The sequence below is a fragment of the Dendrobates tinctorius genome, unplaced genomic scaffold (assembly GCF_039654945.1).
Source record: "Dendrobates tinctorius isolate UK_male_01 unplaced genomic scaffold, ASM3965494v1 ptg000120l, whole genome shotgun sequence".
Taxonomy (NCBI): Eukaryota; Metazoa; Chordata; class Amphibia; order Anura; family Dendrobatidae; genus Dendrobates; species Dendrobates tinctorius.
In genome coordinates this window covers 18,657,424-18,945,781 of record NW_027361788.1, presented here as the reverse complement: position 1 = coordinate 18,945,781, position 288,358 = coordinate 18,657,424, and the positions used below count along the sequence as shown (strand labels likewise).

At 45.5% G+C, this 288,358-nt stretch overlaps 2 protein-coding genes and 1 long non-coding RNA gene across 11 annotated transcripts in view; 2 read left to right on the top strand and 1 right to left on the bottom strand.

Moving 5' to 3' along the window:
• The window catches only part of TMEM268 (transmembrane protein 268), a 94,164-nt gene extending 25,592 nt beyond the window's left edge, over positions 1 to 68,572 (top strand). For 2 of the 4 annotated variants that reach the window (XM_073590830.1, XM_073590829.1), the window contains exons 7-9: positions 17,882 to 17,953; positions 47,898 to 48,083; positions 67,906 to 68,572. In XM_073590830.1, coding sequence (XP_073446931.1) covers positions 17,882 to 17,953; positions 47,898 to 48,083; positions 67,906 to 68,073 — 426 coding nt within the window. In that variant the 3' untranslated portion in view covers positions 68,074 to 68,572. Of the gene's footprint in view, positions 1 to 17,881; positions 17,954 to 42,536; positions 44,751 to 47,897; positions 48,084 to 59,679; positions 59,872 to 67,905 lie in introns of those variants that run through there. The other 2 variants (XM_073590831.1, XM_073590832.1) reach the window with 2 other exon arrangements.
• A 23,017-nt stretch (positions 68,573 to 91,589) lies between these two features.
• On the top strand, positions 91,590 to 92,277 carry LOC141046761 (uncharacterized). Its single transcript, XR_012219644.1, has 3 exons — positions 91,590 to 91,717; positions 91,794 to 91,896; positions 91,987 to 92,277. It is a non-coding gene; the product is annotated as an uncharacterized lncRNA (long non-coding RNA).
• Positions 92,278 to 103,702: 11,425 nt separating this feature from the next.
• FLNA (filamin A) lies at positions 103,703 to 247,649 on the bottom strand. 6 transcript variants are annotated; one of them, XM_073590824.1, is made up of 48 exons: positions 247,501 to 247,649; positions 182,712 to 183,143; positions 147,436 to 147,684; positions 146,568 to 146,665; positions 144,802 to 144,949; positions 144,605 to 144,723; positions 143,620 to 143,697; positions 143,369 to 143,531; positions 143,087 to 143,287; positions 139,425 to 139,562; positions 138,089 to 138,215; positions 137,866 to 138,002; positions 137,253 to 137,446; positions 137,024 to 137,137; positions 135,928 to 136,071; positions 135,718 to 135,841; positions 135,200 to 135,360; positions 128,232 to 128,322; positions 127,981 to 128,150; positions 127,771 to 127,888; positions 127,246 to 127,508; positions 126,422 to 127,019; positions 126,171 to 126,344; positions 125,926 to 126,088; positions 125,678 to 125,838; positions 124,219 to 124,389; positions 123,999 to 124,122; positions 123,746 to 123,902; positions 123,015 to 123,204; positions 122,591 to 122,614; positions 120,104 to 120,351; positions 119,279 to 119,368; positions 118,027 to 118,129; positions 117,758 to 117,898; positions 116,910 to 117,038; positions 116,645 to 116,818; positions 116,351 to 116,512; positions 116,060 to 116,263; positions 111,168 to 111,320; positions 110,814 to 110,936; positions 108,950 to 109,216; positions 108,638 to 108,775; positions 107,894 to 108,009; positions 106,581 to 106,713; positions 106,169 to 106,345; positions 105,831 to 106,049; positions 105,463 to 105,666; positions 103,703 to 104,869 (listed from the first exon to the last, which is right to left on the bottom strand). In XM_073590824.1, exons 2-48 carry the CDS (start codon positions 183,088 to 183,090, stop codon positions 104,682 to 104,684), a joined length of 7,947 nt encoding a protein of 2,648 aa, XP_073446925.1. In that variant the 5' UTR covers positions 183,091 to 183,143; positions 247,501 to 247,649; the 3' UTR covers positions 103,703 to 104,681. The 6 variants fall into 6 exon arrangements, with proteins under 6 accessions (XP_073446925.1, XP_073446928.1, XP_073446927.1 ...); XM_073590827.1 differs by lacking the exon at positions 119,279 to 119,368; XM_073590826.1 differs by lacking the exon at positions 122,591 to 122,614.
• Positions 247,650 to 288,358: the final 40,709 nt, after the last annotated feature.

The window sequence follows — 288,358 nt, the reverse complement described above, 5'->3', positions numbered from 1 at the left end:
CCGATTGCCATACAATTCCCTCTATGCACAGCACACTCCAGAACAGAAGCCCTCCCCGGCTCACGTGACCAGTCACATGACTGTGACCTTATCCTATGTAACACCAGAGATAGCAGTAATAACTCTCGGAGAACAGATAATGTAGTAGATGTCACCTGCAGTCCTATGTAACACCACAGATAGCCATAACGTTTCAGAGTAAGACTATGTTCACATGCATTTTTTTCAGTAGCCAAAACCTGTTCTATTGGCAGTAAAAATGTTGCGTTCAAAACACCTGTTTTTCAGCTTGTTTTCTGGTGTTCTTTACACTTTTTTCAGCTGTTTTTAAAAGTGAGGATGTTTGCTTTGTCTACAGTAGGTTTAAGGCCACGTTCACACGTTGAGTATTCGGTCAGTATTTCACATCAGTATGTGCAAGTCAAAACCAGGAGGGTGAGAAAACCAGAAGTGGTGACGTGTTTCTACTATACTTTTCCTCTGATTGTTCCACTGCTGTTTCTGCATTATAAATACTGGTATTTGAAATCCTGACCAAATACTAAACATGTAAACGACACTTAATAGTTTAATTCACCAAAACCACTTAAAAAATTGCAGCGAAAAATGCCGTTGCAAAATCTGCAGCTTTTTTTTTATTCTTTCATTGCTTTCTACGGATGAAAACACACTGAAAGAAGTGACACGCTGCAGATTTAAAAAAACGATACAGTTCTGAAATTCACTAACAACTGGTGTTTTCCCCTCAAGCTTTAAACATGCCTCCATCACACCTATCCTCAAAAAGCCCTCTCTTGACCCATCCTCTGTATCTAGCTATCGCCCTATATCACTTCTCCCATACGCCTCCAAGCTACTGGAACAACACGTCTACCTTGAACTGTCCTCCCATCTCTCTTCTTGCTCCCTCTTCGACCGCTTACAATCTGGCTTCCGGTCACACCACTCCACTGAAACTGCCCTTACTAAGGTCACCAATGACCTCTTAACTGCCAAGAGCAAGCGACACTACTCTGTCCTCCTCCTCCTGGACCTGTCGGCTGCCTTTGACACAGTGGACCATTCCCTATTATTACAGACCCTCTCATCCCTCGGCATCACAGACTTGGCCCTCTCCTGGATCTCATCATACCTAACAGACCGGACATTCAGCGTCTCCCACTCACACACCACCTCCTCACCTCGCTGTCATGTCGGACGCTGTTCACACCACAGCATCCGGCAGGCAGAGGTAGTTCCACCTCCAGCCACTATAGCCTCAGTGGCGCCGGCCTGATCTTCAGGCTCTCGGGGGTTAATCCTGCTGGAGACCAGGTTGGATGGTTAGTCACGCCCACGGTCTTTAAATAGTCATGCTGGCCTATGGGCGTCGCCGATTATAGCTTGTGTTTCATACCAAGTGGTTCCGGTCTGGAGTGGAGGTGTTCAAGAGAGAGAGATTCATATCTGGTGTCGTATGATCCGTCGTTATCCTTTCTCCTTCTCATATTTGTGTTTAGTTGTGCCCTGTTCACATTACTGTTTATTCCTGTGTGTGTGCGGCGCAGTGCAGTTTAAGTTCTCCCTGTCTGTCATTATTTGTGTGGGAGCTTTGGTGGTGGTGACTTCTCACTGGGTGGAGGGTGGAGGGTTAAGTGCAGGGCTGAGCAGGAGATAAGGAAAGGTCGGAGGCTCAGGCATTTGCACCTTCAGCAAAAACCCTGGGTTGAGGGTCAGACAGGGTTTCCCCTAGTAAAGGGACACCACAGGGGCCCCGGGTATTTCAGCCTTAGTTGAACTAAGCTCCCGTGACATTATAATCGGCCCACATTTTTTCAGGAGTCCATGGATCCATTAGATTCCATAACCCGCCAGTTGGCGGCGCTGTCCATACAGGTCTCCGAGTTGAATGGGGCAGTTCAGCAGCAGGGCCTGGTAGTAGCAAAGGTGCAAACGGCATCTGCAGGTATCGGTGCAGAGCCGAAGTTTCCGCTGCCAGAACGATTTTCAGGCGATCGCAGCAAATTTGTCGTATTTCGGGAGGCCTGCAAATTATACTTCCGCATGCGGCCAATATCCTCAGGTAATGAGGCCCAGCGAGTAGGGCTGGTGTTGTCATTACTGAGTGGTGACCCCCAAGCATGGGCATTTTCCTTACCACCTGACTCTGCTACATTTCATTCGGTCGATAATGTTTTTTCTGCCCTCGGGCTCATTTACGATGACCCTGACCGACTGGCTCTAGCGGAATCTAAAATCCGCGCCCTCCGCCAGGGGGAGCGCTTGGCAGAAGACTATTGTTCGGAATTTCGCCGCTGGGCTGTAGACACACAGTGGAATGACCCAGCACTGCGGAGCCAGTTTATTCATGGGGTATCAGGGAGGGTGAAACAAGCCCTCCTGATGTATGAGACTCCGGCATCATTGGAGTCTGCCATGAGTTTGGTGATACGTATTGATCGCCGTTTTCGTCAGGGGGCACAGGAGACGCTACCTCTGGGGGAAAACAGAGGTGCAGGTGTGGTTGGAGTAGATGAGTCCCCTGAACCTATGCAGATTGCTGGCGTGGCACAGGTTCAGCCTCGCGCTCCGGGAGTCCGGAAGTCCGGAGCATGTTTCTACTGTGGTAAAGGTGGTCATTATGTTAACGTTTGCCCGGTACTACCTAAGAGGGTCACACCGGCGGAAAACTGTTAAGCTCAGAGGGTATGGAGGAGACCCAACTGAGCGTATGCATATCCTCCATGATGGTATCTCAATGTATGCTCCCTGCCAAGGTTATTGTCGCCGGCAGAGAGCTACCTATATCAGTGTTTGTGGATAGCGGTTCCGCCACCAATCTCATAGATGAGGAGTTTGCACACACCGCCGGGTTTAAGATTGAAAAACTTCCTCACCCCATACAGGTGGTGACCATTAATGCTGTTCCCCTCCCTCAAGGGGAGATTACTGAGTTTGTGGCAGAGGTGAAACTCCACATTGGGGTCCTACATTCTGAGTCGGTTACATGTAGGGTCCTCCGTAATCTCCCAGCTCAAATGGTCCTGGGTTTTCCATGGCTGTCCAGGCACAACCCGGTAATTGATTGGAAAACTCAGGACATAGTACAATGGAGTGGTTTCTGCCAAGACAATTGCTTGGCCACATGTGTGTCCGCCGTGACGCCCAGCCTGCCGGAGGCTTTGCAGGATTTCGCGGATGTTTTCTCTGAGAAGGGTTGCTCAGAACTGCCTCCACATAGAGCCTATGACTGTGCTATTAGGTTAAAACCCGGGGCCAAATTACCTAAGGCCAGGATGTTTAATATTTCTGGTCCTGAGAGACAAGCTCTGAAAGACTACATCGCGGAGAGTCTGAGCAAAGGTCACATCCGGCCTTCGTCCTCGCCTGTAGCCGCGGGGTTTTTCTTCATTAAGAAGAAAGATGGGGGGTTACGCCCGTGTCTGGATTTCCGAGAGTTAAACCAGATTACTATCCGTGATCCCTACCTAATGCCGTTGATCCCGGATTTGTTCAACCAGGTAGCGGGGGCAAAATGGTTTTCCAAGCTGGACCTCAGGGGGGCGTATAACCTCATAAGGGTCCGTCAGGGGGATGAGTGGAAGACGGCGTTTAACACTCCTGAGGGTCATTTTGAGAGTCTGGTTATGCCGTTTGGGTTGACCACCGCGCCTGCCGTTTTCCAACATTTTATTAATGATGTCTTTGCTCATGTCCTGGGGAGATTTGTGATTGTATACCTGGATGATATCCTCATTTATTCTAGCGATCGGGACACTCATTTGCAGCATGTTAGGCAGGTGTTACAGTTGCTCCGGGAGAACCAGCTCTATGCTAAGCTGGAAAAATGTTTATTTTTTGTCCAGGAGTTGCCCTTTTTGGGATATATTGTGTCCGCAGCTGGTTTTAAAATGGACACCGCTAAGGTGCAAGCGGTGTTGCAATGGGAGAGGCCGGAGAGTCTGAAAGCACTCCAGCGGTTCCTTGGGTTTGCGAATTATTATAGGAAATTTATAAAACACTTTTCGACTGTCGCCAAACCGCTCACGGACATGACAAAAAAGGGTGCCGATCTGGCGAACTGGCCTGAGGTGGCTATACGTGCATTTGAGCGTCTGAAGAATAGTTTTGCTTCAGCCCCCATTCTGGTGCAACCAGACGTGTCTAAACCTTTTGTGGTAGAGGTTGATGCGTCGGAGGTGGGAGTGGGGGCAGTACTGTCTCAAGGCTCGTCCTTGAGCGAGATGCATCCATGCGCCTACTTCTCCAAGAAGTTGTCGCCGGCCGAACGGAATTATGATATCGGCAACAGGGAGTTGTTGGCCATCAAACTGGCTTTTGAGGAATGGCGACACTTCTTGGAGGGGGCGGCTCACCAGGTCACAGTTATCACCGACCATAAGAATCTGCTCTACCTGGAGTCGGCCAAGCGTCTGTCTCCTAGGCAGGCTCGCTGGGCATTGTTTTTTACTCGTTTCAATTTTCTTGTGACGTACCGTCCCGGGGCTAAAAACACCAAGGCGGATGCTTTGTCTAGGTGTTTTCCGGGGGGAGAACCTCGGGAAGAGCCGGTACCCATCCTCCAGAAAGGGGTAGTGGTCTCGGCTCTCACGACTGAGGTAGAGGCGGAGATTGCCGAGGCCCAAGAGGAGGTACCACCAGGACTTCCCGCCAACAAATCATTTGTACCCCTGCATCTTCGGCCTAAGGTGTTGAAGGAACACCACGATTCGGTACTGGCTGGTCACCCAGGGGTGAAGGGCACCTTAGAGCTGGTATCGCGTCGTTTCTGGTGGCCCAAAATCCGGCAGGACGTGGTCTCGTACGTGGCAGCTTGCATCACGTGCGCTAGGGCTAAGTCACCCCGAACCCGTCCTGCTGGCACGCTACAGCCTCTGGGGGTACCCAATAGGCCATGGACAGAAATCTCCATGGATTTTATCACTGACTTGCCAGCCTCGGCAGGGAACACGGTCATCCTGGTGGTGGTTGACCGTTTTTCAAAGATGGCGCATTTTGTGGCGTTGTCCTCTTTGCCCAATGCTAAGACGTTGGCTCAGGTATTTGTGAAGGAGGTGGTCAGACTCCACGGAGTACCGTCTGACATAGTATCTGATAGGGGTACGCAATTTGTGGCGAGGTTTTGGAAAGCTTTTTGCTCAAGGTTGGGGATCAAGTTGTCACATTCATCGGCGTTTCATCCACAGTCTAATGGACAAACTGAGCGCATGAACCAAAATCTAGAACAGTATTTACGATGCTTTGTGTCCGACAACCAGGAGGAGTGGTCTACTTTCCTTCCTCTGGCCGAATTCGCATTAAATAATCACCGCCAAGAGTCATCAGGAGAGTCTCCATTCTTTTGTGTGTACGGTCAACATCCTCAGTTTTGTACCTTACGTCAGGGTGACTCCGGGGGTGTCCCGGAGGAGGATCAGCTAGGAGCCCAATTGTCATCAGTCTGGAGGTGGGTGAAACAGCGTTTGTTGAGCATGAGTGCCAGGTACAAACGGGTGGCTGACAGTAGACGCGTGCCAGGTCCGGACCTGTGTGTGGGTGAATGGGTGTGGTTAGCTACGAAGAACATAAAACTCAAAATCCCTTCTTTAAAACTGGGTCCAAGGTTTATTGGGCCTTTTAGGATTTCTGCCATCATTAACCCAGTGGCTTATCGGTTGGAACTTCCCGCAGTGTACAAGATACACAACGTGTTTCACAGGGCTTTATTGAAAAAGGTGGTAGGCTCTGTGGACACAACGCCGATGCCACCTCCAGTCATGGTGGATGGCGAGTTAGAGTTCGAGGTCGCCAAGGTAGTGGACTCTCGAGTAGTACGCCGTACTCTTCAGTATTTGGTGCACTGGCGGGGGTATGGTCCAGAGGAGAGGTCTTGGGTTCCAGCCTCAGACATACATGCGGATCGGCTGGTCAGTTCTTTTCACCGTCGTCATCCGGACAAGCCGGGTCCTATGAGTCTTGAGGGCCCTGGGGTCCCTCGTAGAAGACGGGGTACTGTCATGTCGGACGCTGTTCACACCACAGCATCCGGCAGGCAGAGGTAGTTCCACCTCCAGCCACTATAGCCTCAGTGGCGCCGGCCTGATCTTCAGGCTCTCGGGGGTTAATCCTGCTGGAGACCAGGTTGGATGGTTAGTCACGCCCACGGTCTTTAAATAGTCATGCTGGCCTATGGGCGTCGCCGATTATAGCTTGTGTTTCATACCAAGTGGTTCCGGTCTGGAGTGGAGGTGTTCAAGAGAGAGAGATTCATATCTGGTGTCGTATGATCCGTCGTTATCCTTTCTCCTTCTCATATTTGTGTTTAGTTGTGCCCTGTTCACATTACTGTTTATTCCTGTGTGTGTGCGGCGCAGTGCAGTTTAAGTTCTCCCTGTCTGTCATTATTTGTGTGGGAGCTTTGGTGGTGGTGACTTCTCACTGGGTGGAGGGTGGAGGGTTAAGTGCAGGGCTGAGCAGGAGATAAGGAAAGGTCGGAGGCTCAGGCATTTGCACCTTCAGCAAAAACCCTGGGTTGAGGGTCAGACAGGGTTTCCCCTAGTAAAGGGACACCACAGGGGCCCCGGGTATTTCAGCCTTAGTTGAACTAAGCTCCCGTGACACTCGCCCCCTATCTGTCGGAGTCCCACAAGGTTCAGTCCTAGGGCCCCTGCTGTTCTCTATTTACACCTTTGGCCTGGGACAGCTCATAGAATCTCATGGCTTTCAGTATCATCTTTATGCTGATGACACACAGATCTACATCTCTGGACCAGATATCACCTCCCTACTAACCAGAATCCCTCAATGTCTGTCCACTATTTCATCCTTCTTCTCCACTAGATATCTGAAACTCAACATGGACAAAACAGAATTCATCATCTTTCCCCCATCTCACGTGACCCCCCCTACGAACCTATCAATTACAGTAAATGACTGCCCACTCTCCCCAGTCCCACAAGCTCGCTGCCTCGGAGTAATCCTTGATGCTGATCTCTCCTTCAAACCACATATCCAAACCCTTTCCACTTCCTGCCGACTTCAACTCAAAAATATTTCACGCATCCGTTCATTCCTCACCCAAGAATCTGCAAAAACCCTAGTCCATGCCCTCATCATCTCTCGCCTTGACTACTGCAACCTCATGCTCTGCGGCCTCCCCTCAAACACTCTCGCACCCCTCCAATCTATTCTAAACTCTGCTGCCCGACTAATCCACCTGTCCCCCCGCTATTCCCCAGCTTCTCCCCTCTGTCACTGGCTCCCAATTGCCCAGAGACTCCATTACAAAACCCTAACCATGACATACAAAGCCATCCACAACTTGTCTCCTCCATACATCTGTGACCTCGTCTCCCGGTACTTTCCTGCACGCAACCTCCGATCCTCACAAGATCTCCTTCTCTACTCCCCTCTTATCTCCTCTTCCCACAATCGCATACAAGATTTCTCTCGCGCATCACCCCTACTCTGGAACTCTCTACCACAACATATCAGACTCTCACCTACCATCGAAACCTTCAAAAAGAGCCTGAAGACCCACCTCTTCCGACAAGCCTATAACCTGCAGTAACCACCGATCGACCAAACCGCTGCACGACCAGCTCTACCCTCGCCTACTGTATTATCACCCATCCCTTGAAGATTGTGAGCCCTCGCGGGCAGGGTCCTCTCTCCTCCTGTACCAGTTATGACTTGTATTGTTTAAGATTATTGTACTTGTTTTTATGTATACCCCCCTCACATGTAAAGCGCCATGGAATAAATGGCGCTATAACAATAAATAATAATAATAATAATAATAATTCAGTCAGAAAAAAAACAAGCGCATGCAGGAGATTTTGGAAATCTCATAAGTTTTGCTGGCACTTTATAAAGCCGCTCTTGGCCACTTTCATATGCAGAATTTCTGCAGCTTTTTCTTCTGCAAATAAGAAGTTTACAGCATTTTACAGCACAAGCAAAGACTGAGCTTTTCCGAGATCTCCTCCACACCCTTTTTTCTCCTGACTGAAGTTCACAACTGCAGTGTTTTTTAAATCTGCATCGTGTCGCTTCTTTCAGCAATTTTTTTTCACCCGTAGAAAGCAATGAAAAAGTTTTAGAAAAGCTGCAGATGTCGCAATGCTGTTTTTCGCTGTGTTTTTGGTGAATAAAACAAACTTTATTAAACATGTACTGTAGACAAAATGAATACTATACAAAAAAACAGCAAAAACTTTAAGGGTCTGTGTCCATAATCAGTAAACTCTGGATGCGGCGTACATCCGCAGCGTCCAACCCGCAGCGGCCAGATGTTACAGCATAGTGGAGGGGATGAACACATGTGGAATCACCGGCGTAAGATGGCAGCACTTTAGACGGAGCACATGTCCGTTGCGTCCAAAGTGCTGCCATTTCCAGATCGTCTGCACATACCCTAAAAAAGGCAGTGTTTTTACTGCCAAGAGAGCCGGCTTTGGCTGCAAAAAAAAAATGCACCAAAAATGCTGACTCCTATGCACACCTGTACTGTATATGTTTATGGTTTACCCTTATTATTTCACATGGGAATTCATTTATTTCTATATCATAAATCCCCTGATTCAGCAGACAATATCCCCGCCTTGTGTCATCCAGACAGTAGTGACAGGAGGTCGCCCTGTCACATTACAAGCAGTGATTAGTGACTGTGGTCAGAGCTGATGCTGATCGCTGCTGTATGTGGCTGTGAAGCCTGAGCCTACAGCGATCAGCGCAGAGCTCGGGACCACAGTGAGGAAATCACTGCACTCTGACCTGTTATTGCTGCTCTTACCAGGTTCTGTGGCTTCACTTAGGCATATCCATTCTCAGGACAGTGCCAGGAGCAGCCATGATCAGGACTCAGGAGGAGACAGGGGTGCAGGCATAGCCCTGCACTGTCACTGTGCTGTAATTGGCACCTCCCCCTCACTCTCAACTTTTAGGCTAAGTGCAGACGTACTTTTTTTGCCCGCAGGTCATTTTTCCTGCGGATTTCTTCTTTTTTTCTTGCGGTTTTCCCCTGCGGATTTGGAGAATGGAGCGGGTGGAAAACCGCACAAAAGAAGTGACATGCTGCATATTTTGAACCACAAGAAAACCTCGCGGGAAAATCCGTAGCGTCTGCACAGCGTTTTTTTTTCTATTGATTAACATGCTACTGTACATCACAATGCGGATATGCAACGTTTCTGCAAGGTAAAATCCGCTGCGGATCCGCTGGAAATCTGCATCGTGTGCACACAGCCTTAACCTGACTGCAGGGAGAAACAGACAGGGGGGCTCAAGGGGCTACTTCAGAGCAATGGACAGCATTATTCACTGCTGTACACCCTCTGGGCACTTGATAAATGGGCTGCAGATGCAGGTGGCCCCCTTTGTAGGTGGGGGCCCCAGGCATCTGCCTGGTCCAAACACTGGCCCTGATGGCCTGTATGCATACTCATCATGCAAGACTCCATTGCTGAACAAAAATCATGTTCAAGCACATTTACAGTTTGCGCAACAACATTTTGACAAGCCTGAGAAATACTTTAGAATATAGTCTGGTCTGATGAGACCAAAATTTAACTCTTTGATCCATAATACACACCATGTTTGGAGGCCAAAAAGCACTGTATATCACCTGAAAAGACCATACCAAGAGTGGAATTTGGAGATGGAAACATCATGGTGTGGGGCTGTTTTTCAGCATATGGCACTTGCAAACTTCACATAATTGAAGGAAGAATGGATAAATGTACTGAGACATTCTTGATAAATATCTGCTGCCATCAACAGGATGATGAAGATGAAACGAGGGTGGATATTTCAGCAAGGCAGTGGTCTTAAACACACAGACAAGGAAACTCTCAATTGATTTCAGAGAAAAAAAATAAAAGTGCTTGAATGGCCTAGCCGATTACCGAACTTGAATCCAATAGAAAATGTATGGAAGGAACTAAAGCTCAGAGTCAGTAGAATGAGCCCACAAGACCTTCAGGATGTGAAGAGTGTTTGTGTCTAAGAAAGGGACAAAATCACACCTGAGCAATGTCTGCAACTGGTTTCTCCATACAGGAGGCGACTTGAAGCTTTATCACCAACAAAGGCTTTTGTATGAAGTATTAATTAAGTTTCAGTAAGTGTATTTAATACTTTTTCCCTCTGTTATTTCTATTTATTACACATAATTTTTGTCCAATTATGGTGTGATTTCTTTGCCTGTGTTGATTGGATGGGTTGTTACCAACACCTGGTGAGAATTTCATGTCAATAGCACCTTTAGAAATATAGTTACTTAGAAAATTGGTCACATGTTCAATACTTATTTCCCCCGCTGTATGCATGTATATATTACTTATATAACGCCATTAATTCCACAGTGCTTTACAGACATTATCAGCACTGTCCTCATTGGGGCTCACAATCTAGATTCCCTATTAGTATGTCTTTGGAGTGTGGCAGGTGGTTGGGAGATAAAAACTGAAGTAATGCTTTACTACATATAAAGGTACTGTCACACTTAGCGATGTACCAGCGATCCCGACCAGCGATATGACGCGGTCAGTATCGCTGGTACATCGCTAAGTGGTCGCTAGTGAGCTGCCACACAGGCAGATCTCACCAGCGACATCGCTGGGGACGGGGGTCGCTACTTACCTGTCACACTAGGCGATCCTGCGTCCTCCCGCCCGGCTCCACGCGTCGCTCGCCTTCACAGCAGGAAGCGCTGCAGGAAGCTGACGATGAGAAACAGTCCTGAATGTTCTCGCGCGATCAGCGATAACCAGCGGGGGAGCCGGTCGTAGGTAAGTATCAGACACAGCGATATCGCTAGCAATATCGCTATAACGTCACAAGTTATAGCGATATTGCTAGCGATATCTCTTAGTGTGACATGCCCTTTAGACTAAAAGGGATTAATCGGCCATGACAGATTAATTGTGAGCAGCTGATAAGTTGTGAGAGACTGCAGCTCACTATATGAACACCCTTGGGTGTGGTTCACTGTGTAAATTGAGACCTGTTTGTCTCACACATGCATGTGTGTATGGAGTTGTGTAGATCTCCTGGATTTAATACCCTTGCTAAAGGACTAGAAAGCTGGACTCTAAAAGGGGTTTTACACATAGCGATATCGCTAACAATATCGCTAAAGCATCACCGATTTGGTGACGCAGCAGCGATATCGCTATGTGTGATACTCACCTCCGACCGGCTCCCCCGCTGTCCATCGCTGATCGCGCAGCTCCATTTCTCGTCGGGCGCTTCCTGCTGGCGCCGACGAGCAACGCGTGGACGCGGATGGGAGGACGTCAGGATCGCCGCGTCTGAAAGGTAAGTAACGACCGCTAGATCGCTGCTGCATCGCTGTGAGATATGCCTGTGTGGCAGCTCACTGGCGACCACTAGCACCAGCGATCCTGACCGGGTCATATCGTGGTCGGGATCGCTGGTGCATCGCTAAATGTAAAGGGGCCTTAAGCTAGGTGGGCTAACCAGCACTATTGTATGGACTTTATGCTTTATGTTGTACGTTGACCCGGACAAGGGCAGTATTTGATTCCTGTGATGTGGTTTATTAGGATTGCAGTAAACCAGTTGGAATATATACTATACAGTATCTTTTGCTGGCCCCTCCTCCTCATCTTCCCCTTACTGTTGGGGTTCCTCAAGGATCAGTCCTAGGCCCCCTCCTCTTCTCTTTGTATACTGCCCCTATTGGTCAAACAATCAGTAGATTTGGTTTCCAGTACCATCTCTATGCTGATGACACCCAATTATACGCTTCTTCTCCTGACATCACGCCAGCCTTTCTAGAAAACACCGGCAATTGTCTATACGCTGTGTCTAACATCATGTCCTCACTATATCTGAAACTGAACCTGTCAAAGACTGAACTCCTTGTGTTTCCTCCCGCTACTAATGTACCTATACCCGACATTGCCATTTCCGTGTGTGGTTCCACTATTACTGCCCAGCAACATGCCCGCTGTCTTGGGGTCATACTTGACTCCGAGCTTTCCTTTGTCCCCCACATCCGATCACTGGCTCGCTCTTGTTATCTGCACCTCAAACACATTTCTAGAATTCGACCTTTTCTTACTTTTGACTCTCCCCCCTCCAATCTGTCTTGAATGCTGCTGCCAGGATCATATTCCTCACCAGTCGTTACACCGATGCCTCTATCTTGTGCCAGTCATTACACTGGCTACCCATCCACTCCAGAATTCAGTATAAACTTATTACCCTCACCCACAAAGCCCTCCATAGCTCAGCACCACCCTACATCTCCTCCCTTGTTACCACCCACCTTTCGGGTCTACCTCTTTCCTCATAGATTGTAAGCTTGCGAGCAGGGCCCTCATTCCTCTTGGTATCTGTTATGATCTATGTGATTATTGTTATGCTGTAATGTCTATCATCTGTACAAGTCCCCTCTGAAATGTAAAGTGCTGCGGAATAGGTCGGCGCTATAGAAATAAAATTTATTATTATATATATACACTCACTGGCCACTTTATTAGGTACACCTGTCCAACTGTGTGTTAAGACTTAATTTCTAATCAGCCAATCACATGGCGGCAACTCAGTGCATTTAGGCATGTAGACATGGTCAAGACAATCTCCTGCAGTTCAAACCGAGCATCAGTATGGGGAAGAAAGGTGATTTGAGTGCCTTTGAACGTGGCATGATTGTTGGTGCCAGAAGGGCTGGTCTGAGTATTTCAGAAACTGCTGATCTACTGGGATTTTCACGCACAACCATCTCTAGGGTTTACAGAGAATGGTCCGAAAAAGAAAAAAAATCCAGTGAGCGGCAGTTCTGTGGCCGGAAATGCCTTGTTGATGCCAGAGGTCAGAGGAGAATGGGCAGACTGGTTCGAGCTGATAGAAAGGCAACAGTGACTCAAATTGCCACCCGTTACAACCAAGGTAGGCAGAAGAGCATCTCTGAACGCACAGTGCGTCGAACTTTGAGGCAGATGGGCTACAGCAGCAGAAGACCACTCCGGGTACCACTCCTCTCAGCTAAGAACAGGAAACTGAGGCTACAATTTGCACAAGCTCATCGAAATTGGACAGTAGAAGATTGGAAAAACGTTGCCTGGTCTGATGAGTCTCGATTTCTGCTGCGACATTCGGATGGTAGGGTCAGAATTTGGCGTAAACAACATGAAAGCATGGATCCATCCTGCCTTGTATCAACGGTTCAGGCTGGTGGTGGTGGTGTCATGGTGTGGGGAATTTTTTCTTGGCACTCTTTGGGCCCCTTGGTACCAATTGAGCATCGTTGCAACGCCACAGCCTACCTGAGTATTGTTGCTGACCATGTCCATCCCTTTATGACCACAATGTACCCAACATCTGATGGCTACTTTCAGCAGGATAATGCGCCATGTCATAAAGCTCGAATCATCTCAGATTGGTTTCTTGAACATGACAATGAGTTCACTGTACTCAAATGGCCTCCTCAGTCACCAGATCTCAATCCAATAGAGCATCTTTGGGATGTGGTGGAACGGGAGATTCGCATCAGGGATGTGCAGCCGACAAATCTGCGCCAACTGTGTGATGCCATCATGTCAATATGGTCCAAAATCTCTGAGGAATGCTTCCAGCACCTTGTTGAATCTCTGCCACGAAGAATTGAGGCAGTTCTGAAGGCAAAAGGGGGTCCAACCCGTTACTAGCATGGTGTACCTAATAAAGTGGCCAGTGAGTGTATATATATACATATATATATATAAAAATATATATATATATATATTATACACACACAGTGGCATGTAAAAGTTCGGGCACCCCTAGTCATTTACTCTTATTGTGAACAGTTAAGTGTGTTGAATATGAAATGATCTCTAAAGGGCCTAAGGGTATGTGCATACGTATGCAGAAAATTCCTGACAGAAACCTGGACTCCTTCCAAGAAAACATGCGTTTTTTTCAGCGCGTTTTTGCGTGTTTTCCATGCGTTTTTTGCGCAAAAACACGCGTTTTTGATGCGTTTTTTTCCGTGTCTCATAGAAAATAGCTAGAAATGCGGATTTTTTAGCAAAATTAATGAGCATGCTGCGTTTTTTACTGCGATGCGTTTTTTTGCGGAAAAAAATGCAACAATATGCACAAAAAGTCCAGAATTCATTAAAATGATTGGGATGCTTCTTGTAAGCGTCTTTTAAGCGTTTTTGCCGGTAAAAACACTTAAAAACGTGAAAAAAACGCTTACGTGTGCACACAGCCTAAAGTTGAAGATGATACATTTCCTTTGTATTTTAGGCAAATATATTCTGTCATTTTTGACATTTTAAAAATTACAAAAATGAAAATGGTCCAACGCAAAAGTTTAGGCACCCTTAGAGATTTGCGTGCGCAGATAACTGTGACCAAGGTTTCAGACCTTAATTAGCCTGTTAGGGCTTCTTCACTTTAATCGTTAGAAAAGGCCAGGTGATGCAAATTTCCCAACTTTATAAAAACCCACCCTCCTCTAACCTTGTGCCAAAAAACAGCAGCCATGGGGACTTCTAAGCAGCTGCCTAGCATTTTGAAAATGAGAATGGTGGAGGCCCACAAAGCAGGAGAAGGCTATAAGAAGATAGCAAAGTGTTTTCAAGTTCCCCTTTCCTCAGTTTAAAATGTAATTAAGAAACAGTGAAGATCAAGATAAGTTCTGGAAGACCAAACAAAATTTCAGTGAGAGTTGTTGGTAGGATTGCTATAGAGGCAAATCAGAACCCCCCCTTGACTGCAAAAGACCTTCAGAAAGATTTAGCAGATTCTGGAGTTGTAGTACATTGTTCTACTGTTGAGAGACAACTGAACAAATATGGCCCTCATGCAAAAGGTAGATACTAGGTACTAACCATGCAAGGTGCCCAAACATTTGTATTGGCCCATTATCCTTTACGTAATTTTTAAAATGTAAAAAAATGACAATAAATTATTTTTTTTTTTACTAAAATACAAAGGAAATGTGTCATCTTTAGCCATTTTAGAGATAATTTAATCTTCAACTTTCTTAACTGTTCACTATAGCAGTCATTTTGACCAGTGGTGCCCAAACTATTACAAGCCACTATATATGCATTATATGGTGTTTTTTCATACTGATAACAAGTTCAAACAGGTGCCATTACTATAGGTAATGAGTGGAGGACAGAGGAGCCTCTTAAAGAGGAAGTTACAGGTCTGTGAGAGCCAGAAATCTTGCATGTTTTTAGGTGACCAAATACTTATTTTCCACCATAACTTTCAAAATAAATCTTGCCAAATCAGACAAGGTGATTTTCTGGATTTGTTTTCTCATTTTGACTCACATAGTTGTGGTCTACCCATGATGTCAATTACAGGCCTCTCTCATCTTTTTAAGTGGGAGAACTTGCACAATTGGTGGCTGACTAAATACATACATACCCACATACTAAAATTCACACATATGCTTATCTATCTATCTATCTATCTATCTATCTATCTATCTATCTATCTATCTATCTATCTATCTATATATATCACGCTCTCTCTCCCTCTCCCTATATGTAATATATATATATTATACAGTGTGTATATATGTGTATATATATATATATATATTATATATAAAGCTCAAGTGTATGTATATGTGTGTGTATGTCCGGGATTGGCATCCGCACCGTTGCAGCTACAGCCACAAAATTTGCCACAGTCACACGTCTGGACCCCGAGAGCGTCCTAGGCTATGTTGTGAGGCGAAATTTTAACCCCGCGCGTTCCAATTCACCAAACAATTTTGCCCATATCTACATAATGGGGAAAAAGTGTGTGTGTGTCAATCCCCGCCCCTCATTATGATGTCATAATGGTTGCCATGGCGACTCTGATGTCATCATAGGTTGCAAGCCCCGCCGCTCATTATGATGTCATAATGGTTGACTATGGGATGGAGGATGTGTGATTGGTATATGGGCACAGGACTATGGGATGGAGGATATGTATGACGGGTATATGGGCACAGGACTATGGGATGGAGGATATATATGACGGGTATATGGGCACAGGACTATGGGATGAAGGATATGTATGACGGGTATATGGGCACAGGACTATGGGATGGCGGATATGTATGACGGGTATATGGGCACGGGACTATGGGATGGAGGATATGTATGATGGGTATATGGGCATGGGACTATGAGATGAAGGATGTGTGATGGGTATATGGGCACTCGACTATGGGATGGCGAATATGTATGATGGGTATATGGGCATAGAACTATGGGATGTAGGATGTGTGATGGGTATTTGGGCATGGGACTATGGGATGGAGGTTGTGTGATGGGTATATGGGCACTCGACTATGGGATGGAGGATTTGTATGATGGGTATATGGGCACGGGCCTATGGGATCGTGGATATGTATGATGGGTATATGGGCACGGGACTATGGGATGGAGGATAATTATAATTTGCTATAACTAACCACAGTTAGTTACTATGCCCGGGCAGCGCCGGGCTCTTCAGCTAGTAATATATAAAGCTCAATGTGTGTATATGTGTGTGTGTATGTCCGGCATTGGCATCTGCACCGTCGCAGCTACAGCCACAAAATTTTGCACAGTCACACGTCTGGACCCCGAGAGCATCATAGGCTATGTTGTGATGCGAAATTTTAACCCCGCGCGTTCCAATTGACCAAACAATTTTGCCTATTATTCTTATCATTTCTATGGTGTTATCGTCCTTCTGTAAAGCTGGAAATAACACAATTTATTACCATGCCAACACAGACCACCCTCTGACACAGACTGCAGGGGGAGCCCAGTATCACACAGGATAGGATTAGATACACAGCTCAGCAGTCAGTATCACACAGGATAGGATTAGATACACAGCTAAGCATTCAGTATCACACAGGATAGGATTAGATACACAGCTCAGCACACAGTATCACACAGGATAGTATTAGATACACGGCTCAGCAGTCAGTATCACACAGGATAGGATTAGATACACGGCTCAGCACACAGTATCACACAGAATAGGATTAGATACACAGCTCAGCAGTCAGTATCACACAGGATAGGATTAGATACACGGCTGAGCAGTCAGTAACACACATGATAGGATTAGGTACACAGCTCAGCAGTCAGTATCACACAGGATAGGATTAGATACACAGCTCCGCACACAGTATCACACAGAATAGTATTAGATACATGGCTCTGCAGTCAGTATCACACAGGATAGGATTAGATACACGGCTGAGCAGACAGTATCACACAGGTTAGGATTAGATACACTGCTCAGCAGAAAGTATCACACAGGAGAGGATTAGGTACACAGCTCAGCAGACATTATCACACAGGATAGGGTTAGATACACAGATACACATGTTTATCAAAAGGCTCTTGAATGAGTTGAAAATAAAATACTATCAATACTTGGGTAATCGTTTAGTTAATTTGTGCTGCAAATCTGTAGTGTTGAATATATGATGTGAAATGTTTTTATGTGCAATATAATCATTATAATTTGTTATAACTAACCACAGTTGGTTACTATGCCCAGGCAACGCCGGGCTCTTCAGCTAGTGTATATGTGTATATATATATTTATAATATATATACACGCAATATGTACGGTATATAGAAAAAAATAATTTATACATGCAAATTATTTCAACTCGATTAGAATAAAGAGTGCAAGATGTGCAGTATATACATATTTATTAATGATAAGCCCCAGTCTGGAGGATATGTTTGCTTTTCACAATCGCTAAACAGCACTTGGCAAAATAAATTACTTTTGTAGGATTTGAAGCCTTGTATTCTAAAGTACATGGCATAAGCTGAGCGCCTGGTTTTCAATTCATGCATGAATTATTCTATTCCATTCATTTAACTGACATGAAATACAATATTTCCTTTACGTTGCTGCCCAGCTCTGCTTCATATACTTCCATCTGTGGGGCTGTCACCGGAAACTCTCCCAGCGCTTGGCCAACATGAGTGGGGTAAGAAGGAAGGATCAATTCAATGAATTAAAGGGAATGTATCATCCGAAAATGACCAATTATTTATTTATTTTTTGTGGTTTATGGTAAATTAAAGTTTTATTCAGTTTTTACAAAGTAAAATCAATCCAGCAACGTAATAATACTGAAATGCATTATACATGAAACAGTCATGCAGGTATTTGGCATCATAGTCGTATGCATTCAGTAGTGTGAAGTTGTTTTTGTGGTTTATTGTATTGTGTAAAATGTTATATATTTTATATCACAATCTGTATTTAAAAGATAAAATGTATGCATAGATAATATATATATATTTTTATTAATCTTGCTCTGTCCATTAAGGGATATTTTAGACTATTCATGTTCTTTACAGGCTAATTAGAAGTCTCCTTATCAGGGTTACAATGGCAGGTGACAATGTGACAGTTGACCTTGCTCCTCCTCTCTTTGCGATGGTCTTAAGCCCCTGGTCAGGATCGCTGGTGAGCTGTCAAACAGGCAGATCTCACCAGCGATCAGGACCAGCGACGACGCGGGTAACAAGCGTGCGCGTTGCTTAGTTACCCGCTGTGTATCTTGGATACCAGCGTGCTCGCGCTGGGAGCTGGTATCCAAGGTACTCAGCGGGTAACTAAGCAACGCGCACGCTTAGTTACCCGCAGTTTACCTTGGATACCAGCTCCCAGCGTCTGCTTACAGTGCTGGGAGCTCGCTGATCGATGGTCTCCCGCAGCGATGCGTGCTGGCCAGCGGGAGACCAATGATCAAAAAAATGTCCTGGACATTAGAGCACAATCAGCGATACCCGGCGGGGGGGGGGGCGGTCGCTGATACGTGTCATACGTGTCACACACAGCGAGATCGTTGGTGAGATTGCTGTTGCGTCACAAAACTTGTGACTCAGCAGCGATCTTGCTAGCGATCTCGCTGTGTGTGACGGGGGCTTTAGCTCACACATTAGATGTGTCAATACAAAAGATCTGACTGGTCTGTTGCTCCTAATGGTTTCTTGGATAACATAACAGTGACCAGTTTGAAAATTGCGAGATTACATTTTTTTTTAAATAAATATTGTGATATGACAAACATTTTTTAAACATAAAAAACAATTTCAATAATAAGTAATTTCTCTATTTCTCTATCTCTTCATTGGGGGACACAAGTAACCATGGGTATAGACTGCTGTCTCTAGGAGGCTGACACTAGGCAAAACAGTTAGTTCCTCAGCAGGATACACCCACCGACTGGCACAGAGCTAATCAGTTTTAGCTTAGTGTTATTAGGAGGCAGACAGAGGTCCTCTCCCAAACCAATTTCTACCTTAGGACGTCATTGTATTTTATTACTGTTTTTCCTTTATTTCGGGCTGAGCTTGTTACTACAGGCAGCAGAGTGTAACAGTTCACTCTGATTTCCCACCTAGAGACCGAGAGAACAGTGTTGTCTTATCCACATCGTACCCTCTTGTGTCTACATGGCAGGACCATACCCTCCAACACATCACGAGTGTCTTGGGACGGCCAGGAGGAGAAGGTCCTTGCCACCCAACCCCAGCCCAGTCATCCACCATAGCGATATGGTACCAGGGGGAAAACGGAACAATTCCAATGACCCTTCATACCAGGGTTCCTGAAGACCGTCTTCCACTCAGTGAAGAAGTTGGGACCACATCTGAACAGTTACCCTCTCTCTTTCCTCTTCCATGCCATTGCTGATATGGGGGGGCACCTATGTATAGGGTACAATTCTCTGCAGGCTCCCTATGGACTTTTCTCAAAGGATCCTCCCTCCTTCCTTATCTAACTGTGGTTTCTCTGCCTTTTATCCATTCAGACAGTTTTTAAGCTGAAGACACATGAGGACTCACCAGCCCGACCTCACAATCTCCCCTCCGGCTGGACACTCATATCTAGGCCCGAACTTTCCCCAGAGCTTGCTCCATATTTGCCATGCCCCCCGTCTTCCTTCTTGATCGCATGTGCTTCTCTGCGCTTTTTTTTCTGCAGCCCTGCCCTGCAGCCAATCCTCTTCTTCCACCTTGGATGGTCCCGTCCTTGGAGCGCAATCCCCGCCCATTTTTCCGGACACTGCCCCCTCTCCTATCACTCTGCTCCCTCTCTCATCACTCTGCTCCATTACGCCATTACTAAGCCATGAAGCCGAACACAACACACGTCCTCCCTTCCGGCACCTCCGGGATCCTTCTCTGGACCAGTCACTTCTCAAATGCTCTCTGGACCCGGTAGGTTCTGTCCTTTGGTGCATACAGGGTCAGTACTCCTAACCAGTTCTGCCCTGGTATACTGTGTCTGACCCTAGGTAGACTTGCTACCGGTCATCTCCCCTCCACTCTTATTTTTCACTTTGTGTGCTCCTCCTGCAAGAAAAAGTTGACCTCAGGTCAGCAATTGGCCTTCTGCCCCGACTGCAGCCTTCCTTATGATGCAGACTTCCCAGGAGGCCCCAACTGCCTGGGATGAGTGTGTACCCCCTCCCCCCAAGTGGACTGCCATGCTATCTTAATCCGTCGCCAACCTAACCAAGGTTTCCCTGACACCGGTCTTAGTTATTGAGCGTAATAAGCTGTGTTTTTTCTGTGGAGACGCCTCTCATACTATTTCTGTCTGCCCTAAACGAGAGAAACGTTTTGCACACACATTTGCTGTGGGCAGTGTACAACCTAAGTTCCTTTTGGCAATTACTCTGATCTGCTCCTTATCCACGTTTTCCACTAAGACTTTTGTGGATTCAGGAGCAGCTTTGAATCTGATGGATTTGGACTTGGCTAAACGTTGTGGTTTTTCCATGGCGCCTCTGTGGACGCCTATTCCTTTGAGGGGTATTGATGCTACTCCTTTGGCGGAGAATAAACCTCAGTTTTGGACCCAGGTGATAATGCGAGTTGCGACAGACCACCAAGAAAATTGTAAATTTTTGGTGCTGCATAATTTGCATGATACTATTGTTCTGGGTTTTCCCTGGTTGCAAACTCATAATCCAGTTTTGGATTGGAAATCTGGGTCTGTGGTGAGTTGGGGTTGTCAGTGTGTTCTTAGGGACGCTCCTGTTTTCTCCACTTCTCAGTCTCATGATATTCCTGATTATCTGGCCGATTTTTCTGATGTATTTAGTGAGAGTAAGTCTGCATCTTTGCCTCCTCATAGGAGTTATGACTGTGCAATTGAGTTGATGCCTGGGTGTAAATTTCCCAAGGGTCGGCTTTTCAACTTATCTGTACCCGAACATGATGCTATGCGATCCTATATTAAGGAGTCGTTGGAGAAGGGTCATATTAGACCATCCTCGTCCCCTTTAGGTGCTGTTTTTTTTTTTGTGGCCAAGAAAGATGGTTCATTAAGACCGTGTATTGATTATCGTTCCCTTAACAAGATGACGGTTAAATATCAGTACCCGTTACCTCTGATGTCTGATTTATTCTCCAGAGTTAAGAGTGCCTGCTGGTTTACTAAGCTTGATCTCAGGGGGGCGTATAATCTTATTCGCATCAAGCACGGGGATGAATAGAAGACGGCGTTTAGTACTCCGGAGGGACATTTTGAATACCTGGTGATGCCTTTTGGGCTCACTAATGCCCCTTCTGTCTTCCAGTCCTTTATGAGTGATATTTTCCGAGACTTTGTGGATAAGTTTTTGATCATCTATCTGGATGATATTTTGATCTTTTCTAGTGATTGGGATTCTCATGTGGAACATGTCCGGACTGTGTTCCGGATTTTGAGGGAGAATTCCTTGTTTGTTAAGGGATCTAAATGCCTCTTTAGTGTACAGAGGATTTCATTTTTGGGATTTATCTTGTCTCCGTCAACTATTGAAATGGACCCGGCCAAGGTACAGCCATTTATGATTGGGTTCAGCCTACTTCTTTGAAGGCTCTCCAGAAGTTTTTGGGTTTTGCTAATTTCTATCGTAAATTTATAGGTAATTTTTCTGGTATTGTCAAACCACTGACTGATCTGACCAAGAAGGGCGCTGATGTGCTGAATTGGTCTCCTGAGGCTGTCTCAGCATTTCAGGAGCTTAAGCGGAGATTTACTTCAGCTCCAGTTTTACGGCAACCTGATGTCTCACTTCCATTTCAGGTGGAGGTAGATACTTCTGAGATTGGTGCAGGAGCTGTTTTGTCCAAAAAAGACCCTGTGACTTCTAAGATGAATCCCTGTGCCTTCTTTTCTCGAATGTTCTCCCCATCTGAACGCAACTATGACGTGGGGAATCGGGAATTGTTGGCCATGAAATGGGCATTTGAGGAGTGGAGACATTGGTTGGAGGGAGCTAGACATCAAGTTGTGGTCCTCACCGATCACAAGAATTTGATTTATCTGGAGTCGGCCAAACGCTTGAATCCTAGACAGGCTAGATGGGCCTTGTTTTTCACGCGTTTTAATTTTGTGGTCTCTTTTCTTCTGGGCACTAAGAATGTTAAAGCAGATTCTCTTAATGTGACCGAGCCTACTACCATCCTAGGTGAGGGCGTAGTTCTTTCTGCCATTTCGTCCGATTTGAGACGCGCCCTGGAGGAATTTCAGGAGGATAAACCTGAGCGTTGCCCTATGGGAAAATTGTATGTTCCTGACCAGTGGAGAAAGAGAGTGATGTCTGAAGTTCATGCTCCTCATTGGCTGGTCATCCAGGTATTTTTGGTACCAGAGATTTGGTGAGTCGGCCTTTTTGGTGGCCTGCCTTATCTCGTGATGTCAGGAATTTTGTACAGTCCTGTGGGACTTGTTCTCGGTCTAAACCCTGTTCTCGTTCTAGTGGGTTGCTGATGCCCCTGCCGGTACCCAAGAGGCCATGGACCCATATCTCAATGGATTTTATTTCTGATCTTCCTGTCTCTCAGCGAATGACTGTTATCTGGGTGAATTGTGATAGATTTTCGAAAATGGTCCATCTTGTACCACTCCCAAAGTTGCCATCTTCCGCTGAGTTGGTGCCCTTGTTTTTACAACAGGTGGTTCGGTTACATGGGATTCCTGAGAACATTGTGTCGGACAGAGGAGTCCAGTTTGTTTCCAGATTCTGGAAAGCCTTTTGTTCCAATCCGGGAATTCAGTTATCCTTCTCCTCCGCGTTTCATCCCCAGACCAATGGGCAGACTGAGAGAATAAACCAGACCTAGGAGTCTTATTTAAGATGTTTTATATCTGCTGATCAGGATGATTGGGTCTCATTTTTGCCCTTGGCCGAATTTGCGCTGAACAATAGAACTAGTTCTGCCACTTTGATGTCACCCTTTTTCTGTAATTTTGGGTTTCATCCTCGATTCTCTTCAGGGCAAGTGGAATCTTCGTCCTGCCCAGGTGTGGACACTGTGGTTGATAGAATGCAGCAGATATGGGACCAAGTGGTGGATAAGTTGTCACTCTCTCAGGAAAAGGCCCAGCGATTTTCCAACCGGTATAGGACCATTGGTCCCCGGTTTAAAGTGGGTGATATGGTTTGATTGTTGTCTAAGAATATTCCTATGAAGGTTGCATCTCCAAAATTTAAGCCAAGATTTATTGGACCTTATAAGATTTTGGAGATTCTTAATCCTGTTTCTTTTCGATTGGCTCTTCCAGTTACATTCAAGATCCATAAAGTATTTCACAAATCACTGTTGAAGAGGTTTGTTGAGCCAGTAGTTCCTATGGCAGCACCTCCTGACCCTGTATTGGTTAAAGGCAATGTGGAATATGAGGTAGAGAAAATATTGGATTCTCGCTTGGTTAGACGGAGACTCCAGTATTTGGTCAAATGGAAGGGTTATGGCCAGGAGGATAATTCTTGGGTCTCTGCCTCTGATATTCATGCCAATAAACTGGTTCATGCTTTTCACCGGGCCCATCCTGATTGGCCTGGTGGCGTGGATGAGGGTTCGGTGACCCCTCCTCAAGGGAGGGTACTGTTGTGAACTCATTTTCTGGTCTACCAGTTGTGAGTTCTCCTTCGGGCTCCCTCTGGTGGTAACAGAAGGTAGTGAGGTTGAGTTAATTAGTAGAGATCTGCCACCTGATGATGATGAGGATAACGATTGGATCTCTGGAATCTCAGACTGGATTTAAGACAGCCGACGCCCTATTCTGGTGCTGGTGATTCCTTCTGGCTTTTCAGGTCTTGGTTTTCAGCTCTGTTCCAGTCATCCCAAGCTAAGTGTTTCTGCTAATGTTCACACTTGATTTTGTTGGTCTATTCAGTTTTTTGTGTGGTCAGCCAGTCCCGGCTGGGGCTGTGCTGAATTTCCACTCTTATTTATCTGTATTTGCCAATTTGCTTTTTGCCCCTTATTAGATTGGCCTCTTTTTTGCTCTGTCTCAGAATATTTCAGAGTGCTGATATAGTGGGAGAAGTCTAGTGACTTCAGGGTTAATTTTGTTATCAGAAGTGTTGGACATTATTTTTGTAGGGTTTTTTGGGCAGATTGCAGACAGTGTCTTTCCTTTCCTATCCTTTCTAGTTAGTTTGGGCCCCATCGTTTGCTCGGCCTATTTTCCTGCCTGTGTTTGTGTTTTCATCTTGTTTCACCGTCAATACATGTGTGGGGGCTGTCTATTCCTTTGGGGTCTGCTCTGGGGCAGTTAGTTTTCCCCTTTTCTTGCTTTAGGCTTATTTAGTCCTCGGGCTGTGATGAGGCATCTAGAATCATCGTAGGAACGCTCCACGGCTGCTGCTAGTTGTGTGGTTAGGATCAGGGGTCTGCAATCTGCATAGTTACCAACCTCTCTGGTTTACTGTGACTTAGCTTGTTTAGTGACCCATTCATAACATGGGGGTACATATGGGTGGTGCAGGCTTCAGGGTATGTAGAGAAATATGAGGGTGCAGGTTACATGTGGGGGTACCTATGCGGTTTCAGGCTACATGTGAGGGTACAGATGGATGCAGGCTGTGTGTGGGCACATATGGGGGTGCAGTGTATGTGTGGAGGTGGAGACTCCATGTAGGGGTACAGATGGGGGTGCAGGCAGTGTGTAGGGGTGCAGGCTACATGTGGGACTACATATGGTGGTGCAGACTACGTGTGGGGGTACATATGGGAGGTGCAAGCAACATATGGGGGTACATGTGGGGTGCAGGCTCTATGTAGGGGTACATATAAGGGTGCAGGCTATGTGCTGGGGTGCAGGATATGTGTGGGTGTACATATGGTGGTGCAGGCTACGTGTGGGTGTGCCGGCTACATGTTGGGGTACAGATGGAGGGTGCAGGTTGTGTGTAGGAGTGCAAGCTACGTGTGGGGGTATATATGTGGGTGCAGGCTACATGTGGGGGTACATATGGGGGTGCAGCTCCATGTGGGTGTGCATATGGGGGTGCAGACTACATATAGGGGTACATTTGGGGGGTGCAGACTCCGTGTGGGTGTACATATGGAGGTTCAGGCTATATGTTGGGATAAATATGGGGCTACATGTGGTGGTATATATGGGGGTGCAGGCTATGTGTTGGTGTACATATGGGGTGCAGGCTACTTGTGGGTTTGTTGACTATGTGTGGGGATACATATGGGAGTGCAGGCTACGTGTAGGGCTGCGGGTTCAGGCTGTGTGTGGTGTACATTCGGAGGATAAAAGAGAAAATTGGAGTCCGGCTCAACAGGACTGGATTTTCCTTTTCTTTTTCAAAATAAATTTTAGTGCATACAAAAGAAAAATGTACATGGTCGACGCATTTCGACTCCACTAAGCAGTCTTATGCAAGACTAATGGTCAAATAACATGCAGTCATTTATATATTCTTTTCCAATGTATAACACAGATGTTCTTAATTTACTTAACAATTAGGTGTTACATATAACAAGTAATGTAGCAAATACTAGAATGACATTACAAAACTGCAAATTATTAGTGTCCATGAATTTTTCCACAGTGCAAGTGAAAAAAATTTTTTTATATAAATAAAATCACACACCAAAATTATGGAAAACACATGCATTAGTGAAATGTAGAAATAAGAAAAACTGGGATTTTTGTGTACTCACCATAAAATCCCTTCCTCTGAACCACTCACCACTCATTGGGGGACACAGGACCATGGGTGTATGCTGCTGCCACTAGGAGGCTGACACTAAGTGAATACAAAAAGAAGTTAGCTCTTCCTCTGCATTATACACCTACCACTGGCTCCAGCCCGAACCAGTTCAGTAACAAAGCAGTAGGAGATCATAACCAAATACAGGTCAAACATGTCAAACCAAAGAACAAACATAGCCATCAGGCCAACAGTGTAAGTGCTGTGTCCCCCAATGAGTGGCTGAGAGAAAAAGATTTTATGGGGTGAGTACACAAAAATCCCTGTTTCTCCTTCGCATCATTGGGCGACACAGGACCATGGGACGTCCTAAAGCAGTCCCTGGGTGGGAGAACTGACACAACAGGTTAAACCCCACGTACCAACTGTCTAAAGATGCGATAGTGCTGCCTGCAGAATCTGTCTACCCAGGCCGGCATCTGCTGAGGTCTGAGTGTGGACATTGTAATGCTTCAAAAATGTGTGCAAGCTGGACCAGGTCGCAGCTTTGCAGACCTGTTCCGCCGACGCCTAGTGCCGAGTGGCCCAAGAAGCGCTCACCGATCGAGTGGAGTGTGCCTTGATCCCCGCTGGAATAGGCTTGCCTCTGACGCGGTAAGATTCCTGAATAGCCGAGCAAATCCACCTGGCTATTGTTGACTTTGAAGCAGCAAGTCACTTCCTGTCACCCTCTGGGAGCATGAACAAGCCGTCCGTTGACATACCTTCTGAGAGCTCTCACTAAATCCAAAGTGTGAAGAGCCTTCACACGATGTGCCAATGCCGGCCAAAATGAGGGTAGGACAATATCCTTGTTAAGTTGAAAGGAGGAAGCGACTTTTGGCAAGAAAGAATGGGACGGCCTGAGAACCACCGAAGGGAGACTCCTGTAGAACACCTAGGACCAGGTTAAGGTCCCACGCGTCCAAAGGTGCTTTATAGGGGGCTACCACGTGGGAGACCCCTGAATGAAAGTTCTCACCTGCGGCTTGGAAGTGATCCTGCACTGAAACAAGACTGACAACGCAGAGATCTGCCCTTTGAGGGCACTCAGTGCTGGACCCGAGTCCAGGCCGGTCTGAAGGAATTCCAAAATGGTGGGAATGGAAAAGACGAGAGGAGGACAACCGCGGTCTCTGCACCACGCCAAAAAAGACTTTCCAGGTGTGGTGATAGATGTGCACCGATAGAGGCTTCAAAGCGACAATCATTGTGGCAATCACCTCTTGGGAGAAACAAGCTTGGGTTAGGACCCAGGATTCAATGGCCAGGTCGTTAAACACAGGGCCCTTGCGTTCTGGTGGCAAATCGGACCCTGGGAGAGCAAGCCCGGTTGATATAGTAGTCGCCAGGGGATGTCAGCAGCGAGTTGCACTAACTCTGTGTACCACGCCCGGCATGGCCATTTCAGAGCGACCAGGATCACTGGAACCCCTTCCATTTTGATCTTCCTGATGAGCCTTGGAAGCAACGGCAACAGGGGAAACACATACAGAAGATGAAACTGGATCCACGGAGGAACCAGTGAGTCCACCCCGATGGCTTCTGGGTCCTGGGACCGAGCTACAAACTCGAGCACCTTGGTATTTAACCGTGAAGCCATCAGATCCACATCCTGAGTCCCCCAGCAATGACAGATCTGCTGGAAGACCTCCGGATGGAGAGACCTCTCTCCCGAGGCGATGCCTTGACGGCTGAGAAAGTCTGCAGCCCAGTTCTTCATGCCCGGGATGTGAACAGCCAAGATGACTGAGTGGTTCCTCTCGGCACAGCGGACAAAGTGTTCCACCTCGCGCATTGCCGCCCTGCTGTGGGTGCCCCCTGATGATTGATATAAGCCACGGCCATGGCATTGTCCAATTGAATTCGGATGGGGTGACCCGCCAGGAGATGATGGAACTGCCACAGAGACAACCAAATTGCCCAAATCTCCAGGAAATTGATCCGAAGGAGAGACTCCCGAGTCGACCAACACCCCTGAGCAGTGTGGCAACAGAAGACAGCTGCCCAGCCGAGAAGGCTGGTATCAGTAGTGACCACTAGCCAATGGACCGAGAGAATGGATTTCCCCTGAAGGAGGGAAGACCGTAACATCCACCACCTGAGCGCCTGTTTGACCCGTGGGGACAAATGGCACCATCGGTCGAGAGAGAACGGGCTCCTGTGCCAGGCTGCTAAAAGTGCATGCTGCAGAAGACGGAGGTGTAGCTGGGCGAAAGGAACAGCTTCCATCGCTGCCTCCATTTTTCCCAGGACTCCCATTCCGAATCGGATGGCATGAGGGAACGGGTGACAGAGTGCATGGACTCCCTGTTGGAGGGCTAAGATCTTGTCTTGAGGGAGAATCACCAACCCTCGGGAGGTGTCCAGGGTCATCCCCAAGAAGGAAATCTGCTGAGCTGGGATAGGGCGAAGACCTGCTCAAGTTTATAAGCCAGCCCAGGCAAGAAAGTGTATCCAACGTGATGCGGACGCACTCCGCGCAGGCCTGGAAGGACGGCCCCTTGATCAGGAGCTCGTCTAGGTATGACAAAACGACCATGCCCCGGGATTGCAGAATGGACAGGATGGCCGCCATGACCTTTGTGAACACACTGGGGCAAGGCCCGAAAGGCAAGGTTGTGAACTGGAAGTGTTCCTCACGGATGGCGAAGCGCAGGAGCCTCAGGTGAGGGGAAAAAAAAAAAATCGGGATATGAAGGTAAGCGTCCCGGTTGTCGATGGAAGCCAAGAACTCCCCCTTTTCCATCGAGGAGATGACAGAACGGAGGGTCTCCATCCTGAAGTGCCACACCTTGACAAATTTGTTTAGGAACTTTAGGTCCAGGATAGGCCTCACTGTTCCATCTTTCTTCAGAACCAAAAACAGGTTGGAGTAGAACCCCTGGAACCTCTCGTTTTCTGGAACCGAAGTAATAACCCCGTCTTGGCGGAGTGAGTATATGGCTTGGTAAAAGGACCGATCCCGCACCTCCGCTTTGGGGGGACGAGAGTGAAGAACCGTGTCAAGGGGCAAGAAGCAAATTCTATTTTGTATCCGAAGGACACCAGGTTCCTGACCCATTCGTCATGAACGACGGAGAGGCAGACCTGGCGAAACTGGAGTAGGCGACCCCCTACTCTGCTTGGTGTTGACCGTGCAATGCCGCCAGTCATTTGACCAAAAATCTCTGGAATCTAGATCCCTTAGATCTTGACTGCTTGGGACGGCTCTTTCACAACTGGTTGGTCTTGCACGAGACCTGAGGACCCCTGTCTCCCTGAGTGAAGTGTCCCGAACTGAACGAATTGGCCGTGGAGGACCAACTGGGATTGCTATGAAAGGACTGGAAACGTGTCTCCAGCGGGCGGCGAAAAAGTCGCCTAGCCTTTTGCTCGGGGAGGAACTTACTCTTCCCACCTGTGGCATCCGAGATAAGCTGATCCAGCTTCTCTCCAAACAAACAATCGCTCTGGTAAGGCAGAGAGGTTAGGGACTTCTTGGATGCAGAGTCCGCTCGCCACACCCTGAGCGTCTGTAGCGTCTGATAGCAACAGCATTTGATGCCGCAAGTGCAGCGCAGTTAGCCGTGTCCAGGGATGCGTTTACCAAATAGTCCTCGGCCAAAGATATCTGATTGGCTAGGTTCGCTGCCTCCGGGGGAAGATCACCACTCTGTTTGGTCCTCTTCAGAGAATCCACCCAGGATACAATGGCTTTAGCTACCCATGTCGCGGCGAAGGAGAGAGAGAGTGCCGAGCCCGAAGCTTCAAAGACCGAACGGGCAAGACTGTCTGTCGGTCTGTGGGATCTTTAATGGAGTATCCATTTGGCAAGGATAGGAGGGTTTTGGAGGCCAAGCGAGATACGGGTGGATCCACTGGAGGAGATTTTGCCTATTGTTTTTGGAGATCAGATGAGAAAGGGTATCTGCCTTCAAGATTTCTGACCTGTGAAGCGTTTGTCTGGGTGCTGTCTATGTAGCCGCACTATGTCCTGGAACTCGGGGTGATTGGCAAATACCCTATGAGGACATTTGGTCCTTTCGAAGGATACCGCATGATCCGGGGTAGCGGTAGATTCCTCATTAACCTTCAGTGTCTGGTAGATGACCTCGATGAGACTATCCACAGTCGCCTGATAACCCAGTGAATCCAGTTTGAGAGACCCATCAGACTTGTACTCAGAGTTCTGTTCGCTACCAACCCCTGGTGAGGGGGAGTGAGAGATGGAGCTCACAGATGCCGAAGCGCCAGAGCGCCCGGGAGACATGTTATGGGTCCGTTTTCTAGATGCCTGTGTCTGCTTCAACTGAGAACGACCCATGCAGGCCAATGGTTCCTATGATGTAGAGGAACCCTCAAAGACAGGCAGACTGTGAACGCAAGCATCTGTACATTCTATGCTGGCATTTTAACTCCCACTTTGTATCGTCTGATGTGAATAAAAGAAATCTGCTTTCACAATATCGTGGAGCTGGAGAACTTCTATATACAAATGTATACTGCAGGTAAGTGCTATGGTATATAGTAGCGCGGTTCTTAAGGCAGTGCAGCTCTGCAGAACAAGCAGACCAGAGGATATAGCAACATAGCTCTGTATAAAAAGGCCTGTGGGTATGTGGCAGTGCAGCTCTTAATCCAGGTCCTGTGGGAACCGCTTGGATGTCCGGATGCTATAATGGGGGCCTGGATGGCGTGCGATCCTGCTCCACTAAAGATGGCCACCGGGATCCGGGAAGGCGCTCTCGCACTGAGCGAGAAGCGCCAAGCAGGTGGCCAGGGCCGCTGGTGTGACGCTCGCTTATGGGCGGAGCTACCGACTTGCGGCCTAGAACAAGCTATAGCCGGGAAATAAATTTCCGCTGCTGGTCGGGGATGTACTAAGGAGCTGCGACGTGTGCTTCAGGAGCCCTCCCAGACCCTCATACAATCTATATATTCACCACCGGAGCAGAAGCGGAAGAGAAAAAAAATGCAGAGTTACCGCTCTGCCTGCAGGGCAGAAGCTGCAGAGTGTGTTCTGTCCCCACTTAATGGCGATTAAAGGTATGCAGACATGTAAGTGAGAGAAGTTCCTACCTTTGTGTATCCAATAAGCGAGGCAGACATGACCCTTAGCAGCTTCTCAGATAAGCATACACGCGTTGTGTAGAAGAACAATGTTGGTTTATTCCGTAGATAACGATTCAAACATTACATTGAGTCTTTTGCATGGAGCTTGTCTCTGGAGTCGCTACTTGCGGGTCAAAAGACTTTGCTTCCTCAGCTCATGAGGGAGAACAGTTCTCTCAGGTAAGATGTCTGCCGATGACTGAGCAAACAGGAAGAGAAGAGGCTGAAGAGAAGCCCCTCCCCATAGGCTGAACAAGGAAAGACCGAGGAACTAAATGGTCTGGCCAGTAGATGGCAGCAGAGACAAGCGAAAAAACATAAATACATTTCTTTAACTAGAAACATGCATGGAACAGCACACTCCCCGTCTGGAATTCACTATGGGGATTCCACTATTGTCCATAATAATAATAAACCTAAAAGAAAGGGCATGTTAAATGCAACAATTAAAGTTCAAAAAATCAGAAAAACGGCCAAACTTCGGGTGCAGAACGCTCATCCCGTAGTGGCGCTCTCGATAGGCAGTAAGAGGACGAGTTCATGGATTGGCCTCGCAAAGATCTTCGTCTCACCCTTCCTAAAGACCCTCAGCTCCACCTTCCGCACGTTGCCGTCCTGGCTAGGCAGTGTCCTGGTAACAAGTCCCAGAGGCCAGTCAGTCCTTTCAGTGGTCTGGTCTTTCATGAGGACCAGATCTCCTTCCTTGATATTCGGCTTGGGATGTCGCCACTTCCTTCTCCCTTGAAGAATGGTAAGGTATTCCTTCCTCCATCGGTTCCAGAAGTAGTCGGCCAAATATTGGACTCGTTTCCAGTGTCTTTGGTAGGTGTTGGCATGAGTGAAGTCTCCGCTGGGAATTACCACGTTGTCGATCTTCTGAGTAAGAAGGATGTTGGGAGTCAACATGGTTGGTACCTCTGGATCCATTGACACCGGCACAAGGGGTCTCGAGTTGATGATGGCTGAGACTTCGGCTAAAAGAGTCACTAGAGTCTCGTGCGTGAGTCTCGAGGAGTTGACGTCCTTTAGCATGGAGTTCAGGATGTTGCGTGAGATTCCGATCATCCTCTCCCAGGAGCCTCCCATGTGAGAACTGTGAGGAGAATTGAAGATCCAGGTGCAACCCTTGTCTGCCAGCTGGTCTTGGATTGGCTTGGTGTCGATGTTCAGCTCTCTACATGCACCGACGAAGTTGCTGCCGCGGTCGGACCTCAGCTGCTTTACTGGTCCTCTGATGGCGAGGAATCTTCTCAAGGCGTTAATCAGGCAGGAGGTATCCATGGACTCTAACACCTCGATGTGAACGGCTCGGATGCTCAAGCAGGTGAATAGCACAGCCCACCACTTACTGTCCGCACGGCTGCTACGAGTTCTGCGTGTGGATACCATCCATGGTCCGAAAACGTCTAGGCCCACATAGGTGAAAGGTGGTTCCATGGAAAGTCTATCTGTAGGTAGGTCGGCCATTTGTTGGCACAGTTGCTTTCCTCTCACTTTGCGACAGTGCACACAATCGTGAAGTATTTGTGCTACACGTCTCTTCATCCCGACAATCCAGAGGCCTGCAGACCGTAGAGTGCCCTCTGTAATTTGCCTGCCTTGGTGTTCAGCCCTTTCATGATGATGACGGATCAGTAAGACTGTAACGTGGTGTTTGTTGGGAATGATGAGAGGATTTTGCTCTGCGACACCGAAACGAGCCTGGCTTAAACGACCGCCAACCCTCAGTAAGCCGAAGCTGTCCATTACTGGGTTTAAATTGGCGAGGGGGCTTCTTAATGGAATCTGCTGTTTGTTATTTAAGCACTTCCATTCGGTGGCGAATTCGCTCTGTTGGAGGTGGCGTATAATGAGGGACTCACTACGGGAGATGTCCTCAGCAGAAAGAGGTCTGTGGCATACATGCCAGCGATGACAGTCCTTGTCTTTAAAGTCTGCACGATAACATCTGGCGATGTGCACTAACCTGGCAACAGTCCTGACGAGTCTTAACCAGCTGGAGAAACGTTCAAAACGTTGGCAGCCGAGGTTGGATGTTTTCTCAGCACTGGTGGTCAGGGTATGGACCTCAGTTCGGACATCTGGATCGTTGTCTGGATCTAGGATGCTGAAGTCTTCCTGGACACCTTCTTCTGACTGTCTCAGCAGGAACTCTGGACCTGTAAGCCAAGAAGAGTTAACGAAAGAAGATATAGACATGGGTCTGGTTGCAAGATCTGCTGGATTCAGCTCCGATGGTACGTAACGCCATTGTTCCGGTTTGGAGGATCTCCTGATCCTTTCGATGCGGTTACTGACATACACGTAGAATCGTCTCGATGTATTGTAGATGTAACCCAAAACGACCTTGCTGTCGGTGTAGAATTGGACCTCATCTATTTCGATACACAGTTCTTGTAGTATGAAGTCAGCAATTTCCACTGCCAAGACGGCTCCACAGAGTTCGAGTCTGGGGATGGTGTGGTCGGGCTTCGGGGCTAGCTTCGCCTTGCCGAACACCAATCCGACGTAGCTTTGCCCGCTGGCGTCCATCACCTTCAGGTATGCAACCGCCGCTATGGCTTCTGTGGAGGCGTCTGAAAAGACGTGGAGTTCTTTCCTTCCGCTAGAGGCAAGGGAGATTTTGGTGTAGCATCTCGGGATGTAAATATTGTTCAATCCGCACAACGACTGTTTCCAAGTTTCCCATTTTTTCTCTTTGTCGGAGGGGAGCGGGGTATCCCAATCCTTGACAGTTTCAGATAGTTGTCTCAACAAGGATTTGCCTTGTATGGTGATGGGCGCCACGAACCCCAGCGGGTCAAATAAGCTGTTCACTATGGAGAGGACACCACGTTTTGTGAACGGTTTGTCCGAGCAATTCACTTGAAACCCGAAGGAGTCGGCTGCGAGATCCCATCTGATGCCTAGGCTCCTCTGCACGGGTGGGCTGTCTAGCCCCAAGTCAATGTCCTTGAATCCAGGGGCGTGATCACCCGAATCAAAGGCTCTCATTACGGTCGGGCTGTTTGAAGCGATTTTATGAAGCCTGAGCCTTGCCTGGGCCAGCATACCTTGGGTCCTCTTGAGCAAATCAATGGCTGCTTCTTCAGTGGGCAGTGATTTGAGCCCGTCGTCTACATAGAAGTCTCTTTCAACGAAGTCTCTTGCGTCTGTGCCATACTCAGACTCTCCCTCTGATGCGGTCCTTCGAGGACCGTAGGTTGCTACTGCGGGTGAAGGGCTGTTCCCGAAGACATGGACTCTCATTCGGTATTCCACCATCTCTTTGTTGGTGTCGTTGTCCTTGAACCACAGGAATCTGAGGAAGTTCCGGTGGTCCTCCCTGACTAGGAAACAGTGGAACATCTGTTCGATATCGGCAGTGATGGCGACGAGTTCTTTCCTGAACCTCAGCAACACTCCTACTAAGTTGTTCGTCAGGTTGGGACCTGTGAGGAGGACATCGTTGAGTGATACGCCTCCATGTTTGGCGCTGGAGTCAAAGACAACCCTGATTTGGTTCGGTTTCCGTGGGTGGTAGACACCAAATGAAGGCAGATACCAGCACTCTTCGTTCTTCTTCACGGGAGGAGCGGGTTCCGCGTGGTTGTTGCGAAATATTCTGTCCATAAAGGCGACAATATGCTCCCTCATTTCAGGTTTGTGGTTCGTTGAACGTTGAAGAGAGTTGAATCTGTTCTGAGCTTGGTCTCGGTTGTTTGGCAGTCTTACCCTGGTGGATCGGAAGGGTAATGGAGAGACCCAGTGGTCGGTTTTGTCCTTAGAGAACTCACGGTCCATTATGTCGATGAATTCTCTGTCCTCCACTGACAAGGCTACTTTATCGTCGTCCTTGGTGATGTGAAAGACTGATCTTCCCAAGTTGTCGGTACGCAGAGAAGAAGCGATGTCAGGCAGCTGTATTGAGTCTGGGGGCTTCTCTTTCACTTCATAGTGATGAGGACATGGCCTTAGGCAGGTTGTGCGTCCGTCTCCATGGACGTAGGTCCTGAAGGAGTCGATTTCTGATCGATCAACGCACACGTTTCCTATGACTACCCATCCGAGGTCCAGTCTCTGGGCGTATGGTGCGTAGTCAGGTCCGTTGCACTGTTGTCGCACCTTGTGTACCCTCAGGTTGTCTCTGCCGAGCAGGAGTAGAATCTCCGCGTTGTTGTCCATAGGTGGGATGACGCTTGCGAGGTGCTTCAGGTGCGGCTGATGAAGTACAGCTTCTGGGGTAGGAATCTCACTCCTATGGCTGGGTATTTGGTCACATTCAGCTAGCGTTGGCAGAGGTATTTCAGTCTTCCCGTTGATAGGAGAAGCGATGAATCCCTGGGCTCTTCTGCCGCTAGTCTCTATGCGGCCTGAGCAGGTGTTCAAGGTGTAGGGCTCTGATGGTCCACTAATTCCGAAGGCTTCAAAGAATTTGGCTCCTGCCAGGGACCGGTTGCTTTGGTCGTCTATGATGGCATACACCTTCATTGCCTTTTCTGGATGTCCTTCGGGGTAAACCTTGATGAGGCATATTCGGGCGCAACATTTCTCCATGCGGCCCTCTCCACATACTTCTGAGCATGAGCAGGAGACAGTTGTGGCGGTGTCGGTCTGATTCTGTGGCTCCCCGCCATGACTTGGAGCGGGAGCAGTGGTGACTGCAGCCGGTGTGTCTCTAGCTATTCGGGTTGAGTGCATGGCTGAAACATGCTTTTCGCTGTGGCACTCCCCACACTTGACTGTGGATTTGCAGTCCTTGGCCATGTGCTCAAGTGATGCGCAGCATTTGAAGCAAACCCCGAGCTCTGTGAGGATCTCCTTGCGCTCCTGTAGGGTTTTGGATCTAAACCCTTTGCACTTGGTCAACGAGTGTGGCTTCTTGTGGATGGGACATTCACGATTAAAGGATTTATCTCGTGATGAGACGATGTTCTGTTCGTCTGTGGGCGTTGCAGGTGACGGTAGCTCGGTCTTCCTAACGCTCACAGCTCTCTTAGTGTCTCTGCGTTTGTATGTGGTGTTTTCATACCTTGGCGCAGGAGTTGGTGCGGCTGTCGAAGCGTTGGACTCTAGGAAGTCGAGGCTGGGGTCATTCCTCATCTGGGCCTGTTCATCGATGAACCTGCAGAAGTGGATGAATGGAGGGAAGGTAACGTCGTTCACTCTTTTGTATCTTGATACTGACATTGCCCACTTTTCCTGCAGGCTGTATGGCAGCTTCACCACGATCGGGTTTACTCCATGGGCTGAATCCAGATAGCACAGCCCAGACAGACGAGGGTCTCTTTTGGCGAGCTCCAGCTCCATTAGCAGGTCACTTAGGTCTTGCAGCTTGTGGACGTCTTTAAGGTTGATCTTTTGGAAATCCTGGAGTCTCTTGAATAAGGCTTTCTCTATTGCCTCTGCGCTGCCAAAGGTGCGTTCCAGCCTTTGCCATGCGGCAGCGAGACCTGCTTCTGCTTGTCCCACGTGGACCGCTCTGAGGCTCCTGATGCGGGTTGAAGAGCTTGGACCTAACCACTTTATCAGGAGGTCAAGTTCCTGTTCTTCAGTTAGGTTGAGATTGGCGATGGCTGCCTTAAAGGTTGCTTTCCAGGCCCTGTAGCTCTCTGCACGATCATCAAACTTCGTAAGACTGGTGTTGATTAGCTCTCTGCTCACCATGAACCTGGCGAACTCGGACATATCCAACTTCTCACCACTCGTTGCCACGACGACTCGTGATGCCCCTGGGGCGTATGGGCCGCCTGGTGTGAATGGATGAGCTGTTCCCGGATAGAATGATGTTGCTGCAGGGTTGAGCTGTGGTTTAGCCCTTGAAGAATCTGACGAATACCGCTTGAGCTGTAAAGGTGGGTCGGGAAACACTTGGTTGCCATCTTGTGGTGACTGTGTTTGAGAAGGTATCTCTGGGAGTACGTTGGAGGTTTTGGTGTCGTCGACTTGGACGGTACTGTAGACCGGGGTTGCTACAGGTAGCTGGTTTAGTACATAGTCTTTCGTGCGATTGACTGGATCGTCTGATTCCAGTGGTGGCAAGTTAGCTGCATCAGGACCTTGGATCAACGCCTGCTCAAGTAGTCTCACTTTAGCTAGTGCGACCTCCTCTTCCATCTATGACCGAAGAATCTTCAGCTGAGCCTCCGCTTCTGCTTCTGCTCTCTTGGCTTCCACTTCTGCCCTTTTTGCTTCCACTTCTGCCCTTTTTGCTTCCACTTCTGCCCTTTTTGCTTCCATGTCTGCTTCTGCCCTTTTTGCCTCTGCCTTAGCTTCTCTCTCAGTGAAAGAACGTCTCACTCTGGATTCCTCTGCCTTTATGCGGGCCTCTAGTATCCTGTCGCTCATGGTTGAACTTCTTGAGGACGATGCCCTGGATGACCGAGAGGAACGTTTAGATGAGGTCGATCGGTGTGACCTGGTTTCTTGCAGGTGAGAGATACGGTGTTCAGCCTTGTTTATGGCATGTTGGACCTTGGCGTCTCTCTCCTTGTCCGTCTCTAGCGCCTCACTGAGGTCTGGAAGAGCTTCATCAGAATTAAAATCTTTTAGAAGACCGATGTACTTTGCTGATAGTCTCTTGTACCTTTCACGGGCGGTGTTCAGCCGCTCCATGACGGATTGCAAGCTTGCGGCGTTGCCTGATGAGGATTCGAGTCTTGACATATAAGAGGTGACGCATTCCCACTGTTCTTCCAGGTGATCACATAGCTCATCTTTCATATTGTGATAGTTTTCAAGCACCTTTATAGTTGGTTTGGCAGAACGTTTTGGTCGGGTGACTTGGTCTGCTTGAGATGTAGGGTCTGCCTCCTGGGCTTCATCGTGGACGGTATCAGGTTGTATTTGCACTGTTTCAGCAGTAGGGACCTGTCCGAGGTCTTTTTCGGCCATTTTGAATAAAGGTGTACTGTCTCTTTAAAAAATTCAACTTTTGAATCGGGGTCCGAAAATCGCTGTGCGGCTCTGCGGGAGGTCCCGGATGAGATTCCCAGAGCGGATCGCTGATGCGCGGTAATGAGGTATGGAGTACTGCAGGCCTTTAGGAGCGATGTGGCCAGAAGGAAACAGCAGGTGCATAGACAGTCCTCATTAACAGTACGAGCAGAGTTATTGCAAGATGTGGCAGGTGGTGGAGCTACTTCTAGGCTTGTCCAGACGTGCACTGCTGCAGGCAGACTGGTGTGCGAGGCTTGTTGCTGGGCAGATTACACATAGGGAGACGGGGCAGATGGAGATCTGTAGCTGGGGTGCTGGGCTATAAAGGTTTTCTAGCTGCTTATGAGCTTTAAAAGTAGTCTTCTGACTTGTATGGGCCGGCAAGCTAGTCTTTTGACTGTTCTGTCCCCACTTAATGGCGATTAAAGGTATGCAGACATGTAAGTGAGAGAAGTTCCTACCTTTGTGTATCCAATAAGCGAGGCAGACATGACCCTTAGCAGCTTCTCAGATAAGCATACACGCGTTGTGTAGAAGAACAATGTTGGTTTATTCCGTAGATAACGATTCAAACATTACATTGAGTCTCTTGCATGGAGCTTGTCTCTGGAGTCGCTACTTGCGGGTCAAAAGACTTTGCTTCCTCAGCTCATGAGGGAGAACAGTTCTCTCAGGTAAGATGTCTGCCGATGACTGAGCAAACAGGAAGAGAAGAGGCTGAAGAGAAGCCCCTCCCCATAGGCTGAACAAGGAAAGACCGAGGAACTAAATGGTCTGGCCAGTAGATGGCAGCAGAGACAAGCGAAAAAACATAAATACATTTCTTTAACTAGAAACATGCATGGAACAGCACAGAGTGGACAGTGCAAGCACCCTCAATCCATCCTCCCTTTATCAGGGAGGTGAGGAGGGAACGTCCACCACCTTTCATCACCGCGGTTTTATCAGCGGTGATGCAGTGGGGGCCGCACGGACGCCAGCGGTGCCTCTGTACATCCAAGGGGTTCAGTCTCCTAGGATAGGACAGGGCTATTGTCCGGCTGTAGCCTGGCTTTAATAGGCGGTACATGGAGGCAACACTCCATGTTCCCGTCTGTTGCTGGTGCGGGGAGATCGGCGCCCTGAAGAGAACTGTCGCCACTAAAATAAAGCTCAGGCATGGCTATCAACGGTGCAGGAGGGGGCAAGTGGAGGCGACACTCCACGTTCCCGCCTGTTGTTGGTTTGGGGAGATCGGAACCTTGAATGGATCAGTCACCCCTGTAATCCTTGGAAAAAAATAGTAAAAAATAGAATAAAAAATAAAATAAAAAATTATGGTCTGAAGACCAGACCCATGTACCTCCTACGGACCCTAAGCATGAACTAGTTCGGGCTGAAGCCAGTAGTAGGTGCATTCTGCAGAGGACGAGCTAACTTTTTTGTATTCACTTAGTGTCAACCTCCTAGTGGCAGCAGCATACACCCATGGTCCGGTGTCCCCCAATGAGGCGAAGAAGAAATGAAATCATACACCATACACGATATGAATACAGTGGGGAAAAAAAGTATTTAGTCAGTCAGCAATAGTGCAAGTTCCACCACTTAAAAAGATGAGAGGCGTCTGTAATTTACATCATAGGTAGACCTCAACTATGGGAGACAAACTGAGGAAAAAAAATCCAGAAAATCACATTGTCTGTTTTTTTTTTTCATTTTATTTGCATATTATGGTGGAAAATAAGTATTTGGTCAGAAACAAAATTTCATCTCAATACTTTGTGATATATCCTTTGTTGGCAATGACAGAGGTCAAACGTTTTCTGTAAGTCTTCACAAGGTTGCCACACACTGTTGTTGGTATGTTGGCCCATTCCTCCATGCAGATCTCCTCTAGAGCAGTGATGTTTTTGGCTTTTCGCTTGGCAACACGGACTTTCAACTCCCTCCAAAGGTTTTCTATAGGCTAGGCCACTCCAGGACCTTGAAATGCTTCTTACGAAGCCACTCCTTCGTTGCCCTGGCGGTGTGCTTTGGATCATTGTCATGTTGAAAGACCAAGCCACGTTTCATCTTCAATGCCCTTGCTGATGGAAGGAGGTTTGCACTCAAAATCTCACGATACATGGCCCCATTCATTCTTTCATGTACCCGGATCAGTCGTCCTGGCCCCTTTGCAGAGAAACAGCCCTAAAGCATGATGTTTCCACCACCATGCTTTACAGTAGGTATGGTGTTTGATGGATGCAACTCAGTATTCTTTTTCCTCCAAACACGACAAGTTGTGTTTCTACCAAACAGTTCCAGTTTGGTTTCATGAGACCATAAGACATTCTCCCAAAACTCCTCTGGATCATCCAAATGCTCTCTAGCAAACTTCAGACGGGCCCGGACATGTACAGGCTTAAGCAGTGGGACACGTCTGGCACTGCAGGATCTGAGTCCATGGTGGCGTAGTGTGTTACTTATGGTAGGCCTTGTTACATTGGTCCCAGCTCTCTGCAGTTCATTCACTAGGTCCCCCCGTGTGGTTCTGGGATTTTTGCTCACCGTTCTTGTGATCATTCTGACCCCACGGGGTGGGATTTTGCGTGGAGCACCAGATCGAGGGAGATTATCAGTGGTCTTGTATGTCTTCCATTTTCTAATTATTGCTCCCACAGTTGATTTCTTCACTCCAAGCTGGTTGGCTATTGCAGATTCAGTCTTCCCAGCCTGGTGCAGGGCTACAATTTTGTTTCTCGTGTCCTTTGACAGCTCTTTGGTCTTCACCATAGTGGAGTTTGGAGTCAGACTGTTTGAGGGTGTGCACAGGTGTCTTTTTATACTGATAACAAGTTTAAACAGTTGCCATTACTACAGGTAATGAGTGGAGGAAAGAGGAGACTCTTAAAGAAGAAGTTACAGTTCTGTGAGAGCCAGAAATCTTGATTGCTTGTTTCTGACCAAATACTTATTTTCCACCATAATATGCAAATAAAATGAAAAAAAAACAGACAATGTGATTTTCTGGATTTTTTTTTTCTCAGTTTGTCTCCCATAGTTGAGGTCTACCTATGATGTAAATTACAGACGCCTCTCATCTTTTTAAGTGGTGGAACTTGCACTATTGCTGACTGACTAAATACTTTTTTTCCCCACTGTATATTCTTATTCCATGGTGCTTTAAATGTGATAATATGCTGAGAGGGACCACTAGCTGGAGAAACAAACACCTCATCGACTAGTCAAAGGGCTAATTAGCTTTCAAAAAGCAAAGTTTAAAGAGACTTTTTTCCCCATGGGTTTTATAGAATTTTTAATAATATAACAAATAATATTTAAAGGCAAAAAAGATACAGACAAAGGAAGGGTGGGAAATATGCAGCCTTTTTTTTTTAAACATGTACTTAGGTGTTAAACACTAGAGGGCTGGTTAGGCAGGGTATTTAGCAACAAATATACAAGTGCTGCACGGCTGGAGGGCGTGGGGAACCCTTTAATAGTTTTTGATAGGTCAAATGTGGTGACAAATTTCCTTTAAAAATTATTTCATCTGACAAACTACATTGTTCATTGGGTGACTGGCTGCATGTTTATCAAGGCATAATTGATTCCAATGTAACTGAACCTTAAGGAATAATCAAAATTTAGGATTTTTTTTTAATGTTTTAGGCACTTTAATTTTGAGCAGATCGTTAGAGATCCGGGCCGTGAGATTAAACAATTAAACAACAAATGCAACTTTTTTATTCTCAGCAGATTGGTGGGGTCCAGGTCATGAGACCCCCATCAATCGCTCAAAAGACGTCTTAAAAGTGCACAGCTCAGTCGACAGGAGCATACACAAAGTGGAGTATAGATGCAGTAGAAAGTCATAGCCTCCTGTGTCCTAAGCTTTACAATTCTAAAAGGTCTTTTGAGTGATTGTTGGGGGTCTCAGGACCCGGACCCCACCAATCCGCTCAGAATAAAAAGTTGCAGTTATACTTTAATTGTTTAATAGCACTAATGCCGATGTCTCATCAGTACTGTGGTTCCTGTATGGCCGCATTATGATGATGTCGGGTAGAAACAACTTCCAGCATCTCCTTACCATTTTTAGGGTCATACTGGGAGTTGCAGGTTCATATTCATGCAATAATATTGTATATGGCAAGGGTTGACCTGACATTGCAATTGATCGCTGTTTTAAGCGTGGTGATGTATTCATGTATTGATGGTTACTGGTTGATGTATTCATGTACTGATGGTGGGTATGATCCTTAATTTGTCAGACTTGACAATAGATTATTATAAGGTCAGTGCGCCGTCTGTTGTACAAGGACAAGACAGGGACTAAAAGTACAGCCAACTGAACAAGACCATATACAGTATGAGTACAAGTATTGGACTAAAACCCCAAACTGAAGTGTGGTAAGATTTTGAAGTCTGCAACATGTCAATGTCTCTTGCAGTAAATATCTATTTTATTTGTGGATTTTACCCATAGACCTGAATGTGATTAGGAAAATCCTCAGATAAAAAGTGTTTCACAGCAGAAACGCAATAAAACTTACAGCCAAAGCAAACGGACAATACTCTATACTCTTCCTTCTAGACCTGTCCTCTGCATTCGACCCAGTTGACCACTGCCTCCTACTGCAGATCCTCTCCTCCTTGGGCATCAAAGACCTCATCCTATCCTGGATCTCCTCATACCTTTCAAACCGCACATTCAGCGTCTCCCGCTCCCACACTACCTCCTCATCCCACCCTCTCTCTGTTGGAGTCCCCCAAGGCGCTGTTCTAGGACCCCTACTCTTCTCAATTTATACCCTTGGCCTGGGTCAACTCAAAGTCCCATGGATTCCAGTACCACCTTTATGCTGATGACACTCAGATCTACCTCTCTGGCCCAGACGTCACCTCTCTGCTGTCCAGAATCCCGAAGTGTCTATCAGCCATATCCTCCTTCTCCTCTCACTTCCTCAAGCTCAATGTGGACAAATCTGAACTCATCATCTTCCCTCCATCTCACAGATCTTCCTTACCTGACCTATCTATCACAATTAATGACATCACGTTTTCCCCAGTACCGGAAGTCTGCTGCCTCGGAGTAACCCTTGATTCTGCCCTGTCCTTCAAACCGCACATCCAAGCTCTTTCTACCTCCTGTCGCCTCCAGCTCAAAAATATTTCCAGAATCCGTCCTTTCCTCAACCCTCAATCTACTAAAATGCTTGTGCACGCCCTCATTATCTCCCACCTCGACTACTGCAACATCCTTTTCTGTGGTCTCCCTGCTAACACCCTCGCACCTCTCCAATCCATCCTTGACTCTGCAGCCCGCCTAATTCATCGCTCTCTTCGCTACTCCTCCGCTTCTCCCCTCTGCAAATCTCTTTACTGGCTTCCATTCCCTCAGCGTATCCTGTTCAAATTACTAATACTGACCTACAAGGCCATCTATAACCTGTCTCCTCCATATGTCTCTGAACTAATCTCCCGATACCTTCCCTCACGTAATCTACAGTCATTCCAAGATCTCCTTCTCTCCTCCACACTTATTCGCTCCTCACCCAACTGCCTCCAAGACTTCTCCTGAATAGCACCCATCCTCTGGAATTCTTTGCTCCAACATGTCCAACTATCAACCACATTCGGATCCTTCAGACGGAACCTGAAAACCCACCTCTTCAAGAAAGCCTACAGCCTGCAATGACTCCGCTACCTCCTTCTCTCTCACCACTACCGGAGACATCACCTCAACCAACACCAAAACTGCTGCAACCCACCAACCTACTGTCTCCTTCCCCACCATCCTGTAGCATGTAAGCCCGAAAGGACAGGGTCCTCTCCCCTCTGTATCAGTCTGTCATTGTAAGTTTGCTTACTGTAAGTGATATCTGTAATTTGTTTGTAACCCCTTCTCATGTACAGCACCATGGAATCAATGATGCTATATAAATAAATAAATAATAATAATAAAAGCGCATGTAACCCGCACATGACTTCATCATTGAAGTCTTAGCCAAGCTAAGTAACAGGAAGTTTCCAAAACAAAGTAGCTTTCTTTTTTCACATGACATATTAAAAAGATGCAAAAACCGCAGCTGAAAAAATGATGCTGTAGTGAGATTCGTGATATTTGCTTCCATTTTGCATTACAGACTTGTTGCTTAGTGATAATCTTGAGTAAAAATGTGTTTTGTTTTTTTTTATTGGCTTGGAAGCAAGTGCCTCTACACACACAAAAGCAAATTGGACACAACTAGGATGACATCTGCGGGGAAAAAAATGGTCTGTTTCTTGTTGATTTTAACACTCATGGATGTGTGAATGTAGCATTAACCTCTTACTTACTGCTGACGTAATACTATGTCAGCGGTAAGTATCCCCTGCTTTGAGGTGGGCTCCGGTGGTGAGCCCATTTCAAAGCCGCAACACGTCAGCTGTTATAAACAGCTGACATGTGCCACAATAGGCGTGAGCGGAATCGAGATCCGCCCGCGCCTATTAACTAGTTAAATCCCGCTGTCAAACACCGACAGCGGGCATTTAACTAATACTTCTGGTGCTCAACCGGAAATGAGCGCATCACCGACCCCCGACATGTGATTGGGGGTCAGCGACATGTTGCCTTGACAACCAGAGGTCTCATAGAGACCTCTATGGTTGTTGCCGGCAGATTGCTATGAGCACCACCTGATGGTCGGCGCTCATAGCAATGCAGTAAATCTGCTACATATAGGCGATCTGAGCATCGCCTATATATAGCAGAGCTGATCAAATATGGCATGCTTCAATCCTCCTATGGAGGCTATTGAATCAAGCCAAAAGTAAAAAAAAAAAAAAAAAAAAAGTGTTTAAAAATAAAAAAAAAATAAAAGTTTAAATCACCCCCCCTTCGCCCCATTCAAAATAAAAAACAATTAAAAAAAAAAAAATCAAACCAACACATATTTGGTATCGCCGAGTTCAGAATCACCCAATCTATCAATAAAAAAAAAGGATTAACCTGATTGCTAAACAGCATAGTGAGAAAAAAAACAAAACGCCAGAATTACGTTTTTTGGTCGCCGCAACATTGCTTTAAAATGCAATAACAGGCAATCAAAAGATCGCATCTGCCAAAGAGTGGTATCATTAAAAACGCCAGCTTGGTGCACAAAAAATAAGCCCCCACCCAACCCGAGATCACGAAAGATGGAGACGTTACGGGTCATGGAAAACTGCAATTTTTGTTTTTTTTGTTTTTTTAGCAAAATTTGGAATTTTTTTTCATGACATAGATAAAAGAGAACCTAGACATGTTTGGTGTCTGAACTCGTAATGACCTGGAGAATCATAATGGCAGGTCAGTTTTAGCATTTAGTGAACCTAGCAAAAAAGCCAAACGAAGAAAAAAGTATGGGATTGCACTTTTTTTTGCAATTTCACCGCACTTGGAATTATATTTTTTCCCATTTTTGAGTACACGACATGGTAAAACCAATGGTGTCGTTCAAAAGTACAACTATTCCTGCAAAAAATACGCCTGCACATGGCTATATTGATGAAAAAATAAAAAAGTTATGGCTCTGGAAAGAAGGGGCGCGAAAAACGAAAAATCGAAAAAAGCCTCGGGAGTTAAAGGGTTAAAGGGGGATGTCCCACAAATAGTAAATTTTAATTAATACACCTTGGAATAAAAGTAAGTTCACTATTGGATGTGTTAAGAAAAAATGTTCCTGTGCTGAGATAATCTTATAAATGTGCCCCTGCTGTGTACTGTGTAATGGCTGTGTCTGACCGTGCAGGAACATGGTCTGATCATACCACATCTCCTGGGCAGGGGGAGAAGCAAAAGAGGATACAGATAGGACAGCAGGGGATCGCAGCTGATGATGTTTTGCCTCACAAAAACAAACCTGCCTGTTTTTAAGCAATGTTTTACCTCAAAGAAAGAATCATTTCTGATCCTGTCCTATCTGTATGTATCCATCCTACGGATGTAAAAAATGGATATATGGATGAAAATCTTAGAAAAAAATTGTCCGAGTTTTCTGAATGTAAGGCTGGTTTCACATTAGCGCTTTTTAAGCGCACGCACGGCCGGGGGTAGCTCCGCCCCCGAGCCGGCTCTCTGCCCGGCGTGCCCGCCCCTTGCTTGTAGCGCCGCCTCCTAGCGCACAGCGGCGCCTGCGATCGGCGCACCCTATCTTTAGCATAGGGTGCGCAGATCGTGCGCAGGCCGTGCGCTAGTTGCGCTTTGACCTGCGCTGCGCACTTTTGACGGTGCGCCGTGCGCGCCAAAATCAAACTTTTCGGATTTTGGCGCGCACGGCGCACCGTCAAAAGTGCGCAGCGCAGGTCAAAGCGCAACTAGCGCACGGCCTGCGCACGATCTGCGCACCCTATGCTAAAGATAGGGTGCGCCGATCGCAGGCGCCGCTGTGCGCTAGGAGGCGGCGCTACAAGCAAGGGGCGGGCACGCCGGGCAGAGAGCCGGCTCGGGGGCGGAGCTACCCTCGGCCGTGCGTGCACTTAAAAAGCGCTAATGTGAAACCAGCCTTACAGACGATTTATCATACACTTGTATACAGGCGCCCTTAGACTGTCAGCTGAAACTGGTCATATCGGCGAGTTTGGCTGACATTGGTCTGGTGTGTATGGGGAACTTAACTACTATCTAAATGGTATCGGCACTTTCATGGGTCGCTCACACTGGCGAGTAACCAGCATATAACCTGAACGAGTGTTATCCGATGTTTCATGGGATAGCACTCACTCCAATGTTATACTATGGGACAGTGCCAACTGGTGTTTTTTTTATCATGCTGAGTTGGCATGAGAAAAAAAAAATTGCTGCATGATGCAATTGGCAGCGTATATCGAACGGCGCACACCCATACTAGCCTATGGGTGCATGCAAAACATCGGACTCTACTCAGATATCAGCGTGCAGTCCGATATACACCGACTCACACAACAGAAAAGATGGAGAAATTAATTTAATATAGCATCCGAGTCTCTTGTATGATAGAATCAGCGGATGCTATTGGCCGGTGTGAGCGGACCTTCAGGCTGACTTACCAGTAGGCAGTAGCAGGGCAGCATGAACACCAAATACGGCCCTGCTACTATTTGTCAATTGCTGGTCTGCATGCAGCCATTTTGATAGAATCACAGTTTTCTCTGCTGGAGATCTAGCAGAGCTCAGAATGCTGAGCCCTTTGTAACCCCGCCCACACCACTGATTGGCAGCTTTTTGTGTAGCAGTTTTTGTAACTATATAGTTAAAGTGTAATCAGTGGTGAGGACGGAGTTAGACCAGGAGGCACAAGACAACTAGATTCCTTTAGTAATAATCTCCTGCTAATAAAACATTGACTCTATTGAAACAACAAAACACTGTCTAGTAAGTGCCACACCGCTGAAATCAGATTCCCTGCACCCACATCATGCTGTTCTCAGCTTAGTGATAGATTCTCTTTAAAGGTGCTGCAGAGTACCAGAATCGGCACAGCTCCGAGCATTGTGCGCTGGACTTGAATGGGGCTGCAGCTTTCCCTTTTGGAAAGTAAATAGAGGAGGCGATCTGCAGCACCATTCAGGGCAACTGCACAATCTATAGAAAGTTATGTCAGTCCTGCCGCTTCAAGGCCCCTTTAATCAGCTAATAGGTGGCGAGTGTCAGTCCCTCACATGTCTGATATTGATGAAGTATCCACGGTATGAAGTCCATGAAAACCCCTTTAACCATAGGTGGTGATTAGAGTTGAGCGACTTTGGTCGGATCGGGTTTCATGAAACAAAATTTGTTTCAGATGAAACTGGTCCGACTAGGGCAAAAAAAAGTCGGAGTTTCGTTCGAAACTCGACCCCAATGCAAGTCAATGGGGAATAAAAGTCGGCATTGAGTGGTTGAATGTCTACATACTACTCACTATTGCAGTGGATGGTGAAAATTCATGTATTATGTCTTTGATATATGCAGGGTAACCTGAGAAAGCTCCTGGACCAGCTATTTATCTTCATAGAAACTCCTGCTGATCCTTCACTGGCAGAAACTAGTCCTAATGACAATACAACAGAAGAGAGCCCCCTGCTGGCCAGTGGTTCCAGGCACAAACCTGTTCTGTGTAACAAAAAGATTCCACTTATTCTACAGAGTCACCCAGAAGTAAGTAACATGCTAAACTAATCCAATGTTGCAGTTTTATGTTATTTTTTTTTAAAAGGTGTTCTCCACATAAAATATAAAAAAAGATAAACACAATAGGCTTAACTCCTGGACTGGCATCTCTACAATGAGTTGGTGACATGTCTCCCAGAAGTCAAGCATGACACAACAGTCAGTGGCTACAGCCTTCACTATTCTGTCAGAGCGGATTTATGCTTTGATGGAATACAGACAGGCTGCAGCAGGTTGTCTGCAGCTGTCACATGAAATAACATGGTCACATGATCACCTGGAGGGCAAGGTAAGCATATATTGTATTTTTTTTTTTTTCGTTATTTTTTTTGTTATTTTATGGGGGGACTTTAGCAGTTAAGGGTTTGTGTTGGACAACCCCTTCAAAGACTATGATTGATGTAAAGCTATTTAGGCAGATCTGTCACTGTACTATGCTGCCCAGTTTAGTTTTAGTCCATAGTGCCATAAAACTAACAACATAGTGAACTGGTGGTTAGGAGTCCTCAAAATTCATAATTGGGGCTAGTCCCTCATCCTGTGAGCAATGTGTATCTACATACAGTGGGGAAAAAAAGTATGTAGTCAGCCACCAATTGTGGAAATTCTCCCACTTAAAAACATGAGAGAGGCCTGTAATCGACATCATAGGTAGACCACAACTATGAGAGTCAAAATGAGAAAACAAATCCAGAAAATCACCTTGTCTGATTTGGAAACATTTATTTTGCAAATTATGGTGGAAAATAAATAAAACATGCAAGATTTCTGGCTCTCACAGACCTGTAACTTCTTCTTTAAGAGGCTCCTCTGTCCTCCACTCATTACCTGTAGTAATGGCACCTGTTTGAACTTGTTATCAGTATAAAAGACACCTGTCCACAACCTCAAACAGTCACACTCCAAACTCCACTATAGTGAAGACAGCTGTCGAAGGACACCAGAAACAAAATTGTAGCCCTGCACCAGGCTGGGAAGACTGAATCTGCGACAGGCAAGCAGCTTGAAGTGATGAAATCAACTGTGGGAGCAACAATAAGAAAATAGAAGACATACAAGACCACTGATAATCTCCCTCAATCTCACCAAGGTGGGGCGGAACCAGATACGCGCTGACCTGTAAGTCAACTCCCCTATGTATGGATGTATGACCGGCAGTGGATTAACATCTATCCTTTGACTGCAGCTCTTCACACAGGTCACAACATATGTTATCCTGAGAAAGGCTGTCTCCAGTCTCTCCAGGGGGCATCCTGAGAGCACACAGAAGTGGAAACATTTCACACCTTCTGACTCTTTTGAAGAGGCGCCAATTGCAGCATGACTCTATTTACTATAGGAAAGATCACACAAATACTATTCAGAGGAAAATAAATGTATTCATGGGTAAATAGCCATGATCTAGTCACAAACCAAGAATTAGAATATTAACATGAGAGGCTGGTCTAGAAATCTGATCTCCAGAGTAAATCTATAAAGTAGGTCTTTACACATAGAAACCTGTTCACAGTGAGGGGCAGCTAGGCTGACGCGATCCATTTAATATTTCTCCCTCCCTCAGGGACAGAATGCGAAAATGCAAAGTTCGATATTCCTGTAAGTTTTCTCCCTTTTATTTTACCACTGTTTTTGCATATTTGTATGTCACTTTTTATTTTCATTTTTATATTTTTTTTATTGTAAGCACTGTACCTTTTCTATTAAAGCTTAAAACTTTAATAAGTTTGAACCTTGTATGCTCTAAAGAATCCATAGCCTTAAAGTGTGATCCTGGTGACTGGCAGATAATAGTAGTAATATTTCTGGGACTCATGGCCTGCGTATTCGGTGAGTGGTGGCAGCATGTATGAAACGGGGTGTGCGGTTGTTTCGGGGTGTGATTTATGCTCCCATTGCAGCATAGGACAGAGGTTGAATGCTGGACTGAGTGAGAGGAGATAGATTAACCCTTGCAGGCGCAACCCCAAGTCACGTGCTAGAAGCGGGTACATGACAAATTGGTGGCAGCGGTGGGATAGAAATTACACACGTGGTCAAAAATGTTGGTACCCCTCGTTTAATGACAGAAAAACCCACAATGGTGACAGAAATAACTTGAATCTAACAAAAGTAATAGTAAATCAAAAATCTATGAAAATGAACAAATGATAGTCAGACATTTCTTTTCAACCATGCTTCCACAGAACTTTAAAAAAAAAAAATAAAACTCATGAGATAGGCCTGGACAGAAATGATGGCACCCCGAAAATAATGTGACAAAAGGGATGTTAAATGAAGGTATGTCCATTAATTAGCATCACATGTGTCTACAATCTTGGAATCAGTGAGTGGACCTATATAGAAGGCTACAGATACTCACTGTGCTGTTTGGGGACATGGTGTGTATCACACGCAACATGGACTAGAAGAAGCGAAGGAAAGAGTTGTCTTAGGAGATTACAAAGAAAATTATAGACAAACATGTTAAAGGTAAAAGTTAGAAGACCATCTCCAAGCAGCTTGATGTTCCTGTGACTACAGTTTCACATATTATTAAGAAATTTAAGCTCCATGGGACTGTAGCCAACCTCCCTGGACGTGGCCGCAGGAGGAAAATTGATGACAAATCAAAGAGACGGATAATACGAATGGTAACAAAAGAGCCCAGAAAAGTTTCTAAACAGATTAAAGGTGAACTTCAAGCTCAAGGAACATCAGTGTCAGATCACACCATCCGTCATTGTATGAGCCAAAGTGGACTTCATGGGAGACGACCAAGGAGGACACCTTTGTTGAAAAAAAAAAATCCTAAAAAAGCCATGCTGGAGTTTGCCAAACTACATTTTGACAAGCCACAAAGTTTCTGGGAGAATGTCCTATGGACAGATGAGACAAAAATGGAACATTTTGCCAAGGCACATTAGTTTTATGTTCACAAACGGAAAAATGAATTATATCAAGAAAAGAACACTGTCCCTACTGTGAAACATGGAGGAGGCTCTATTATGTTCTCGGGCTGCTTTGCTGCATCTGGCACAGGGTGTCTAGAATCTGTGCAGGGTACAATGAAATTTCAAGACTATCAAGGGATTCTAGAGAGAAATGTGCTGCCCAGTGTCAGAAAGCTTGGTCTCAGTTGCAAGTCATGGGTCTTGCAACAGGATAATGACCCAAAACACTCAGCTAAAAACTCCTAAGATGGCTAAGAGGAAAACATTGCACTATTCTGAAGTGGCCTTCTATGAGCCCTGACCTAAATCCTGTTGAGCATCTTTGGAAAGAGCTGAAACATGGCATAAGGAAAAGGCAACTTTGAAACATGAGACAACTGGTGCAGTTTACTCTTGAGGAGTGGGCCAAAATACCTGTCAAGAGGTGCAGAAGTCTCATTGACCGTTACAGGAATCGTTTGACTGCAGCGATTGCCTCAGAAGGTTGGGCAACAAAATATTAAGTTAAGGGTACCATCATTTCTGTCCAGGCCTATTTCATGAGTTTTATTTTTTTTAAAATTCTGTGGAAGCATGGTTAAAAAGCAATGTCTGTCTTTCATTTGTTAATTTAAATAGATTTTTGATTTATTACTACTTTTGTCAGATTCAAGTTATTTCTGTCACCATTGTGGGTTTTTCTGTCATTAAACGAGGGGTACCAACAATTTTGACCATGTGTGTATTTCTGTTAGAGCATTAGTGCATGGTGTAAGCCCTGTACTAAAGAATTGGTATCTTTGCGAGGAGTGCACCAGTTCTACAAGGTTCAACTCAGTGCTTATTTGGACATACTTGCAAACAATTTCCCTTCCCCGTTTTTCTTTTCTATCTTTTATTTGGTAAGGGCTGTTCGTCGATATGGCAGCTCAGTACAAGAAGCAGAGCAAAGAGGCTCTGACCGACCTCTGTGAGTAGAGAGGAACAGAGACAGATGACAAATCCAAGGAACTGCTGGTATGCACCTTGGTCGAGCAGGACATAGAGCAAAATACTGAAGCATCTGGGCAAAGAGAGAGTCTACCTCAGAGAGACCCAGCAATGCCAGCTCTTGCACCGGAGATACCTTCTGGAAGTGCCAGTAATGCCAGTGCTGAGGAGCCTATGGACTTTACAAATGAACTTACAACAGCTGGGAACAAGTGATCCCAATCTGCGCATGCAGCTTATTCTACAGTATGGACAGGCTACTGCTGCAGAACGCCAGCCTGAGAGAGTGGCTGCAGAACGCCAGGACCGGGCCGAGAGAGCTTTCAAGCTTCTGATGGCTCGAATAGAAAGGGGTAACTTCCTGCAGCTGACCCCCTTTCCAGGGCATAAATCCAAGGAAACCACATCTGGAAAACTTCCCTGTGATGAAGAAAGATACAGACTTAGATACTTTCCTTCGGGGGTTTGAAAAAACCTGCAGGCAATACCATTTACCCAGTGAGTGCAGTATCTAACCCCAGGGTTGAGAGGTAAAGCCCTGGAAGTTTATGCTGGCCTCCCACCAGAGCTAGATGGGAACTATGAGGCAATTAAAGAGGCCCTGATCAGGAAGTTCAACCTAACCCCAGAAGTGTATCGGAGAAAGTTCCGGAATCTACAAAGTGGATCAACTAACAGCTATGCAGATATCGTGAGCACCTTGAGGACCATGTTCCACGAATAGATCAGGGGACTTTCTGTTACAGTTTTGAGGACTTAACGGATCTTATGGTCAAGGATCAATTTCTTCATATGTGCCCCATGAATGTATGACAATTTGTGTGTGATCGGGAACCACAAACTGCGGATCAGGCTACAAAGATTGCTGACTGCTATGTGGCTAACAGGATGCCTGAGGTGCAAAAGCCATCAGGATTCAGCTGGATGGGAGCTAAGCCAAACGGGGACCCCTCTTCTTCTGCCGGCCGATCACCAGTGCTGTTCAAGCCCTCCTCCTATAGGGTCCCAGGGAATAGACATTCTCTAGGCAATACTTCTCCTGCAACAAATTGGAACATGTTAGCGCTGTCTGCCCTGATAGGGAGAAACGCCCAGCTACAACCTCAAAGCCGTCTTGGTCACCACCATCTGCACTCTTTGTGGCCAGCTCTGATGTAAGGACCAATGAAAACTGTCAATCTGTCACTGTTGGCAATAAAGTCATCATTGGTCTCCGAGACACTGGGGCAGGGGTGACTCTGGTGTGCTCAGCAATGGTAAACCCTGCAGATATGATACTAGGAAAGACTATGTCTATAACCGGGATTGGAGATGTCAGCCCTGCCGTGCCCATGGCCCGTGTGTACCTGGACTGGGGAGCAGGGAAAGGACTGAGAGAAGTGGGAGTATCAGAGGCTATTCCCACCAATGTGTTGCTAGGCACAGACTTGGGGAGGATGGTGTCCCACTATATCCCTCCCTTGCAAGTAAATGCTACAGAGAAGGTGGAAGCAAGTGACCCACCTGAGATCCCGTGCGAGGAGGGAAAAGGTACCATTGCACAGGAATGTATGTATGTGGCAGCTGTGACTCGGAGTCAGGCTGCGGCCCAGAAATGAAAGAATGAGGCTCAAATACAACGGCCAGAACAGGACCATACTGTGGCCCAGGAGCGTCCTCACATGGCAGACCCACCTAGGTCCCTGATAACCGACACTGAAGACTCAGCTTCAGACCAGAGACTGGCAGTCACACTAGGCCAGGGGCTGCAGACTGACAGAGCTTCCAGGAGGTCCTGCGGACAGATGTCAGTCTGGAGAAGCTCAGATGTCTTGCAGACCAACCCCCTACTGTTTCTGACAGAGAGAAGATACTGGGACCAGGGCAGACTGTATAAAGAGACTCTCCCCACGGATACTACAGAACCTTGGGACTGTGAAAAGTGGCTGGTCGTTCCTTATCCATTTAGGGAACAATTATTGAGAATTCCTCATGAAATTCCTCTGGCTGGACACCTTGGAATACAAAAGACTAAAGCTCGCCTGACACACAACTTTTATTGGCCCAAGATGGGGACAGATATAGCCAATTACTGTCGATCCTGTGTAGTTTGTCAGAGAGTTGGAAAGTTTGGGGATATACAGAAAGCCCCATTGATACCACTGCCAGTGATCAATGACCCTTTCCAGCGAGTGGCTGTGTATATCATAGGGATACTTGCAATACCTAACAGCTCTGGCAAAAAGTACATCCTCACAGTGGTGGAATATGCTACACGATATCCGGAAGCTGTGGCACTGTCCTCCATCCGAGCAGACAAAGTGGCGGATGCTTTACTGACTGTTTTCTCTCATAGGTTTCCCCAGGGAAATGCTAACCAATCAGGGAACCCAATTCGTGTCCAATCTGATGGAAAGCCTCTTCCCTGCAGCATTTTGTGGCCAGCGCCTATCATCCCCAAACCAACGGACTCTGCAAGCGTTTTAATGAGAAATTAAAACAAATGCTCAAAATGCTGGTGGAGACTGATGAGAGACTGGGAGCGGTACCTCCCCCATCTGTTGTTTGCGTACAGAGAGGTACCCCAGGCATCTACAGGATTTTCCTCCTTTGAACTGATTTATGGGAGGGTCAGGGGGCCACTTGATTTGATTAAGGACTATTGGAAAGGTGACCCCAAAACTACGGGCATCCCAGTGGTCGAGTATGTACTGCGGCTCAGAGAAAGAATGCAAAAACTGAGCAACCTAGCCCATGATAACGTGACCCAGGCCCAAATCAATCAGAAGGTCTGGTACAACCGTAATGCCAGACTGAGGGCCTATGAGGAGGGGAAGAAAGTTTGGGTGTTTGTCCCTGTGTTATAGAATAAACTACAGGCCGCATGGGAGGGACCATACACTGTACACAAGCGGCTAAATGATGTTAATTATGTGGTGACCCTAGATAAGCATGCAAAGCATCAGAAAGTATTCCATGTAAATATGTTGAAGGCTCATCATGACAGGGAGGCCTGTGTCTTAGGCTAATTTCACACTTCAGACTTTTTGAATCCAGCGCCCTGTGGCGAAAATTCTTAAAACCGGATCTGGCGATGTGTCTCGCCGGATCCGTTTTTTTCCCCATTGACTTACATTGGCGCCGCTTGGACACGTGGCGCGTCCGACTTTTGCCGGATCCGGCAAAAAGTTAAGGTGCAGCGTCTGGAAAAAAACATTATATGTAACGTTTTTTGTCTGCGGCTCAAAACCGGATGATGCCGGATCCAGCGTTATGCGGCTTTTTGTATAATGGAAGCCTATGGGCACCAGATCTGGTGCATGCGTTTTCCGCATTTTATGCTGGATCCAGCAATGCGGCGCCATAGGGCGCCGGATTAAAAAAACTGGTGTGAAAGATGCCTTACCTGTCTGTAGCCTGCCTGAAGAGAGGGAAGCTGATCTGTTACTAGATGTGGGGGCTGGGACCGAGTATATGGAGTCCCTTGAGTCAGCAGCATTTAACCCTGAACTATCCCACAGTCGGAGGTCTGAGCTGATGGGGGTGCTCAGCAAGTTCACAGAAGTTTTCACAGGGAAGCCTGGGAGGACTCACTTTGCAACTCACCACATGGACACTGGTACTAATCCCCTAGTAAGACAGTCTGCATACCGGTTGTCAGGAGAAGTGAAGGCACACATAAAGGAACAGGTAGAGGAGATGCTGAACCCGAAGGTAATACAAAAATCCCAGAGCGCCTGGGCCTCGCCTGTGGTTCTTGTCCTGAAAAGGGACCATACTACCCGGTTCTGTGTAGAATACAGGAAATTAAATCTTCTTACTACATGCGAGGTCTACCCCATGCCAAGGATAGAAGAACTGTTAGAGCAGCTAGCTAAAGCATCGTACCTCACTATCATGGACTTAAGTAGGGGATTTTGACAGATACCCCTGACCAAAGAAGCTCAGGAGAGGTTTGCTTTTATAGCGCCATTCGGGCTGTTTGAGTTTCTGGTGATGCCATTTGGTATGAAAAACGACCCTGTAATCACTTATTGGAAGGATTTGATGGTTTTACTGCTGCTTATCTCACCAAGGTGGGGCGGAACCAGATTCACGCTGACCTGTAAGTCAACCCCCATGCACATTCATGAGGAGGGAGATGTAGTGAAATATGTATATGTATGGAAGTATGACCGACAGTGGATTAACATCTATCCTTTGACTGCAGTTCTTCATACAGGTCACAACATATGTTATCATGAGAAAGGCAGTCTCCAGTCTCTCCAGGGGGCATCCTGAGAGCATACAGAAGTGGAAATATTTGAAGAGAGACACCAATTGCACCATGACACTTTTTACTATGAGAAAGATCACACAAATACTGTTCAGAAGAAAATAATGTATTTATGAGTAAACAGCTATGATTCAGTCACAAACCAAGAATTAGAATATTAACATGAGAGGCTGGTCTAGAAATCTGATCTCCAGCGTAAATCTATAAATTAGGCCTTTACACATAGAAACCTGTTCACAGTGAGGGGCAGCTAGGCTGATGTGATCCAGTTCATATTTCTCCCTCCCTCAGGGACAGAATACCAGAATGTAATGTTCGATATTCCTGTAAGTTTTCTCTCTTTTATTTTACCACTGTTTTTGCATATTTGTATGTCACTTTTTATTTCCATTTTTATATCCTTTTTATTGTAAGCACTGTACCTTTTCTATTAAAGCCTAAAACTTTAATAAGTTTGAACCTTGTATGCTCTAAAGAATCATAGCCTTAAAGTGTGATCCTGGTGATTTGCAGATAGTAGTAGTAATATTTCCGGGACTCATCGCCCTTGTTTTCGGTGAGTGGTGGCAGCATGTATGAAACGGTGTGTGGTCTGTGTCGGGGTGTGATTTATGCTCCCACTGCAGCAGAGGACAGAGGTTGAATGCTGACTGAGTGAGAGACAGATTAACCCTTGCAGGCGCAACCCCGAGTCATGTGCTAGAAGCAAGTACGTGACTGACCAAAAATTCCAGAACCACACGGGGGGACCTAGTGAATGACCTGCATTCAGCTGGGACCACTGTAACAAAGGCTACCATCAGTAACACACTACGCAGCCAGGGACTCAAATCCTGTAGTATCAGATGTGTCCCCTTGCTTAAGCCAGTACATAGCCAGGCCCGTCTGAAGTTTGCTAGAGAGCATTTGGATTATCCAGAAGAGTACTGAGAGAATGTAATTTGGTCTGATGAAACCAAAGTAGAAATGTTTGATAAGAAACAAATATCGTCGTGTTTGGAGGAGACGGATGTTAGGAGTCTGATTTCTTCCTTCCCTATGATGAAATCTAGACCCTTACATGCTGCAGTCTCCTGCGTTTCATCTGCGGTAGAGGAGATTGCAGAGGAGAGTGCCTTGTGGCAACTCTGTCCAGAGGCTAAGTCCTCTGTTCCCTCCACTGAGCACGCTCATGGGACGAGCTCCCATTGGAGTTCGGGAGTCACATGCTCAGGTCCTGTGTCTAATCCTATTGGCTCCTCCTGGAGCCTTGGAGACTTCCGGAAGGTCCCGTTTGGTATAAAAAGCGCGCATGGCTGTTCCGCCATGCGCTAGTATTTCATACTTGCTGCTGTATGTATGATGATGGAGGCTTGGACAGGTGACTGACTTATTAAGAAACCCCTTCCCTCTGATATTACGATTGTGAGTGTGTTTGGGATCAGCCAGTAGCAGCGCTAGCGCCAGCACGCATATGCTCTATCTTGCTGAGCAGCTTAGCGTCTGCATTGCGCCAGCGTTATTGCAGCGCCTTGCCAGCGGCTCAGCTTTCTCTGCGTCCGCGGTTCAAACGCTTGGCACCTTATTTGACGGTAGGTCTAGACGGAGTAGTCCTGCTGTTTAAGGCTACTCCTGTGACTGTGATTACCGTGATTGTATCGCTGTGTGTCTGTGACTCTGAACAGACTCAGCGTTTAATTTGAGCTTATTTGCCTGCAGCTCTGTGAGTATAACAGAGCTTGCTTTTGTGCACTGGGTGCCGTCTAACCCTTGTGCACATTACCGCCTTGTGCTCTGCCTCTCTAGCAGCGGTTTTTCCATCCGCCGCACTGTGGACCCCGGGTGGCGAAGGCACTTTATTTATTTTTTATTTAGTGTCTTCCGCCACTCCTAACAACGGAATGCTGAGTTGCATCCAAAGAACACCATACCTACTGTGAAGCATGGGGGTGGCAACATCATGCTTTGGTGCTGTTTCTCTGCAAAGTGACCACAACGACTGACCCGTGTACATGAAAGAATGAATGGTGCCATGTATTGTGAGATTTTGAGTGCAAACCTCCTTCCATCAGCAAGGGCATTGAAGATGAAACTTGGATGGGTCTTTCAGCATAATGATCCCAAGCACACCGCCAGGGCAACGAAGGAGTGGCTTTGTAAGAAGCATATGAAGGTCCTGGAGAGGCCTAGCCAGTCTCCAGATCTCAACCCCATAGAAAATCTTTGGAGGGATTTGAAAATCCGTGTTGCCCAGCGACAGGCCCAAAACATAAATGTTCTAGAGGAGATCTGCATGGATAAATGGGCCAACATACCACCACCAGTGTGTGCCAACCTTGTGAAGACTTACAGAAAACGTTTGACCTCTGTCATTGCCAACAAAGGATATATAAGAAAATATTGAGATGAACTTTTGCTAATGAACAAATGCTTATTTTCCACCATAATTTGCAAAACAAACCTTGCCAACACCAACAAGGTGATTTTCTGGATTTGTTTTCTCATTTTGACTCTCATAGTTGTGGTCTACCTATGATGTCAATTGCATGCCTCTCATCTTTTTAAGTGGGAAAACTTGCACAGTTGGTGGCTGACTGAATACTTGTTTCCCCCACTGTATATACACCTCTACAATTAGTCATTGTTTAGGCACGACTTAAATATGGCCAGCTGAGAACAACCTGCTCTTTTTGTGCCAGAATGCCAATTTCTGTAGTATATTGCACCAAATGGTGATATCTGCTATACCACTTCAGACAAAACCAATATATGCAGTGTTCTGGCATGTGTAAAGCCCACGGAGAGGAACATCATTTTGGTGCGCACTGAAATCATGGGTAGCTTCACACAGACTCACACCCTGCCTTTGGCAAGGCACAATGTATGATTTTTCTGCAGTGTTCCTTTTAATTAGGGATGTGTTACCTTTGCTAAAGACAGCATGGAAGCCAAGTCACTAACAATTTCCTTGCAGCTTCATGTTCCTGATGTCAAACCTGAGGTTTATTAACCCCTTCATGACCAAGCCTATTTTGACCTTAATGACCAGGCCATTTTTTGCAATTCTGACCAGTGTCCCTTTATGAGGTAATAACTCAGGAACGCTTCAACGGATCCTAGCGATTCTGAGAATGTTTTTTCGTGACATATTGGGGTTCATGTTAGTGGTAAATTTAGGGCGATAATTTTTGCGTTGATTTGTGAAAAAATCAGAAATTTGGAAAAAAATTAGAAAATTTTGCAATTTTCAAATTTTGAATTTTTATTCTGTTAAAGCAGAGAGGTATGTGACACAATATAGTTGCTAAATAACATTTCCCACATGTCTACTTTACATCAGCACAATTTTGGAAACAAAATATTCTTTTGTTAGGAAGTTATAAGGGTTAAAAGTTGACCAGCGATTTCTCATTTTTACAATAAAATTTACAAAACCATTTTTTTTTTTTAGGGACCACCTCACATTTGATGTCACTTTGAGGGGTCTATATGGCAGAAAATACCCAAAAGTGACACCATTCTAAAAACTGCACCCCTCAAGCTACATTCAAGAAGATTATTAACCCTTCAGGTGCTTCACAGGAACTAAAGCAACGTGGAAGGAAAAAATAGACATTTTAATTTTTCCAACAAAAATTTTCTTTTAGCATCAATTTTTTCATTTTCACATGGGCAACAGGATAAAATGGATCCTAAAATTTGTTGGGCAATTTCTCCTGAGTACACCGATACCTCATATGTGGTCATAAACCACTGTTTGGGCGCACGGCAGGGCTCAGAAGGGAAGGAGCACCATTTGACTTTTTGAATGGAAAATATGCTGGAATATTTAGCGGTTGCCATGTCACGTTTGGAGAGCCCCTGCGTGCATAAACATTGGAGCTCCTCCACAAGTGACCCCATTTTGGAAACTAGACCCCCCCAAGGAACTTATCTAGATGCATAGTGATCACTTTGAACCCCCAGGTACTTCACAAATTGATCTGTTAAAAACAAAAGTCCTTTTTTTCACAAAAATTTTCTTTCAGCCTCAATTTTTTCATTTTCACATGGGCAACAGGATAAAATGGATCCTAAAATTTGTTGAAAAATTTCTCCTGAGTACACCGATACCTCTTATGTGGTCATAAACCACTGAGCGCACGGCAGGGTCTGGAAGGGAAGGAGCACCATTTGACTTTTTGAATGGAAAATTAGCTCCAATCGTTATCGGACACCATGTCTCGTTTGGAGAGCCCCTGTGTACCTAAACATTGGAGGACCCCATTTTGGAAACTAGACCCCCTAAGGAACTTATCTAGATGTCTAGTGAGCACTTTGAACCCCCAAGTGCTTCACAAAAGTTTATAACACAGAGCAGTGAAAATAAAAAATATTTTTTTTTCCTCAAAAAATTATTTTTTAGTGCGCAATTTTTTATTTTCACAAGGGTACCAGGATAAATTAGACCCCAAAAGTTGTTGTCCAGTTTGTCCTGAGTACACTGGTACCCCATATGTGGGTGGGGACCACTGTTTGGGTACACGTCGGGGCTCGGAAGGGAAGTAGTGACATTATGAAATGCTAACTTTGATGGAATGGTCTGCGGGCATCATGTTACATTTGCAGAGCCCCTGATGTACCTAAACTGTGGAACCCCCCCACAAGTGACCCCATTTTGGAAACTAGACCCCCCAAGGAACTTATCTAGATGTGTGGTGAGCACCTTGAACCCCCAAGCGCTTCACAGAAGTTTATAACGCAGAGCCGTGAAAATAAAAAATATTTTTTTTTCCTCAAAAAAGTGATTTTCAGCCAGCAATTTTTTATATTCACAGGGGTAGCAGGATAAATTGGACCCCAAAAGTTGTTGTACAGTTTGTCCTGAGTACGCTGGTGCCCCATATATGGGGGGGGAACCACTGTTTGGGAACACGTGGAGGACCCCATTTTGGAAACTAGACCCCCTAAGGAACTTATCTAGATGTCTAGTGAGCACTTTGAACCCCCAAGTGCTTCACAAAAGTTTATAACACAGAGCAGCAATTTTTTATTTTCACAGGGGTAGCAGGATAAATTGGACCCCAAAAGTTGTTGTACAGTTTGTCCTGAGTACGCTGGTGCCCCATATATGTGGGGGGAACCACTGTTTGGGAACACGTAAGGGCTCGGAATGGAAGTAGTGACGTTTTGAAATGCAGACTTTGATGGAATGGTATGCGGTCGTCGTTACGTTTGCAGAGCCCCTGATGTGCCTAAACAATAGAAACCCCCCCACAAGTGACCCCATTTTGGAAACTAGACCTCCCAAGGAACTTATCTAGATGCCTGGTGAGCACTTTGAACCCCCAAGTGCTTCACAGACGTTTATAATGCAGAGACGTGAAAATAAAAAAATAAAAAATTTTCCACAAAAATATTTTTTTAGCCCCCAATTTTTTATTTTCCCAAGGGTACCAGGAGAAATTAGACCCCCAAAGTTGTTGTGCAATTTTTCCTGAGTACGCTGATACCCCATATGTTGGGGTAAACCACTGTTTGGGCACACGTCGGGGCTTGGAAGGGATGGAGCACCGTTTAACTTTTTGAACTCAAAATTGGCTGGAATCAATGGTTGCACCATGTTGCGTTTGGAGACCCCCTGCTGTGCCTAAACAGTGGAAACCCCACAATTCTAACCACAGCCCTAACCCCAACACATCCCTAACCCTAATCCCAACCCTAACCCTCTTTCCAACCCTAACCCTCTTTCCAACCCTAACCCTAATGGAAAAATAAAAATCATTTCTTTATTTTATTAGTTGATCCTACCTATGGGGGTGATAAACGGGGGGGGGGGTTATTTACTTTTCATTCTATTTTGATCACTGTGAGAGTTTATCACAGTGATCAAAATGAATGAATGGAAATTGCAGCCGGCGGGCGCACTGCGCATGCGCCCATTTTCCAATATGGCGGCGCCCATGGTCAGGGACCGGGGGACACCGGGAGCCATAACGGCACTCGGTGAGTACTGGGGGGTGGGAGGGAGGGTGATCGGAAGCCGGGGGGAGCGGCGGGAAGGCGGAGGGGGGGGAGATGATGACAGCGGCGGCAACCGCTGTCATTCAGTGGCGGGGGGCAGATCGCCCCCATTAACGGGTGGGGGGGTCGTATCACTGTCACCAGTCATGGCCGATGCTACAGCAGCGTCGGACATGGCTGGATTGTAATATTTCATCAATTTTCATTGATGAAATATTACTATCACTCTGATCGGCTGTTTCACTTTTAACAGCCAATCAGAGCGATCGCAGTCACGTGGGGGCGAAGCCACGCCCCCTATGGTGAAGAACAAAGCCCCCTGTATCTGCGGGTCGGGTGACCTTTCAGTGACCTAGGTGACCCGACCCGCAGGGGGGCTTTAAAGTCATGACGCCACATAGGCGTCACTGGTCAGATTTGCACCAGTTTTCATGACACCTATGTGGCGTCATTGGTCGTGAAGGGGTTAATGAATGTTGATTTCAGGGTGCTGTAGAATGTTGGCACTGTATGCATGCATTCATTCGTGCAGTAACGTGTGCAAACGTTTTAGACAGGTAGGTTATTCATAACATCTTGGAGAACTGACCCCTACTGTATTTCTTCTGTGAATGCCACTTGTGCAAATCCTTCTGTCTTGATGTGATCCCTGACAGACAGGACAATGTGAGATCAGGGCCCTGTGGGGGTCGGGTCATCACTTCCAGGATTCCGTGTTGTTCTTTACACTGAAGATAGTTCTTGGCTAGATGTTTGGGATCTTTGGCTCCAAATTTATCGTGCAGCCAGACAATCAGATGCCTCTCTGATGATATTGCATGCATTTCTGCCTGTATTCTCAGCATAGATACATATATGAATACACACTTGTGTAAATGTGAGTATACAGTCTGTAATTATACATACATGACCATTCATATATATATATAAATATATACAGTATAAAACAGGATTTTTTGTTGCTTCCTGTAAAATCTGTTTCTCGGAGCATTCATTGGGACATAGGAAACCATGGGTGTATGCTGCTGCCACTATGAGGCTGACACTATGCAGAAAAAAAGTTAGCTCCTCCGTAGTGTACACCCCACCGACTGGTACTAGGATAATCAGTTAGTGAGAAAGCAGTAGAGAAGCAACATGTAAAAGAGAAAGAAAACACAGAAAACTCAAACTGTAACTATATAAACAGAGCTGTTAAACTTGGAAGGGTGCCGTGTCCTCCAATGACGGCTCCGAGAAAGATCCTGTTTTCTCTATCGCTTCATTGAGGGACACAGGAAACCATGGGACGTCCCAAAGCAGTACCCAAGGGGAGGGAACAGCAGACAACTCCAATCAGGTCGGATAATTCATCCCCGCCCCCTGCAAGGTCTTTCTACCTATGTCGGCATCCACCGAAGCGTAGGCATGGACTCTGAAGAATTTTGCGAACATGTGGTGGACCGATTATCATCCTGCAGAGGAGTGCAGGGCAGAGGCCCTATGTGTACCGTCAGGAGGCGCCCACTCTCCGAGTAGAGTGTGCTCTGCTCTGACCCGGTAAACCTACAATTGCTGTCTGAATCCAGTGAGCATTTGCGGACCTGTAGGCCAGAAGGCCTCTATATGCATGAGCCTGTGTCCCGTAAAGGGGGGGTGGGGGGGTGGCATTAGCCGGATAGACGCACGTCGCCCTAACCAGGTAACCTCATGAGAACTCGCTACGGCAGATAAATTCAAGCCAGATGAAAGGAAGGGAATCAAGGATGACTGACAGAGCCATAATGAGAACTTAGGCGAGGTAAGGGAAGAGCACTGAACCTGTGTTCCACTGAATGTGCAAAACCGCTGCCACAGTCTCTGCGAGAATTTGGTAGTGGTCGAGAGCCCAAAAGGAAGGCGATAAAATGGATTCGGCCCCTCACAAAACGCAGGAATATCTGATGCCCTGAAGAAAAAAGGACATGAATAAAGGCTTCCCAGGAAGCAATTACTGAACGAAGAGACTCCATTCTGAAAAGACAAGACAAAGACAGACTCCTCTGTTCAGCAATCTTAGATCCTTGATGAGTCACGACGAGGAAAATCCACCAGGACTGTTCCTGTGGGAATCTACTCCTCGCATCACGGAAACACCCGGAGAGTTTAAAGGATACCTTTTTCCTAACCTGGCGAGCTTGTGACGTCTCTTGGTGGGAGAACTCCTTCGTCAAAGGGAAACTTTGCAAGTGCTGAAACTAACATGAGAAAGGAGAATGACGAGGTTTGGCCTCAGGAAGGAGAGAGCTCGTCCCTCCGGTGGCCTCCTTAATAATTTGGTCCAACTTGGAGCCAAACAGATGGGAAGTTGGTAAGGGACTTCTTTGAGGATAAGTCCACCTGCCATGACTTAAGCCAAATGGTCCTTCGGATGGCCACGATATTGCTGGACGCCCGAGCAGCACATGCAGCGACGTCCAGGGAGGAAGCTACCATGTACTTCACTGAAAGAGTAATTTGGTCTGCGAGGTCGGCCAATTCCTCTGGTCAGGCTCCAAAAAAAAGAATGCCCTGACAGAGCAGCTTAGCCCATGCGTCTTTAGACTTTGTCACCCAGATGGAGGCAAAGGCAGGGCACAATGTAGCGGCGACCGCTTCAAAATGCTGACCTTGCCAAGGACTCTACGAGGTATCCTTGAGGGATGCTGTATCTGGGAGAGGAAGGACCGTATTTGTGGAAAGTCTGGAAATCGAAGGGTCCACAGCCGGAGAAGTGGTCCAGTTCTCGGTGAGCTCAGGAGAGATGGGATAAGGATATAGGCTACCGAGGCGCTTCCCTCTTTGGAAGCAGCTGGTCAGATTGTCCCATTTCTTGGAAAGTAGCTCCTCAAATTCTGTATGAGTGGCAAAGACCTTAGGAGCTGATATCGACAGTCTAAACGAAACTGCATTATCTGCAGGACCCGTAGCTGTATCCTCAATGTTAAAAGGTCTGGTTGACTGCCACAGTGAGGCTCTGGACCATGTCTCTCCTATTAGAGGTGCGGTGAGAATCCAGGTCCGAGTAATCCTCAGACAGCACATCCGAAACCACCACAGCTGAGTCTGGGGAAGAGGACCGAGAAAAAAAAAAAAAAAGTCTGCTGGCGGAGGCCAGGGGGAGAAGTAGAACGATGCTCCTGTCTAGATCTATTACGGCCTCTGATGGTAGGCACAGCTGGAGCCTCCTGTGATCCGCTAGTAACGGCAGAGGTAGGAAGAGACAATCTGTCAAAAACGAACACCAGTGAGGTCCTGTGACAGACAGAGAGGTAGCCCACACTGGGATAGGGACACCACTCTCTTCGGGGGAAGTAGGGGACTTCTGGGTAGTAGGCACAGGGGGCTGCTGTAGTCCTAACAGAAGGGAGAGGACAGATCTGGAGTTTATATTTACATGAAGAGCACACCAAGTGCCTGTCAAGAGCAGAAGCAGGAGGGCGAGAGCGCTCTCCTTTAGGGATAGGCATGCTAGGAAGACCCACTAACTGATGGTGCCATAAGGTTAGGGGACAGAGCGCTGAGGAGTGTCTCAGTCTGCAGAGCAGAGGTACTCACAGGAAAAGGCAGGTGCTGAAGAACTGTTCCCAGGATTTAGTCCAGGAGAAAACAAGCAAGGCTGCAGGGCAATTGCAGGAGGAGTCCTACAGAGATGAGCCGCCTTCCGGGTTTCAGCTATTTGAAAAAAAAAACCTGACCTCAAGCTAAACCGTTATCCTAGTGCCGGTCGATGGGGTGTACCCTGCAGCGGAGGAGCTAACTATTTTCTGCACAATGTCAGCCTCCTAGTGGCAGTAGCATACACCCATGGTTTTCCCTGTCCCACAATGAAGCAATTGAGAAATACATATTTTAAACACATCTCAAAAAAAACAAAAACATAACATACATTAGATAAACTCTTACAGACAAGCAGATTGATTCACATATATTCAAACACATGCGCTCACAATATAATGTACTAACACAAACCCATATAGATGTGTATAAATTACATATTCACATATTACATATTCAACGCGTGTATGCGTTTATATATATGTTACCCTTTTTTCAAAATCTTTACTTCTTAAGGAAAACCACACAAACACAGGGAAAACATACCAACTCCTTGCAGATGTTGTTCTTGTTTGGATTTAAACCAAGCACTACAGCGCTGCAAAGCAACAATGCTAACCACTGAGCGACTATAATGCACACACACTTTTGTTCATTAATTTCTCTTTCTCTATATTTTTGGAAAGCACTGTGCACGGTGGAGGAACTAGGACTGCAATAACAACCAGACACAAGTGGCTCTTTCACCAGATTTCACAATACAAATTCCATAGATCTCAGGCCTGTTCAGACCAGTGTACTTTGAAAATATATTCAAGAATGGTTAGTCATATAACCTGCTTAGGCCTGTTTCACACTTCAGTTTTTCACAATCAGTGAAGATCCGCCGATTTGCCAAAAAAACGGATCCGCCATTTTTATTGGCGGATCCGTTTTTCCCCATTGACTTTCATTATCGGCGGATTTTGACTGATGATCGTCCATATTTGTGTGGATCCGCCAAAATTTTGGCGTCCACTGAGATCACCGAACGGACCATGCAACTTTTTTTGCTGTCCGGATCCGCTTTTTCCCCTTTTAACCCTGAATCAAGTCTCGCTGCTGGATGAAAATTCTCTCTCCTCCATTTCTCACCCGATCTCCAGCCCGATCTTCCACGTCTCTCATCGCGCGATCTTCCACATCTCACATCGCGCGATCTCCCACGTCTCACATCCCGTGAGATGATCGCTCACCGCAGATGCCCGCTCTCTTCCGGATACCACTACATCCGCCGGTATTAAATTTTTTTTTTTTTCTTTTTTCCCCAGGTGCGGTTCGTTTAAATTTTTACCATCGGCGGATCCGTACATCCGCCAATCCGCTGACCCCCGTTTCTGTCAAGTCCGCCTGCGGATCCGTTTTCCGCTACTTTGGCGGATATAGACTGACAGAGAAAACTGAAGTGTGAAACAGGCCTAAATGTTAAAAAAGTGCATTTTGAGTCCAACTATCCAGACTCAGGAAATACTTTAACATTTTCAGAATGAATAAATCCTTATGGAAAAATAAGTACATATTCAGCTTTAAGATCCATTTTACAATGTATGGCTATTGTGAAATATGGCAAGCAAGCCAAGAATAAAACTATAGCAAAGCATTGCAAAACTGGCGCAGAGCTGAAATTATTCTTTACAAGTTTGGGCTGTGCTTAATAGATGCCAGCAGCAGCCTCATGTAAAACCCAGACATGTCATTAATATTGTGCTTCCACATTATATACACAATCTTGGCTTTACCTGGCCCACGTTTGGCACTGCCCTGTAAATAACGACATGTGGTTATAAAGTTGAGGAACTGATGTTATTTTGCACGATCTCTACTGGTGCTTAACGGCAGCACTATAATTATTGTGCCCGGGAATGCGGATATATGGAGCGTAAAATTGAGCTCAGGGCCCAGTGACTATTACATAAACTTGCTATAGACAGATAAAATCATACTAGTTTGTTTCTCATTGTAACTGAAGTTAGAAAACAAACCCAGTTGGGGGCAGCACAGCTGGAGTTGCACCTTGTCGCTGCATTCATTTCCTTTTTACTTACAAAATTTCTAACAATGATTCTTCTTTGTCTCTCAGGTGATGGCTCGTCAGCTACTGATTATAACAAGCGCCTGCTATGTGCGTCTCCTCACCTCCGGACAGCTACCGAGGGCCCGTGCCGCAGGTCATACTGGTGTCCTGGATATACCCTGTCCTTGTCAGTTCATTGAGAGCAACATACTCACACCTGTCCATTGTATGTAAGAGGGAACCCTTCAAGTGTGATATTACGGGTGCAGTTAGGCATCTCCAGGGAGCACAGTACTGCAATTGTAGCGGTCATGTAAAAAGAAATATATCCATGGAGTTAAATGACAGCTTCTTCTACACCATGCTCCCTCCTAAATTTCCAAATGAGCAGCTAATGGATCAAAATCTGAACAGTCACGTTTGCTGGACAATTACTTTATCCTGTGGATGAGGAAAATATCAGGAGACGCGCCCCCCCCCTTTAGAAACCCTGCCTGATGTTGAGCTTACATGATTGCTGGATCGTACAAAAGCACAGCACCTTCCATCCACTGGAGGGTTGATACAAATATGGATGTTGTAACTAGTACCCATCCCCCTACCCAGGCAACTCCCAAGTCTGGGAATGCTTGATAGTTACTGTACTTAATCACTATGAGTACGGTCAGTGTAAGTAGATTTTTTACTGTATTACACTTCTACTGATTAATATAAAGTACCTCATTGTGCCACACAGTGATACAGTTTTGGGTAATGTTAGCTCAAACATAGAACAAAGAATAGGATGATCCACCAGTTTCATGATGTGACAAGCTTCCTTTAGGAACATATCTGCAGTTACATAGCTTACAGAAGTAGCAGATAAAGGGAGAAAAATGAACTTCTATCCTCCCTGCAGCTGCTCCAGTCATAGATGTGATGCAGGGAGCATGTAATCACTGCTCAATGTACTGAACATGACTGCAATCATGTCCATTGATTGACCGCCTGCTATGCAGCATGTGGGTGCAGAGCAGGCCGTCATAGTGCTGTGGGTGACGCTGCATGCGTCCCCTATCTTTAGCACTGGGGACGCAGGCCGTGCGCAGGTATGCATTTGGCGGCGCATGCGTCCTTTTGACGGTGCGACGACCAGCGCCAGATGCAACAAAAGGACGCATGCGCCGCCAAACGCATACCTGCGCATGGCCTGCGTCCCCAGTGCTAAAGATAGGGGACGCATGCAGCGTCATGCGCCTGTAGGCGGAGCTACCGGAGGAGGCATGGCAGGGGCGGGGCTTAGCCGCAGCCGTGCGCATGCCGACGCTGAGGCCTGAAACGCTATGTGAAACTACCCTAAGTGCACCACCCCTATGACTGGAAGCAAGTAACTACAGGGAAAAGTTAAGTTCAATTTCTCCCTATGGTACTCAGGAGTAGCAGTGGTGCTGTGACGGTCAAATTGAGAAGTTGTTAAATAGCACATGATTTACGTATAAGAATAGGCAGAAGGATAGAACCATTTATACACTGCTCAATAAAATAAAGGGAACACAAACAGAATATAACTCCAAGTAAATCAAATTTCTGTGAAATTAAACTGTCCACTTAGGAAGCAACACTGATTGACAATCAGTTTTACATGCTATTGTGCAAATGGAATAGACAACAGATGGAAATTATTGGCAATTATCAAGACACCCTCAAAGGAGTGGTTCTACAGGAGGGGACCACAGACCACATCTCAGTACCAATGCTTTCTGGCTGATGTCTTGGTCAATTTTGAATGTTGGCTGTGCTTTCACACTCGTGGTAGCATGAGATGGACTCTACAACCGACACAAGTGGCTCAGTTAGTGCAGCTCATCCAGGATGGCACATCAATGCGAGCTGTGGCAAGGTTTGCTGTCTCTGTCAGCATAGTGACCAGAGGCTGGAGGCGCTACCAGGAGACGTGGAGGGGGCCGTAGGAGGGCAACAACCCAGCAACAGGACCACTACCTCCACCTTTGTGCAAGGAGGAAGAGCATGAGCACTGCAAAATGACCTCCAGCAGGCCACAATTGTGCATGTGTCTGCATAAACGGTTAGAAACAGACTCCATGAGGATGGTCTGAGTGCCCAATGTCCACAGATGGGGAGTTGTGCTCACAGCCCAAGATCGTGCAGGATGCTTGGCATTTGCCACAGAACATCAGGATTGGCAAATTCGCCACTGGTGCCCTGTGCTCTTCACAGATGAAAGCAGGTTCACACTGAGCACATGACAGATGTGACAGAGTCTGGAGACGCCGTGGAGAGCAATCTGCTGCCTGCAACATCCTTCAGCATGACCAGGTTGGCAGTGGGTCAGTAATGGTGTGGGGTGGCATTTCTTTGGAGAGCAGCACAGCCCTCCATGTGCTCACCAGAGGTCGCCTGACTGCCATTAGGTACCGAGATGAGATCCTCAGACCACTTGTGAGACGATATACTGGTGCGGTTGGCCCTGGGTTCCTCCTCATGCAGGACCTTGCCAGGCCTCATGTGGCTGGAGTGTGTCAGCAGTTCCTGCAAGATGAAGGCATTGAAGCTATGCTCTGGCCCGACCGTTCCCCAGACCTGAATCCGATTGAGCACATCTGGGACATCATGTCTTGCTCCATCCAACAATGTCACGTTGCACCACAGACTGTCCAGGAGTTAGCAGATGTTTTAGTTCAGGTCTGGGAGGAGATCCCTCAGGAGACCATCTGCCGTCTTATCAGGAGCATGCCCAGGTGTCGTAGGGAGGTCATACAGGCACTTGGACGCCACACACTTCTGAGCGTCATTTTGACTTGTTTTAAAGGACATTGCATTCCACTTTGATTGTGTAAGACTTCAACTCCAGGCCTCCATTGGTTAATAAACTTGATTTTTGTGTGATTTTGTTGCCAGCACATTCAACTTTGTACAGAACAAAGTATTCAATGAGAATATTTCTTTCATTCAGATCTAGGATGTGTTATTTGAGTGTTCCCTTTATTTTTTTTTGAGCAGTGTAGCTTGACAAATAACTTTCTAGGCAGGAGATCTGTACTGCCTTAGTGGTGGCTGCAGATATTGTATTTCACAGTTAAAGTAGTCTGTCTGTAGGTTTTGCCATTTACTCAGAGAAGCATGATGTATGGGCAGAGACCCCAATGCCAGTGAGGTGTCTTCATGATCCTCGTTTCTCAGTGCTCCAGAGTTACTGTGAAAAGGTTGGATATCCAACATACACTTAAAAAAAGTTGTTAAAATCAGACCTGGATTGGACAGAGGGTCAATGTTCATAACACTACAAAGGGTATAAAATGGACTGTAATTGCAATAGTGGTGCCCTGTGTGTACATTTGTGATTCACTTTTATAACGCAACTAAAGAAAATTCAGCCACATGTTAATCAGATTTAGAATTGGATTGACCCACAACAGAATTTGATGGGGTGAGGGAAAAAAAGAAAAAAATGATTTTGCTTGATATTCTGATATTTGCTCTTTTAAGAGGCATTTCATTTTTTTTTTCTAAAACAATTTCAGGAATCTAAAAATTTGGGGTCCACCCAAATAAATGTCAGCTATGATAACTTGCTGTCCAAGGTCTCTGGAGCCTGTGCTCTTAAGGTACTGTCACACTTAGCGATGTACCAGCGATCCGACCAGCGATATGACGCTGTCAGGATCGCTGGCACATCGCTAAGTGGTCGCTAGTGAGCTGCCACACAGGCAGATCTCACCAGCGACATCACAGGGGTCGGGGGTCGTTACTTACCTGTCAGACGAGGCGATCCTGACGTCTTCCCGCCCGCGTCCACACATCGCTTGTCATCACAGCAGGAAGCTGACGACGAGAAACGGTCCTGGACGTTCTCACGTGATCAGCAATAACCAGCAGGGGAGCGGTCGGAGGTAAGTATCAGACATAGCAATATCGCTCTAACATCACAAAAACCAGTGACATTATAGCGATATTGCTAGCGATATCGCTTAGTGTGACAGGCCCTTAAACCCTGCAATACAGCTGTGACTGCACCATCATATATAGTAATACATTGCTTAAAAGTAAAGTTTTTCTTGTATTTTACACAAGACAATGAGGCTGGTGTACTTGCTTTGATAAGCCACAGCACTTTCAGTCCATCTATATCTGGATTCAAAGTTTTAAACCACCTAGAGGGTGAGGGCGACTCAAAATGGAGGAAAATCCCTTGTAGCAGACCTTAATGGTTATAAGGTTTATTGCTGAAATCTCAGCAACTGTCCCATTCCTCTGTAAGGGGTATTCAGAAATTCACACCCCACTGTGCAAACCCATCAAAACCAATGAACAGATTTTCAGAAACAAGTTTGCCACATCAGCCTTGTAGTCAAGTTTTTACCCACATTCATTTCTGTAACTAATGAGCATTTGTACAGTCAATTCTCAGTGCCAAATGTTGGGGGGACTTTCCAGTATTGTTAGGTTATAGGTCCTGTGTACAGTGAGTGCCACTTTCATTGGAGTCACAGTTGGCACTCTGCTCACTATATAGAGGGTTGTCAGCTCCTTATTATGCAAACCTGAACTTTCCCCAGGAGACAGACACAGCCAGGAACAGAGTCGTGATTGGCCACAGAACAGCAGAAATCCTCTGCATTTATTAATCATAAGGCAACACAGTGAGCTCATTAGTGATGAAAAATAGTACCAGTCATAAGGAGCTGTAGGATCAGCATTGCCTCGTGGAGAGAAGGAAAGTTTGGACAAATACCTTGCTTGCATGGAACGAGACTTGCATCTTTTTGGAATCAGTTTACTTTGAGACTGTATTACAGCTTAATATAGAGCAGTACAAGTGTAAAAAAGAATTTATAACCAGCCAATATAATAATAATAATCTTTATTTTTATATAGCGCTAACATTCCGCAGCGCTTTACAGTTTGCACACATTATCATCACTGTCCCCGATGGGGCTCACAATCTAAATTCCCTATTAGTATGTCTTTAGAATGTAGGAGGAAACCGGAGTACCCGGAGGAAACCCACACAAACACGGGGAGAACATACAAACTCCTTGCAGATGTTGTCTTTGGTGGGATTCGAACCCAGGACCCTAACCACTGAGCCACCATGCCGCCCAAATATGCCAAATAATTACATTTGCAGGGGTTTAAGAGATCTTGGTCAGCTTGGGATCAACTCCATACACGGAGCACCTCAGCCAACTCTGCCCACGCTGAAGTGCGGGTCATCAAGCAATGTGTGGGAAAGTAATGACAGATGCGCTCAGTTTAGTGAGCAGTGACTAATTGCTCCATGCAGGCCCAGTTAAAAATTTTCTCTGTAGCTGCTGTTCAAAGCAAGGTAACCCAGGCAATACTGAGCATCCATGGAAGAGTGCTACAGTATCTGGGGAAGGGGGTCATACAGTAACGTGCAAAATAGTCCAGTATGACTGACCAGATTAAATCACTATTAAGTCAACTAAAGATCCAAAAATAACGTGTTATTAAAAATTGTAAAATCTAATAACTGTCACTCAAAACTCTACAACAAGAGAAAGTAGACAAAAACAAGAACCAATAATCATAAATTGCAATTTTATTAAGAATATCAAATATTAATCATAAAAATTCTTTAAGCAATTGCCTACCAAAAATAAAAGGCTAGGACATCATTAAACACAGTACATCATGAGGAATTGTGCTGATTAACGAAAAACACCCCACCAATGTGAGATCAATAAAGAAAAAAACTCTATAATCTACTCGTGCATAATTATCTCTAAATATATCAAAAAAGCACTACATGAATTGTCTTAATACATGCAAAAATAGCATATAATCATGAAACCCCGACGCACGGCCCTGAGGAAGTTGCAGACGAAACGCACGTCAGGGTTTTGAGGGACACTGCTCGGACATCGCACATGTAAGTTTTTCATGGTTCTTCCCATTGCAGTTTTAACAGCGCTCTTTACAGTCATATGCACTTTTGCATGTATTTAAACGAATGATACAGCGCTGTCATGGTATGCCAAGTGGAATTCATGCATGAATAGGTGTTTTTGGAGTATAGCTATTTATTTTCACATGTGGGTATTTTTTTGATGAATTGTCTCATTGCGGTTTCCTTAGCATATAATCATGAAAGCGCTATTATATTTTTGCATGTATTAAGACAATTCATGCAGTGCTTTTTTGATATATTTAGAGATAGAGATAATTATGCATAAGTAGATTATAGATTGTTTCATCATTATTTCTCACATTGGTGGGGCGTTTTTCGCTTATCAGCATAATTAATTCCTCATGATGTACTGTGTTTAATGATGTCCCGTGTTTAATGATGTCCCAGCCTAATTGTTTCTTTTATTTTTGGTAGGCAATTGCTTAAAAAGAATTTTTAGATGATTAATATTTAATATTCTTAAAAAACTTGCAATTTATGATTATTGGTTCTTGTGTTTCTCCACCTTCTTTATCTCTTGTTGTAGAGTTTTAAGTGACAGTTATTGGATTTTACAGATTAATACCTGTTTGACATGTGGTAGTAATAATTTATACCAAACAATTTACTAGTTGGTGCAGTAGATTTTACAAAAACCAACACTCCACATTCATGGTCTGCCTGTTTTAGTATCTATTAGAATAATTGAAGGGGGGGGTATTCAAAATCGCAACTTGGTGTCCAATTAGTGTGGTCAGTCATTCTGTGAATAATCAGGTGGCCCTTATTTAAGGGTGAAGCCAGGACATGATGTACATGCATTTCTCCTTGAAAGCCTGAGAAATATTGGTTGTTTGAGACATTGTTCAGAAGAACAGACTACTTTAATTAAAAAAAATTGAAGGTACAACTTATAAAGGAGTGCAGACAATAATGGGTTGTTTAGCCAAGATTATCTAATGCTTTAAAATGGAAAGCTAAACCAGAGGGATGTTGAAGAAAACAGAAGACTACTATTCGAATGGATGGAAGAATGGCTAGAATGGCAAAGGCTCAGCCAATGATCAGCTCCAGGATGATCAAAGACAGTCTCAAGTTACCTGTGAGGACTGACAATTAGATGCCTATGTGAAGCTAATCTCTTAGCAAGTAGTCCCCGCAATGTCCCACTGTTATAAAAAAAAAAACCAAAAAAAAAAACCACACAACTAAAAATAGCATGACATGTATTGAAGCGGATACAATTTGCCAAAGAACATCAAATGGCCTAAAGAGAAATGGAGAAAGATTTTATGGCCCAATGACAGTAAAATTGCTCTTTTTGGGTCGAAGGGCCACAGACAGATGACCTCAAAACTCTACATTAAAGCCACAGTACACTCTGAGGACAGTGAAGCATCATGAAACGCGTATGTTTCTCCTACTATGGTAACCAGTTTGCATATATTAAAAAATATGAGGTCATGTTGCCCAATGCTGAAGATATGCCCTTGAAACCACCATGGTTACTTACCGGTAGCAGTTTTTTCCGGAACCCATGACAGCACACCTGAGAAGGGGATCCGCCCTGCCAGGACAGGACCCTACTGAGATATAAGGGGCGGCACCTCTCCCTCGCTTCAGTTGGTTACAGAGCATGAGAGGACTTCCCAGTTAGTTACATGTTAATCCAACACCACATCACACAAATGCACCCTACTAATTGTGCACACCCATACAGTGAAAAAGCAGGGGGGGGGGGGGGGGAATATACGGGTGCTGTCATGGGTTCCGGAAAAAACGGCTACCAGTAAGTAACCATGGTGGTTTTCCCTTCACCCATGATAGTACACCTGAGAGATTTTTGGAGACTTTGAAGCACCTTAGGGAGGGACCACCGCTCGTAGCACCCTTCTACCAAAGGTTAAGTCAGCAGAGGAGGATAGATTTAATCTACAGTGCTTAAAGAAGGTTGAAGGTGAGGCCCGGGTAGTGGACTTACAAGTTTGTTCAATCGATACCTCTGCTTTTTCAGCCCAGGAGGTCGCCACGGCTCTGGTGGAATGAGCCTTGATGCTGTCAGGAATCAGAACACCACTAGCTGAGTAGGCTACACTAATGGCCTCCCTAATCCATCTGGCAATAGTCCCTTTTGAAACCCCATAGCTTTTCCTAGCACCCTGAAAAGCTACGAAAAAGGACTGAGACCTCCTCCATTGGCTAGTGACAGATATATATTCTAACAGGGCTCTCTTAACATCCAAATTATGGAATCTTTCCTCACGAGTTCTTTGGATTTTCGCAAAAGGATGGAAGGATAATCTCTCCTGACCTCGATGGAAATCTGATACTACCTTACATAGATAAGCGGGGTCTGTTCTTAATATTACCCTGTCCTGAAAAATTTGTGTATAGGGTGGATTTACTGAGAGAGCCCGCAAGTCGCTTACTCTACGGGCCGATGGAAGGGCCACTAAAATGATCGTTTTTAGGGAAAGATTTTATGGGTAGTTGTTGTAAAGGCTCATATGGTTCTTTTGTAAGGGCCTCTAGTACCAGGTTTAAATCCCAAATGGCTATTCTAGGTATTGGGATAGGCCTAGACCTATGGCAGGATTTGATAAATCTGGCTACTCATTTCTTTGTTGCCAAGTTGCAGTTATAGAGCGCACCTAGTGCAGATACTTTAAGTGTGTTTACCGCTAACCCCAGCTGTAATCCTGATTGTAAAAACTCCAAGATGGCACTAACCGGGGGTTCTTGTTCTAACGGCTTACCTAGGAATTGCAGGAACTTATTCCATGTTCTGCCGTAGATATTAGTCGTCACCGGTTTCCTACTCTTTAGCAGTGTGGCCACCAACCCGGGAGAGAACCCTCTATCCATTAGAAGAGACCCTTCAAATTCTACGCCGTCAGATGGAATCCCTTGACCTGAGCGTGGAATATTGGACCTTGAGCTAGTAGGTCCGGGATTTCTGGCAGGACCCATGGATCGTAGAGGGACATCATTCGTAGCAGAGCAAACCAGGGCCTTTTTGGCTAAAATGGGGCTATTAGGATCACCCTGGCTTGATCGTTCCTGGTCTTCCTGACTACTGTTGGGATCAGGGCCACTGGGGGGGGTGTTAATGCATAGGCTAGCCTGAAGTCCCACGGGATTGGCAACGAGTACACTGCCCATGGTTTTTCCCTTGGGTTTAGTGAGCAAAACCTCCGTTTGTTTTTGTTGGCAAGGCGGTCTATCACTGGTTTCCCCCAATGCCGTGTTATCTTTTGAAAAACAGACCGATTTAGAGCCCATTCTCCTTGCCTCAGAGTACTGCGGCTCAGGAAGTCGGCTTCTATATTTTCTGCCCCCTTTACATGCAAGGCTGTTAGGGAGTGTAGGTGTTCCGCTCTGCAAAGAAATTGAGCCCACCTGACCGCTGGAATACAGGACGTCAGGGTACCTAGTAGAGACATCAATGTCATGTGAGGCTGGTCTCGGGCCGCCAAAGTCACCTTCTCTACCTTTTCTATTTTGGTATACGGTAGCAGACAAGCTTGCTGTTCTGAATCCAGGATAAACCCAAGGAAGGTCTGTTTTTTTAGGGGTTGTAGTTTCGATTTCTTGAAATTTATTATGTACCCTAATTCCTGTAAGGTGTCGGTCACCTGGCTCAACTGTGCCGTACAGTGGTCCTCTGAGCTGCCCACTATAAGGAAATCGTCCAAGTATGGTATTATGACTGAATCGCGAATTCGGAGGAAGGCTGTCACCTCCGCTATGACTTTGGTAAAAACCCTCGGGGCTATGGATATGCCAAATGGAAGAGCCCTGAATTGGAAATGCCTGAGCACACCCTGAATAGAGAGCCACTCAAGTATTTTTGGCAACCTCGATGGATAGGGATGTGATAATATGCATTCTTTAAATCGACTACGGCCATAAAAACAACCTTGATGTAGCAGTTTTATGGCTGTAGCCACCGACTCCATCTTGAAGGTTTGATTTTTTATCCACAGATTGAGGCCTCTGAGGTTTATGATTGTCCTGAACGATTGATCTGGGTTTTTTTTGTTTTTTTATCAGAAAAAGGGAGGGGGGGGGGAAATAGAATCCCCTTCCTTCCTGTATGTTTGGGACTTCGGAAAGGACCTGGCTTGTCTACTAGGCTCAGTATCTCTGATTCCAAGGCCAACTGTTCCTCGATCGCCTTCCTGATCGGGGTAATGACAAACTCGGCTTTTGGCTGCTGAGCAAAGGGGATTTTTAGGCCTTCTCTCAAGATGCCTAGGATCCAGGTATTGGAATAGATCTTTCCCCAGGCCTGAGAGAAAAAAAAAAAAAAAAGTGCCAATCTCCCCCTACCGGAATGCTGGCATCATTGTGGAGATTTTTATGAAGTGGAGGTGCCTCCACCAAACATAAATCCGGACTTTTTTTCTTTTATCTTCCCATCTGCTTCTATCGGCCAGAGGACGACCCCTATTGAATCTTCCTCTCCGAAATGGCTGCCTTCTCTGATCTGTCGGGAATCTGGGGGAAGCCTTTCTTCCTATCGCTTGCCTTCTCCAGGATATCATCTAAGTTTTTCCCGAATAAAAAAAAAACGACCATCACATGGGAGAGAGCACAGTTTAGCTTTAGACTGCAGGTCACCTGGACAGCCTTAAACCACAATGCGCGTCTGGCGGCATTTGCTAATCCTGCTGCCCTAGCTGTCAGCCTCATGGAGTCCGCCGAGGTGTCTGCCAAAAAAGCTGCTGCCCCATGCAGAAGATACATATCTGCCAATATCTTTTCTCTTGAGACCTTTGATACTAGTCTCTCTTCTAACTGTTGCAACCAAATCATTAGGGAACGTGCCGTGCAGGTGCCCGCTATTGCCGGCTTCAATCCTCCTGCTGTTGCTTCCCATGCATGCCTTAAATAGGAATCTGCTTTTTTGTCTAGTGGGTCCCTAAGAACCCCTGAGTCTTCCAAGGGCAGGGCCATTTTTGGAAGACCTGGACACCGCTGCGTCAATCTTTGGGACCTCGTCCCATATTTCTGCATGCTTGTGCTCAAAGGGGTATCGTCTCTTAGAGGCAGAGGGAAGAGCCCCTGATCCCTCGGGTTTCCTCCACTCTCTCTCAATGAGTGCTTGGACCTTTTCATTAACTGGAAAGGTCCGCTTTTTCCTCTTGTAGTCCCCCAAACATGACGTCCTCCAGGGATTTAGCCGCTTTCTCTTCCCGTAGGCCCATTGTTGCTCTAATGGCCTTCAGGAGAGCATCCGTGTCTTCTACCGGAAAAGTCTTATTTACTCACCGGTTAACGGTGTTTTTCGGAGTCCATGACAGCACCACCTGAGAGAGGGGATCCGCCCTTCAGGAACAGGAAACCTACAGATACAAAAGGGCGGCACCTCTCCCACGCATCAGTTGGATTACAGAGCACAAGAGGACCACAATGGTTAATGGCAAAATTTATATACAGTACTTTTACACAACTATTTCTTACCAGTGTACATACAAGAGGAAGAAGTGCACACCCAAATTTAAACTAAAAGGGAGGGAATATACGGGTGCTGTCATGGACTCCGCAAAACACCGTTAACCGGTGAGTAACTAAGACTTTATCGGTCGTCCATGACAGCACCACCTGAGAGAATTACAGAGTAAAACTATTTAGGGAGGGACTACAGCCTGCAGTACCCTTATACCAAAAGAGAGGTCTGTGGAAGCACCCAAGTCTAGCCTATAATGACTATAAAAGGTGCTCAGAGAGGACCAAGTAGCCGCCTTACATATCTGGTCAATGGACACTTCTGATCTTTCGGCCCACGAGGTCACCATGGCTCTGGTGGAATGCGCCCTCAGCTTCCGGGGTGGCGACCTGCCTTTTGAGGTGTATGCTATTGAGATCGCTTCTCTAACCCACCTGGCTAGTGTACTTTTTGACGCTCTACAACCTTTCCTAGGGCCTTGATGAGAGACAAACAGGGCATTATCTTTCTTCCAGGGATCTGTAACTGCCAGATATTCTATGAGGCATTTTCTAACATCCAAGGTGTGAAGTTTCTCTTCCTTCTCATTAGCTGGATTAGGGAGGAAAGATGGAAGGACTATCTCCTGTGTCCTATGAAAACTGGAAACTACCTTAGGTAAATACGCCGGATCGGGTCTGAGTATTACCCTATCGTCCTTGAACTGTATATAAGGAGGACGTCTAGATAATGCCTGGATGTCGATTACCCTACGAGCTGAGGTTAGAGCTACCAGGAAGGCTACTTTGAGGGACAGGTTCTTTATGGAAGCTGATGAGATAGGTTCGAATGGGGCTTCTGTCATAGCCGTGAGGACTAGGTTCAAGTCCCACGGCATGAATCTATCGCTATTGGCCTGGATCGACCTGCTGCCTTAATGAATCTACTGATCCAGTAATTACCTGCGATGTTGCAGCTAAAGAGGGCCCCCAAGGCTGATACTTGTACTTTAAGGGTACTAGTGGAGACCCCTATATCCAGACCTTTCTGAAGAAACTCTAAGATATGGTTTACAGGTGCTGAGGTGCCAGCGACCACTCCAGAGTTCTGCAGGAATTTTTTCCAAATTCTGACAGATTTTGGTGGTGATGACTTTTCTACTTTTAAGTAGGGTGTTAATCAGGCCTGGGGAGAAGCCTTTTTCTCTCAGCAGTGTCCGTTCAAACTCCACGCCGTCAGATGTAGGCCAGCCACCTGAGGATGGAACACTGGGCCCTGGGATAGGAGATCCGGGATGTCCGGAAGGACCCAAGGGTCGGACACCGACATGGTCCTGAGGCAAGAAAACCAAGCCCTCCTGGGCCAAAATGGAGCGATAACTATCACCCTTGCTCTGTCTCTCCTGATTTTCTTCATCACCAGGGGCAGTAGCGATAGGGGAGGGAAGGCGTAGGCTAGCCTGAAGTCCCACTTTACCAGAAAGGCATCTACCGCCAGGGGGTTCTCTCTGGGATTTAGGGAGCAAAATTGTTTTAATTTTCTGTTTTCCCTGGTAGCGAAGAGGTCTACCTCTGGTTGTCCCCATTTTTGTACAATTAGGTCGAAGATGGAGGTGTTTAGGGACCATTCTCCTTGTTTTAGTGGATTGCGGCTCAGGAAATCTGCTGTGATATTTTCCTTCCCTTTTATATGTAGAGCTGTTAAAGATTGAAAATGCTGCTCTGCTAGCTGGAATAGCCGCTCTGCCACATTCATCAGGGGTTTGGAACGAGTCCCGCCTTGGTGGTTGATATAAGCCACGGTGACCTGATTGTCGGAGAACACTCGCACATGATGGCCCTGTAGATACATAAGTAGCTCCTTAGCTGCCTGCTCTACCGCTGTCAACTCTTTCAGATTAGATGACATTTCTATCTGATGATGCTCCCATAGGCCCTGTACCAGAATCTCCCCCATATGAGCCCCCCAACCGGAAGGGCTAGCATCCGTGGTGATTATGCGGGATGTGTCATACTCCCAGGGGACCCCTTTGGATAAGTTATCCTTGACTAGCCACCACTCTAGGGACTCCCTTGTGTTTCGGGACAAGGTTAGCTGGCCCTCTAAGTAACCCTCAAGGATTCTCTGATGACTTAAGACCTCGCCCTGCAGTTTTCTTGTATGAAACTGTGCCCACTGGACTGCCGGGATACAGGACGAGAGGGAACCCAGAAGGGACATGGCTTTCCTGAGGGACATGGTAGGGTTATTGGAAGCGTTCAGGACCTGATAGTGTAGGCGAACAAGCTTCTCCGGGGGCAGACGGCATTCCTGTTTCTCAGAGTCTAGGATCAGGCCCAAGAATTGTTGGACTCTCACCGGCTGTAACCGAGACTTTTTAATGTTAAGCAGCCATCCTAACCCCTCAAGGGCAGACATTGCCCTTTGTAGTTGTTCCAGACAATGTTCTGCTGTTTTCCCTACGATCAGGAAGTCATCCAAGTAGGGGATCACCAGAATGTCCGATTCACGTAGATGGGCCATAACTTCCGCTACTACTTTGGTAAACACACGGGGAGCGACTGCCACCCCAAAGGGGAGGGCCGCATATTGGAAATATTGGACTGACCCATCCAGCTGAACCGCCACTCTGAGAAACCGCTGATGAGCTGCATGAATGGGAATATGGTAGTAAGCGTCTTTTAAATCTAACACCACCATAAAACAGTTTTGAAACAGTAATTTTATTGTTGATTTAATTGTCTCCATCTTAAACGGGCGTATGACCAGGAACTCATTGAGGGATTTAAGGTTTATTATAGTCCTGAAGGACCCGTCTGGTTTGCGGACCAGGAACTGGGGGGAGTAAAACCCTTTCCCCGTTTCTCCCTCTGGGACCACCGTTAGGACCCTCTTACGGCAGAGATCATGCACCTCGGCCTCCAGGGCAGCTTGTTCTGGTGTGGAAGACCTGAACGGGGTGACTTTAAATCGATCTTGGGGGACCCGGGCGAATTCTAGGCGTAGACCCGCAGCTATCACCCCCAGTATCCATTTACTATTGGAAATCAAGGACCAGGCTGGGTAGAAGGCAGCTAGTCTCCCCCCTACCGGGGCAACTAGTCATTGGGGCGGTTTTTTAGTGTCACGTGCTGGACCTTCTTGACGCCCCCCTCCTCCGAACATGAAACCTGTACCTCTCCTTCTTTTGTCCTCCCATCTGCCCTGATCTCTGGACGGCCTTCTACGGAAATAGCTTTTCCTGGTAAAGGGACGTCTGTAAGAAGGATTCGGTAGACTGGGGAACTTCTTTTTATCATCCCCGGCTTTCTCTAGGAGTTCATCCAAGACTGGCCCAAACAGATATTCACCCTCACATGGAATGGAGCAGAGTCGTGATCTGGCCTGGATATCTCCCGGCCAGCATTTTAACCAAAGGGCCCTTCGAGCTGCGTTAGATAAACTCGCAGTTCTGGCTGCCATCCTCGCAGAGTCCGCTGAAGCATCCGCCAAAAAAGCTGCAGCACTTTGGATGATTGGCAGCGTTTTTCGGATAGAAGCTCTTGAGACTCCGTCCTTTAGTTGGGAATCCAATTGGTCTAGCCAGACCATCATGGATCTGGCCGTACACGTGGCCGCTATCGCTGGTCTTAGAGCACCTGCTGACATCTCCCAAGTTCCTTTCAAAAAGGAGTCTGCTTTCTTATCTAGCGGGTCTTTTAAGGAGGCCATGTCGTCGAAGGGAATGGAGGATTTTTTGGAGGCTTTGGCTACTGCCGCATCCAGTTTAGGGGCTTTATCCCATCTGTCTACCACTGGGTCGTCAAACGGGTACCTCCGCTTGAAGGCCGGAGGTAAGGAGCCTCTTTTTTCAGGTCTCTTCCATTCCCTATCAATTAGGCTCTGGACCTTATCATTTAATGGAAAGGCCTTCCGCTTCCTGGGATCTAGACCCCCGAACATCACGTCCTGAGCTGAAAGTTCCGGTTTTGTGTCTGCTACCCCCATGGTGGACCTTATTCCTTTAGCTTATCCATCTGGTCTAAGGGGAAGCAGAATCGACTCGAGTCTATCGAAGAAGATGAAGTGGAGGCCGGGGAATCTGAAGAGTCATCGATCCTTAGGGCGGTCGAGGACTCTGAACCTGAGAAACTACATTCTCTTCCCCTAGAGGAGTCTTATTTAGATAGGGCCTTTATCTCTGTCCTGATTATGTCCCGCAGGCTTGTGGTGAAGTCCGGCGTTTCTTCCGCTACCTGTATGGACGGGGGAGAGTGTAAGGGCCTGTCAATCTACCCCAGGGCCAACGTCCCCTTCCACCCCTACCGTTAGTCTCACGCATGGCTGACAACTTTTTAGGGTGGCCGTCCGGCAAGGGGCAACTACAGAGGGCACATTCCCTGTGCTTCTGTTTTCCCGTAGCTTTCCTCCCCTGCGAAAAAAACATAAGGGAACACTGCATCAGGGTACATTCACGGAGATCTCTTACCCATGCAGATGAGGCAGGTACCGGATCACGGAGGGAGGCAGGAGGGTCCTTTATTCTGGAGGAACTTCTGTGGCTCTGTTCGTTTGGACGTTTGTTTCTTCTGCTGGCCACTCGCATGTGGTTTCACTGTGGCCTGTTTCTGTGGGTGCTCCTGCACCTCGTCTAGCTGCTTTATGGGGGCTTCTGTCGTATCCATCGCTGGCCTTCAGAAGCACCCCAGCAGCGTCACCTCCTGCCTTTTAAGGCCTCCTTGTCCGGATCAGCAGGGTTCTGGCGCGCACCTCCCACCCGGGACCCCCCCCCCCCCACAAGCTCTGGTCATCCTCCCCCCCGCCCAACGCGCGCCGCCCAGTATCGCCGTGCACACGCGGCGTGCGCCGGAAGCCGGCCGGCACCCGACTTCTGGTTTCGGCGTCCCTGGCCCCGCCCCCTCCGCCGCGTCACTTCCGCCGCCCGTCTGAGGCCTGCGGGGACGCGCAGAAGGAGCCGGCACGGCGCCCCCGGCTCAGGCCAGGCCACAGCCCACACGCGCGCCGACCTGCGCCTGCCGACCGGGCGCCACCGCCGGCCCGGCCGGAAGAGGGGAGAGCGGACCACGGGGAGAGCGCACCAGGAGGGGCCCGGGACATACATACCTCCTGGTGCGGCAACATGGAGGCGGCTGTCCACCGGACCCCTGGCTCCACCTGCTCTCACCACCATCGTGGTGACCTACCCGGCCCCACCGTGGCGCTTCCAGGGACCCGAGCTTGACCGAGGTAGGAGACCCCCTCGCTACCTGGGTGGGTCAGCCGGCCTGGGAATCCCTCGGCGACTCCATGATGGACGATCTGAAGGAAGTCCCGTCCTCTAGGAACAGGAAACCAACTGATGCGTGGGAGAGGTGCCGCCCTTTTGTATCTGTAGGTTTCCTGTTCCTGAAGGGCGGACCCCCTCTCTCAGGTTGTGCTGTCATGGACGACCGATAAACATGGCTTACCCCCCGTGTCACTGAGGAATCTGAGGAAGATGGCTGTTCAGTCTGAGACAAGGCCGAAGAGGAGTTTAACGGAGAACTAGAGAGATTTTCACCTTTTCTCCCTTTTTTCAACAAGGTTTTAATTGAACCTTACATTTCTGACCTAAGGGCCGATACAAGGTTAGCTGCGAAACTAGGCGTTTCCTCTGCCATGGTTTGCTGGATGCAACTGGAGCAGAGGTCTTTCTGCCAGTCTCTTGCTAAGGGGCTTTTACATATGGCACATTCCCTATTCTTCCCGCTTTCTTAGGCTTCTCCTACGGGGTTAAACATACAACAGGGAGCCCCTATTAACAGACTGCTAGCATTCACAAAGATCACTCACCACCTGTAATCAAGGGTACCAGACTCACTCAGAGGCTGCATTGGAGCACGTGATCTGTGCTCTCTGGATCTTGAGGAGTCCCCAGACCTGCAGCTGGGGCGACTACTGCTTGAACGGCTTCCATGTTTGTGGCCGGAGGGCTGTGAGGGAAGCAGAGACAGCGATCTCTCCTGTTCTGACTCCATGTCTGAAGCCCCCGCCATGCCGCTCTTTGTTTAAAAAAATCCACCCCCGTCCCGGTGGGTGTCTCCTCTACTCCCTTTCCCCCCTGCGACCGCTTCAGAAGATCGGCGTCACACCCGGCGCCATGACACTGTCGCCTAGCTGGCGTCAGTCGGCGCACCCATGATCCTCTGCGCCGCTGACGTCAGCGGCCGGAAGACGCCCGCGCTCTCCCCTGCTAGATGCCGTGGGGGGATAGAGACCGTGGGGAGAGGGCGGCGCAGTGGAGCCTCCAGGAGCCGCCACATGCACCCACACGAACCCGGAGCCCGAGGGGTCACCGGAGACTGTGCATCCAGGACCCGACGGCCGGTGCCACAGGTGAGACCCCTGTTCTTCCAGCGCCGGGACAGGCCTGGAACCTTTCTCCCATGATAGGCACCGCTGACAGTGGGATTCCCTTCCAGGACAGGAACCCAACTGAAGCGGGGGGAGGTGCCGCCCCTTATATCTCAGTAGGTTCCTGTCCTGGCAGGGCGGATCCCTCTCAGGTGTGCTGTCATGGGTGAAGGGAAAATGGGTGTTTCAACAGGACAATGACCCTAAACACACCAGTAAACGAGTAAAATCTTGGTTCCAGCCCAGCAAAATTGAGGTTATGGAGTGGCCTTAATCTGATAGAACACTTGTTGGGTGACACTGAAAGTGTCACGAGGCAATAGCCAACAAATGTCCAAAGCTTTTGGCACATAGTCAAGCATCCTGGGCTGGAATGACAGGTGCCAGAAGTTGGTTGGCTATGCAACATGGATGTGAAGTTCAAAAAAATAAAAACACACAAACCTGTAGGTAACCACTAGATATTCGGTGATTCACAGAAGTGCTAAATCCACAAAAAAGTACATTTTGCGAGTTTGTAGTGACAAAAGTATATTTGAAAGAGGGCGACAGAGCAAAATAGGGTCTTATCCCACAAACAAGAGCATCGAAGAAGGCTGCTCACTTGATACTGTTGAACAAAAGCATATATAGATGTAGGCTGCTGCAGATCCAGGAGTTGATCGACTGTATGAAATGATATACAGTGTAGGAAATGTGGAATAAATCCACGCTGCCTTAGCAATAAGATTCCAAAGGATGATTAAATGGTGGTTTATTCAACGCGTTTCAAGGTCATTCTGACCCCTTCAGGAAATACCATTTACGACAGAGAAACAGTGTACTTACATTGCTTAAAATATATACAGAGTCCACAAAACGGCGCCAAATAGTCAGATGACGCATGGTGTCAAGAGTTCATAGTTAACAGATTGTTAACAAATCTCTGAGCACAGAATTTATGTTATACTTTAAAAAATAACCTCTTAATATACCAATTTATATTTACAGGGTATCGAGCCAACAAGTAGTAAATCAACTGATAAAATGAATATACCATCAATCTTTATTGTTGGTGTGTCACGCTGCATTGTGGATTCTCTTCCCCTCTGCAGCTGCAAACAGAAACTGCCCTTGCCCAATGTTGACATCTAAAAATTGATTGCAAACAAAGAAATAAAGACAACTCATCTGGAAACTTTTATAATAAAATATCTTTTCAAATTAATATTTGTTTATAGGTGGAATTCAAATATAATAATTGTATGGGTTTTTTTTTTGGAGACTCACTGCATGGTCTAGTAGCTTTCCTCATCCTTTGGATTCTTATTGCTAAGGCAGCGCGGATTTAGTCCACACTTCCTACAAACTATATCATGACAAATGCAGACACATTTTGAACAGCCCAATGTTCATTTTGTCATTTTCTGTAAAGTAGTTCAAAACAAAGAAAGTCTTAGTTACTCCCCGGTTAACGGTACTTTTCGGAGTCCATAACAGCACCACCTGAGAGAGGGGATCCGCCCTTCAGGAACAGGAAACCTACAGATACAAAAAGGGCGGCACCTCTCCCACGCATTAGTTGGATTACAGAGCATAAGAGGACCTCCAAGGTTAATGGCATGATTTATGTACAATACTATCACTACTTAATTATTTGTCACCAGTGGGTATATACAAAAGGAAGACGTGCATACCCAAATTAAACTAAAGGGAGGGAATATACGGGTGCTGTCATGGACCGTTAACCGGTGAGTAACAGACTTTATTCGGCCGTCCATGACAGCACCACCTGAGAGCATTACAGAGAGTAATAACTACTTTAGGGAGGGACTACAGCCTGCAGCACCCTTATACCAAAAGAGAGGTCTGTGGAAGCACCCAAGTCTAGCCTATAATGACTATAAATGGTTTTCGGAGAGGACCAAGTAGCCGCCTTACATATCTGGTCAATGGAGACTTCTGATCTCTTGGCCCACAAGGTCGCCATGGCTCTGGTGGAATGCGCCCTCAGGTTCCCAGGTGCCGGTCTGCCTTTTGAGGTGTATGCTATTGAAATCGCTTCTCTAATCCACTTGGCTAGTGTATTTTTTGACACTCTAAGTCCTTTCCTAGGGCCTTGATGGGAGACAAACAGGGCATTATCTTTCTTCCAGGGATCGGTAACTGCAAGATATTCTATGAGACATCTCTTAACATCTAGGGTATGTAGTTTCTCCTCCTTCTCGTTAGTTGGATTAGGGAGGAAGGATGGAAGGACTATTTCCTGTGAAAGCTAGAAACTACCTTATGTAAGTACGCTGGATCAGGTCTGAGTATTACCCTATCGTCCTTGAACTGTATATAAGGAGGACGCCTAGATAATGCCTGGATGTCGCTTACTCTACGAGCTGAGGTTAGAGCTACCAGGAAGGCTATTTTGAGGGACAGGTTTTTTATGGAAGCTGATGAGATAGTCCTCACGGCTATGACAGAAGCTCCATTTGAACCTAGGTTCAAGTCCCACGGCATGAACCGATCCTTCACTATTGGCCTGGATCTACCTGCTGCCTTAATGAATCTACTGACCCAGCAATTACCTGCGATGTTGCAGCTAAAGAGGGCCCCCAAGGCTGATACTTGTACTTTAAGGGTACTAGTGGAACGCCCCATGTCCAGACCTTTCTGTAGAAACTCTAAGATTTGATTTATAGGCGCTGAACCCCCAGCGATTATCCCAGAGTTCTGAAGGAATTTCTTCCAAATTCTGAGAAATTTTGGTAGTAATGGTTTTCCTACTTTTAAGTAGGGTGCTAATCAGGTCTGGGGAGAAGCCTTTATCTTTTAGCAGTGTCCGTTCAAACTCCACACCGTCAGATGTAAGCCAGCCACCTGAGGATGGAAGACTGGGCCCTGGGATAGGAGATCCGGGATGTCCGGAAGAACCCAAGGATCGGACACAGACATGGTACTGAGGCATGAGAACCATGCCCTCCTGGGCCAAAATGGAGCGATAACTATAACCCTTGCTCTGTCTCTCTTGATTTTCCTCATCACCAGGGGTAGTAGCGATAGGGGAGGGAAGGCGTAGGCTAGCCTGAAGTCCCACTTTATCAGAAAGGCATCTACCGCCAGGGGGTTCTCTCTGGGATTTAGGGAGCAGAGTTGTCTTAATTTTCTGTTTTCCATGGTGGCGAAGAGATCTACCTCTGGTTGTCCCCACTTTTGTACAATCAGGTCGAAGATGGAGTTTTTTTAGGGACCATTCTCCTTGCTTTAGCAGATTGTGGCTTTAGGCCTGTTTCACACTTCCGTTTTTGTGTCCGCCAAACGGATCCGTTTCCGTTTTTTTGACGGAAACTGATGCAAACGGATCCGTTTTTAAAAAAACGGATCCGTTTTTTGACGGATCCGCGGTAACCACTAATGGAAGTCTATGGGACAAAAAAAACGGATCCTGCAAAAAAATGGCGGATCCGTTTTTTTACGGAAACCAACGGATTTTGACGGATTTGAAAAAACGGAAGTGTGAAACAGGCCTTAAGAAGTCTGCCGTGATGTTTACTTTCCCTTTTATATGTAGAGCTGTTAAAGATAGAAAATGTTGCTCTGCTAGCCGGAACAACCGTTCTGCCACATTTATCAGGGGATTGGAACGAGTCCCGCCTTGGTGGTTGATATAAGCCACGGTGACCTGATTGTCGGAGAACACTCGCACATGATGACCCTGTAGATACACAAGTATCTTCTTAGCTGCCTGCTCTACTGCTGTCAACTCTTTCAGGTTAGATGACATTTCTATCTGATGATGCTCCCATAGGCCCTGGACCAGGATCTCACCCATATGAGCCCCCCAACCGGAAGGGCTAGCATCCGTGGTGACTATGCGGGATATGTCATACTCCCAGGGAACCCCTCTGGATAAGTTATCCTTGTCTAGCCACCACTCTAGGGACACCTTGTGTTTCGCGACAAGGTTAGCTGGCCCTCTAAGTCAGGGGTCCCCAACCACTGGTCCGCGGCCCAGCACCGGGCCGTTGCAGTGCCCTTGCCGGTCCGCGGACAGAAGGGGAGCCGGCGGCGGTGCAGCAGTGCCTGATACTCACCCTGCATCCCGCGGCGGCTTCATCCAGCGCTGAGCGGTCACGTGTACCGCTCATTTAAGGTAATGAATATGGACGCCACTCATCTCCCATAGGCGTGGCGTCCATATTCATGGACCTTAATGAGCGGTAGCACGTGACCGCTCCGCACAGGAGCTGAAGAACCGCGAGATGCAGGGAGGGAAGTTCAGCGATGTGAGGGCAAGTATGATGGGGGAGCCGAGTGGAGCCATATATACAAGGGAGGGAGAGTGGGAGCGGAGCCATATATAAGGGAGGCCGGGAGAGTGGGAGCGGAGCCATATATACAAGGGAGGCCGGGAGAGTGGGAGCGGAGCCATACATACAAGGGAGGGAGAGTGGGAGCGGAGCCATAAATACAAGGGAGGGAGAGTGGGAGCGGAGCCATAAATACAAGGGAGGGAGAGTGGGAGCGGAGCCATATATACAGGGGAGGGAGAGTGGGAGCGGAGCCATATATACAAGGGAGGGAGAGTGGGAGCGGAGCCATATATACAAGGGAGGGAGAGTGGGAGCAGAGCCATATATACAAGGGAGGGAGAGTGGGAGCGGAGCCATATATACAAGGGAGGGAGAGTGGGAGCGGAGCCATATATACAAGGGAGGGAGAGTGGGAGCAGAGCCATATATACAAGGGAGGGAGAGTGGGAGCAGAGCCATATATACAAGGGAGGGAGAGTGAGAGCGGAGCCATGCATACAGGGGAGAAAGAGTGGGAGCGGAGCCATATATACAGGATGGGACAGGGGAGCCATGTATACAGGATGGAAGAGTGGGAGCAGAGGCTTGTATACAGGATGGGAGAGTGGGAGCGGAGCCATATATACAGGATGGGAGGGTGGGAGCAGAGCCATGTATACAAGGATGGGACAGGGGAGCCATGCATACAACAGGGGGAGCCACACAGAGCTGGACAGGACGGGGGGGAACCACACATACATTTTCTGATGATTAGAAAATAATCAGCATGTACAGAACTCCAGTACAATTTTTCTTAAGTGCTCAATGCTCCATTTCCTTGTAGGTTCCAATCATTAGCAGTGACGATCATCAGTAGAAGTAGCCCAGTGCTCCCACTGAAACAGAGAAGCAAGCCAGGTGCTCCAACTCATTCAAAACCTATGGTGAGTTGAGTCACATTAAAAATGTTATAATTAAATTATAAGTATGCACTGCTAAACTACAACCACGTTCATAGCCCCACCCCCTTACGACCAAAGCCCTGCCCCTGTCACACCTCCATCCCCACCCTGCCAGGCCATGGAAGAATGGTCTTGCTTCAAACCGGTCCCTGGTGCAAAAAAGGTTGGGGACCACTGCTCTAAGTAACCCCCAAGGATTCTTTGATGCACTAAAACCTCGCCCTGTAGTGTTCTTGCATGAAACTGGGCCCACTGGACCACCGGGATACAGGACGAAAGAGAACCCAGAAGGGACATGGTTATCCTGAGGGACATGGTAGGGTTATTGGAAGCGTTCAGAACCTGATAATGTAGGCGAACAAGCTTCTTCGGAGGCAGACGGCATTCTTGTTTCTCAGAATCCAGGATCCGGCCCAAGAATTGTTGGACTCTCATCAGCTGTAACCGAGATTTTTTGATGTTAAGCAGCCATCCTAACCGCTCTAGGGCAGACATTGCCCTTTGTAGCTGTTCCAAACAATGTTTCGCCGTTTTCCCTACAATCAGGAAGTCATCTAAGTAGGGGACTACTAGAATGTCTGATTCACGTAGATAGGCTATAACTTCCGCTACCACTTTAGTAGAAACAGAATTTTTTCACAGTTGGTTTTAACTAGAATAAGTTTACAAGAAGACAAGACTCCTTCCACAGAGGGATGACGTTTAGGGCATAAGCACCGCCCTCTACCAGCCCCGTTACATCATGGGCTCCCCCCTCCTTTCTCCTCTTACTTGGACATAGCTGTCTATCACAGGCGCCGCCCCATAATTAACATCCTGATCATGTGACCGCCCTCCTGGGACCATGATAGGCTATCATTCTCCACTTATACCCAGATATACTTCCCTGCAATACAGCGTCTCTCATACCAGCAGCACATGCGTCCAGCCACAGACTAAGGTAATATTTTTAAGAGATCCAGCTCATGTCTTGCTGGTTCTCTATCACATTGACAGCATTTGCTCATTTTTTGCAGCGCTATCCCTCTGCACCCTCAGTGCTTCTCCTGAACAGCGCGTTCACTCTCCCTGTGACACACTTGCCTCCCTGGGCAGGACAGACCATTTGGAAAATCACAGGTGACTCTAGCTCTCCCAGACAACATTAGGGCACCACTATTGTACCAACTATTGCCTTTTTGCTTATGCTTTCTTCTCTTTCAATTTTAGCACCCAGTTGTGGACATTCATGCCTGTCACAAACAATACAGGATAGTTTCCTGAATATATTACAGGTGATTTCACACTTCTTAATACAGTGTTCCTCACATTCTTTGTTCTCAGGGCTACTCATACCTTCTACATGTTTCAATTGCAGTACAAATTTCTGGACACCCACACCAATTATTGGATCTACCGGTCCCTGTATAACCCAAGGTGTCAAACCCGTGGGTCTCGTGATTTCCTACATGAATGGGTAATTCAGTTCACATTACGTGCATATCCTCAGCCTATCTCAGTACACACATTTATACTCTTTATCATCCTCAGTGTCCTTTCATTCTCAGTAGCTGCTGCTTCCCAGACATCTGTTTCTCTACATTACTAATGAATATACCCAGGTATTAAATGACTGTTTTGGATTTTTTTTCTCCCTCATTCACATAACATCGCCCAATATGTTTATGTTTATGTGCCATAGTCACTCACCGTCTTGTTCTTTCTCCCTTTTTTTTTTTCAGTACTGAATAGTGCCTACTTATGACAGCGGTTCTTTAATAATACATGGAATTTTCCATTACAGTTCCTCTCAGGTACCTGTCTTGGCACTCCTTCCAGTTGGCTATTACTTTTCATGTGGTATTGCACATCCAGTAGCACCAGCTGACCAGGAATCTCACTGTATCCTTTATTTACCAGTGTCACACTTGTTGTTTGTTTTCAACCTCCTAGGGCACGTCTTTTACATATGTCCCTTACATACCATCACAGCACGGACTCTCTATCACCGCCCATGGAACCTGTGGAGTTTCACTAAGCTCACTTGAACCTTGTCTCAGGATTCGCTATTTCAGTATTTATCTAGTCATCGACCTTTCGTCTAAACTTTACATGATGTTCATACGGTCATTATCAGCATCCTGTTGCTCAGATATTTGTTAGATACTTATTTGTTCACTAACCATACTGTCTTGTCTTCTTGTAAACTCATTCTAGTTAAAACAAATTGTGAAAAAAAATTCTGTTTCTGATGAAGGTCAATTGTATGACCGAAAACGTTTAAAGAAGTAAAAGATGGATTTTTGGTTCTTACCGTAAAATCTCTTTCTTGGAGCCTTCATTGGGGGACAAAGATTACCATGGGTGTATGCTGCTGCTAGGAGGCTGACACTATGCAAAACAAGAAAATTAGCTCCTCCCCGGCAGTATACACCCACCGACAGGCACCAAGCACCTCAGTTGGTGAAAAAGCAGTAGGGGAAGCAACGAGAAAACTCTAAACATATGTACCAAACAAACAAGGGACTCTAAGACCCAACACGGTACAACTTAAACAGGGAGGGTGCTGTGTCCCCCAACGAAGGCTCCAAGAAAGATTTTACGGTAAGAACCAAAAATCCATCTCTTTATCTCCTTATTGGGGGACACAGATTACCATGGGACGTTCCAAAGCAGTCCCAAGGGTGGGAACAGCAAAAAGGAACGAAAGAATCGGAAAAGGCTTAGGTCGGCCGGTGGGCCACCGCCGCCTGCAGGACCTTCCTACCAACAACTGCATCAGACGAGGCCTGGGTATGAACCCTGTAGAACCTCGCAAAGGTGTGGAAGGACGACCAGGTTGCAGCCTTGCAAATTTGCATGGCCGAAGCGGGTGACGAACAGCCCACGAACCCGCCACAGCCTGGGTGGAGTGAGCTCTTACACCCGGAGGGGGCCGTTTTTCCTGAAGACGGTACGCTTCCAGAATGGTAGAACGAATCCAACGAGCGATCGTGGATTTGGATGCCGAAAGTCCTTTCTGGCGACCTTCAGAGATGATCAGCAAGGAATCACTGACGAAAGGAAGAGGTCCTGGCGAGATAGACACGCAGGGCTCTAACTACGTCCAGTTTGTGGAGAGACCTCTCAAGCGGATGAGAGGGAGCTGGACAAAAAGATGGAAGAATGATATCCTCATTGATATGGAAAGAGGAAACCACCTTTGGAAGGAAAGAAGGAACGGGCCTGAGGACGACCTTATCCTGATGGAGAATCAGGTAAGGGGAACGGCAGGACAAGGCCGCCAATTCAGAAACTCTTCTGATGGATGTAATGGCAATCAAAAAGGTGACCTTCCATGAGAGAAGGGACAAAGGAATGTCCTGGATAGGCTCGAATGGCGCCTTCTGGAGAGCGCTAAGAACGAGATAGAGATCCCACGGTTCTATTGGCGAATGATGAGGAGCCACATGGGAGACCCCTTGGAGAAAGGTTTTGACCTGTGGCAAGGAAGCGAGCCCTCTTTGGAAGAGGACAGAAAGAGCGGAGACCTGGCCCTTGAGGGTACTGAGGGACAGACCCGCTTCCAAACTAGACTGGAGAAAACCCAAGAATAGATGGGATGTAAAAGGACATTGGGAAGACTTTTTTTATCATCGCACCAGCGGAAAAAAGCCTTCCAGTGCCTATGATAAATGCAGGAAGACGCTGGTTTTCTGGCTCTGATCATAGTTTGAATCACCTGACTGGACAGACCCGATTCCTTCAGGATTGCGGCCTCAACGGCCATGCCGTCAAACTCAGAGACTGAGAATTCTCGTAGTAAAGGGGGCCTTGCGAGAAGGTCTGGACGGTCTGGAAGCCTCCAGGGGACATCCGTGAGCATGTTCACCAGTTCCGCGTACCAAGGCCGTCTTGGCCAATCTGGAGCGACAAGAATCACTGGTACGCCTTCCGATTTTATCTTTTTGACCACTCGTGGGATCAAGGCCAGAGGCGGGAACAGATAAGGAAGTTGAAACTGGGACCACGGAATCACCAGAGCGTCGTACGCGATGGCTAGAGGGTCCCTGGACCTGGCTACGAACTGCGGCACTTTGTGGTTCATCCGAGATGCCATGAGATCGACATCCGGGGTGCCCCAACGGTGGCATATCTGATCGAAGACTGGGGTGCAGGGACCATTCGCCGGACGCTAGGCCGACGACTTCGAAAATCGGCTGCCCAATTTTCCACCCCTGGAATATGAACGGCGGAGATTGCCGGAACATAACGTTCTGCCCAGCGGAATATCTTGGCCACCTCCGACATTACCTGCTTGCTGCGCGTTCCCCCCTGATGGTTTATGCACGCCACGGCCGTGGCGTTGTCCGACTGAATACGGACCGGCTTGCCGGAGAGGAGAGGCTGCCAGTGAAGAAGGGCCAGGAAGATTGCTCTGATCTCCAGAAGATTGATTGAGAGGAGAGTCTCCTGTGGGTTCTAGCGTCCTTGGGCCGCTTTCTGCTGGAACATGGCTCCCCATCCCAGAAGACTGGCATCGGTGGTGATGACTTGCCACCGTGGCGGAAGGACCTCCCTTGGAGAACTGACGCTGGCAGTAACCACCAAGTGAGAGATTGCCTCACTCTTGAGAGGGAGCAGAATAGGACGGTCCAAGGACATCGTGGTCTTGTCCCAGGCTGAAAGCAGAGACAGCTGGAGGGGGTGAAGATGAAACTGCGCAAAGGGCACTGCTTCCATGGAAGCCACCATTTTGCCCAGAACCTTCATGCAGGACCGAATGGGAAGGGGAGTTGGCCTCTTGAGAATTCTGATGCCCTTGGAAAGAGCCGCAATCTTTTCCCTCGGAAGAAACACTCGGGCTAGATCCGTGTCGAATTCCATGCCCAGGAAGGTCAGACGCTGAGTGGGGATCAGAATGGACTTCTCCCTGTTGACTAGCCAACCGAGGCGGCAGAGAGTGTCCAGAGTGATCTGAAGACTCTGGAGGCAGTCCTGACGAGAAGAGCCCTTGATCAAAAGATCGTCTAGATAAGGGATGATGAGAATCCCTCTGGAGCGAAGGATGGCCATGACGAAGGGAGCCGTCTTTCTTCGGGACTACGAAGAGATTTGAGTAGAACCCGGAAAACCGTTCGTTTGAGGGAACGGGAACAATCACTCCGGCGGAAAGAAGGGAGGCAATGGCCTGGAGAAACCCCGGAGTCTGAGACCGCTGTCGCGGAGGCAGAGACCGGAAAAACCTTCTGTTCGGGGGGGGGGGAAGCAAATTCGATCTTGTAACCGGATGTGACGATTTCTCTGACCCAAGCGTTGTCGACAACAGACAGCCAAGCCTCCACGAAAAAGGAAAGTCTGCCTCCCACCCTGGAAGAAGTTCCAGGTGGGAGTGACCCGTCACTTGGAAGAAAACCTGCCGGAACTGGTGCCTGAAGCCCTGGAATATTGTCCTCTAGATCTCCAGCGGGGAGCTGGTTTGTAAGATGGCTTTTTCTGTTCTCACTCTCTAGTGGCAGATGAGCGATCCTGCTGGCCAGATCTGTCCATGGACGAGAAGGGACGAAAAGGCCTAAACCCCTTCTATTAAGGAAACGTCGTGGGCGAGACTGGGGAAGAGAGGTGCTTTTACCACAAGTGACATCGGAGATTAGCTGGTCCAGCTTGGCTCCAAAGAGCCTAGAACCGTGGAATGGCAGATTAGTAAGGGACTTTTTTGAAGTGGTATCCGCATTCCATGACTTTAGCCAAAGAACTCGGCGAATAGCTACTATGTTGCTATTTGCCCTGGCCATGCATCCGGCTGCATCCAAGGAGGCCGCCAAAAGGTATTTACCCGCATGGTTAAATCTGATCTGCGAGATCAGCCAACTTGTCCTGAGGAGCTGTTGCCAATATGCCCCTGCGAAGGATTTTTGCCCAAGCGGAAATGACTTTCGCTACCCAGGCTGATGCGAAAATAGGACAGAGGCGCCTGATGCCTCAAAAATAGACTTAGCCAGGGATTCGATCTGCCTGTCCGTAGGATCTTTGAGCGATGCCCCATCTGGTAGGGATAGCACCTTTTTGGAGGCTATCCGGGAAACCGGGGGATCCACCTCAGGAGCCTTGGCCTATTTTGTGAGCATGTCTGCCTCAAAGGGGTACAGCACGTCTAAGTACTTGCGGCCTGAGAAACGTTGCTCAAGGGCGCTCCCAGTGTTTGGCCAATGTAGTATCGAAATCTTTGTGATTGGGAAAGGTCCGAGACGGAGGTCTTGCTCGTTTAAGGCATACAGAGCATTCCTGAGTGGGAGCCTTGTCTTGCTTAATTTTAAGGGTTTGAAAAATAGCCGAAATGAGACTATCGACCATATCCCGCGTTTTAGAAGCATTGTCTGCTTCTGAACTCGATTCCGATTGAGAGTCATCGCCAGACCTGGAGACGCCGTCGGAGGAAGGAGAATGCAACCTGACAGGCTCAGAGGGACCCTGCGAGCCAGAGGACGAGGTAGACAGAGCCCGCTTCCTAGAGCTCCTGCTTTGTCTGTCTCTCGGAAGGTCACGGTCAGGAGCAGACGACTCACCCCGAGAGGCGGTCGGCACGCAGGTGGCAGTAGACAGCTGTGGAAGTCGTTCCAAGACCTGGATCAGCGACTGGGAAACCTTAGTCAAGTCGGAGACCGACAGACATTACAATGGCCCACTCCGGGGGAGGTTGAGCGTCCTCAGCCCGGGACTCTGCGCGCTCCTGGGATACAGACATAGCAGGACGGGCAGAAGGGGGACGGGCGACCCGAAGCCCACTTTTTTTTTTTACAGCGCGCACAGGCGTAATGAGTAACGGTGGGCCTGAAGCAGAGATCCCTTGAAGGATTGGGCATAAGTAAAAAAAGCGCTGAGAGACCGCAATAGGTAGGGAGAAAACTGCAGAGGGGAGCTATTTAGCGCCACAGAGTACAGCCTACCCAGATTCAGAAGAGCAGCCGAGTGCTGAAGTGTCCCCCAAACCGTGCAGGAAGTCAGGAGCGGACGACTCAGAGGAGCCAGGAAACACCCGACAAGGATGGATGGGCGGGCTTTGCAGCTGTGCCGCGATTGGGGAAAAGCAGAGGAGGCTGGAGTAACGAAGTGAAAGGAGCCCTGTGATGGGTTAGAAAAGGGCACGCAGGAAAGCGCGCTCAGAGCAGAGGAGCACGACCGAAAACGAAAGTGAAAGTAACATGGACTACGGACGCCGCAGCCCCGCAATGCCTAACCGATGAAAATACTCCGGAGGGGGCGGCGATATGAGCACCGGTGGTACTGAAGGGCGGACGACCCCCCCTATACTGACTGACCTGTCCCCTGGAAAGCACACTGGATGGCAGACACACGGCTGAGAGGTCAGCACGCGGCATGCAGAGGAGAAGGGGCGGGAAATTCGAATCTGGGGATCTAGTGCTGCAGAGGTACACTGGCTGGCCGGCAGGCTGGGAATGATGTGGGACCTGGAGGGATCGTACAGGCACTTACCTGACGTCCCTGAGGAGGCAGTCACAGGGGCCCAAGGTGAAAGCCACTGGAGAATATCCTCTATGCCCACATCTTGGAGAAGACGGCGCAGACCTCCTGCGACCGCCGTCTTCCTCTCAGAGAGAGGGGTGAGGAGGAGAATTGGCAAGGACCAGCCACCTGTCCACAGCCCCTAGCACCGGAAGGTGACAGGGCCAAAGTCCTGCCTGCAGAACTGAGAGGTGCGATGTGGATGACACCACACTGCTCGCTCAGCCGCATGATGTGGGAAATCAGGGTGATAGCTACACCCTTTTTCCCGACGGAGAACCTGAAAAGATAAAGTGAAAAGATTAAAGGGTTCGACTGGAAACCTAAAAGAAAAAAGGGGAAATTAATAAGAGCGGATCTGGGGAGATCCCGGTCCGCCTCCTACAGACACTAAGCACAAACTGAGGTGCTTGGTGCCTGTCGGTGGGTGTAAACTGCCAGGGAGGAGCTAATTTTCTTGTTTTGCATAGTGTCAGCCTCCTAGCAGCAGCAGCATACACCCATGGTAATCTGTGTCCCCCAATAAGGCGATAAAGAAAGTAGTATATTTAACTGGATGCCTTTTACAATAAAGGAACTGTCAAATCAATTTTTCTTTTGAGTGCCAAGTTTTTGTACTAAATTGTTAGTTGGCTGGATACCCGACTTGTGCACCTCTCTCCACACTGAGTGCCATGTTTTTTCTATTTTAACACTTTAGTAAACACACGGGGAGCGACTGCCACCCCAAAGGGGAGGGCCGCATATTGGAAATGTTGAACTGACTCATCTAACTGAACCGCCACTCTGAGGAAACGCTGATGAGCTGCATGAATGGGTATATGGTAGTAGGCATCTTTTAAATCTACCACCATAAAGCAATTTTGAAACAGCAATTTTATTGTTGAATTAATTGTCTCCATCTTAAACGCACATATGACCAGGAATTCGTTGAGGGACTTAGGATTTATTATAGTCCTAAAAGAGCTGTCTGGTTGGGGACCAGGAACAGAGGTGAGTAGAAACCTTTCCCCCTTTGGAACCATAGTTAGGACCTTCTTGCGGCAAAGATCATGCACTTCGGCCTCCAGGGCAGCTTGTTCTGATGTGGCAGACCTGAGTGGGGTGACCTTAAATCGATCTTGGGGAACCCAAGCGGAGTCCCACAAGGTTCAGTCCTAGGACCCCTGCTCTTCTCCATTTACACCTTTGGTCTGGGACAGCTCATAGAATCTCATGGATTTCAGTATCATCTCTATGCTGATTACACAAAGATCTACATCTCTGGACCAGATATCACCTCCCTACTAAACAGAATCCCGCAATGTCCGTCCACTATTTCATCCTTCTCCACTAGATTTCTGAAACTTAACATGGACAAAACAGAATTCATCATCTTTCCCCCCCCCCATCTCACGTGACCCCCCCAACAAACCTATCCATTACAGTAAATGGCTGCCCACTCTCCCCAGTCCCACAAGCTCGCTGCCTCGGGGTAATCCTTGACGCTGATCTCTCCTTCAAACCACATACCCAAGCCCTTTCCACTTCAACTCAAGAATATTTCACAAAACCGTTCATTCCGCAACCAAAAATCTGCAAAAACCCTAGTCCATGCCCTCATCTCTCGCCTTGACTACTGCAACCTCCTGCTCTGTGGCCTCCCCTCGAACACTCACACCCCTCCAATCTATTCTAAACTCTGCTGCCCAACTAATCCACTTGTCCCCCTGCTATTCCCCAGCTTCTCCCCTCTGTCAATCCCTTCACTGGCTCCCCATTACCCAGAGACTCCAGTACAAAACCCTAACCATGACATACAAAGCCATCCACAACCTGTCTCCTCCATACATCTGTGACCTCGTCTCCCGGTACTTTCCTGCACGCAACCTCCGATCCTCACAAGATCTCCTTCTCTACTCGCCTCTTCCCACAATCGCATACAAGATTTCTCACGCGCATCACCCCTACTCTGGAACTCTCTACCATAACAGACTCTCACCTGCCATCGAAACCTTCAAAAAGAGCCTGAAGACCCACCTCTTCCAACAAGCCTATAACCTGCAGTAACCACCGATCGACCAAACCGCTGCATGACCAGCTCTACCCTCGCCTACTGTATTCTCATCCATCCCTTGTAGATTGTGAGCCTTTGCGGGCAGGGTCCTCTCCTCCTGTACCAGTTATGACTTGTATTGTTTAACATCATTGTACTTGTTTTTATGTATACCCCTCCTTACAGGTAAAGCGTCATGGAATAAATGGCGCTATAATAAATAATTCTAGTCGTAGACCTGCAGCCATCACCCCCAGTATCCAGTTACTACTAGAAATCATGGACCAGGCTGGGTAGAAGGCAGCTAGTCTCCCCCCTACCGGAGCAACTAGTCATTGGGGCGGCTTTTTAGTGTCACGTGCTGGACCTTCCTGGCGCCCCCCTCCCCCGAACATGAATCCTGTACCTTTCCTTCTTTTGTCATCCCATTTGCCCTGATCCCTGGACGGCCTTCTACGGAAATATCCTTTCCTGGTAAAGGGACGTCTATAAGAAGGGTTCGGCAGACTGGGGAACTTCTTATCATCCCCGACTTTCTCTAAAAGTTCATCCAGGACGGGGCCAAACAGATATTCCCCCTCACACGGAATGGAGCAGAGCCGTGACCTGGCCTGGATATCTCCTGGCCAACATTTTAACCAGAGAGCCCTTCGAGCTGCGTTGGATAAACCCGCGGTCCTAGCCGCCATCCTCGCAGAGTCTGCCGAAGCATCAGCACTTTGGATGTTCGGTAGAGTTTTTCGAATGGATGCTCTTGAGGCTCCGTCCTTCAGCTGAGAATCCAGTAAATCCAGCCAGACCATCATGGATCTGGCAGCTATCACTGGTCTTAGAGCGCCTGCTGACATCTCCCATGTTCCCTTTAGAAAAGAATTCGCCTTTTTATCCAGCAGGTCTTTTAAAGGAGGCCATGTTGTCGAAAGGTATGGAGGATTTTTTGGAGGCTTTGGCTACTGCCGCGTCCAGCTTAGGGGCCTTATCCCATCTGCTTACCACTGGGTCATCAAAAGGGTACCTCCGCTTGAAGGCAGGTGGCAAGGAGCCCCTTTTTTCATGTCTTTTCCATTCCCTATCAGGCTCTGGACTTTGTCATTTAATGGAAAGGCCCTGCGCTTTCTGGGATCTAGACCCCGAACATCATGTCCTGTGCCGAAAGTTCTGGCTTTGCGTCTGCTACCCCCATGGTGGACCTTATAGCTTTAACTAGCCTATCCATTTGGTCTAAGGGGAAGCAGAATCGGCTAGAGTCTTCCTCCGAAGATGACGAAGTGGAGGCTGGGGAATCCGAGGAGTCCTCGTTCCTAGGGGCGGCCGAGGACTCCGAACCAGAGAAACTAATTTCTCTCCTCCTAGAAGAATCCCCTTTAGATAGGGCCTTCATCTCTGTCCTGATCATCTCCCTCAGGCTTGTGGTGAAGTCCGGTGTTTCTTCCGCTACCTGCATGGACGGGGGAGAGTGTAAGGGCCTGTCAATCTACCCCTGGGCCAACGTCCCCTTTCAACCCCTACCGTTTGTCACACGCATGGCTGACAACTTTTTAGGGTGGCCATCTGGTAAGGGGCAACTACAGAGGGCACATTCCCTGTGCTTGTTTGCCCGTAGCTTTCCTCCCCTGCGAAAAAACATAAGGGAACACTGCATCAGGGTACATTCACAGAGATCTCTTACCCTTGCAGATGAGGCAGGTACCGGATCACGGAGGGAGGCAGGAGGGTCCTTTAGTCTAGAGGAACTGCGGCTCTGTCCGCTCGTTTGTCTGTTTCTTCTGCTGGCCGCTCGCATGAGGCTTCACCGTGGCCTGTTTCTGTGGGCGCTCCTGCACCTCGTCCTGCTGCTCTATGGGGGCTTCTGTCGTATCCATTGCTGGGCCTTCAGAAGCACCCCAGCAGAGTCACCTCCTGCCTTATAAGGCCTCCCGGTGTCCGGGTCAGCAGGGTTTTGGCCACGACACCTCCCACCCGGGACCCCCCCCCCGCCCATGCTCCAGCCCCCCTCCCCGGGCACCACCCTAGACAGCCGCGCACACCGGAAAGCCGGCCAGCACCCGACTTCCGGGTTCGGCGTTCCCGGCCCTGCCCCTTCCGCCGCTCGTCTGAAACCACGGGAGCGCGCGCAAAGGAGCTGGCACGGCGCCCCCGGCTCAGTCATGCCCGCAGCCCCCACGTGCGCCGCCCTGCGCCCGCTGACCGGGTGTAACCGCAGGCCCGGACGGAAAGGGAGACCGGACCCCGGGGGGAGTGTACCAGGAGGGGCACGGGGCATACATACCTCCTGGTGCCGGCACTCTGGAGGCAGCTGTCCACCGGACCCTCTGCTCCAGCCACTGCCATGGCGACCTACCCGGCCCCACCGCGGCGCTTCCAGGGACCCTGAGCTTGACCGAGGTAGGAGATCCCCCCCCCCCCTACCTGGGTTGGTCAGCTGGCCTGGGAATCCTTCGACGACTCCATGACGGACGATCTGAAGGAAGTCCCGTCCTATAGGAACAGGAAACCAACTGATGCGTGGGAGAGGTGCCGCCCTTTTTGTATCTGTAGGTTTCCTGTTCCTGAAGGGCGGATCCCCTCTCTCAGGTGGTGCTGTCATGGACGACCGAATAAATGTATGTAATTAAGTTACAAGACAGTGTGCAATGTTCCCAATGCTGGAAATAAAGACTAGTATACCAATTTTGTGATTAACTCAAGTTTTTGAACACTTCTGAACGACATTGTTATTTTACAGGTTTTTTATTTTTCACAATAGTGTGCAAACGGGAATAGTTTACCCCCCTTATCTTGAGGTCAGACCCATTTTTTTTTCCAAAAAAAAAAAAAAAAGTTATGTTTAACTGTTTAGGAACAGATATACAAATGCTAATTTTTCCACCACTATATAGCATTACATCTGGATTAGGCCACACAACTGGATGTATTTGCCACCATTTACCTTGATCTAGGTTCCAAAAAAAAAAAAAAAAAATAAAAATTATATATAAGAGTTTACAATTTGAATGCACTTAAAGGATGAGACGTAGGAGAAAAGGGCATTGTCCAGGACTTTTTTTTTTTTTTTTTTTTTTTACTATGGGCCTAAAAGCTTACACACAGCAAGTTCCCTCTGTTACCAACCACTTGCCTGTTCTACTTTGCACTGTCAGACCGCTCCAGATAGAGATTCAGCCCTTCCTCTGCACTGCTCGGTCTACAGGGTGTGAATACCCAAGTCAAGCTGATTGCTGCCTGTGGGGTGCCGGCTGTCAATCATGATGTCAGCAGAGCGGGGTATATGTCCTTGATAAACCCTTTAAAAAGGTAAAACTGAAAAATTAAGGATTTCTACTCCATCAATGACATTGGCCCAACTAGAGCACATCATCAAATGCACAAAGCTTTGTAAACCAAACAAAAAACCATAGAAGTCCAAAAGAGGATTAAAAGCAGAATTTTATTGTTATCGGTAAGAGCAAAGTACTGTAGTCGTGCACAAAAAACCCACAAAAACTATTTTAGAAAAATTAGACAGATTTGGTTAACTTTAAACAATCCAATTGGAATGCCTTTTAGAACCCAATGGAGCATCTCAGAAGTAACCCAATCTCAGGACGACATGAAAGACAAACACATAACACTAAGGGGGAGGAAGGGCAAGTCATGACCCACCTAAAGGGACCTAAATATTCTACTGTAACAGGGTGGATTAATGGGGCCAGAACAAGTTTTTGTGATCTGGATTCTTAAAGATAGTGGTTGCTTTAAAAGTTTTAGGTTTAAGGTGTCAATTGTATTAATTGTGTTTAGTCACTTTTGGCAGTTTCATCATGGAATCACTCCACAGGTAGAGAAAATAAAGACTGAGTGATCTGATCTCTAAGGGATGGACAAGGTGATTATTATAGCTGGCTGCTCCATTAGGTCTCCTGCCCTCCCATGAACACTTATTGCCCTCACCGATCCCTTATGCCTTACAACAAATTAAGGATTAACAGACAAATGTAAACAAATACAGGGGGCAAGACGGTACACGGGAGCATGTGGCATATAAAAGCGGCCCTTGGAGGGAGAGGCATGGACTTAGACCAACTCTATTTTTTAGCAGCCATCTCAAATTATAGGATAAAAGTGCCAAGTTTACTAAAGGGCTGCACTGTCATGTCTGATCATCCCTCCTCTATAGAATATAACCAGATGCACCCGTTGACACTTTGCCCCTTCAGTGCCACAGATGTTAATATGGCCATTTCATAAACTTGGAACCAGCTAAGCAAAAACCCCCCCAAACCCCAGCCAACGTCTCACCCCCCAAGTCACATTGGGGTTTGTTGGGAATAGGGCAACTGTACATTAGACACGCACGCAGAGGGTGAGGAGGTCTGGAAACCTGGACAAGGCGATAAAGGGTGGTAGTTTAAGGCACAGACACATGGTAAGGGCTGCCTGGGATGTGCTCATCGCCCCACTTGACGACCAAGATGTAATCCCCCTTGTCTTTCAGGAGGTAAGTAACATTGTACAACCGGTTTCCAAGATGCTTCACTACAATTTCTTCACATGGGGTTTTTGGTCCATGAACCCCAACAAGCAGCATATTGTTACCTATTGAAACAAAGGAATGATTGCTTTCATTATTAAGAGTCCGGTATATTTGGTGCATTTAAATTTATGGAAATGAATAGACATCATTCTCACAGCTGAGGGGTTGTTACAATTATTTGCAGACTAGCAAATGCTCTGAAATTAACAACGTGAACTTCAGCAAAGCAAACCTGGCAACACCTCAGTCACTAGAATGTGGGCCAGATACACCAAATCTTTCAGCAGTGAGTGGAGCGACCGTTCTGCATGCATGGTACTCCATTCATTGGTATAAGCATGGGGGAAGGAATGGGGCAGCAGTCAGACTCCAGCAACATGTGAACATTGCCTAAAAGCTAATTTGTTGCTGACATCTCAGATGTTTGACCTGTGGTGTGGATTCTGTTTTGGTGCAGAACTCTTCAGTAACTTGTAGATGAGATTCCCATCAGCTTAGCTGCAATACTGTAGATTTTCTACCAGCAAGAGTGTGGAAATTCCACACACATTCCATTCACAAAAAGGGTGTGGATTTTCACACTTGGTACTTGTATCATTTTTCATTCATTTTGAGGAAAAGTTTCATCCAGGTCACTGGACTATAAGGAACTCACCAGCTTTGCTGCAATCTACTGTGAATGAGTTCTTCTGGCCGACAAAGGCTTTGTTCAAACCAAGACCTTTAGCGACTACTTTGCTTGCATCTGATGACACCCTTGGAAGGGCTCCTTGCTGTGTAAAGGCCTCACTTTTTGTAACAGAATCTACAAAGACTGAAGACGACTCATGGAGGCTGTGGCTTGTCACCAAGCGCTGCCCTACAAGAATAAATACAGACTGAGCCAAAAGACTTAATCCATATCTTATGTCTGCAACATCCAAGTCATCATGCACATGGTACACCAAATATAGACATACATGCCCAAATCCTTAGATCTAAACAAAGGATCTATTTAGGGAGGAAGGGAAGGAGCAGACATACCAGTAACTTTGGCTTTGAAGGGACTGCCAACAATATGATAAGGACCACCATATTTTATAGAGATCAGATAGCTACCAGGAGCCATTGGTGTGTAGGTAACTTTATAACCCTCCGCACACTCCTGGCAATCCATTTTGACCTTGGATGGTCCATCAATTGTCACAGTCAGCGCTCCAGCACCTGCATTTGTGGTGTTCACAATGAACTCTGCAGCATTTCCTGGAAAAGTAAAAAAATAAAATAAAGCCGAACTGTTGTATTGCATTGCTGAAGTATGGGTAAAGTACAATATCTACTCCACATTGGTAATGAATGAGACAAACAAGCTAAGGCCTTACCAGTGGTGCCACCTTCTAATCCAGGGCCATAGGCTGACACCATGCCTGGGTCTCCTGCTTGCCCTGGGTCTCCCACCCGAATTTTAAATGGACTGCCGGGAATATGGGAACCATTGAACTTAACATCAACAAGGTACAAGCCGTTCTCACGTGGAATGAAGCGAACAGCATACTTATCTGCAAGAAAACTGAGTATTATACTTATACATCACTTAAATTTTACATAAGTGTGAACATATTCTAGTGGCAGAATTTCTCTAAGGAAAAATAGTTTGAAATACAGAGTTGAAAACTGTATCAAGATGTTTATGCTCCATACCCCCCCAACACTTCTTACAGCAATGCGTTAAATGCCATCACCCCTCTTCCCAGACTGAGTAGTTAAAGAATCCAACCATTTCACCTTGCTCACCTTCATCAATCTCCGTCACATAGCACTCCTCCAGTGCCCCTGAAGGGCTGTGCACTTTGGCATCTAAAACTCCTTTGGCACCATTAAGACTTACTGCAAAAGATGCTGGCTGGTTGACCTTTAACCCTGACTCCTAAAAGCACATCAAATGGTTAAGAAACATTGCAAGCAGACTTTCCCCCAAATGTCAACCTCCATGCTGATCTGTCACAGACTGTTAATACCTACCTGTCCCGCTCCGGTTTAATGAGGGAGAGGAGGCTCATGAAGGAGAACCTGGCAGTGGTATACTGTTGTGTAAAGGAATGCCACAGGACTAGGAAACATGATTGATTCGGGTCACACAGACATCACTGCCTCCTTTATGGCTGGTGGAGAGCAGCAATAAAGAGGTTTTTGACAGCAGGTATTTGAGTGTGACAAATTTCCTTCTACCATGAATGGGTCAACCATGCGGCTACAATCCAGGTAGCTGGCTGATTGGTTTGCAGAAACAAGGCGCAAAGAAGTGGAAAAGGGAGGGAAAGAAAAAAAAAAAAAAAAAAAAGCAAAGCAGCCTGAAGAGATTCAGGACCCTAAAAGGAGCCTCCAGGCATGACACAGTAAACCAGAGCCATGATTCAGGTCCACTTTCCTCTCCCTCTTTTAACACTGGCAGGTTTGGGTCAAGATTCGCATCCTGTTAAAAGCCTTTAAGAAAGACACGAGAAAAACACACGAGAGCCTCCTGAGTCAGCTGGGAACCTGTCGCAGGAAGGGGTGTACTGGGGGGAGATAGAATTCGGACTGATTGGGGGATGTAAAACCTTGCCAAGTTCTGTAGAGGGCAGCACTTGTGCTATTAAGTGAATAGATGAGAGTGTGATCTGTAGGCTGGGCAGAAATGGAGCAGGAACAGTTAGGCCATATACACATTGAGTAAATGGATGCAGAAATTTCTACATCTCTTGGAAGGAAAGACAGCTGCAAGAACACTTGTTTTTTGCCCTGCATTTGTTGACCAATTTGAGTCAATGGTGAAAAACGTTGAGCATTGACATGCTGCAGACTTTCTGCACCAAATCTGCAAGTCAAATACGCAACGTGTGCATGACACTTCAGGTTTCTCATTCACTTTGCTGGCATTAGGATTGATTCAGGTTTTGATGCAAACGTGAATAAGCCCTTATAAGTAACCAAGTCAGTGTCAATGCAAACTTCTGTGCTCACTTTAGCACTGAGCTGGTCTGGGAATATGAGGGATCTTGGCAGCTGCTCAGGAGACAGATTCTCTGCCCAACCAGTACGGGCTAAGGTTTTTCCCAGTGCCTCACCTGAAGACTAGAAACAGTGAGTCTGCGAGAATCGTCAGATGGAGAACCCACTGGAACAATGAATGGACTGTCCGGGATGTGCTCGTCGTTGAACTTGACGGAGACTTCATAATCACCTACAACAAAGCCAATAAAAATTATTATTTAGTAGGACATTAAACCAACTGGTTCCAATTAAAAGGGCTCGAACTTTTTTGGACTTGCAAATCAGATTTGTGTATAACAGCATTATATACAAGTTATAGTTGATAGAGCTGAGAAGAGGAAAGGTTTATGTATAGCCCTGCCAGGACCATCCATCCTTACACTAGCGTAGTAGCTTTATAGTCTAACTCCCATCTTCCTAAATAGCTAGTGCCCGGCTTTGAAGGAAAACCATGTGAACTTTGAAGCAGTGGTGTGGGTTACCAACACCCAGGGACAGGGAAACATTTTGTGCCCCTTAACTAGTGTACAGTTCACACTCTGAGTCCAGTATAAGACATCTTTTCTCTTAAGACTAATGTAACTATAGATTGCCCTTGGACCTCTAGTTTTCTTTTTCTGCTGAAATCATGCAGAACATTTTAAAAATTATAAAAAAAACTTCAATTTTTTTAATGTAACCATCATCCTAAATCCAACCCTAGTATGAAGGGATAGATTTTGCAGACACTTGTGGCTCTCCCAACGCTGTATCGCGGCTTTGAAGAGTCTGCACACTCGCAGCATTTGGAACATGCTGACCTCTACAATATAACCTACCTGGCTCCTGGACAATGTAGGAAACGCCACACGAGCCATCTTTCCTATCTTCAAAAGCAATTTCGGCTTTGCTTGGACCCTCTACTGCAATGGACAGACCCCCAGCACCAGCTTCCCTTGTCCAAATACTAAACTCAGCTGAAATGACACACATTACAAAAAGTTTAGTTAAATCAGTTCATTAGGAAATATCAATACAAAAGAACATTGGCACAATAAATACATAGCTGAAGAGACAGCCAGTTACCAAGGACAGAATCTTTATGCAGAGACATACACTACACTCCCCCTGAAGTTGTCAGTGCACCTTACCTGGGGTTCCAACCTCTGCCTTCTCCAAGCCAGGTCCACCAGCCCGAACTTTGTGTGCACCACCTTCACCTAAGGGGCCTACAGTAAACTGGAATGGGCTTCCAGGAACATGCTGCCCCTTGTACTTGACGCTGACGGTGTGAACACCCATTTCAGTAGGGACAAATCTGATGCAGTAAGTGTTGTTCTCCCCTTCCATTATTTCTGCATCATGAATCTTGCCAGATGGACTTGTGACCTGAGCAGTCATGTCGTGAATGCTGATTTCTGCAAGTTAGACAGCAAGCATCTTAATGTAACAGTTATCGTGAAAGATATTACACGCCACATCTTCAACCTGCACCAAACTCTAGGATGAAGATCGCTGGTTTCTGGATAAGTGAATACAGAGACTCCAGCACATGGATAGTCATCTCCTCTAAAACAAAACAGCAGAGCTGATCCAGAGGTAGGACCAACAGACATTTAGGGCATATCATATACTGATCATATACTTTAAATGCTTAAGGTGGAAATACCCCTTTAAGGCTATTTTCACACTTGCTTTTTTTGTGCTGCGTGTGCAGTTCAAAACGCGCATAAAAACGCATCATGCGTTTTTAATGCGCTCTTGTTTTTTGCAAAAACGCATGCTTATTTTGCACATGACTATGCGCACGTCAGTGCTCCCATAGATTTTAATGGGTTTTGGGTGAATTTTGTGCGCATGCTTTTTTGAGACAGGTCAGACGCACAAAAAAAATACAACAGGTTGCATTTTGTGTGCCTGGGCGCAAACTACAAAAAACGCATGCGCATACAAACGTGTACAAATGCATGACAATGTGCACATGTTAAGTATAGGAAAAAAAACGCATGTGCATGTATGTGCAAAAACGCAGCTCAAAAAACACAAGTGTGAAAGTAGCCCAAGTAAGAAATTTCACATTCACAATACGCCATCTCTTAAAAGATAGCTCATTTCAAAGGAACCAGTCATGTTGAAAACGGTATTAGATCTTTTGGTAGGAGGAGCTTATCAGGACGATTTGTGGGAAAAGTTTCAGTAAGGCCGGTTTCACATTAGCGCATTTTCAGCACGCGCACGGCCGGGGGTAGCTCCGCCCCCTATCCGGCTCTCTGCCCGGCGTGCCCGCCCCTTCCTTGTAGCGCCGCCTCCTAGCGGACAGCGGCGCCTGCGATCGGCGCACCCTATCTTTAGCATAGGGTGCGCCGATCGTGCGCAGGCCGTGCGCTAGTTGCGCTTTGACCTGCGCTGCGCACTTTTGACGGTGCGCGCCAAAATCAAACTTTTCGGATTTTGGCGCGCACGGCGCACCGTCAAAAGTGCGCAGCGCAGGTCAAAGCGCAACTAGCGCACGGCCTGCGCACGATCGGCGCACCCTATGCTAAAGATAGGGTGCGCCGATCGCAGGCGCCGCTGTCCGCTAGGAGGCGGCGCTACAAGGAAGGGGCGGGCACGCCGGGCAGAGAGCCGGATCGGGGGCGGAGCTACCCCCGGCCGCGCGCGCGCTGAAAATGCGCTAATGTGAAACCAGCCTAAAACATACATTTTACTCAGATCCCTGGTATGCACAAGTCCAGTTGCCAGGGATATTCAGTGATCGACACGCTGCTATACCACTGTATGTAAAGTAGGACCACATACTGGACATCAAGGCATACAAACACCAGGGATACGAGTCCAGTGGGTGGTTCTACTCAGTGACGGCTGCAGGTACTGAATAACTCCGCCCACTGGACTCCTGCATAAAAATACCAGGGATTTCAATGAATAAAATACAAGCTATACTAAAGCTTTTCCAACAAACCAATATCATGCTGCTAGGCTCCACAGATCAGAATGTATGCAAGAGGGACTTACCAGGTATTTTCAGGCTAAGGTCACACTGGCTTCCAATATTTGCAACAGATGGCGCCGTTCTTCTACGTGTGATACTCTCCTTTAACCTTCCTTCACCTGTGACTTTGACAGAGAATGGACTGCCTAAAGAAAATAATGGCAGAACATTACACCAAGCCTCAGTTGAAGCGGTCTGCTTTATTAGGGGGTTGAGCAGAAAGTGGAGAATTCAATAGTTTCCCGGGGACTGTGGAGTGGAGCAGGGTATATCAGTTGTCAAACAACAAGATCAAAGACATTGCAGCATTAGGAAGTGACATGAGGTGACTCATAGTAAAGGAAAGAAGTTTTGTACTTTTCTATTGCAGGAGATACCTGGCACATGCTGGTCAGCAAACTTTATGTTGATGATATAATTTCCAGGCTCTGTTGGACAGTATGTCACTTTGCACGTCCCATCTTCTAAGTCTTCTGTGTTGATATCTACTTTACTGGGACCTTCAATGGAGAGACTAAGACCACCATAACCTGAAATAAGTCGGGAAAAAAAATAATTTTTGGCTGTGATTTAACCCCTTCATGACCAGAGGTATTTTCGGTTGTGTTTTAGTTTTTTGCTCCCCTTTTTCCCCCCCAGAGCCCTTTTATTTTTCCATAAATATGGCCACATGAGGGCTTTTTTTGCAGGACCAGTTGTACTTTTGAACAACACTATTGGTTTTACCATGTCGTATACTAAAAGATAATTAAAATATGAGAAAAAAAAATTCTAAGTGCGGTGACATCGCAAAAAAAGTGCAATTCCACACTTTGTTTGGCTTTAATAGGCTCATTAAATGCTAAAGCTGACCTGTCATTATGATTATCCAGGTCACTACGAGTTCATGGACACCAAACATGTCTAGGTTCTTTATCTAAGTGGTGGAAAAAAAAAAAATTCCAAGGTTTTTTTTTTTTTTTTTTTTAACCCCTTCATGACCAAGCCTATTTTGACCTTAATGACCAGGCCATTTTTTGCAAATCTGACCAGTGTCCCTTTATGAGGTAATAACTCAGGAACGCTTCAACGGATCCTAGCGATTCTGAGATTGTTTTTTCGTGACATATTGGGCTTCATGTTAGTGGTAAATTTAGGTTGATAATTTTTGCGTTTATTTGTCAAAAAATCAGAAATTTGGTGAAAATTTAGAAAATTTTGCGATTTTCAAATTTTGAATTTTTATTCTGTTAAACCAGAGAGTTATGTGACACAAAATAGTTAATAAATAACATTTCCCATATGTCTACTTTACATCAGCACAATTTTGGAAACAAAATATTTTTTTGTTAGGAAGTTATAAGGGTTAAAAGTTGACCAGCGATTACTCATTTTTACAATAAAATTTACAAAACCATTTTTTTTAGGGACCACCTGACATTTGAAGTCACTTTGAGGGGTCTATATGGCAGAAAATACCCAAAAGTTACACCATTCTAAAAACTGCACCCCTCAAGCTACTCAAAACTACATTCAAGAAGATTATTAACCCTTCAGGTGTTTCACAGGAACTAAAGCAATGTGGAAAGAAAAAATGGACATTTTAATTTTTCCAACAAAAATTTTCTTTTAGCATCAATTTTTTCATTTTCACATGGGAAACAGGATAAAATGGATCCTAAAATTTGTTGAGCAATTTCTCCTGAGTGCACAGATACCTCATATGTGGTCATAAACCACTGTTTGGGTGCACGGCATGGCCCGGAAGGCAAGGAGCACCATTTGACTTTTTGAATGGAAAATTAGCTCCAATCGTTATCGGACACCATGTCGCATTTGGAGAGCCCCTGTGCACCTAAACATTGGAGCTCCCCCACAAGTGACCCCATTTTGGAAACTAGACCCCCTAAGGAACTTATCTAGACGTGTAGGGAGCACTTTGAACCCCCAAGTGCTTCACAAAAGTTTATAACACAGAGCAGTGAAAATAAAAAATAATATTTTTTCCTCAAAAATGATTTTTAGCACACTATTTTTAATTTTCACAAGTCTAACAGGAGAAATTGGACCACAAATCTTGTTGTCCAGTTTGTCCTGAGTACGCTGGTACCCCATATGTGGGGGGGAACCACTGTTTGGGCACACGGCAGGGCTCAGAAGGGAAGGAGCGCCATTTGACTTTTTGAAATGCAAATTACTTCCAATCGTTAGCGGACACCATGTTGTGTTTGGAGAGCCCCTGTGTGCCTAAACATTGGAGCTCCCCCACAAATGACCCCATTTTGGAAACTAGACCCCCTAAGGAACTTATCTAGATGTGTGGTAAGCACCTTGAACCCCCAAGTGCTTCACAGAAGTTTATAACGCAGAGACGTGAAAATAAAAAATATTTTTTTTCCCCAAAAAAAATGATTTTTAGCCAGCAATTTTTTTCTTCACAAGGGTAGCAGGATAAATTGGACCCCAAAAGTTGTTGTACAGTTTGTCCTGAGTACGCTGGTGCCCCATATATGGGGGGGAACTATTGTTTGGGCACACGTAAGGGCTCGGAATGGAAGTAGTGGCGTTTTGAAATGCAGACTTTGATGGAATGGTCTGCGGTCGTCATTACGTTTGCAGAGCCCCTGATGTGCCTAAACAATAGAAACCCCCCACAAGTGACCCCATTTTGGAAACTAGACCTCCCAAGTAACTTATCTAGATGCCTGGTGAGCACTTTGGACCCCCAAGTGCTTCACAGAAGTTTATAACGCAGAGACGTGAAAATTTAAAAAAAAATTTACACAAAAATATTTTTTTAGCCCCCAATTTTTTATTTTCCCAAGGGTACCAGGAGAAATTAGACCTCCAAAGTTGTTGTGCAATTTTTCCTGAGTACGCTGATACCCCATATGTTGGGGTAAACCACTGTTTGGGCACACGTCGGGGCTTGGAAGGGAGGAAGCACCGTTTAACTTTTTGAACGCAAAATTGGCTGGAATCAATGGTTGCACCATGTCGCGTTTGGTGACCCCCTGATGTGCCTAAACAGTGGAAACCCCTCAATTCTAACTCCAGCCCTAACCCCAACACACCCCTAACCACAGCCCTAACCCCAACACATCCATAACCCTAATCCCAACCCTAACCATAACCCTAATCCCAACCCTAACCATAACCCTAACCACAAGCCTAACCCTAATTCCAAGCCTAACCCTAATTCCAAGCCTAACCCTAATTCCAACCCTAACCCTAATTCCAACCCTAACCCTAATTCCAACCCCAACCCTAATTCCAACCCCAACCCTAATTCCAACCCTAACCCTAATTCCAACCCTAACCCTAATTCCAACCCTAACCCTAATTCCAACCCTAACCCTAATTCCAACCCTAACCCTAATTCCAACCCTAACCCTAATTCCAACCCTAACCCTCTTTCCAACCCTAACCCTCTTTCCAACCCTAACCCTCTTTCCAACCCTAACCCTCTTTCCAACCCTAACCCTCTTTCCAACCCTAACCCTCTTTCCAACCCTAACCCTCTTTCCAACCCTAACCCTCTTTCCAACCCTAACCCTCTTTCCAACCCTAACCCTCTTTCCAACCCTAACCCTCTTTCCAACCCTAACCCTCTTTCCAACCCTAACCCTCTTTCCAACCCTAACCCTCTTTCCAACCCTAACCCTCTTTTCAACCCTAACCCTCTTTTCAACCCTAACCCTCTTTTCAACCCTAACCCTAACCCTCTTTTCATAACCCTAACGGAAAAAAAAAAATAAAATTATTATATTTTATTAGTTCTGCCTACCTATGGGGGTGATAATCGGGGGGTTTATTTACTTTTTCTTTCATTTTGATCACTGTGAGAGTGATCAAAATGAAAGAATGGAATCTGCAGTCTGCAGATTCGGGCGGGCGCACTGCGCATGCGCCCGCCATTTTCAAAGATGGCGGCGCCCATCATCCGGACCCGAGGGACACCGGGAGGGACGGGGGGACACCAGAGGTACCGGGGGGGGGGGTGAGGGGGGGATCGGAGGCTGGCGGGGAGCAGAGGGAATGGGAGGGGGGCAGATGATGACAGCGGCGGCAGATCGCCGCTGTCATTCAGTTGCGGGGGGGCGATCGCCGGTGGGGGGGGGGTGGAATTGGTGTCTCCAGCCATGTCCGATGCTACAGCAGCGTCGGACATGGCTGGATTGTAATATTTCATCAATTTTCATTGATGAAATATTACTATCGCTCTGATTGGCTGTTAAAAGTGAAACAGCCAATCAGAGCGATCGTAGCCACGTGGGGGCGAAGCCACGCCCCCTGTGGTGAATTACAAAGCCCCCTGTATCTGCGGGTCGGGTGACCTTTCAGTGACCCCGGTCACCCGACCCGCAGGGGGGCTTTGAAGTCATGACGCCACATAGGCGTCACTGGTCAGATTTGAACCAGGTTTCATGACGCCTATGTGGCGTCATTGGTCGTGAAGGGGTTAAACAATTTGCACCATTTTCTTATATCTGTCGAGTCTCCATTTTTCGTGTTCAGTTTGGGTGAGAGCTTACTTTTTGCGTGCCGAGCTGACGTTTAATGATATCATTTTCGTGCAGATACGTTCTTATGATCGCTCGCTATTGCATTTTAATGCAATGTCACGGGGACCAAACAATTCTGGTGTTTTGACTTCCCGCTGCTCCGATCAGGTTAATTTTCTTATTGATAGTTTAGACTATTCTGAACGCAGCAACACCAAATACGTGTATGTTTGATTTGTTATAGTTTGTTTTGAATGGGGCGAAAGGGGGTGATTTGTAAAAAAAAATTTCAAACCTTTGGCATGCTTCAATAGTCTCCATGGTAGACTAGAAGCTACCACAACCCAATTGGTTCTGCTACATACAAGCAATGATTTGATCACCTGTATGTAACTGAATTACTCACTTGCTATGAGTGCCGACCACAGCAAGCCAGTAGTGACAACCTTAGAGATCTCAAAGAGACCTCTGGTTGTCATGCCAACCCATTGGTGACCCGCGATCATGGACGGAGGTCACTCGTCGGCAGATTTCTGGCACGACTGCTGGAAGCGCATGTTAAATACCACCGTCAGCATTTGACAGCGGCATTTAATGGATTAATAGCCACGGTGAATCGTGATTCCACCAGCGGCTATTCCAGGGACATGTCAGCTGTTCAAAACCGACATCTGCGTACTATTACGCCCGAAGTTGGAAAGGGGTTAAGTCAGTTTTTAATTTTAAGGTTTAGATAGAGTGGGTATCCCACCACTTTAGCATCTCTTTATATAGACTTGTCTTACCCGCTTCTCTAGTGTCAATAATGAACTCTGCCGGCTCAAACGTTCTTCCTTCAGTCAGGCCCTGACCAGAGACAACCACACGACTCGCGTCACCAATCTCTGACTGGCTGATCATTACGGTGATTGGACTGTTGGGAATGTGTTGGCCATTTTTCTTGATGCTAACAATATGTTCTCCAGTCTCCTTTGGCACGAAAGATATACCTTCAAATAAAAGGAAAGCTGTGATTACAAACCATAACCAACAAATTAACCCTAAAGTAAAAGAAAATATACAAGTCAAAAACTTGCCTATATGTCCATTGCGGAGCCTCTTGAGAAGACATGGTTCTTCCCTTCCAGAAGGAGAGGTCACTGTAGCTGTCAACTGAGTCAGATCAGTCTCCGTGATATTGAGTGGAATATCCGCAGAAGAACCCACTTTAAGTTGGGACAAGCGCATAGTGTCGTCACCTATAGGATAAATTACAATGTTTATTGAAGAACCAAGATTTTACAATGGTTAAACTGCAAATTCTAAATTTGTAAACCCAGCCTGGCAAGATTTAAGAAAAAAAAAAAAACAAACAAAAAAAACCCACCAACCTGTGATTTTGGCAACAAAAGGACTGCCGGGGATGTGTTTGTTGTTGTACTTAACCAGGATGTTATAGTCTCCAGGAAGGACGGGAAGGTAAGATACTGAGCATGTGCCATCCTGGTTATCAGTGCAGCTAATCTCTGCTTTGGAAGGACCTTCAATGGCCAGCGACAAACCACCTATGTGCAAAAAAAAAAAAAAAAAAAGTTTACATTTCTCTTGATCTCAAGCCTTCAATAAAAATTTACATAATCGCCCCTTGGTACTTGCCTTCACCAGCATCTTTGGTGTTCACGGTGAACACGGCAGGCTTATTTACTGTGCCGTGAATCAATCCTGGACCATAGGCTGTAACATGGCCACTGTTCACATAATCCACATAGAACTGCAGGGGGCTTCCTGAAAATTAAGACGTTTAAAGGTGGTAAAATCTGATCAGTGTTTAAATTGTAGAATTTCATAGTTCACATAGGTTAATCTTAATGGTTTCCACCCACACAAAGACATACAGATCGGGAATTTAAATTATCACTGTACCCATGGGGGCGCAATGTAAAGCTGAATATGACAGCGATATACAAGTATAATAAATCTTTAAAACAGTTTACAGGTGTTGTGTAGCATTGGAACACAGCTGCCTCTTCCATAAACACCACACTTTTCTACAGGTTATGTCTGGTATTGCAGCACAGCTTGACTGAAAGGAATAGAGCAACACTGCAATATCACATACCAAATGCAGATGAGTAGCTCTGAATCTTTGGAAGGAAGCCTTTTCAATCCTGGATGAACCCTTCCAGGAAAGTCAATTTTGTAGCTGAAATCAGATATTCGATTCCAAACTAAATCTGATCAATGGCAGAGATTTAAGCAAAATGGAAGTGGAAAAGGATTCCCTAAAATCCTAAATATTGTATGCAATTTCTGTATAAAAAAAACCTGTTTAAAAATGAACTCATATGAAAGAGGCTTACAAGATACTTATGGTATATGGCATAAATTGACTGCCAATTTTCCTTCAAGATTGCACTAATCAAGTGCACTGTGCATACGGAGATTAGCCTTGGATACCTTTCATCATCAAGTTTGGGTTGTTGTGTGCAGCAATGATAACTTACCAGGAATGTGGATGCCATCATATTTGATGTCCATCTCATGAAGTCCGGCTTCTGTAGGAGCGTATCTGACAGTGACTGTTCCATCTTTGTTATCGGTGATGTCCGGTTTGGCCACTTTCCCAGAAGGCATACGCACCTCTCCTACATTGTAAAGGAGCAGGATGAAAGTCACATTTAACGACTAACTCAAATTAGGAGACCGACCACCCCCCCCCCCCCCCCTCCAAAAAAAAAAAAAAGCACAAACCCATGACGTGACAAGTGTTTACCTGTGATCTCTCCTTTCTTGATAGTGAAGGGAATGACCAAGTCAAACGGTCTCAAGCCGGCAACATCCAGTCCATTCACTCCCATCACAGGGCGATCTGTAGCCTAAACAGAAGGAGCCATACATGAGCGACTAGTTAATGAAATAGAGCACGAAAAAGGGGGAAAACAAAAATTTGAGGACATTTGATATGAAAAAACAAAGAAACCCAAAACTGCAATGCAAGTTCATCAAGGCAGGGAGGGAAAAAAAAAAAATTTGACAATTGGCAGCTTTGTTTATGGTGGCTACTACCCAGAAGTGGTTAATCCCCAATTACAAGGTGTAGGACCCATCACATATGGTAGGTTAAGCCTCTGTCAACCCCTTTGGAATTTCAGGAACAGGTGGGGGGGGGGGGGGGGGGGAAAAAAAAACCCTGATGAACGAACAATGGAATTTAGGATTATAAATAAATGTAACAACAAAAACCCAGAAACTGCATGATGAAGTCTTTGCAGTAAGTTTATCCAAAAACTTGGCAAACCTGGAAACATGAATTCTGCAAGAGACTACATTTCTGAACACATGGAGGAAAAAAAAAAAAAAAAAAAATATGGGATGAGATAGACGGATATAAAGTGTTAACGCCCTCCTGCCACCCGACATTTGGTGGCTGGTTGGAAATCTGACAAAGACTTAATGAGATGTCGGTAGTAAGAAGAATGGGAAGATGTGGCAGACAACTGGAATTGATAAAGCGGAGAGGTATGAGCCCGGCCATACGACCCCCACAACCCTCCCAAAATTTTGTTCCAGAGGAGACTGAGGAAAATACCATATCTGGAACAATATACACAGGGAAGGAACTTTCCTTGGAATTCGTCTTGTGTGGTCACAGCAGAAGCAGAGAGAAGGTATTCACACTAGTGACCCTATACCAGCAGAGCACTGCAGAAGGCAATGTGAGTGCTGATGGCACATGCAAAAACCCTCGCATGCAAGCAAAGCGCTAAACCTACAAGGATAAACAAGTTATGCCTATGCAACCCCATTTAACCCATTATTTACAATTAAATGGCAGCCTAAAAAAAAAAAAAAAAAAAACCCCACAAAACGGAATTGTGTTACATCTAATAAAAGACTGGGTGCTTGAGCTACGAGCAAGATTTGGAGAGAGTTTTGAACTCCAAAATGTCTTCCCTGTCCCATAGTGTTCCAGGTTGTTTTTTCCCCTCCATGAATAAAACAGTTACTGTTAAAAGACAGGGTACCCAGGGTTGCTGCATGCCCGGGTATGCGTAAGGTGGGGCTAACTGCTGCTGAGCCATCTGCTGAGGCATCATTTGCTCGCCGTCCAGAGCCTGCGTTGGAGGTGTAAGAACACATTAGTCACATAACTAAAAATACATCAAGACATGTGGAGGAAACGAAAAGCTATGTGGGACACTTTAATGATTGAGGAAATATTGTGTATTTTTACAATCTGCATTATATTCTTATGCTTTAAAGTCTGATCCGTTATGCTTGAGTATTTCAGATTCTAACTCCAATATCGCCCAATATGGTGTTTAGATATCAGATGGCATGCATTTCATCTTTATTAGATCACTTTACAGTAAGTCTATGACAATACTCTAAGAGTTATTCTCATCTTAATTGGAAAAATTGCAAAATGATTAGAAAATAAAAAAAGTATATTGTTTAAGCTATTGTTCATTGCCTAGGTTACTGGCCACCTCCGCAGTTTATCAGCTGTGACTTGCCCCTTAGGCAAGGAGTACATCGCTTACAAGCTCTTTGCTCTACAGCTTGCAAGTGCTGCTCTGAAGCGGAGCAGATCTGATGCTGCAGAGGTAGCGCTGTCCTGCTTGGAGAATCAGAAGAAAAAAAGAAGAATGGGGCAAACAATGCCACTTCTTTGAACTGTGAATCAGCAGCGGCTTTCTCCACGGGAAGATTGAAGAGCTGGGGATTGGGGTGCTACTGAAGGATGATCATGAAAGACTCATTTGTTTTCCATATTATTAAATATTTTATTGCCAAAAAGTCAGGCTTTATAGCTAAAGCAGCAAAAATTGAGTTTACTCCATACTTACTGTAACTTGGAAGGGGCTGTTCGGGATGTGTTCCCCACCAAAGCGCACACAAATTACATATTTGCCAGGTTGAGGGGCCGTGTAGAAGATATCAAAAGTACCATCTTCATTTTCTACAACATCTACATCCACTTCTGTGCCATCTGGCGTGCACACTGTACATGTCACTTTACCCTTGCCAGCCGCCTTGGCATCAACTGTTATTACAGTCTCTTCACCAATCTGGATAGTGGGTCCGATGCCCGCTCCTGTGCAGAACCAGGATGTGGGAAGGTACATAGTGAGCATGAGACATTCGGTTTACAAATTTTTTTTCCAGCTCCTTCCATGCGCCACCACTCTAAGCTGCAGATAGTTTTTAGTATTGTATTGTTTCTAACATTCACAGCCAGATGCCCTTCTGTTCTACAAGAAGCTCAGTTCTCAGGAAATTTTATGCACAAGATAAAAAAAAAAAAAAAAAAGTGAAAAATGCAACCTTACAAAGATGCATAATTTTGTACTAAATACGTCACGTCCAGCACTTGTCGGAAGAAATTTGACTGGATTGTTTATTATACTAGTTACCTCTACCACCAAGAGGACACCTTTAAAGGTGGACAGATGTTTAAAAAAAAAAGGCCCTACTAACAGACAAAACAAGTTCTCAAAATTAAAACCTTTAAAAACACCAGACGTCAGCAATGAAAATGCTAAAGCTCCCAACAGTTAGTAGTGGAGCAAAAACATTTCCAGGACCCTGATCCAGTAGTCCATGGCTGCCCATCCAATGCCCTGTGAACCTACTCTCCTACCTTCAGCATTTCCAGGGCCTCTGATCAGTGCTTGATACAACATCATGTGTTTACCACAATGACAACTTTGTGCCAGGCCCAAGTTAGAAGAGGTGTTGTAGATTCTGCAGTTAGGAAGAAAGTCATATGCTCTGGCCATACACGTGGCTAGTGGACCAGGGTCTGGAGAACATCTAGTTAGAAGGCCATGTCCTCATGGGTTTGTTAAGCTGCATGTTTGCACATGGAAAAACCTGCTGCGTATTAGCGTTACCAGCAATGTAGAGGAGATTTAAGAAATGCCTTAAGACAAGCAGCAGATGTAAAGTCTGCAGTATGTAAATTGATGCCTCATTATTTTGTTCCCCCTAGCCAGTCCCAAGTAGCAGAGCCCTTCACGTACATGGGACACCAAAATGGCAAAAATAAAATAAGGTAGATTCTCCAGTGTAAAAAAAGTTTTAAAATCAAATACTTTGTGCAACTTTAATATACAGTGAGATTTTTTTGGAAAGTGACAGGATCAACATTCCCTCCAGAATTGGTGATCTGTGGCTTTGTGCACTTGAGCAGTTAATTTCCTGAGTGAGCGATTTCCAGAAGAACATCCTGAAGAGAAGAGCAGAAGAGGGTGAAAGTGTGCAGAGCAAAGTGAGATTATAACTACAGTTAGGGTCAAGGATTGAGGAGCCATACAAAGCAGGCATGCAAGTAGCAAGTCAGAAGACAAAACATGCAGTAAGGAACTCCTGTCCCAAATAAAGTCCTACCCTCCAGTGTTAGGGAGTGTGGTCGGTTCAGAGTGGCTTTTTACGGTACACCCCATTCATGGGCCTTTACAGAATCAGGGCTGTTTCCATGCTAAAACCATGGCCTCCACCCATTTATGGCAGAGGTTTCAGTTCCGTAATAATTAAAGGCACAGGCTTGAGGCCAATATGGAAGCTTACCAGAATATTCAAAAACCTTCCATCATGCATTGGCATGATTTACCAAGCTAGATGTGACCTATGACTGGCTTTAAAGCCAAAGTTTTCAGAAGGTTCCACATTTTGTTAATGTCTTACTTGGTTAAACCATTTAGAAATCTATTGTCAGACTGTAGCTGTATAACTCTTCACACCACACTCCACAACCCTGCTGTATAGCAACTCCAAAACAATCAAGTCTGAGGTCCAGACATCCTGCCACTGAAATGCGGTTATAAGGGTTTTTTTTTTTTTTTTTTTTTTTACAACATTACTAAAATGGTCAGTAAGACAAACCAAAAGTCTAAATTAGGGCACGTTGGTAGGCAATGGTCATTGCCATTATATAGAAAAAGTGCATCATGCCTACAAGAAAAGCCAACTGCTAACAACCCATCTGACCAGCTCTATGGATGTTTGGGCTATTCACAGCTGTTATTTGAAGCTAGAACACAACCATCATTGTTAGTCTAAGATTTAGGTTGGTGCATGGACATACAGAAAAGGCTGTTCATCACTATAGGACCACCCACTGGACTATCCCGTGAGCTGCTCTTCACTATGTTACCATAGAAAGGCAAATTTACAAAGTGATGATTCCAACAGATCCATGGAAACAAGTGCCATAGGATTTGGCATGCTGAGCTATACCCAGAATAACCCCCTTATAACAGCTGTGAATGTCCAGACTGACTACCATAAGGATGAGCAAGTTAATTTCATCTCAAGACTAGCAAGCGGCTTACCTAGCCCGTGACCTCCGATTGACACTGAGGTGAAAGGGCAAAGAGCAAGGAAAGGTAACGTGAGACAAGGTGACAATGTGAGGGTAGAGTGCATAACAAAAATACATTACACATCTTGACATGTTACGCCATAAACAGTGTGCAGCGCTGAGAAATGTGTACGTAAGAAGCAGTGAGGAGAGCAACAGGACAAGTCCTAGAGTTATTCCACGCTCTACTCCGAGATTTGTACACAAGTCTGTCCTAGATCGATGGCACATTCGCACCAGCACTGCCATGTCCTGCGACAACTGCATTATTTCATTTGGTGCAATGTCATCTATACATGCTGCTTTTTTCTGGACTTAAATGTTTTACAAGGATGGAGACCAAGTAAATGAATGCGCCTGTGACAAACATTCTCCAAGCAACCCACAAGCCTCACCTGTCACTGTGCATTTGCTGGCGTCGCCTGTTGGTACAGCACGGATGCGGTAAGGTGAATATGGGATCTCATCACCACCATATTTGATGAGAATAGTGTAGCGTCCAGTCATATCGGGCACGTAGGACACAGTATAGGTTCCATCTTGGTTGTCACGGATCGTGGCCTTCTTGGGTTTGCCTTCAGGATCCTGGAATTAGGGATTCAAGCAGGCTTTAATGATCAACGGTAACATTCGCTACCAGAGACCCAGATTTGAGAGATTTGTCATTTGCTGGACTGCTTGGCGCAGTTTTTTTTGAATCCCAGTTTTCTCTGCTGTAGATGTAGCTGGGTCAGAATGCTGAAGTTTGTATAACCCCACCCATGCCCTATTGGCAGCAAGCTAGTCATCAGCTGCAGATCCACGGAGCAGTGTAACCATCAGATATCAGTGTTAGAAGAGGTTTTTGTGGCAATCCTCAGCGCTGCAGAGTTCTTGGAAAAGTCAGTCCAAGATTGTATTCAATAATTACAGTATATTTGCAGTTACAATCTTGGACCGACTTTTCCAATAACTCAGCAGTGGGGAGGATCACCACAAAAGCCTGACACGGATATGCAATTCATAGACTGTTACTGCTATGTGTCATCTTTCGTCTTTACATATGAGGCGGCACATACTTGCAAATGTGAGGACATGCACGTTATTTTACCATGAAGGGCATGTCTCTACAAGTTAGGACACTTACTGTAATCTGAACAGCAAGAAGCCCTTCTCCAGCATCCTTGGCATCAATCGTGAACTCCACAGGTAGGCTGGCAGGGACGCCTGTTGTGTTCAATCCTGGGCCACTAGCCTTTACCTTACTGGCATCATGAGTGGGTAGAACCTTTACTTTGAATGGACTGCAGAGAAATTTAGGGATATTAAATATTCAAGCATAAACTGACTAAAACACACAGTATATTGATCTGTAATATGAAGTCACTGCAATAACCAACCTGCGTGGCACTTCTTCATCTCCATACAGAACCGCAATGTTGTATGGTCCTTCACGGCTGGGCACATATTTAACGGTCTGAACTCCATCTCCATTGTCAACAATTTCCACTGGTTCGACAACCCCTAAAAACAAAAATATTAAGATTCCAACCAAACTGAAAGAACAAAGCAGATTATATAACTCATAGAAGCATTTACATATACATTCCAGCGCTTTACCTTTTGGGCCTTGGACCTTCACTTGCAGTGGGGCGACGCCAGCTTTGCTGGTGTCTACACTGAAGGATTGGGGAACATTTGCCCTTACAAGTCCTGGGCTCAGTCCTGGACCAGAACACTTCACCTTGCTGCTGTCAATAACATCAGTAACGGGAACCTTGAAGGGACTGCCTGCAGTGTCAGATGGAATTAGGTTAGTGCCTTAGTCTCACCTGGCCACCTTCAATTTTAGACTTCAAGATTTTTAAAAACTTCTGCAAGACAATCTTAGGAGACAAACAGGACTGAAAAAGGTTAATTTATCATATGCACTCTTTACCTAATAAAGCAGTTAAAAGGGTTATTCCAAGCACAGTATTTGACAGCATACAGCTAGGATATGCTAGATTTGGTCTCTCCCTTCTCCCACACTGACTGCTAGGAGATAACAGCTTGGAGGTGTTTGTAACTCCCGCTGAGGTCACTGAGGCTGCAGGGAGTCCCAGCAATTTAATACAACAAATTAACCCCTTAAATGAACCCCTACAACTCCAAAATTTTACCCACAAACCCTCATCTAATTAATAGTGATAGACAAAAAAAAAAAAAAAAAAAAAAAGGAAATTAAATGGCTAACTATATGTAAACCATGTGTCTATGTAAAACATGTGTCATTTCATGTCGGGCAGAAGGATTATACAAAAGCCGGCAAATGTTTCAGCGGCTATTCTGCAATGAAGAACTGTATGATAGATAGAGAGATAGAGAGATATATATATATATATATCTCTCTCTCTCTATCTCTATGTGTCTCTATGACGGTCACTGTGATATTACTGTATTTGAAAAAGAAAAAAAAAATTGGGCTTTTGGTGCCATTTTACCGCAACACACATCGGGTCCGTTTGCAATCCAATTTTTTTCTCGCCCCCATAGACTTGCATTGTCGAATCCGATCCGAAAATCGGTGACAATCGCAGCATGCTTTCTCGGTCTGAGGATCGGATCCGGAAAAAAAATAAAAATAAATAATATTGCATGATGTGAGATGCCCCATAGAATAACATTGGGACGAATGCAATGCGATTTTTTATCACATTGCATTTGTCCAATTTAATTGTTGTGGGACCCCGGCCTTACATGACACCTCCTGCTTAGGATTGGGCAACATGAGGCAGGGGGAAATTACCTCAACTCCCCCCCCCCCCTAGAGACTCCAGTAGCCCTTTTGGCCTTCCAAGTTATAATTGCATGTTTTTTTGTTTTGTTTTTTTAAAAACCAAACTCGGAAAAAGATAACTGAACAAAAACTACGTTGAATTCATCTCTGCAACACTTCAGTAATGGCATATTAAATCTGTCACTTCACGGTTTGTGAAGGGTGAAAAATAAAAAAAAAAAAAAAAAAAAAAAAAAAAGTATATTATGAGTATCCACCAAGTTAATAATGCCTTACACAATTACAACAGTAAAATCTCACCTGGAACCTGGTGTCCACCATATGTGACATTAAGGCTGTAAGTGCCAGGCTCATACGGGATATATTCCACAGAGCAGCTGCCATCTTTGTTATCTGTGCAAGACATCTTTGCCTCTGATGGGCCTTCCACAGCTAATCCCAGACCCCCTGTACCAGCACCCCTACAGAAGATAAAATAGGAAGTCTCCACTTGAGCACAAATCCAAGTTTAGTCTGACCATACAATGAATTTGTGATTCATAAATCACCTTGTTTCCACTGTAAACTTATTGGGCATGTTTGTTGTCCCGCTCTCGATACCAGGACCATGGACTCTGACTCTGCTTGGGTCACAACCTTCTGTCACGGGAACCCTGAATGGACTCTTGGGTACAGGACTTCCGTTGTAGGACACATCTACAGAGTGAACACCTGTAAAGATATACCACCACAATAAGACTATTTAAACTAAGCAATTGGAATACATTATATAGTCTCAAAAATGATACCTCACCTTGCTCATATGGAGTATACTCCACTTTGTATGTGCCATCCCCATTATCCTGTACATAGGCTTCAGTGAAGTTGCCAGAAGGATTGGACACCCTGGTCTTGACATGTGGCCCTCCACTTTTGGACAGAGCCCTGGCATCCACATTGAAATCTGTTGTTGCTTCTCTGAAAACTCCTGCAAGCAAAATATTAAAGTAATTGTAAAATTCACATCCTGAAATTCTAGATGCTAAATATAGCCCTCTAACACACCTTTTCCTTCCACTCCAGGTCCAAACACCTTTACACCAGATGTATCAACTGCTGGAGTGACTTGCAGTTTGCTGGGGAAGTTGGGCACCATTTGGCCGCCATATTTGATAGTTATGGTATAGATTCCAGGGTAAAGTGGGATGTATGTAATCGTATAGGTTCCGTCCCCATTGTCTTGGATATGTACCTCTGCCTGCATGCCAGTGTCCGATATAATTTCGATAGTCAACTCTGCATTGCCAGCATTAGAACAGTCAACACTGAATTTTCCAGCTTCTCCAACCTGGGCATGTTCCAAGCCAGGGCCAGAACAAGTCACCTTGGTTGGGTCAAAGGAAGGCTCAATCTTCGACTTGAATGGAGAACCAGGTATATGGGTGTCAGCAAAAAGAATATTTATGTTGTAGTCACCGGGTTCTGTGGGCAAGTAGGATACAGAGCAAGTTCCATCACCGTTGTCCAGACACTCGATCTTTGCTTCACATGGACCTTCAACAGTCAAGCCAAGGCCTCCCTGGCCAGCACCTTTAGTATCAATGGTGAAAGGGGCAGAAGAACCTACACTGCCTCCTTTTAGTCCAGGCCCATAAGCCTTAACCTACAGAACAAATCACGATTAGTTAAGCCAAGTAGACCAATTACTTTAAAATAGAAGCTATTCACTTTCAGGAAGTTTGACCCCAAAACACTCATACATCATGCACACCTGTCTTATTAGGTTAGGACAGTCACTCGTATCACGACATGTATGTGCTGTTGCACTAATTGGTGACGCTCATTGATACAGAAGCAAATTGTGACACACAACTGCTTTAAGTACTCACCTTTGAAGGATTAGTTGGTGGAACAGCTTCAACAGGGAAAGGACTACCAGGTACTGGAACTCCATCATACGTAACCTCCACTTCATAAGGTCCTTCTTCCCGAGGTATGAACTTAACAGTACTATTATCTGGACTCAAGCCTGGTTCTACTTTGCATGGAACAGATTTGTTGGATGGGCCAGTAATTTTTGAAGCCACTTTGCCTTGTCCTCCAGCACCTTTAGATTTCACAGTGAACTCCTGGTCTTTTCCAACTTCCACCTCTGAAGACACAAATGAGGCAAAACATGTGAAAAAAAAAAAAAATGCTCAGTACATGCAATGCCTAAACAATCAGCTAAACATATATTGAATGAAAAGAATGGCTCTCTGTACCACAATAATCAACATACCGAAATGACCTGACTTTTTGGATAAAATTAAATGAGCACATTTAGAATATCGATTGACATGTGGGTAAGTTTCAGCTTTTGTGTCCATACTTCCTAAATATCAGTATTATGTTCAGTTGTCTACAATACATACTGTCGCCAAGTCCAGCAACTTTAATCTTGCTGAGGTCCAGAGTCTGACCAATATTAACAGGGAACGGGCTCTTGGGAATGTGGTCTCCTCCATAGGTCACATTTACACCAATATTACCCTGAAAAAAAGCGACCAAAAAATAAAAAATTACCTGTGGTACACCTGGCAAAGTGTGAAACCTTGATATCCATAAATGTTCTGAAGTTTTACCTGCTGCACTGGGGTGTATTTGACAGTATAGGAGTTGTCAGAATTATCAATTACTTCAAAGTCCTTCACAGCATCTCCTTTGGCCGGACCTGTAAAGTTCACATCTAGTTTTGCCTTGCCTGCTGCTTTAGTGTTTACTGTGAAATGGGTGGGTTTGCCAATTTCTACACCTAAAAAATTAAATAAGGTTAATTAAAGCTTTGCAAAAACCGCTCTAGGACTGACTACACAAGCTTACTACTAGGCCTTACCGCTCTTGTTCAGTCCTGGCCCTTCAGCCTTCACTTTACTGGCATCGTGAGATGGGTCAACCTTAATACGGATGGGGCTCATTGGTGTGGCCTTAAGGAATGAAAGAGGCAAGGTATGAAAAAACAGGATTTTTGGGTTGCTTACCGTAAAATCTGTTTCTCGGAGCCTTTATTGGGGGACACAGACCATGGGTGTATGCTGCTGCCACTAGGAGGCTGACACTATGCACAAAAAAAAGGTTAGCTCCTCCTCCGCAGTGTACACCCCACCGACCGGCAGGGAATTCCTCAGTTAGTGAGAAAGCAGTAGGAGAAGTAACAGAATAGATTGAAAACAGAACAACTCAACTGTAACCAAAGTAAGAACAGGAGTTGTAGAACATGGGAGGGTGCTGTGTCCCCAATGAAGGCTCCGAGAAACAGATTTTATGGTAAGCAACCCAAAAATCCTGTTTTCTCGTTCGCCTTATTGGGGGACACAGACCATGGGACGTCCCAAAGCAGTCCCTGGGGTGGGAAACAAACTTCCATCAGGCCAATGGACTCACCACCGCTGCCTGCAGGATCCTTCTACCTAGGCTGGCGTCCGCCGAAGCGTAGGTGTGGACCTTGTAGAATTTCACAAATGTGTGAACCGAAGACCAGGTTGCAGCTTTGCAAAGCTGCAGCGCAGAGGCTCTGTGGCGTACCGCCCAGGAGGCACCCACTGCCCGGGTAGAGTGCGCTCTGATCCCCGGAGGGGCCACTCGATGCTTAACCCGGTAGGCCTCCAAAATTGCCGATCTGATCCAGCGAGCAATAGCAGCTTTGGAAGCCGGGTGACCTTTCCGCACCCCATCTGGAATGACGAAAAGAGAGTGTCTTTCGCAAGGAAGTCGTCCTAGACAGATAGACTCTCATTGCCCTGACCAGATCCAGCTTGTTCAGGGACCGCTCCCGAGGGCGAGTTGGACTCGGACAGAAGGACGGCAGAATATCCTCATTGACGTGAAAGGAGGACACCACCTTTGGAAGAAGAGAGGGCGGAGGCCGCAGAACTACCTTGTCCTGGTGAAGTACCAAGAAAGGAGAACGGCAAGAAAGAGCCACCAATTCTGACACACGACGGATGGACGTGATGGCCACCAGAAAAGCTACCTTCCAAGAAAGGAGAGAAAGGGAAACATCCCCGAGAGGTTCAAAAGGAGAACCTTGCAGAACCTCAAGAACCAGATTAAGATCCCATGGATCCACGGGCGCTCGATACAGAGGAGCCGTGTGAGCCACGCCCTGAAGAAAGGTTTTGACCTGAGGGTGGGAGGCCAACGTCTTCTGAAATAAAATGGACAGCGCCGAAACTTGACCCTTCAAGGAACTGAGAGCAAACCCCACATCCAGCCCTGCCTGAAGAAACACCAGAACGGAAGGGAGCGAAAAGCACATGGGCGCGATGTTATTGGCCTCACACCAAGTGAAATAGGCCTTCCAAGTACGGTAGTAAATTTTGGAAGATGATTGCTTCCTGGCTCAGATCATGGTATGAATTACTCGACCGGAGAATCCTGCTCGTTTCAAAACCTCGGTCTCAGCCACGCCGTTAAATTGAGCGGCTGAGAATTGGGTTGGCAAATCGGGCCTTGAGACAGATCTGCCCTGTCCGGAAGCTTCCAGGGGGCGTCCGCGAGAAGGTTGACAATGTCCACGAACAAAGACCTTCTGGGCCAATTCGGGGCGATGAGAATGACTGGAATTCCTTCTGCTTTGATCTTCAACAGCTTGGGAAGAGGCAGGGGAGGAAACAGGTATGGGAGCTCGAACTGCGACCAAGGAATGGCCTGGGCGTCGGCGCCCACTGCGAGAGGATCTCGAGCCCTGGATACAAACTGTGGGACTTTCCTGTTGAGGCGATAAGCTAGCAGATCTACGTCCGGGGCTCCCCAACGACGGCAGAGCTGAAGAAATACCTCCGGATGTAGGGACCACTTTCCTGCCGCGAGACCGTCGCGGCTGAGAAAATCGGCGGCCCAGTTGTCTACGCCGGGAATGTGTACCGTGGAGATTGTCGGTACCGAAATCTCTGCCCACTGAAGGATCTTTGACACTTCTGGCAGGGCTGAGACACTACATGTCCCTCCTTGACGGTTGACATATGCCACCACTGTGGCATTGTCTGTCTGAATCCGGACAGGCAGGCCCCCGAGGAGCCTCTCCCAGTGGACGAGAGCCAAATGGATCGCTCGTATCTCTAGGACGTTGATCGGCAGAGCAGATTCTTGAGTTGACCAACGACCCTGAACAGTGTGATTGCGGAACACTGCACCCCAGCCGAGGAGGCTGGCATCCGTTGTTACAATCTACCAGTGAACAGGAAGAAAAGACCGCCCCAAGAGGATAAGAGGTGACGTCAACCACCAGTTGAGTGACCGCTTGATCCGGCATGAAAGGCGAACAGGGCGATCTAGGGACAGAGCCGACCTGTTCCACATCGACAAAATGGCCTGTTGGAGAGGCCTGGCGTGAAATTGGGCAAAGGGAACTGCCTCTATCGCCGCCACCATCTTTCCCAGTACCCGCATAGCTGTACGGAGGGACGGAAATCGTGTGGTCTGCAGCGATCGTACATCCTGCTGCAGGGAGAGAATCTTCTCTTGTGGGAGTCAGACCCTTGACCAACGAGTGTCGAACAGTAGGCCCAGAAACACAAGACATTGAGTAGGGACCAGACAGGACTTTTTCCTGTTGACGATCCACCCGAAATTGGAAAGAGTGTCTAGGACGATCGCTAAACTGAGACGTGCCTGTTGGAAAGCAGGAGCTTTGATCAGAATATCGTCGAGGTACGGAAAAAGAACGAGACCTCTGATCCTCAACAAGGCCATCAACGCAGCCATGATCTTCGTGAAGACTCTGGGAGCGGTGGCGAGACCGAAGGGCAGCGAGACGAACTGGTAATGTTCCTGGCGAACCGCAAAACGCAGGAACTTCTGATGTCCGGAGAATATGGGAACATGTAGATAGACATCCAAGATGCCTATCGAACACATGAATTCCTGCTCCTCCATGGAAGCGATTACCGAACGAACCGACTCCATCCGGAAGTGGTGAAGGCGAACTCTCTTGTTGAGCAGCTCGAGATCCAAGATGGGTCGGACCGCCCCGTCTTTTTTCGGCACGACAAACAGGTTTGAATAAAACCTTGTAAACTGCTCCGATTCGGAAACGGGCACAAACACCCCGGCACTGAGGAGAGAGTCGATGGCCGTAAAGAACCCCGGGATCAAAGCTGGATCTTTTGGAGGACGGGATTCGAAGAAACGATCCCGTGGAAGAGAGACGAACTCCATCTTGTATCCTGACGATACAACCTTCCTGACCCAAGCGTCCTCTACTGAGGCCAGCCAGACGTCCTTGAAGAACAGGAGTCGACCTCCCAATTGGAAGGGAACCTAGGGAGTCTGAGGATAGTCATGCTGATGTGGACCGTCCAGATCCGGATGGTCTGCCCTGCGAAGAGTGGGAGCGCCAGGAGGGAGTGGGTCTGAAGGAAACTTTCTTCCTATCTTGGCGTGCCTGCGGTCTTTGTTGGTTGGAGGAGGTCTCCGCCGTATTGAAACGGAGGTAAGCCCGAAAGGGTCGAAACTGACACCTTATTGGGGGTCTGCGAGGCTTGGACTGAGGCAGGAGAGAACTCGTGCCTCTGGTGGCGTCCTTAATAATCTGGTCCAATTGGGATCCAAAGAGGCACCCTCCCTGAAAAGGGAGATTAGTAAGAGACTTTTTAGAAGACAGGTCCGCCTGCCAGGCCTTGAGCCAAATTGTACGTCGGATTGCCACAACGTTACTTGACGCCTGAACTGCGCAGGATGCGGCATCCAAAGAAGCAGAAAGCAGATAATCCCCCGCATGGGAAATCTGGTTGTGCTTTCTCTAGGATGCCCTGACGAAGATCCTCTGCCCAAGTGGCTATGGCCTTTGCTGCCCAAGATGAGGCAAAAATTGGGCATACCGCCGTCAAAGCCGCTTCGAAGGCAGACTTCGCCAGGGATTCTATAATCCTATCATTAGAATCCTTCAGAGACGCCACGCCTGACAGCGGGAGAACCGTGTTATTAGAAAGCCGGGACACGGGCGGATCGATCGAGGGGGAAGCAGACCAGTTCTCCGTGAGCTCTTTAGCAAACGGGTACAGAACGCCGAGACGCTTTCCTCGTTGAAAGCGTCTGGTCGGATCTCCTCTTTCCCTGGTAAAAATCTTTCCAAACTCGGAATGTAAAGGGAATACCCTGGAGGGTGTTTCCTCCCGTCTGAATGAAACCTCCCGATCTGAGGATTTCGCAGGGGGGGGTCAGCAATGTCGAAGGTCTGATGGATCGCTGCAATGAAGTTCTGCACAGTAACCCTCATGTTCACATCCTGGTCCGAATCCAGCTCTAAGATCCCCTCAGATGACCTGTCCGAGAGCGCTTCACCTGACTCGGGTGAGGAGGCCCGGGAGGGAGGCTGCTGAGGACTATGTGGAGACATGGGGCGAGGAGAGGAAAGGATTCCGGCTGGAGATCCTGCCTGGGTCTTTTGCGACTAACGCTGGCCGACTCAGATGGAACCTCTTGAGGCCTGCTGGACGCTGTAGAGGTGTCCAGGGGCAACTTATCCAGAACAGCTACCAGGGACTGAGACACCCTGGTGAGGTCTGCCACTGACTGTGATAGAGACTAGGCCCAGCCAGGCATGGGGGGGTTCACTCTCACCTGGGGCCCTAGATGGCTCCTGGGCGGCGTCAGGTTGAATAGGATTGCTACAATCCAGGCAGAGGGAAGTGGACTGACCTGAGGGAAGTTTGCGATTGCAAGAAGAGCATGCAAAGAACATGACTAGAGTGCAGGGGGGAGCCGCAGGGCGGTTACAGTCAGATTTGGAGTTAGACAGTGAAAATCTGAGGGAGAGCCGGAAGGGTGTCAGCCTGCAGATGCAGAGCTACTCACGGTCCGGTGACCCCAGAGACGAAGGTATCCACCACTCTGCAGATGCAGGTCAGAGGAATGTCCGGCGGACAGGCCCAGGGAGCGATATCTGGCTGACAGGGGCATCCGGCTGCAAAGATGGTGACCGCCTGAAGGAATCAGGGAAAATGCGCTCCCAGGGGAAGAAGGAGGGCAGAGCTAACCGCCTGCTGAATCAGGCACCGCCCCTGGCCAGGAACAGGCTAAGAAGGGCCTGGAACAGGCGGGAGAGAAGCCCACTTAGTGGAAAGGGGCGGGGGGCGTGGCCGTGATACCGGAGTAGGCCCGAACTGAAGCCGGGACCTAAATTACTAGCGGCGGCCGCCTGTCAGCACGGGGTCGGCGCGGAGGTGCCGCAATGCGAGCGCCGCCGCGAGAGGACCCTGGGATACCCGATCGGAGTGTCGGGGGAGAAGACGGTGAAGGGGCTGGTTTTAGGAGCAGGATGGGCGCAGGAGTTCGCAGCGCCACCGCATTCCTGCTCGCTGCGAACGAGCCCTCGGGGAGGAATGCTGCTGGCCAAAGGGTCCCCATACTTACCAGTCCCGGGAAAGTACCTGTACATGAAGAGTCTATGTCTCAACCAACCGACAGGCTCTGGTATGCGAGTGGGTGGGAGACTGGCGACGAGGACCCTCTGGATCGCTGACACATCTTCGTGTTGGCGTCCACCTGGAAGGCTGGTGGTCCTGCTATGGAGAACTGTGAGGATACGGGGTGGCAGTACACGCCGTACTCATAGTCTCTTTGTGGGAGTACAGATGTGACCATTCACACTGTATCCCTCCGGGAAAACCTGAAAAGGAACGACGCACATCGAGGTAGATATGGGTCTAATTAAAGACCCGTGTCCACCTCCTACTGACACTAAGCTAAATTGAGGAATTCCCTGCCGGTCGGTGGGGTGTACACTGCGGAGGAGGAGCTAACTTTTTTTTGTGCATAGTGTCAGCCTCCTAGTGGCAGCAGCATACACCCATGGTCTGTGTCCCCCAATAAGGCGAACGAGAAAAGTTTCTGGTGTTAAAATGTATTCTCTTGGCCATGGTAGCCAGAGGGGGATTAGCAAATGCAAATATTTTACAAGTGACTGCCCGTGTTCTATAGGTATACTAGATTACCCACCTCTGGCACAATCCTGGGAGATGTCATGATAGTTTGTTTTCTGCGTATATATTCTTGATGAACTATCCACAAGATGAGTCACCATTATCAGTGCTCATCAGACACCCCTGCTTTAGTGACGCACCAGCGATACGACCCGGTGAGGATCGCTGGTGCAACGCTAAATGGTTGCTAGTGAGCTGGCAAACAGGCAGATCTCACCAGCGACGCAGCAGCCTGTCAGCAGTCGTTCTTACCCGATGGCGCCAGCGGGATGCCAACGAGGAAAAAAAAAAAAAAAAAAAAAAAAAATGGCCCTGGACATTCTCACGCGATCAGCGATATTCAGCCGGGGGTGCGCCGGTCGCAGGTACGTGTCACATGTAGTAAGATCGCTAGTGACATTGCTGTTGCGTCACAAAATCAGTGACGCTTTAATGATATCGCTATGTGTAAAAGACCCTTAAGATGAGCTGCTGACAACCACATTGTCTTATCTCTAATAAATGGTAGACACTGAATAGAGCACTGCTGAATGGTAGGGTTATCATCCCCACCCTCCCAAGGACAGGTCATTAGTCAGACTGGACAACCAATAATAAATTTTTTTTTTTTTTTTTTAATTTTAATATGTACTCAGGCTCAGTTTGACAAATCAGCTCAAATTTATATTTTTTGGAGGTGGGGGAAAAAAAAAAAAAAAAAAAAAAAAAAAAAAAAAAAAAAAAAAAAAGGTACAGACCCAATGCAGTACTTTTTGGAAACAAACAAATTTGGCTTTTGGGTCAGCGAAATCTCAATTTTTATAGATGCGTTAAAAAGCAGGATTCAGTCCAGAATCCAAAGCCTGAAAGTAGTTTACAGTTGACAGTGTCTGACACATACCTGGCCAGCAAACAGAACCATGATTGTGTAGCTTCCAGCCCCCGGTGGGGTGTATTTCACTGTGAATGTGTCGTTATCATTGCGGATGATGTCAAAGTCTATGTCTGCTTCAGCTGGACCCACAACTCCAGGAGCACATTTGATTCCAATGCTCACATCCCCTAAGAAAAGATTAGTACAGGACAGTCAATCACTAACGCCATTCTTGGCAGAACATTGTAGATGACCTAGCTGGAGAAGGAAACAGTAAAAGACTGACTTAACTGGGTGAATTTTCACCACTGGTCATAAGACCCCCTTATCAGTGTCATTGAGGCTGCAAAGAACCATTATATGGCAACCCACCAAATTTACTGGTCACAATGTATGACATATTTGCCCTGCAGGGACAAAGGACAAGGCAGATTCCATTATCTAGATCTCTTGGCACCAAATATACAGCTTTAATTGCATTTTTTTATCCATGTAAATACAGTTGTGTTTAATGTGGAAAACAAAAAAAGTTTTATTTTACTCACCTTGCCCAGCTTCTGTACAGTCCACAGTAAAATATGTGGGTTCGTGAGCTTTCAAGCCAGTTTTGGCAACACCGGGTCCATATACTTTAACCTTGTTTGGGTGGCTGCCAGCTCCAATAGTCATCTAAAAAAGTATTTATATTATCTAAAATGCTACATCACTTCAGTTTCCTACAGACCACCATTAGATGGGATGGATACTACACTTACCCTGAAAGGACTGTTAGGAATGTTCACTCCACCCCAGGATATCATTGCTGTGTGCTTCAATGGCTTTTTTGGTATATAGCTGCAGCTGTAGGTGCCATTGGCATTGTCCTTTGTGGTAACATCCACAGGGTTTCCTTCTGAATCCTTAAAATAAATATAAAAATTTGCAGGTGGGTGACAGCTTTTAAATTCAGGAAAACTTCTTAGGCTAGGTTCACATTAGCGTTTGAGTCCGCAGCATATCATCCGCATACGCATGCAAAATGCATGTTCACACAGCATTTATCCGTATCATCTTACGCATGACGCCAAAAAAACGCTATGTTTGCATGTGTTTGATATGACATTAGACAAATGGGCGTGCCTCATGGGATTTCTATATGTATTTTGAATGCATGCATATCCTTGCGTACCAATGCATTCCCACAGACAGTAATTCGTTTTGACGCACTCATCTGCATGCCTACACATTTGATGGATTTTTGATGCCTTAAAAAAAATGCAACATGTAGTGTTCGCTGAGACCAGCGAAACGACACATGAAGACGCATCCGAAAGTGAACACATGCACAACGCATGTCTGTGTACACCATGTGAAATTTGATAAAGGCCATCCGGCCGAAACGTGCATTGGGGAGGGTACACCCGGGCGGACCCTTACTACTGACCAGTCAGAAAGGTAATACTATGCAGTAATCTATTTTGTGCTCTTTAAATATATTCAGCACATGTGTAGTGGCAGGGTCCATCACTGGGGGTAGCGATACCTATACACCTTATGTGTATACCATGACTGGCTGTTTTATGGGATATATGTAGGATTTTGAAACTTTGTATTGTATTGTTAAAATCATATTTATCCCTGTGTCCATATACCTTTGGTGTGCCCTATTTTTTGCCCATGTACTTTTTACGGTCATTATTGACTTTGATCTTACGGTTTCCTGTACCTTTGATCCATTTCAGTAAAATTACTTTTGCATTTTTGTTCGCTTTTTTCCTTTATATATACACTACATGTTAAATTTATGTATGCATGCTTATCTGTGTGGCTCAAACGCTGCGCGCACAGATGCAAATATGAAACAGGCTTTACCTGCACAGACACTTGAAGGGGAGCCTTCCCTCCTTGTTTGGCATCCACTGTGAACTCTGCAGGTTTATTGATGGACAGTCCAGACTTCTCCAGACCAGGGCCATATGCCTTCACCTTCAAGGGGAAGGGAGACGACGAAAAGAAGGACATTTACACTCAGACATCGCAGCTATTCCGCCAAATGTTATGAACTTTGCCATGTCAATAAAACTGGTTACAATGCGCTTACCTTCTCTGGATAGAAATCTTTGGGGGCCGCTTTGATCTCTGCCATGAATGGACTTAGCTTTATATCTTCATTGTTGCATAACACATGTACAGCGTATTCTCCAGCTTCCAGGGGCCAGTATCGCACATCACAAGACCCATCTCCTTTATCATCACACTCAATCTTGGCTTGCGAGGGCCCTTCTACTGAAAACCCTGTAGAAAAGGTTTTAGACATAAAAAAAAAAAAAAAACAAAAAAGGTACTACTAATCTGTAGTAGATCAACACTACTGGCAGGGACCACCAGAGACTGAACAGCAAGGCATGAGTCAACATTTAGTTAAATAGTGCCAAATGATTTTTATTTCATAACTTTTGTAAAGCATTATATCGGAGAAGTCTGCTTCTTTCTCCTCCTGATCTTTCACATGTAAAATATTTACTGAAGATAGATTTTTCCCATTACGGACAGTGAATTGAGAATAAATTATCAGGCCAGGTAAAGAACGCAGATTTATCCAATTTTACAAATTTTATTTGCACTTCTGTATTGATTTTTAATGGAAAAATAAATTAAAAACCTTTAATTTGAGGAATCTTTACACTTGCCAAAAAACAAAACCAAAAACCTACCTAGAGTGCCCACATCATCCCCAATCGCTTCCACTACAAAGTCAGCTGACTTTCCAACAACGCCTCCTTCTAAGCCGGGTCCCCATGCTCGCACTTTCTGCTGGCCACATTCTGTGCCGACCTTAACCTCAAATGGACTAAGGATAAAGATAAATTATTAAAATCCAAATAAAAGTTTGGTCCACCAGCAAGTACAGGTCTTTAGAAAGTGTCCACTACCAACCTCCTTGGGATGTTCTGTCCTCCCCATGTAATGGTGACTACGTAGTTTCCAGGTGTGGTTGGACAATATTCAAAGTAATAGACACCATCTCCCAAGTCCTTCTGTTTAACACGTTCCTCAGTTCCCTCTAAGTAACATTAAGACATTTGCAAAGTTAGTTGGTGCTAAATTAGTTGCAGACAATAAAAGTGGGGATGATTGTAAATCAGAAAACCCTTAGTAATTCATGTACGGCAAGGGTCAATTAGGATAGCCCAAATTTATATAGCGCCCATGCTATGACTGGCGCAAGCACTCACATGTTGGCAGCTTATAGTAATTAGTGCAGAATAACCAATATCATGCCACATGAAATAATGGCAGTGTGCCCCTGTGCAGCCTCTTGAACGTGCTTTTGACACAAAACCTGGATGTGCACTTAAATAGTTCAAAAGCTTAAGAAAGTTTGTCCCAGCTTTCATCCTTTCTCAAAGTATTTGTTGCTTTGAGCAACACCATAAAGCAGAGGCAGAATCTAAAATTCCAGCACTGCCACCTATTTGGCTCCTTTCTGTAGTTTTGATAATTTGCTGTAGCTATGCTAGTACTCTCAATGACAATTTTTAATCTCCGCCCCCCCACCACCGATTGGTCACTTTCTTCCTATGCAGTGCAGTCAGAAAGTTGTCAGTGGCGTGGGCGGGATTATAAATCAGAGCAATCATCAAAACTACAGCCAGGAGCCTAGTAAGAGCAAGTACTAGAACCAGGATCTCACTGTATGGTGATTGCTGATCAGAAAGCGAACTTGGTGACAGATTCATGCTGGGAAGAAAAAAAAAAAAAAAAATTGGTTTTAATGTTAAAACTTATTTTGTGGAAATCTGTAGCATCAAATCTCGTTGCAGTCAGTAAACCATCCTACTATAAGCTGTCAGGTAATGTAACCAAGGGGCATTTCCATTAAATAGATGTGGCTCACATTAAAATGTTCCCATCAGAAGCACTAAGAAAGGCCAGTAAAGGAATGGGTCCTCATGGGAGCCCTTAGGCAGCAGCCAACTAAAGAAACTTGGAATTTATGAAGGGTCACAGCTAAATGCTATGGGCTGTTAAGACCAAGGAATTCTTGACGTGACTACTAGAAGCTCTCACATGGACATACCTCCCATAAAAGACTGTAGAACTAAGCAATTAAAGGTCTGCATGTCATTACAGCATCAAGCCAGGAGAGGACATCTTACCAGATGTGAACCTCATTTCTACACAGTCCCCAGAGACATTGTTTTACACGTACAGATTAGGAAATTCAACATAGGAGGAAACAGGCAGGCATGTGTCCCAACATCTTACTCACTTGGTCCCTTGATTACAACTTTGAGTTCTCCGCTTCCGGCTCCTTTGGTGTAGACCTTGAAGTCTGCAGTCTCCTTCACACGCACCCCCTTTGGCTGCAAGCCACGGCCCACAGCGCGACAGACGCTAGGATTTGAAGCTAGAACATCAGAAGAGACATTTACATTTTAAAACTTTTTTCCCTACAGTTAAAAAAAAAAAAAAAAAAAGTACACATACACCAAACATCTTCCTACTTGCACAAAGTTTGTATGCCACAATATAAGGGTTACAGTTTACACAGGATGTGGCTACAGCTTAAAAAATAAAAAAAAAGTGTAAATCAATGAAAATCTAAAAGATCCATATACCACACAACCCCAGCACACTGCATGCAGATATACCGTAAATCTTTCATGTCCCCCATACTAGCAGAGAGGACGACGTAGCAAGAGACAGGAGAGATCCAGCAGTCTGACCACCTTCCCCAGATGAAGGCATGAGGGAAAGAGAAGGAAAGAAAAGGAAGTGTGAAGTCAGAAGTAACCAGGCTCAAGGTAAAGGAGGCGCCCAACCTGGCACCAAGAAAAGGTTTGCAATATCTTTAAATGCAAGGTGCTTGCCAGTGAATGAACTACAACTTGGGGCGCATTCAGATGTCAGTTTTTTTTACATACAGGCTCCATTTTTACAGATACCATGTGGTACGCATAAGATTACAGAAAAGTGTCAGCTTTTGATCAGAGTCTCAATTCAAACTCACTGATACAAGTCTATGATTCCATTTGTGTATTTTTCCACAGACTGCAAGTTTCTCAACTTTTTATCAGTTTAATTTTTATGGTCACCCAAGAGGAAGAAAAAAAAAAAAAAAAAAAAAAAAAAAACACAACCATGACCAAACTTGTACACACAACTGTCCTTCATTAGAGAAAAATCACTTATCGTCTGCATGAGGCCCAAGATGCAGGAGGACATGATGGAAGCAGTTTTACACCATTGAAAGTTTGTCTTCCACAAGAGGTCACAATACTGAACGCACATTTGTTTTACACTTCTAGAAAGAAATGTGGAAGATACCAGCACCAGACGTAGCAGGAAGACCTTAGGAGAAACCATAAATTTAAGTTTTTAGGCCAGTTTAATAAGTTTGATAATCCCAATCCAACCACAGAACCAAGTTGGGACTTGCCATAGGTCTTTTGACCTGAACATTGCCTCATCTACCCATGGTGCTGTTGACTTCAGGTCAGGAGACCACAGCAAGGCATCATGGTCTGTATTAGGATTGGCAAATGTCAGGCCAGTTACACTGGCTTCATAATACATACATTGGAGGGAGAATTTAGTCAGCCACTTCGCAAGTTCTCCCACTTAAAAACATGAGGGGCCTGTAATTTACATCATAGGTAGACCACAACTATGCGAGTCAAAATGGAAAAAAAAAAAAAAAAAAAACCCACACTGTCTGATTTGGCAAGATTTATTTTGCAAAACTATGGTGCAAAATGAAGTATTTGGTCACCTAAAAACATGCAAGATTTCTTTCTCTCAGATCTGTAACTTTTAAGAGGCTCCTCTGTCCTCCACTTATTACCTGTAGTAACGGCAGCTGTTTGAACTTATCAGTATAAAAAAAAAAAAAAAAAAAAAAAGACACCTATCCACAACCTCAAACAGTCACACTCCAAACTCCACTATGGTGAAGACCAAAGAGCTGTCGAAGGACACCAGAAACAAAATTGTAGCCCTGCACGAGGCTGGGAAGACTGAATCCGCAATAAGCTTGGTGTGATGAAATCAACTGTGGGAGCAATAATAAGAAAATGGAAGACATACAAGACCACTGATAATCTCCCTTGATCTAGGGCTCCATGCAAGATCTCACCCTGTGGGGTCAAAATGATCAGAATAATGGTGAGCAAAAAACCCAAAACTACACGAGGGGAAGGGGCACAATCTAGTGAATGACCTTCATAGAACTGGGTCCACCATAACAAAGGCTACCATCAGTAATACTCTACACCGCCAGGGACTCAGATCCATGTCCCCCTGCTTAAGCCAGTACATATCCAGGCCCATCTGAAGTTTGCTAGAGCACATGGATTATCCAGAAAAGTATTGGAGAATGCAATATGAAACCAAAGTAGAACTGTTGGGTAGAAACACTGTTTGGAGGAGACAGAATGCCAAGTTGCATCCAAAGAACACCATACCTACTGTGAAGCATGGGGGTGGTAACATCATGCTTTTGGGCGGTTTCTCTGCAAAAGAGACCAGGACGACTGATCCTTGTACATGAAAGAATGAATGGGGCCATGTATTGTGAGGTTTTGAGTGCAAACCTCCTTCCAGCAGCAAGGGCACTGATGAAACATGGATGGGTACTTCATGATGAGCCCAAGCACATCACCAGGGCAACGAAGAAGTGGCTTCATAAGAAGCATATGAAGGTCGTGGAGTGACCTAGCCAGTCTCCAGATCTCAACCCCATAGAAAACCTTTGGAGGGGTTTGAAAGTCTGCGTTGCCCAGCGACAGGCCCAAAACATCACTGCTCTAGAGGAGATCTGCATGGAGGAATGGGACAACATACCATCAACAGCATGTGCCAACCTTGTGAAGACTCACAGAAAACATTTGACCCATCATTGACAAAGGATATATAACAAAATATTGAGATGAACTTTTGTTGATGACCAAATACTTATTTTCCACCATAGTTTGCAAATCTTGCCTAATCAGACAAGGTGATTTTCTGGTTCTTCTTTTTACTCGTCATAGGTAGACCAGAACCATGAGTCATTTACAGGCCTCCCACATCTTTGTAACTACCTCTTTATAGGTCAACTAACTGTTAGGAGAAAATATGGAAGTTTTATCCAGCAGATTTCATGCAGAGACTTCTGCAACAAAAAGGTTTATCTTGTTTCTGCAGCGTGTACAGTTTTTGCAGATTCCAAATTTTGCAGTGGATGCACTTTCTGCAACAAGTCTGCTCATGAAGATGTACCATGAATGAGAAGATACTTTAAGTGGCCATTGTACATAGCTGAAAATATGCCTTAGGACTGGGTTCACATGCAGTTTATACTTTTTCATAAAGTTATGAAAAATCCTGGAAGTTATATAAAGAATGGTTTTAAGGAATATAAAGGACTCCTACATCTCAATCCAGCTAGTCCCACTTCTGGTTCATTCGCAAACATCCAAATGTGAGGTTCTAGTAGTGAGGTTGTTAGATTATGTCATCCACTTGGTAATCACTGCTAGTCTAACCAGGCAGACACCAGACTGTTCTCACTCCTAAAATTCTCATCTAAACAATAGATATTCTGGATCTTTATGTGAATTAAATTGGTCTACTAGGACGTATGGTTTTCAGGAGTGTTCCCCAATCTCAGATTACCAGCCTTGTATCACCTCCCAGATTTGACTTACCCCAAAATAAAGTTTTTGCCTAGGGTACCAGGAGCACAACCCAGGGGGAATCAGCTGATCACCTTAACCCTAAAGAGTGCTTTTGTGGAATCAACCCCATTTTAAGTAATTTTTTTGCAGCCAACCAAGTCAAAATGCTTGACCTCAGTGTTTAATATAGGAAATCAGTACAAAGGAGCCACAGGGCTTGTGTAGAGAGCATGAAATGGCTCCACACTGATCAGACCTGCAGGAAGTTGCTCACCTTGACCAATTGTGACTTTGTAGGGGCTTTTTGGAATCTGCACTCCCCCAAATGTGATATAAATTGTATAGACTCCTTCCAAGGTGGGTTTGTAGGTACAACGGTACGTGCTGCTGCCCTTATCCTCCAGCTGCACGTCTGCGGTATCTTTCTTTCCATTTGGGTCCTGAATTATCACTTCTACCTCTCCAAGACCAGCACCTAGAATAAAGCAGCCAAGAGTTAATAAGACTAACAATTAATACGGTAACTGAGTGTATGTATATGGGCTAGGCATCTTACCTGCAGTGAAGATCTCAAAGTAGGTGGATTTGTTGGCAATGTTTCCACTGGGCTCCAGACCAGGTCCTTGTGCGGTGACTTTACTTGCATCCCCATGAGACTTGTCAACAGTCACCTCAAATGGGCTCTTCGCAATATGCTGTCCAGCAAAAAGGACAGTAACCTGAAAAACAACGAGACAGCATTAAAGCCATATACTATGGTGGAATATATATTATAGCCGAGGATGCAAAGTCACTGCAACATTTTACCTTGTGTAAACCAGTCACTTTAGGAATATAGTAGACGGAGAAGGTTCTGTTCTTGTCATTGTTGGCAGTCACTTTCGCCTAAAAAAAAAAAATAAATAATCTCCATGACTGGACAGGAATATTTCGTGATTGTCAGCTGAATCTGTTTAGATGGATTCATAGGACCAGGTCAGTAGTCGTAGGCCGGGATCACACACGCAAGAAACACGGCAGAGTCTCGCATGTTAATACCTGGCACTCGGATTGGAGTGTGCAGCTGCACGTATTGCTATGCGGCCGCACGCTCCGATCCCGAGTGCCGGCGGCAGTGCCGAGTATTAAATAGAGAGACTCGGCAGTGATTCTCGCATGCGAGATCCTGGCCTTAGAAGGCTCAAGTCTTACCTTCTGGGATCTCCAGTGCAACTTGTGGTTCAGTGAGCTGGTGCGATGCCATGATTGCAGTGTGGCGATCAGATGACATCATGCCAGCCCAGCTAATCAAACACGTCAGGGTAGATACTCACAAACCCCCCGATCAGTGGCCAGTAACCAGTTATCAGCCAATGGACTAGAGCCCTGTGAAACAAGCCGCACCATCTCTAGTTGTAGTGTGTACGATAGTTTGATTATTCACACCACTTTAGAGCTAAAGAGGAAACCTGTCCAGACATTCACAGCACTCACACCGTAAACAGAAAAAAAAAAAAAAAAAAAAAACAACCACACACAGCCTCCTGCATTACAGACAACCACTTTGCGCTAAAACACCACAGCAGCACTTTACAGAAAACTGTTTGGGGAACCAGGTAGTGGAGGAGTCTAATGAGAGGCCCCCTCTGGCTTCTCACCATCTAAATTAGGGAGAGACCCATCAATTAAGTTGAGATCGGTAGGAAGAAGCCAAGAGGGAGACATTGAACAGACTTTCCTCGGTGCCCAGATTGTTGAGTGTTTAATGGCTCAGAGGGAAAACATCTCCTGACCGGTTCCTTTAATATCTTACCTCTTCTCTGTGACCTGCAGGATCCTCCACGTAAACAATGACTTCTCCAAGTCCAGCACTGATGGTCTCTACGGTGAACTCTGCACGCTTTTTCACCATGTTGCCAGTTGGCTCAATACCTGCATGAAGTTATGGATTTTACACCACATGTACCATTCAGATACATAGTTCATTTTTTTGTTTTAAAAAGGACATACCTGGCCCGTAGGCTCTGGCTTTCTTGGGGTTCAGCTTGGGTCTGAGTGGAGCTCCAGGCTTCAGCTTGGCTTTTGGGAACTGAGACAGGTAGGTCATGACAGAGTGCTCGTCTACATTTGGATCTACAATTTCCTCAGGGGTGATGACCTGTAGAAGAAAGTCATTTATAAGTCGATCCAGAGGACTAAGAACAATGTGACAGGTTAGACAATTCAATTTACAGATTACAAAGATGAAAGTGTAAACAGGCTGTGGCTTTACTGGTTTTTAGAGTAGAATAGATGTGACAAGTCAATCAAGTGACTAAAGGGATAATTGACCATTATGATTTTTAGGACTGGTACGAAGTCTGAAGCAGGGAAGATCTACTTTAGGCACGTGTCAGAGCAATAGAGGTAAAGGAAATCTGTCACCACGTTTTTGCTAATTTGAACAGAATAGAACAAGAGCCCCCGATTCCAGGGATGTGTCACTTATTAGGATGTGTGCTGTAGGTTCAATACAATCAATTTTTTTCCAACAGATCACTGCTGGACTAGTCCTCATGTGCAGGCCAGTCAGGCCAATTTGTGTAAGCCCACCCCTACCACTGATTGCTCATAATGGACACCAGAAGCTGTCAATCAGGGTGTAGATGGGGGTTATACTGAGGTCAGTATTCTGACCACTGCTACATCTACAGCATAGAAAACTCGGATTCTCAAGACTACACGAAGCAGCCAAGTGACACACTGCTGGAATTGGGGGGGGGGGGGGGGGGGTCTCTGCCCCTACATCATTCTGCACCCAGCTTCCACTCAAAAACCTACTGACAATTCTAATTAAACATGGTGTTTGGAGTAGTTGGCACAAGATCAACAATGCAGAACAGCTGCACTAAAAATAGTCTGAACTAGATGGACATAGGGTCTTCCTTCAGCCTTCAAAACTATGCTATGTTATCATGTTCTTGTCTAGGGTACGCAACTGGACTACTGTAGCCTATATGCCATTGCAAAAAAAAAAAAAAAAACCCACCACTTACGCTGGAGTCACACATAGCGACTCACCAGCAATCCTGACAACGATATCAATGTGTCAAGATTGCTGGTGAATCGCTATGTGATCGCTGGTGAGCTGTCAGACAGCTTCACCAGCGATCAGCACAGCGACGCCGAGCACCTGGCGTCGCTGTGCACGTTAGTAACCAGCGCGCTGATGCAGGAAGCTGGTAACTAACGTACACATCGTGTATCCAAGGGACGTGCGTCCCTAGATACCCGATGTGTACGTTAGTTACCAGCTCCCTGCTTCAGCGCGCTGGTAACTAATGTACACATCGGGTATCTAAGGGACGCACGTCCCTTGGATACCTGATGTGTACATTAGTTACCAACAGATCGCTGGTCTCCCGCAGCGATGCGTGGTGGCCAGCAGGAGAGGCCTTTCCTGCAGCGATCCTGGCAGGGGGGCCGATCGCTGTCACACAGCGATCTCGCTGGTGAGTTTGCTGTTGTGTCACAAAAATTGTGACTCAGCAGCTTTCTTGCCATGTGTGATGGGGCCTTTAGTATACATTTATTGTGCCTCCTTCCTTTACTGTACGAGTCAGCCACACTTCTATGGACAAATGAACTTGGCATTATACACCGACCCAGCCAAAGAACATACTACACATACTTTGGGCACTTATGGACACACTTGGTGCTTCTGCTGGGTGTCTTGCTGGCTTTTATGCAAAAAAATTAAGATCTTAACAGAGCCCAATGTGTCATTTAACATTTACCTGAGGAATTCCTAACCAGTCATCGGCCTGCTGCATGGCCTCACGTGCGTTGTCCACAGGCTTGCTGGTGTCCCAAGAGTCCCAGTCAGGGCACAGACCTGGAAGGCAGAGGGAGATTACATATGTAAATGGAAAAAGCCTCACTTAAAAATTTTAAATGGCCCCCAAAAATATTAAGATATCAGTTCCAAGAATTACAATTTTTGCTTAAAAGGGTATTCCCATCTCCAAGATTATATCCAATATGTAGATGTAATATTAGCAAATATTTTCAATTAGAAATATAGTATAGTTCTTTTGATGTGTTATGTCACCACACGTGCCGAGCATTGCAGTAGCTTAGGTATCCATAGTTATGACAACCAACTTACTGTCACTGTATGAGTGGTTTTAACCATGGATATCCAAGCTACTGTAATGCACTGCACATGGGGTAAGCAATTTGGCAAGTCAGAAGAACTACACTACATGGCGGTATTGGATATTTATTACTACACCTACTACATATTGGGATAGGATTTTTAAAAGGCTTGAATTGGGTGTGCACAATGCCACGACATATGTCAGACTTATTGTAGACTTGGATCCAACAAACTGGACCTCCATCGATCTCACGGACTGCCTTGTGATGTGCACCGCTTTCAGTGGAGAGATGGTTATAATTTCCAAACAATTGAATAGGAATTCGGACCATCACAGGAGATGTGGATATAACTAATGGGACCGCCACATTTACAGCATATGCCATAACTATGAGATCATACCAGTTTACCACTTCTAGGTTTAGGCATGGAGCGCACAATATGGCGATAACTTTTGGAAGGAGAGCTCATCCAACTGGATGCCATAACTCATCCATGGCACCTACCAGGAGCACAGCTGTCAACAAGGGCACCCAGAGCTCTCCCACTTTGCCAATCCCTGCTGAAGTTTGTGACCGGCAGCTGGGGCAGTTTGTTCTGGATCCATCCCAAGAGCCTCTGTTTTGGGGTCTGTTTCTTGGTTTCTTCATCCTCCTCTTCATCCCACATTGGCATGGAAATGGAATAATGTAGAATAAGGGTCCAGATGAGACCCAGGATGAGCTTGAGGTTTCCATCAACAATGGCTTTGCTGTCTAAGAAAAGCAAACGCAATGTTATTTATATTTAGCATTTAATATTTCATCAAAAAATAAATATAAAAAAAAAAAAAAAAAAAAAGTGATAGTCAATATTTAATTTTCTCTGTAGCCATAAGATAAGACTCTCAGACCTAACATTCAGTCTGCAAATTCCTGCGCTGAAACTGCAAATATTTTTATAGTTGTGAATGGCAAGGCTGTATGCCTGGATCAGACAATGTTTAGTCTCCATCAGCTTCCCTAGAAGGATAAATCACAAGATTCAGACCAGTGAGAACACACAACATGTAGGAGTCTTCCACAATGTAAACCATGCTTGACCTTCACTGTAGGCTCATCCCGATTAACCACTTAAAGGATCAGGCCGGAAAGTGTCAGCAGAATGACACGTTTTTGGAAACCCTAACAAAAGTGACAAGGGGAGGGGAAAACAAAAAAAAAAAATTAAAAAAAAAATAAAAAAAAAGTGGTGGGAGGAGTTCCTAGCATTCAGCCACCAGGTCCACAACCTATAGGAGTCATTTATCAAGTATGGGAGACTCCGCAAAATGTTGCGGACTGATTACAAAAAGCGTTTAAGGGAATCTGAGAGATGCATGATGTAGGGGCAGAGAACCCAATTCCTGCGTTGGTCTGCTTAGTGATAACATCCCTGTTCTCTGCCTTAGAAGCAGCAGAGCTCAGGATGCTGATCTGTGTATAACTCTGCACACACCACCGATCGGCAGCAAGCAGCCAGTCAGTGGTGGGGGCAGAGTTGCGCAGATGACCTGAATGGCCTTGCACAGGACATCTAGTCCTGCAGTGATCAATCTGCTGATAAAACACTGATTGTACTGAAACCACCTCAAAGTGCTGAGCAATTGACATCCATGGAATCAGGCTCTGCCCCAAGTACCAAAAGTCTGACTGATTCTTTTAAAGGGGACATCTCACACACCCTCTTAAAATATAAGCTGTGGCAGAGGACTGCACCATTCAAGCTCATGATGCCCTGAAACCCAAGTCGTTTTGCAATGGGCCATTTCCCAGGCAGAAGCTACTACAGAGGCAAAGAAGTACATATGACTATTAAAACAAGTGGTTATTAGAGGGACCGAGAACTGACACCCTTTGGTTTATAAAAAGAGCACATCGATAGTGATTGAGGCTCTCAGGTTTACAAGTCAGAGGGATACTATATATAAAAAAAAAAAATATAAAAATAAAAATAAATAAATACACCATCCTGTAGCACAGTCTAGTTACACAGGAGCTTGCATGTACAAGCTCAGAAAACCATGTGTTCTTCCCACTGAGCTTTCTATACCCAGCAAGGCACAGAGTGGGAGGAGGAGAGGGTGCAGTTGTCCAACATCCACGTTTGAGGCCTACTAATTGTTTCCAGCTCTGCTAGGAAGGGGCTTTCCTCTGCAGTCAGCCTGCAACATCGAAAGACAGATCACTATAACAAAGGACAGCTAATGCGTCCAGCACATGCATCTCTCCCAGCCAGTAATGTCTGAGTTTACAATAAGAAAAGGGGAGAGGAGGTTGAGAGGCATCATGTCTTCTAGAAGTTGGCTGCTTACAGTCACAGCTGGGATCCTTACCAAGTTCTCCAAAACACATCTGGTTAGAGGACAGGCTGGAAAAGTGGATCCACGCAATAGTGTACAAGATTTTACGGTGGGCCCTAGAACACAACTTCCAGAATACAAGAGGATCATGTTCAAGCTGCCAAAACCCAAAGACTTCAATTTCCTGCTACGGCCCATGCAACATTTCAGTTAAAAAGCACATGCACCCAGTTTTTAAAGTAAATCTGCCAGCAAACTTGCCATTTAATCTGAGATGCATAATGTAGGGGCAGAGCGCTTGATTCCAGAGATGTCATTTATTAGATTGTATGTTGTAGTTTGATGCAATTAGTGTTTTATCAGCAGGAGATTATCACTGCAGGACTAGGTCTCATTTGCAGGCAAGTCCAGCTAATGTGTAACCCCACCCCAGATTGGCAGTTTGCTGTTAATCAGGGGGGTGAGGGTGGGGTTACACAGCTTCTAACATTTCTACATTTGGAGAAAAAGAAAATAATGGGGGATTCTATCAAAACTGCATCAGTCTAGTAAGTGACATAGCTGGAATCAGGCTCCCTGCACCTACATTATGCTGCTCTTAGGTCTGGACACCAGCCAGCATGTTTTTGCTATGGAATCTGAGATATTTAGTGCTCGAGACCACTTAGATGTTGCCATCAAGTTATATATTCACTGTGGTATTATACAAATTACAGCAAAGACTCAGATGTGGCCATTACCTGTGAACACCTCCCACCCCCCCAAAGGGCAGCAGATTCAGGAGATTTGAGGATGCTATGAACACACGACAATAGCTGTAATATAAGGCCCTGGTTATACTGTAGTTCAAATGGGAAAAATAGCTTCTCTATAGGGCATCCAATTGTTAAAAAAATATATATAATTTTTTTTTTTTCTTTTCATAAGTCTGCAAGTTAGCAAAGCACTTCCTAGCTATTATTTCTATGTGCTTTATGGCACCATGATTTTTCCGGCAGTCAGTGTTACTGTGGCATGGTTTTGAAGTGCATTTTTTTGCCACCATAGCCCATACAGTTGTCAGATGTGTTGCACATGTTCACCCAAAATTGCAAAATCCAGTGCAGTTTGTCAAATGTTTGCACGCAGTTGTCAGCTGCACAGCAACTACTACATGTGAACACTCCCCAAAGAGTCACTAGGGCTGGCTGTAAACCTTCCATTGCAGAATGACATTTCATCCCACATTGCACAGAAGGAATTCCCCCCGGCCGAACTCCCACAGGCCCAAAGTAGTTCGCAAATGTAATAGAAGTGACTGAACTGAAGACAGAGGAAATGTCTGAGATGTCTGACTAGTGACTTCACATTATAGGGATTTTTCCCGTATAAGGCATGCGCTACTGAATTTTGTGTTTTCCTGCCGCTCCTTGTTCAGCTTGGAACCGATGCCAACGTTCTCTTGACACTAAACTCCAAAGTTTCCCAGGCTTGGAGAACAGGTCAGTATCCATCAAAACAAAGTCTAAGGGCCTGTCACACTAAGCGATATCGTTAGAACGTCACCGATTTTGTGACGATATTGCTAGCGATATCGCTGTCTGATACTTACCTACGACCCGCTCCCCCGCTGGTTATCGCTGATCGCGCGAGAACGTCCTGGACTGTTTCTCGTCGTCAGCTTCCTGCTGTGACGACGAGCGACGCGTGGAGCCGGGCGGGAGGACGCAGGATCGCCTGGTGTGACAGGTAAGTAGCGACCCCCGTCCCAAGCGATATCGCTGTGTCTGATACTTACCTCCGACCCACTCCCCTGCTGGTTATCGCTGATCGCGCGAGAACATCCTGGGCCATTTCTCGTAGTCAGCTTCCTGCGGCACTTCCTGTGGCGCCAACGAGCGACGCGTGGACGTCTTCATCGCCTCTTCTGACAGGTAAGTAGCGACCCCCGACCCCTGCGATGTCGCTGGTGAGATCTGCCTGTGTGGCAGCTCACTAGCGACCACCTAGCGATGCACCAGCGATCCTGACCGCGTCATATCGCTGGTACATCGCTAAGTGTGACAGTACCCTAAGATCTGACGTATCTGGTTTTGTTGGACACCAGGTAGCCAGTGTGCCAACAGAGACCTCAAACCCTTCAGGTGGGTTTCCACAGAGGGTCAATTTTAGGTCACAGTCAAATAAGACAGCTTCCATTTATTGATGAAGCTGCCGTCACTAGCTTTTCCAGACCCAAATGACAAACCTGCCAGGCATCCTATCCAATTGAGAGCCAGAACCCACTTAATTCAGAGAACGAAGAGGGGGCAGAACTCAGTCCCCCTGCAACACAGCCCTATCCTGGAGTGACTAGTAGTTCACCACACGGCAGGTAGCTGGGAGCGCCGCTGCACAGGAAGCAAAGGCTCAGGAGACCCTCTTAGCGTGCAAATGCATTGTGCTTAAATAACCCTTTAAGAATAAAATGCGCTATCAGAAGATGGCCCAGTGTTTAGTTTAAAAATAAAAAAAATAAAAACCACAATGTCTGCCCCCTCCATATCCTGATCTGTATTAAAAATAAAGATCTTGTAGTTTTCACATTGACACTGGAGGCGACTTATGCAGAGGAAATAAAAAAGAAAAAAAATTAAAAAAAAGTTGCATTCAATGATGAATCAGACCCCGAATTCCCGAGTCAGTAAAAGCTCATGTACATTTTTTGAATTGACGCATCCAAGAAGGCATCGTGAAGGGAAGCCAGTGTGACATGATCTATTGTGATAATCAGCTGGGACCCATTGCACTCCTTCCACTGCTGAAAACTATTCCTGAAAGGGTACAAAGTTAGGGTCTAAAATACCCCAGTGGCCACTGAAACTGCAAGATTTTTTTTTTTTTTTTTTACATATGATCTGAAAAAAAATTGTCATTTTTTAATAGTTCTAACTTTACTTAAGCAAGTCATTTTCTGAAGATGGCATCTAAGGCTAAGTGCACACTGCAGATTCACCTGCAGGTTTTTTCCCGTGGAACTGCAGGTAAAGTGACCGGCGGTTTCACACCTCTACTATGTTAAAGGTGTGAAACCGCAGCAGAATCCGCAGAAATAATTGACATGCTGCGGGGGAAAAAAACGCAGCAGAACCGTGCGGAAAAAACTGCAGCGTGAGCACTGCAGTTTTGAAAACCCATAGGGTTACATGGTACTGTACCATGTCTGCGGAACTGCTGTTCTGCAGGGCTAAAACCGCAGCAAAAACCACAGCGTGTGCACAAAGCCTAAGAAAAAGGTCACCTGCACATTGAATACACTTCTGAGACTTGTAACGCCACAGCTACAAAAGATTTTAAAAAGGGAATTTTTCAGCAGATTCACGCACCACAAGAGCCTGGTTATACAATCACAGCCAGATAAAATGAAACTCTGGCATTTTCATAGGCAGTAAAGCCTGAAGCTCCATCAGGGGCAGGTGTGGGGTGCATGAATCAGCTCACAGGTGTCCTTCAAACGGGTTTCCACACAGTACTATTAGTACAGATATCTTAATTTGAAGTAAACGGAGTGTTTCCAATATACCCTGGGGTGACAGGATAGTCAGTCTAGAATGGTGGTTCCCAAACTTCAGTCCTCACGGACCCCAACAGGTCATGTTTTCAGGATCTCCATAGTGTTACACAAGTGAGAATTCCTGATGCCTTGATACTTCCATCACCTGTGAAATACTAAGGAAATCCTGAAAACATGACCTGTTGGGGTCCGTGAGGACTGGAGTTTGGGAACCACTGGTCTAGAATTTGTGGCATCCAACCCCTACATCCCATACAAACTGGTCAGACGTTACTCATAATTGGGCTATTGGAAGAAAAAAAAAAAAAAAAAAAAAAAAAGAATAAAGTGAAAAGTTACCTCAGGAATTGTAACATACAAATTATATCTCCCCATTACACAGCACAACGAGTTGTATGTACAATTGGCAACACTAGATGGAGCTACATGAGAGAAGATGTACGAGTCCCGAATGAATTTGGTGACCATGCCCCCCAACTTTTCTTTCATAAGTTATAATGCATATTAATACGTTACATTTAAAGGAAAATGAAAGTTTAAAAAAAGAGAAAAAAAACCAATCACAGGTATTGAATGCCAGCTGAATGATCAGCACATGGGGGGGGGGGGGGATGCCAAGTGGGTGCAGATTCGGCAGCAGAATTATCCTAAGGTGTTAGATGGGGTGCTACTCCTGAGATTGGGTGCATTGCTGCCAGCATGCCAAGTGTTATTCGTTACCATCAAGTCTGAAGGAACATGATCAGTAGTCTGAGTCAGAGGGTCTGCGATCCCCACCCCTCTTGTGAAGCCACTTCCATGGCTAGCAGGCTCCTCCACTAATCGCTGCAGTTTCCAACATTTTTTGGCCATATATGGCAAACACGAACAAGAAGCGGCCGGTCAGGAATCTCCTCTCCCTCCCCTCCTGTACACTTTAGGGGGATGGAGCAGGGAAGGAGATGGGGGGGGGGGGGGGCAGATTCATGCCTTGGTCACAGCCCCACTTCCTTGCACAACAAGGGCCTCCAAAACAAACCTAGTGAACAGAGTGAAATCATATGTTCCTCTAGTATAAAAAAAAAGAAAGAAAAAAAAAGTCTGTTCTGCTACATGGCAGCCCCATTAGCATCACCTCAGAGCTGTGCCAGGCCATAAACATGCATGTAGTCTCCAGGATGCAGTGTGTCGTTACTGGGCAGTGCCCGACCATGCCACTGTCAGGAAGGAGAAGCAGTCACATAACAGCAGACTTTCCTAGACTGCACATGCATTATCCCATCCACCCTATGCCAGGGCATCATTGGCTACAGCAGGCCATGTATTCTGCTTTCTGGGCACATCTCAGCATATGAGGATGTGAGAAGTATTTGTAAGATTCCACCAAACAAGGCCTCAAAGAAGCATATTTAGGCTGTGTGCACACGATGCAGATTTGCAGCAGATTTTACCGCACAGAAATGTTGCATATCTGCATTGTGATGTACAGTAGCCTTAAAATCAAACGCTGTGCAGACGCTGCGGATTTTTCCGTGGTACAAAATCCGCAGCATGTTACTTCTTTTGTGCGGTTTTCCATCTCCCCTGTCACTAAATCCGCAGGGGGAAAACTGCAAGAAAAAATGGAAGAAATCCGCAGGAAAAATGCAGGTCATTTGACCTGCGGATTTCTTCCGAAAAATCCGCAGGGCCAAAAAGTATGTCTGCACTCAGCCTAAAAGCAAGCCAGCAGCCAGATCCCCATCCACTGTAAGACGGGGGAAGGAAGATGAAACCACTCAGCCTGACATGGCACCTCCGCTGGCCACCGATCTGCAGAAGTGGCAGTTTTCAAATGGCAGCGATGGCTTACCATCTGGACACTGCCAACTCGCAGGTATGCTGCAGAGCACCCGTGATGCAGCTGGAAGACACGGTGACCCTTTAATTGCATGTTAAAAATTCACTGACTTCGCAGGGGAAGGAAAGGGACTGGAGCCCACTCCCCACTCAGCAGGGACAGACATGTATAGTTCAATTTATGAAAATACCTCTGGCAGCTGCTTCTCATTTGAAATAATGAGTGGACATGTCAAAATCCAACATGCCTGATCGGTTTCCCAGCGTCAGACTGTCCAACATTGGCTTTAATTTAATGATTACAGGCAAATTAAAGGGAACAAGTCAGTACGTTTACACACATCTGGCAGTAGTGATGACTGTATACACACTCGTCCCCCTATAAGAATTACACCTTTTGGAGAGATCAATGTGCCAGTCCTGAGAAATCTAGACTAGAATTAATATGCAAATCAGGCTGGAAGTGCTTTGAGGGGCGTGTTAACGGACTTGGACTGCTTCCTCCAAGTACAATGACACACCCCCAGTGCACTTACAGCCCGATTTGCATATGGCTTCCAAGTATCATTTTTCATGACTGGCACATCAGATTTCTATAAGGAAGGCATCTTATTTATTAGGGGACAAGCACCTGTATAGCCTGTACAGCCATACCAAGACTTCCACAAGTCAAAACATGCTGACAGACTACCTTTAAAAATGTGTTCTATGAGATTAGAGGGAAACCATAAATCCCCATGGTCTGTTTCTCATCCTACAGCTTGGATCCACCAAAATTAATGGGGGGGGGGGGGGCGGTGACAAATACCACAGTCTGCAGACAGGTGTGATGCCCTTGCCATATACCCATTCACCCCACCATCCTGTACTAGCCCTTTAACAGTCACCTTTCCATACAGAGCTGTACATCTCCAACATAACGTTGTACATTGATGCAATAAAGTGGTTTGCACAAGCGCCTATTCGATAACAACTCATCAGCAGCAAGGGTTTTCCCCAGTCTCAAAGCAATGGCATAGATCTGCCACGACCAGGATTGGTGGGAATCCAACCAGTCTGGAGAAAGGCTAAGGGGAGGCAGTGCTGTGCCACAGCCATGAGAGTGGAAGCATGGCAATATTCAAGTCAATGGGTCTGGCTGCAGTTCAGAGTGACTTCATGCCACAATGCAGAGGAATAATAAGTAATCTGATGCAGATCTCCTCTCTATACCTATGGGGCCATATTGTCAATTCTACATTTCCAGAAGACGAGTACTTCCGTTCTACCCAGTTGTGCAATGACCAGCATTCCTTGCTGACATACCGACTGCACGGCAAGAGAGGAGGAATGTTCCTGCAGGACTGGACGGGTTAGGAAAGCCTCTTCCAGGAATATGTACTGGTTGGCACGCATGGCAGCTAGGCTTTTTAGTGTTAAGATAATGGCGACAATGGACTTTGAGGCAACAGTTGTTAATAGACTAAGGCACACGGTCTAAGCAGATGTGGATCCGGTGACAGGACCTCCATGCGATACACGACTATGGACTCGTAGTTCTATCAATGTCAGCCGACCATGACCGTTGGATGGAACAGCTGGAGAAGGCTTATAAAGAGGAAATAAACTGCATTCCTGGCTGGGATACATGAATGCTTTGTATATACACACACATTGTCACTACTGGAACCAGCCAGACTTCAACAAGTTCTTACAAGATTAGGGAGTGGCGTTAAAGAAGCAGAATAAGTGATCATGCAGACAGCGAGGATGCAAGGTTGTTACCTGCGCATATGGCTTCTAACCAAAGACATTCAACTGTGCCGGAGAGCCGAAAAGCAGATGCCACCCATATTATCAGATTAGATCTGAGGAACTGCTCTTACTCTAGAAACAGTGCCACCCTTGTCTACAGGTAGGGTCTAGTATTGCAGCCCAGAAGCAGAGACACTTTATTCTCTTCTCACCAACACTAAAAGTTCTCATTAATATTTATAAGAATTGAGGTTGTGGGGTTTTGCTTCTTTTAACAGACTGAGCTTTTATGAAAGTCATGTACTGTGTGTAGTTCTTTATAAAGGGAACCCATCACCAGGATTTTAACACTCAATTTAATAATTTCATGATTTAGAGATTCCAGTGAGGTGTTACTTACTGAGCCACTTGCTGTAGGTATAATCAAATCCGTTATCAGCAGGTGATTGTCACTAGAGAACTAGTAAGCCTGCCCTCAGGCAGTCCTCAATATTCATGAGCTGTGTATGACCCCTACCACCACTGCTTTACAGCTTTATGTACACTGTGCATAGGCAAAAAGCTGCCAATCGGATGTGGGTGGGATTATACAGCACTCAGCATTCAGAGAAATTAACAAAATCAGCCGAGTAAGTTACATGAACGGAATCAGGGTCTCTGCCCCTACAGCATGCTGCTTGGATAATTTTTATAGAGCCATCATATTCCACAGCACTTTACATTTTAAAGGGGACTCGTACAGACAATAAAAGACATTACAGAAGAACAATCACAAATCAGATGCCAAGATGAGTGAGGGCCCTGCTCACAAGCTTACAATCTATGAATAGGATAGGAATAAAGGGAACCAGTCACCAGGCTTTTGCTACTCTCTAGGTTACAACAATGCAGTATGACTGCTTTAGATACTTCACCTATATGAACACATACCTACACCACATAGCAAATTTCCTTGTCAAAAAAAAAAAAAAAAAAAAAATGAATAAGTCTATTGGGTTGTACAGAGGAGGCAGTTACTGCTCATTACTACCAACCTTTCATCCCACATCTACCAAAGCTTATAACCATATTCCTTCCTTTATCACCTTATGTGTGTTATGACTACCATCTAGCAGAGGTTGTCATATGGTTGTCTCAACTTCAACTGCCAACATAGTAACAGTTTTGAAGGCTGAAGGAAGACCTTATGTCCATCTAGTTCAGCCTATTTTTAGTGCAGCTGTTCTGCATTGTTGATCCTGGGGAAGGCAAAAAACCCACAGAGTAGAAGCCAATTTTCTCCATAGGGAAAAAAATTCCTTCCCCTAAGCTGGGTCAACCATCTACCTATAATATTCTATTATTCATAATCTTCTATACTGTTACTCACAAGAAAAGCATCCATTCCTTTCTTACATTCATTCAGTGAGTTGGCCATCACCACTTCCTCAGGAAGAGAATTCCAGAGCCTCACTGCTCTTACCGTGAAGAACCCTCTTCTACGTTGGTGCAGAAATTGTCTTTCCTCCAAACGAAGAGAATGCCCCCTTGTTCTTGTCACAGTCCTTGGTACAAACAGTTCATTGGAGAGATCTCTGTATTGCCCCCTGATATACTTGTACATATATATTTGGTCTCCCCTAAGTCTTCTCTTTTCTAGAGTAAATAGACCTAATTTTGATAACCTTTCTGGGTATTGTAGTGAACCAACTCCATTTATCATTTTAGTAGCCCGTCTTTGAACCCTTTCAAGTTCAGTAATGTCTTTCATGAGCACCGGCGTCCAAAATTGCACACAATCCTCCAAGTGTGGTCTGACGAGTGATTTGTACAGAGGGAGAATTATGTTTTCATCTCGTGTCCCCAGACCTCTTCTAATGCATCCCATGACCCTATTTGCTTTGGTGGCAGCTGCCTGACACTGGGCACTCCAATTTAGCTTCTTATTGACTAAGATGCCTAAGTCTTTTTCCATGTCTGATTTCCCCAGCAGTTTTCCATTAAGTAAGTAATTGTAGCATTTGTTTCTCCTTCCCATGTGCATAACCTTACACTTATCTGTGTTAAACATCATTTGCCATTTTTCAGCCCAATTCTCCAATTTACTCAAATCTGTCTGTAGTTGCAAACTGTCCTCCTTTGTGTTAACTACCTTACATAGTTTTGTATCATCTGCAAATACTGATATTTTACTGTGTAAGCCATCCACTAGATCACTAATAAATATATTAAATAGTAGGGGGCCCAATACAGAACCCTGTGGTACCCCACTAGTAACCCTGGCCCAATCTGAGTATGCCCCATTAATAACCACTCTTTGTTTTCTATCACTAAGCCAGCTACCTACCCATCTACACACATTTTCCCCTAGCCCAAGCTTTCTCATCTTACTTACCAATCTTTTATGTGGGACAGTGTCAAATGCTTTAGAGAAGTTGAGATAAATGACATCCAAAGATTCTCCTTGGTCCATTTGAGAGCTTACATCCTCATAGAAGCTGATCAGGTTAGTTTGACAGGAGCGATCCTTCATAAATCCATGTTGATATGGAGTTAAACATTTATTAACATTGAGATATTCCATAATGGTATCCCTTAGAAACCCTTCAAAAATTTTACCCACAACAGATGTTAAGCTTACCGGCCTTTAGTTTCCAGGTTCCCTTTTACACCCCTTTTTGAATATTGGTACCACATTTGCATGCCGCCAATCAAAAGGAACAGACCCTGCTTCTATAGAGTCTTTAAATATAAGGAATAGAGGCCTGTCTATCACATTACTTAACTCCCTTAATACCCGAGGGTGAATGCCATCAGGGCCTGGTGATTTGTCAATTTTAATCTTACTAAGGCGGTTCTGCACTTCTTCCTGGGTTAGGCAGGTAATACTTAGTGGGGAGTTTACATTATTACTCTGCATTTCCCCTGGCAAATCCTTTTCCTGTGTGAACACTGTTGAGAAAAAAAGTATTTAAAACATTTGCTTTTCCCACATTGCGCTCTATGATTTCACACTCATTGTTCTTTAAAGGGCCGCGACACCATCAATTTTAATCTTTTTACAGTTTATATAATTAAAGAGTAGTTTGGGGTTTGTTTTACTTTCCTTAGCAAAGAGTCTCTCAGTTTCCACTTTTTTTTTTTAACACATTTTTTCCCCTCTAACTTTTTAATGCTTCTTCATTGCCTTCTTGTTTTAGCTTCCTAAATGCCTTGTTCTTGTTATTTATTGCCCTTTTTACATCCTTATTTAGCCACATTGGTGTTCTCCTGTTCCTAGCCCTTTTATTTCTGTACGGTATGGTTAGCTCGCATTGGGTGTGTAAAACTGATTTAAATGTTTCCCATTTATTTTCTGTGCTCCTATTTGAGGACATTGTCCCAATCAATTTGGCGAAGGTCCTCTCTAAGCTGATCAAACTTTGCTTTCCTGAAATTCAGTGTTTTCGTAACCCCCTTCCAGGGCACCTTACTGAAGGACAAGTGGAATTGTATTATATTGTGGTCACTGTTCCCTAGGTGCCCATCAACTCGCACTTCTGTTATTCTATCTGGCCTGTTGCTTAAAATTAAGTCCAGAAGGGCTGTCCCTCTAGTTGGGCCCTGCACAAGTTGTGACACATAATTATCCTTGGCCACTGACAGAAATTGGTTTCCTTTCTGAGATATGAACTTTACACAATACAATCATCTTTTTGCATTTTTCCCTGAGGAGCGGTACACCTTGGACAGACCCCATACGCGTCATCCCAGCCTGAAGGTGGCCATACATCTGGAAGTCACTGTTCTTTATTGAAAGTGGAGTAAGTGACTGTAAGACACATCAGGTAGCAGCTCATTTATCATGCCAAACACACCCCCCCCCCCCCCCTTCCTAATCTTGCAATTGGGGAGAGTCAGGACACCCCAATACACTTTAGAGGTCAACCAGTCCCACCAAAACTGGCAGTGTAGTTGGCCATAGACAAGATGAATGTCGGCCACTTAGCTGGCAAACATGAGGGTGATATAACTGGACTGTGGTGAAGTCACAGTCCATGAAGATTGGTGGGGTTGGCAACAGCTGTAAGTATTACTCTACTCCTCTCATACAGTAGCTGCAGAATAAGGAAATGGTAGCGACCCTCCTGGGATTCAATTCTGTTCTCTGAAAATTACCTTTGTTTGCAATCCTCATCCTGTCTGGAGGGCGGCACAGGCACTTCTACCTTTCCTGCATACTTCCCGTTAACCACGTCAGGCTTGAACAAAATTAATTTTCTATAGCTGGTAAATGTGGGAAAGCTGTGCATGTCATTACGTGGGTGCGATGTAGGAAGAAGTCTCCTGTTAAACACATCATGCCATGTATTAGGTCCAAAGATTAGGTGTACATTCATTTTGGAAAGGGAGCCATCCAGCAACCCCGAGAAATCCCTAGAAAGTTGCCAACTAAACAACTTCTGTTAGAAATTGGGGATTTGACTTGAAGATCAGTGTGGACCTAGGCTGATCCACCTCTGGCTCGTTAGGCTGATCCACCTCTGGCTCGTTGTTGACAACGTTTACAGTGTTGGCTTGCCATCAGCGTCGTGCTCCATGACAGCTCATCGACTCCATCTTTGACTGGTTGCCCCTCATTACCCCCTTGTAGCTGAATTTCACAACATTCCCAGCAGTTACAGCAAGTCCTTCATAGCAGCAGCACTGGACTAGCAGGAATTCAAAAGGAGTTAGGGCTCATACTTTTTTACAATTGGCTGCAGTTTGGAAAGTTGAAAAATCTTGGGACAAACCCTATGATTTATAGGGAATCTGTCAGATATTTGCAATTAAATCTGAGTATCATAATCTAAAAGCAGAGGGCCTTATTCCAGGGATGTATCACTTAGTTTCAAAGCAATCAAAAGCCATCAGCAGGAGATAGTCACTACAGGACTAGGTGTTACGTGCCAGGCAGTCCAGCTACTCTAACATCCCCACCCCTGATTGGCAGCTTACCTTTAATGTACACAGAAGACTGCCAATCAGGGGCGTGGGTGGGGTTATACAGAACTCAGCATTCTGAGCACCGCTTCCATCTACAGAGATCCTATCAAGGCTGCACCAAACAGTCCAGTAAGTGACATCACTGGAGTTAGGCAGATCAGACATTCCTTCAAGGCTTTTTGGTTTGGGTTATTTTTAATAAACAAAAAAAGCACACTATAGGCTTACTGAAAATACAATTGAGTGTTTTATCCAATGACTTTTTTTTTTTACTTTCCCAAAAAGACTCCACCTCTGTGCTGTATAACAAGCTTCTGCACTTTTATTTCACTTAGTCTTCAAAAAAAAACAAAAAATTATAATATATAATATTAGTTTAGTGCCAGGTTTAGCTCACCCAGAGAAGAGGGATATTTGAAGGGAGGGGGGGAGGAGAGAGGAGAAACAAAACCCAACGTGCACAAAGGCTTCTACTCAGGATGCAACAACTGTACAGCCCCGAGGGCTCCAGAACAATTTTGGCATTTCTACTGAGTGCAGGCTGAGAGGAGAGCTTATCCAGACCCAGGAATGACAGGAGCACGGCCAGATGAGGGCCAATATGACCAGGAACAACTGCTCTATAACCAACGGTGGAGAAGACAGAGGACACCGCCTCAATGTTGAACAAGGTACAACTTGAGATTCTGTACATGAGAGCAGCCAGTCTGCTATAGGGTCACAATCAAATTAAAGGGGGACAAAGAAAAATCTCTTAAATGGTGTGGTAACCTGATGACTGTCAAAATATCACTAGTAAGCCATATAGTGTTCTTGCACACCTGGACAGTTCCATTTATTGCTTCGCATTGGTTGGATATAGCATACTAAACCTGGCCATACACAGACAGCTGAGTGCTCCTATGTTCTCTAGGAGAAAGCTGCAGACTAACGTTGGCCAGCAGCCTCTGGGAGAAGATGATCGGCAGTTTGAAGTCGGACCCGTGCAATCGACCTCTCCCACCCATCAGTGGGCCAGTGTCCGAGTACACTTTAGACAATAGTTTAATGTGTATAGGGGCCTTAAATCTATGTGGGCCTCTAAAGACCCTGCATGGCAGTAGCAAGACAGCCCACTTTTGCACTGGAGGTAAGATTTGAAAGGTGGCTGGCCAGGTCTTCCGCACAGTCGCTATACATCATGCATCCATCAAAATCACCATTGTTGACACCCCCATTGGTGCCAGAGCACACCTCAATGTAAGCCCTTCAAGTAGAGATTTATAGGCTAGTCACCCATCTTGGATCAAGATGGCCTAGCATTGTGACTTGAGACATGGGTCTAAGTCAGTGGCATAGATCCATAGATGGTCAAGTTGTGGCCAATTGGTGTGAGGAGGATGTTCCTGCATAGTCACGCAGCAGTAACAATAGCGCCCTAATCTACAGCAAACATTTGCCAGGAAGAGACCTTTTCCTTCTCATCTTATCTCCTCTGCCCCAAATATCCTGTATGACCAAGAACAGAGATGGAAAGATGCAGACTGCTGGAGCGTCACACCATTATGAGAGTGCGATGGAAAGTCTACAAGAGTTATACAGGAAAGCTTGGCACACAGAAGTATTTACTTGTTGTCGATCAGGAGCTCAACATGGGTAGCATGAAAAACAAGAACAGTTACAAAGCCATAAAAAAAAAAAAAAAGCTACATTTTATCAGAGGATGTCAAATCATTGAACAACCACTGCCTTAAAAGGTTGGGATGGGGCCCCTAGACTTCCAGAAAGACCTAACTGGTGCAACAACCGATACGATTACACTGGGCAGGAAGTAATGATTGGACCGCCAATGCACATACGAGCTGAGGACCCCTGACCAGAGCGTGACACCTTCATGTATTTGTAGGAGGCGATCCTGCGGTCAGCCAGTGCACTGCGGTCAGATTTTGGACATCTGAACGATCTTTAAGGCCATGTGCACACGGTGCAGATTCTGCCGCGGATCTGCAGCGTTTTTGGCCCTGCGGATCTGCAGCAGATTTTGCTGTGTTGTATAGTGCCATTATTTTCTATGGAAAATGAAAAACGCTGTGTCGACGATGTGGATTTTTCCACGCAGATTTGCTGCAAGTTCAAATCTGCAGCATGTCAATTCTTTGTTCGGAATCTGCAGCGGTTTCACACCTTCTCCATTGTAGAGGTGTCAAACCGCAGGGGAAAACCGCAGGCTAATCTGCAGGACACTTTACCTGCGAACTTACCTGTGAATTTTTCCAAATCCACGTGGAAAAATCCGCAGCACCTTCCACTACGTGTTCACGTGGCCTTAAAAAGCAAGAGCTTGTAGAGAGCACGGCACTCAGGAATAGCTCGGTTATCGGTGCTCAAGTCGGGTGTCCAACCCATCAAATCAATCTTCCACATGGGCAGCCAGACCAGGACATCAGAGGTTATATACCCACTGCTATCAGCGCCGTCTCCACTCCCTATACCGGCGACCCTGGAGGTCTCGTCTCTGAAGCCCTAGGGTGCACAGCTGCCTGCTCTGAATTTGGACGGTTCTGTCCATATACCAGCTTCTTAACACATTCACAGGCTAGCCAGACTCTTTGTCCTCTTTGGCTAGCATTTAAAGGATTTATCTGTTTCAGTAAACAAGATTGTTCTGATGAAGGTCCTATAGTGGACCAAAAACGCTTAACCCTTTGTCTGGATGCATGAAATAAAAAGTATCTGAATATTTCACACATTGAGTGCCAAGATTTTTGTCATCTTAAAAAGCAAAAGACACAATCCGCAGAGAATAGCATGCTTATGTATTGGGTGGGTGTTTGCACCCAGCAAAACAAGCATTCGACCGATCTAAGGTTATGTGCACGCTTAGGACCCCGTACACATTAGACTATTTAGCCTGTGCATATGGGGACATTAACCAAGTGTCAGGGAAGAGGTCAATTGGACATGTCCAGTTTCAGACTTCCAGTTGCTTTATTCTCCAGGAGATAAGCCACCGTAGTGCTCTGGGGTATGGGAGCCAGCCAAGACGGCTGGTGGCAGAACGATTGACAGGGCCAGCTTTATGCTGTTCCCTAGTGGCTCATTTCAGTATATTATGGAGGTCCAAGAATCCCCCCTCACCATGTCTGAGTGCAGACACTTGTAGAACCAGTAAAAGTGGGCAGAACAGACATTACTTGACACGATGTTTTGCAATGCTCAGAGCCACAAGTTTCATACTAAACAAAGACTCGTTTTAGTTCTTGTTCTCCACAGCATCAATGACAAGAGCTAAAAAAGCCTCCGCCACCGGCCACACCCTGTGCAGTCAGCGAAGCCAAGTATCTCCGTGTACACAGGATGCAACTGTACAGAGCACAGCCCTGGAGCTGTCAGTGAGGCACACGTGTGAAGTCTTGATACTGCCCGTGATCTATGCCTGAAGCCGGCCATACACCAAACAGAAGTCGGCTGAACCTATAGGGTATGTGCACACGGTGCGGATTTTGATGCATTTCCGCAGCGTTTTTGGACATGCAGAATAGCCTCAAATCTGCAGTGCACACAATGTAAATGAATGGGAAGTGCAAAGCCGCTGTGCACATGCTGCAGAACGTTCCGCTTGGAATCACAGCGGTTTATTTTCCGCAGCATGTCAATTCTTTTTGTGGATCCGCAGCTGCGGTTTCCATTTTGGCACATAAAAAAAAAAAAAACAAAACCCTTGTGGAGAGGAGCTTGGAGGTGCCTTATTTATGCCTCCAAACTGGGACAAACATGCACGCTCTGGTCACATACATTCGTTATAGGATTGAAACAAATGGCAGTCGTACACATTAACACCATGTTACCTGTTTGAGGGAGTGTTTTGTGAGTAGATGCCCTTTAAAAAAAATCCTTAACTGTTGGAAAACTCCTTATTTCTACAGAAAATCCACTTTGCTGTTCACATGAGAAAATTTTGGATTTTTTTTCCTGCAGAGGTTTTGAAAGACACCTGGCAGAGAAAGAAAAAAAAAAAAAAAAAAGTTGGACATAACTAGCCTACTACTTTTTTCAGTGTTTTCTGGAGGAAGTAACCTAGCAAAGCAAGGCTTCCCTTGCACATTAAGCTTAAGGGTACGTGCACACGTTGCGGATTCTGCTGCGGAATTTTCCATGCGGATTTTGCAAAATCCACAGGTCAAAAGATCTGCGGTTTAACACCACTACAATGGAGCAGGTGTGAAACCGCTGCAGATTCCGCACAAAGTAGTGACATGCTGCGGTTTTGAAACCGCGGAAAATTCTGCACTGCGATTTTGTTTTAAAGCTACTGTACACCGCAGCAAAAACTGCTGCGAATCTGCAGAGCCAAATGCGCTGCAGATCCGCAGCAGAATCCGCAATGTGTGCACACACCCTAAGGGTATGTGCACACGTTGCAGATTAGCTGCGGATCCACAGCAGATTTTCCATATGGAATCGCTGCAGTTCTGCAAGTGATTTACAGTACAATGCAAGTCAATGGAGAAAGTAAAAAGCTGTGCGCATGCTGCAGAAAATTCCACACGGAATCTGCAGCAGTTTATTTTAAATAGCACGTCAATTCTTTTTGCGGATCCGCATGCGTTCTTACACCCATTCCATTCTAGAAATCCGCAGGGGTAAAAATGCATGGCAATCCACAAAGAATCTGCACACAAACGCACCAAATCTGCTAAAAGCATGGATTTTGAGCTATGGATTCTGCCAAGAGATGAAGATTCTGTGCAGAAAACTCTGCAGGCAAATCTTCAATGTGTGCACATAGGCTAATGCTTTTTGCTTAAGCATTAGGGTAATGTTCACATGCAGTGTTTTTTGCTGTGGTTGTCTACAGCTAAAAATGCTGTGTCACTCTAAGGGTAAGTGCACACGCTGTGGATCTGCAGCGAATTTGGCAGTGTACAGTATGTGAGCCAATGGGATTTCAAATCCGCTGCGCACATGCTGCAGTTTTAAATCCGCAGCATGTCAATTCTTTCTGTGGATTCCGCAGCGGTTTGACTCCTGCTCCATTGTCCAGGTGTCAAACTGCAGGTCACTTTACCTGCAAATCGGCGCGGAAAAATCTGCAGGTGAATCCGCACTGTGTGCACTCACCCTTAAACTACACTCCCTGCTATTTGGGTGCTGACTACTACATGGGCGATTAGTTTACAGTACAAGTTTAATAAAGTTAGGGGTTTTTATTTTTGGCAAAACTATTTTCCGTTTGTTTTTTTTGCAGTATGCAATGTTTTCACCCATCGAAAGTGAAGACACTGAAAGAACAGACCATGCAGATTTGTTTTTTTAAAGTCTTCTAGTACTCTGGCAAAAAAAAAAAAAAAGTGCAGATTTCTGAAGTGTCATCTTTTGCTGTTGCTGTAAAAAGCAGCTTTTCATTTGCATTAAGAACCCTACGTGTGACCGTAGTTTTAGGCCTGTTTCACACTTCCGTTTGTGTCCGCCAAACGGATCCGTTTCCGTTTTTTTGACGGAAACTGATGCAAACGGATCCGTTTTTTAAAAACGGATCCGTTTTTTTTGACGGATCCGCGATAACCGTAATGGAAGTCTATGGGACAAAAAAAACGGATCCTGCAAAAAATGGCGGATCCGTTTTTTTACGGAAGACAACGGATTTTGACGGATTTGAAAAAACAGAAGTGTGAAACAGGCCTTAGGCTACGCACTTTTTAATGCAAAGCCAAAAGCAGCCTTACAACACCAGCAAAAACTGAAGCTTCAGAAAACTAGGGCTTGTTTAAAATCTGCAGCATGTCAATTCCTTCAGAGTCTTTGCCCTGTTTTTAGTCATCCATAAAAAGCGCAATAAAACATTTGGGGGAGTAAATAACTTTACTAAACATGTAACGTAGACAAGTCACACAATCCGCACACATGATCACTACAAAAAAAAAAAAAAAAAAAAAAAAAACGCTGAAAATCAGGAGTTTCTTTTTAATGCAGTGTTTTTCCTGGCAAGAGAGCAAGTGTCGGACTTTTGGAGGACACCAGAGTTTATTACTGTTGGTTTTAAAAACGCGCTTTATAAATATTAAAGCTACGTGTAAGCCATCTGTAAAGACCTGGGAAAGCTGCATTGTTTTGCTGGGGATAAGCCAAGTCAGTTACATGGCCGCGCTACTACAAATTGCCATTATGTCACAAGGGGACAGCCTATACGCCAGATCCCACCTGCAGCAAGTCAGACTTAAACCCCCTGCTCTATGCCAAGAAGAACACAGTTTGCCAAGTTATTCAGCGACCACGTTCGTACAAGCCAAACTACACGCTTTACTGCATTCACAGCAGTGCTAAAGAGGGCAGTCTCACTTCACTACAAGGGGAGACAATTAAGCAATTACTTCTGTGAGAGTCTTCCAGAAAGAGGGGGGGCATGTGGGGGGGTCCTGCTTTCTAATCAGCCTGTGGGTCCAGACCGAAGAGGACGCCAGAGGCTGCTGTTGCCATGACATTGGGATAAGAACCACCCACTCAGCAGATTATTCAGCAGCTGCTGCACTTGAAAGACTGCCAAGAGTCTCTGGTGTGTATGAAAGCCTAGACTGGCAACAAGGGAAAGTTTAGATGGGAGGATTGTACAACCTCTGCTACATCAGTTTTGGAACGGGATATTACAATTTACAGTATGTTTGTGCATTTGAGTGCCAGTTAGAGGCCCTTTAATTATAAGCAGAAGTCCACCGCAATGTTGTACGAGACTAATGAAAGGATTGCTACTCCATGCACCTCAAAGCTAAGGTTTGTCGTCTATAATCCCCTTAAAATAAGGCAGATTTAAAAAGTTCCTACAATTTCATGGTGCAGCCCGAGCCCAAAATCCTGCCCACTTTTAGTGGCTAATGACCATAGGATTCTGCAGGCAACGCCCAATGGCCTCCACATGAATCAAGGCTCGTGGGGGCTAAATAGACCTGCGCACACAATATAGAATCAGACATTTGTAAAAAAAAAAAAAAAAAGAAAAAAAAAATTTCAGCTTTCAGAGAAGAAAAATGTTTGGACAAGTTTACTAGATATAGAATGTTTATATCTAGAAGCCAAATTGCAAGAATGAGCCTTCGAAGTCCCCTGACAGTGAGATATTCCCTCATTTCTACAGCATCAATAAGTACAACAGCCCTCACACCGAAAAAAACAGAAGGAAAATTAGGAGTTTGCCCCAGATTCTTCAAATTTCCATTTTTGGCCCTTTTAAACGAGTCACGGCCGTGACGCCAGTAGGTGCTGCTGGGGTGGGAGTGCTGAAGCCCACCAAACTGATCATAGTTTAGACCATGAAAGTTGCAGAAATGATGCAATCCCGACAGCAGCTGTAGGAGATGTCAGATTCACTTAGAGGCACGTGTCTGGTGATGACTGGAGTAAGGGAGCGCCAAACTACGGTATTCATATCTCACTTTACAAAAAAAAGTGGGAGTTGCTTTATGCTGCCCCCGGCAATCACAGGTTCAGGGAGGGTCCCCCCCTCAGCTCCAGCCCCCATTCCCACATACAAAGGATATTGCAGCCATTCCTACAACTTGGAATGACAAACATTTCCCACATTTCAAACACTAAGAACAAAAGGAGTTTCTGGATATGAAGAGTTTTCCACTGACAACTTTAACCACAGAACAGTCATTGCCAGGAGTTTAATTTTTCCTTTCCCCTGGACCCAAGCAGATTTACTTGGCATATGGGTTCTATACCAAATGTGCTCCTTGGCCTAGTACACTTGTGAAGTTTCTGTGCCTGAATGGATGTGCCCATCACTTAACCAATATTTTATGGATTATGTTCAGCCCATTTACTACAGATATATTCTATATAATTAGAGAAAAAAGATATATATCTATCTATGCATGGTTTTGCTAAGCAATCCAAGAGCAGCATGAAGTAGGGGCAGAGACAGATAGATTCCAGGAATGGATGGATATCTATGTCACCATAAAAGGAAGGGGGTCCAGACATTTCTTGCACAGGGGCCCCAAGCTGTCCGTGTCCGCCCCTGAGGGTCAAGTTGCACATTAGCCCGACTGGCCTGTATGCTAGACCTAAGCCCCTGTCACAAATAGCGATCTCGCTAGCGAGATTGCTGCGGAGTCACAAGTTTTGTGACGCAACAGCGATCTCACCAGCGAGATAGGTGTGTGACACTTACCAGCGACTGTCACCCCTGCCGGATATCGCTGATCGTCCTGGAATGGCCAGGACATTTTTTGTTGCTGGTCTCCCGCTGGCCAGCACGCATCGCCAGGGCTGTGGAGTCGGAGTCGGAGCTCATTTTGGTGGAGTCGGTATAAAATGGTCCGACTCCGAAAATATAAAATAAATTGGGTACAGTAGTTCAATGCAGAATATGCTGAATATTTTTTCATAGGAATTTGGGAAAGTTATGAAATGTCCTATAAATGGCTGTTCTATTCCTGATCTAAGGCTACATTCACACAGCGTTTTTGCTGCGTTTTTTGAGGATACGTTTTTCAGCTGCAAAAGCAGATCAGCTTTTTAAAAAAACGCATCACCTGAAAGGGTTTTGAGCTCATAGATAATGTTTTCAATAGCAAAAGCAGATTAGAAATCTGCTCTATCCATATCTTATCTGTACTAAAAAGAATGAAAACCAGGTAGCACACAGACTAACCTTTTTTTAGCACCAGTCAGGTACACCTCATAGCTGCCCAAAAGGACGCCCAGGACAGGCATTGCTCGTCTTCAGTAACACATCAATTGATAGTTGGTATAAATAGACTGCATTGACCACATCTTAAGGTGCAGGCTTTATTTTTAAGTGTAGGGGTGTGCAGTATAATGTTCTGCAGTAGCTGAGGTGTGCAGTATGAGATTCTGCAGAACAGTATGAGGTTCTGCGCCCCCCCCTAGTTTTGATCCTGGCTAAGACCGTTTCTTCTAGATATAGCGAACCCTCAGGTAAACCTAAATGAAGGTCAATGGACACAGGTGGCTGAATTGAAGGAATTGCTTAATCACCTATTTACCGTGACTAAAAAAATTACAAGCTGAGGATTTAACACCTGGCATTTTCGTAAGGGAGTGTGAGAACTTGCTATTTTGCCTGTCCCAAAGAGGAGATTTAATCACAAATGGCATTTCTGCTTCAATGAAACGGAGAGAGACACAGCTATTGGAAAATAAAATTCTCTGGCAGCTGTTTATGTGGACCCAAGTCATCGTATATTGCTTGATGATCAACAGCTTACTAAAGGAAAAGAAGCTCTGACTGAGGTAGCAGTTAGGATGAGTGACCTATAGGAGGACTGCCAGGCACAAGAGGACTTGGGTCCTGACAGTGCTACTGCTGCCATATCTTCATCCTCATCAGATGAGGAGTTTGACAAGTATTTGGATGATATGGAGCAGGCAAAGCGTTGCTGCAAAGAAAGATTTCACTGCCGTCTCCTATAGCAAGCAGATTGAGAGCAAGTGAAACATTTTGCTGAAATATGGTGAAAGAAAAAGAAAGATTGAACCGTTCATCAAAACTGACTGTACATGAGGCAATTCCTTTATACCCAGAAATTGTTAGAGGTGTTGCCCATGTGGTTACGGCTTTGCCTCCAACCCTAGTGTAGAGAGGTTGTTCTCTGGCCTTAAAATTATTAGGTCAGATTTGAGGACATTATGAAGGAGGATCTGATGGAGGCAATTCTATTTCTTAGAGCAAATTCATAGACTGCATAAATGTTACTTAGTATGTTTTTGTTGAAAACTGTTTTTTGCCACTTACATAGTTTATTACATATATTATACACACAATCGATATTACATAATGTATTACATATTTACAACTTATTACAGTTTGTGTTCTAAAGTTGTATTTCAATATATTATGTTCTATCTAAATGTCTTGATTATTGTATCAAAAATGAGTTAATGTCTGATGTTCACAATGTACTACAATAAATTTTTCGCTTAAATATAAGCAATATATGTTGGAGTTGGAGGAAGGGAAATTGAGGAATCGGAGGCACAAGTTTGGCTTACTGACTCCACAGCCCTGCGTGTGACAGGCGGGAGACCAGCGATCAGGAGCTGGTAACTAAGGTAAACAGAGGGTTTCTAAGCGGCATGCCGCTTAGAAACCTGATGTGTACCTTGGTTACCAGATCCCTGCACCAGCGCACTGGTAACTAAGGTACACAGTGGGTAACTAAGCAACGTGCATGGCTTGTTACCCTCTTGTCGCTGGTGCTGATCGCTGGTGAAGCTGCCCGTTTGGCAGCTCACCAGCAATCATGTAGCGACACCAGCAATCCTGACAAGTTCATATCGTTGTCATGATTGCTGGTGCGTCACTATGTGTGACAGGACCCCTAGTCCTGTAGTGATAGTCTCCTGCTGATAAAACACCGATTGTACTGAAACTTCACAGCCCAGTAAGTGACCTCCTTGGAATCAGAGTCTCTTGTCCTACATCAAACGGCTCAAATTTAATAGCTGACAACACTTTTAAGCATGTTTGAATTCTCTCGCCTTTATTTCAGTGGAATAACAGCTAGTCCCTTGTGTCCAATTCGGCTCTCCATTAAACACACACGCATGCTCAGCCAAACAGATCATGCATGTGTATTGACAAGTTCGGAAACTTCAGTCAGCAAACCAGTATTATAAAGGACATGGTCACTTAAAGTTCTCTTTGAAGTTGTCAGTTGACTTTTCATAGGAGTTTTCTGTTATTCCTCCTGGTAATGCAAGACTAAATTGACAATAAGATATAAGCCATTCACCCCCCTGTTAGTTAGACCTGTCTACACACTGCAAGCAACTACAAGAATAACCCTGGAGTTAAACCAGTCTTGGCTGCTAATCAAAGAAAAAAAAACAAAAAAAAACAAGAACAAGTGACAGGTAAAGGCTTTAACATGGTCCCTTTGAGCTAAAAAGAGCAACCCTACAGACATTACAGCAGCTTTCTGCAAAGTGACATTAGAGAACAATGAGCAGCTGCAGAGATAATGTTCTTTGGTGGTTTTAGCACCCTTGCGTAACGCAAGTTTGCTCAGCGGGTTCCTTTAAGGTGTTGCTTGCCATATGATTATCTAATACGCCATCTCTCCTGCAACATTTAACTACAACTCTGCCAATACCATAGCTGGGAATTGAAGTCTTAAGCCCCCGTTACACACTAAGCGATATCGCTAGCAATATCGCTGTAAAGTCACCGATTTTGTGACGTTGCAGCGATATTGCTAGCGATATCGCTGCATGTGATACTTACCTCCGACTGGCTCCCCCGCTGGTTATCGCTGATCGCGCGAGAACGTCCTGGATCATTCCTCGTCGGTCACTTCCTGCGGCGCCGACGAGCGACGCGTGGAGCCGGGCGGGAGGACGTCAGGATCGCCGCGTCTGACACGCAAGTAGCAACCCCCGTCCCCAGCGATGTCGCTGGTGAGATCTGCCTGTGTGGCAGCTCACTAGCGACCACCTAGCGATGCACCAGCGATCCTGACCGCGTCATATCGCTGGTGCATCGCTAGGTGTAACGGTACCCTTAAGGGGCCTTTACACAGCGATATCGCTAAAGCATCACCGATTTTGTGACGCAGCAGCGATATCGCCATGTGTGATACTTACCTCCGACCGGCTCCCCTGCTGTCTGTCGCTGACTGCGCGAGATCGTGCAGCTACATTTCTCGTCGGGCGCTTCCAGCAGGCGCTGACGAGCGACGCGTGGACGAGGACATCAGGATCGCCGCGTCTGAAAGGTAAGTAACGACCGCTGTATCGCTGCTGCATCGCTGTGAGATCTGCCTGTGACAGCTCACTAGCGACCATTTAGCGATGCACCAGCGATCCTGACCGGGTTGTATTGTGGTTGGGATTGCTAGTGCATCGCTAAATGTAAAGGGGCCTTTAGAAGCTGTAGAGCGCTTTGCCATGTTACTGATTGCAGTATAGTCATGTACTCCGCTGTGGTAAACCTTTAACATCCCCATAACAAGTGGGACAGGGTTAGAAGTCATTACCAAACGCTGAACCTGTAATGTGGGATCAGAAGAAAAAAAAAAAAAAAAAGAAAATGCATCTATTATGCCTAGAAGAGCAGTCCAACACAAGTCTGCTAGGCACTGAAGGGTTAACCACATTTGCAAGCCCCAGCACTTAGTGGTAAGGAGTATCCAGCACAAGAATGCAGAGAGGTGGTTGCTCAAGTAGTGGTTTAGAGATTTGGAGAATGGGTGCGGTGCTGCCATTCACTCTCAGCCCGAACAGGACTGGCTGCAGCCCACCGAGATGACAGTGCAAGGATACACAGGAAGATAAAGGCGAGGAAGGGAAGGACAGAAGGGGATGAGAAGAGCAGATGTATAGTATTGAGAGAGAATGATCACTGCTCCAGCCACCATAGAGAAAAAAAAACAAAACAAAAAAACCAACAAACATTGGAGTGCAGTTAAAGGGGGATTGCCCCTTACCTACTCATGGGATAAGTCATTGCATGATATTGGGCTCCATTTTTCAAATTTACATAATTTTGGCGCACTTAAACTTTGCAACTTTTGGCAGTCAGCCATATTCGCAAAGATTCATAAAAGTGGGTAGTGCAGAACAGGGGTGTGGCAACCACTACTTAAATTCTTAACAAGCGGTGTCATTTGCTGTGCCACAAATCTTACTCCAGCAGAGACTGGAGTAGGATTTGTGACAATGTGCATGACAATCATCCAATGCGTCCAAGTCACGATGAAGCGTGTGCCTCATAATGCATTAGAAGCCTCGGACTCCAGCCCATCACCTCATCAAGACCTGTGTGAACAACACCTTTCTTGATAAGGTGGGGCCATGGCCATAAGGAAAGTATCATTCCCTCCAGTCTTAGAAAAGGGCACCTGTTGACAATAAGGCTATGGGTCGCCCTCGCTGGCTTCACCCAGGGCCGGTGTCAGGGGGGGGGGGGGGGGTTTTAGAGATGTGTCACAGCAGCAGTGACCCGGTCCGTGGCCCTGGGCCCCAATATCAACGGCGGTGATGTTTGTAGTGGTTTATATGAAAAGTTTGTGATGCCACCCGTGGTGTTTGGCAAGTAAGATGGTAAGCCAACGCTGCATGCAGATCCACTGGTTCTGTTGGTGTGATGCAGCAAAGATGGTATAGCTCCCCACAGGTAGAGCTGTAGCCCCAGGGCAGTGTAGGTGCAATGGAGGAGTAGGGGCACCGGATGGTGTAGATGTTGATACCCAAATGTAGCGGTGCTGATGCGGGAATGAATGGAGGACACCAGAGCTTGCAGTTTCAAAGCTTTACTCACAGTTCATAGTGCACACAGGTGCCTGCTTCGGTACAGTGTCCTCCGGGGCAGAGGCCCAGCCAACCTCCAGGCAAGATAGGACTCTCCCCGCCAGCATGTGCCTTCCTGAACGACTCCTCTATTGCGCCTTTTAGTATGAAGATCTCCAGTACAGTGGTTCTCTGAAGTTCCTCCTGTCAGATGTTCCTAACAACTCTCCTTGTACGGCAGACAGCTGTAGCCTGCTTCGGGGACTCCCTGCTCCTGAATCCCGGCTTTCTATCAGTTTGCTGTTGTGTCCCAAGTCTTTAATGGGAGTAGTCTCTCTCTCCAGTCGTCACAGCCCACCTAACTACAATCTTTAATCTCTCCCTCTCCTCAGGCATTTTCCCATCCTCCTTCAAACACGCCATTGTTACTCCATTACTAAAGAAACCTGCTCTTGACCCATCCTGCACAAACTACAGACCAGTCTCCAATCTCCCCTTCATCTCTAAACTTTTGGAGCGCTTAGTTTACTCCCACCTTACCCGTTGCCTCTCCACTCAATCCCTTCTAGACCCTTCACAGTCTGGCTTCCGCCCCTTACATTAGACTGAAACTGCACTCATCAAAGTGACCAATGACCTTCTGACAGCAAAACGTAATGGTGACCACTCTCTGCTCATTCTTGACCTATCTGCAGCTTTCGATACTGTTGACCACCATCTCCTACTCTCTAGGCTCCAGTCACTAGGCATTAAGGACACTGCTCTCTCCTGGTTCTCTTCCTATCTCTCTGACCGCTCCTTCAGTGTTTTGTTCTCTGGCTCCACGTCATCTCCTCTTCCTGTTGGGGTACCTCAGGGCTCAGTCCTTAGTCCCCTTCTTTTCTCTCTCTACACAGCCCCAATTGGACAGACCATCAGCAGATTTGGCTTTCAGTACCATCTTTATGCTGATGACACAACTATATATACACACACATCTTCCCCCGACCTCACCCCCGCTGTACTACAGAACGCCAGTGATTGTCTGTCCGCAGTCTCCAATATCATGTCCACTCTCTATCTGAAACTCAACCTCTCTAAAACTGAACTTCTACTCCCGCCGTCTACTAACCTCCCTAAATCTGACATTTCCCTCTCCGTGGATGGTACCACAATAACACCCCGGCAGCAGGCACGCTGTCTGGGTGTTTTGTTTGACACCAATCTCTCCTTCACATCCCATATACAATCTCTTGCCCGCTATTGCCACTTACACCTAAAGAACATCTCTAGAATCTGCCCTTTTCTCACTATGGAAACAAAAACCCTCACTGTTGCATTGATCCACTCCCGCCTGGATTACTGCAATGCTCTATTAATTGGCCTCCCCGTCACTCGACTATTCCCTCTCCAGTCCATACTTAATGCAGCGGCCAGGATCGTCCATCTGGCTAATCGGTACTCGGACGCATCCGCTCTTCGCCAGTCCTTACATTGGCTGCCCATTCATTATAGGATCCAATTCAAAGTACTTGTTCTCACCCACAAAGCTCTCCACAGTGCAGCACCCCCCTACATTTCTTCCCTCATTTCTGTCTATCGGCCTAGCCGATCGCTGCGCTCTACAAACGACTTTAGACTAACCTCTGCACAAATCCGTACCTCCCACTCCCGACTCCAAGACTTCTCCCGTGCTGCTCCTATCCTCTGGAATGCTCTACCCCAAGAAATCAGGACTATCCACAATTTGCATAGTTTTAGGCGCTCCCTCAAAACACTTGTTCAGAGCAGCCTATCACGTTCACTGATCAAAGTAATTCTCTGTGTTAGTGTGCTTGTGTAGCCCATTCACTATCTCCATCCATCCTTCACTCCCTCAAGATGGCTGGACCTTCATTGTAAATACACACCTGTACTTTGTATCTCCCCCACCTCATTGTAGATTGTAAGCTCTCACGAGCAGGGTCATCTCATTTCATCTTATTTTGCTTCAATTATTGTATTGTTACTTATGACTTGTGTTTTGAAACTGTTAAACTGTAAAGCGCTGCGGAATATGTTGGCGCTATATAAAGATTTATTATTATTAGTGCATTTACAACCAACTACTCCACCGGTGTCTGCTGCAGAACCATAAGTGTCCATACAACCTCGGGGACCGGGCCCCGACCTTGCGCTGAGAACCTATAGGCAAGGTTCCTCTTCCAACCCACAACCCCTCTCTGTTCTCCTTCGTTCCGCACTGTTCCTTCTCTCTCTTATGGAAGCTTAGGTTGCAGTTCTACGTCTTTCTCCTTCTCTTTCCTTTTCCGTGCCAGCTGGCTCAGGTCACTCAGGCAGCTGCAGCACTCCTATTCCTTTCCTCGGGAGCCCTCCACCAAGACCAGTCCTCAGCCTCTCCTGACTGACTGTCTTTCCTCCGCCTGAACTCCTGACAGGCTGACCTCCTGTCAGCCTGCTCTCCTCTGGGACTCACCCCTAAGGGACTTACCTGTAATTGTATCTTTCCCCTTCTTTTTATACTAACTCCACCCACCTCCCAGCACATCTCGTGTTACGAAGCAGGGTTCCACGAAAGGTGCTCTGCTACACCCTGAGTCTAAAGCTGCAATGTCGCCCTGCTGAACTATCCTGTGTGTGGGATGCAGGTGTAGGAGTGTGGCCAGGAGTTCCCACCTTACCTGGATGGTGGGGCACCACACCTTAGGAGAAAGTGCAGTACCTCTGCAGCGACTGAGCCTCAGGGGCGCCACAGATACACGTGACAATCCAGAAATACAAGTGTCTCACTGAAGCCTATTACAATAGTCCAACACATTTGGAAGTGGTTTTATCTGTTGCTGGTCGCAAGCAACTCACTTACCATAGGCTTAAATGCAACATCTCTGCAATTTGGTCACTTTTCCAGCAAACTCCCAGGACTAAACTGCTCAATGCAGACAAGTTGCACAAGTGATTCTTGTTGCACCACTATAAGTCACTGTGGTCCCAGCCTAAAAATGGCAGCAAGGTTGGGCATCAAGAACAAGGTGCAATCAAAGCCCCAAAACCCACTTCCAGTCTGAATAGACAACTGGTAACTGATGAATCATCAAATGGGAAAGTCTGATGAAGTGTAGAAAGGGACATCTACAATCACCTGGACAGTAGCCATATCAGGCCAGTTCTAAACTAATGCAACACTCAGGGGAAAAAAAAAAAAAAAACCCTACCTGATGCCATATGTACATAGGGTTATTGAAGCACAGCTAGAGGAAAAAAAATCTGCCTATATGCAGGGGAACCTGTGCAACATTGCACAGGACCTGTGACCATGGACTGGAGACCCCCCCCCCCCATGCCCAGAACAGAGGGCTTGTGCCCTGTGACCACAAAACCAAGGTCAAGAGGCAGAATGAGGCACCTGGCCGCACATGCACCCCGACACTCCAAACTTTAGCACTGATGAATTCAGACTAATCTGTCAGCAGGTTTTTTGCTGTGTAATTTAACAGCAGAATGATGAGGGAGAGACCCTGATTGCAGTCATATGTGTTACTTCGTTTTCTCTGCTGCAGATCTAGCAGAACTGTTGATCTGTGTACATCCCTACCCACAACCCCCATTAGCAGCTTCCACTATACAGTGTGCACAGGAAACTGCCCATCAGGGGCAGGGTTGGACCAGGAAGCACAAGACACCTAGTCCTGCACTGAATCTCCAGGTGATAAAACACTGATTGTATTGAAATGGCAAAACACAGCCTAGAAAGTGACACTGGAATCAGGGTAGCTTCCCCTACATCATTGTGCTCTCAGTTTGCATAGCAAAAACCTGGTCACATTCCATAACAAAAAAAAATAAATAAAAACCATGAGGGGCTTGTTGAGCTGCAGTGCCAGTCTTCTACTAAAGCAGGAGGGCACATGTGCAAAGTCTATAGCACTGAAGAAGATTGAGTATATGAAATCAGCCACAACACCTTCTGGATGAAGTCCCTTGTTCTAGCAGTCACCGGGGGTCCCAGCAATGTGACCCGCACCAATCTAACAACGCACCATTCAGTGGATAGCTGATCATTTACGTACACCAGGATACCTCCCTCAGGTCAAAATAAAATGTAGAAAGTTTTTTGGATTTGAATCTGCTCATAAATTTCCACCTCACACCCATGCCCAGAGGGGATCATATTTGAGTGGCACCGCTCACGGACTCCCAGCGCAGCTTCAGGAAGAGTCTCAGAATCTTGTCTCGTCACGTTTCACAGACAGATCTGAGCTGTGACACTCCCCAAAATCCACCAGCCACCTTTAATGGATTTGTGTGATTAATCCTATCCATTAGAACATTGAAGAAAAAAAATATAAGTACACCTCGAGGCACAAATACTGTACAGGTAGTGACATCATGAAGGAACGCTGTCGATTTCCTCAAGTACCGTACATGGGAAGACCAACTGGGCACTGAAGTGTAGGATGACCTGCCAAAGGGAAGGGATTCTTCTGCCAACACCACAAGGAGTGGAGTGTTCGGTGCTACTGGAGCATGGGTTAGAAGAATATATATGTGTAGTGTTTCCTGAGCAGAAATTCCTGGTCTGGAGATCCTACAACAGCCATAGCAACCACATTCCATAGGTCTGCTGGGATCACCCAGGGCACGACCCCCGAGCTGCCCTGATGGGGCAATTTGCTGGAATTCCGGGAATGATGGACATTCTCCATTATCTGAAGACCAGAACATCCTCTTAGATATGCAAGCTCTGAAGCCCTGCCTCGTTATCAGTACTGCAATGCCATGCATGCCACCACCTTGCCAGTAACATGAGCTGGAACATATGGAAACAACTCACATGACACCACCATAATAAAGAAACTCTGCACAGCACCCAGGTATTAGGGGTCCTGAAAGAGGCGACCCACAAAGGAAGGAGTTAATGAGCAAGGACAACATCCACTATTAGAGGGGTAATGCTTCCCACCAATAAGGGCACCTAGTGCCAGTTTCAGAATGATTGTACTTGAGCAATCTGCCATCAATGCCATGTGTAAAACTGCCCATGTTAACGACAGTATCGGTCTCATAGTCTGGTTGTCAGGTGTTGTCAGACATGCTGGGCCTTAGCTGCACTAAGAGCCATTGTAATAAAGGGAAACATATGGGAGACATCTGTACGTCAGGCTGAGAGGGTCCCGAATCCCAGCTCTGGAGCAGCATTACCAGTGGGGAACTGGAGATTCCTGCAACAAGATGTTCATGTGTCTCCTTGTCATGTAGAAAGGACGCGCACCACCCAGGACATGCCACAGCACCCTCCTTGTCATCCTGGCCAAATACATCCACTCCTCCTAATCTGACCACATCTAGTGCACAGCCTCCTCCCAACTCAGCCATGTATACAGCACTCATCTATACAGTACAACCCCTGCTGGCCAAGCCATGGATATCTGGCAAGCCCTGTCATTTCTCCCGATATACAGTCCATCACCCCTGTCCTCAGATGCATTGAGCCCCTTTCACTATATAGGGAAACCCCTCGGTCCTATGTACAGGGCACCCCTGGCACTTCTTTCCCAGCATAAAACGCACCTCCGTATATACATTGTACCAATCACCTCTATACAACATCCCCCCTTACCCCTCCATATATAGTGAACCCCGTCACCTCTTCTATATAGCGCTCTCCCATAGCCACCTCCTTATACACAGTGGATACCCTGCTTATATGTACAGTGCATCCTATCACCACTATACAATGAACCCCTTACCCCTCCTTATAGACAGTGCACCCCCTTCCTCCTCCCTTTATACACATCACCTCTTCTCTACAGTGCACCCCCTTACCCCACACCCTCTATACAGTGCACCCATTACACCCCCCCTTGCAGACAGTGCACCCCCTCATGCACACTCTCCCCTCTAGTTACAGTGCAATCCTTGCCCCACACCCTCTATACAGTGCACCCCCTTACCCCACACCCTCTATACAGTGCACCCATTACACCCCCCACCCTGCAGACAGTGCACCCCTTCATGCACACTCTCCCCTCTAGTTACAGTGCAATCCTTACCCCACACCCTCTATACAGTGCACCCATTACACCCCCCCTGCAGACAGTGCACCCCCTCATACACTCTCCCCTCTAGTTACAGTGCAATCCTTGCCCCACACCCTCTATACAGTGCACCCCCTTACCCCACACCCTGCAGACAGTGCACCCCCTCATGCACACTCTCCCCTCTAGTTACAGTGCAATCCTTACCCCACACCCTCTATACAGTGCACCCATTACACCCCCCACCCTGCAGACAGTGCACCCCCTCATGCACACTCTCCCCTCTAGTTACAGTGCAATCCTTGCCCCACACCCTCTATACAGTGCACCCATTACACCCCCCCTGCAGACAGTGCACCCCCTCATGCACACTCTCCCCTCTAGTTACAGTGCAATCCTTACCCCACACCCATTACACCCCCCCTGCAGACAGTGCACCCCCTCATGCACACTCTCCCCTCTAGTTACAGTGCAATCCTTACCCCACACCCATTACACCCCCCACCCTGCAGACAGTGCACCCCCTCATGCACACTCTCCCCTCCATTTACAGTGCAATCCTTACACCACACCCTCTATACAGTGCACCCATTACACCCCCCACCCTGCAGACAGTGCACCCCCTCATGCACACTCTCCCCTCTAGTTACAGTGCAATCCTTGCCCCACACCCTCTATACAGTGCACCCATTACACCCCCCTGCAGACAGTGCACCCCCTCATGCACACTCTCCCCTCTAGTTACAGTGCAATCTTACCCCACACCCATTACACCCCCCCTGCAGACAGTGCACCCCCTCATGCACACTCTCCCCTCTAGTTACAGTGCAATCCTTACCCCACACCCATTACACCCCCCCTGCAGACAGTGCACCCCCTCATGCACACTCTCCCCTCTAGTTACTGTGCAATCCTTACTCCACACCCATTACACCCCCCACCCTGCAGACAGTGCACCCCCTCATGCACACTCTCCCCTCTAGTTACTGTGCAATCCTTACTCCACACCCATTACACCCCCCACCCTGCAGACAGTGCACCCCCTCATGCACACTCTCCCCTCTAGTTACAGTGCAATCCTTACCCCACACCCTCTATACAGAGCACCCATTACACCCCCCACCCTGCAGACAGTGCACCCCCTCATGCACACTCTCCCCTCTAGTTACTGTGCAATCCTTACTCCACACCCATTACACCCCCCACCCTGCAGACAGTGCACCCCCTCATGCACACTCTCCCCTCTAGTTACAGTGCAATCCTTACCCCACACCCTCTATACAGAGCACCCATTACACCCCCCACCCTGCAGACAGTGCACCCCCTCATGCACACTCTCCCCCCCTCTAGTTACAGTGCAATCCTTACCCCACACCCTCTATACAGTGCACCCATTACACCCCCCACCCTGCAGACAGTGCACCCCCTCATGCACACTCTCCCCTCTAGTTACAGTGCAATCCTTACCCCACACCCTCTATACAGTGCACCCATTACACCCCCCACCCTGCAGACAGTGCACCCCCTCATGCACACTCTCCCCTCTAGTTACTGTGCAATCCTTACTCCACACCCATTACACCCCCCACCCTGCAGACAGTGCACCCCCTCATGCACACTCTCCCCTCTAGTTACAGTGCAATCCTTACCCCACACCCTCTATACAGAGCACCCATTACACCCCCCACCCTGCAGACAGTGCACCCCCTCATGCACACTCTCCCCCCCTCTAGTTACAGTGCAATCCTTACCCCACACCCTCTATACAGTGCACCCATTACACCCCCCACCCTGCAGACAGTGCACCCCCTCATGCACACTCTCCCCTCTAGTTACAGTGCAATCCTTACCCCACACCCTCTATACAGAGCACCCATTACACCCCCCACCCTGCAGACAGTGCACCCCCTCATGCACACTCTCCCCCCCTCTAGTTACAGTGCAATCCTTACCCCACACCCTCTATACAGTGCACCCATTACACCCCCCACCCTGCAGACAGTGCACCCCCTCATGCACACTCTCCCCTCTAGTTACAGTGCAATCCTTACCCCACACCCTCTATACAGTGCACCCATTACACCCCCCACCCTGCAGACAGTGCACCCCCTCATGCACACTCTCCCCTCTAGTTACAGTGCAGTCCTTGCCCCACAGCGCGTCCCCTTCCCCACCCCCGGTCCTCACCTATGGACACCAGCTTGATGTTCTCCCGGTCCAGGAACTCCAGGGCCACGGACACGTTCTCCAGCTGCATCTGGCGGAAGGTGGGTCTCTGGTTGTACTTGCGGTACATCTTCTTCTGGCTCAGCACCTCCAGCAGTGCGATCAGCCGCAGCCCGTCGCTCAGGTCCGCCTGCAGGTTGGCGATGCGTTTGTTGACGCACTTCAGGTGCTCGTTACACCAGCGGGTGAACGTGTTCTGCTGGATCTTCTTCCATGGCGCGTCCTCCGCCAGGTCCTTCTCCGTGGCCGGCATCTCTGCTGGGTCCGCCCCGGGCACTGCTGCTGCTCCTGCTGCCGCCGCGGCTCCGCTCTGGGTGAGCCTCTGGTGGGCGCTGCTCATTTTGTAGCTTCAGTCGAAGGAGGCGGAGGAATGAGGCGGGCGAGGGGCGGGGCCTAAAGACAGAATGGAGAGGAGTCAGCAGAGCTGGGGAAGCGGAGCGATCACACACAAGAAACTTTACAACTTTTCCCAACACGTGGGACATCTGTAGCCGCCCTCTATATATGATTCTGATTACACTACCCAGCTTTCCTGGAGCACTGATGGGAGTTTAATACTATTGGCGCCCCAGGATACAACAATACATTCAGGAGTCTGGGAAATGGTGGGTGACAACGAACTGTCCTGACTGCACTACAAGTTGCCGGATTTTACAGACAGAAGTTAGTTCAGCAATTCTCCATTGTAGATGCTATGTAACCTGAGGCAGCATGAGGTAGGGGCTGAGACCCTGATTTCAGCGATGTGTAACTTACTAGGCTGTGTGCTGTTGTGTCAATACAGTGAGTGTTTTATCACCAAGACATTATCACTGCCAAGGCTAGTGCGCCCATGAGCCCTGGTCGAAGAACGCCACGTCCTCTGATAAGCAGCTGTCAATATAAAATGTACAAGGAAAGTTGTGGTGTGGGTGGCATTAGCTTTCTGAGCTCTGCTACATCTAAAAACTCTGATTGTGTCAGAACTGCTGCCCCCAGTAAGCTAAGTGATACTTTGCTGCAATCATTCCTGTAGGACCTCTTTCATCAGATGGAGGCCAACAGTGGGGTTTTTTGTCAGCCTCCGTCTGGCAGGTATAAATGTTTTACTGTATAAAGGGAGACTGTATACCATGTACTTTATGGAGAAAGGGGTAAAAGCGGCTAAAGTTCAAATAAAAGTGAGTGTGCGCCTCCTTGTGCCACGGTGGTCATGGTACACAATTCCAAAGCAGACTTTATTTAGCTCAGAGATATGGCAATGTTTTGGGTTTTACAATGCACAATTTTGGAATTGTATACCATGCATGCGGTATATGTTTTTTTGTTTGTATTTTTTTTTAAATGGTTCCCAATGGCGGACAGATACCTGGACATTCCTGACAGTGATGACTATCAAGGGCATACCTCCTGAGTATATGTGCCAGTCAGTGGGCATTAAACCCTGTAAATACATAGTGTTCATCCTAAAAACTGGATACAGTGTGTACTACTCCTATACACTGGATACAGTATGTACTCCTATACACTGGATACAGTGTGTACTCCTATACACTGGATACAGTATGTACTCCTATACACTGGATACAGTGTGTACTCCTAAACACTGGATACAGTGTGTACTCCTATACACTGGATACAGTATGTACTACTATACACTGTATACAGTATATACTCCTATACACTGGATACAGTGTGTACTCCTATACACTGGATACAGTGTGTACTCCTTCTATACACTGGATACAGTATGTACTACTATACACTGTATACAGTATATACTCCTATACACTGGATACAGTGTGTACTCCTCCTATACACTGGATACAGTATGTACTACTCCTATACACTGGATACAGTATGTACTATTCCTATACACTGGATACAGTATGTACTCCTATACACTGGATACAGTGTGTACTCCTCCTATACACTGGATACAGTATGTACTCCTATACACTGAATACAGTATGTACTCCTATACACTGGATACAGTGTGTACTCCTCCTATACACTGGATACAGTGTGTACTACTCCTATACACTGGATACAGTATGTACTCCTATACACTGGATACAGTGTGTACTCCTCCTATACACTGGATACAGTATGTACTCCTATACACTGAATACAGTATGTACTCCTATACACTGGATACAGTGTGTACTCCTCCTATACACTGGATACAGTATGTACTACTCCTATACACTGGATACAGTGTGTACTACTCCTATACACTGGATACAGTGTGTACTACTCCTATACACTGGATACAGTATGTACTCCTATACACTGGATACAGTGTGTACTCCTCCTATACACTGGATACAGTATGTACTACTCCTATACACTGGATACAGTATGTACTATTCCTATACACTGGATACAGTATGTACTCCTATACACTGGATACAGTGTGTACTCCTCCTATACACTGGATACAGTATGTACTCCTATACACTGAATACAGTATGTACTCCTATACACTGGATACAGTGTGTACTCCTCCTATACACTGGATACAGTGTGTACTACTCCTATACACTGGATACAGTATGTACTCCTATACACTGGATACAGTGTGTACTCCTCCTATACACTGGATACAGTATGTACTCCTATACACTGAATACAGTATGTACTCCTATACACTGGATACAGTGTGTACTCCTCCTATACACTGGATACAGTATGTACTACTCCTATACACTGGATACAGTGTGTACTACTCCTATACACTGGATACAGTGTGTACTACTCCTATACACTGGATACAGTATGTACTCCTATACACTGGATACAGTGTGTACTCCTCCTATACACTGGATACAGTATGTACTACTCCTATACACTGGATACAGTATGTACTATTCCTATACACTGGATACAGTATGTACTCCTATACACTGGATACAGTGTGTACTCCTCCTATACACTGGATACAGTATGTACTCCTATACACTGAATACAGTATGTACTCCTATACACTGGATACAGTGTGTACTCCTCCTATACACTGGATACAGTGTGTACTACTCCTATACACTGGATACAGTATGTACTCCTATACACTGAATACAGTGTGTACTCCTCCTATACACTGGATACAGTATGTACTCCTATACACTGGATACAGTGTGTACTCCTATACACTGGATACAGTGTGTACTCCTTCTATACACTGGATACAGTATGTACTACTTTACACTGTATACAGTATATACTCCTATACACTGGATACAGTGTGTACTCCTCCTATACACTGGATACAGTATGTACTACTCCTATGCACTGGATACAGTATGTACTCCTATACACTGGATACAGTATGTACTCCTATACACTGGATACAGTATGTACTATTCCTATACACTGAATACAGTATGTACTCATATACACTGGATACAGTATGTACTCCTATACACTGGATACAGTGTGTACTCCTCCTATACACTGGATACAGTATGTACTACTCCTATACACTGGATACAGTATGTACTCCTATACACTGAATACAGTGTGTACTACTCCTATACACTGGATACAGTATGTACTCCTAAACACTGGATACAGTGTGTACTAATCCTATACACTGGATAGTGTGTACTTCTATACACTGGATACAGTGTGTACTAATCCTGTACACTGGATAGTGTGTACTCCTATACACTAGATACATTGTGTATTCCTACACGCTAAAGTGTGAACTGAACTCCTATACACCTGATAGTGTGTACGCCTATACATTTTATAAAGTGTGCATTCCTATTCGCTAGATAGTGTGCACTCTTATACCCTAGATACAGTGTGTAATCTTATACGCTAGATAAAATGTGTACTCCTTTACGCTAAAGTGTGAACTTCTAGACACTACAGTGTGTACACCTAGACGCTAGATACAGTGTAAACTCCTACACGCTGGATAGTGTGTACTCCTATACGCTAGTGTGTACTCCAATGCACTAAATACTGTACATTGTGTACTCTTATATGCTAGATAAAGTGTGTACTCCTATATGGTTTATACAGTGTGCAATCCTATACACTAGAATATAGTGTGTACTATTATACATTAGTGTACTCCTATACGCTAGATAGTGTGTACTCTTATTCGCTAGTGTGTACTCCTATACACTAGATACAGTGGGAACTGCTATATGCTTGATACAGTGTGCACTTCTATACAGTTGATAAAGTGTGTATTGCTATGCGCTATATACAGTGTGAATTCCCATACACTTGATACAAACGTTTCATTCATTCTCCACTTTACCGCTTTACCTTAGGTATTAGAGGTCAAGGGACTCCTACTCTCTAAGGCAATGAGAAAAAACTTTGTCCAGCTCCACGATGTAGTGAAAAATATTCTTTATTCACTCAATAGAAATGAGGTTTAAAAGCCAGCATGAGTTACAAGGCATCATGATACCATGGTATCATGATTAAGAGTGCCTAGCCACTCGAAACGCGTAGATCGATCGCATGCCTTGTAACTCATGCTGGCTTTTAAACCTCATTTCTATTGAGTGAATAAAGAATATTTTTCACTACATCGTGGAGCTGGACAAAGTTTTTTCTCATTGCCTTGGATTGTGCGCTTTGACACAGCGGTCTCGTGCTCCGATGTTGGAATGCCGTATCTGGTTAGCTGGATTTGTATCCTGATTTATTACTCCTACTCTCTACACTAGGCAGGGGTCCCAGAGGCAAGTCCCCTAACTACTAGACATTTATCCACAGGTTATATCAAGTAAGAATCACCTGCACTGTAAGCTAAACAGGACTATAATAAGTGGTTCCCAGATTGGATCTTTGCAGAATGGCAGCATGTATTAACTCTTCCCATAGAAACAAAGCAGCGATTGATACTTTTGATTAAGGCCGGGGTCACACTTGCGAGAAACTCGCACATCTCACACCTCAATACCCAGCACCGGCACTCGGGACCGGAGTGTGCAGCTGCATGTATTTCTATGCAGCTGAGCGTTCCGGTCTGAGTGCCGGCGGCAGTGCCGGGTATTGAGACGCGGGACTCGTGTGAGTTTCTCGCATCACACTCACAAGTGTGACCCTGGCCTAATTCCTACACCCTAATGTCACACTACATGAGCTAGCTCTGTAATTAATATGAAAAAATGCAAATTAATTAATATAAAAAAATGCAAATGAGCAGTTATATAAACAGGATTATATTCTGCATATTATATAGACAGCCAATTCTGTCCAATAGAACAGATTACTAAAGTCAACTTCAAAACATCAGGTATGGGTCAGGTCAAGAGTAGTACAAGGGGAAAAAAGTGGATTGGATTTTTTCCTGTCTGACTCTATGGGTTCCCCAGAGATCAGTGGTGTCAGGCAGCCACAAATGATTGAGCCCGATTTTTTTTTTTACCAGTGAAAATGTGTTTTACAAGCAAAAACAAAAATGCAGAGCAAAATTGGCTATTTTTGGTAAAAACACTTTTTTTTACTACTGCATTTAAGGCCTCTTTCACATGTCCATGTCTCCGGTGTGTGTGGTGACAGTTTTCACACGTCCCGGAGACACGTACACACGTAGACCCATTCAAATTAATGGTTATGTACACATGTCAGTGTGTTTCCAAGGACCGTGTGTCCGTGGGCAAAACACGCTGACATGTCCATTTTTTGCCGTTAACACGGACGGCAAAACGTCCTACACACGGAGAACACACATTGATGTCCTCAATGCGACACGGACAGCCGCCGGGGAAGGAGCACTACTGTAAGCACTGTGCCCTGGTGGCTGGCGCTGAAGCCAGCTGTTATTTTCCCTTGCTCTGCCAGCAAGCAGAGGAGAATGATGAGCGTTATATTAAAGTCCGAGCGACAGCAGGTGGGGGCTTTTGGGACTGTTACCCCCATCATCCGACACCTGCTGTCGCTAATAACAGTGACAGTAGGTGCGGATGATCGGGTATTCTACAGCCCCCACCTGCGGGCGGTCGGACTTTAATATAACGCTCATCATTCTCCTCTGTTCGCCGACAAAGCAGGGGAGAATTAAGACAACAGGCTTCAGCACCTGCCGCCGGGGAACAGTGCCTACAGTAGTGCTCCTTCCCCGGCGGCTGTCCGCGTGGTACTGATGCAGCAAACGGGTGCCACACATAGTACACACACAGACACATGGACACACAGACACGGATATCTCCGATACCGGTTTTTCCGGTACCGGAAATAAACGGACGTGTGAAAGAGGCCTAAAATAGATTTGTGTGACTTTAGAAATAAATGGAGTCTGGCTCAACAGAACTGGATTTTCCTTTTCTTTTTATTTTTCAAAAGAAAATATAGTGTATACAAAAGAAAAATTTACATGGTTGACAGTTGACGGGGTCATGTCGACCATGTAAATTTTTCTTTTGTATGTACTATATTTTCTTTTTAAAAAGAAAAAGAAAAGGAAAATCTAGTCTTGTTCAGCCAGACTCCAATTTTTTCTATTATCCTTGATGTGAGGCTGGTGTCTGAGCTCCAGGTGGATGAGCATAGCGTAACTGGGTGAGCTGGAGTCAAGTTTTTCTAAGGCTAGTTCCAAACTAGCGTATTGAGGTGCAGCGCACGCTCGCCGTGAAGCTCCGCCTATGGGCGCATGACGCTGCATGCGACCTGCGTACCCTATCTTTAGCATTGGGTACGCAGGCCATGAGCAGGTATGCTTTGCCGGCGCATGCGTCCATTTGACGGTGTGCCGGCCGCACCAAAATGCAACACGCTGCGTTTGGCGCAGGTTGGCGCACCGTCAAAAGGACGCATGCGCCGGCAAAAGCATACCTGCGCACGGCCTGCGTACCCAATGCTAAAGATAGGGTACGCAGGTCGAATGCAGCGTCATGCGCCCATAGGCGGAGTTGACAGGAGGAGGCGTGGCAGGGGCGGAGCTTCACGACGAGCGTGCTCTGCGCCTCAAAACGCTAGTGTGAAACTAGCCTAACTGTGTGAATTTACCCTTAAAGTAGGAGAACCTGGGGTATGGAAGCTGGGGAATGTTTGCACTACGTTTTACAAAATCTTTTCTATGCACAGAATTGAAAATTTAAGCAGAATCGGACCAGCAGTGCAGATTCTACCTTTGCAAACTGTCGATTTATGCTGTGAATTTTTACTGCACATTTGAAAATCCACAGGAAAGTCTGCTACAAATTTGCATGAGATCCATGCTACTTTTTGTCAGTTTATGCCCCTTCTGCAGGTGTCGTTAGGATAGGTTCCCACTGAATTTTTTAACATGGCTTTTGAAGCGTATCCAAGTCAACATCCACGTTAAAGACGATTTGAAACTGTTTTGATCTGGATTTTGAAGCAGATCCGCTTTAAACATTTAAAATCAACATAAAAAAACTCAGTGAGAACAAAGCCTTAAATGGTTTTACCGTATTAGAAAAAGGGATCTTTTCTAGAAATTGTGCCACTCTCCTGCTTTACGTATTGCAGAAGTCAGGACATCTCCAATACTACATACAGTCCAAGGCCAGTTTCACACCTCCAGATAATTCCGGTACCAGTAAACACGATACCGGAGTTATCTGTGTCCGTGTGGATACGTGGTACCTCCGTGTGGTACACGTGTGGCAACCGTGTGCCGCATCAGGACCACACGGACGGCCGCCGGGATGAAGCACTACTGTAAGTGCTGTTCCCGGCGGCTGGTGCTGGACGCGGCTGTAATTCTTTTCTGCTGCTCTGCCGGCAACAGCGAGCAGGAGAGAAGAATGAATGAAAAGCCAACGTGGGGTCCCCCTCAGTTTGTGAACCAACCAGACGAAACTTACAGCTGGGGGCTGCAGCAATCAGCTGTCAGCTTCAGCAAGGTTGGTTCTCAAGAATAGAGGGATCCCCTGTTTTTTTAATTATTTAAATAATTTAAAAAATCGGCGTGAGGTCCCCCCTATTTTTGACAACCAACCTGACTAAAGCTGAGAGCTGATATTCTCTGGCTGGTAAGGGGCCATTGATCTTGGTCCCCCACAGCCTAAAAACAGCAGCCCCCGGCTGCCCAGAAAAGGCGCATCTATTAGATGCGCCTATTCTGGAGCTTTGCCCGGTTGTTCCCACTTTAAATAATTAAAAAAACAGTGTGGGGACCCCTCTATTCTTGAGAACCAACCTTGCTGAAGCTGACAGCTGTGTATACATGTGCAGCACGTGTTGCGGGCCATGTGTTCGTGTTAAAACAGACATGTCAGCGTATTTTGCACACGGACACAGGGCCCGTGAAAACACGCTGACATGTGCATAGACCCATTCACTTGAATGGGTCTACATGTGTCAGTGTCTCCGGTACGTGAGAAAACTGTCACTACACGTACCCGAGCCACAGATGTGTGAAAGAGGCCCAAAGAAGAGTGGTGTTGTTTCTGGAGTAAGGGCTCATACACATGGTTGTATCTTTGGTCCGAGTGTGATCAGACAAAACATTGGATCGCATTCTGACCAGTGTTATTCTGTGGGGGCATGAACGTCAAAAAAAAAAATCGCTGGATGCCCGAGTTTGATCAAATATTGAGATCGAACTCAGTCATGCAAGTTAATAAGTCTGTGGAAACCATTGGACTGCACAAGGATGATATCTGAGTGCAATCAGATTTCCACAGACTGACACAATGGAGAAGATAGAGATTTTTTCTCAGATAACACTGTGATCACACTCAATTGGTCCAATTTTATCAGATGAGAGAATACATGCTTGTATGTTCGTAGCCTAAAAGCCCCGTCACACACAGCGAGATCGCCAGCGAGAACGCTGATTTTGTGACGCCACAGCGATCTCGCCAGCAATATCGCTGTGTGTGACATGTATCAGCGACCGGCCCCCCTGCCGGGTATCGCTGATCGCGCTTGAACGTCCTGGGACATTTTTTGATCGTTGGTCTCCCGCTGGCCAGCGCGCATTGCTGCGTGTGACAGCGAGAGACCAATGATCAGCGACGCTGGGAGCTGGTTTCCAATGTAAACAGCGGGTATCTAAGAGTTGCACGGCTCTTAGATACCCGCTGTTTACCTTGGATACCAGCCTGCTCACTGGTCCTGATCGCTGGAGGGGCTGTCTATGTGACAGCTCACCAGCGATCAGCTGTCACGGTCACGTGTGTCTGGACGCAGCGAGTACCGCAAGGCGAACCCATATGACACACGTGACCCTGGATACACCGCCTCCAGTGGGGCGAATTTAAATAATAAGACGTGCAGCTGGATACACCGTCTCCAACTGGCGAATTTAGGTATTACACGTATTTATACAATAATCTGGAAACCCCGCCTCCAGTAAGGCGAATTTAAATAATAAAGGGGAACCTGAGAAACATTAACAATGGTGGGCACTGCGATAGGGAATAGGGACGTGGAGACCTCCTGCACTCCAATGAGCCAGTGTCCCTGCACTCCTAACGTTCCCTATGCCGGGTTCTGCACTGGGCGACGCACAGGAACCTTAAAACCCTGACTCGCCCTGACCCTAAACCCTCACTAGGGAATTGGTTGGTGCGGAAACTAATCCCACCACTGCACTAAACACACACAAGGGAAAATGACAATACAGGGGGAACACCACTTAGCTTTGCTCTGTTGAGTAAGCTCCTAGCAACAGAGCCCACCACCTGCGTGCATCTTCTCCTCCACCCGGATCCATCACCATAACCGGATCCATCACCATTGTTAATGTTACCCAGGTTCCCCTTTATTTTAATTCGCCTTACTGGAGGCGGGGTTTCCAGATTATTGTGTAAATACGTGTAATACCTAAATTCACCAGTTGGAGGCGGTGTATCCAGCTGCACGTCTTATTATTTAAATTCGCCCCACTGGAGGCGGTGTATCCAGGGTCACGTGTGTCATATGGGTTCGCCTTGCGGTACTCGTTGCGTCCAGACACACGTGACCGTGACATTATCACCAACCATGAACAAACACACCTGAACTCTTTTATAGAGCCTCACACCTGATTTGTAATTAAGTGCACATTAAACCAAAGAAACTAAAGTGCACTACCGCTCACCACCACCGGGGCAACTTAGAATGAACGACACCACGTGTAATAATTCTAATGGCCACCGGGGGCAATCAACCCACTTTGGCAACAAGCCAAAGGAAAAAGGTTAACTTTGTCCATTTAACTTGTCAGATCCAGCCTGGATCATGACACTAACTATGTCCCAGCGATCCCATCCACGTCATATCGTTGGTGGGATTGCTGGGACATTGATGCGTGTAACGGGGCCTTAAGGCCGGGGTCACACTTGCGAGTGTGATGCGAGAAACTCGCTTCAATACCTGGCACTGCCGCTGGCACTTGGGACCGGAGTGTGTGGCTGCATAGAAATACATGCAGCCGCACACTCCGGTCCCGAGTGTCGGCGGCAGTGCCAGGTATTGATGCGAGTTTCTCGCATCACACTCGCAAGTGTGACCCCGGCCTAAGGCAGATGATTTTTTTCTAATACTGACCGACATAATAGAAATCCCACATGACTGGTACGTAGCCTGGCATTTCTATTATTCCTTATGCGGATAGTGATTTTGACAGCAGGCATGCAGAGGGAGTTTTTCCATGTCTTGCATTAGTAAATGAGGTTTCTCATACAGTGCATGCGTATTACCACTCATCTTCTCTTATTACATAGTTTACAACGCTTGGTTTAATGTCCCTTTGAGGTTGACTTTTAGTAATCTATCTGCAATTTGCAGCAGATTTAGTGAGTTAATAAGGGATTTAAAGGCCAATTACAGCTTATAAAAACCTTACGGATAAATCGTATGTATAATCACGGCATCCTGACTGGAGTCTAATTCGGATTTAATTATTTCATTGTGGGACGGGTAGATGCTATCGGATACAGGAGAAGGCAGCTACTATCTGAAATCTCAGGATGTGACTAACCAATGAGACAGCAAAGGGTCAAATGTCTGTGCACACAGATCACTGAGTCACTGGAGAGACAGATCTGATGGGAGGAGGATGTACTTATCCAGGGTGCTAAAATCGGAATTACACAGATTATTTAGCATCAAAGTAGCTGGAGTTTGGTTGAATCTGATCTTATGTGTATGGTCCACTCAATGTCTACCATTGGGTATTGAGTCCTTCGTCCACTAGTTGCTAACTGGTTCTGTCTGCTCATCCGCATGGTAGACTGATGCCGAGGCTAGCTTCACATTGCATGCATTATTCGAGTTGTCCTTACCAGAATAGTGCATATGCAATTTTTTATTTTATTTTTTTTTTAAATTGGTCTGTGCAGAAAATTGTCCGTCTGCACTGGCACAATGGCTATGTGGGTTGTGTGTGGATCCTGAGGGGGGGGGGGGAATAGCAATGTGTATTTATATTCTTCTACTGACCTACAGTTAACATCTGACCATGACTCTATTGCACGAAAAAAAAAAGCGGCAGAAACGTAGGAGAACATGCCTCCTAAAATACTGCAATTTGTCAGCAGTTTGCCAGGAAGAGGACACACATAAAATCCTTCTAAGGTGTATGGAGTCCTTGAAGATATTATGATGGGGGGACACAGTCGGTAAACCCTCAAACTCGCTTTAGATGGTCCACATAAGGTGTTGTCCAGTTCAACTTGACTGATATACAGTATGTGCACTTTTAGGGTATGTGCCCACGTTGCAGATTCTGCTGCGTTGTACAGTACCATTAAAGTGTATGAGAATTGAAAAACGCAGCGCACATGCTGTGGATTTTTCCGCGGATTTAAATCCGCAGCATGTCAATTCTTTGTGCGGATCCACAGCGTTTTGACACCTACTCCATTATAGGAATCCACAAGAGTCAAAACGCAGGAGAAATCCGCAAAAAATCTGCACGAAATCCGCAGGTAAAACGCAGGTCACTTGACCAGCGGATTTAGCCAAATAAGCGCAGAAAATTCCGCAGGGTAATCCGCAACGTGTGCACATACCCTTAGGCCTCAGTTTCCGTGTGTTCTTTAGGCAGCTGCTGAGATACGAGGCAGTGAGTATATAAGAAGTATGTAGCAATATATAAGGCATATTGAGCAATACTTGGCATCACTTCCTTTATTCTTGGGGCGGTATTGCCTCATACTTCGTTCACTTCAAGGCACCGTTTAGTTATTCCTACAAATCTCTAAATGGTGATTGAATGAAGTAACTCCACCTGTAGCTGCTTCCATAGTGCACACAAGTGGCCCTCAAGGCTCCCTTTCCATGTTGCTACAGGGGCTCTTTCTCAACATTGCTTCACACCCTCTGATCTGTTTACCACTGCAATGATCTTTATCATTTAGTAGACAAAAACATAAGGGGCGTTCCAGCTGATAAAATTTCTTGCTTTATAGAAAAAATTAAAATAGTACAGCGGCTTACTCCTCAAGAGCAGATGGATGTGCTATGAGGCACTGAGATACCAGCTACGCATTTCGACCCTACATGGGTCTTTATCCGCATCCACTTAATGGTGACTTTTATTTCCCATTGACTTGCATTGGGGTCGGGTTTCGGAAGAAACTCCGATTTTTTTTTGCCCTAGTCGGACCAGTTTCATCCCACTCAAATTTTGTTTCATGAAACCCGATCCGACCAAAGTCGCTCAACTCTACTCGCGACTATTTGCCGGGTTTGGTGCACTAGGTCCAGGTCTAGCAGACAGGTATGAAGAGCAAAACAGAGAGCAGCCGACAGCACAACGGAGGGATGCAGGTTCAAAGGTTCATGGACCCAAATGAACAATAGTCCAAATAAGGAAAAGGAACAGCATCCGGTCTAGGTGAAAAATTGTATCAAAAATTTATTCTGCCAGTACAAAATACAACGTTTCGGCCATATTGTGGCCTTTTACCTGAAAAAGGCCACAATATGGCCGAAACGTTGTATTTTGTACTGGCAGAATAAATTTTTGATACAATTTTTCACCTAGGTATGAAGAGCACATCTCAAAATGGTGAATTTTGTGAGTAGCCCTGCACAGAAGTACAGACGTGGATGCACATTTACTGGTCTCAGGGGTTTAGAGATGGTTTAGGTATGGTACGCTGGAGGATGGTACTACGTGTTAAGCCCCCGTCACACTCGGCGACGCTACAGCGATCCTGACAATGATATGACCTGGTAGGGATCGTTGCTGTCTCACTATGTGGTCGCTGGTGAGATGCCAAGCAGTCAGATCTTCCCAATGACGCAGCAACGATACGGCGACCTTTGTCACAATGTCGGCAATTCCATGCCTATGTGTCTCGCTTCTGAGTCGCTAACGAGGTTGTTGGGAAGGTGTCAAACATACCGATGAATACTACCCAGCGGGACCTCAATGATCAAAAAAATGTCCAGGTCATTCCCACACGACCAGCGATCTCACAGCAGGGGTCGGTCGCTGCTACCTGTCAAACGTAGCGAGGTCGCTGTTGCATCACAAAATTTGTGACTCAGCAGCGATCTCGCTTAGTGTGACGGGGGATTTAGAGGAGGTGCTCAACGCTGGATGTGACAGTGTGTTGGGAGTCCTTGATGGGAGAATTCTGAATGGGGGTACTGTGGGAACCCCTGGATCTCAGTGTACTGCTTTGGAGTGATTTCTGTGGAAAGGCTTTGGTTATCATTATACCTGTAAGGGTGTGCACACGGTGCGGATTGTGCTGTGGATTTTTCCGCGCAGATTTGGCTAAAACCGCAGGTAAATCCGCAGGTCAAAGGACCTACGTTTCACCTGCGGATTTAGTGTGGATTAGCCTGCTGTTTTCCCCTGCGTTTTGACACTTGGTAATGGATCAGGTGTCAAACCGCTGCGGATTCCGCACAAAGAAGTGACATGCTGTGGATTTAAAACCGCAGCTAATCCACGCGGAAAAATCCGCAGCATGTGCACAGCGTTTTTCATTTTGCATAGACTTAAATGCTACTGTACAATGCAGCAGAAACTGCTGCAGATCCACAGGGCCAAATCTGCTGAGGATCCGCAACGTGTGCACAGACCCTGAAGGGGGCTTTGGGTTGAAACTACTTTGAAGGGGGTGGGAGCTGAATGTGGCTCGCGCCCCTCTCACTAAGCTGAATGTGACTGTCAGGGTATGTGCACACTTTGCGTTTTCTGCTGCGTTTCCGCAGCGTTTTTGGCTCTGCAGAAACGCAGCAGAATCTGTTGTACAGTACCTTTATTTCCTATGGAAATAAAAAAAAGCTGTGCACATGCTGCGTTTTTTTCCGCGCGGTTTTGCTGCGGTTTTCAAAACGCAGCATGTCAATTGTTTGGTGCAAAAACGCTGCGGTTTTACACCTCATCCATTATGAGGTGAAAACCGCAGGGCAAAACCGCAGAAAAAACGCAGATAAACCGCAGAAAAACCGCAGCACTTTGTCCTGCGGATTTCCTGCGGTTTTCTCTACAAAATCCGCAGAGACAAAAAACTATGTGTGCACATCAAGGTCACTGGTCTATGGTGAGTTACAACGAAACCTCTTTCTTTGATTACAAAATATGTATTATAATAGTAGCAAATTTGCTGCATCTGCAACGTCTGGACATAACCTTAGGCCTCAATCACACGCCGCGATTTTTAATGTTTGAAAAAAAATGGTACCAGTGTCATCAGAGTCTGGTCATTGTATCAGCATTTTTCATGAATGAATGGATGGATACATACTGTATATAACAGAGCTCTCCTTTGCAACGTTAAATACTTACAGCACACAGATGCCATCAATGTGCTGTCTGGTTTTTTTTCACCAACCCAAAAACTTGTATTGGCCCTCGTTATCCCTGCTGCCGGACTTCTCTGGTAGCTGTTTCTCAGGAAGAGCAAGAGGTTCGAAATTGGACTTACCAGATCCTTAACTCCTCCAGCATCACCTATCTGGGTAACGCTGACTGACAGCGGAACCTGTTGATATCGTCAGCTTTGCCCGACAGTAGTCTAATATGTGTGGGGGCGTTAAAGGTACGATCAATTATAATGTAGTTTGGCAGCTTTTTCAGATGTAAAATCAGCAACAAATTCCAGTCATAGGTTGCCTTTTTCCTAATCATATCCACAAGCTGCTTTTGTTTTCATCCTGGAAATGTATCTACTTTGCTTTTTTTTTTTTTTTTTTTTTTTATCTGTACCATGTAAATTATGCCTGAATATATGTTACATATTTCACCCGTTGACCATGACAGACATAAAAAAAAAATAAAAAATAAAAATAAAAACTACATCTGTTGATGGTTTTTCCATTAGCACGTTTTCTATGACATTTTCGTTCCATCCCTGACTCCTGTTCTGACCTTCGTGACGGCTACAGCCACAGTTACAAGGTATAGAACTCTGACGCAGGAACCCGGGATCCGCTGAAACTAGAGAATTAACGACGCAGGTTTTTGGCTTTTTTTTGTTTTTAAATCCATTGCAATTTTGGGCAGATTTGCCGCTGCTGACTTCCTTGCTGAGACTTGCAAAATGGTTACAGAAACCGTCTACAGGAAATCCGCAATATGTGAATTTACACTTAGGGAGGTAATAAAAGTGATCAGAATGGATAATAATAATAATAAATAATAATAAATGTTATTTCTATAGTGCCAACATATTCCGCAGCACTTTACATTTCAGAGGGGATTTGTACAGACAATAGATATTACAGCATAACAATAATCACATAGATTATAACAAATACCAAGAGGAATGAGGGCCCTGCTCGCAAGATTACAGTCTATGAGGAAAAAGGGAGACACGAAAGGTGGGTGGTAACAGTTGCCCTGATTGTATGGATGATTTCAATCAAAACCATCTCCCACAAAGATTCACCTTGAGCAAGCATGGCTGGTTTCTCCAACTGTAATGGCCAATATCAGCCAAAATGTCTATGGCTGCTTTGGTGTTAAGACCAGATGATCCTTAGTTCAGCCATTGATCTACTTCTAGTAAATGTTTGGTCACCTTCATTTATTGTTCCACTGATTATCTTATTAATACTATAGAGTAGCTGTGGGTTCAGCAATTCTCTGCAGTCTTTTGCAGGCAGGTGAAGCGATGTTAGTACGAGCCCCATCTTGCCTGCGGCGGCCTCTCCAGCCCCGATCCCTTGTATGAACACAGTAGTCTAAGCTTTTTTGTCCTGAGGAAGCCCCTGTTCCCGGTGATGGGAGATGAGTCATGTGACTGGGAATGCTGTATGCAGCCGGCTGACCGCAGGGCTTACTAATGTCTTACAGGAGGTCGGAATTTGTTTCAGTGCAGAAATTTCCTTAAAATGGAAGTAGAAGAGGGGATTGGGTTACACATGCCTGTGCTTTGTTCTGATGCTAGTGTGTCAGCGGGTACATACTATTCCCATACTCCGCCAGAGCACATAGTAAGCATTTCTGCAAGAATTATGATTGACCCTCAAGCAGTGAAAAAATAAAAAGGGACACCGAGACGTAGATTGAGCCATGTGTAGATCTGGAGTAAAGATTTCCAAAGATGAAAAAAGCAACCACCTCTTGAATGTTACATGTATAATGAGATGTGGGAAGTAGAAGTCCCTTTTTTTTTTTTTTTTTTTTTTTTTTTTTTCCCTAAATGGGCTTTTTCTACAGCTGGAAAATAAGAATTTTCCTGGCCGATCCCACCCAGAAATCAAGTTTGTCTCTTGCTTGGAAATCACTTTGATTAGTGCCAACCATTTAACTAGTCAGTGGGGCAAAGCAGATCTCATCAGACTCTGTCGCTGATTAAGGGCAGTTTCACACGTATCTCCGGTACGTGTAGTGACAGTTTTCTCACGTACCGGAGACACTGACACACGTAGACACATTCTCATGAATGTGTCTATGCAGATGTCAGCGTGTTTTCACGGACCGTGTGTCCGTGTGCAAAACACGCTGACATGTCCGTTTTTGTGCAACAGCACGGATCACACGGACCCATACAAGTCAATGGGTCCGTGTAAACACTTACCACACACAGATGCTGTCCGTGTGCTGTCCGTGTGCGATCCGTGTGCGTTTTTAAAAGTCAAAGGGTTAACATTGAAAATAATTTTTCCAAAACATGGACACGGACAGCATACGGACAGCATACGGACAGCACACGGATGGTACACACGGACATACGGATAGCACATGGATGGCATACGTATGCACATGGATAGCTCCGGTACCGTTTTTTCCGGCACCGGAATTATCTGGACGTGTGAAACTGCCCTAACAGTGTGTCTACTCCACAAATGATCCTGCACATTTTGTTACTTCTCCCGATGCCTCAGTTCTGTCCAGTCCAGGAGCACCGCACTCCGGGCCGATCTCTGTCTCATTCTCAGTGGACTCTCTTCATCCACTTTTTTTTTAACCTACATCACATCACTACACTGGGGATGGCACACAGGACAAAACAAACTCCCTGATTCATCAAAGCTTTTACGTCCAAATGGTGGCGTAAAAGCTTTGAAAAGTTGCAACATTTTATTGCAACTTTTAGTTGCAATAAGATTTGGCGACTTCTGCTGTTTTAATGCCAAAATGGGAAGAGCAGCGGCACCACGCCACAGCTGGTCTAATTCATGACAAGCTGTGATGTTTCATACGCCAGACACCTCACTCCAGTCCCTGACTGGAGTAAGATTTCTGGCATGGCGTACAGAGGCACACGCCGCTGGTCAGACGCTCCAGATTCATGAAGAGGTGTGCAGTTCTTTATGAATCAGGAGCGTTTGACTCCACCATACCCATACGTATAAAGTGACTGATTCATTAGTGCATTTGTGCCTGTTTTCTGTCTAGTTTTTGATATTTTTCGGCTGTTATTGATTTGCTTCTAATTCTTCTTGTAGTTTGCGCTTCTTTTTAAAGTCTATTTTATATGTGTTCGCCTGTTTTGGTTTCTTTCTTTCCTATGTTATAGATTGTGTGGCCTGGGTTCGGGATTTCCAAATGTTTTCACCTGATTCATCAACTGTGACTTTTCAAAAAGTCACAAAATTTGGTGCAAAAACCTTAATAAATTGTAATAGTTTTGCGCAACTCAGAAGTTGGCCCCAAAAAATTGCCGACTTTTGGCGTTAGTCACTGCCAGCTACGCTAATATGGATGGAGTAGGATGGAGCACAGTTACGCCCGTCCATCATAAGTGGCTTAACTTATTCAGATATGTATGCTAGTCCCCGAGTGGCGGCAGCACAAGCACATGCTGGGTACCAGACGTGCCTAATTCATTAAGCAGTGAATGCAGCTTAGTGAGTCGGGTTAGTGTATTACAGAGAGCATTCAGGGTATGTGCACACGTTGCGGATTCAGTTGCGGATTTTGCTACATCCACAGGTAAAATGACCTGCGTTTTACCTGCGGATTTAGTGCAGATTTACTGCGGATTTTCTGCAGATTTTGTGCGGATTTCCCCTGCGTTTTTACACCTGCGGATTTCTATAATGGAGCAGGTGTAAAACCCCTGCGGATTCCGCACAAAGAATTGACATTCTGCAGATTTAAATCCGCAGAAAAATCTGCAGCATGTGCACAGCGGTTTTTGTTTTACTTAGATTAGAATGGTACTGTACAACGCAACAGAATCTGCCCTGGATCCGCAGGGCCAAATCCGCTGAGGATCCGCAGCAGAATCCGCAATGTGTGCACATACCCTAAAGAGGTTATCCACTACTAGGACAACCCCTTCTTAAACTAAATATTATGCCCCCGATAATGTAATAAAGCCTATACTCACCTCCCGTGCCGGCTCCGCTCCAGTGGTGTCAGCACACGTCGTCCAGGCGCAGTGTTCTGTCTCCGACATCTAATTCATAATCTTTGATTGTTTGTTTATATTTGCAATAATTTACTGGTGAGAATATGGAGAAATTTGCATGTACATTGACTGTATTTGTTTGCAGTGTTTTGTTTCCCTCTAGTGACCAGAGTCATATCCGCAGTCTTATTGTGTTGTTTTGCTCTCACTTTCAATGCCTAATCTTTCCCTCCTTTTGCAGTGCATTATGTAGCTTTTGCAAAGCATTGTGGTAGTTTCCCTCCAGTTCGTCTATTTTCCTTCAGCCTGCATTCAGGAAGTATCTCATCTTTCCTCTCCCCTTGTGATTGCATCGCTGGTATGTACTCATGCTTTCTGTAGCTAATTCCTGTCTTATTTAGCCTAGTTTAATCAGTCCTGCGCCCTGGTCAGCATTACTGTGCAAATATTTATTCATAGTGTACTATGTAGGATATGTATTCTACTGCCCCTGTACTAATTGTATGCATGTTGTATTGTTTTCAGTTTCACCGCTCCAATATAGCAAGTTCAATAAAAGCACAGACTCAACCTACAGTCTCCTTATTGGACTCCAGTATAGCGGTTTAGCTGAACTGTATAACTGCAATAAAGTCTGCTTCATTCAGTGAGGACAGAACACGCAGTGATGAAGTGGAATGACACGTGATGCCCAGCACCCAATCAGAGCTGGCGTCACTGTCTCCGCCTTATGACAAACTGAACATGAAGAGGAAGTCCAGGATGAGCTTGCATTCCAGGCTTCCTCTTCATATTCAGTTCGTACGAAGGCAGAGATAGGGACGCCAGAATTGATTGGCCACCGACGTCATGTGTCACAACATCGCATCATGGCCCTGGGGAGAGTGAGTGCCAACACCGCGGGAACATTGCCGACACGGGAGGCGAGTATAGGCTTTACTATTTTATCGGGGCCGAACATTTAGTTTAAGAAAGGGTTGTCCTGATAGTGGAGAACCCCTTTAATATTGGCATGCGCCAGTTTTGGATGAGTTTTGAGTTGTCAAGGAAGATTTGGAGAGTTTTTGCTCCAAAAACTCCTCAAACAGCTCAAAGTGCACATAGCCTAAGACATATTTGTTAAACTTTTAGTTATAAGTGTGTATTGTATACACAATTTTTGTTTAGTATTTTTTTTTCAGGCTGGTCAGGAGTGGGGTCTGCTCCGAAAATCACTTTAAAAAAAAAACTAAAACCTCAGAAAATGCTCCCAGACTTGCTGTTCATATGTCCGAGCTTTTGAGCATCTTTTAATCACTTCATATTTATAAAGACTCCAAACAATTAAAAGCAGTTAGGGTATGTGCACACGTTGCGGATTTGGCTGCGTATCTGCAGCAGATTTGGCCATGCGGATCCGCAGCAGTTTTCCATGCGGTGTACAGTACCATGTAAACCTATGGAAACCAAATCCACTGTGCACATGCTGCGGAAAATTCCGCGCAGATTTGCTGCGGTTTATTTTCCGCAGCATGTCAATTATTTGTGCGGATTCTGCAGCGTTTTTACACCTCTTCTATTATAGGAATCCGCAGGTGTAAAAACACAGGGCAAATCCGCAGAAAATCTGCAATAAATCCGCAGGTAAAACGCAGGTCATTTTACCTGCGGATTCAGCCAAATTCGCATGGAAAAAAACGCAGCCAAATCCGCAACATGTGTACATACCCGGTATGTGCATACGTTGTGGATTTGTGTGCGGATCCGCAGCGGATTTGGCCCCGCGGATCCGCAGAAGATCTGCAAGTGATGTACAGTACCATGTCAGCCTATGGAAAACAAAAACCGCTGTGCATATGCTGCGGAAAATTCCGCACGGAAACGCTGCGGTTTATTTTCCGCAGCATGTCAATTGTTTGTGCGGATTCCGCAGCTTTTTTATACCCATTCCATTATAGTGTGTTATGAAGTATTCACACTGCGGGGCTGGGAATCGGGGGACTCCAAAACACGCAGGCACCATAGCCTGATGTCAGTTCCCGAGCATCGCGCACTGCGCATGCCTGAGAACTTTTGAAACAACACAGGCGCTCTCCGACATGTAAAGCAAACAACAATACAGGAGGAGGCGGGGCAGGGACACAACACAGAGATGATGGACAGCTGGGAGGCGGCTTAAACGGAGGGACACACCATACCTCTGTGAAAGAATCCAGGTATGAGGAGCTATTTATAAAAGTCAATATTTCGCCGTTAATGGGGGTCAGAAACAGAAGAGCCACCTCTTTTAATTAAAACCGCCCTGGGGGGGGTGACAGGTTCCCTTTAAGGCCGGGGTCACACTGGAGAGGAATACGGACGAGTGAGAGGGGTTAAAAGCACGCATTACACACGGACCAATGATTCTCTATGGGGCAGCTCCCATCAGCCGTATATTTCTCGTCTGTATTCTACGGTCCATGCCAATCGCAGCATGCTGCGATTGTCAGCGTACTACGCCCGTAATACGCCAATGCAAGTCTATGGGTGCGCAAAAAATACGTATTACACACAGACCACACATGTGACCTGCGAGAAATACGCACCCGGTGTCTTTTAGAAAAGCCGGCAATTCAGTGCACGATACAGTAAACTCACACTGACAGGTTTAATAAAGAAACAAATGAATAGATATATACACATAGAATACATATATATATATATATATATATATATATATACTTACATGTCATTGTGACAAACATATATATATATTTCACAGAGTTCTTCATAGCAGAGTAGCCGCTAATTAAATTGCCGGCTTCTATCAAATCATTCCCCAACCCGACATGAAATGACACATGGTTTACATTCAGTAAAGCATTTCATTTCATGTTTTGTTTATATGTCCTTGACTAATAATTAGATGAGGGATTGTGTGCAAAATATGGGAGTTGTAGTTGTTATTTTAAGGGGTTAATTAGTTGTTAAAAAATGCGTGGGATTCCCATTGCCCTATATTGTTGGCGAGTGGGTTAATCTAACAAAGGGTTAATGTCACCATTCGATTGTAAGGTGACATTAACCCTTTGTTATATTAACCCATTCGCCACCACTATAGGGCAATGGGAAGCCCACGCATTTTTTAACAACAAATTAACCCCTTAAAATAACAACTACAACTCCCAAATTTTGCACACAAACCCTCATCTAATTATTAGTCAAGGACATATAAAAAAACATGAAATGAAATGCTTTACTGAATGTAAACCATGTGTCATTTCATGTCGGGTTGGGGAATTATTTGATTGAAGGCGGCAATTTAATTAGCGGCTATTCTGCTATGAAGAACTATGATATATATATATATATATATATAATGTTTGTCTCAATGACTTGTGTGTGTATATATATATATATATATATATATATATATATATATGCACTCTTTGTGTCTATATCTATTATTTCGTTTCTGTTAGAAACCCTGTCATAGGGCTCCATAAAATGTCCATTTTGCAAGGCGGCGAGAAAATCTCGCCATACGGATTACATACGGATGCAGACATGCGCAACATACGCAACCACACCTTGCTTCATACGGAGCACTATTTAGGGGTCATTCATCCGTATTACGCATGTAAACTACGGACCGTATTTTGCGTCGGTTAGTGTGACCCCGGCCTAAGAGTGAAATCTGCAGCAAAATCGCTGAAAGAATTGACGTGCTGCAGATCTAAATCTGCAATTAAAAAATAAGTAACGTGTGCATTAGATTCCAGGATTCTCATTAACTTTGGCATAGGAAAACCCTTCAGGTTTTGTGACAAAACGGTGTAGAAAAAAAGTTACAAATCTGCAATGTGTGCACAGGCCCTAAGAAAACAACAAAAAATGTCCCCAAAACAAACAAATGCGCAACAGTTAAAAAAAATAATCCTACATTTCCTGAAGCGGTTTTCGTTTGAGAATCCTGTTGGTTTCGCACACCTGGGGAAAAAAACATCATGTGAACAGGGTTGGACTGGCCCACCAGAGAACCGGAGAATCCTCCGGTGTGCCCTGCCTTCTCCTTCAGGAGAGTTCATAGTACAAATATTGCAGCTGCTATGGGGCTCTTGAGTGAGGGGGACAAAGGTGGACCCTCAGAGTCATATCCTCTGGTGGGCCCAATGTTCTTCAGTCTGACACTGATGTGAACATACCCCAAGGTTAGGGCCAGATGATGGTTGGGGGTGGCAGCGTGACTGAATTGTTGGGCAATTGTCCAACACAGTGGGTGGAGTTTTGGCTCCACCGTCTTTCCATAACTCCAAGATAGAAAAGTGACATAAAGGCCTTGATGAATTCTCCCTAGTTTTTTTTTTTTTTTTTTTGCTTGTATGGAACAAGTATTTTTATGTCATTTTCAGTGGTATTTTGTTTGTGTTTTTATTCAGTGTATTTCTATTAGGCCGGGATCACACATGCGATGGCCTAGTCTCGCATGTTAATCCTGAAATGTAACGCCAGAGCTAAACTCGTAACAGAATTTACTTGTGAATCTGCAATATATGAATCCATCCAGGACAGGGGCCCTGAAACGTAGGAGGAAATTGTCCTAGATATCCCATATAATGCTATCGGATGACCCTAGATTACCTCCCAGTATTGTGTACAGTTATCTGCTGTGCGCCAGCAGTGTATATTCTGCTTTGCAAAGGTCACAATAGAGGAATTAAAATGAGCAGAGTGCAGGATATTGAAAAGCATTAGACAAGAGGATCCAGTGTCAACATGACATGACGGATTTTGCATGGGCAAATACCGCCTCACAATAGACAATGAGGGATTCCTTTGACACACTTAATTCATAAATGGTCCACAGGGAAGTGGAGTTTTCCTTTTACCTCTGGAGCCGGAGAGATGTTTGCCAAGGACTTGTTTAGGTGACTGCTATCTCTCCTGGCGCTCCTATACAGATCCATGTTTGGTTCATGGTACATGTGCCCTGTATGGGTGAAGTAGAGTAAGCCACTATCAGACACCTCTAGTGGTGGCATATCGTGACCTTCATCTCCCTCATCCCTTATCTGCCAAGGGGGGTAAAAGTCATTAAAGGGGACCTTTGACTGATTTTTTTTTTTTATTGAAACGGAGTACCTCCTCCCGTTAGCACTGCTCCACAGATTCTGGAACAGTTTTTCTTTTCTGTGCCCCTCCATTGTGAAGTTATGCCCCATAGTAATAAAGATGCAAATTTTCCCTTACGCTAACTGGGCGTGTACAACAGAACTTCTCTGTGGGTGTGGCCTTGTTTTGATTGGCCAGCATCGGCATAGAAAAAGCAAACTCCCCCCCGAGAAGTGTTGCTTTATCAATCCAGTTGATTGAAGGGGAAATTTGCATCTTTTTTTCCAAAGGGCAGAACTTTGCAATGGAGGAGCACAGAAGAAAAGGAAAAACTGTTCCCGAATCAGTGAAACGGCGCCAATTTGAGGGGCTATTCATTTTAAATGTAAAAAAGTAATAGGACCTCTTTAAGCCCCCAGATACATTGAATGCTGGGCCAGTCCTGCCAAAATTAGGTTGGATAACGTTTCTTTATTGTGTATGAAGGTCTTTAACCTATTTAACCATTTAGTAGTTAAGATTGATTATGGGAATGCAGGGTGAAAACCACTTATTGTAGCACCCTCGGGCTTTGCCTTAACCCTAGATGGCAAAACTGCTTGGCAATAGAACTGAGTCATCACCACAGTGTGTATTTAGATGGATTCCCTGTATATCATGAGATCGGACTAGAAGTATGTTCACACATGAAAGGTTTCAGAAATTGCTGTGCTTCTTCCATTCTTTTGCATGGAGTTTATGGGAAATTCATGCAGGTGCTGCAGAAACAGAATCTGGTGTAAGTGAATGGTAACATTGAGGTATTCCTTAACTGAATTAAATAGTTACAGATTTGATATTAATCCCAGGGTTTAATTACTACAAACACTTTGGTCTCATCTGATGCATTTACCTATACTAACACAACATAACCTGGAGATAAGAAAATAATTACCAAGGCTGTAACTGGGCCCCTGACCTGACTGCCAGTGCCAGTGTTACCGTGTATGATGTTATAAACAATAAAATAAAAATAATTTTGTAAAAAAAGATATAGACCTGACTGGCGTATGGAGCCCCTATGAGCAGAGGGGGCAGGCTGGGCAGGAGGGGGGGTCAGAGATGCACCATGTCAGTGCTGACTCCCCCCGCTGCCGTATTGAAATATATGACGCCGGTACAGTTCAAAGCAATGATGGAGAGGAGAGAGTGTCAGCTGACGCTCCCTCTCCCATCATTCCCCGCTCTGACACAGCGGGTGTGCGATGACGTCATCACACTCTCAATGTGTATCAGGCAGAGCAGGAGACAGGAGCACCCAGCAGCGCGGGCACGGGGAGAAGGTGAGGAGAGGTTTTTTTTTATGCAACAGTGAGAACAGCCAGGACTGTGGGGCCATTATCGGGGGGAGGGGGCTGTATACCATGGTGCTGTATACCATGGGGGGTGCTGTGCTGTATACCATGGCTGGCTGTAAACCATGGGGTGTGCCGTGCTGTATACCATGGGGGGTGCTGTAGTCAATACCATGGGGGGTGCTGTGCTGTATACCATGGGGGGCTGTATACCATGGTGGGTGCTGTGCTGTATACCATGCGGTGCTGTATACCATGGGGGTGCTGTGCTGTATACAATGCAGTGCTGTATACCATGGGGGGCTGTATACCATGCAGTGCTGTATACCATGGGGGGGTTCTGTGCTGTATACCATGGGGGGGTTCTGTGCTGTATACCATGGGGGCTGTATACCATGTGGGGCTTTGCTGTATACCATGTGGTGCTGTGCTATATAACATGTGGTGCTGGACTAAATACTATGGGGGTACATTATATTCTATGGAGGAGGCTGTGTTATATAATATGGGGGACGACATTATATTCTATGGTGTAGCAAGTCAGACACCTGCCCTCCACTCCTTTCATTCTCTATGTGGGGGTGGAGTTATGGGAGCAGTGGGGCTTTGGACAGTTCGAGGGATGGAGCCTGGGCTGGTCTCAAGGGGGCCCCAAAAATGTTGCCAGTATGGGGCCCTGAAATTCCTAGTGGCAGCCCGGGGTGGGGGGGGGAGCCATAACTTTGTAGTTACGCCACTGGTGGATGTGTAATCTGTATATACAGATGTAAAAGTTTGGAAACCCCTGGTCAAAATTACTGTTATTATGAACAGTTAAGCAAGTTGAAGATAAAGTGATCTCTAAAAGTCCTAAAGTTAAAGGGGTTGTCCATCCCTAGGAAACCCCTTTTTAGGCCGGGATCACACATGCGAGGAATACGGTCGAGTCTCGCATGTTAATACCGGGCACTGCCGCACACTCCGATCCGAGTGCCGGGTATTAACATGTGAGACTCGGCCGTATTCCTCGCATGTGTGATCCCGGCCTTTCCTAAAATAATGATAGTGAATAATCCATAACCCTAACAGGCTAATTAAGGTCTGAAACCTTGGTCAAATTTATCTGAGCACATAAATCTCAGTGCAAAACTTTTGCATTGGTAAATTTTCCTTTTTATAATTTTTAAAATGAAAAAATAAAAGACTTTTTTTTGCCTAAAATATAAAGGAAATGTGTCATCTTAAACTTTAGGGTTTTTAGAGATCATTTCATCTTCAACTTGTTTAACTGTTCACAATAAGTCATTTTGACCAGGGGTGCCCAAACTTTTACATGTGTGAGAATTCAGAAATGATAGCAACACCTATCAGTGAAACTTGAGCAAGTGACTGTGTGCAGTTATCTCTGCTGTGGTTTTTTGAGTAAGCTATGCTGGGTAAAGTGTTATGGCTCATACCGTACTGGCACACCCGTCCTCGATTCTTCCGTTACACCCACCACTAGAGTTCCTTCCAGTCACACACGCCTGAACCATATGCTTCCCCATGTTCTGCTATCTGTGCAGCACCCCCACCCTATTTTCACTGTCATATTGAGAAATGATTGACATTTAACGTTTTCACTAAAGATTCACAATACAAGCAAAGACGTGGCGATTGACATCAGTCACTAGAGAGTCCTAATGCAAATACAGCTGCTTTAATCTGTCCTTTCATGAAGGAACACATGAGAGAATCACATAACACGGCCTAATAATATCGTTCATATTTCATAAACTGTTAACACCAAAAAGACCTAATGATTATTGTACAGGAGACTGTAGAGGCTGAGACGCTGATTACAGCGATTTGTCACTTGCTGGGCTGCTAGCTGTCATCTTGATACAACTCATGTTTTCTCTGCTGCAGACTAGCAGCTTTCTGAATGGTGAGCCCTGTATAACCCCGCCCACACCACTGATTGGCAGCTTACTGTGTATAGGCAGTAAGCTGCTAATCAATGGTGGGGGCGTGGTTATAAAGAGCAGAATGACTAGGAGACATGAGACACCTAGTCCTGTAGTGATAATCTCCTGCTGATAAAACGCAGATTTTATTGAAATAAAATCACACACCCTAGCAAGTGACACAACACTGGAATTGGGCTCTCCGCCCCTACATCATGCTGCTAACATTTTACCTATCACAAACCTGTTGAGAGATTCCCTTTAACCACTGAAAAGCAACATGCTTGGCATTCGTTTCAAAACTTGATCCGGTCTTTAAGGGACTTCCTAACGCTAGGACGCTCAGACGGTACCTCTCAGCATGGCTGTCTTTTGTTTAATTTTTTTTTTTCCATGAAAATCCTGATTCTTGGATCCCAAAAAATGGAGTTGACTTGTCTAAGTGAGTATGGGAATTCAGTGGATGGAGAGTTTTCATACAGAAGTACTGGGGCTGGCTCCATTTGAACATGCAAGGTTCACTGGAATTGCTGTGGCAGGCAAGATATATATCTTTGTACCGTGTTAGCCAGTAGATAGAAAAATGTTTAGATTTGAGAGTCCTCAGTGGTTGATACTTCCTGATGAAGAGACCTGAGTAGTCTGGAAAGCTTGCAATGTGTTACCATCTTTTTAGTTAGCCATTAAAAGGTATCAACCACTGACGACTCTCAATTCTGAATATTTTTTGGCAGCCATACATTTTTGGCATTTTGTTGCTCACATCGGACAAAGAGGAAGAGGCCACTATTTTCATAATGATGCAATACAACATCTCATTCATTGATGTTCCCCATATCCAGACTGTTCAACAATATACAAAGAAAATAATCTCACATTTGGGAAGTCATGCGCTTATACCTTTTCTGTTATGCCAGTGTAGAAGGCAGGATGTAGTCAGGAAACCACATCAAAGCTAGTGTAGCATTTGTCACAGAAGAACAACCCCACTACATACGTACCTTTTCATATGATGGGGTACCAGGCAACTTTTTTAAAAAAATTTACGATGTGGGTGTGGGTTTTTTTTGTTTGTTTTTTTTGTGACCACACAGCAGAACTAAGGACCCAAAGTGAAGGCTTCATAGATCCTGGTCAGTCCATAGACTTGTGGTTGGGTGAGGACTTGAATATGTAAAATGGGGTCACACATGCGCCTATAATATGCTCATCTAAAGCTGGACTCACAGAGACTATAAGGCCGGGATCACACATGCGAGAAACACGGCCGAGTCTCGCATGTTAATACCCGACACTGCCGCCGGCACTCGGGAGCGGAGCGTTCAGCTGCATATATTGCTAAGCGGCCGCACGCTCCGCTCCCGAGTGTCGGCGGCAGTGCTGGGTATTAACATGTGAGACTTGTCCAAGTTTCTCGCATGTGTGATCCCGGCCAGGGCCGCCATCAGGGCATTACTGCCCTGACTGGCGTATGGGGCCCGATCAGCAGAGGCCTAAAGGTTGTTAAAATATATGTTGACATCCCAGAAAGTGACACCGGATGTGACTTGAAAACCCTTCGTTTTTCTCCTCTAACTGTATGAGAATAGGGAAAAACCTCAAACTGTTTTCATTTTTAGACTATAAATTCATTGCAGATTTTACTCTTGCTATGAATCATTCATATAATGAAAATTAGACCAGATGTTCGGTGTAAGTGAGCAGTTGTAGATGCTAGTACTCTGAAGTGAGGCCGGGTTCTCATGCTGCAGAGATGCGACTCTTTCGTGGCAGTAGTGAGGCTTTTTCATTGACTTCTATGGAGAGAAGAAATGTTGAATCTTGGAACTGTACAACATCTACATCTCTGAGCCTTGATTTGTCTTGGTACTACAGTACAGCTCCATTCATTAGCTTTCTTCTTACAGCCTAGAATCGAATCTGATCTTATTCTATGTGAAAAGTGTCCCCCTATTGGCAAAGCAGTGCATTGCACCCGTGAAAATATGAACTCATGCACGTTTGGAATTAGTGAAGATGTATATCTTTGTACCGTGTTAGCCAGTAGATAGAAAAATATTCAGGATTGAGAGTCCTCAGTAGTTGATACCTTTTAATGGCTAACTGAAAAGATGGTAACACATTGCAAGCTTTCGAGACTACTCAGGTCTTCAGATTTTGTATTAGTCTAGCCTGATGAAGAGACCTGAGTAGTCTCGAAAGCTTGCAATGTGTTACCATCTTTTCAGTTAGCCATTAAAAGGTATCAACTACTGAGGACTCTCAATCCTGAACGTTTGGAATTAGGAAGTTTCCTACTGATCCAAAATAGACCTCAGAAAATTTGCACCTCTTTTGACCTCACACAGAGGAAGAGGAGTCCAAATTAATCATTTGCAATATATTAAAGTTACTTTTTTCCTTTTTTTTTCATCCTGTGGTATTTGCTGACTTTTTTTTGTGCCAAATTCATCAAAATTTTGCTCACGGTTTATGAATTTGGTGAAAAATAAGTGCTCAATAAGTAACTTTATATAGCTCAAAGTCACAACCCCCTTTTAAAAAGTCATACGGTTGTCTAAAAATGCTTTGTGTTGAAACCTTACTCCAAGTAGGGATTGGAGTGTGATGCGTCCCAAAAAAACGCAACACTTGGTAAAAGTTGCATTTGACTGAATCTGTCTAAACATCTGGATAAGCAAAGCTGTTGAATAAAAAATAAAAAATCATAAAGGGAATCTGTCAAGCAGGTTATTGCTATGTAATCTGAAAACAGCCTGATGGGCTGAGACCCTGATTCCAGCGATTTGTCACTTTCTAGGATGTGTGTTGGGGTTTAAATAAAATCAGTGTTTTATCAGCAAAAGATTATCACTACAGGACTAGGTATCGTGTGCACCCAGCCCCACCCCCAGCACTGAGTGGCAGCTTTATGCCTATGCACAGTGTATACAGAAAGCTGACAATCAGTGGTGTGGACGGGGTTATACACCGCTCAGCATTCAGAGCTCTGCTAGATCTGCAGAACAGAAAACTGTGTTTGTATCAAAATAACAGCAAGCAGCCCAACAACTGATGCATCGCTGGAATCAGGGTCTCAGCCCCTACAACATGCTGTTTTCCAATTACATAGCAAAAACCTGTTGACAGATTACTTATAAAAAAGATAGACAACTTAAAAAGTGGCACAAAATGTCTTCAGAATAAGGTGCAATTATTAAAAAGGAGCAAGTTAATCCAGAAAATAAGTGATTAATTGGGATCCTAGTTTTTGTTTGTTTCTCATCAAATCCACTTGGAAAAAAATAAGAACACATAATTCATAAAAATATGTTTCCATGGATAAATTAGAAATACATGCAACCGCACGTTCCGCTCCCGAGTGCCGGCGGCAGTGCCGGGTATTAATATGCAAGACTCGGCCGAGTTTCTCGCATGTGTGATCCCGACCTTAGTTTTATATAAGTAATGGCTACAAGAAGGCTGGCCTCATATGTTATTGATCAATAGATCGGCTTTCTGACCTATGTTCCTCCAGTTATCCACAACGGGGCAGCAGAGCAGCGCAAAGAAGCAACTAGGAACAGGAGGAACATCAACTCTTCCTGACTCCTGATATTCCAGAAAAAAAAAGCATTCCTTTCCCAGCCGGGGCAAACCTTAAAAGTCAAATAGCTCCACTACTGAAAGAGGCCACTCAGCGCAATGTTAATTATGTATGTGGAAAAAGACAATGGTCACCCAACATGATATCATGTTGTGAAGGAAGGGAAGACAGATGAAGTTGGATACACTGTTACTATGTAGAAAGGTTGAAAAATGATTTACTTAGATACATCTTCCATCATCTCAGGCTATGGGAAATGCACAACTTGTTGATTCTTGTTTTTTCTTTTATTCTGTATGTGATTGAGCTTTAATTATTCCTAGGATATGTGCTCACGAAGCGGGTCCGCTCAAAAAAATAAAGTTCGCAAGACCCTTCCTATTCGTTTCTATGGTAAACCACATTGCTGTTCATACTTTTTTGAGTGTGTGTTGTTTTTTTTCCTGTTCAGGTTTTGAAAAATGACTGGTAGGAAAAAAATAAAGGCATATTTCTTTGAAGCTGATTATGATGGCATCTGCTCCAAACTAGATACTATTCATTCAAAAAGCTGTAAAAAAAAAAAAAAATTCAGGAGAAAAACTCTTCAAAACCACTTCAGGAAACAAAAAACTCCTACCAAAGCTACCCAAAAATGAGAACGTTTCCTGAAATTTTTGACCATCTTTAAAAAAAAAAAAAAAAAAAAAAAAAATGCTGTTTGTATATAGCAATACAATTCACTATAATAAGAGGAATGCTAATAAACACAACTTCACAAGGATTATAAATCATACTTTTTATTTAGTTCTTAAAGGGGATTGACTGTCATTATTGTTTTTTTTCCACTGCTTTTAAAAACTTCATCAGAGCACCCAGGATTCTTGGGATGAAAAAAAGAGCCATACTCCTGAAATGAATGGGGATTTTTTCCAACCAGACAGAATGTAAAACTTGCAGCCAATTGATGATGGTTGTTCGGCTGCAGCAGTTACGTGACACACACACTGGGAGAGGAAAAATGGAGCACAGCGACGGATGGAGGAGTACCCCACTCCGGTATGCATGTTTTGTTTTGTTTTTTAATTTCTGAAGCACCCTGGGTTTAGTGATAAAGTTTTGAAAAGTAGTGAAAAATATTTTGAGGGGGTAATCTACTGGACTGGTGATAAATGTTAAATTAGTAGGGGTCTCACTACCACGATCCAAACTGATTGTCAGAAGCCATGGAACTAGAATGGAGCATGGATAGATATACGCCTGACTGGCCACACCATATCTTTAATGCTGGAAAAGTGCAGCATGATTACAGCACGTAAGGCTGGACCCCTCTGTGCAGAGGCCTATCGGGTGGGCAGGTGGGGCCCAAGTGTCTCCCACGGCGGCTGCTTTTTGCTACCACCCCGGAATAGGAGTCAGCCATTCTTTGAGCCGGTTGTCAAGTTGGCTCACAGAAGGTGCGACACCAGCTCCCAGTGATCAATTGTACTCTCGCTTCTCAGATGCAATTACAAATGAAGCTCTTACCGCTGGGTCAGAGCGACGTAAGCAGAGGCGCGCGTTGGTGGTAAGTGTTCCACTGAAGCAGAAGTCACTGAAAATTAAGTGTAATGTGAGGGTATTTAGTGTGTGGGGGAGAGTTGGGATGTGAATATTTAGTGTGGGGGTGAGATTTAGAATTGGAGTACTTAGCATATTAGGGAGGTTTGAGGACACAGTTTGGGAGCAATGAGGTGACAGGTGCAGACACAATATGGGGAGCAGTAGAAATTTGAAAACACTATATGAAGAGCAAGGGGGGCATGTATGAGGGATGAGTGAGGACACGATATAGTGATTGGGGGGATGAGTGCAGACACAGTATGGTGGGATGGTGCAGACACAGTATGATGCAGACACAGTATGATGAGTAGGGGGATGGTGTGGACACAGTATGATGATTGGGGAGATGGTGTGGAAACAGTAGGGGGGATGGTGTGGACACAGTACGATGATTGAGGAGATGGTGTGGAAACAGTATGAGGAGCAGGGGGAAATATATGAGGGAGAGGATGGGTGCAGACACAGTATGGTGAGAGGGTGATGGTGTGGACACAGGATGAGTAGTGAGGAGAAAATTGCGTGCAGGCACATTATTGGGAGTCGGAGGGATGTGTGTGGAGGTGATATGGAGAGCAAGTGGAAAAATATATGATGAGACTGTATGGTTAGCAGGGGATGTGAGAGAAAACAGCATGAAGAGGAAGGGGGAAATGTGTGAGGAGAAGAGTATGGGGGAAGAAAAGTGTGAGTGAGCACAGGGTAGACTGAATAGTGTGGGTGAGTAGCATAGGGGACTGTGTAAGGGCACAGCCAGGAGGGGTAAGTATGCCAAGGAGGTGGAGTGTGATGAGAGGGCACTGTATAGAGACTGGGCCCTGTAGGCGGGACAGTTTGAGAGGACAGTGTTAAGTGGGGGCCCAGTATGGAAAGGAGAGGGCAGGGTGGGGGGTATATGTATCATAAGAGGGGCAGTGTGTGGGTCATATTTTGTGCAGGGAATATAGTGATGGGAAATAATTTATTAAGGGGCTCAGTGCAGGACAGATATTTTTATTCAAGAGAATTATAATGATACTGATATTTTTAAGGGTATTGTGTGGGGATGTGCTGCAGCAGACCGGAGAAAATGGAAGTTTGCAGAGACGGGCTGTGGATAGAGTGACTCCAAACTTGTACCCTGAGGCTGGACAACACCTTTAATACAAGCATAGATGGTCAACCAACTATCCTAGAAAAATATATAATCTTTTTTAAAGGGAAATTTCACTTTGGAAATCATACAGAATTTTTTTTATAGATAAAACTCACTACTGCACAGGCTCATCAATGATACAGTCATGGAAAAAGGGCACTAGAAAAATATGCTTAGTAACGCCAAACAGGAAGCAAATATTGTGAAAAACATAGAATTGTATTTTCTTTATGTTGCTGTTGCCTGGCAAGCGTTCTGCTGAGCGTGCCTTTGGGACTGACAAGGGTTGTCTTGTGTTCTGCCTTCCTCCCTCCTCCTACAATTTACTGTATTATGGGTCGAGGATGACATTCGGATGTATTTTCTAGTATGCAAACATGACTAAAATGTGCAGCAGCAAAGAGATAGTAAGTCACCCCGTGATCAGCTGAGATTTACCTATAAGATAAAGGGATTGTTCAGAAATAAAGAGAGCATCACTACAATTTTACAGAAAAACATTCCATTATTGTAAATGAAAGAGGGCGATACCAGTGTGAGACCTGTAGATCAAGAGAGCAGGTTGTCAGTCATTACATGTCTCACACTGGTATCGCCTCCTTTCATTTACAATAAGCTCTGGAGGCAGATTCTCAGGTGAGATCTATGTCCGGCCCACAGATCTTAACAGTTCATTTACATATTAAGAAAAACGTGGATTTCTCTGAAACAAGACATATGATCACAGGTATCATTTTATTCAATTTTCTATGACCTACATGCCCAAGTAGTTGGCTTATGAGGGCTGATCCTGACACCTTGCCTTTAATATCAGTTGGGTCTGGAAGGAGAAAAATTAGGGCAGCCATTCATAAATTACATTCTTGGAGATTGGGAGACGGGACAAATATGACTTGGAATATCCTCTTAACTCTTTTGGTCTGCCTTTTTCTCTGCCTCAGACATAAGTAAGAAAAGATGCCCAGTGATGAGTATCCTGGTTCACTCTTTAAAAAGACAACTGTAATAATGAAGTAACAATTAATATGTAATATATATTTCCACAATGTGAAAACACATAAGATCTTCCGCTGTGTATTCGCTTGCGATAAAACCACTGAGTTTTTTGGTGCCAGCATTGTGGATGAAAATTTTAGAAATCTCCTGCACATGTTGTGAGAAATATCTACAGCGCAAATTGACAGGAGCTGCGGGTTTGAGATCTGCTGTGTATGTGGGTGTAAATGTCACCTACATTGCGAAGGGGGGAATGTGCTGCTCCTTCTTTGCCATGAGCTTCTATCGAGTACACAGGCACTGAATTGTGGAAGTCTTGCCAATCAAAGACCTCTAGTATTTATTAATGTATAATTACGTTTTATTATATGTGGACATGCCCTTTCCGTGTTTTCAACGTCCTGTTCTTAAAGCTTTACAATTAAAAAAAGATAAAAAGACGGACTACCCTATTTAGCAGAGGGACAAATTAAAAGAGGGATGGGACTATGTTAGTGATATACAAGTATCAGGAAGTATATGCTGTATGGAGAAAAGAATTGGGACAAATACACAATACAGCAACAAGAGCTTTTTTGGAACACACATTCTCCTGGCAATCAGCAAACCTAGACTCCTTCATCAGATGCCAAATAGAGAAGTGTGATTAGAACACAGAACATGTCTCCTCCAGAGTCCAGTGGTGGCGGCTTTACACCACTATATCTGACACTCGGCATTGTGCTTGGTGATGTACGGCTGCATGCAGCTGCTTGGTCATGAAGCTCCCGGTGAGGGGCACAGTGTTTCTGCTGATGTTATTACCAAAGGAGGTCTGGATTCAGCACTCGGTTCCTGGTTCCTGCTCTGAAACATTACGGGGTCTCCACTTTGTGGCTCAGTTGCTGTGCTTCCTTCCACTTCTCAATAATATTACTCACAGGTGATGGGGGAAGATTTAGGAGCAAAGAAATGTCATGAACGGACTTGTTATCCCGGCGGCTCCTAATACAAGACTCCGCTGGTATCCGTGAGTTCTTCACCACCGGCTGTCCTGTCACTTGTTACCAAAGCAGAAGGAACAGCAGGAGGATAGCTGTTATACACCGGGAGTGAGGGGCTGAGATTTTCTATACTAGGGGCAATAGGCTAAATGTTATACACCAGGGGCAGCGAGCTGGAATAAACAATCTGAACTCATGGATTAAGATGTGTGTCCCCAATACTTTTGTCCATATGGTCTATTCGTAAACTTTTTTCAGTACAAGTTACTGTAGGCCAGAATTAAATAGTATTTTATGACGGAAAATAAAGGCCAATAGGATACGCACCAACTTTGGTTGATGATGGCCGGGTGTCCCATCATCAGCGCTAGTCTAGTATGTCATTAGTAGGCTTCCTTACTGTTTTTGTGCATGGATCCCCTCCATACATAACATATTAGTGTTATACTTGGCTTCAGTGCACAGCTTAGAGCAGTGGGAAATAATATGAGTCAGAGGATTGTTTAGCGAGCGTCTGCTTGTTCTTCTCTCTGCAAGCAAAACCCTGGGCACAGTGACAGAATAGTGAAACTCTTCATTGTACAACAAGACAATGATCTTCGTTTGTGCTCTGCAGCCTTTTTTTTTTGGAGCTCGGAATGAAATGTGGCTGTTATCTATTACGGCTTAGGTAAAGATGGAAGACATTTATTCCAACCACATGGGAGTGGGCTAATAGGGAACAGGCACGGGAATGACCTGTATCACCGCAGGAAACTCTGCACAGTCACACTGGAAAAGTGAAGAGAATTCCGTGTAAGATAACTGGACGGAGATGCAGAAACCAGAACCCACAAAAAAGAATGACTTCATGGTGAAGGCAATTAGAACTATATAAACTGCAAAGTAACGCCACAAATCTCCGCATAGACTCTTTTCGGCATGACAAATTATTTTAACAGCTAACGGTCCACAACCCCCTACCCAAATATGTAAACCCCCAATCACAAACGGAGAGATTTATGAAAAAGCTGAGCCAGCGCGCAAAGCGGCCAATCAAGTTGCAGTTTTCAAGTCTGACTCTGTGACACCCCCACAATCCTAAATATGAAGGGGCTGCAGACCCTAATTCTGCACTACATCCCCTTTAACTTGAATGGAGCCATAATTAGAGATGAGCGAATTTGTCACATTTTTTGCTCCCAAATCTGATTTTGACATATTTGACATATTTGAACACTATTCGGACCGAATGTATGTCTTCTGATCGGTTCCGGACATATTTGGTAATTTCTACTCCCATTGACTCTAATGACGTTCGACGAATATTGCATAAACGATATTCGATGCCGATCGTATTCGGAACCGAATCCGAACAAATTCGCTCATCTCTAGCCACAATGCTTAAAGAATGGCCAGGAACTAACTCTGTCACCACAATCTACTCCTCACCACACCAAAATGTTCCCATGGTCATGTTGCTTTCCAAAATGAATGTCATTCCCACCTTCTTTACTGATGCAATCTATTGCTCCGACTGCAAAATTAAATTAATATGCAAATTAGCATTTGGTGCTCTGGGAGTGTCAATGCACTTCCTATGCCTCTGGGAACCCCAGTTTGATTTCCTGCACTGCCTGGCCTCCCGGTTTGACTGACAACTCACTGACAGTGCTATTAAGCCAGTGAGCTGTCAGTCAAGCCAAAGAAGACAGTATTGGGTGGGGAATGGTGCACGGGAGGCAGAGGCTTGGGAAGTGCTCCCAGATTATATAAAGGTACTCTATCAGCACAGAATGACTGGCCACACCAAGAGCAGGTGCTTGGTGAATTATGGGGGGGGGCAAACATTTAACTGCACCTTCCCATCTGTTTGTTTTCCTTCAATCTGCACAGCACCCCCCCCCCCCCACAAACACACACACACCCTCTTTCTTTGACGGACAGCTCTGGCTTCATATGGGCATGGAGGTAATAGGAAACTGAATAACACGATACACTTATATCTGCGATCCGATGTCTTATTCCAGAATAATGCAGATTTTTATTAATATGTAAATGAAAAGGCAGGATATATGGACTGGACATACATCTCCCTGAGAATCTGCCTCCACAGCTTATTGTAAATGAGAGTGGGTGACACTAGGGTGAGACATGTAATGACTGACAGTCTACTCTCCTGATCTCACGCTTATAACGTTCTCTTCAATTTAAAATAAGCCCTGGAGTCAGATTCTCAGAGAGATCTATGTCCGACCCAATAGATCTTAAAAGCTCATTTTCATATTAAGAAAAACTTGAATTTCTCTGAAATCAGAAATCGGATCGCAGATATCAAGGCATCACTTTATTCAACCTTCTATGACCAGAATGCTCACATAGACGCCTTAGGAGGGTTGATCCTACTAGATTCCCTTTAAAGATTGTTACAACGCAGAATTAGAAGAGGAATTCAGCGACAAAAGCAGCATCAGATCCTGAATAACTGAGCAGAGACTGTACTTAGAAATAAGGCTACACTGACTTGCTTTGTAGCAAAGCTGCAGCACCTCAGGCACTGGCATGTCATGTATTACTTCTGTGTGAAGACAGTACAGGATTAGCTGTGGCATGCAGCGCGCTTTGCACACTGTACATTATGAATACTGTAGCTGAATTACATCATCGATCAAAAATGCTAAACTTTAGTCATGATCTGAGGACTAAAGCCGGCGAGATCAGGAATGTGAAAAAACAACTGCTAGTATGTTTTATATACCTATTGTGGGCTGTTAACCAGGTACCTGGCCTATGTCTGTGTGTCCTCCTGTAGCAACATGATGTGGAATACAGCCTCCAGCAAACTGTGCACACGATTCTCACTTACAAGACAAATTTACACAATGCTCCAATGACACGGGGATATGAGACAAAGCTTCCTAGCAGATATATCACCCTATAACTACAGTCACACAATCATAGATTCTCTCGCCCGAGAAAATCAGGTCAATTATTTTAATGACACTCCAGTTATACTGTGATCCGAGTTTGATCAAAGTGTCAGCATAGTGTGATCTGCAGAGCTCATTCTTGGATCCCAGCAGAGCAGTCAGACCTCCAAGAATCTGGAAGTTACAGTACCACCGCTCCTATAAACATGGGATACCTTCCATACTTGACTCTGGCAAAGAGACACTCTGCACCAGAAATCTGCATCTCATCCTTCCACATGACACATTGATTCACGCAGACCAGACTTAGTGCAGCTAACCACATCCGAGCTCCCCAGTTTGGAAGGCCACTTGGTGGTACAATTATTTGACACTACAGTTACTAATTAAATGGAATCTGTCAGCGTGTTCTTTGCTATTGAGGGCTCATACCTATGCCCGTAAAAAAAAAATAAAAAATACAGTCCAATATTGTTCCTGAAAAGTCAAACGAGTGTCACACAAGTGTCATGCAATTTTCATGCAAGTACAATACGATTTTTATGAACTAGCAACCAAATGACATCAGGATCATATGTAAATGCAATCTGTATGCAAAGCGATTTTAACATTAGCGTTTACATGAAGGAATTCTCTGTCAGCCTCTGTATTATAATGCACCCCATAGGCAGCCTCTGTATTATAATGCACCCCATAGGCAGCCTCTGTATTATAATGCACCCCATAGGCAGCCTCTGTATTATAATGCACCCCCATAGGCAGCCTATTATAATGCACCCCCATAGCCAGCCTCTGTATTATAATGCACCCCCATAGGCAGCCTCTGTATTATAATGCACCCCATAGGCAGCATCTGTATTATAATGCACCCCATAGGCAGCCTCTATATTATAATGCACCCCCATAGGCAGCCTATTATAATGCACCCCCATAGGCAGATTCTATATTATAATGCACCCCCATAGCCAGCCTCTGTATTATAATGCACCCCCATAGGCAGCCTCTATATTATAATGCACTCCCATAGGCAGCATCTGTATTATAATGCACCCCCATAGGCAGATTCTATATTATAATGCACTCCCATAGGCAGCCTCTATATTATAATGCACCGCCATAGGCAGCCTCTATATTATAATGCACCGCCATAGGCAGCCTCTGTAGTATAATGCACCCCCATAGGCAGCATCTGTATTATAATGCACCCCATAGGCAGCCTGTGTATTATAATGCACCCCATAGGCAGCCTCTATATTATAATGCACCCCCATAGGCAGATTCTATATTATAATGCACCCCCATAGGCAGCCTCTATATTATAATGCACCCCCATAGTCAGCCTCTATATTATAATGCACCCCCATAGGCAGCCTATGTATTATAATGCACCCCCATAGGCAGCCTCTATATTATAATGCACCTCCATAGGCAGATTCTATATTATAATGCACCCCCATAGTCAGCCTATGTATTATAATGCACCCCCATAGGCAGCCTCTATATTATAATGCACCCCATAGTCAGCCTCTATATTATAATGCACCCCCATAGGCAGCCTATGTATTATAATGCACCCCCATAGGCAGCCTCTGTATTATAATGCACCCCATAGGCAGCCTATGTATTATAATGCACCCCCATAGGCAGCCTCTATATTATAATGCACCTCCATAGGCAGATTCTATATTATAATGCACCCCCATAGTCAGCCTATGTATTATAATGCACCCCCATAGGCAGCCTCTATATTATAATGCACCCCATAGTCAGCCTCTATATTATAATGCACCCCCATAGGCAGCCTATGTATTATAATGCACCCCCATAGGCAGCCTCTGTATTATAATGCACCCCATAGGCAGCCTCTGTATTATAATGCACTCCCCATAGGCAGCCTCTGTATTATAATGCACCCCCATAGACAGCCTCTGTATTATAATGCACCCCCATAGGCAGCCTCTATATTATAATGCACTCCCCATAGGCAGCCTCTATATTATAATGCACCCCCATAGGCAGCCTATGTATTATAATGCACCCCCATAGGCAGCCTCTATATTATAATGCACCTCCATAGGCAGATTCTATATTATAATGCACCCCCCATAGGCAGATTCTATATTATAATGCACCCCCATAGACAGCCTCTGTATTATAATGCACCCCATAGGCAGCCTCTATATTATAATGCACCCCCATAGGCAGCCTCTATATTATAATGCACCCCAATAGGCAGCCTCTGTATTATAATGCACCCCCATAGGCAGCCTCTGTAGTATAATGCACCCCCATAGGCAGCATCTGTATTATAATGCACCCCCATAGGCAGCCTGTGTATTATAATGCACCCCATAGGCAGCCTCTATATTATAATGCACCCCCATAGGCAGATTCTATATTATAATGCACCCCCATAGGCAGCCTCTATATTATAATGCACCGCCATAGGCAGCCTCTGTAGTATAATGCACCCCCATAGGCAGATTCTATATTATAATGCACCCCCATAGGCAGATTCTATATTATAATGCACCGCCATAGGCAGCCTCTATATTATAATGCACCCCCATAGTCAGCCTCTATATTATAATGCACCCCCATAGGCAGCCTATGTATTATAATGCACCCCCATAGGCAGCCTCTATATTATAATGCACCTCCATAGGCAGATTCTATATTATAATGCACCCCCATAGTCAGCCTATGTATTATAATGCACCCCCATAGGCAGCCTCTATATTATAATGCACCCCATAGTCAGCCTCTATATTATAATGCACCCCCATAGGCAGCCTATGTATTATAATGCACCCCCATAGGCAGCCTCTGTATTATAATGCACCCCATAGGCAGCCTCTGTATTATAATGCACTCCCCATAGGCAGCCTCTGTATTATAATGCACCCCCATAGACAGCCTCTGTATTATAATGCACCCCCATAGGCAGCCTCTATATTATAATGCACCCCATAGTCAGCCTCTATATTATAATGCACCCCCATAGGCAGCCTATGTATTATAATGCACCCCCATAGGCAGCCTCTATATTATAATGCACCCCCCATAGGCAGATTCTATATTATAATGCACCCCCATAGACAGCCTCTGTATTATAATGCACCCCATAGGCAGCCTCTATATTATAATGCACCCCCATAGGCAGATTCTATATTATAATGCACCCCCCATAGGCAGATTCTATATTATAATGCACCCCCATAGACAGCCTCTGTATTATAATGCACCCCATAGGCAGCCTCTATATTATAATGCACCCCCATAGGCAGCCTCTATATTATAATGCACCCCAATAGGCAGCCTCTGTATTATAATGCACCCCCATAGGCAGCCTCTGTATTATAATGCACCCCCATAGGCAGCCTCTGTATTATAATGCACCCCCATAGGCAGCCTCTATATTATAATGCACCTCCATAGGCAGATTCTATATTATAATGCACCCCCCATAGGCAGATTCTATATTATAATGCACCTCCATAGGCAGATTCTATATTATAATGCACCCCCATAGGCAGATTCTATATTATAATGCACCCCCATAGGCAGCCTCTGTATTATAATGCACCCCCATAGGCAGCCTCTGTATTATAATGCACCTCCATAGGCAGCCTCTGTATTATAATGCACCCCATAGGCAGCCTCTGTATTATAATGCACCCCCATAGGCAGCCTCTGTATTATAATGCACCTCCATAGGCAGATTCTATATTATAATGCACTCCCATAGGCATCCTCTGTATTATAATGCACCCCCATAGACAGCCTCTGTATTATAATGCACCCCCATAGGCAGCCTCTGTATTATAATGCACCCCCATAGACAGCCTCTGTATTATAATGCACCCCCATAGGCAGCCTCTGTATTATAATGCACGCCCATAGGCAGCCTCTGTATTATAATGCACCCCATAGGCAGCCTCTGTATTGTAATGCACCCCCATAGTCAGCCTCTTTATTATAATGCACCCCCATAAACAGCCTCTGTAGTATAATGCACCCCCATAGTCAGCCTCTGTATTATAATGCACTCTTCATAGGCAGCCTCTGTATTATAATGCACCCCCATAGGCAGCCTCTTTATTATAATGCACCCCATAGTCAGCCTCTGTATTATAATGCACCCCCATAGTCAGCCTCTGTATTATAATGCACCCCCATAGACAGCCTCTGTATTATAATGCAGCCCCATAGGCAGCCTCTGTATTATAATGCACCCCCATAGTCAGCCTCTGTATTATAATGCACCCCCATAGTCAGCCTCTGTATTATAATGCACCCCCATAGTCAGCCTCTGTATTATAATGCACCTCCATAGGCAGCCTCTGTATTATAATGCACCCCATAGGCAGCCTCTGTATTATAATGCACCCCCATAGGCAGCCTCTGTATTATAATGCACCCCCATAGACAGCCTCTGTATTATAATGCACCTCCATGGGCAGCCTCTGTATTATAATGCACCCCCATAGGCAGCCTCTTTATTATAATGCACACCATAGTCAGCCTCTGTATTATAATGCACCCCCATAGTCAGCCTCTGTATTATAATGCACCCCCATAGACAGCCTCTGTATTATAATGCAGCCCCATAGGCAGCCTCTGTATTATATGCACCCCCATAGTCAGCCTCTGTATTATAATGCACCCCCATAGTCAGCCTCTGTATTATAATGCACCCCCATAGTCAGCCTCTGTATTATAATGCACCTCCATAGGCAGCCTCTGTATTATAATGCACCCCATAGGCAGCCTCTGTATTATAATGCACCCCCATAGGCAGCCTCTGTATTATAATGCACCCCCATAGTCAGCCTCTGTATTATAATGCACCTCCATGGGCAGCCTCTGTATTATAATGCACCCCCATAGGCAGCCTCTGTATTATAATGCACCTCCATAGGCAGCCTCTGTATTATAATGCACCCCCATAGACAGCCTCTGTATTATAATGCACCTCCATGGGCAGCCTCTGTATTATAATGCACCCCATAGGCAGCCTCTGTATTATAATGCACCCCCATAGGCAGCCTCTGTATTATAATGCACCCCCATAGGCAGCCTCTGTATTATAATACACCCCCCATAGGCAGCCTCTGTATTATAATGCACTCCCATAGACAGCCTCTGTATTATAATGCACCCCCATAGCCAGCCTCTGTATTATAATGCACCCCCATAGCCAGCCTCTGTAACATAATGCACCCCCATAGTCAGCCTCTGAATTATAATGCACCCCGATAGACAGGGCCGGCTCCAGGTTTTTGTGGGCCCCAGATGAAAGTGTCTCAGTGGGCCCCTTTAACATGTACTACAATTAATGGGCCTCATATAATGCTCCATACAGAATAATGGAATCCATATAATGCTCCAAACAGGATAATGGGCCCCATATAATGCTCCATACAGGATAATGGGCCCCATATAATGCCCCATACAGGATAATGGGCCCCATATAATGCTCCAAATGGGATAATGGGCCCCATATAATGCTCCAAACAGGATAATGGGCCCCATATAATGCTCCATACATATAGAATGGGCCCCATATAATGCCCCATAGAGTATAATAGGCTCATCTCCCCTGCTGGGCTCATTTTCATCTCCCCTGGGCTCATTCTCATTCCCCCTGGGCTCATTTCCTCCCCCCACTTACTCTCATCTCCCCCGCTGGGCTCATTCCCCCCGGCTTGCTTTCATCTCCCCCGGGGGCTGGGCTCATTCCCCCTGAGCCCCCCCTGCTCATTCTCCCCCCCCGGCCCCGCCGCTGCTCAATCTCAAGGCCACTCACCTGAGTCCAGGCGCCGGCAACTTTTTCCTGTGAAAGCGCGCGGTCATGTGGTACTGCTTATTAAGGTCATGAATATGGGCGCCATGCCTATGGGAGTGGAGTGGCGTCCATATTCATGACCTTAATGAGCGGTAACATGTGGACCATGCGCTCTCACAGAAAAAAAGATAGTAGTGAGTATGATGTTTTGTGGAGGGTGGAGGGCGGGGGACTGACCCCGGACTCATAAATTAAAAAAAAAACTTGTTCAGGTGCCGAGCGGGCCCCCCCGGGTACGCCGGGTGCTGATGCCGGCCCTGCCCATAGACAGCCTCTGTATTATAATGCACACCCATAGCCAGCCTCTGTATTATAATGCACCCCCATAGGCAGCATCTGTATTATAATGCACCCCCATAGGCAGCATCTGTATTATAATGCACACCCATAGGCAGCCTCTGTATTATAATGCACCCCCATAGGCAGCTTCTGTATTATAATGCACCCCCATAGACAGCCTCTGTATTATAATGCACCCCCATAGGCTGCCTCTGTAGTATAATGCACCCCCCATAGACAGCCTCTGTATTATAATGCACCCCCATATGCAACCTCTGTATTATAATGCACTCTCCATAGGCAGCCTCTGTAGTATAATGCACTCCCCATAGTCAGCCTCTGTATTATAATGCACCCCCATAGGCAGCCTCTATATTATAATGCACACCCATAGGCAGCCTCTATATTATAATGCACCCCCATAGGCAGCATCTGTATTATAATGCACCCCCATAGGCAGCCTCTATATTATAATGCACCCCCATATGCAACCTCTGTATTATAATGCACTCTCCATAGGCTGCCTCTGTAGTATAATGCACCCCCATAGACAGCCTCTGTATTATAATGCACTCTCCATAGACAGCCTCTGTATTATAATGCACTCTCCATAGGCAGCCTCTGTAGTATAATGCACTCCCCATAGTCAGCCTCTGTATTATAATGCACTCTCCATAGGCAGCCTCTGTATTATAATGCACACCCATAGTCAGCCTCTGTATTATAATGCACCCCCATTGTCAGCCTCTATATTATAATGCACCCCCATAGACAGCCTCTGTATTATAATGCACCCCAATAGGCAGCCTCTGTATTATAATGCACACCCATAGTCACCCTCTGTATTATAATGCACCCCCATAGTCAGCCTCTGTATTATAATGCACCCCCATAGGCAGCCTCTATATTATAATGCACCCCCATAGGCAGCCTCTATATTATAATGCACTCCCCATAGGCAGCCTGTATATTATAATGCACTCCCCATAGGCAGCCTGTATATTATAATGCACCCCCATAGTCAGCCTCTGTATTATAATGCACACCCATAGGCATCCTTTATATTATAATGCACCCCCATAGGCAGCCTCTGTATTATAATGCACCCCCATAGACAGCCTCTGTATTATAATGTACTCCCCATAGGCAGCCTCTGTATTATAATGCACTCCCCATAGGCAGCCTCTGTATTATAATGCACTCCCCATAGGCAGCCTCTGTATTATAATGCACCCCATAGGCAGCCTCTGTATTATAATGCAACCCCATAGGCAGCCTCTGTATTATAATGCACCCCCATAGACAGCCTCTGTATTATAATGCACCCCAATAGTCAGCCTCTGTATTCTAATGCACTCTACATAGGCAGCCTCTGTATTATAATGCACCCCATAGGCAGCCTCTGTATTATAATGCAGCCCAATTAAAAAAAATAATAAATACTCACCTCTCTTCCTCCTGGTTCCTGCGCTGCTCCGAGCTCCCGCTCATCTCCTGACAGCCGGCACCGGGTAGTGACATCATTGCGCCCGCTGTCAGTGTCTGCGTCAGACGCTGAGAGAGGGATGATGGGAGAGGGAGCGTAACGTTCCTTATCTCATCAATGCGGTCAGCTGTATCGGCTAGATGCCGATACAGTTGACCCTTCGACGACGGGCAGGGGCCCACTGCTGGCACCGGCCCCCCACCACCTGCTCAGAGACCCCATAACGGCCGGGTGGCAAAGCAGGGAGAAGGATTCATGATTTGATGAGATGAAGACAGAACTTTTTGGTGATAATTCTAAGCTGTATGTGTGGAGAAAAACAGGCACTACTCATCACCTGTCCAATACAATCCCAACAGTGAAACATGGTGGTGGCAGCATCAAGCTATGAGGGGGGTTTTCAGCTGTAGGGACAGGACGACTGGTTGCAGTTGAAGGAAACTTGAATGCGGCCAAGTAGAGTTATCCTGGATGAAAACCTCTTCTAGAGTGTTCTGGACCTCAGACTTGGCCGAAAGTTCACCTTCCAACAAGACAATGACCCTAAGCACACAGCTAAAATAACAAAGGAGTGGCTTCAGAACAACTCTGTGACCATTCTTGACTGGCCCAGCCAGAGCCTTGACCTAAACCCAATTGAGCATCTCTGGAGAGACCTGAAAATGGCTGTCCACCAACGTTCACCATCCAACCTGACGGAACTGGAGAGTATCTGCAAGGAAGAATGGCAGAAGATCCCCAAATCCAGGTGTGAAAAACTTGTTGCATCATTCCCAAGAAGACTCATGGCTGCACTAGCTCAAAAGGGTGCTTCTACTCAATACTGAGCAAAGGGTCTGAATACTTATGACCATGTGATATTTCAGTTTTTCTTTTTTAATAAATTTGCAAAAATTTCTACATTTCCGTTTTTTTCAGTCAAGATGGGGTGCAGAGTGTACATTAATGAGAAAAAAAAATGAACTTTTCTGAATTTACCAAATGGCTGCAATGAAACAGAGTGAAAAATGTAAAGGGGTCTGGATACTTTCCGTACCCACTGTATATCTACAATATCCTATTTTGTCGGGTCACGCTGTGATTTTACTGTAAGTGGCAGATGAAATATCGGGATTTCAAGGACATTGGTGTGTAAAAATTAGATGGCACTCGCATGGTCCGAGTATCATGAGATTTTTTTTCATCACACCTATTGACTTGCATTGCTGACTATTGTCCGAGATACAAGGACAATCGCAGCATGCTGCAATTTTGTTCTCAGTCCAATCTGAGTGGAGGAGAAAAAAAAAAATCGCAAATGAGCAGGGACTCCGAAAATAGCATTTTTTATCACATTGCACTTGTCCATTTTTCATGCAAATGAGAATGAGATCTGAATCTGACATCAGCAAGTTGAGGACTAAGACCCTGATTCCAGTGATGAATCATTTAGTTTACTGGGTGCAGCAGTTATTATGATAGAATCACAGTTTTTTTTACCTGCAGATGTAGTAGAGCTCAGTTGTTGTTTTTCGTTGTACTATTATTTTTTTTTCTACTTTTCAACCAAGGCAGTAGTATCAATATTTATTTTACCATTGAACAGTAAACAGTATTTAATAAACATTTAATAACGGAACTTCTCTTTCTACTACTTTCATTATTAAATTATGCATCAAGAGCGCTTCATACATCATGTGAACAAAGAAATCTGCAGACCATTTACATAGCTATTATACATAATATCTATGTACAGTTATACTTAAAAGTTTACATACCCCCGGCAGAATTTTTGCTTTCTTGGCCTTTTTTAAGAGAATATGAATGATAACACCAAAACTTTTTCTCCACTCATGGTTAGTGGTTGGGTGAAGCCATTTATTGTCAAACTACTATGTTTTCTCTTTTTAAATGATAACAACCCAAAACATCCAAATGACCCTGATCAAAAGTTTACATACCCTGGTGATTTTGGCCTGATAACATGCTCAGAAGTTGACACAAACAAGTTGTGCCGACTGGTTACTAAAGGTAACATCCTCACCTGTGACCTGTTTGCTTGTAATTAGTGTGTGTGCATAAAAGCTGAGTGAGGTTCTGGGATCCAGACAGACTCTTGCATCTTTCATCCAGCCACTGACCTTTCTGGATTGTGAGTCATGGGGAAGCAATGGAATTATCAACGGATCTACGGGAAAAGGTAGTTGAACTGTATAAAACAGGAAAGAGATACAAAAAGATATCCATGAAATTGATAATGCCAGTCAGCAGCGTTCAAACTGTGATTAACAAATGGAAACTCAGGGGCGCTGTAAAAACAAAACCACGGTCAGGTAGACCAACAAAAAATTTGTCCACTACTGCCAGGAAAATTGTTCGGGATGCAAAGAAAAACCCACAAATAACATCAGCTGAAATACTGGACTCTCTGAAAACTAGCGGTGTGGCTGTTTTAAGATGCACAATAAGGAGTCAATTGACATAAAATGGGCTGCATAGTCGAGTTGCCAGAAGAAAGCCATTACTGTGCAAATGTCACAAAGTATCTCGCCTACAATATGCAGAACATCACAGAGGCAAGCCTAAAAACTTCTGGAACAAGGTAATTTGGAGTGATGAGACCAAAATTGAACTTTTTGGCTACAACCATAAAAGTTACATTTGGAGAGAGATCAACAAGGCCTATGATGAAAGGAACACCATTCCTACTGTAAAGCACGGAGATGGAACGCTGGTGTTTTGGGAATGTGTGAGGTACAGAGGCACAGGAAACTTGGTCAAAGTTGAAGGAAAGATGAATGCAGCACATTATCAGCAAATACTGCTGCGCATGGGACGTATTTGGACGTTCCAACATGACAACGATCCAGAACAGAAGGCAAAGTCGACCTGTCATTGACTACAGCAGAACAAAGTGAAGGTTCTGGAGTGGCCATCTCAGTTTCCTATCCTCAATATCATTGAGCCACTCTGGGGAGATCTCAAGAGCGCAGTTTATGCTAGACAGCCCAGGAATTTACATGAACTGGAGGCTTTTTGCCAAGAAGAGTGGGCAGCTTTACCATCTGAGAAAATAAAGAACCTCATCCACAACTACCACAAAAGATTTCAAGCTGTCATTGATGTTAGAGGGGGCAATACACGATATTAAGAAATGGGGTATGTAAACTTTTGATCAGGGTCATTTGGATGTTTTGGGTTGTCATTATGATTTAGTCATTATGATTTAAAAGGAGAAAACACAGTAGTTTGACAATAAATGGCTTCACCCAACCACTAACCATGAGTGGAGAAAACGGTTTGGTGTTATCATTCATATTCTCTGAAAAAAGGCCAAGAAAGCAAAAATTCTGCCGGGGTATGTAAACTTTTGAGCATAACTGTACAAATGTCATTACCCCATAGGATAGAAATGCTGCATTAGCAGACGTACAGTAGCTATGCTGATGATCCTTACAATATAGCTAGATATTAACCAGGCTAGATGCCCATCTACAGACACAGCTGCTTGACTGTCTGGCTGGATGAGATGCCCTTGATGCAGTTTCAGAACTTGTCCAGTTCCAAAACTAAGTCAAAGCCATCTCACTCAGATAGCTAAACCCTTCTCAGAGGGTAACCCTTCTTGCTTACCCAATATCCCTAGTGCAAATGAGTCAATTTGTGACGACTCCTGGAGTGGACCCTCTGGGTCGTGGCACCAACCCGCCCAGGGCGAGCTGACCTAGTGAGAACCACCCCCTATACAGGGAGTGTCAGGGGCAAGCCCCAGGGGGTTAGGTACCACGACTTCTGGCACCAGGCAGCCAGCTCACAGGAGACACGAGTGAGTGTGTCTGCAGGAACGTGCAAAGCGGGATGCGTGCAAAGGAGCACGCCAGAATACAGAGCTAGACAGCAGGTGTGCCAGGAGGCACAACAGAGTACTGGAACGGAGTACAGGATAGAGCGAGTGCAGGATCAGAGCGTGTGCCAGGAGGCACAACGGAGTACTGGAACGGAGTACAGGATAGAGCGAGTGCAGGATCAGAGCGTGTGCCAGGAGGCACAACAGAGTACAAGGCGGAGTGCAGGATCAGAGTGTGTGCCAGGAGGCACAACAGAGTACAAGGCAGAGTGCAGGTTCAGAGCGTGTGCAAAGAGGCACAGCAGAGTACAAGGCAGAGTGCAGGTTCAGAGCATGTGCCAAGAGGCACAATAGAGTACAAGGCAGAGTACAGGTTCAGAGGGTGTGCCAAGAGGCACAATAGAGTACAAGGCAGAGTGCAGGTGTGGTAGGGGGCCGGATTGGGGGGTGGTCCACTGCTTACCACGACCGGACGATGCAAAGACGAGACGGAGGCAGAATTCAGTTGTAACAGATCCGGGTTTATTGGCCGTCCTCCTGACGACCATAGCCATGCACCGCAGTTCCTTTACAGTTCTCTTCGTTTCCAGGCCCGGGTACTTTTCACCTTTCCTTTAGACGTCGTGATGACGTCCCTTGCGGATCTTTCGCTGGGGCTGTCCTAGACCAATCTACCGCCAGCGCTTCACCTTCCCGAGGTCGTCGTCCAATCGGTACCCCCGGGGCCTCGTCTGTTCTGCGGTACGTCGTGTCAGGGCCACCCCCTGACTGTCTTCTCCTGTCAGTCCCCTGGTCGAGCTCTTCACCATTCTCTGCCTTCTGTCCTGAGTCTTCCTCTGCTGAGCTCCTCCCACTAAACTGCCTGGAACCCCAACCAGTCCTATTTATCCCCTCTCTCACCGGGAATTCCCCTCCTGGGTTCCTATCTCCCCGCCCCCCCATGATTAAGTGTTTCTCAAGCCCTAAGCTGCTGTTGAGTCCTGAACTACTCCCTCCTGCCATCTTGTGGTCATTTCTAGGTACTGCACTCTCTTGTCTATCTTTCCCAGCTATCACCCTGCTGTCCTTGTCAATCTCCGTCCATAGTGCACCAACCATTCCCTCCTACTTCCAGTCAAGTCTGTCCGTCAAGTCACCTTCCCCACACAGGTTCAGAGCGTGTGCCAAGAGGCACAATAGAGTACAAGGCAGAGTGCAGGTTCAGAGCGTGTGCCAAGAGGCACAATAGAGTACAAGGCAGAGTACCCGAATACAGCGCACAGCCAGGCAGGGACACGGCAGACCAAGCCAGGAAGTACAACAATAATCAGGCACCTCCCATAGGAAGAGGTAGCCTGATATAGCACCTGAGTCCTAGAACTTCCGGGTCAAGTCCTCCAGTATCATAGAGAGGACAAGACCAAAGACTGAGCTGGGCAGAGCGCGCGTGCACACTGGAACATAGCGCAATCACGGAGCTAGGAGCGAGAGGTGCGCGTGCGCACCCGACGGGACCCTCGGAGCGGCCGCGGCACCGGAGGTGGTGATGACGAACCCGAGGTCCCGCCCCCAAGTGGGGCGGCGTGACACAGTCATTAGGATGCTTGTCCAGTGGCCACGTCAGTAGTCCAAGGCTTCCAAAAGAAAGCCTCCAACTTGCCTCGTCTGATTTTGTAGGCCCCACGCAGCACTATGCATGCGTTAGGCTGCAACGATGACGTTGCACCAAGCTTCATACCAGAAGAGGAGCAGAGAATCCAGTAGGTAGCAGGCAGTTTACAGACTACTGTGGCTGCAGGGCCAGGGTCCTATGAATTTATCCGCTTCTCTCTAAACCCAAGTTAAGTTCCTTGTAAAATTCACAATCTATCCTCCCTCTGATACCACATTCTAGGGATCATTTATTAGAAAACCCTGCAATATACTTATTGCATATGAAAGTCATAGTGTTTGTTGCCTGGGCTTGTGTGGGTTTCCTCCCAGTGTAACTGGTTTCCTCCCATATACTGATGGGTTAAAGACTTCCTCTGAAACTTGCCCTGGTATGGTTTGTGTCTGCACGAGATATGAAAAATTAGATTCTGAGCCATATTTAGTAAAGGCAAAAACATCAGTGGAAATGTTCTTTGTACCCCTTTAAAGGAAATATAATGAATACAGCTCATTTCCATTCCATGTATCTATCTATGGTCAGCCAATCATTTTATATGACTGCATGGCTGGCTGTAGGTGGCCCCAGTGGTATCAACAACCCCTTTACATTTCTGAATCTATGGCAGAGGTCCCCAACTTTTTGATTTTTCAACTAGGGGTTATAAGCCTAATGAGACTCTTAGGCCACTGGTTGTGGACCAACTATGAGACCACGGTGTGTGGAGACCACGGAGGTGGTTGCTTCATATTCTATGGGGTCAATAAAATTCTGTTTTTCCATCAATATGCCATGACCAGTCCTAAGGAATCTTCTCTGAGTGGCTGGCAAGTGCCATTTCTACTAGTAACATAAGGTGTGTGCCCGATACCCAACAAGTGCTCTGTCAGAGACCAAGATGACAAACCACTCATCATAATGATTATACTAAGTGTTTTATCATCTTGGATTGCTGCCTATGCAGAGCTCAATAGCATGCCAAAGTCATCTTGACTGCTGCACTCTGCATACAACTTCGAGCGAGCAACAGAGCTATTATATGAGAGGCTGTATAGCTCTAAGTGAATAAAGTCTACGAGCCCAACTCACGTCTTGAACGTTAGTCTTAATAAAGGAAGCTCTGGAGTTCAAAGCACCAAATTCATTAAGAGGCAACTCATGGCATTCATTGGAAGCAACCAAAGTCCATAGCCTCTCCCCTAGCCAAATCAGATATCATACTTTGCACTACCCCAAAACACCTAGTCTGGAAATGGAGGTTCTGATTTGGCTTTTATCCTAAGTCATCCTAAGTATCCTAAGTCATATTGCGAGGCTCTTAAAGGGTCAATAGAGACTTGTGTCCTTTATTAAAATGGAAAAAACAATTTCCTGCATGCAGAACTTTTTCTGCTGTTCAGAAAACTGGCACAAAGCGGAACCCAAATGAACGCCACAATAACCAACGGGGCCTTCTTTGCTTACAATTGCATGCCTGATGCAAACTGATAATTTTATACATGAATTCCATTTATTCCTCTTAACAGACTAAGGGAATGTACAGAAATTTTACTTTAATTACATCAGTATTTTCTTATAAGGCCGGGGTCACACTAACCGACGCAAAATACGGTCCGTAGTTTACAGGCGTAATACGGATGAATGACCCCTAAATAGTGCTCCGTATGTCATCCGTAAGCAAGGTGTGGTCGCGTATTTTGCGTATGTAATCCGTATGGCGAGATTTTCTCGCAGGCTTGCAAAATGGACATATAATGGAGCCCAATAACAGGTCTTATAACACAAACGAAAGAATAGATATAGACACATAGAATACATATATATATACATACATGTCATTGAGACACACACATATATATATATATATATATATATATATATATATATTTATTTATTTATATGTCACAGAGTTCTTCATAGCAGAATAGCTGGTAATTAAATTGCTGGCTTTTGTCAAATCATTCCCCAACCCGACATGAAATGACACATGGTTTACATTCAGTAAAGCATTTCATTTCATGTTTTGTTTTGTATGTCTTTTATTGGTAATTAGATGAGGGTTGATGTGTAAAATTTGGGAGGTGTAGGTGTTAATTTAAGGGGTTAATTCGTTGTAAAAAAATGTGTGAGCTTCCGCATTGAAAAATTACTGCAGGAGCCCACACATTTTTTTTTACAACGAATTAACCCCTTAAATTAACACCTACACCTCCCAAATTTTACACATCAACCCTCATCTAATTACTAATGAAAGACATACAAAAAAAACATGAAATGAAATGCTTTACTGAATGTAAACCATGTGTCATTTCATGTCAGGTTGGGGAATGATTTGACAAAAGCCGGCAATTGAATTAGCGACTATTCTGCTATGAAGAACTCTGTGACATAAAAATGTATAAATATAATATGTGTCTCAATGACATGTATATTTATACATATATATATATATATATATATATATATTCTATGTGTCTATATCTATTCTTTCGTTTCTTTATAAAACCTGTCAGTGTGAGTTTACTGTATAGCGCACTGAATTGCCGGCTTTGCTAAAAGACACCGGGTGCGTATTTCTCGCAAGTCACATGTGTGGTCCGTGTGTAATCCGTATTTTTTGAGCCCCCATAGACTTGCATTGGCGTATTACGGCCGTAGTACGCTGACAACCGCAGCATGCTGCGAGTGGCACGGAGTGTAGGATACGGATGAGAAATATACGGCTGATGGAAGCTGCCCCATAATTATTTGTCCATGTGTAATGCGTGCTTTTAACGCCTCTCACTCGTCTGTATTCCTCGCTAGTGTGACTCCGGCCTAATACAACACGCGCTTGGGGACTAAGGGTTCAAATACTGCACTGGTGGAAGGGATTCAGGGAGTGTTACTGGCCTACAGGCTTGGGGGCACAAAATAATTACCTTGCACCAGGCGCCGCTGGCAACCCACGCTAAGCCACTGGCTACTATAGGTGTACACTTCGGGCATACGGATGAATTCTTCATCTTAGGCCTCACTCAGTCATTCTTTGCATTTTCTCGTACGTAAAAACACAGACACGTTGCTAATTCTTACCACCATTTTTTCATCAGTGATTTTCACATATGAAAAAAAATGAATTAGGGTAATAAATTGCAAAGCTTCTCCTATTCTTTACCATTTCAATCATTGATGGCACACTGATGCCGTCCGCATGCTGTCCGTGATTTTCATGGAGCCATAGACTAGTATGAGTAATTTAAATCTCTGATGTCAATCAAAAAAGGACATGTCTTTGTTATTTTTATGGTGGGTGCACGGTCTGCAAAAAAACCCACACTCATATAAACCGCTCCACAGGCTAAAAATGGATGTCTGAATGAGGCCTTAAATTCCCACAAAGCACATTTTAATTAAAGGGAACCTGTTATGTCCCCCATGCCCTCCAATCCAGCAGCATTCAGGTATTCAGCTTTGTGTGATTAAACTCTCTTCCTGTATAACATAATTCAGATAAATAAATGCTTTAAAAAAGGATTTATGACCTCCACTTTTCTTATGTTAATGAGGGCTTTGCCTAGTCGATGGGACGTTTAGTTGCCCCAGACTAGTTGGCCCTCTTTCCATGCTATCACTAACACGCTCATTCCGGCAGCGTCACTGAGTCTCTGAAACCGGGTGTGCGCTTCCCAGCTTCAGAGATGCCCATGGGCAGTGTGTGCCTCTGCAGCCGGGAAGCGTGCACCTGGCTTCAGAGACGCAGTGACGCTGCCGGAATGAGCGGAGATGATGCCACTTGTGCAAATTATGTTATCAAGCCCACAGGGGCGTGGGGTTCCCTCTTATTTGGCAAGCTATAGGGCTTACCGGAAAAGCTGCAGAGGGAACCCGACTTCCTGGATTGCGCCAGCTGATCAGTAGATCGGCGCCGCAGCTGTCACAGCACATGCACAGAGTGCCTGTTTTTTTGGCTCTCCATTCACATGCAGCTGCGGCGCCGATCAGCTGGCATGATCCAGGAAGCTCAACCATAATGCTAACATGGAAAAAAGGCTGACTGGTCTGGGGAAACTAGCGCCCCATCGACTGGTCAAAGCCCTCATTAGCATAGGAAAAGTGGAGGTTATTTAACTTAATTATGTTATACAGGGCTGGTTAGGGGGGGAGTTTAATCACACATAGCTGAATGCTGCTTGATTGGAGGGCATGGGGGTCCTGATAGGTTCCCATTAATAGATCTTGGAATAAAAATAAGTTACACAACTGGATGTGATAAAACAAAAGTTCCTGTGCCGAGATAATCTTATAAATGTGCCCCTGCTGTGTACGATGTAATGGCCGTGTCTGCAGGAACATGGGCAAGGAAGGAAGCAAAAGAGAGTATACAGACAATTCACTGCCTCAATGTTTTATCTGAAAGAATCATCCATGAGCCCTGCTGTGCTATCTGTATACTATTTTGCTTCCTCCCCTGCCCAGGAGCTGTGGTATGATCGGATCATGTGCCTGCATTGTGAGATAGAAGCTGGTATCCTGCAGGCATCCTATTCTAATAGGTCCATTATACTTTCCAGGCAAAATACCTGGCTGGCACCTGACAGACGTCCTGCCGGCTGGCGATTTTAACCCCTTTCCGATGCAAAAATGAAAAACGTTGCGTCAGTTTGTGTACAAGTCACTTTTCTGCTTATAAACCTTTTACAAGGGTGACATTTTTGTTTTCAGTCTGAATTTTGCTTCTTTCATATAATGTTGTGACAAAATTATAATTAGTAACTTTTTTCTTCACCCTGATAAAGCAGATTTCCATTCTAAAAAACAAAAACAAAGGAATGAAAGCTTAGTAACATACAGCCTCATGTGGTGTGCCCGATACAGAGACCTCAACTTAATTGTGGAATATTATTAGAGCACCACAACATTTCCTTCAGGAAAACGCTGACCTCATCACACTGACAGAACCCAGAAGAGGTCAGGGCAGGGTGCAGCTCGAACATGGAATTCAGGGGAGGAAACTCGAAGGGAACAAGGCCGCTGAAATGTTCTCATTGCAGCCAGAGATCCAGCTATTTAAAGCTTGGACGCTTATGCTTTTTCAATATAGGGGGCTTTATTGGGAGGAAACATGGTGGATCGGTGGGTTACACTGTTTTACAGCAGCATCAGAGACCTGGGTTCGATTTGACCAAGGGAAACATCAGCATGGCACTTGTAGTTCCCATGATTTTTGTGTGTGTAGGTTAGAGAACACCGCATTAGCAAAAGTTTTGCAAAACACAATGACGATGTAAAACATCAACTTATCGTCTCTTATGTTCAACAACTAACTACAGAAAGTTAGTCTATCATCTGATTTTAGAGGTGGAGACCCTGATTCCAAAGAGGTATCACTTACTGGGGTGCTCCATGCAATTTTGACAAAATCCCAGTTTTCTCTGCTGTAGATCTAACAGTGCTGAAATCCTGAGCTGTGTATAACCCCGCCCACACCAGTTATTGGCAGCTTCCTGTGTACAATGTCAGCAAGTTGCCAATCAGTGGTAGGGGCGGGGCTATACAGAGCAGGAGGACTACATGGCATGAGACACCTAGTCCTCTAGTGATAATCTCCTGCTGATAAAACACTGATTTTGTTTAAACTACAAATAGCAGCCCAGTAAGTGGCACATCGCTGGAATCAGGGTCTTAACCTCTACATCATGCAGCTCTCAGATAACATAACAAAAACCTGCTGACAGATTCCATTTAAAGGAAGAATGGATAGATGAGACTTTTTAGCGATATACATTAAGTGGTATCTTAACCAAAAAACAAGATATTGGTTTCAGGTCAAGTTATTTTAACGAGAGTAAGTTACACAATTACATTCACAATAGATTTCCTTATGCTTTTGTGATGGTGGGATTAGTGTTGGCTTAGGGTTTATTGATTTGTTTGTGTGTTATCCTTTATATACACCAGGCACCCCAACAGTGAAATCATGATCTCTAATGTACAGTACAAAAAACTGGCATAAGTAATGGATCCGCCATGTCATACGCAATCTATTGGAAAGAATGTGTGAAATGTTGACTGTGGTATGTGATATTGCAAGAAACAATTGTAGAAGCAAGTGATGGCAAACATTCACACATATGTAAAGCACATGGGGTGTAACTGATACAAGAAGTGCAGAAATTTACCAACCCGTAGTTTTGAAACGTCCGTAGATAAAAAAAAAAAAGCCCATAGTACTCTTTTGAAATCTCCTCAATCACAAAAAAAAATTTGAGCAAATCAGTAACTAGAAATTAAAAATGAGGGGGGGGGGTGCAGCTGCAGATACCCAGTAAAGAAGCATCAGCAGAGATGTGGAGTAACAGAGAAAGACACATAATTCTTACATCAATAAGGAGAGCGTACCCACTCAACCGACATGAACATAAAAAGTTGTACCATATTTCCCAAAAAATTGGGGAAGAGAGGAAAATATGCAGGTTTTGTAAAAGATTTCTTGTTGCACAAAATATATAATATATCAAGAGCTGCTTATAGCGAGACTTTTAAGCTGGCCAAACACATAAGATTTAGGCTGTGTGCCCACATAAGCGTTTTTTTTCGCGTTTTTAAGCGTTTTTCCATGCAAAAACGCTTAAAAAACGCATACATTAAGCATCCCACTCTTCTAATGCATTCTGCAATTTTTGTGCACATGATGCGTTTTTTTCGGCATAAAAAACACATCGCGGTAAAAAGCTCAGTATGTTCATTAATTTTGTGGCAAAAAACGCATTTCCAACTATATTCTATGAGACTGGGGATGCTCCGGAAAAAACACATGAAAAACGCATTTTTCCTGGGAAGGAGTCCGGTTTTTAGTCAGGAATTTTCTGCATACGTGGGTACATAGCCTTAAACATTTAGATCCTGCAGTAAATTGGCCGTACTCGGATCAAGAAGTGTCTCTCAACAACAATATACAAAAAATAAATTTATTAGACATCCAAAATTATGACAGAATGAAAATAACACACATGGTGCCTCAACCATGCAAACAGAGGCTAGTTAAAAGGTGAAACACTAAAATGCCCAAGTAAACAATAATATCAACTATGTCAATTTACAGATTATTTACTAATAAAGATAGAGAAAATTGATAGATATTCATCAGCAAAAACACCCCCAGGAAGATGCATCCGCGAAACATGCGTTGGGGACCGGTGGTTTAGCTTGTCACTGGACCGAAATTTGGTGGTGAAGCGCTTGTCCAGGTAATATGTAGAGGAGTGGGGACAAAATTGCTGATATGTGTGCATGAAAGAACGCTACAATGGCAGTAGGCTATGGGTGTTTCTATTGTAGGCAAAACCATGGCTCTAATCAGTGTTGGAACTGTGGTCTTGAGTGTTTCTCTGCCCTATATAGCTGCTGCATCTCATTGTGTATATGCACATGCAAGATAATAGATTTTGGATATGCAATGATTTTGCTGATGAATGTCTATCAATTTTCTCTATCTTTATTAGTAAACTAGATGTGTGCCCGATGCTATCGCATCGGGAGGGCAGTAACATCACGATGGGGGCAGCTTTGTGGCCCTGGGAGGTGGCGGCCCACCCACTTCTGTGCAGTCACAACCGGCAGGAAAGACGGTGTTTTGCGGTCTGTGCTGGAGCTGGAGATGGTGTGCGGCGCCACTAAAGGGTGGCGGCACCCAATCTCCAGCACAGGCCTCAAGCCACCGTCTTTCCTGCCGGCTGTGACTGCACAGAGGTGGGTGGGCAGGCAGCGGCGAGATCTGGCGCGTGTAGTCAGGCAGTGGGTCCTGGCGGGGGTCCGGCAGCGGCATCCCTCTCATTATTCCCCCCCTCATTACACCCCCTTTATTACACCCCTCTTGTTATACCCCCTCGTTACACCCCTTTCACAGCTTCATGATCCCAGCGGCAGCCTGGATCCAAGCGGCAGCTGGGATCCCAGGGGCGGTTGGGATCGCAGCGGTAGCCTGGATCCGAGCGGCAGCTGGGATCCCAGCCGCGGTCGGGATCACAGCTGCATCCTGGATCCAGGTGGCATCACTTGGACTTGGGTGTACCAAAATGGCGGTCGGCGTACTTACAGTGCAGCGCAGTGGATTGTGGGATTCGGGGACATACAGACGGAAGTGGATGACAGACAATTTAAGGCAATTATATATATAGATAATCTGTAAATTGACATAGTTGATATTATTGTTTACTTGGGCATTTTAATGTTTCACCTTTTAACTAGCCACTGTTTGCATGGTTGAGGCACCATGTGTGTTATTTTCATTCTGTCATAATTTTGGATGTCTAATAAATTTTATTTTTGTATATTGTTGTTGAGAGACACTTCTTGATCCGAGTACAGACAATTTACTGCAGGATCTATATGTTTAATACTTGCTTTGAAGTGTTGCCGATCCTTTGTTGGACTAATGGGCTTGGGTAGTATGCTTATCAAACACATAAGATGGCTATAACCATTGTTTAGCCAACAGCCACTCTTCCGCTGACTTCCCCCATGCATGCTCGGCTCCGCCAGAATCGTCTGGCAGTGGCTTATTTTCCTGCTGAACTAAAGGATCGGGCACCTAAATTCCAACTGCCAATCCTCATGTGTCACAGCATTATCTGCTTTGGATAGTCAGGAGCCCCCTATACACATTACATGCTCAGCTGACCATGTGAAAATTGGCCGACTTTTAATGTGTGGGGGTCTTTATTCCTGTTGTTGGGTCATCCTTGAGGATGGTCACTTTGGATATGACATCAGAACTGAATAGTGATATGATTGCTATCGTATAGTCATAGTTATCAAGGGGTGGACATCATTTAAAAAAGGCACAAAGGTTGACTAGGACTAAAATTCCTGACAGATTCTAATACACCAAACTGAGAAGAGATAGATTGTCCAAGAATATATACAGTATATATTAATACAAGTATATCAATTATTATGTTATTGTACTAAATAACTTATTCATCATGTGTGAAGAAGTCAAGAGACAAAATGTATATTCAAAGGGTTTTTTCATCTTCTATCTTCAGGAGTGTATTGCTACCCTGCTTCCTTGCATGCAGGGGTCAGTGTGCTCCTGATGATTGATGGTTTGCTCGCCTGAGCCACTGGTTCAAAACTGTGCAGTCTACAATGCTTCAAACAAAGGAAGCTTTGCCTCTGCAGCATCGGAATAGCTTCAGCTTTGCCTCAGCAGCATCGGAGGAGCCTCAGCTTTGTCTCTGCAGCATCGGAGGAGCCTCAGCTTTGCCTCTGCAGCATCGGAGGAGCCTCAGCTTTGCCTCTGCAGCATCGGAGGAGCCTCAGCTTTGTCTCTGCAGCATCGGAGCAGCCTCAGCTTTGCCTCTGCAGCATTGGAATAGCCTCAGCTTTGCCTCTGCAACATTGGAATAGCCTCAGCAGCATCGGAATAGCCTCAGCTTTGCCCCTGCAGTATCGGAATAGCCTCAGCTTTGCCCCTGCAGCATCGGAATAGCCTCAGCTTTGCCCCTGCAGCATCGGAATAGCCTCAGCTTTGCCTCTGCAGCATTGGAATAGCCTCTGCAGCATAGGAATAGCCTCAGCAGCATCGGAATAGCCTCAGCTTTGCCGCTGCAGCATCGGAATATCCTCAGCTTTGCCTCTGCAGCATCGGAATAGCCTCAGCTTTGCCTCTGCAGCATCGGAATAGCCTCGGCTTTGCCTCTGCAGCATCGGAATAGCCTCAGCTTTGCCTCTGCAGCATCGGAGGAGCCTCAGCTTTGCCTCTGCAGTATCGGAGGAGCCTTAGCTTTGCCTCTGCTGCATCGGAGGAGCCTCAGCTTTGCCTTTGCTGCATCGGAGGAGCCTCAGCTGCATAGGAGGAGCCTCAGCTTTGCCTCTGCAGCATCGGAGGAGCCTCACCTTTGCCTCTGCAGCATCGGAGGAGCCTTAGCTTTGCCTCTGCTGCATCGGAGGAGCCTCATCTTTGCCTTTGCTGCATCGGAGGAGCCTCAGCTGCATAGGAGGAGCCTCAGCTTTGCCTCTGCTGCATCGGAGGAGCCTCACCTTTGCCTCTGCAGCATCGGAGGAGCCTCACCTTTGCCTCTGCAGCATCGGAGGAGCCTTAGCTTTGCCTCTGCTGCATCGGAGGAGCCTCAGCTTTGCCTTTGCTGCATCGGAGGAGCCTCAGCTGCATAGGAGGAGCCTCAGCTTTGCCTCTGCAGCATCGGAGGAGCCTCACCTTTGCCTCTGCAGCATCGGAGGAGCCTTAGCTTTGCCTCTGCTGCATCGGAGGAGCCTCATCTTTGCCTTTGCTGCATCGGAGGAGCCTCAGCTGCATAGGAGGAGCCTCAGCTTTGCCTCTGCTGCATCGGAGGAGCCTCACCTTTGCCTCTGCAGCATCGGAGGAGCCTCAGCTTTGCCTCTGCAGCATCGGAGGAGCCTTAGCTTTGCCTCTGCTGCATCGGAGGAGCCTCAGCTTTGCCTTTGCTGCATCGGAGGAGCCTCAGCTGCATAGGAGGAGCCTCAGCTTTGCCTCTGTTGCATCGGAGGAGCCTCACCTTTGCCTCTGCTGCATCGGCGGAGCCTCAGCTTTGCCTCTGTAGCATTGGAGGAGCCTCAGCTTTGCCTCTGCAGCATTGGAGGAGCCTCCGCTTTGCCTCTGCTGCATTGGAGGAGCCTCCGCTTTGCCTCTGCTGCATCAGAGGAGCCTCAGCTTTGCCTTTGCTGCATCGGAGGAGCCTCAGCTGCATAGGAGGAGCCTCAGCTTTGCCTCTGCTGCATCGGAGGAGCCTCAGCTGCATAGGAGGAGCCTCAGCTTTGCCTCTGCTGCATCGGAGGAGCCTCACCTTTGCCTCTGCAGCATCGGAGGAGCCTCAGCTTTGCCTCTGCTGCATCGGCGGAGCCTCAGCTTTGCCTCTGCTGCATCGGCGGAGCCTCAGCTTTGCCTCTGCAGCATTGAAGAGCCTCCGCTTTGCCTCTGCTGCATCAGAGGAGCCTCTGCTTTGCCTCTGCTACATCGGAGGAGCCTCAGCTTTGCCTCTGCTGCATCGGAGGAGCCTCTGCTTTGCCTCTTGCTGTATCGGAGGAGCCTCAGTTTTGCCTCTTGCTGCATTGGAGGAGCCTTAGCTTTTCGTGTGCAGCAATCCGACCATCTTCAGAGCAGCCATTTCACACTTTATTGTAAAGAGCTTTAAAGCTCTGCACTCCTTACCTAGGAGATAGGCCACTTCTGATAGACCGCGCAGGTGCAAGGTAACATGTGGACTGCATAGGTGGAAGATAAACTGCAACATTAAAAAACCCCATCACTCTTGAGAAATGGAGAGGATTTTTAATAAGTTCTATTTTTTTTACAAGGAAACTTTTAACCATACATGAAGATGAGACGAGGACCAGCAGCTAATCCCTATTGTGGCTTTTAAGTCTTTTCCTCATGATGTCATGACAAAGTTATACTGAACACTAGAGGATTACACAATTACCCAGTAAAATAAACATTGCCTTTTACATACGCTTCCTTTTCAGATAAAAGAATGTGGATTCATTACCCCCTTCCTGCAACAATAGCTTTCAGCATTAGCTGGTAGTGCAAAAGAAGACCTTCAGTACATAGTTGCCCGGGCATTGAGTGGTTTGCTCCTATGCCATAAAAAATAACTGGAATGAGACTTATGGGAAGAGTCCGACATGAACACCTGCAAGTATATGAAGTTTTTTAAGTGTTTGATTTAAAGGTCACAGAAGACAAGTCCGGATTAACATGTTTGCTTTGTCTTGCAGTATAAAGACCTGCTTGTCTGTTCATCTACCGCTTGTACTGTAACTTGTGGACTTCTTTCTGACTCAGTGGATGATGACATTGGAATGTTAATAGTTGTCATCTTCAATGCCTGCCAGTCATCCCTGGTGTCTTGCAACTCTTGGGGTCCTGGGTTTGTATCCAGTCACTACAACATCTGCCCAGAGTTTGTGTGTTTCCTTGTATTTGTGTTGATTTCATCCCACAATACAAAAACAAACTATTTTCATAGGACACTGACCCCAGATTGTATATAAACTATTGGATACGCTGGCGCCATAAAAATCAAGGGAAATAAATGCTTATCTAGGATTTAAAAACAGATGCAAAAGCACCTTTTTTTCCCTTTTCTGAAAACGGGGCAGCACATTTGCCACTCCCTGCTCTCTTTTCTCACTGCAATAACTTGACATGATGGTGTGAATCTGAAAATGAACGAAAAGTTTAAGCGTGACCAATAGCCAGTCTTTCACAGAGGACGATTTTTGTTTAATGTTAATAAAGTCCTCACCTCTACAATCCATGCATTTATCCTGAAGCAAAACACAAGGCATTACATCAAAAAGGCTGTGATCAAACATGCAACTCCACACCCTATATCAGAGGCATCTTCCATACATGTCTATGGTGAATAAGGAACTACAAATTCCTGCATGCCTCCTTTCTATGGGATATACTACAGCTGCATGTGATTTAAAGGCTATGAAATAAAGGCAGTTCCAGATTTCTGTGGGTACATTTTGGCTTTTCACCTATTTGTGACACGCACAGGTCATTGCTTAGGAGTAGTCACCAGTATACTATGAGATAAGGGAGTAGCCACAAGAAACTGTTCTGTTCTATCCTATCTATCTATCTATCTATCTATCTATCTATCTATCTATCTATCTATCCCATATCTATCTATCTATCTATCATCTATCTATTATCTATCTATCTGTGCATACTATTCTCTTTTTGTTATTTAGTACTGTTGGGAAACCCACCGATCTGAACTTCTAGAACTGGAGTACAATTACCGACACCATGCAATCAGTTAACTTTCCAAAACTTGCCAAAGAGAAGAAATCCAGCCAAGCAGTGAAGTGTTCTGGTCTCCCTGGATTACCTATTATGGATGTCATAGGTGCATAAGGGTCTCCGCTGTAACACATAAGGAAGAGCTTGTCCCTGCCATTAGAAGGTGACCCACCAAACTGCCAAATTCATAATCAGGACATTCGGAGGTTCTCTGCATTCTCAATACATATTTCCAGAGTACCAAATACACCAATGGATCATTATGGGGGTCTTCAAGGCACAAATGGGGGGGGATCATGGTGGAAGATTCTCCCAATCTGTTGCCAGAAACACTCATTTTGCTCATTTACACACAGCGCTTATCCATACAGTTAGACAGTTTTTACTGTACTTTATCCGAGTAGTAGCTTATTCTTATTGTTACCTTACTGAGGTCATATATATGACCTTTTTCTCTGTGTGACCCAGCTCAGTCATTAGCTGTCACCCTCAGATCATTTGTGACAAGGATCAGAGTCTGGGTTTGGATGTAGTTTCCAACGCAGTGTGACAGCTGGGAGCCCTCAGTGCGCACGGAAGGCGCTGCGTCAGAACGCCGCTTCATAAGAACTGCTGCGTCTCACAGCCGCACCTGTAATGCTAAGGCTGGGTATAAGAAATGCCCAGCATGGAGCCGGCTGTGGGTGATGGCACCGGGCATTACAGCGGACTCTTACCTTTCCTTTCTGCAGCTTCCACACTAGATGAAGCGGAGGGGTCGGGGCTGCTCCGTGTGCTCCTCTCAGTACAGGGGATAATGCCTCGCAGCTCCCCTGTCAATTGAATTACACCCCCTTGATGTCTCCTCTCTCTCTCCCTCCGAGATTGAGAAAGCCTTAATTGGTAAAATAGCAAAGTGAAGAAGAGGGGGGAGTCTATGGCAGCCTGCAGTTTAGGAGAGAACCCGCCTCCCCGAGCTTAGGGATGAGGTCAGCCTTCATTTTCTCAGAAGCCTCAATTTCTGCACAGCCTCAAGGCAGAAAAATGGGATGCCTGCTCCTAAGGAATTTAACCCCTTCAAGAGGCGTGGGCATATAGTATTGGGCAAGCGGCTTCTCCAAAATGCAGCTGTGTACCCAGTGTCAATGGCAGGGCAGGGTATCGCAGTCCATGTCGTGACTGCTCCCCTGGGACGATAGCCATGTTCAGGAGATCCTCGGACACTAGCAGATTGTGCCTACAGCAGACAGCTCAGTGCTTACTTTTTAGTTGTTTGTTTGTTTTTTTTGTTCTACCTGGGGCACATTTTTAATTACTATTCCCTTTTCTTACACAAAATACAGTGGCTGGGAAAACAAACCTTTATATATCGCACATTAGGGCTCGTTCAGTCTGTCAGTCCGTGAAAAATGGACTACCCTAAGGTGTCATCCAAGTGTGGTCAGAATTTTTTCACAGACCAATAGCCTGGCATTGCCAATTTTGATCCAACACTCTGATCACAAATCGGACATGTCTCTGAAATTTTCCTCCTGTTCGAGGAAAGCAATCAAGTCATGTGAACAGCCCCATAGAATATCATAGGTGCGAGTGCTGTGTGCGCTTCGAGAGCACAGATTATTCCCGTGCAAGAAAATCGGACGTGTGAACGCGCCCTTATACTGGAACTCCCTCTTAGGGTAGGTGCACACGTTCAGGAATCAGCAGCGCTTTGGACGCAACGCATATCCGCTCCATCCAAAGCGCTGCCGGCTATTGAACGCAGGTGATTCCGCGTGTGATCACTGAACCGTGCGGATTCACTGCGTCCAATACATCGTATGCCATAACATCTGGATGCTGCGTGTATCAGTCCTGAGAAATTTAACGCAGAAGCCATATACAAATCAAGCTGGAAGTGCACTGGGGGCGTGTTAGTGTACTAGTATATCGGATTTTTAAAAAAATATATATAATTGACAGAGGGCTTGTCAGATTACTCCAAATCTATATCAACATCAATGTACACTCCCTATATGACTTGAATACTGGTTAACATAAGGATAGTCCTAATAATGCAACATCCATCCCCATGGGTAGCACTGCAAAATACAACTTACACTACAAATCCTGGGCACATGTAGTGAGCAGGACAAAAAAAGTGATTCAAACAATAATACAATAAAACATAATTTTCATTTAAAGGGAACCTGTCACCCCCCTAGGGCATTTTTCAGTTAAAGAGCTACCTTCAGCAGCACTAAGGCTGCATTCTGTGAAGGTGGCTCTTCTGTTTCTGACTCCTAGTAACGCTGAAATATCGACCTTTATAAATAGCTCCTCATACCTGTAATGTGTTCCATAGGTATGGTGTGTCCCCCTGCATCAGCCGCCTACCATCCGTCTATCATGCCTGTCCGGTGTCTCGGCGCCGCCCACCATCTGTCCATCATGATGCCCCTGTGCGTTGGTGCCACCGTCTGATTTGAATGCCGGAGCCTGCGCTGGGACAAGAGTTCTCGGGCATGCGCAGTGCGCACTACCCGAGAACCGACATCAGGCTATTGCGCCTGCGTGTTGTGGAGTAAAATACAGAGGGTGCCTCACAAACTAGGGACGCAGGACAGCCTTAGAAAAATATCAAGTACATGCCATACATTATACTAAACGTATTCGGATGGGTGTCTATAGACAAAAGCATGAGAAGCCCATTCCGATGTTTAGTCAGTCTTATTCTGTCTCTATTCTACCCAGCTATTTCTTGTGTTTTCTATGAGGCCTATGACATCACATGATTCAAAACTGACTAGCTGAATCCTTCTAAGCCCTATGTAGACACAAGAGGTAAATTTTCCCTGTGTGAGTCAACAGTCACTGCTAAAGTCAATGGCATGGGTGAGAGGTGTAGCAGGTGATTCAGGAGTTGGAGAGGGGAATGATAAATGCAGGAAAAACAGACTTCCTGTTTCTATATAGAGCAGAGAAAAGAGAATAACTAGCTGGGTAGAAAGACAAAATGAGCAATTGTGTCACAGGTTTACAGAGAGGAGCCAGAAGATCGCAGAGTCTGATTTCTCCTACTCCTGCACTGATTAGACGCTCTTCACCTTCATATTAAACGGTAGAAATTTATTTTAGCGGTGCAGTGGTTAATCAGCTCAGTTGAGAGCTCCTGGAAGCTTTCCTGCATTAAGTTCTCAGCTGTGCACGGTAAGCCACTCCATCTCCTATAAAAAAATGGACCCTGGCTAGCCCTCATTGTCAGAGTTAGCTTATGCTGCATGGCTGGAGGTTTGTGGTTGTTATTTTAGAAAGTAGTGGATTTATCTGTGAACTGTTGCTAGGTTTTGAATGTGTGATAATTCCCTTTCTTCACTTACTTTGGTTTAACCTGATCCTCCACTCCGCAGTGTTTACCTCTGTTGTTTATGTGTGTATATTTGTATGATTGGCATTTTTCGTTGTCCCTGTGTGTGTTACCTTGTTAGTCTGGTTGGTGTATTACAGTGCACAGCTACTCCCTTCTTCCCTGGGTGGGGAAGAGTTCAGACTGAGGGCAGATTCAGGAGCTAAGTCAAGGTACGTGGCCCTGGCGTCTTCACCATAAGAAGTAATCCAGGGAGCAGGGCAAGCTAAGGTGCCTCTAGCGTTAGAGACAGGGAATGAGCCCCTGGTTCTGGGACACTCGACCACAGAGTCGTGACGAATTGTAAGTACACAGTGCTGTATAATAGAATGACTGCAATATATTAATAGAATAAAATCTTTATGGGAGGAGTGCTTCTTTAAGTTAGTGCTAGTGTTATGTAATTACCTCCAAAATCAATTCCAAATGGGGTTAATAATAATAATAAATTTTATTTCTATAGCACCGACATATTCCGCAGCACTTTACATTTCAGAGGGGATTTGTACAGACAATAGACATTACAGCATAACAATAATCACATAGATTATAACAAATACCAAGAGTAATGAGGGCTCTGCTCGCAAGCTTACAATCTATGAGGAAAGAGGTAGACACGAAAGGTGGGTGGTAACAGTTGCCCTGATTGTATGGATCAGCCATACTGGAACTTTATGGCCCTGTCATATTGGGAACTAAAGTCCAAAAGTGATCTAAATGGAACTTTGGTTCCACAGAACTTGGCAGATTTATCAAAATTTGGGAAAATTTGGGAAAAACTGAGCAGTTGCCATAGCTATCAATCAGATTTTAGCTTTCATTTTGGGGTAAAAAAGGGTTACAGTTTTTCCACAGCGTGAAGTTAATGGGAATCTGTCAGCAGGTTTTTGCCATATAATCCGCATGATTTAGGGGCAGAAAACCTTGATTCCAGCGATGTTTCACTTACTGGTCTGCTTGGTAAAGTTTTGATAGAATCTCTGTTTTCTCTCCTGTAGATGTAGCAGTGCTCAAATGCGGAGCTGTGTATAACCCCACTCACACCCATGATTGGCAGCTTCCTGTGTACACTGTCAGCAAGCTGCCAATCAGTGGTGGGGGTGGTGTTACACAAATTAGTTGGACTGCCGTGAACATAAAATCTAGTCCAACAGTGATAATCTCCTACTGATAAAACACTGATTGTATTGAAACTGCAACACACAGCCTAGAAAGTGACACATCTCTAGAATCAGAGTCTATTGCCCTCGTATTATGCTTATCTCAGATGAAATGGCAAACGCCTGCTGACAGATTCCCTTTAAGAATGGCAATTTATAGAAAAAAATCTAGACGAACCACTGTTCTTTAGATTATATTCACATGTAGCTGTGCACAAAAAGCAAACAATATTTTGGAACCATTTAAATTACTTACAGGTGGGTGTTAAGCCTCTAGACAAATATCCAGTTTGTTTCACAGCATATTGAGCCCTAATGGCAACGTTTTGGATCGACGTTTCGGGTCAAGCTTGAGGAAGGTTCTATGAACCGAAACGTTGTCATATGGGCTCAATAAAGTCCATTACTTTCAATTTATTTTTGTCTTGCTTGGAGTGCTGCCTTCTATTGTTTTGTTTTTTTGCGTATAAAAAGCAGCTATAAGCTGCGTCCCTGCTGCGTTTTTATTCTGCTCTTTTCAGGCAGGATCACATGTAATTTGTCTACAGTACAGGTTAATAAAGTTAGTTTAGTCACCAAAAACGGTGCAAAAAATGCTGCTGAAATGCACAGCACAAAAGTTTTGCACTCTCATTGTATTTTATGGGTGAAAAAAAAAGATGCAAAAATGCTGAAAGAATTGATATGCTGTAGATGTACAAAAACATGGCAGCTTTCCAATTCAATCATGAAAAACACAAGATTTCTGAAATATGATAGCATTTGCTGGTATTGTAAATTAGAAAACCAAAAAAAACCAAGAAATTTGATGGGACAACATTCAGTACAAATAATAGAAATCATTATTGATGAAATTGATCAAAAGGGGGTAAAAATCCAACATAAACACAGATTGTCCTCTGAGGAAGCAGCAGTGAAACGCGCGTTGGATTGTTGGTGGGTGAGCATCAAGATATTATGTTCATGATTTGTTCTGTTGATTGTATGCACACTTGCACTTTATATATATTTGCATCTGCATTTTTGGGACTTCTAAATAGTGTTGGTACTGATTAATGCACCTTTATTCAATTATTATTTATTATTATAGCGCCATTTATTCTATGGCGCTTTACATGTGAGGAGGGATATACATAATACATACAAGTACAGTAATCTTAAACAATACAAGTCACGACTGGTACAGGTGTAAGAAAAAGTTCTTACTGAGAGATGGAAGAGCCGGGAAAAAGATGTAGACAATCCTCTTATCAAGCTGAGGATGAAGTTTATTGAGAGATACATGGCAGAACAGGTACAGAGAGTCAGTTGAGATGAAGCATGCGGGCACAAAACAGGGGTCCAGACAGGCGAAGAGTTGCTGGGAAGTCTGGCGGTGGAAAGGCTCTAGCCCTGGCCATGGTGTGGCACAGTGGCATAATGGCAGTGGAGTGGCCCCGAGCAACGGGCTTTTTATACATAATGCGAACAAAGAAAGCTGTATACATATTATGGCAAAAGGGCGTATATGGTTACATCATATCTTTTTGGACAAAGGAAGAAGTAACACAATATAACATCATTAATTAACTTTTCACCAAACCACATTAAAAACCCATAAATTCATAATTATTTCTAACTACTGTCATTAATCTTATTACTGCTCTTAGACTAAACCCATAAATTCATAATTTGACAATTGTAGAAGTCTGTTTCCTACTAACACTATCATAAATACACATATTGACCATATATTCCCCGTTCAATTCTCTCATTGCCCTGAGGCTGATCCAATTTACCTGTATGCACGTCTGCTAGGTTTGCTAATGGGCATGATCTAATTTTACTTCTTCCATCTGCTTTTCCAAAGAACATCTTATTATTTCTATTGTAAAAGTTGAATCTGTGGGTTCCTAACTTTCACAAGATGGCTGCCTGGTTCATCATGGCAGCTCAGTATATTATAATGGACCATTCTCTTACACAGGATGAGAGAGGACCCTGCCCGCAAGGGCTCACAATCTAGAAAGGGATGGGTTAGGATACAGTAGGCGAGACTAGAGCTGGTCGTGCAGCGGTTTGGTGTATCGGTGGTTACTGCAGGTTGTAGGCTTGTCAGAAGAGGTAGGTCTTCATGTTCTTTTTGAAGGTTTCCATGGTAGGTGAGTGTCTGATATGTTGTGGTAGAGAGTTCCAGAGTAGGGGGGATGCGCGGGAGAAATCTTGTATGCGACTGTAGGAAGAGGAGATAAGAGGGGAGTACAGAAGGAGATCTTGTGAGGATCGGAGGTTTCATGCAGGTAAGTACCGGGAGACAAGGTCACAGATGTATGGAGGACTCAGGTTATGGATGGCTTTGTATGTCATGGTTAGGGTTTTGAACTGGAGTCTTGGGGTAATGGGAAGCCAGTGCAGGGATTGACAGAGGGGAGAGGCCGGGGAATAGCAGGGGGACAGGTGGATTATTCGGGCAGCAGAGTTTAGAATAGATTGGAGGGGTGCGAGAGTGTTAAGGGCCTTTCACACATAGCGAGATCGCTAGCGAGATCGCTAAAGCGTCACCAATTTTGTGACGCAACAGCGATATCACTAGCGATCTCGCTTTGTGTGACACGTACCTGCGACCGGCCCCCCTGCTGGATATCGCTGATCACGCTCGAATATCCTGGGCCATTTTTTCCTCGTTGGCGTCCCGCTGGCACCGACTAGCAATGCATGGACGCAGGCGGAAGTCGTCATTATCGCTGCGGTGTAACAGGTAACAGCGACCACCGACAGATCGCTTATCGCTGCTGCGTCGCTGGTGAGATCTATCTGTTTGGGCAGCTCACTAGCAACCATTTAGCAATGCACCAGCGATCCTGACCAGGTCGTATCGTTGTCGGGATCGCTGGTGCATCGCTAAATGTAACCGGACCTTTAGAGGGGAGGCCACAGAGCAGGAGGTTGCAGTAGTCAAGGCGGGAGATTATGAGGGCATGGACTAGGGCTTTTGCAGATTCTTGGATGAGGAATGTACGGATCCGTGAAATTTTTTTGAGTTGAAGTCGGCTGGAAGTGGAAAGGGCTTGGATATGTGGTTTGAAAGAGAGATCAGTGTCAAGGATAACCCCGAGGCAGCAAGCTTGTGAGACTGGAGAGAGCGGGCAGCCATTTACTTTAATGGATTGGTCCGTTGGGGGGTGATCACGTGAGATGGGGGAAAGATGATTAATACTGTTTTGTCCATATTAAGTTTTATAAATCTAGTGGAGAAGAAGGATGAAATAGCAGACAGACATTGAGGGATTCTGTTTAGTAGGGAGATGATATCTGGTCCAGAGATGTAGATCTGTGTGTCATCAGCATAGAGGTGATACTGAAAGCCATGAGATTCTATGAGCTGTCCGAGGCTGAAGGTGTAAATGGAGAAGAGCAGGGGCCCTAGGACTGAACCTTGTGGGACTCCGACGGATAGGGGGCACGGTGAGGAGGTGGTGTGCGAGTGGGAGACGCTGAATGTCCGGTCTGTTAGGTATGACGCAATCCAAGATAGGGCCAAGTCTGTGATACCAAGAAATGAGAGGGTCTGTAGAAATAGGGAATGGTCCACTGTGTCAAAGGCAGAGGACAGGTCCAGGAGCAGGAGGACAGAGTGGTGTCGCTTGGCCTTGGCGGCTAGTAGGTCATTGGTGACCTTAGTTAGGGCAGTTTCAGTGGAGTGGTGTGGTGTGGCCGGAAACCAGATTGTAATCGGTCAAGGAGGGAGCAAGAAGAGAGGTGGGAGGACAGTTGAAGATGGACGTGTTGTTCCAGTAGTTTTGAGGCATAGGGGAGAAGTGATATAGGGTGATAGGTAGATACAGAGGATGGGTCAAGAGAGGGCTCTTTGAAGATAGGTGTGATTGCGGCATGTTTAAAGCTTGAGGGGAAAACACCAGTTGTTAGTGATAGGTTGACGAGGTGGGTTAGGGTTGGGATGAAGACTGTGGAGAGGTTTGGGATGAAGTGAGATGGGATTGGGTCAAGTGCACAGGTAGTGAGATGTGATCTTGAGAGTAGAGTGGAGAGTCGATCTTCTGTAATGGTGGAGAAGTTGGTTTTGGAGGAGGGCAGGGCAGTTAGGAGGAAGGGCACTGGGGGTTGTTGACAAAAACTGTCTCTGATTTTATCAATCTTCTCCTTGAAAAATTAGGCAAAGTCTTCAGCTGAGATGAGTGGGGAGGGAGGAGGTACTGGGGGGTGGAGGAGAGAATTGAAGGTGTTGAATATCTGTTTAGGGTTGTGAGACAGGGAGGATATGAAAGATGAGAAGTAGGTTTGTTTTGCTGCAGCGAGTGTGGCCTTGAAAGTAGTGAGGGACTGTTTGAATGCGATGAAGTCTTCATTGGAGTGGGATCTTTTCCATCTCCGCTCTGCAGCCCTGGAAGCCCGCCTCAGTTCTTTGGTCAAACTGGTGTGCCAGGGCTGTCTGTTGATTTTGCAAGTTTTGGTATGTTTGAGAGGGGCAACCGATTCCAAAGCTACAGCTATTGTGGTGTTATATAGAGCGGCAGCGGCATCCATATTGTGTAGGGAACTTATGTCTGTAAGAGGGAGGAGGGATTCAGACACTGAGTGTAGATCGAGGTGTTAAAGATTTCTGCGAGGGTGTGCAAGTTTTTGAGGTGGGGATTGTGGACCTGAGGAGGAGAGAGGAGGGAATGTAAGTAGTTTGTGGTCAGAGAGAGAAAGAGGTGAGTTAGAGAGGCTAGATAGGGAGCAGAGGTGGGTGAAGATGAGGTCTAGTGTGTGGCCATCTTTGTAATTCAATGCACCATGTTATCTATATATATAAAACTGAATGTATGTATGTGTGTATCAAGCCACGCCCACTCCACATAGCCACACACACTGAACACGCAAAGCCCCGTATAATAAATATCTAATATATATATATATAAATATCTAATATATATATTTCATAGGCACATCTTCTTGACCACAACAGGTTAGACTGCCTGTGTTGCCCATAGCTGATATACAGGTATATACTATATAAAGGGGAGATGACATACAGGTATATACTACTGTAAATACAGGGGGAGATGGCATACAGGTATATACTGGGGAGATGACATACAGGTATATACTATATACAAGGGAGATGAAATACAGGTATATACTATATACAGGAGGAGATGACATACAGGTATATGCTGTATACAGTGGGAGATGATATACAGGTATATACTATATAAAGGGGAGATGACATACAGGTATATACTACTGTATATACAGGGGGAGATGACTTACAGGTATATACTATATACAGGGGAGATTACATACAGGTATATACTATATACAGGGGAGAGGACATACAAGTATATACTATATACAGGAGGAGATGACATACAGGTATAAGCTATATACAGGGGACGATGACATACAGGTATATACTATATAAAGGAGGAGATGACATACAGGTATACAGGGCCACCATCAGGGCTTACTGCCCTGACTGGCGTATGGGGCCCGGTGGGCAGAGGGGGCCCGCATCGGGCCTGGTCTCCTCTGCTCACCAGGCCCCTACCGGCAGGTAAACCGGGCCCTTAGCGCAGTGTTGCGGGCGGCAGCTAAATGCTATTGACATGCGGGCCCGCCGGCCCGCACGTCAATAGTTACCAGCCGCCAGTCAATCGGAGGCTTGCAACTGACGTCGGCTGCAGCACACACATCGCCGGCGTCTGATGTCACTGTCAGTCGCCGGCTAGAGCGCGCTTCAGCAGCTTGGAGGGACGGAGTCTCGCCCGCTGCTGGAGAGCGGCCAGGTAAGGAGACCTTTTTTTTGTTTGTTTGATTGTTTTTTTTTTACAGCGGCGATCCGGGGGGCCGGGGGCAGAGTGCTGGACATGGGGCAGAATGCTGGACTGGGGCAGAATAATGGACATGGGACAGAATGCTGGACATGGGGCAGAATGCTGGAATGGGGCAGAATGCTGGACTGGGGCAGAATGCTGGAGACTGAGGCAAAATGCTGGACATGGGGCAGAATGCTAGACATGGGGCAGAATGTTGGAGACTGGGGCAGAATTCTGGAGACTGGGGCAGAATGCTGGAGACTGGGGCAGAATGCTGGACATGGGGCAGAATGCTGGACATGGGGGCAGAATGCTGGAGACGAGCAGAATGCTGGAGACTGGGGCAGAATGCTGGACATGGGGGCAGAATGCTGGAGACTGGGGCAGAATGCTGGAGACTGGGGAAGAATGCTGGAGACTGGGGCAGAATGCTGGAGACTGGGGCAGAATGCTGGAGACTGGGCAGAATTCTGGACATGGGGCAGAATGCTGGACTGGGGCAGAATGCTGGACATGGGGCAGAATGCTGGACATGGGGGCAGAATGCTGGACATGGGGCAGAATGCTGGAGACTGGGGCAGAATGCTGGAGACTGGGGCAGAATGCTGGAGACTGGGCAGAATGCTGGAGACTGGGGCAGAATGCTGGAGACTGGGGCAGAATGCTGGAGACTGGGCAGAATGCTGGAGACTGGGGAAGAATGCTGGAGAATGGGGCAGAATGCTGGAGACTGGGGCAGAATGCTGGAGACTGGGGCAGAATGCTGGACTGGGGCAGAATGCTGGACATGGGGCAGAATGCTGGACATGGGGCAGATTGCTGGACATGGGGGCAGAATGCTGGACATGGGGCAGAATGCTGGAGACTGGGGCAGAATGCTGGAGACTGGGGCAGAATGCTGGACATGGGGGCAGAATGTTGGACATGGGGCAGAAGGCTGGAGACTGGGGCAGAATGCTGGAGACAGGCAGAATGCTGGAGACTTGGGCAGAATGCTGGACATGGGGCAGAATGCTGGACATGGGGCAGAATGCTGGACATGGGGCAGAATGCTGGACATGGGGGCAGAATGCTGGACACGGGGCAGAATGCTGGACACTGGGGCAGAATGCTGAGCCATAACCAGGAGATTCCTATGTTATCTATAGTCTACTAAACGTCAGAGCAGTAATTTAGTTCAGTTCTTGCTGAATAGTGTGGAGCAGGAGTTTCAAGAGTCAAGTTTCCACCAACCTGATATTAATAGCCAATCTTGAAAGGCCATCAATAGTTGATAGATATGGAGAACCTCTTTAAAGTCTTAATCCTCTTGGACAAATACTTTCCACTAAGGTTACCTATCAGATGTCCAAAAAGTAAAGGCCCTTTTACATTTAGCGATGCACCAGCGATCCCGACCACGATACCACCTGGTCAGGATCGCTGGTGCATCGCTAAATGGTCGCTAGTGAGCTGCCACACAGGCAGATCTCACAGCGATGCAGCAGCGATACAGCGATCGTTACTTACCTTTCAGACGCGGCGATCCTGACGTCTTCCCGCCCGCCTCCACACGTCGCTCGCCGCAGGAAGCGCCCGACGAGAAATGGAGCCAGCCAATCTCGCACGATCAGCGATAGACAGCGAGGGAGCCGGTCGGAGGTAAGTATCACACATAGCGATATCGCTAGCGATATCGCTATAACGTCACAAAATCGGTGACATTATAGCGATATTGCTAGCGATATCGCTATGTGTAAAACCCCCTTAAGTGTTACTGCTTGAATCTAAGCCACTGTAAAAACTACCCTCAAGATTGTGCAAATTGAGAAGCTCATTTGACTGACTAGTTAAGAAAAACCACATAGCTGCATCAATTACAATTACACAAGCTAACTTTTACAAGAAGCAAATTTATATTTAAAGGGGCTATTATAGAATTTTGGGATGCTCCCAAGTTGAAAAGGGCAGACCTTAGTGGTAATCTCTCAGTGCTTTCTTTCTATGTAATTTGAGGGCAGTATGATGTAGTGGATCAGATCCTGATTCCAGTGATGTGTCTCTTATTGGGATGTATGTTGTTTCAATAAAATCAGTGTTTTATCAGCAGGATATGACTACAGGATTGGTATTTTGTGCCTCCTAGTCCAACCCTGTCCCCGTCACTAATAACTTATTGCCTGTGCACACTGTACACAGAACTGCCAATCAGTGTTGCGGGAGGAGTTATACAGAGCTCAGTATTCAGAGAACTGCTAGATCTGCATAAGTTAAAACTGTGAATTTATCATAATGACAGCAAACAGCCCAGTAATCGACCTCTCTTCAATCAGGTCTCTGCCTCTACATCATGCTGCAATCCAAAAGGGTAGCAAAAACATAGACTGATTCACTTTAAACTCAAAAACAGATCATGAAATACGAAGAAGAGACAGCGCTCACCGTGGTGCAAAAAGTGGATACAAAACTTTTGTTCAGTCATCTACCATGCTTTTTTTTTATTTGGATGGAAGAATAAAAGGTTTTATTTTCTCTACTTTTTGCAACCCCATTGAGCATAGTCAGTTTTATGTCAGGTCACCCTTATACTGCTCTGTCAGAATGTTTGATTTTGCTCTAATTTGGAAGATCAGGATAGAAAATGTCCAGATGAAATAAGATCACAAGATAAAGCTAGAAATTCCACTTATAAAAGGAATAGCGCCATAATCACAATCTATAAGTATCAACTGTAATAATTGATAAAACTCTTCCACATGTCAGCTGTACAATGACATGGGAACATGAAGTGTTGGAAGAAAATATGTAAGTAACCTGTGTTTAATCTGTTTCCCTGCATTACTTTGACTTGCGCCTGATCTTATCTACATTTGTCATAAACCTGGGGTGACAGCAGTGAGTGTCCATTTGAACAAATTCCAGTTCAGCAGCTTCCTGCCCACCCTTCCAGCCTTACTTGGGCATGTTCATGAACTCACAAGATGCCCAAAGAATAATATTTTAAACAGTTGATCCTTAATTTTTTTTTCTTATCTTCATAAATCAGGCGTCATATGCACTGGGGATTAATGTGACACAGAATCGCTGCAAATAAAATTTAGAACTACTAGACCTACATTCATCAAAAGTCTTAGAAATCTTATTAAGTTCCTTAACATGGGCAGATGAATGAAGTCAGAATGACAAAACAGAAGGTGATTGGAGCTCGTTCCACTCCCTTTTACATGCATCGATCATCCTTTATGTCAGTAGCGTAGCGACCGGGGGGGCAGAGGGGGGGCAAAGGGGGTGGTCGCCCCAGGCCCCGCACTCCGAGGGGCCCACCCGGAGCTACGCTACTCTAACTGGAATGTATTATTCAATATAGAGTCTTTCTATGGGGAGTGCATTATACTATATAGAGGCACTAGCTGAAGAGCCCGGCGCTGCCCGGGCATAGTAACTAACTGTGGTTAGTTATAGCAAATTATAATTATCCTCCATCCCATAGTCCCTTGCCCATATACCCATCATACATATCCACGATCCCATAGGCCCGTGCCCATATACCCATCATACATATCCTCCATCCCATAGTCGAGTGCCCATATACCCATCACACATCCTCCATCCCATAGTCCCATGCCCATATACCCATCACACATCCTCCATCCCATAGTCCCATGCCCATATACCCATCATTCATATTTGCCATCCCATAGTCGAGTGCCCATATACCCATCACACATCCTTCATCTCATAGTCCCATGACCATATACCCATCATACATATCCTCCATCCCATAGTCCCATGCCCATATACCCATCATACATATCCACCATCCCATAGTCCCGTGCCCATATACCCATCATACATATCCTCCATCCCATAGTCTAGTGCCCATATACCCATCACACATCCTCCATCCCATAGTCCTGTGCCCATATACCCGTCATACATACAGTCATATGTAAAAGTTTGGGCACCCCTATTAATGTTAACCTTTTTTCTTTATAACAATTTTGGTTTTTGCAACAGCTATTTCAGTTTTATATATCTAATAACTGATGGACTCAGTTATATTTCTGGATTCAAATGAGGTTTATTGTACTAACAGAAAATGTGCAATCTGCATTTAAGCAAAATTTGACCGGTGCAAAAGTATGGGCACCCTTATCATTTTCTTGATTTGAACACTCCTAACTACTTTTTACTGACTTCCTGAAGCACTAAATTGGTTTTGTAACCTCATTGAGCTTTGAACTTCATAGCCAGGTGTATCAAATCATGAGAAAAGGTATTTAAAGTGGCCACTTGCAAGTAGTTCTCCTATTTGATTCTCCTATGAAGAGTGGCATCATGGGCTCCTCAAAACAACTCTCAAATGATCTGAAAACAAAGATTATTCAACATAGCTTTTCAGGGGAAGGATACAAAAAGTTGTCTCAGAGATTTAACCTGTCAGTTTCCACTGTGGGGAACATAGTAAGGAAATGGAAGAACACAGATACAGTTCTTGTTAAGCCCAGAAGTGGCAGGCCAAGAAAAATATCAGAAAGGCAGAGAAGAAGAATGGTGAGAACAGTCAAGGACAATCCACAGACCACCTCCAAAGACCTGCAGCATCATCTTGCTGCAGATGGTGTCACTGTGCATCGGTCAACAATACAGCGCATGCATAACGCCTTTTTGTATGACCAAACAACTCAATCTTTGTTTCATCAGTCCACAGGACCTTCTTCCAAAATGTAACTGGCTTGTCCAAATGTGCTTTTGCAGACCTCAGGCGACTCTGTTTGTGGCGTGCTTGCAGAAACGGCTTCTTTCGCATCACTCTCCCATACAGCTTCTCCTTGTGCAAAGTGTGCTGTATTGTTGACCGATGCACAGTGACACCAACTGCAGCAAGATGATGCTGCAGGTCTTTGGAGGTGGTCTGTGGATTGTCCTTGACTGTTCTCACCATTCTTCTTCTCTGCCTTTCTGATATTTTTCTTGGCCTGCCACTTCTGGGCTTAACAAGAACTGTACCTGTGTTCTTCCATTTCCTTACTATGTTCCTCACAGTGGAAACTGACAGGTTTAATCTCTGAGACAACTTTTTGTATCCTTCCCCTGAAAAGCTATGTTGAATAATCTTTGTTTTCAGATCATTTGAGAGTTGTTTTGAGGAGCCCATGATGCCACTCTTCATAGGAGAATCAAATAGGAGAACTACTTGCAAGTGGCCACTTTAAATACCTTTTCTCATGATTTGATACACCTGGCTATGAAGATCAAAGCTCAATGAGGTTACAAAACCAATTTAGTGCTTCAGGAAGTCAGTAAAAAGTAGTTAGGAGTGTTCAAATCAAGAAAATGATAAGGGTGCCCATACTTTTGCACCGGTGAAATTTTGTTTAAATGCAGATTGCACATTTTCTGTTAGTACAATAAACCTCATTTGAATCCAGAAATATAACTGAGTCCATCAGTTATTAGATATATGAAACTGAAATACCTGTTGCAAAAACCAAAATTGTTATAAAGAAAAAAGGTTAACATTAATAGGGGTGCCCAAACTTTTACATATGACTGTATCCTCCATCCCATAGTCCAGTGCCCATATACCCATCACACATCCTCCATCCCATAGTCAACCATTATGACATCATAATGAGCGGCAGGGCTTGCAACCTATGATGACATCAGCGTCGCCATGGCAACCATTATGACATCATAATGAGGGGCAGGGCTTGATACGCACACACTTTTTCCCCATTATGTAGATAGGGGCAAAATTGTTTGGTGAATTGGAACGTGCGGGGTTAAAATTTTGCCTCACAACATAGCCTAGGACACTCTCGGGGTCCAGACGTGTGACTGTGCCAAATTTTGTGGCTGTAGCTGCGACGGTGCGGATGCCAATCCCGGACATACACACATACATACATACACACACTTGAGCTTTATATATTAGATATGGGAAGTGCATTATACTATATAGAGTCTGCCTTTGGGGAATTCATTATATAATATAGAGTCTGCCCATACGGAGTGCATTATACTACATGGAGGCCTATGGGGAGTGCATTATACTACTTTATAATGAGGACTATCTGGTGTATTATACTATATGGAGGCTATCTAGGGGGCCATCATACAGTGTGGAGATTATAGTGACAGGGGTCATTCAGTGTTGGAGCCATTAAACAGTTTGGGGGATATTAAGGGGTCAGTATATATAGAGTGAGGGGGCATTATACTGTGTATAAGAGAGCATCATACTATGTATAGGGGAGCTGTACAGGGGGAGACTCAGGACATTATTAAATGTAAAGTGGGCACTTATTGTTATAGGGGAACTCAGGTTACTGTGACTGTCAAAGGGTCACACAGGGCAATATTACTTTTTAGAGGACAAAATGTGGGCACTGTTGCTGTAATCTCTTATGTGTTCTCTAGGACTGGTATCTACCACTGACCATAAGGCGATAATATTAATATTGGTCTTTATATAGAGATTATTTTCAGCAACAGCGCAGTCATCTGCTGAGGTTCTCCTACATCCACTATTAGTGTGCGTAACCCAGTTGTAATGAAGGTTACCTGGTTAGGGGCCCACTCAGAAGTTTCGCCCCCACTAAACCAAAACCCTAGCTATGCCTCTGCTTTATGTGCAAAGTATGTGGGGTCAAAAACACTCATTTCTGATCATTGCCTCAAGTAGACATGCCAGTAATCTTATGACAAATAAGCTAATCATCTTGTCTGATTATTTCTTTCATGCGAGTCTAAAAATCACAGCTTGTCAGCAGCACATCCCCTCGTGTAAACAGTGACGCCCATTTGAATGATGCCGCGGTCTACGGGACTGACAGAGATAGCTGAGAGTTGTACTTGACTATCTGGGGCAGTCACACAGAGATTAAATGAAGCAGCAAGTGCACCTGCTTAACTATCACTCCATTCAAACAAGGGACCTAAGCCCCCCATTCTAGCAATTGGGGGGTTGTCTCACCTGGTCAGATTGCAACCTACCTAGTAGCTAGCACCTATTCTGTGGAAACTTGTACTGAGAATTTCTCTTAAAGTGAATCAGTTAGTAGGATCAATCCTCGCAGGCCGTCTATATGGCCATGTAGGTCATAGGAAGCTGAATAAAACGATACCTTGACATCTGAGATCCAATGCCTCATTCCATTTTTATTAATATGCAAATAAGCTGGTAAGATCTCTTGGGTGGACACTGAGCTGCTTTCACATTTCAGTTTTTTTACATCAGTCGCAATCCGGCAATTTTTAAAAAAAACGGATCCAGCAAAGGATGCCGCCGGATCCTTTTTTTTCTCGAAGACTTGTATTAGCGACGGATGGACTCACGTTTCATCCGTCATTCGCCGGATTTTGTGTCCGGCGGCCGGAGACGATGGACAAAGTAACTTTTTTTGTCTCCGTCGAAAAGTCGGACAGCGACGGATCCGGCGCCGTCCGTCGTTTGCTAGAATGGAAGCCTATGGGCGCCAGATCTGTCGCTGTCCATCAAATGACGTAATCCAGCGACGGATTGCGCTTTTTTTTTAAACTGAGCATGCTCCAATTATTATTACCTGGGAAGGCAGTCTGATCCGGTGAAAAAACTGATCCGTCGCATTCACAATCTGCGACAGATCCGTTTAGCCGACGGATTGTGACTGACGGCAAAAAACTGATATGTGAAAGGGGCCTAAGAATCTGCCTCCAGAGCATATTTGAAATGAAAGGGGGTGTTACCCGTGTGAGGTAATGACTGACAGTCTGCTTTCCTGATCTACATAGACCAGGAAAGGTAGAGAAGGTCTGGTTTATCTTTATGACTGCTTTCTCCATGCCGCTACATTGGACATCTTGAAGAAAGGAAAGCTAATCTGAGCGTAGGAGGTACTAAGGTAGGGTGTCTATACTTGAGAAATGTATAGTCACTTTTCTGTACCAGTGTGGAGGGTTGCTTTAACCCCTTAACGATCGCCGATACGCCTTTTAAAGGCGACCGCTAAGGGTACTTAAAACAGTGCTGTTAATTCACGGCTCTGTGGAGAAAGTAAATAGCACCCCCCAGAATCGGATTTTCTCCGGGTTCTTGGCTGGCGGGGGTAGCCGAAACCCCAGAGAACATGAATCGGGTTGGTTTTTATCGACCCCGCTTTTGCGATCGCCATTATTAACTGTTTAACGGTGACCGCAAAAAAGCTGCAATTTTGCATGTAATTTCTCTCTCCTCTGATGTGATCGCACATCAGAGGAGAGAGAAATAGGGTCCCTGATCCCCCCCGGTACCTCCCGGTGGTCCTCGTGGTCTCCGGGCCCTCCTGCCTCCTCCAGTGGGCGGCAGAAAATGGCGGCAGATTCGATTCATTCATTCACTACAGGTACATTTTGATCACTATGATAAACCCTATCACAGTGATCAAAATAAAAAAAATATTAAATACCCCCCCCCGTTTATCACCCCCTTAGTTAGGTAAATATAATAAAATAAAGAAAATATATTTATTTTCATTTTTCCATTAGGGTTAGGGTTGGAATTAGGGTTAGGGTTGGAATTAGGGTTAGGATTAGGGTTAGAGTTGGGATTAGTATTAGGGTTAGGGTTGCTATTAGGGTTGGGATTAGGGGTAGGGGTGTATTGGGGTTAGGGTTGGAGCTAGAATTGAGGGGTTTCCTCTATTTACCAACTTTGGGTATCTAATTTCTTCTGTTACCATTGGGAAAATAAAAAAATTTGGGGGCTAAAAAAAAAATCACTTTTGTGGAAAAAAAATGATTTTATATTTTCACGGCTCTGCGTTATAAACTTCTGTGAAGCACTTGGGGATTCAGGGGCTCTCCAAACACAATATGACGCCCGCAGAACATTCCATAAAAGTCTGCATTCCAAAATGTCTCTCCTTCCCTTCAGAGCTCTCCCATGTGCCCAAACAGTGGTTCCCCCCCACATATGGAGTATCAGCGTACTCAGCATAAATTGCACAACAAATTTTGCGGTCAAATTTCTCCTGTTACCCTTGGGAAAATAAAAAATAGCGGGCTAAAAAAAATCATTTTTGAGGAAAAAAAATATTTTTCATTTTCTGCATTTATAAACTTCTGTGAAGCACTTGGGGGTTCAAAGTGCTCAGTACACATCTAGATAAGTTCCTTAAGGGGTCTAGTTTCCAAAATGGTGTCACTTGTGGGGGTTTTTCACTGTTTAGGCATTTCAGGGGCTCTCCAAACGCGACATGGCGTCCAATCTCAACTCCAGTCAATTCTGTATTGAAAAAGTCAAACGGCGCTCCTTCCCAGCTGAGCTCTGCTGTGTGCCCAAACAGTGGTTTACCTCCACAACTATCGGGGGCTATTTCTCCTGTTACCCTTGTAAAAATAAAAATTTGGGGGCAAAAAGATCATTTTTGTGGAAATAAAATGATTTTTTTTATTTTCACGGCTCTAAGTTATAAACTTCTGTGAAGCACTTGGAGGATCAAAGGGCTCACCACACATCTAGATAAGTTCCTTAAGGGGTCTAGCTTCAAAAATGGGGTCACTTGTTGGGGGTTTCCACTGTTTAGGCACATTGGGGGCTCTCCAAACGTAACATGGCGTCCGATCTCAATTCCAGCCAATTCTGCATTGAAAAAGTCAAACAGCGCTCCTTCCCTTGCGAGCTCTGCTGTGCACCCAAAAAGTGGTTTACTCCTACATATGGGGTATCGGCGTATTCAGGAGAAATTGCACAACAAATTTTGTGGTTCATTTTCTATTTTAACACTTGTGAAAATGAAAAAAAATGGTTCTGAAGTTAAATGTTAATTTTTTCCTTCCACATTGCTTCAGTTCCTGTGAAGCACGTAAAGGGTTAATAAACTTTTTGAATGTGGTTTTGAGCACCTTGAGGGGTGCAGTTTTTAGAATGGTGTCAATTTTGGGTATTTTCTGTCATGTACACCCCTCAAAATGACTTTAAATATGATGTCGTCCCTAAAAAAATTGGTTTTGTAAATTTTGTTGTGAAAATGAGAAATCGCTGGTCAACTTTTAACCCTTATAACTTCCTAACAAAAAAAAGTTTTGTTTCCAAAATTGTGCTGATGTAAAGTAGACATGTGGGAAATGTTATTTAATATGAAATTTATGTGACATATCTCTGTGATTTAAGGGCATAAAAAGTTTGAAAATTGCAAAATTTTCACAATTTTCGCCATATTTCTGTTGTTTTCATAAATAAACGCAATTCATATCAAAAACATTTTACCACAAACATGAAGTACAATATGTCACGAAAAACAGTCTTCGAATAACCGGGATCTGTTAAAGCGCTCCAGAGTTATAACTTCATAAAGTGACAGTGGTCAGAATTGTAAAAATTGGCCTGGTCAATAAGCTGCAAAATGGCTCTGTCACTAAGGGGTTAAGCAACAGTTGTATGTCATCCAATTTGGTCACCGAATATGGAAAATTAGATTTGAGTCCAATCCTATTGCCTCAAGTCATTTAACAGTATGATTCTGAATAATGTAAATTCTCTAAGTGTACACATTCCTACATAAAAGTAGACACATCTTTATACATTACTGAAACAAAAGCTGTTCAGAGGAAGGGCACCCACATAGGTGTGGAGGATCTAGACATAGTTACCATCATTCTAACATGCCTGCAAATCTTATATGAAACGGCAGAGTAGATGTGCTGTTTATGCCTAGCTATCAAAGAGGTTATTAGGACACGTCTCTTTCTCTTACAGTAAGTTATGCTGGTTAGTACAACTACAAAGTGGGCAAGTACCAACAAATACTTACATGTAATTCCAGAAAATTGCCAACGCCAGTAATTATTGAGGATGGAGCTTCTATAATGTATACACTTTATATGGAAACATAATCTAGCTCTTTGATTCCATTAATTCAAGTCATTATTCTTTAGGCCCTTCTGACACCACTATATGTAAACTGTTTTATTACCAAGTGTTTTGCAAGCTACCGTATATACTCGTGTATAAGCCGAGATTTTCAGCCCATTTTTTTGGGCTGAAAGTCCCCCTCTCGGCTTATACACGAGTCATATACCGGGGGGATCGGCAGGGGAGGGGGAGCGGGGGTGTCAGATCATACTCACCCTTCTCTGCAGCTCCCCTGCTTGTTCTATGTTGTCGGCGCTGCTCTCTTCCTGCTTCAGCTGTCAAATGGTACCCGCTCATTAAATATGCGCATATTTAATGAGCGGGTACCACGTGACCGCTGAACCAGGAAGAGAGCAGCGCCGACAACATGGAACAACAAGCAGGGGAGCTGCAGAGACAAGCGCCAGGACCCGGTGAGTATGAACGCGGGGGGTTGGGAGGCATAGTCACCTGTCCCTTCGCTCTGCTGTCTTGCGTCCTCTGCAGTGACATTCAGGTCAGAGGGCGCTATCACTCTCTGCCAGCACAGTCACTGCAGAGCGCAACGCTGATGAGCAGGGGGCAGCAACTGAGGTGAGCATACAGGTTTTTGTTTTTTTTGTAAGGGAGGCAGCGGCAGCAGCAACATGATGGGGCCACTCACTGTGCAGAAAATCTGGGGCCACTCACTGTGCAGAAAAGCTGGGGCCACTCACTGTGCAGAAAAGCTGGGGCCACTCACTGTGCAGAAAAGCTGGGGCCACTCACTGTGCAGATAACTGGGGCCACTCACTGTGCAGCAAAGCTGGAGCCACTCACTGTGCATAACTGGGGCCACTCACTGTGCAGATAACTGGGGCCACTCACTGTGCAGATAACTGGGGACACTCACTCTGCAGAAAAGCTGGGGCCACTCACTGTGCAGCAAAGCTGAGGCCACTCACTGAGCATAACTGGGGCCACTCACTGTGCATAACTGGGGCCACTCACGGTGCAGAAAATCTGGGGCCACTCACTGTGCAGAAAATCTGGGGCCACTCACTGTGCAGAAAAGCTGGGGCCACTCACTGTGCAGAAAAGCTGGGGCCACTCACTGTGCAGAAAAGCTGGGGCCACTCACTGTGCAGATAACTGGGGCCACTCACTGTGCAGCAAAGCTGGAGCCACTCACTGTGCATAACTGGGGCCACTCACTGTGCAGATAACTGGGGCCACTCACTGTGCAGATAACTGGGGCCCCTCACTGTGCAGAAAAGCTGGGGCCACTCACTGTGCAGATAACGGGCCACTCACTGTGCAGCAAAGCTGGGGCCACTTACTGAGCATAACTGGGGCCACTCACTGTGCATAACTGGGGCCACTCACTGTGCAGAAAAGCTGGGGCCACTCACTGTGCAGATAGCTGGGGCCACTCACTGAGCATAACTGGGGCCACTCACTGTCCATAACTGGGGCCACTCACTGTGCAGATAACTGGGGCCACTCACTGTGCAGAAAAGCTGGGGCCACTCACTGTGCATCATAACTGGGGCCACTCACTGTGCATCATAACTGGGGCCACACACTGCAGATAACTGAGGCCACTCACTGTGCACCCTCGTCTTATACACGAGTCAATAAGTTTTCCCAGTTTTTTGTGGCAAAAATAGGGGGGTCGGCTTATACTCAGATCGGCTTATACTCGAGTATATACGGTAACCTACTTCTGTGGAAAAATGAAAACATTTTTCCTTTAGGACATGCCTTGATATTTTCATTTTTAGGAAAAATTCCTAATATCAGAGGTTTTGGAGCAAATCCGCTTTGTGAAGACAAGCAATCTAAAATCATAGTTGGGCATGTTATTTTACTGGCTCTCATTAATTGCCTCTATCTTTTATGTAAGTATTTGAACCTATAATATCCCACACATCAGTCCCTTGGAGACATTTATCATGGTCTCTCTTCCACATGTGTCAGGGACAGGGACAATTTTGTCCTTAATGACCGGGCCAATTTTTACTATTCTGACCACTGTCACTTTATGAGGTTATAACTCTGGAACGCTTCAATGTATCCCACTGATTCTGAGGTTTGTGAAATATTGTACTTCATGTTATTGGTAAAATTTCTTCTATATAACTTGCGTTTATTTATGAAAAATAAACGGAAATTTGGCCAAAATTTTTAAAAAATTTCAATTTTATAACTTTTATTTTTTGTACTCTTAAATCAGTCGTATCGCACAAAATAGTAAATAAATAAAATTTCCCACATGTCAACTTTACATCAGCACAGTTTTGGAAACATAATTTTTTTTGTTGACCCCTGACGTACCTAAACAGTGGAAACCCCCCAATTCTAACTTCAACCCTAACACAGCCCTACCCCTGACCCTAATCTCAACCCTAACCACCACCCTAAACCCAACGCCCCAACCGCAACTCCACCACAACCCTAACTCCAACCCTACCCTCAACCAACCTTATCCCTAGCTCTAACCCTAGCCCAACACTAAACCTAACCCTAGCCCAACCCTAACCCAAAAATGGAAAATAATACATTTTTTATTTTATTATTTTTACCTAACTAAGGGGGTGATAAAGGGGGGGTTTATTTACTATTTTTTTATTTTGATCACTGTGAAAGGGTCTATCACAGCGATCAAAACTAACAAATAGGAAAAATCTCCTATTTTTGCCGGGTGCCGGCTGGCAGATCTCGGTGAGCACACTACACATGTGTCCGCCATTTTCTTCCTGGAAGAAGATGCAGAGAGCAGGGGGACAGGGCCGGAGGGTGCAGGGACATCGGAGGTAACGAGGTGGCTCGGTGACCCCATTTCTCAGGTATGCTAGATCATATCAGAGGAGAGAGAAATAAATGGAAAATGTGACTTTTTTTGCAGTGATCACCAGACTGGGGATGGTAAAATCTGACTTGAATCATGTTCTACGGGTTCCCAGCTACCCCCGGTAGCCGAGACCCCAGAGATTTTCCAACGCTGGGGGCACTATACCTTTATTTAATGGGCAGGCTTTGCCACTATGGCACAGCAGATCGAGTCTGTCATAAAGATGCCAAATGTCACAAAGGTTTTGCGCGACTTCGAGTTACCCCAAATTTTTGTGACATTTCAGGCTGTGTGCCCACGGTGCGATTTTTAAGCGTTTTTTGCAGCGATTTTCGGCGCGAAAACGCTGCGAAAACGTGGAAAAAATCGCAGCATGGTCATTCTTTTGTGCAGAATCACAAAGAATTGCCGCGATTCCGCACCCATAGGAATGCATGAGAATCGCTTACTTCCGCATGTGGCTATGCCCACCATGCGAGAAGTTAAGCGTCTCATGTGCGGTTGGTACCCACGGTGTGGAGGAGAGGAGACTGTCCTCCAGGCCCTGGGTACCATACCCCTGTAAAAAAAAGAATAAAAAATAAAAAATCGGGGTATATTTACCTTCTGACGTCCCGCGCTGCATTCCCGGCCTAAGCGTTCCCAGTAATGCCTTGCGGCAAGGTCCTGTGATGACGTAGTCTCGCGTGACTCTAGCGGTCTCGCGAGATCGCTATAGTAACGCGAGACCAGAGTCATCACAGGTCTCGCAAGGCACCGCTGGGAACGCTGTGGCCCGGGAATGCAGCGCGGGACGTCGGAAGGTAAATATACCCCAATTTTTTATTTTTTTATCATTTTGAACATTTCATCTTTTACTATTGATGCCGCATAGGCAGCCTCAATAGTAAAAAGCTGGTCACACTTGTCAAGCACTATGTTTGACGAGTGTGACCAACCTGTCAATCACTTTCCAAGCAATGCTTCAAATCGCTTGGAAAGTGCTTGAGAAAATCGCGGCAAAATCACGAACAGAATCACGGTGAAATCTCGCGGGAAAAAAGTGCGATTTCTGGGAAGGAGTCCGGATTTTAGTGTGCGTTTTAACACGCAACGTGGGCACATAGCTTCAAGGAGTTTTATGCAAGAAAATCCAATGATGAATCTGGCCTTTATCTTTGTACCTTTCACTGTTTTATGCTTTCGTTTTTTGATTTCTCCATATAACTAAAAAGTACTTACAGTGGGTTCGAAAAGTATTCAGACCCCTTTACATTTTTCACTCTATTTCATTGTAGCCATTTTGTAAATGCAAAAAAAGTTAATTTTTTTCTCATTAATGTACACTCTGCACCCCATCTTGACTGAAAAAAAAACAGAAATGTAGATATTTTTGCAAATTTATTAAAAAAGAAAAACTGAAATATCACATGGTCATAAGTATTCAGACCCTTTGCTCAGACACTCATATTTAAAGGTCCCTTTACATTTAGCGATGCACCAGCGATCCCGACAACGATACAACCCGGTCAGGATCGCTGGTGCATCGCTAAATGGTTGCTAGTGAGCTGCCACACAGGCAGATCTCACAGCGATGCAGCAGCGATACAGCGGTCGTTACTTACCTTTCAGACGCGGCGATCCTGACGTCCTCCCGCCCGTGTCCACGCGTCGCTCATCGGCGCCAGCAGGAAGCCCAGCAGGAAGCGCCCGACAAGAAATGGAGCTGCACGATCTCGCGTGATCAACGACAGACAGCGGGGGAGCCGTTCGGAGGTAAGTATCACAAATAGCGATATCACTGCTGCGTCACCAAATCGGTAATGCTTTAGCGATATTGCAAGCGATATCGCTATGTGTAAAACCCCCTTAAGTCACAAGCTGTCAATTTCCTTGCGATCCTCCTTGAGATGGTTCTACTCCTTCATTGGAGTCCAACTGTGTTTAATTAAACAAACTGATAGGACTTGATTTGTAAAGGCACACACCTGTCTATATAAGACCTCACAGCTGACAGTGCATGTCAGACCAAATGAGAATCATGAGGTCAAAGGAACTGGCCAAGGAGCTCAGAGACAGAATTGTGGCAAGGCACAGATCTGGCCAAGGTTACAAAAGAATTTCTGCAGTACTCAAGGTTCCAAAGAGCAAAGTTGCCTCCATAATCCTTAACTGGAAGAAGTTTGGGACCACCAGAAGTCTTCCTAGACCTGGCCGTCCAGCCAAACTGAGCAATCGTGGGAGAAGAGCCTTGGTGAGAGAGGTAAAGAAGAACCCCAAAATCACTGTGGCTGAGCTCCAGAGATGCAGTAGGAAGATGGGAGAAAGTTCCACAAAGTCAACTATCACTGCAGCCCTCCACCAGTCGGGCAGAATGTCACAATGGAAGACTCTCCTCAGTGCCAGACATATGAAAACCGGCATAGAGTTTGCAAAAAAACACATGAAGGATTCCCAGACTATGAGAATTAAGATTCTCTGGTCTGATGAGATGAAGATAGACCTCTTTGATGATAATTCTAAGCGGTATGTGTGGAGAAAACCAGGCACTGCTCATCACCTGCCCAATACAATCCCAACAGTGAAACATGGTGGTGGCAGCATCATGCTATGGGGGTGTTTTACAGCTGCAGGGACAGGACAACTGGTCGCAATTAAAGGAAACATGAATGCAGCCAAGTCCAGAGATATCACCTCATCCCTAACTTGGCCACAGTCTTCATCCCATCTCTAACACACCTCTTCAACCTTTCTCTTACAAATGGTGTCTTTCCCTCATCCTTCAAACATGCCTCAATCATACCCATCCTCAAAAAGCCCTCCCTTGACCCATCCTCTGTGTTTAACTATCACCCGAAATCTCTTCTCCCTTACGCCTCAAAACTACTAGAACAGCATGTATATCTTAAACTGTCCTTCCACCTCTCCTCCTGTTCCCTCTTTGACCGGTTACAATCTGGCTTCCGACCGCATCACTCAACTGAAACTGCCCTAACTAAAGTCACTATCGACTTACTAACCGACAAGACCAAGCAACACTACTCTGTCCTCCTCCTGGACCTGTCCTCTGCCTTCGACACCGTAGACCATTCCCTCCTGCTACAGACTCTCTCATCTCTTGGCATCACAGACTTGGCCCTATCCTGGATCTCATCATACCTAAGACTGAACATTTAGTGTCTGATTCTCACACACCACCTCCTCACCTCGCCCCCTGTCAGTCGGTGTTCCTCAAGGCTCTGTCCTAGGACCCCTACTATTCTCCATCTACACCTTCGGCTTGGGACAGCTCATAGAATCCCACGGTTTGCAGTATCACCTCTATGCCGATGACACGCAGATCTACCTATCTGGACCCAACCTCGTCTCCTTACTGACTGAAATCCCACAATGTCTGTCTGCTATCTCAGCCTTCTTCTCTCCTCGCTTTCTCAAACTGAACATGGACAAAACAGAATTCATCATCTTTCCCCCATGTCACTCTACCCCTCCACCAGACCTATCCATCAATGTCAATGGCTGCTCTCTTTCCCCAGTCCCGCACGCTCGGTGCCTTTGGGTGATCCTCGACTCTGCACTCTCTTTCAAACCACATATCCAAGCCCTCGCCTCCTCCTGCCGCCTCAAACTCAAAAATAATTCCTGCATCCGCTCATTTCTCAACCCTCAACCACGAAACCACAAAAATACAAGTGCATGCTCTTATCTCCCGCCTCGACTACTGCAACCTCATACTCTCTGGCCTCCCCTCTAGCACTCTGGCACCGCTCCAGTCCATCCTACACTCTGCTGCCTGACTAATTCACCTGTCTCCCCGCTATTCCCCAGCCTCCCCCCTATGCCAGGCCCTTCACTGGCTCCCTGTTGCCCAGTGGCTCCAATTCAAATCCCTAACCATGACATAAAAAGCCATCCACAACCTGTCTCCTCCATACATCTGTGACATGGTCTCTAGGTACCTACCCGCACGCAACCTTTGATCATCTCAAGATCTCCTTCTCTACTCCCCCCTTATCCTCCATATATTCCACAACCGCATACAAGACTTCTTCCGTGCTTCCCCCATACTCTGGAACTCTCTGCCGCAACACTTCAAACTCTCACCATCAACGGAAATCTTGAAGAAGAACCTGAAGACCCACCCAAGCCTACAGCCTGCAATGATCCTCGGTCTACTGAACCACCGCACGACCTTCTCTACCCTCTCCTACTGTATCCTCACCCATCCCTGTAGACTGTGAGCCCTCGTGGGCAGGTTTCCTCTCCTTATGTACTTGTGTGTCCCTTGTCTTACACATGTTTATTATACTTGACTATATTTCCCCTTTTCACATGTAAAGTGCCATGGAATAAATGGCGCTATATAAATGCATAATAATAATAAAATAATAATAATAATATCCTGGATGAAAACCTCTTCTAGAGTCTTCTGGACCTCAGACTTGGCCGAAGGTTCACCTTCCAACAAAATAATGACCCTAAGCACACGGCTAAAATAACAAAGGAGTGGCTTCAGAACAACTCTGTGACCATTCTTGATTGGCCCAGCCAGAGCCCTGACCTAAATCGAATTGAGGATCTCTGGAGAGACCTGAAAATGGCTGTCCGCCAACATTCACCATCCAACCTGACGGAACTAGAGAAGATCTACAAGGAAGAATGGCAGAGGATCCCCAAATCCAGGTGTGAAAATCTTGTTGCATCATTCCCAAGAAGACTCACGGCTGTACTAGCTCAAAAGGGTGCTTCTACTCAATACTGAGTAAAGGGTCTGAATACTTATGAACAGCTTTTCTTTTTAATAAATTTGCAAAAATTTCTACATTTGGTTTTTTTTCAGTCAAGATGGGGTGCAGAGTGTACATTAATGAGAAAAAATTAACTTTTTTTGAATTTACCAAATGGCTGCAATGAAACAGAGTGAAAAATTTAAAGGGGTCTGAATACTTTCCGTACCCACTCTACATGCTGCCATCATGTTCTAGTTATACCAGCTAATTTGTTTCATGAGGTTGGACTCCACCTTCAGTTACATGACATAGTGAAGTGTTTTTGTTGAACACAAATTATATTCTCCATGATGTCGATCTAATGTAGTAGCAAATATGCTGGGAATATCTGACCTAGGTTGACAACAGTTTACAAAACAGAGAATTTACCATATTTACTCTTTTGAAAGTGAATCTCATGGTGATTTGTCTGAAAATTTGATGGGGAAGATTGATAGATATGTCTTTCATGCAGAACACCATTTTTTTCTGTGTGATAATTTAAGAAATCTGGTTGGACTACATTAATAAATATACTGTATTGTGCCTATAAACGTGGAAAATTGTGTGCTTTATGAGATGGCTCACGTGAAGAAGGGACTACTGCTAGATATTAATACAAACACATACTAAAAAGTCTCTTTTGCTTCCTTGTGTTTGCAAGGGTTCATTCACAAGTGAATTTGCTAAACAGAATATTGAAATCAAGTTTCAAGGTGGCGCAAAACACAAATGAAAAAAGTGTTGGTGATGACTGTGATGAAACTGCACATCACCACCCCACCAGAATGCCACCTCTTGGGACGAACCCGCACATCGCCTGACATCACTATTACATCAAAAGGATCACGTGATACAGTCTCCTCACTTGCACCGTGACATTCCTCACCCCCTGGGGACTCAAAAGGTCAGCTTGGCACAGTTTTACAAAGACAGCCCCTGTCCACTCGGGGCCCAGGGAGTCAAGGGGGGCATGTGAGAGGATGTGGGGCCCACACAGTTGCTGACATGGCACCACACTCGCCCACAACCCTGACAGGCTGAGAGATCCCTTTCACTAGCACTAGTGAAACAAAGCATTGCCAGCCCGGTAGGACTGCCACCAGTTCCTCGATAGATATAAACCCAGTCCGTTAATGGGATTATATAGAACCAGACCCGGTAGCATGGGATGCTAAAACCGAAACACGGACATGTGAATCAAGGTAAAAGAGCAGCCCAAGGTTAAATTATATATTTAATCACCTTTAGGACACACTAGGCAATACACTATATACACAATGGTTGCACATATACAATGGTCAGATATGCAAATACGGATGAAGTACAAAAGATACAAGCAGCTGGATCACTTCAATTACTCGTTTGATGTTCGACCATGTGTGCTGAGTCGCATTGGGGGCATGGGTTGCCAGCTGATTCCTGGTCATCCCAGCACATTACATGACGTGGCCACTCAACTCTTTAGAAGTGAAGAAGCAAGCATGCCACAAGATATGGCCTTACCAAAACCCTGTCTGATGACAAATGCACATATAGCAGGATTCAGCGGGCCTCCACTTATAAAGGCAAGGGGCAGCTCAGGTGCAAACTACTGATAAAAACAACCACCCCACACCTACCAGACCATGGAGGGGTTGGCTGCCTAGTAGGAAAAATGCACATAGATAAGGCTTGCATTGGACATCAGTCACACATGTAAGTGTGATGCAAAGTGCCTGGCTTGCAACCTATTAGTGACGCCCATAGTATTATCAGGCGGGCTGCTCCAGCACTATAATATGCAACACACAGTGACAGACGCCCCAGTAGACCAAGCCAACAAAAAGAGGCCCGGCTGCATCCTGCAAAAAATGACATGATAAGTGCAACAAATTAATGCATACAATGAGTACATTAAATGAGGTATTGGTTAATATTTTGGCCAAAATAGATAGAGCCTGCAAGCCAACGTCAAGGCTCCTCATAATATTGCAGGTCCCTAACACTAATGTCAAAACAGCTAACATAGAAAAAAATAAAAAAAACCTCACACCACAAGATATGGCCTTACCAAAACCCTGAAGTGAAGAGCAAGCATGACAAAGAGAGTGAGCACATGGCCTTACACAAGGATTCACTCCTTTCCACCCCTGGGAGGGACCTTATCCTTCTCCCCTGGCTGTTTGAAACTAAGACTCCCAAAGCATATGAAGGATCATAACTTCTGAATTGAAGGTCATAGGGTAGCTGTTCTGGCACCATTTGATCCGGCAAGGCCCCCGTTACGCTTGTTGACCCAATATGGCTTTAACTGGCTTCAACTAGCCTTTCTGCATCTCCCCACCCTTGGGTGCTAGAATGGATTGAGAATGGATCATGAAAATGTAACCGGTATGTGGCTAGGATGTATGATAACTCTATATTCTCCTATCCTTAATCTCTTTAAGAAATTTTATACTGGACAAAGCAATTATACAGCGTGGGCTCCACAGAAGGTCATCCTGTATGAGCTTGGATATTAGTTGGTATGGCTGGACCACCTGCAGAGCCAGATGCCCTGTTATAGTTAAACATGCTGAAGGAGGATTGCAAACTACCATTAAACCCCCGTATATTATACACATTGGCAATATAAACTGAGTCTGAAACAGGGGTTTCAAAGTAAAATGGGGTTCGTGGCCACACAGGAAAATCCCTTTAGGGTGCAGACCACATCGTTAAATTTAGGTTGGGCACACACAGTGGCTTTGGCCATGTCAGAGTCAAAGTCTGCACCCCTAAATACAGATATGCACCACACCATGAATGTGTAATAAGCCACTATATTACTTACTATTCAAAATATAAATTGATAAGCCAGTTACTTTGACCAGACAAATAAAAATATAAATTAATTAGCCACTGTGCCTCTCCCCACAATTAATTATAAGTCCCTGTCTTGTGTCATTTTCCCTAATTCATTATAAGTCCCTGTCTTGTGTCCTTTTCTCCCAATTCATTACAATTCCTGTCCTGTATCCTATTCTGCCAATTCTTTACAGTTCCATGTCCTCTCTACCTCCCCAAACCAACCACCATCGTGCTCTCCGCCACAGTATTAAAAAAAGAAAAGAAGAATCGTTTCCCTCCCAGGCCGATTCCCCGTGGTGCCACTTTTATTCTCTCCTGGCTGGGTATCTGCTAAATGACACAGCCTGCAGGTTCATGTCATTGCACCAGCTGAGTCATTGATAAAGGCGATGGGCAGGAATGACTTCCTGCAGCTACTCTACGACTTGCTATTGCTAACGGCAGAGCAGGAACGCTCCTGCCTAGTGCTCCCAATGATGGCTAAAAAAGGCTATAATGAAGGCAATCATGGGCATCTCCATAGTCTCAGCTGTTAGCCCTGACTACGGTCAATATAATCGGTACCTGGCTGCAGGACCTAAAATGTGTTTAACTTGATATTATTTTCAGATTAAAATGGGTAGTTCCAAAAAGCAAAAAACTAATCAACAATATGACGGGGATGATAGAAACTGAAAATCCAAAAACCTCCTTGTATTACTTTTTCAATGACTTGTTTTAAAGAAGGCTCAAATATTTCACATTTTTAGTCCAAGTCCTATGAATCAAATCTTTTGGCTCGCAAAGTGTTTATATATGTTAATGAGCCATGTGTTTTACAGACTTCAATATTTCTCACTTCAAGCTTTTATATCACCATCTCCTAAAACATTGTAGCGCTGGCAGCACACACTAAGCACACGTCTTTCCTGGTCTTCCATGTATATTGTTTCACAATCAAATATCATTTACGATGGTTATCCACAAATATACGTGAACTCAACATTCAGCAGACTGGCCTCTTCCTCTATTCTAGCTCTTACTTCAGTAATCCTTATTTATGGTGAATAAATCACTAATGGGTAATTATGTATTCCACTGTATGGCAAATAGTACAGACAGGTGACAGTGCACGCAAACAAGAAACCTACAAGAAAATGGTAGCATTAAATGAAATCTGTCTGCACAAAAAGACTGTTCAAACCCAAATAGGCACTCGGTACAGTGTGACCCAATAGTCCAATGCACCTTCAATTTCTGCCCTCTTCTGACTCCAGTAAAGTCAGAGCTATCAGTCAGGGATGAAATGGGTGAAAATATATGACAAATAATTAGATGGGAAGGTGCATGGAACTGCTTAGCTATGCCTATGGTGCACCTGTGCTTTGCTTGAACAGAAATGTTATGCTAACATACTCACTTTAAAGGGAACCTGTCAGCTGTGTAATTCGAAAGCAGCATGATGTAGTGACAAATACCCCGATTCCAGTGATATATCACTTGCTAGACTGTGTGTTGCTGTTTCAATAAAATCAGTGTTTTATCAGCAAAAGATTATCATTATAGGGCTAGGTGTCTCGTGCCTCCTGGTCCACCCAGCCTCCACCATTGATTAGCATCTTCTGTCAACATACAGTGTGCACACAAAGCAACCATTCAGAGGTGTGGGCAAGGTAAGGCCGGGTGCACACGATACGGAAGTAGCAGCGCTTTGGATGCAGCGCATGGTCACTGCGTTGAAAGCGCTGCCATCTATTGAATGCAGGTGAATCTGCGTGTGTTCACTGAACCATGTGGATTCACCGCATTCAATACATTCTATTGGTGAAATTGACCTGCCTGCTGCGGTCGGGAAAGACTCTCGCCGTATGTCAGTCTCCAAGGGTGATCGGCGGGTGTCTGTGGACTCATAATTGATATGGGATTTCTTGAAATCCCATCCACTACGCTGTAATATCTGGCGGGAATAAGTATACAGCGTCAAATCCACAACAACTCCGGATCATGTGCACATACCCTTATACACAGCTCAGCATTTCGAGCTCTGCTAGATATGCAGCAGAGAAAACTGTGATTGCATCAAAATGCCAGCAAGCAGACCAGCAAGTGACACATTGCTGGTATCAGGGGCTCTGTCCCTATGTCATGCTGCTCTCAGATTACACTACAAAAAAACTTGTGATAGATTCTTTTTAAGCTGAGGCAACACACCCACACTTTTTATGAGATTGTCCAAAACACTGCTGTCAGTTGCTTATTAAGGCTCTGTCCACATCTGCGGTAAAAGCTCTCTTGCTGCATGCAGTACCATTTTTACTTTACCAAAGATAAGCTCTTCAGAGCAGATCCGGGGTCCACCATTTGTTGTTGGTGTCTGTTATAACAAGACTAAACAAAGATTAAACCTGTAAAATCTCACAACAAAAAGTCTGTGTGCCCTTGGTTTCACAAATTACCTGGCACTGAACCAACCCAGCTAGGCTTCATTCATAGTGTTTGTCATGCAGTCCATGTGCTAATTTTTTTTTTTATCACTGACACATTATTTTCTACATGACTGCATTCCACATAAAGAAATGGAGACATATCCTATTTTGGTTCGATTTACAGACCAAACTTTTACATTCAAGTGAATTGATTAGATAAAAAAGCAAAAAGCAAACAGCTTAGGCAGACTTCACACTTGCGGATGGGCGAGTTCCGGAGGGATGCGGACTTCCTCCGTGAAGCTCCGCCCACAGCCACACCTCCTCCTGTCAGCTCCGCCTACATCCGCATGCGGATGCGGCCTGCGTACCCTATCTTTAACATTGGGTACGCAGGCTGTGTGGATGCGTCCGCATGCGTCGTTTTGACAATGTGACAATCCACGTCAAACGCACCTGGTTGTAATTTCTTTTTTTCACCGCATCGCCAAAACGACGCATGTGGACGCATCCGCATACATCCGCACGGCCTGCGTACCCAATGTTAAAATAGATACGCCGGCCGCATGCGGATTTAGGCGGAGGTGCGGCCGTGGGCGGAGCTTCAAGGAGGAAGTCCGCATCCCTCCGCAGCTCGCCCATCCGCATGTGCAAACCTAGCCTTACAGATGCCATCTGTGTTGTATGTTGCATCTATGCACTATCCATTTTCACTGACTGGTTGCTAGAAGAACAATGTGAAACCTCCATCAGCAAAACAGATGATACACAGCTAGATCAGTGTATTGGATAGAGAATAGTGCTCATATGATGCAGTTTTCTCGGTTGTTCCTATTTTAATGTTGACTTTCAGGCTATGCACCCACGGTGCAGAAATGCTGCAGAATTGTGCGCAGCATTTACGCAACTCCCCGCCGCGGGTAAAATGCATGCGGAATTTGCATACAAGCGTTATGCAAGCGTTTTTAGCTTGTGGAATTCAAGTGCTTTTCCAAGCGATTTGAAGCATCGCTTGGAAAAGTGATTGACAGCTTGGTCACACTTCTCAAGCATAGTGTTTGACAAGTGTGACCAACTTTTTACTATTGATGTTTCCTATGCAGCATCAATAGTAAGATAGAATGTTAAAAATAATTTTAAAAAAATGATAAATATGGATATACTCACCTTCTGGCGGCCCCCGATCTCCTCAGTGGCAGTCCCAGTCCTCAGCGGCGCTGCCGGCAAGTTCCGTTCCCAGGTATGCTTTGCGAGAAGGACCTCTCGATGACGTAGCAGTCACGCGACCGCTACGTCATCAAAGGTCATTTTGTTGCAATGCACGTCTGGGAAGCACCGCTGAGGACTGGGAGGACTCCGGGGAACGACAGAGGATAATTATATCCCTATATTTTATTTTCATTCTATTTTTAACAGGAATATGGTACCCAGGGCATGGAGGAGAGTCTCCTCTCCTCCAGACCCTGGGTACCATCCGCACATGAAGCGCTCACTTTACACATGGTGGGCATAGTCACATGCGTAAAGTGAGCGGTTTAATGCAATACTATGGCGGTGGAATCGCTGCGATTAAGCAAAATTAATGGACATGCTGCATATTTTTCTGCAATGCGATTCCGCAGCGGAAAAATACGCAGCATTGGTACAACAATTGTGGAATTCCATAGGATTGCATGGGATGCGTTTTGTAAACATTTTTTAAGCGTTTCCGCAGCGGCAAAAATGCTGCGGAAACGCTTAAAAAACGCAACGTTGGCACACAGAAGGTGGCCGCTATACAAAGTAACATTAGCTATTGCTGCACATGAGTGAGGAATACCTGTTTATAAAAATGTATACGCTGTATATTATCCATACAGTGGGCCGAGTACAATGGTCCTTATAAACTCACTGTTAGCTACTTAACAAAATACAAAGCATAACACAACTAAAACCCCTTTTCCTAATTAACAGTCCAGACTGTTCACACTTTCATACATGTGACCCAGTGATAAGCGCCTTACTTTCATCTTAAAATACCATAAAAAATAAAACACAGCTGGAAATACACCAGACCTGCACATGATCACATATTTGCAATATTTTCCTGTTCTGCAAGAGATAGAAGTACCTGCATGATATGTGTTTTTTTAGCATGACAGAATGACACATTGCAAATGAAAACTATACAGAATGAATAAACTGAATTTCAAGCCTGTGGTAGCGAGTGCACCTTTCATTCATGGTGCAGTATAGTAGTATCAATAGTCACATGTACCAAGGTTTTAAAGGCAATCTGTCAGCAGCTTTTGGCTATGCAATGTGACCGCAGCATGATGTCAGGACAGAGAGCCCGATTCCAGTCACATATCACTTAGTTTACTGGGTGCAGTAGTTGTGTTACAATCCCAGTTTTCTCTGCTGTAGATCCATCAGTGCTCTGAATGCTGAGCTGTGTATATCCCCACCCACTTCACTGATTGGCAGCTTTCTGTGTACACTGTATATTAACAGAAAGCTGCTAATCGGTGCTGGGGAAGAGATTTGACCAAGAAGCGTAAGACACCTAGTCCTGTATCGATAATCTCCTGCTGATAAAACACTGATTGTATTGAAACAGCAATCCAGTAAGTAACACATTGCTGAAATGAGAGTATCTGTCCCTACATCTTCATGCTCTCAGATTACATATAAAAACCTGCTGACAGATGCCCTTTAAAATCCAAAGACATCTCCCAGCATAGTACGGTGCCTGTGGGGAGTTATAATTATCTGTGGGGAGTCTCAGGTTGTGGATCACCACCAATTTATTGTGATCCCATCTTTAATATGAGGTGAAGGTCTGTAAGATCCTAAACAATAATCTATATAAATACAATTAATTGATACATAAATTAAAAATGTATTCACGATTTATCATTATAAAAATAATATGGCAGCAGTGAATGACTTCATCTACATTATTTGCTACCACCCTATGATATTAAATATTTGTATCTCTATATATCAGCAGACAGCTACTGACCTGATAAGACGTCTGGCAAACATTCTACGCACACAGAAGAATCGTTAATATGATCATTTTCTACAGATAGAATGTCATCTTGTCAGCAGCACATCCCCTCTTTGCACGGGGTGATGTGCTTACAGTAATAATGATTTATTATCAGTCTGCTTAAAATTCATCGCAAGCGACGAACATTGGGTGGTTGCCAGCAGGTTTACCACACACAAACACACTATATCCTTGATTATTGGTTTTAGTCTTGTTATTTTGCCTATTAGCAGATATATTCCGGTTTCCTCCCACACTCCAAAGACATACTGAAAGGGAATTTAAATTGTGAGCCCCATCGGGGACAGCGATGATAATGTGTGCACACTGTAAAGCGCTGTGGAATATGTTAGCGCTATATAAAGATAAAGAATAAAGATGAGTACATGTTGCTTTTTTTCTCCTAATTAAATAAAACATCAACTTTGGTGTACATTTCTTTCCATAAAATTACTGCTCTTATTACATCATTTTTTGGCATGGTGTAAAAAAAACAATTCAAGGTAGTATTGTTAGGGGGAATGTGACACTCCCAGAAATGCTATTTACCTGTAGTTATAGGGGTAATCTGCAGGTAAATAGCATTAAAACTCTGTGTAGCAGGCTGACTTGGAGTACAGCTACAGTACATACAGAAAATGAAGTTTTAATCAGTGAAATCTCCGTGTTGCAGTCGAGTGATTATATCACTACTCAGTATTCTAGCAGCACTACTGTAATCATGCCCCGACACTTTGAGTGACAGCTCCCTGTAGCCTGTGTGCGCAGAGAGCTGTCACTCAAAGTGGAGGGCGTGACTACAGCCAGGTTCCCAGCAAACTGAGTGTATCACTGCCCTGATACGCCCCCTTTATGCACACTCCTGGCCACATTCCTACAAGACGTACAATTGTGGCCAAAAGTATTGACACCCCTGCAATTCTGTCAGATAATACTCAGTTTCTTCCTGAAAATGATTGCAAACACAAATTCTTTGGTATTATTATCTTCATTTAATTTGTCTTAAATGATAAAAACACAAAAAGAATTGTCCTAAAGCCAAATTGGATATAATTCCACACCAAACATAAAAAAGAGGGTGGATAAAAGTATTGGCACTGTTAGAAAAATCATGTGATGCTTCTCTAATTTGTGTAATTAACAGCACCTGTAACTTACCTGTGGCACCTAACAGGTGTTGGCAATAACTAAATCACACTTGCAGCCAGTTGACATGGATTAAAGTTGACTCAACCTCTGTCCTGTGTCCTTGTGTGTACCACATTGAGCATGGAGAAAAGAAAGAAGACCAAAGAACTGTCTGAGGACTTGAGAAACCAAATTGTGAGGAAGCATGAGCAATCTCAAGGCTACAAGTCCATCTCCAAAGACCTGAATGTTCCTGTGTCTACCGTGCGCATTATCATCAAGAAGTTTAAAGCCCATGGCACTGTGGCTAACCTCCCTAGATGTGGACAGAAAAGAAAAATTGACAAGAGATTTCAATGCAAGATTGTGCGGCTGTTGGATAAAGAACCTCGACTAACATCCAAACAAGTTCAAGCTGCCCTACAGTCCGAGGGTACAACAGTGTCAACCCGTACTATCCGTCGGCATCTGAATGAAAAGGGACTGTATGGTAGGAGACCCAGGAAGACCCGACTTCTTACCCCAAGACATAAAAAAGTCAGGCTGGAGTTTGCCAAAATTTACCTGAAAAAGCCTAAAACGTTTTGGAAGAATGTTCTCTGGTCAGATGAGACAAAAGTAGAGCTTTTTGGGCAAAGGCATCAACATAGAGTTTACAGGAGATAAAAAGAGGCATTCAAAGAAAAGAACATGGTCCCTACAGTCAAACATGGCGGAGGTTCCCTGATGTTTTGGGGTTGCTTTGCTGCCTCTGGCACTGGACTGCTTGACCGTGTGCATGGCATTATGAAGTCTGAAGACTACCAACAAATTTTGCAGCATAATGTAGGGCCCAGTGTGAGAAAGCTGGGTCTCCCTCAGAGGTCATGGGTCTTCCAGCAGGACAATGACCCAAAACACACTTCAAAAAGCACTAGAAAATGGTTTGAGAGAAAGCACTGGAGACTTCTAAGGTGGCCAGCAATGAGTCCAGACCTCTTCATTCTCTTTTGTGTTTTTTTCATTTAAGAAAAATTAAATGAAGATAATAATACCAAGGAATTTGTGTTTGCAATCATTTTCAGGAAGAAACGGAGTATTATCTGACAGAATTGCAGGGGTGTCAATACTTTTGGCCACAACTGTACGTGGCCTCGTTTATTTCACTTGTATTGAGCGAGGATTTGCACGTCTAGTTGGAATGTGGCTGGGAGTTTGCATATCGCATACTTGCAGTCACATAACCACTGGGTCTCACCGCCAACACCAGATCATCCTCACAGCTTGCGCTGCGTACAATGTGAGGATTCACAGGTGACTGCAGACTTCTGTGAAAAACCTGGACAACCCATTTAACCCTATATCTGCAGGTACAGTGCCTTGCGAAAGTATTCGGCTCCCTGGAACTTTTCAACCTTTTCCCACATATCATGCTTCAAACCTAAAGATATCAAATGTAAATTTTTGGTGAAGAATCAACAACAAGTGGGACACAATTGTGAAGATGACCGAAATTTATTGCTTTTTTTTAAATTGTTGTGGAAATTCAAAAACTGAAAAGTGGGGCGTGCAATATTATTCGGCCCCTTTAACTTAATACTTTGTTGCGCCACCTTTTGCTGCGATTACAGCTGCAAGTCGCTTGGGGTATGTCTCTATCAGTTTTGTACATCGAGACTGAAATTCTTGCCCATTCTTCCTTGGGAAACAGCTTGAGCTCAGTGAGGTTTGATGGAGATCGTTTGTGAACAGCAGTTTTCAGCTCTTTCCACAGATTCTCGATTGGATTCAGGTCTGGACTTTGACTTGACATTCTAACATCGGGATACGTTTATTTGTGAACATTCCATTGTAGATTTTGCTTTATGTTTGGGATCATTGTCTTGTTGGAAGACAAATCTCTGACCCAACAGGTTTTCATCAAGAATGGTCCTGTATTTGGCTCCATCCATCTTCCCATCAATTTTAACCATCTTCCCTGTCCCTGCTGAAGAAAAACAGGCCCAAACCATGATGCTGCCACCACCATGTTTGACAGTGGGGATGGTGTGTTCAGGGTGATGAGCTGTGTTGCCTTTACGTCAAACATATTGTTTGGCATTGTTGCCAAAAAGTTCTATTTTGGATTCATCTGACCAGAACAGCTTCTTCCACATGTTTAGTGTGTCTCCCAGGTGGCTTGTTGCAAACTTTAAACAACACTTTTTATGGATATCTTTGAGAAATGGCTTTCTTGCCACTCTTCCATAAAGGATTTGTGCAGTGTACGACTGATTGTTCTGTGGACAGACTGTCCCACCTGAGCTGTAGATCTCTGCAGTTCATCCACAGTGATCATGGGCCTCTTGGCTGCATCTCTGATCAGTCTTCTCCTTGTTTGAGATGAAAGTTTAGAGGGACGTCCGGCTCTTGGTAGATTTGCAGTGGTATGATACTCCTTCCATTTCAATATGATTGCACAGTGCTCATTGGGATGTTTAAAGTTTTGGAAATCATTTTGTATCCAAATCCGGCTTTAAACTTCTCCACAACAGTATCACAGACCTGCCTGTTGTGTTCCTTGGTCTTCATGATGCTCTCTGTGCTTCAAACAGAACCCTGAGACTATCACAGAGCAGGTGCATTTATACGGAGACTTGATTACACACAGGTGGATTATATTTATCATCATTAGTCATTTAGGACAACATTGGATCATTCAGAGATCCACAATGAACTTCTGTAGTGAGTTTGCTGCACTGAAAGTAAAGGTGCCCAATAATATTGCTCACCCCACTTTTCAGTGTTTGAATTTCCACAAAAATCTAAAATAACCAATAAAATTTGTTCAACTTCACAATCGTGTTCCACTTGTTGTTGATTCTTCACCAAAAAATTACATTTGGTATCTTTACGTTTGAAGTATATGTGGGAAAAGGTTGGAAAGTTCCATGGAGCCGAATACTTTCGCAAGGCACTGTAAATAACATTTTTGATGCTGCCAGGTTCCCTTTAATTCACGTAGCGCAATGCAATGTGATATAAAACAAAATGGATTACTAAATGCATCAATAAAACAAGCAAACACAGCTACAAGAAATAGCTGCGACTGTAGGAGAGAGCTCTGCCAAAAGGACCTGAAAGGGAACCTGTCGCTGCTTGTTGGGTCCTAAACAAGGGTACCAAGAGGAATAGAAAAATGTAAAAAGAAAACCCATGCAAATGTACACCCCAGTGGATTTGACACCAGGGCTATAGTGTGTCAATGGTAACCCATAATCCTCTAAAGTTCATTAAAAGTATCAATATTGTTATTCTAGATATCCATCTGTATGTAAAATCCATCTGGTAGATGGAAGAAAATATGTAAAGAAGACAAATAATAAAGATATGCTGTTGGTTAAAATATCAGACTGGCACATCAATTGCTTCCAGTGTCCTAGCAATCCATTCATGTTGTCATTCATTCCTACTGTGCCA

What these genes read in the sequence shown, in the direction of transcription:
- FLNA (XM_073590823.1), bottom strand. Translation starts at nt 183,090, where the DNA reads ATGAGCAGCGCCCACCAGAGGCTCACCCAGAGCGGAGCCGCGGCGGCA. An exon ending in AAGTTTACAGTGGAAACAAG is followed by an intron (nt 125,839 to 125,925) that starts GTGATTTATGAA and finishes TATCTTCTGTAG; the next exon opens with GGGTGCTGGTACAGGGGGTC. An exon ending in TTTTGTTGCCAAAATCACAG is followed by an intron (nt 116,513 to 116,644) that starts GTTGGTGGGTTT and finishes TTTATCCTATAG; the next exon opens with GTGACGACACTATGCGCTTG.